At 40.1% G+C, this 243793-nt stretch overlaps 3 protein-coding genes across 3 annotated transcripts in view; all 3 read right to left on the bottom strand.

Annotated features, from left to right (window-relative positions):
* Window positions 1-491: 491 nt before the first annotated feature.
* Window positions 492-20338, bottom strand: brd8b (bromodomain containing 8b). Its single transcript, XM_055159184.1, has 18 exons — window positions 20288-20338; window positions 19313-19409; window positions 18595-18664; window positions 18449-18498; window positions 18250-18372; window positions 17895-17975; window positions 17752-17816; window positions 17490-17656; window positions 16821-17003; window positions 15915-16005; window positions 14580-14716; window positions 13697-14117; window positions 13213-13250; window positions 12060-12253; window positions 9365-9457; window positions 8650-8718; window positions 7020-7305; window positions 492-3207 (listed from the first exon to the last, which is right to left on the bottom strand). Exons 1-18 carry the CDS (start codon window positions 20304-20306, stop codon window positions 3148-3150), a joined length of 2244 nt encoding a protein of 747 aa, XP_055015159.1. The 5' UTR covers window positions 20307-20338; the 3' UTR covers window positions 492-3147.
* An 850-nt stretch (window positions 20339-21188) lies between these two features.
* On the bottom strand, window positions 21189-109245 carry gpc4 (glypican 4). Its single transcript, XM_020917855.2, is given in 10 exon segments — window positions 21189-23774; window positions 25571-25743; window positions 26219-26249; window positions 26252-26342; window positions 26930-27076; window positions 27228-27358; window positions 30322-30487; window positions 33427-33824; window positions 52356-52514; window positions 108417-109245. Coding segments are annotated over 10 exon segments (1665 nt in total). The 5' UTR covers window positions 108574-109245; the 3' UTR covers window positions 21189-23562.
* A 29457-nt stretch (window positions 109246-138702) lies between these two features.
* The window catches only part of gpc3 (glypican 3), a 425531-nt gene continuing 320440 nt past the window's right edge, over window positions 138703-243793 (bottom strand). Inside the window, exons 8-9 of the mRNA XM_055159076.1 lie at window positions 191646-191817; window positions 138703-138866 (exon numbers count right to left, since the gene is read on the bottom strand). Coding sequence (XP_055015051.1) covers window positions 138703-138866; window positions 191646-191817 — 336 coding nt within the window. The remainder of the gene's footprint in view (window positions 138867-191645; window positions 191818-243793) is intronic.

The raw sequence follows: 243793 nt of genomic DNA, 5'->3' as shown, positions 1-243793 counted from the left end.
GACCTGGTTTGGACCTGGTTTAGACCTGGTTTGGACCTGGGTTTAGACCTGGTTTGGACATGGTTTAGACCTGGTTTTCATCCAAGTGACTGTAATCTAATTACAACTCATTCAAAAAGTAACTGTAACCAAATACAGTTACTCATAATTTGTACTCTGATTACATAACTATACATGTAATCTGTCACTCCCCAACACTGTGCATCATAGAGAACCTTTAATATTTAGATTTAACGAAAGAAAGTAGTAAATAGGTATCATCATGTATCAGGTCTAGCCAATTTTGAGTTCCACAGGATACATGACTGTAATGACATAGCAGCCTACTAAAGAATTAATAAATATAATTTTGTTCAAGTATTTTGTATAAAATTATATGTACTTAAAATACTAAATTAAAAAGTGAAATGACATGTTTACATTACATAGTATAATAGATCACAATAACCGGTTATCAAAATGGAAAAAAAACAAACAGTTCCCACATTGGCTTTGACTCAAAAAGAATAATCTTTTATTTAACAAATGTACAACAGAAACATGAGTAACTCTATTCAAATCAAACTTTATCCATCACAGATACAAAACCTACTGTTCCTCTACATCACATACACAGGCAGGTCCTATGTACACAGACACTCAGCTACAGCTACAATGAAATGTCCAGATGCACCAACACTGCCACATAAACTGCTCTCATAGTTAATAGGGCTATAGAAGAACCAGTCTGGAAAAAAACAGCTGGATTGAGTATCGGACCCTAGCATAGACTGTATAAAAAGTGGACAAAGTGAGTGTGACGTCACCTGTAGGGTTCAGCTCACGAGGCCAACAGTTACAGGGTGAATTTAGAGCTGAGTTCATAAATAGGAATTTATTTACGGACAAAACTGTGAAATAAAAACAACAGGATCATGTAGAGCAAGTTAATATGAACAGTTTAAGACCAAAATGACGAGGCTCACAGCAGCAGTTACACAGTGTGGGGTAACAATTTTTCAGTGTAAAGTCAACTGGAGCCAGAGTCGATGGAGCCGAAAGCGCATCCACACTCACTTCCTATTTGGAAAGCATCTATACAGTCTATGGTTTCTAGTTTTCAAGTTTTTCCTAGAATTGTAATAGAGATCGTAATTTCCAATTGGCAATGATATGCTTCAGATTTTTAAGCAAAATAGAACATTAAACCCATACTTCAGAACAAGAGGCGGCCCTCTTCCAGGCCAAATAAGAGTCAGGTTTGTGGAGATGCAAGCCCACTCATAGTTTTTCAGTGCAGTAAACACATTGCTACATATTGTGGTAATCCTCAGTCAGTAAAAGCATGTTGTGGTTCAGAGCAGAGTTCAGACTCAAGAGGAACAAATTCGATTTTTCTGTTATAAGGCAATTATTTAGTCTTTAACCTCTGTATTTAACCTCTATAAGCACAATGCCACTTGAATTATAAAGCTGTTTTGTATCCATTCTGATTATAAAATTAAATAACTTGTAAATAAGATTAAACATTAATTTACAGAAAGCCCAAAACAGTGACTACTATAGATTTTTTGTAAATTTGTTAATGTGTTTACAAAGTAACTTTTTTTTAGCTTTTATTTGTCTGTTATCAGTGAGTGAAAGTACATTCACAATGGAGCACAAGTAAGCGGCAGTATTGGTGCATCTATGATATAAATAATAGTCAACTCCATCACTAGTTAACTTCTAGTTGCTGGTGAATAAGTCATTTTTATTTTTATTTCATTTTAAGCAGAAAGATAATGGTCTCTATGGTCTTCGCTGGTGAAAATGAAACAGGAAGTAGGGCGGGAGACCCATTGAACAATAGCTCTAGTGTTTTTTGATACATCAGATCAGCGTCACTCAGAGCTGGTCACAATTTAAGTACATAAAACGATGTCTAATCTACCACTAAATTGGAATTATGCGTTGTGTGTAACGTGTGGTGGATGGTCTGTCTCTTTTTTGTTTCTGTGGAGATGTGCCTAGAATGTTCCACAGTAGGGCCATAAACTTATGAAATTACAGGTCAGATTTGTGGAGAGGAGCCCCCACTTACAGTAAAAATTCATGTTTTTAAGACATTTTTGAGCAATAAGTAACACTTGTAGTTGAAAAAATGCCCTACTGTGGACAATTTAAACCAAAGTGTTAACATCTCCATGGAGACAAACAGGTTGCAGACCCTCTCCAGAAAAGTTACACAGTGCACCTTTATATAGGTAGTATTTGTTGGATTTCAGCTTCCTGTTATAAGCAACACTTCAAGGACTTTCTCCATTCAAAACATAAAGGATTACATTTAAATTATTAATTGCTATGGCAACACTATTAATTTTTCATGGCACTGAAACGAATGGATATGCAAGATATGTTTAAAAATTTGCATGAACATGACATATCTGTTGCTTCAGATAAAGGCATAAACGAATTCTAATAAAATGTTCATTTTACTGATAACAACTGTATCCACAATCCACAATAACTGATATAATTTGACATTCTAAGAGTTTTATCCGTTTACAGTGTGTTTTGGTTTCCAGAAGGAACACGTTTATTATTATGATTATTGCTTTTAAGTAGTTTATTATTTTAAATCTGCACTATGTAACTTTCTAGTGGGGGGTCTGAGATGTTATTCCTTTACTTAAGTCATTAAACAAGCAAAAAGGCAGGTGATACAATAAGGCCAAGTTACATGTCGGATCTGTGAAGTGGCGAGTTAGCTCACAGTAAGAATGCACGTTTTCCCAGATTTATTTTTGAGCAATAAATACACCCGTAATTAAATACATGCTGAATAGACAGACTTAATGCCATACTGCGGAACATTCCAGGCAAAGCATTGACATCGCCATGGAGACAAGCAGGTAGCAAACCTCCCACAGGAAAAGTTACATAGTGCAACTTCACGTCCTACAAAAAATTTACGTAGATTTGACCATTTCTAACCAGCATGAGGTAGGATGACGATGACTAAATACAAAAAGAATAGTAAATATTCATGTCTTAAGATCTGAACACGCCGATCTGATGTACCCTTCTGAGCAGATCTCCACACCGCCCCCTACAGACCAATATGAGTCACTGACCAGCGAATGCCCCAGGTTTTTGCCCAGTTTTGGTTTTGCCACAGCGAGAACTCTACTTCTTCATTTTCAAATCTGCTTCCATGGCACTGCGACGCCCCCTTGTGCCCCCATCCTGCAAGGACAAAAATAAAAAATGGGATTGAAGAAAATATGATTAAAATTTTGGATAGTAAAAGCTTTTGACGTAAAGTTCTCTTCACATATTAACACGTGGATGTCTCTTAACTTGTTCGGCAAATGAGGAAATAAAAATACGGTTAAAAGAAAAGAAAAATTGGTTAAAACATGCAAACATCACAAACACAGATAAAATTAAAGAGTGATCCAAGTGCAGTAAAGATGAGTTTTCAGCAGCCTGTGAATCCTGTTTTTAATATCACAAATGAAAAGTCAAAACACAAAAATGTACAATAACAGGTGAGCTCTTTCACACATGCACTGAGCTGGAGCTACTGGTTCCAGATTAAAGCTGCACTATCTAACTTTTTTGGTAGAGGGTCCTCGAGTTGCATATCCCCATGAAGAAGTTATAGAAGGTCCCACAGCATTGGCATTAATCTCATTAATCCCCATGGAGACAAGCAGTTGGCACCATAAGGCCAGGTTATAGGTCAGATTTATGGAGAGGCGACTCTGCTCACACTAAAAATGGATGTTTTTAAAGACAGCAGATAGCATTAAAAACATCTGTAATTGAATAAATGCTAGACAGACACATTTCATGCCATAGTTTGGAACATTTCAAACAAAGCAATAATATCTCCATGGAGACAAACAGGCGGTGGATCCTCCCCCATAAAAATTACACAATGCACCTTTAAGGCATTTTGGATTTATATTAATCTTGAACTTAGTTGAGCCCATTTTCAAATCAATACTGTGTTTATTAGTGAAAGATAAGACTGAACAATCACTAAACTACTGATCATAATGGATCTGAAATAGGAATGTCAAAATCACATTTTAGTGTTACAAAAAAATCCCAATTTATTTTAACAGTTACAATGATTAACTGACCAAACTCCACCATGACCAAATAATGGTGAGAATCACTTCCATTCTTGTACACAGGTCACCATTCCTCTAGTATGTGACCGGTTTGATGAAATCAAACTTTCTAAATGATCACATAAACAGCCAGTTAAAAATTTGCTTCGCTTTTTTTTGGAGCCCAAATTAAATAGAAATTAGTGACGCACCAATCCAATACCGGTATCTGATATCTGCGCTGATACTGAGAAATGTGCTGGATTAGATATCGGCTCTCAGATTTTTCAGCTGATATCCTGGTTGGACAAATACAATTATGTAATAAGAATATTTGCTTAGGGTCTCAGATGATTTGAATTTGTATACAAAGCTGTTCTTGTAGTTATTTGAGAGATAAATAAACAGCTACATAACGCATTTGGATCAGTTTTGTCTTTTTTTTTTTGTTTAAAGGAAATTAATGCTGTTTACAGTATCTGCTCTGATATCGGTTGACATTGGGTATCAATAGATACTTAAAGCTAGAGTATCGATATCGGTATCAGGAATGAAGAAACTGTTGGATTGGTGCATCTCTAACAGAAATTACTTGCTTTGCTCCTAAAATTCTCACAATAGTTCTCACTATCACATTGTGTTACCTGAAGAATCGAGATGACTGATCACTGATGATTCATCTAGACTTCCCTGATCTGAAGAGTCCTGTTCATTTTCACATTCCTGTTATATAGTGCCAGTTTGAGGACTGTTGAACACCCAAAGATTCATATTCATTTGTTTTAAATTGTTAATTGCTATGGCAACAGTCCTAACTTTTCCATCATTCTGGACCTGTGGGTTGCAGTTAACTTCATGAACTGAACAGCCAGTATCGTCTTCTGTGCAACATTGTGCAAGCTACCTTTGTTCATTTTTGTCATTTTAAAACCACAGAAACAAAAACATAATAAAATAAAGATTAAATAAAAGATGAGAAGCACGGATGGGTGCAGGACGGGGGTCTGCAGCGGCTCTGTGGAGGGAGGAGCAGAGCCTGGATACTTACAAAGAGAGAGAGAAGGAAAGCAGGAGAGGCCATTGGAACACAGTCCTGACAAACAGCCATGAGGAGAAAGAGAGGGAGAGAGGTTAAACAAGGAACAACAGAGAGGAGAAGGAGGGGGGAGAGGGAGGGAGACTCAGGGAGAAATAGAGAAGAGAGGAGAGATGTGCTTTTGAGGACCAAAGAAATAAAATTGAAAATGGAAAGAAAGAAGGTTAAACAAGGCTCAACAGGAAAGAGGTAGAGGTAGAGAGAGGGAAGACAGAAAGAGATAGACAGAGAGAGAGAGAGAGAGAGAGGAGAACAAGGCTCAACAGGGGAGAAAGGGAGAGAGGGAGAGTGACAGAGAGAAGAGAGAGAAAGCTACACAGGTTTCAACAGGGTAGAGAGGTGAAGAGAGGAAAGAGAGAGAAGAGAGAAGGCTACACAGGTCTCAACAGGGTAGAGAGGTGAAGAGAGGAAAGAGAGAGAAGAGAGAAGGCTACACAGGTCTCAACAGGGTAGAGAGGTGAAGAGAGGAAAGAGAGAGAAGAGAGAAGGCTACACAGGTCTCAACAGGGTAGAGAGGTGAAGAGAGGAAAGAGAGAGAAGAGAGAAGGCTACACAGGTCTCAACAGGGTAGAGAGGTGAAGAGAGGAAAGAGAGAGAAGAGAGAAGGCTACACAGGTCTCAACAGGGCAGAGAGGTGAAGAGAGGAAAGAGAGAGAAGAGAGAGAGGTTACGCAGGGCTCAGCAGGACAGACAGGTAGAAAGCGAGAAAGAGAGAGAGACAGTGTGAACACAGCACAGAATAGGGGAGAGTTAAAGTAAAACGTGCAGATCCATGAGATAGACTCAGCTCCACAGGACGTGACTCAGCAGAAGTCAGAGTCTCGTCTCATGACACAAACATGACGCAGTAGTTTACCTCGGTCACATGGTACTTTCAGCTCTTATGTAACACTGGAAACGTGAAATGATATTACTGTTACAAAACTGACTACTACTCTACTATTACTGCACTGTTTTTTCTGTATGTTTGATACTTTCTACATTTTATATACACCCAGAAAATATAAATTATATTAAGTATGATACAAGGAATTATAGAGCAAACTAAAAAGGTAAATAAAAACAAACACATTTTAAATATATTTTATATCTCAAATCCTCAAAGTAGCCACAGTTTGCTTTGTCAAAAAATATTTAGTAAAGCTATTAACTTTTTTTTTTTTACTTCATAATTCAACTTCAATAGTTGAGGATTTCTGTTTGTATATATAATGTAGAAAATTTTAAAAAATGACATTGAATGAGAGGTGGGTCCAAACATTTGACTGGTAGTGTATATATATTTTCTTTTTCTTCCTTTCTTCCTTATTTGAAGAAAATGTATTTAACTCATATTTTTTTCATTCCTAAGAAACATACAATACCATACATGCGTTTTGTTTCATCCACACGTTTGAGTAATCCTTTATTATTAGTCTGTCTACATCTCCAAAGCTCAAAATGCTCTGTTCCACCTTGTGATGTCATGAAGCGGGAGTTTTCAATTAACAGCTACCATTTGTTTTTAGTTCAGTGGAGAATGACAATTATTGGGCTGAAATTATCCAAATGATTCTAGTGAAGGTGTATGGAGTTTAAAAACACACTGGAGCTCTTCTTGTATGACCATATGGCATCACAAGGTGGAACACGTTGGAGTGTTTTCCGTTTAAAAAAATAATTCAGCCTAAATCTGAAGGGTTTGTGTATTTAAAAATGAGTGAATGAAACTAAACACAACTCCAAGTATGTTTGTGATGAGGAACAACATTATAACAGAGATTAGAAAATAGCGTAATATGAGCCATTTAATATTCTAATGTTTTAATAGAAGTCTATAGTCCCGTTGACCCCCTCTGTACCTTCTCTGGGGGCTCTCCGGGCTTCCTCACCCCCTCCCTCCCTCTCAGACTCTTGGCGGAGATGGCGCTCTCGGAGGTCTGCATGATCAGCTGCGTGGCCAGAAATTGCTGCACATGCTCCAGGACGTCACGCTGCATCTCCAGGGCCATGTGGTACACGTCGTGGTCCGAGGAGTTGTACATGACGGCGTTTTGAAACATCAACATTATGTCCCTCTGGAACTCTGCTGTGGTCCTGATCACTCCAGACTCTATGTTCTTCTTTATGGCCGACAGGTCCATGGGTCTGAGACAGAGGACAGGGGAGAAGGCTGTCATCATATGGTATTCAGTAATTAACTATAACATATGCAGATTATTATTTCCACCATCTGTTTATTGTAAACCTCAATACTGAATAGACATGGGTCTGTTGACTTATTGTTCCAAACTGTTGAACTGTACAGTAAATTTGGAAGCAGCTGATTTGTTATGAGATTTTGTTTAAAAATGGCTAAGCAACTTTTCTAACCCTGAAATCTGATGTTTTTGCAGCAGACATGGAGCAGACATACTGGTAAATATTTAATAGAGATAGGGATTGTGTTGTCATACCTCAACTGACGACATTCTATAACGGTAAACAAGAGACTATTAGAATAATAACTTTATGGAGTTAATGTCAAGAATTAGTCACATGTGGATATACTGTTAAAGTAGGAGTCTCTAACCTGTAACACTTCACCCCCTTCCAAGTAGCTCACCAAGGGATTATACACATTGTGCTGTAAGACTAAAATATGATTAATAATTACCATTGTAAATGTATAATTTTAATGCCTAACTTGATTCCTAACTGTGCACTAATAAATGGATACTGGTTTATGTTTTATAGGCTGAACTAACTGAACATCAAGGTTTACCATAAATATATAAAATTTCTTGCAACTGCTAAAATTAGTAGTTTTCTAGCATTTTGTAAAGGTAGCTCACCAGAAGAAAGTTTTGCAACTAGGGCTGTCGCGGTTAGGGAATTTCTCCTGCGGTGCGGTATAGCGGCTCAAAAGTGTGGTATGCGGTGATATCGCATCCCCTCTCACACCCCACAGCCCCCGGAGTTACAATATTTCCAGCAACACTAAAAACTCTCTCCGATGATGCACTGGTTGCGCAGATGCACATGTACCTTGGTTGTCGTGTGGATATAGCATGTGTAGCGTGAGAGAAGTAACATTTGGCTTTGGAACAAGTGCCGCTGCATCTCTCCAGCTCTCACTGTGGCAGGTCAGAGTCCTGCACCAGCTCGGGTACCCGCGGACTTAAGAGAGAGAGCCCCAAGCATGAGCACGTGGAGCAAGTGTCCGCAAAGCGCGATCGAGCAACAGACACACTTACCTCCTTGCGGCGCGGTGGCCCAACATCCACCGTGATCACCGCACGTGACCAACGTGACCCGTGCGGTGATCGCGGTGGATGTTGGGCCGCCGCTATCACTGCCTCTTAGGAATGTGGTGATTCATTTTTGCGGTTATTGCAACAGCCCTGCAAGCAACTGCTGGTATTCAAGTTGTTAAAATAATGCACTTTCAGAATTTTCTGTCTCTTCTGAAATAATGTGTTAATTCTCTGATAACGTATCTTCAGGCCTCACCTGTGGACAATGCTGTGGTATCCTGGAGCAATATCGTCTGACACTGGCTGCAGGAACACACTGGCATATCTGAAAGGGACAGAGACAAAGATGAACCAAAGACAGTATAATGAGGTTATATTTTGAACATTAAAACTCAAACTGTAGATGATTCAACTCTAAAATGCACTACACTACTGGGAATTTGTTATCAGCGTATATTCTAGTATTGATCAATTTCTCTGTGGGTAAAACAGCATTTGAGTAAACCCTGCCTATTTAGGCTGAGTTCTTCTCTCAAACAGAAAACACCCTGTTCTACATTGTGGAAGTGCTCCACTGTGTTTATAAACTCCATACAGCTTCACTAGAATCATTTGGATAGTTTCCCTGGAATTGCTCTACTAAACAAGAGGTAAAAGATAGCTGTTAACTTAAAAACTACCTCTTCATGACATTACAAGGTGGAGCGAGGCATTTTGAGCTTTGAAGATATAGACAAGAGTAGTAATGAAGGATTTCTCAGACATGTGAATGAAAGAAAACACAACTCCAGGTATGTTTTTGAGGAGGTAACAACCTATAACATGGCTTAAAGGTCACAAGAGTACATATTGCGTAATACAGGACCATTAAATAAGCGTTTGCCTTGAATATGAATTTAAGCTATATTTTATCATTGCTTTGTCTAATTATTATTATAAGAATTTTTGCTGATGGCCTCTTCATTTCTCACCTGTGATTGGCTGCTGCCCTCCACACTAACATTATGGCTTTTTTCCAGATCTTCTGAGCCTGCACAGCCTCCTGGTCCTCACCACACGTCGACCTGAAAACACAGCAACAATACCGGAAGTAAGACTAAGAATATGAGAAAAATTACATTATGATCAGCCTGTGGTTCTCAAAATGCTAGCCTGGTAAGAGCTCAGATAAGATCCTGGTTAAGACATTCTTTCCATCCTTGTAGAAGCTTTGTTATAGAGGTCCGGGAGCTGACATCATACTGGCTCGTCACACACTAGGTGTCGCCATTTTGGCAGTAATCGGCAGATCGGCTGACTTGCGCTGTACGACGCCAGCGTAATAACAGATTGTTCTACAGACGCAGCCGCGATTCATTTCCAAATTATTTTGCCAACAATGGCCAAAACAGAGAATGTAACAAACGATGATCAGAGCAAGAACCAATGTGCGAACGTGTGGCTCCAGAGTGAGTCAAAATTGGGGCACAGAGAGGTTCTGCTGTTCCCCGTGTTCATGTAGCAACCAGCATTTGTTATTTTAGCTGTTTATTAACCAAATAATTTTATGGCAATAGGCAATAGCCTGTTCAATTGATACAACTTCAAAAATGCCCTGCTTTTAGCCTAGTGTGAGAAATACAGTCGGACTAGATCCAAACCAGAGTCCTGAACGAGCGGGAGCAGCTCCAGTTCAGGCCGGGCTCAGAGGAGCTGGAGCGTGGAGTGGTGTCAGAAATTTCCCCAGGAAGAACCAAGAGCACGGAGCACGGACGCTCAGAACAACATATAACCAACTAGGGCCTGACTGATATGGATTTTGTTGTGGCCGATATGAAACCGATATAATGGAAGTTGGAGCTGCCGATAGATGATATAATCACCGATATATTTAGTGACGTGAAAATTCACTGTAAATCTTGAATTGTTTAAAAAACTTGGGTTTGGCTCTAGTGGGTTTTAAATTGGGTTTATTTAGGCAACATTTCTTGTTATTCTGCCTCTTTGCGTCATATTTACAGACAGTAGGTCGGCCTAATGGCATTTTTGCGTTACATTCTAGCTACTAGTGATGGGTATTCCAGTTTTTTTTTTAGAGAACCGGCTCTTTTGGCTCGGCTCACTAAAAGCAGCTGGCTCTTCAGATTGTTTTGTTGCAAGCAGGACTAAACCAGGAGTGTCGAGACTCGGTCTCTCTCTCCCTCTCTCGAGCCCAAGATTAGTCCTGGTTTATTTATTTTATGCTGAACTACAGCCAAATACGCACGTTTTTTTATCCTATGCACGCGCAGATTTCTGAAAGTTTCATTTTCAGCCGCTGCCGCTGTCAAACTACCACGAGTCTGCACGCGATCTGGGACGTCTTCTTCAGCAGAAATATTTTTTAAAAGCACCCCGGGGGCATTATACGGGTTGGTAATGTTTAATTGATTTAATTTCTTGATATAAAGCTCAATGTCTTGTGAATTAAAGTGAGCCGAGTACTCCGATGACTTGAAAGCTTCGGAGGTGGTGTTGTCCATTTTTACTGCCAAAATGGCGGCCCGCCCACCGTGAGTCACATGGGGTCCGGAGCTCTATATCTCTTTAAAATAAGACTCTACCTTGTCCATGTTAAGTCTTATTGTGTAAACTGTTCCAGTTTAACCCTGAATAATAATTAAATGGAAATTATTGTAAATTATCCAGGGTCATTGGGTATTCTTGTCAAACGATTTTTAGTTCAGTTTGTGTATCAGAACAGAATTTGCTGAGCTCAGATAGAGATTGTAATGGTATTTAGAGGGCACACATTACTCCCTGGTTTAGTCCTGGTTTAGTCCTGGTTTAGTCCTGGTTTAGTCCTGGTTTAGCCCTGGTTTAGCCCTGGTTTAGCCCTGGTTTAGCCCTGGTTTAGCCCTGGTTTAGCTATCCTTTTTCTCTTGGTTTAGTTTAAGTCTCCCTGATACAGTCGTAAGTGTTGTATCAGCACATGGGGGGGGGGGTGCAGCGCTCAGAGACACAGTAATGGTATTCAGAGGTCACACATTTACATTCATGCTCTAGTTTGTTTCAGTTTCAGCAGATTTTACGCTGAGGAGCAGAAAAAACAGGGTCATTGGCATCTTTTTCATTGACTCAGGACTCATTTGCACAGGGTTACAGTATTTTACAAAATGCTGTAATAAACTTAGATTTTTTTGGACAATTGAGGTCTTGGGTAATATGCAGAGCAAGTGTCCAGGGTGTACTACTGCCGTTTGGTCCCAATGTTTACAACTTTAATCATATATTCAATAATATTCAACTAAAAACTAAGTAAAAGTTACAACACAGGCAAAGCAATCTCTATTCTGCTAAATATTAGTTTGTACCTGACATTTAAAACAAGAAAAGCAAAGCAACAGTAGAACAGTTTAAGATTAACAACAGGGACACTGCAGACTACACTCACATTTATCAATGATAGACTTTGGATCAGACACAGCTGAACTGAAACTTTCTGTCCTTAAATACCATATTTCTGAATCTGTGTGTTGAGGAAATAATTGTCAGGCAAAAACAACAGCCAAAAGAAGCAAAGGAACACATTCTGTCTGTTGAACTGCCCGTAGTTCTGCCTCAGTGCCACTCAGTCAGAATACTGAGGAGATTTTTTTCAAATAAAATGATGTCAATGCATAACCTCTCTATGACAAAAGTTCTTACAGTTGTGAGGAGGATGCGGGGCTGCTGGCGAGCGAGTCAGCAGTGTATCTCTGGGAGTTGGTGCCGTATCCGTCTTCGCTCTCAGATGCCGCCGGCTCCACCTCCGACAGGTACGACCCGTCTGCGCCCTCCTCCTTCAGCTCAGAGCCGTCGTCAGGGTCCGCCTCACTGCACGCCTCCTCCTCCTTCACCTCCTACAGACAACACAGAGGACACTTTAAAGGTGCAATGTGTAACTTTTCTGGTGGAGGGTCTGTACAAATGCTTTTTCTCCATGGAAAAGTTATTGCTTTGTCTGGAATGTTTCACAGTATAGCATTAAACCTTTCTATCTTCATGGAGACCAAAACAGACCAAATTACAGGTAAGGTCTGTGGAGGGACAACCCCACTTACAGTCAGAATGCCTGTTTTTCAAGTTTTTTTTGAGCTATAAAACCTCTTGTAATTGACTCAATGTAAATAGAGCTGCATAATGTCATATTATGGAACATTCCAGACAGAAAGACATATCTACAAGCGGGTGATAAACTCACAACCAAAAGGTTTCATAGTGCGCCTTTAAAAAGGAATGATTTTTTCTCTCCTTTTTTAAATTCTTTGTTCCTATACACTGTATAAAGAAGTGAACTAAGGGAGGATGACTCTCACAAAGTCTAGCAGTTACAGGAGTGAATTTGGAGCAGAGTTCCAAGACCAGGAATTTATTTATGGACAAAATATAAAAACTAAAAGGAGGAGCCTGACAGCAGCAGGTACAGAGAGAGGGGTGACAATTTTTCAATACAAACTGGGAACAGAGTAGCTGGAGCCGGAAGCGCCCTCATGATCACTTCCTATTTGGAACACAGCGACTAGCGAGTTAGATATGTCCATTTATATATACATGGCTATGTTTGTTCCTTGATTAAGTTTTTCTTTTATTTAGTATGTTGGTAATTTTCTGAAGAATATGGCAAAAAAGAGGTATGCTTTTACAATATAACACTCCCAAAATTTTGTTGTGATTTCACTCTTTCACACCTGGATAATAAAATTTGTGACTATTTTTCTCCTTAATTAAGTCGTCCTAGATCCAGAAGTTATACGTCGCTATTTTTGGCAATAATTTGTATTTATATGGTCATATTCCTTAATAACTTAAAACATGTTACCTTGGACTCTCTTCCCGACACAGAGCTGTCTTCAGAATCTACAGAAAGAGAAACATTATTTACATTTAAACCACCAGCTCCGTCTTTTATAATTAAAGGCCCCGTATTACACAATTTCTCAGTCTATGTTATATTTGTTTCATTCACACATGTTTAACACACAAATCCAGCATATTTAGGCTAAGTTCTTCTCTCAGATTGAAAACACTCTGTTCCACTTTGTCATGTCATGTGATACAGTAAGTGTTTGGCTGTGTTTTTATAGACCATACACCTTCACTAGAATCATTTTGATAATTTCAGCCCTGGAATTGCCAGTCTTACTAAAAGTAAAAGGTAGCCATTAACTTGAAAACTACTACAAAACACAACTCCAGGTATGTTTTTGAGGAGGTAACAACATTCTAACATGACTGAAAGCTTACTGATAAAGTCCATTTTGTGTAGTATAGGACCTTTAATTTACCCTTTTATACCAACAGACCTAAACATGGGGGGTTTGCTTCTGTTTGGCTCCACTCCTCCCCTTCACTCTTCACCGTCGCCTCCGCCACCTCTTTCCCTTCTGCCCCGCCCTCTTCCATGACATCACTTCTTGTCTGTCCGTGCTCAGAGGTGACATCACTTCCCGTCACCTCCGCTCCTTCGCTCTCTATCTTCACCTGCTCTTCTGTCTTGGGCTCAGGTTGGAGCGTGGCTTCTAAGTCCGTTATTGTTGATGTTTGGGTGCTTGCTGTTGTCATGGCAGCCCCGGGGGGAGGGTCCTGGATGGGGTCCTGGACTGGGACTTCGGGGTGGTCTGCGGGCTGTGTGTCCCAGGGTCCGGGCAGAGCATGGGCCTCTTCACACAGAGACAGTGCGGCTTCGACTGCAGCAGCATCCAGCGCCTCCACAGAGTCATCCACCTATGCACAAGAATACACATTTATTTTTCTTTAATTTAATAAAATTTTCCAAATATCTGCATCGTTAGGATAATATGCTAAAATAAAGAAAGAGCTGAGAAACACACACACAAAACATAAGAACAAAAATTTCTGATTCTGGCAGAAATAGAAGGAGATATACAGTATAAAAAGAATGTTACCTCATCAAAAACATACTTGGAGCAGAGTTTTGTTTGAGTAATTGCTGTCTGTCTACATCTCCAATTAAGAGAAGAACTTAGCCTAAATCTGCAGGGTTTGTGTGTGAATGAAACAAAACACAACTCCAGGTATGTTTGTGATGAAAAAACAACATTATAACAAAGATCAGAAAATATCGTAATATGGGCCCTTTAAAATTTCACGTCATGTCAGAAAATACATCATGCAACTCTGAGATATGCCAAAATCCCGTATAGCTATGAAATCTTCACATTTTACCTTCTCCTCAATGATGGCGATGATGTCTCCCACCGTCTCCAGGTCGAGCTCGTCTCCCATGTACGACACGGCGACCAGGTCCTCCTCCCCCAGACCCGTGTCCTCACCCAGCTCCGCTTTCACCTCCGCATCTGCCTCTGCACAAACACGACCACCTCTCATCAGGATGAATACTACAGCACGGACAGCGATACTAATATTCTTGCAGTTGATACTTTGCAGCTGATGTCATCAACATTCCCTGGGGGTGTGATGCCAACTGTAGGCATGCTCTGTCTGAAGCTCTGCTACTTAAGTTAGACTTTACATGAGCTTTGTTTTAATGCAATCTGAACCTAAAGAACTGAACTACAAGTTTCTCTCATAACATCAGAGTCACAAGCTACCTAGCATTAGCCAGTATGCTCACCTTTTTATTGAAAATCAAACACCTAAACAAGACCATGAACGTGCGTATTGATCACAGACCCCTGAACATGAGCTGCTTAAATTCATTTTGTATGTTTTCTTCAGTTTTTAGACTGTCCTTAAACTTTGACAGTGTTAATGTGCTAATGTTTGCATTGTGTCACTGCAGTAACTACTGAAAACTACACCAGAGAGATACATGTAGCAGACCCCCGTGTGACGACACTGCAAAGGAATATAATTTTTGACTAAATAATTTCAGTTACACTAAATCAAAAAAGTGCATGCCTTAAATAGCTTCTGAAATTAAGGCGATGTACCTGATTTTTACCGTCTTAAAGTGGTTGTAGTTGTCCAAAGTTATTCCTCACTTACCTTTTGCATTCCTAACACCTTAATTAGTCACCTTAATGAGTTTATAAGCTTCAAACAATATAAGAGTTACAAATTTATGACAATACAAGAAGCACACAGTATAATTTCTCTTAATAAGTTATGATGATGAGAAGGAAAACCTGTATCCTTTATTTTATAAGGGACAATATGTGATGGTGGCCAGTGGTTGTTACTACAGTGGCTAGTTCATGTTGTTTTTAGGTCTGGACTGGTTACATAAAAGATATAATAATAATAATAGGACTACTGTGTCATAATGACTTTGCGCCCAAAAAACAAATATTGAGTTTGACAGCACGTCATGGTAGAAGATAATATTATAACATATGACAATACACTTTGGGCATTGTTTTTTTAAAATAGAGCAGATGACACAGGAGGAGGCCACAGTGGAGTGAAAGTGAAAGGTGAAAGCACTGACGTAAAGATAAACAATAGCCAGGTGTGGTTGTGTGCATGTCTGACTGTACATCTAACTGTGCGTCTGACTGAGTGAGTGTGTGCGTGCATGGGTGTATGGAGGAGACTCACCTGCTATGACGTCATGAGCAGCTGGTAACACTGTGGCTGTGGCAGTTTGGACTCCATTTGTGAGGTTTCCAGAGGCGTCACCATCTGAAACCTGAATTAAAAATATGAATCAACAACATTGTTTGAGAAAATATGAATGAAATATGAAATCTCGGAGGATCACCGCTAAGTGAAGTAATAATCAAGTGCTCTCCGGGGATCCCAAAGAGCACTTGATTAACATAAAACAACAACAAAAAAATTGCTAAGCATTTCAACATTGTTTCAAAATAAAAGATTTTGTTTAATTAAAGATTCTGGTTATTAGCAGTTTTATGCGACTGATCTAGGTTCCAATTTAGTTACACAGATACAACACTGCTTATCTTAAATCTGACAAGATCACGCCTTAACAAGATGATATGATGTTGGAGACCCTTGAAAAAAGTTTCTTGCATTGTTGATATGGATGTACTGATATCCAAATCTCACGGTACAATATTTTCACAACATGCATCTTATTGGTACAATAAATATTGCAGTCTTTTAGCGAGATTAACAGATTGGTGGATATGTTACTTTTTTCTTTGAAAGTGACTTGACAAGTCTACAGTGCCATTCATTACTGTCATATTCCAAAGAATTTAAATTTAACAACGTATACTATTATCTTATACTGTACTCTACACTGAAAGAAGCAAAAGATCATGACCTATTTAGTTCTCTCTTTTTATATACTTTTAAGTAGAAAAACATTGCAATGCAAAATACTGTGACAGTCCACAATATTATTGTGAGAGATTAGAAGATACCATATCATGATATTTCGGTTGTTGTTACAGCCATAATTGTTGACTGTGTTGTTGACTCGTCCAAATCTCTCTTAATCTGCTGAAATACACTATGTAAGAGGTGGTCTTGTCTCACCAATCTGGGACTTGCAGAGATGATGTTGCCCTTCTTGAGCAGCTCGGACAGCAGAGGAGAGGGAGGGGGCGTGGCCTTCTGAGCAAGGAGCCTCTTCTGAGGAGAGTCGTCCATGAGAGCGGCCAGAGTTCCCTCTTTAGGTCCAGAGGGGTCAGAGGGCAAGAACACCCCCACTCCCTGCGCCTGGAACAGAAAAGAAAAAAAAAAAAACATTAAGAAGTACAACTGAACTAAACTACTTAAAAGTGTACTTTGTAACTTTTTGGCTGGGGGTCTGTCACCCTCTTGTTTCTATGAATATGTCATTGCTCTGTCTGGAGTGTTCCACAGTATGACATTAAACAGCTCTACCTTTTCATTTATTCAATTACAGGTGGTTTTATAGCTCAAAAAATTCCTAGAAAAATAGGCATTCTGACTGTGAGCGGTGTCGCCTCTCTACAGATCTGACCTGTAACTTGATCTGGTTTGGTCTCCAAGAAGATAGAAGTGTTTAATACCACACTGTGAAACAATCCAAACAAAGCAATAACATCTCCATGAAGAAAAGCATTAACAGATCCTGTACCAGAAATGTTACACAATGCACCTTTAAACAATTTCAGAGTTTTTAATAAATGACTATTAAATGAAAATGGCCAAAATCAAAAAGCAATGATAAAGCCTTACAACATTATGGTGTCCAGTGTCTTCAGATGGGACACCTCCTGTGTCCATGGGGGGAGTGGGGACAGAGGCGTCGGTCTGAGAGTCCAGAGAGGTGGGACTGGCACCCAAAGGTGATCGCACTGTGACGCTGGGAAGGCGCTTGGGCGTGTTTTTAATGGCCTGACGAGCTATAAACAGATAAAGAATAATACATATATTTAATACATATATTTTTGGAACATAAGCCAGTTTTTTTCATCAAAACATTGTCTCTACATCTCACCTTGGTAGGCCATTTCCGTAGCTTTCCTTTTCTGCTCTGCCTCCTCCTCATCCTGTTTCTTCTTTCTGCCAGGCAAATACAATATAAAAGGTTAAACAACAAGGTACAATTTTTTTTCCTCCAAACTTCAGTGACTTACTTACAGTGTGATTTCTGTGAGCAGCTCCTTCAACTGTGAGTCCATGTGACCTGCCTGTATTAGGTCAACCTCTTTCTTCAATTTTCTATTGGGAAAGACAGAAACTATGAAACATGGTTTTCATAAACAGAACAATATAATAAACAGGCCCACACAGGAATATAACTATAAACTCATAGTAAAGGTATGTGTGTTTTTATTTCATAACATGTACTGTGATAATATAAGAGGGTACTTAAATACTTGACCAGGTTACGATTTATAATTAATTTGTAATTTTCAATCTATCCAGACAGTGCAGGTAGCACATAATCTTCCTTTTTTTAGGAATATTTTTCAACAGTTTCTGAGTCTTTCACCTATACTGCTCCTGTGTGTCTCTGAGCAGCTTCTTCAGCTCCTCAATCCTCTCAGTGGTCAGCCTCCGCACAATCACATCTTCAATGGTCTCCACCACTTCTCCCTTCTCTCCACGTTTTCGCCTGAACAAAAAGAAAACCACAAACATCAATAATCATCTCTATGATGACGCCAAACTAAGTGTATTTTTGTACTGACTTTGGTGCTTCTGTGGCTTCCAGCAGCTCAGAGTATTGAGAGGCACAGTGCTGAATGGAGACAAACATGTCATTAAAGCGTGTCATTGTGGTGGCAGTGATCACATAGAGGTATTGTAGACTGTGGTAGGTTTATAAATGTCATACTTTTTGGGAGAACCAGTCCGGAGGTCGTCCCGACTCTGAGAAAGGCTTAATGGCTCGACTTACAGACACCCTGAAAAACAAACAGCTTTATTTAGAAAACCATCAAACCACAAACTGTTCTTTATGGCATAGTGGTCTTCTGTGGGAGATGACGTGGATAATAATAAATCCTTTTTTGCAACTGACAAAAGCAAGAAGCCAAACTTACGTGGATTGACAATTAGATGATGGCAGTTACATGTGGCTGACTATGTAATATGGCTTATCTTGCTGATTCTGACAACTCTTAATACGACACATAATTTAAAAAAATATATACTGTCTAAAAAAATAAAATAAAATCAACACTACAAAACAAAATATAATTCTATTCATTCTATTCTCTTTGGTGTTTACTTCATTCCATCCTTCTTTTATTTGCTGGTATAAATTTCAACCATTACTGCCAATGTTCTTCGAAAACATCCAACTCTTGTTTCTGCTTAATGGTTATTCTTTCTTTCCATTGTGAAGATCTTATGTATTATGTCAATTCACTCATTTATAGTGGAAATTTCCTTCTTAAACCACTTCTTTTTGCCTCAACCAGTATTACTTTAATCAAATATGATTCAGCTTTTGGAAACTGTAAATACAGTATTCTATTTTATTGTATATTTAATTTCTATTCAAAATGCTGTAAAGTCCTGTACACATGAATGAATAAATAGGTCCTCACCAGTTTTGGTCTCCGCTCCTCATGACTGAAGAGGCCAGGCACAGCTTCTCTCTGATGGACCATGGCTCAGTCGGCCCCACGTTCAGGATCTTGTGTTCTGGGGAAAAGGACAATTATGTCACATGAATACATGGGTGTTGTGAGAAAAACTGTGGATGTTCATTTAAATCTGCAGTGAGTTATTACATTTGTGTGAATTATTCAGTATACAAATGCTGTTCAATGCCTTACCCAATTGGATATTTAAGGTTAGTATTAGTTATTATTATTATATTAGTTTATAGTTATACATTTTTCCTCATTTTATATTATTCATTATTCAAAAGTGGATTATGCCATGCTGAATGTAGCTTCAATGTACCAATGAAAAGTGCTATGTGCAAGACATTCAGGTCACTAATACATATCTACAAATTACGATGGAACAGTGTTTATAGTTTATTGAAAATAATCAATATCAGTTCGTGTTGTGTCACAATATGATCTGTTCAAATATTAAACTTTAGATCAAGTCAATGTTTTGTTGTTTTTACATCGTTACATTCATCAAAACCATAAAAGGCAAACATACAGAGCGCCAACATTGTTTTGTTTACAAGAAGGCTAGTGCAAGTTAGCATGTTTTTGCCGCTGATGTGGTTTTACAGTTTTTTAAATACTTTTAGCACCTTTCAGCTACAACTTTCTGTTATAAGTGTTTGTGTTAAGATCATATGCATTAGATAATAACAACAACAGCGTACAAATACATTAATAATACTTGATTTCTTGAGTTACAACGAGGTTTAGCTTAGCAGTGCAGATACGGGGGACAATTTGATGGGGCACACACGGTTGAAAGCGACTCGTTTTATAAACATTGGCACATCGTAATTGCCTTTCAATGTATATACTCCTATTTCTTGTGTATGTTAAAGGACGTATCGGTTGCTGGTGAGTAAATAAAGCCAAAAACGCCTCAGAAATAGCACTTACTCCCGATGCCGCTCGTCATCTCTTTTGTGAGCAAGCCGTGGCTCACTTCCGCCGGACCACATTCAGCGGCGCACACTCAGAGCGGAACTGAAGCGAGCAGAGGTTTCCATGGAGATGTGACGCGTAGAGCCTCAGAGAGCAGCACCAACACCGCAGGCTTTAGTTCACCTTTATTTACTCTAGATATATCTCTTTAGTGACTTTGTTTCATTATTATTCAAAGGTTCATGTTGTTACCTCATTAAAACATAGCTGGAGTTGTATTTTGTTTCATTCACACATGTTTGAGTAACTCTTTAGAGTTTGAGTCTGTCTGCATCTCTAAAGCTCAAAATGCTCTGTTCCACCTTGTGGTTTCATGAAGAAGTAATCTCCAAGGTGACAGCTGCCTTTTACCTTTAGTTCATTAGCAACTGGCAATTCCAGGGCTGAAATCATTCAAATGCCTCTAGTTAAGGTGTATAGACTTTAAAAACACAGTGGAGCACGTCCTGAATCATCACAGGACATCACAAGATCTAAACAGAGTTTTAAGTCTGAGAGAAGAACTCAGCCTAAATATGCAAGATTTGTATGATATACATAACTCCAGGGCTGTTTGTCAGATCAGAAAATAGTGTAATCTGGGCCCTTTAAATCTTTATCAGGATGACTGCACATGTTTTATCACATTTATGTTTGAATACTCTGTGTTCATGCCACAGCTACTTCTAGGTTTCACTCATATTCAATCTAGACATTTCTCTTTACTTATTTCATTTACTTCATTGTCATTTAAAGATCAGTCCCAATGAGAGAAAAAAATATTTTCTTGTTTCAGAATTGTTGTTGCTGCTGTTCCTTGTCTTTACATCTAAAGTAAACGTACCAGTGTAGACTTACAAAAATAAAAAAACAAACATTTGTTTAAATATGGCAGTCTTTATTTCAACAAGACTAAGAAATGTTGTTTAATATACATTTTCTTTTACAATGTAACATCTATCTCTGGTTTTCCGTAACATTTAGGAGATACTCTGACAGTAAAAATCTGGTGAAGGTTACGGCCTCTTTTAGAGACTTCTAAAACGCCTGCTCTGTATTTACACTTTCTTCTTTTTTTTCAGTCAGTCCTCAATAAAGAGTCCACTCCGGTCCTGAAGGGGGCACTGGCTTTTTGTCCAACCTAACTTTAAAGTCCCAGGACTCAAAGTTGAACCAAATCTTCTGCATTTTTGGACCGGGCCATCTCCTGCTGGTCACAAATGCTACTGTAGCCGTGCCCCGCTAGCTCAGACGCACTCCATCTTCACCCAAAACACAGGGTTTCAATCAACACCATTTGTCCACTCAATGAACACATGCACGAGCCCTTTTGAAATGTTATTGGCACTCAGTTGGGAGAAAATCATTACCAAATCTAGCCACTTTAAGGCACAGCTCATTTAAATTAAGGCTTTAGTATTTTTTGACAGGTTGCATAGATGTTTTGTACAATATTCCCATTTCAATTCAACACCTTCGATAAAAATACCTGTACGATCATCTTGTCACCTTCAAATAAAACCCCCAAAAAATCCATCTTTCTTTCTTGCATTGACATTTTAGGAGGGACAAGTGACAAGTACGTGAACGTTATTACAAAATGCATATTAAGAATTCTTCCGATCTGATTTTTTTGTGAATTAAATACATGGTAAGAAATTTTAAGCAACACCAAGCAACGTTTGTATAAATTAATTATTGTCAAGTTGATATTAGACAAAAAATATAATATGTCAACATTATTAGGTACAGTTTCAGAGACTTTTTGTAAAAAAAAAGTTCAAATTTTTAGAAAGAAGCTGAATAGTGTTGCTTTGTATATTAAAAAGTATACTTGGATAATGTAAATGATTTACATGTGTTTTGGAAACCCCATTATAGGCAGCATAACAAGTAAAGTCATGTTTTTAAAAAATCCAGATTTTTAAATAAAGATAAACTATTGTGTTGTGCTCATCTGCTTCTCAACAATAAACCACCAGGGCCTTTGTAAAATCAACACTCATATCTTACACTCATTCATGTGAAAATTTTAGGTAAAAAATAAAAAGAAATCAGGCATTGCATTTGTTTGAGTGGTGACAGAAGTTACAACAGCAAAAACAGTGAGAAATCACAACAAAACAAGAATAATGATCCGATGTTTTTGAATGATGCAGACGCCGGCCATTTTGGTGGTACACGTATAACAGCGGATGGGGGTGAACGGGCTATAGAAAATCAGAGAAATAAAATTAAAACCAGAAAATGAATAGTTTTAGCCCAAAATACTGTGCACAATAAGACAAAGTGCCCCCATTTCTCCTTGCCTGACTTTCCACCACCTAAAACTAGCAGTAAAAATCACTGTAGTACCTAATATATATCTTCAAACCAGCTAAAAATTACAACTCCATAATATAAAACCCTGTATTAAAATAATCTTTTTTTTCTTTTTATCCACACAGTCTTTTGTTCCACATTTTTTCAACATTTAAACATACACACGCCGCCCCTGTAAGACTGTGCATAGCATGTAGTCACCACAAGGGGGAGTCAAACATCATCTTTTGCCCATTTAACAGGATTAAACCATCTCTCGCCTTATTATTTTTAAGTACCTGACTCTTATATCACTAGATTGCATTGATATTGAGCACGAGGTATAACTTACTACTGTACTGCAGAAGCCAGATTTTGACTGCTATTTTAAAATGAAAAACGAGTGTTATACAAATATGCATGTAACTTAACCTAAGCTAAATCCTTAGGTTAAACGCAATACCGGTAATGCAAATTTGCTATATTTCACACAAGATGGTCCCTATAAGCTTCATAAAAACTTGCATGTGTATATACATTGTTGAAAATATAACTTTGCACATTCAAAAAAGGCAAAAAGGATGATTTGTTTTGAATTGTGTCTCCGTCTATGCTACATTGTTAGAAAATAGTAAAAGGCGTTGCGGACCACTAGCTCTCGCAACTTTGCTCGTTTGGTAATAATTAGTGAAGAAGGCACAAGAGATAACTGCCCGAGTAAGACAATTCAAGAGTCTGTTTTTGATGTAGACAGGTCCAGCAAAGACGTAGAGAACAAAAATGGGAGGGGGGACGTTAGCTTCACTTGAGTCCATTGAAGCAAACAATAATTAAAAGTGAATTAGGAACAGCGCCCCCTATGCAAAGTCTTGATAGCAGTCTTTAAAGTCTCTCTCTGACAGTTTTATCTTTTTGTTTTTTTTCCGTTCCTGGGTTCGTGCATGTAGTCTTTATCTCCAGTGGGGGATGAGCAGAGCCAGGAGTAGAGCAGAGAGAGCCAAAAGCAGACTGGCCCTTCTGGAGACTGCAGACCCAGAAGGGGATTTGACCACAGGGTCCAGGCGGGGGGCGGGGGGAGTGCTGAAGTAGATGTCCTGGTCGCTGGTGCAGGAGGGGGGGTCACAGCCGCTGCCGCTCTCCTCTCCTCCGCTCGCTTCTTCGTCTGAACAAAACAACAACGGGGCGAATGTTAGAAAAATTACATATGAAAGAAAGTCACTGCATAAAGGTATTTAATGAGTGAAAAATGCAGTTACAGTTAGCGCAGATTACCAGTTAAAAGTATGGGCACACCTTTTCATTTAGTTTTCTTCTGAGGGTGTAACAAGATTATAACATGACTTAAAGCTCACAAGAATCCGTTTATGTACTATAGAGCCTTTAAATGGCTAAAAAACACTGAAATAGATGAGTAGCAGTCTTCATAATGTAGTGGTAAATCAAGTTTTATTGGGATTGTAAATGCTTCTAATAACAAAAAATAACAATAACGGTGTTGGTTTTATTATTTATGTATGGTATGTCCTTTGCAAACCACAAAATATAACGTTTTCATTAAAAAAAAAACTGCTAACCCTGTAGTTTTTTTTTTGTTTTTTTTTTAAAGTATGTGATTCGAGTATTAGTTTAGCAGTTAATGTTTCAGTCTACTCTAAAATTTAAGGTTAACGGTGCACTGTGTGACTCTTCTGGTGGAGGTGATGGTGATGTTATTGCTTTGCCTGGGATGTTCCACATTATGGCATTATGCAATTAAATTAAATGTCATACTGTACAACATTTCAAAAGTTACATAGGGCACCTTTAAGGGACTTTATTGTCACTAAAGGTAAACAAGTGTGCCCTGTTAACTCAAGCAAAATCACAATACACACAAACTGCAATTTCAAGACTTTATAAAGTCAGTTTTCACTAAGGCTATATCCATAAGGCTATTATTTAAAAAACAAAAGACTATTATTTAAAAAACAAAAGACTATTATTTAAAAAACAAAAGACTATTATTTAAAAAACAAATTGCATAATCATGACGCAGGCTCTGGAAATGTGTAACTCTAACCCAAGACCTGAATGCTACCGTTACATTCTGGTATATAATGACAATTATTTTTCGCTGACAGTTGAACTGTATTACCCAGATTATTACTTTATCAGTAACGTGGCTAATAAATGTTTTTACTTGATCTAAATATAAAGTCTACAATGGCTACGTTCAGACTGCAGGGCTTAATGCTCAATTCCGATTTTTTAGTGAAATCCGATGTTTTTGCGAGGTCGTTCACATTTCCAATTAAATATGACTTGTATGTGATCTCCAGTGTGAACATTAAACTGCCCGAAAGTGTCCCGCATGTGCACTGGAGACACGATGACGTCATCCAGCGAGCGTGCTCTGTGTTTACGGAAGTTGTCCAAACATGGACACGAGCATTGAGCACCTGGAGATTTTAAAGTTCCTCTCGTACCGGAGCCAGAACATGAACAACTTACTTGAGGAGGAGATTGAGAAGGAGAAGGACGAGGTTTTTGGCCGTGGTGTTTTGTGGGGCAGTGGCAGCAACGTCCATTGAAAGGAACGTGTGGATGTGGAAACGTAGCCAAGAGTGGTGAGTGGTGATGTGCTTCACTTCAGTGACACGGAGTTCATTAACAATTTTCACCTACTTCAGTGCAGAATAGTGACGTTTGTGGCTTGTTGATAACGTGTAGGTCTGATGAATGCGCTTTGGTCGTTCACACTGAAGTCACATGTCAAAAGATTGGATATGTATCGGTTTCAGGACCACATATCGAAGTGGCCTGGGTCACATTTGAAAAAAATCTGATCTGTGTCGTTCAGACTGTCATTAAAAGATCAGATACAGGTCACATAGGGGCCAAAAACTCAGATTTGGGTCACTTCAGGCTGCAGTCTGAACGTAGTCCAAGTCTCTCGGTTATGAAGCTTAAAAACCTCACCTGTATCAATGGAGATGTCATTGCCGTTGTGTGCTGCTTTGAGCCAGCTGGTCATCTCCTTTAACACCGCGATCTGACTCCGGATCACAATGTCCGGCTTCGTGATGTCCACGTCCACATCTGGGTTCGACACCTGATTGGCCAGGCCGTTGCCGATGACGACGGACTCATACCTGTCAAGCAACACAGTAAGGGTTAAAACGTATGCAATGATTACCCTGTATTATGTTTTTCTGAGGTAAAATACAAGATGCACACAGGCATTTTGGTAATCATATATTTATAAAGTAAAAAAAAACAAAACGTACTTAACGCCTGCATTAGTCTAGATTAAGCCCCATTGTCCCTGCTCTAGTCCCTGCTCTAGTCCCTGCTCTAGTCCTAGTTTAGACCAGGTTTAGTCATTGATTGGACATGGGTCTTATTCGAGTTCACACCTGGTTAAGCTCTAGAATAGACCCCATTTAACTCAATGAAAATATAGCATGAGACCAGACTGGTTTAGTTCTTACATGGTCATAAAATTGTTTTGTGAATGTTGATGAAACGGAGTCCCGGTTTAATTGGAAGTCCATCAGTCTCAGACTAGCTATCATTTTGTTTTAGAAATGTATTTATTTAACTTATAATATTATTTTTTTGCCTTACCTGCTTTTGGCGGTGCCGTTCCAGCACTCGTCTCCGGGGCGATCCTCTCTCCTGCGCACACCGTCTCCGGCAGCGTCGACCAGAACTTCTTAGCGTGTTTCAGCCTCTTCTTCACGTCATTCGTCTAAAAAGAAAAACAGAAGAAAAAAGGGACACAAAAGGTTTATATAGAAGTGATACAAGAAGAAAAATGCATTCTTGGTTGACATGAAAATGAATAAGCAAATAATCTTCTATGGAGTCAGGCAATTGCTAAAACATAACATTACAGGTCTTATATTACACAAAATCGTAACGAACTTTAAGCCATGTTATAATTACCTCCTCAAAAACAGACCTGGAGTTGTGTTTTGTTTCATTCACATGTCTGAGTAATCCTTTATTATTAATCTGTCTACATCTTTAAAAGCTCATGAAGCTGTTTTTCATCTTATGACATGATAGAGGAGCGGTTTAAGTTCACAGCTACAATAATTCCAGAGCACTCCCCGTATTACCGCATTACATCACAAGTGTTTTCAGTTTGAGAGAAGAAGTCAGCTTGAATATGCAGGATTTGTGTGTTAAACATGTGTGAATGAAACAAAACACAACTCCAGGTCTGTTTCTGATGAAGAAACAACATTATAACATAGATCAAAAAACAGTGTACTAGGGGCCCTTTTAATAAAATAGTAAATATTTAAACAGATTCACACAGGTGGTTCTTACCAGTCTGTCTAAGCTGGTGCCTGCTGCGGTGGTGGGCCTGGCGTCTGGACTGTACGGTCTGAAGCGGCCGGTGAACGCAGTCTCTTTGATCGAGCGCTTGGTTCTGAAGGCCATGCTCGGTTTGGGCTGACCACAACCCTGGAACACCTGAGGGAGGAGACATAAACAAGAAAGAGACTACATTAGAGACTTTACAGGCAAGAGGAAGTGAGTTGGTAGAGTGTTTGCCCACTGATCAGAAAGTTGACGGTTCGATTTGAAGGTATTAAGTTTAATGAATGCATAAAGAGACACAAACCTTCTGTGAGACCTGCATGCTGTTCTCCTGCATATTCATGATGGCGTCAGAGAGCTTCACGTCGATGGGATCCATGACGGACTCGAAGTTAAAGGGACCCTCCAGACGATCGGCCAGACTCAACATGGCGTCTGTGAAATACAATCACAGAAAAAATATTACTGATGCTGCATGAAAAAAAATCAGATCATGCTTTTTATTTGTATTTAAAGTGCACAAAAACATCTCCATTATGTTAGGGGTGGGGCAAGACAATTATCACAAGACGAGACAACTTTGAGTCCATGACACGAGATTTTAACTTTTTAATTAATCTACTTTTATTCACATTTTTATATATTTTGCACAACAAATTTTGCTTTTATTGTAAAACTATAACTCACCAGCCCTTAACAAATGTAAATACGTAGACAATTTTTCTAATTTTTGCACAATCTGATGGAAGTTTTTAATCACTTGCGATTTTATCCCAATCTTAATATTAAAATTTTCTACATTTTGTCTTTTTGTTCTGTCTCCATCGATCTGTGCATTTTCTGCTTTGACTTGTGTTATTTTTCAAGTAATTCTTCATTATCAATCCAGTTCAACTACTGTCGTAATACAAAACCACCACCAGAGGGAGCCACAACATTTCATTTAACGTTAAAACCAAGGCCTTGAAGTTAGGTTTGAGGAAACTGCAGACACCAGAGGAGCAGAGACAGTAGCGGAGAGAGAGATGGACCATTTCAACTGTGTAGAAAACTCGAAACACATTTACGCCCCTGGAATCTGTCATATTAAATTCAGTTAATATGTCTATTAAAGACCAGGACTTTCTTTTCTTCCATAGCTCGAAATGAAAACAATATGGGTCTGTCGTATTTACCGCACAAAGACCAGCTCCTCCCGGTCCATTTAACCTTCACAACGTACAGGAGAATAGGGGACGTGTTTGAACAAGATTTTCACACAATAAGCAGCAATGTTTAGTTCAATCTATTAGACGGAGCTGGAGGGCACATAGGTTCAAAGGCTTGTGCATTACAGTTCGCTTTGTGTTAGCTTGTTGCTCAGGAGTAGAACGTGATCAGATGGTGAGATTAAACTGTAATGATTTTCAAATGAGTTATGAGGCCATCAGTGAATGTAATTTTAAAGATTTGCCTTAGTCTATGGTTCTCAAACCTTCCCACCAAGTACCACCAGGTCTAAACAAGGCCTAAAAAGAACTATTCTACGTCTAAAGTAGGACCAAATCAGGACTAAAAATGACTACACATCCTATTATAGAAGTCTGAGAAACACTGGGTTAGACATAAGGGGACAGGAGTTTCATATTCCATTTCTATAAAATATGAAGCAAAAAGTATGAAAAAGCATAATCTTAATTAAATATAGTTTACAGTGTTGGGAAGGTGACTTTTAAAATGTATTCCCCTACAGATTACAGATTACATACCCCAGAATGTAGTCTGTAACGGAATCCATTAAATTACTTAAAGTGAGTAGCGTAATCTGAATACTTAGGATTACTTGATTTGCTGTAGAGAAGCAAAGATGAGGATATCGTAACATAAGATGTTTTGTCTGATAAAAAAAAATCAAAAGCCCAAACTTTACTTAACCGTATTATTATTGATAGAAGAGGAGACACGTCCACGCAGCATGGTTTAGTCCTGTTTTAATCCTGTTAAATCCTGGTTTAGTCCTGGTTTTAGTAATGGTTTTGGTCCTGGTTTAGTCCTGGTTTAGATCTAGTTTAGACCTGGTTTAGTTTCCGGCAATGAGTGGAATTACCGAAAAAAAAAAAAGGGGGGAGGGAGGGGATATAGCCCAAAATGTGAAAACAGGAAAACAGGAAAATACCGCTGTGTAATCCATTTATTTTAACAAAGTAACTGTAATCCAATTACCACTCACTGAAACAGTAACTGTAACTGAATACAGTTACTCATAATTTGTACTCTGATTATGTAACTCCGGTACATGTAATCTATTACTCCCCAACACTGATGGTTTATTGTTAATGGCGATAACTGTGATATTGGCAGATTTCTACAGGTATCAGTATCGTTCCAATATCAAACATTTAGCTGATATTTGGCATTGGTATGTTTTTTTGCACTGTGTGAAAATTTTAATTTATACCCCAGACAAAATACATTTTGTCTTTGACAAACGCGACAAGTTTGTAAAGTGCACTCTTACTATAACATACATTTGGTCCTTCCTTTTTTATTTTTTTTTTATTTTGAAGTCTTAAGTTTGAAATGTAATCGAAAAACAAGTCTAGACCTCGCTTTACCCATAAACCACATGGTACTCCTGCAACTGCGCCTCTGACACCAAACTGTGAGCTCTGACCTGGACCTCAGCCTGGCGCAGTTTGATTCACAACAGCTCAGTTTAGAAACCAAAGAGAAAGGGCTGTATTATAAAATAATCTCTTTTTTCATGATCTTGAGCTGTATCAGAACAAGTATAAGAGCACATAGACTAGTACACGTCCACGGACCACTGTGGAACCGACCTGGACGACTGACGGATTACACAATATTGCGTACTGTTGGAAATCACATTCTACTGTCTAGATGAGTGTTTTTTTATTATTATTGTGGTATTAGTGTCAGAATCAGTATTCAGTATAAAGTCTATTCTTTAGCATCAAAATCATATTTAAATTTCAGTATCATGACAGCACTGACAGACTCCTTGCTGGTATCGTCAACATTCCCTAAAAGCACTACTCTGTCAGAAGCTCTGTTATTCAAATAAGACTTTAATGTGAGCTTCATTTTAACACAATCTGACCAGAAAGAACTGACTTGGTTGCAACTATAACAGGTGAGATGATTTGCGCAGTTAATCGAGTCTTTTCACACCAGGGTTGGACTCAGTGAGGTGGACCATCCCAGCCACCTTTTTGTTGAAAACCAAACACCTACACAGGACCACGGACGCTCGTGTCGATCACAGGCTCCTGAAAATGTGTTCCTTAAATCCATTTTGTATTTTTTCTTGCGTTTTCAGATTATTTTAAAACTTTTTCTGTGTTTGCCAATGTGTGCACTGTGTCGCCATGGTAACTGATGAACATTCCTCCACTCACCTAAGAAGTTGTTCCACTCGGTGTCCAGATCAGCCTGATTGGCCAAACAGCCCCTCATTACGTTCAGACAGTAGTTTTGACACGGCTTCAGCGCGACCTGCCCCGAACAGTAGGGGCAGTATAACATCTTCATGGCAGCACGCACACAGCTCGGAGATGCACTGACCTAAGAAGAAGAGGGCAAGACAAATGTGAGAATGAAATGAAAAAATATTTGTGGACAGATGCGAAAAGGGCTGAAGAAGCAATACTTAAGTCTAGCCACAGTCAAATTTAATCATCTATGAATCACACAGTGGAAAAATATGTTTCCCAAATGGTGGATTTAGTGGACTATGGAAGATGTTATTGCTTTGCCTGGAATGTTCCACAGTATGGCATTAAACTGATCTATCTTCACGGAGACAAGCCAGTGCCAGGCTAGAGGTCAGATCAGTGGAGAGGAAACCCGTTAAGAAAAGCAGGACATTTTAAGCAACTAAGAAGCACATATAACTTGAATTAATGCAACATAGATACCCTTAATGCCATACTGTGGAACATTCTATAGACAAAGGAATAACATCTCTACAGACAAAAGATTATCTGATCAGAAAAGCTACACAGTGCAACTTGAAAGGGGCCATCTTACTCTATTTTCTGATCTATGTTGTTTCCTCATCACAAACAGACCTGGAGTTGTGTTTTGTTTCATTCACACACGTTTAACTCACAAACCATGAATATTTAGGCTGATTTCTTCTCTAAAACTGAAAACACTCTCTTCCACCTTGAGGCTCCACTGTGTTTTTAAACTCCATACACCTTCACGAGAATCAATTGGACCATTTCAGCCCTGGAATTGCCAAACTCTACTGAAGGTGAAAGCTGCTAATTGAAACTACAGCTTCATGACATCACAAGGTGGAACAGAGCATTTTAAGCTCTTCAGATATAGAAAGATTAATAATAATAAAATATTATGCAAACATGTGAATGAAACAAAATACAACTCCAGTTATGTTTTTGATGAGGCAACGGCATTATAACTAGGGGTGTGCAAAAATATCAAAATATCAATATATCGTATCATTTAATTTGATGACACAGTATTGATATCGTGGGCTGCTGTAGCGATATATCACCAAGAGTATTTTTTGGTATATTTTTTAAAATTATTTTGTTGCAGCACCACAGTTTAGTTGTTTGTTTAGTGGAAGGAAACTCGTGTATGCAGCACATTTCACATTTTCACTGTTTTGAGGAATAAAATGTGTTTGTTTCATTTGAACTTTGTGGTTTAACAAAGACTTTTAATGTCGCAGACGTGATTTAGACATTATTCTTTATTGAACTATATTGAATCGATTTGAAATATATCGTATCAAATCGTAAGATCACTGTATCGAGATATGTATTGTATTGGCAACATCTTAATGATACCCAGCCCTAATTATAACATGGCTTAAAGCTCACAAGAGTCAATTTATAGGACCTTTAAAGTAAAACACAAGATGCTACACCTTTTTTTTTTTAACATGATGATTTGGATTGGTTTGAACAGGGCAAACTCGTAGTTTTGACCCATTTTCTCTGCTTGGACAACCATCCAAATTCCTAGGAAAGACTAAAGTTTGGATGCTGAGGTTCATGGGAGAATGAGTGGGATTTGTGGACTATTGTTTTGGAGGACATCCAGAGACAGATCTTAAGTTTTCCTACAGGGACATTTGACTGAGCGTGATGCAAATTCCAAAAGACAAATACAAAAACACTTTAAAAACCTCTGAATTCAGCACTTAAAAGGTGCACTGTGCAAATTTTCTGGTGTAGATAGGACACTTCACTATGTGTCTGATGTCAATACTTTGGTTTAAATGGTCCAGATTCTGGTACTGAATTAATCTGTCCTGCATGTATTTAACTACAGGTGTTAAAGTGCTCAAAAAGTATCTTGAAAAACATCCATTCTTACAGTGATTAGGGTCGCCTCGCCACAAATCTAACCAGTAATTTGGATTGCAAGTCTCCATGGAGATTCATAAGTTTATGTAAACAAGTAAGGCGACTGACCCTCTACCAATCAAGTTACACAGTGCACCTTTAAAGTTTTATTTTGAACCATTTGCTCTTCAGTGTGTGTTTTATCATCATAATACACTATGAGGAGCAATAGTGTATGGCATTATTGTATTATTTTTAAGGTTGCACTATAACTTTTGTAGCAGACGGTTTGACACCTGCTTGTTTCCATGGAGATGTCATTGCTTTGCCTTGAATGATCCACAGTACGGCATTAAAAGTGTCTTATCTTCACGGATATAGGCCAAGTTATAAGCAAGATCTGTGCGCACTCACAGTAAGATTGTGCTTTTCGAGTTACTTTTGAGGTGTAAAAAGAGCTATATTTGAATTTCCCAAACAATGGAAGTGGTTGCATTTGATTGCCAAGGTAATATGTAAACTGTTATATTTTACAGTTTATTTTATGGTGTAAGTTGAGATAAAGAAAGCAGGTGACAAATTAGTTACAGTTAACCCAAACTATTTCCCCAACCATAATCATAATCCATTTCCTAACCTAAATTATAACCCTGTTCCTAAACACCATTACTTTTCAGGCCGTCTCTCCGGAGCGTACTATCTTGCATTCACTAGGGATGGGGCAAGATTCTGTGCCACAAGATCTTGTGAAATAAAACTGACACAAAAAAAAAAAAATCCCCATGTTTACATTTCCTTGGGCAAACAAGTGGGTTAAACGCTGGAGAGAAGCTGTCGTTCCAAAAAGCAGTGCAAATATAACAAGAAAAACACTGAACAAACTAAAATAATGTCAAGTCTAAAAGTCTCAGCTTGTCTTGTTCTCAAGCTTGTGTTGGATCTCATCTCATTGAAATTGTGTCTTGTCCCATCCCTGGCATTAACTGAAGTTCAAGTCTATAATGTGAAATCTTCTGGGCAAACCAGTATCATCTCCATGGAGACGAGCAGAAAAGTTGCACAATACACCTCCAACATCTTAGCTTATACTCACTGCCCTCTCACTACACACAGACCTCTCCAGAGCTTACTAGAGAGTACACTAGATAGATAGATAGTATATAGACAGAAGCTTGTACTCACTGTGGACACTTTGTTGACCACTTCGGGCATGAGGGCCAGTCCCTTGGTGAAGGTTCTGGCTGCCACAAAAGCCCTGGTCAGTTGGATCCGAAGTTTCCGCGGCACATCTCCAAAGGGCATCAGCTGATCCGTGTGCCTGCTCACACACTCCATGTAGGCATCATTAAACTCGTACTGGACGTTGACCAATCGAAACATCCGCTCCAGAAGCTCCGCCCAGAAGTCCGACAGCATGGACTCCAGGTTGATGGCGGCGCTTCCGCTCACGTAGTAACGGGTCAGGTCCTCGAAGAACTTCTTGAAGAGTTCTGCGTTCTGGACGTACATCATCCCGTAGGTGCGCACGAACATGTTGTGTAAAGAGCTCTCGGCGTTTTTAAGCAGCTCTCGGAAAAACTCTGAGGAGAAAAGAAAGAGAAAGATAAGTGAAAATCAACAGTAATAATAATTGAAGTAACTACAGTTTGAGTTAATAAAGAATGAACGGACTTAATTCATAACAGTTTATCAAGAATTGGCCAAATAATAATAGAAATAACTACACTTTGAATGCCCATAATAAAGCATGAATAAAGTCTTGATTCATTCTTTCATTCATTCAAGAGTTTATCAAGAATGAATCAGTAGATATTACCTACTTGATATCTTAACTCATAACCCCAATCCTTAATTAAGTAGTTACTGAGCCTAATAAACTAATAAACTATTATTATTATTATTATTATTATTATTATTATTATTATTATTATTAAATTTTATACCAGGTAAGTCAATTGGTAACACCTTCTCATTTGCAGTGATGACCTGTCCAAGAGGCAGGATAAAACAGAAGTACTAACAGAATACACTCATATTCATAAAATGAAACTGAATAGACGTGAGACAGTGAAACATTTGCAGAATTAAAAGATATAAAAGTGTTAAAAGCAAGTGCAATGATCCTGTAAAATACTCTGGATGGAGCTTTTAAAAGTCAACAGAGGTAAAAACTAACTATTTTTAAAAGTCAGTTTCATATTTGTTCTAGAGATAGACCAATATAGGCCGATATTTGCACTTTTTAGCATATCAGCAATCGGCTGAAGATTTAAGTCCAAAGAGTGTACTGTAAAAATGTGTCTACAATGAACACTACACAGCTTGTCTGTACAAAATTTTAATTTGATAATTTGGGGAAAATTACCTAAATTGGTATGCAGCAGTTATTAGATCATATACTTAAAGGTGCACTGTGTAACTTTTCGTGAGGAGGTCCATCACCTTTTTGTTTCTGTAGATATGTCATTGCTCTGCCTGGAATGTTCCACAGTATGACATTTAACAGCTGTACCTGACATTTATTCAATTACAGGTGATTTAATAGCTCAAAAATACCTAGAAAAACGTGGGTCGCCTCTCCACAGACCTGACCTGTAACTGGTTTGGCCTCCATGAAGATAGAAAGGTTTAAGACTATACTGTGAAACTTTTCAGACAAACAATAAAATCTCCTTGGAGAAAAGCTTTTGACCAACCCTTCACTAGAAAAGCTACACAATGCACCTTTAAACAGCCTCACCAAGAGCGAGGGCAGACGGCATTACACTCACAAGAGACAGGGGAGGCTGGAATTAAGTTAAAACTTGCAACACCCAAGGACTCGTGAGGAGAAATAAAGAGACTGTGACCTTGACTCAGAGCTTTCACTTAAACAAGACAGTAACTCCTCTTCAGAACCACACGCTCTTACGATCTTTAAGTTTTTGGCCTTACGTAGAACTGTTAAATTGGTTGTAAGGTGAAACATTTCTTAGTGGCTTTAAGGAATTCTCATTTTATCCAGATTAAGAAAGTTTCAGGATGGAGTGGACAGAGGGGGAGGAGGGGAAGGAGGGAGAGAGAGGGAGAGAGGGAGAGAGGAAAGGGTAGATGGACATTCCTTGGGATGAAATAGGTCATTGTTCAGCGTCTCCAATGAAGAGAGTCTGAAGAAACTGATGAGGTGAAAGCTGCATTTGAGAGAGAGGAGGGAGATATAGAGAAAGAGGGAAGAGAGAAAGAAATGGAGAGCGGGAGCGTGACAAGAGTGCTACAGAGGAGACAGAGGAGAGGGTGTAAGGGGGTTGAGAAACAGACAGCGAGAGAGAGCATGATAAGACAGAGAGAGAGAGAGAGGAGGGGAGTAAGGGAGATGAGAGAGAGAAAAGGAGAGAGAGAAGAGATGGTAAGGGGGATGAGAAAGAGAGACGGGGGGGGGGGTTCCTTTTGAAAGTGTCAGCGAAGGACAGTCCTCGAGTGAAGGAAAATGAATGGAATGTGACAGAGAAATGCTGTTGATTGTGGTCAGTGCAAAGAGGCTCAACTTAAAGCAGCAAACCTTCGGACAAACAAAACGACTCACGACAGCACAATTACCATGGCGACAATCTACACGTGCTATTCATTTGTCATAGTGATTATATCATAAAAATGTTGTGTGTTAAAACATGAGTGTTCGGTTTGATTTGTTTTAACTGAGGTCACAAAGTAGCAATTCAATTTAAAGAAAACACTAACACTTTATAATAAGTACACTACTGCACAACATTTTCTATGTTTTAATGTTGTTTCATCATCGCAAACAACCCTGGAGTTGTGTTTTGTTTCATTCACTCACGTTTAACACACAAACCCTGCACATTTAGGCTGAGTTCCTTGAAAGGTAAGAAACAAATTTTTTGAAAGTGGCAACCATTTATTGACTTTTTTGAAACAGTCTAAACCAGGGGTCTCTCCAACCTATAGCTCTGGAGATACCCGCAGTAGCTCTCCACCCCCATACAAGTAGCTCGCCAAAGGATTTCTGAATTATGTACTGAACGTATTGTACTAAATAACTCAAATTTTGTACTCAAACTTTGTAAATGGATAATGGTTTAATGTTTTATAGGCATCTACCTGTACATCTAAGGCTTGCCTCTTATATCGAATAAATTTCTTGCAACAGCTAAAATGAGTAGCTCTCCTGCATTTTCATTTTGTAAAGGCAGCTCACCTGACGCAAAAGGTTGGAGATCCTGGGTCTAAACCAACCATATATTTTATTTATGTATGTATGTATGTATGTATGTATGTATGTATGTATGTATTATTATTATTATTATTATTATGTAGTATTAGTAGTAGTAGTAGCAGTAGTAGCAGCAGTAGTAGCAGTAGTAACAGTAGTAGCAACAGTAGTAGCAGCAGTAGTATTAGTAGCAGTAGTAGTAGTAGCAGGAGTAGTATGTTAATAATAGTAGTAGTATACTTATTACCATTCTATTATATTGTATGACGCTACTCATGTTTCTTGAGTGATTTGCTTTTGTTAGTCAACTTTGTAAGTTATGTTTTATCTGCATAAAAAGTAAAATAAAGTGTGAGTACATGACATATCTATATCTGTTTGCACATGAATAAAAAAAACATGAAACAGAGATTTAGGCTGAGTTTTTCCCTCAAACAGAAATCACTGTGTTCCACCTTGAGATGTCATGTGGCAATACAGGAAGTGCTCCACTGTGTTTTTAAAACTTCATACACCTTTCACTAGAATCATTTGGATAATTTCAGCTCTGGAAATGCCAATCTCTACTGAACAAAAGATGAAGCCTTCACCTGAAAACTACCTCTACATGACATCACAAGGTGGAGCCAAACATTTTGAGTTTTTAGAGATGTAGACAGACTAATATAGAAGAGTTACTCAAAGGTGCGAATGAAACAAAATACAACTCCAGGTATGTTTTTGATGAGGTAACAACATTATAACATGGCTCAACACTCACAAGATAAAATTTTGTGTAATATAAAGACCTTTACATCTGTATAAATGCTTTGTTAAGGACAATTACAGTTTATTACAGGGCTGTACCAAATAATTAAACATACTCCTGAGAATGTATTTTATTTTATTTTATTTTGGTATAGAGCTACAAAAAATATAAAAAATGTTGTCAGTTTTGATAAGTTAGAATCTGGACCCTTCTCCTTTGCTTGTCTTTGAAATGTTAAGTTCCTGTTTTGGGGGGGTCTCTGCCTTTTCTGTCCCCTCCCTGAGGAAAGCTGTCACTTCCACTTCAGACTGACATGTTCAAAAGAAGGAATGTCCCGGGGGAGGGGCAGAGGGGATGGGGGGCGGGGGCAAATGAATTCTGGGTGGAGTCAGGGGCGGTGTCAATGCAAAAGACCCCACTGTGTCGCCTAGGAGACCGGAAACATTCAGATCCGGAATTCAGACCCCCAAACCCGTCATCCTTTTAATTCGATACAACAAAGCAGTTAAAAATTACTAGTCACCAATTGGTATTTTTAGCTTTAGATTTATTCAGCAGCTCCCTATTCTGTCATTTTATGCCAGATGCCCTTCCTTCCAATCACATATAATAATAATAAAAATTTAATTAATAAAATAAAATACACAACACAACACAACACACAACAGCGATATCAGTGCAAATAATTATAATTACATGAGTTGTTTTAATCCAAAAAAATACACATGCAGGAAGGTGTGAAAAGTTTGTTATTAAAAATGTTGCTGTTAGGGTAAAGCTAACAACTAGCATGCTAATGGACACTTCCTGATTATAGTACAATAAAAAGCTCGCTAATCAGATACAGACAGTACACAGCAGACTTATTTTGACGTCAAGTACTGGTACTGGGGCAAGTTATGGGGAATAAAAGAAACAGGCCTTTAAAGATACACAACGTAACTTTTTGGTTGAGTTGTTTCTATGGAGATGTCATTCCTCTGCCTGAAATGTTCCACAGCATGATATTAACCAGCTCTACCTTACATTTATTCAATTACAGGTGGTTTTAGAGCTCAAAAACACCTAAAAAAACCAAAAACAAAACAGGCAGACAGTGAGCGGGGTCGCCTCTCCACAGACCTGATCTCTAACTTGGTCTGGTTTGGTCTCCATGAAGATATAAAAGGTGGATATCAAACTGGGAAACAATCCAGACAAAGCGGTAACATCCATACGGAGAAAAAACATTTGACGGAACCTCCACCAGAAAACCTCCACCAACTTCTATTTCTACTAGTAAAAGTTAAATCAAGTTAAAGCCCAACTACGCAACATTTTTGGTGGAATGCCAAATAGGTCCACAAGATTTATCTAAACTGAATAAAAAATGTAAATGTTCACAATAAAAATTGCAAAGAGCTATTTTAACACATTTCTACTAGTAAAACTTGTGCTCTGTGTAATTTTTTTGGTAGAGGGTTCACCACCTGCTGGTTTCCATGGAGATGTGATTGTCTTGTTTGAAATGTTCCACAGTATGGTATTCAGCTTGGCTAGTTTGGATTTATTCAGTTACAGGTGTTTTTATCGCTCAAAATACCGTCAGTCCGGGTGTTCTCGTGATACACTCGAGACGCCTCTCCACAGATCTGACCTGTATCTCGGCCTCACAATCACAGTGCTTTTCAGAAAAAAACAAAGCCTAAACTAAATGAATAGGCTTTAAAATATAGACTTAAAAGCAACAATATATTAGACCTAGAAACTGGAAACTAAAAAAACGACTTATTTTCAAATCTATGGGTTTCACAATGATGAAAAAAATGAACTGTTGCCATAGCGCTTGACCCCATCTGAGCGGGGTTGCCTCTCCACAGATCTGACCTGTAACTCGGTCTGGTTTGGTCTCCATGAAGATATAAAAGTTGAATATCAAACTGCAAAACAATCCAGACTAAGCGGTAACATCCATACGGAGAAAAAAAACATTTGACGGAACCTCCACCAAAAAAGTCGCTTTTAAATATTGCTGGCAGCGAATGGTTAAAGGTTATTTCAATCCTTGTAAATGAGAAATCCGTGCAGTGTGAAGGAGCGGAGCAGGGCGTCCCAGGAGAGGAGGGGGGAGGAGGGAGGAGAGGAAGGAGGAGAGGAAAGAGGGGGGGGGTCCTGTGTGGGTCTGCAGAGGGGGAACAGGCATCTTGCATTGTCATTAAAAACAGTTTATGACATGCAGTGAGTGGTCTGCCAAACTGCGAGGAGCTAAAGTCTCTGTGGGTTTTTCCCATTCAAACTCAGCACTAGCAGAAACTGGGTGAAAGGTGACGCCAGATACTGCACCAAATGTTCAGAAATGTAAAGACTTGTTATGGAGTTAAAAGCTTCACTGTGTAACATTTATGGTGGAACTCCAAATAGGTCCGCAAGATGTATCGAAATTGAATTAAAAAGGCGATGGTTCACACTAAGTAAATTGCAAAGAGCTATTTTAACACATTTTTACACAACTTATATTTCTACAAGTAAAAGATTAATCAAGTTAAAGCCCCACTATGCAACATTTTTGGTGGCACGCCAAATAGGTCCGCAAGATGTATCCAAGTTAAATTAAAAACGCAATGGTTCACATTAAGCAAATCACAAAGCGCTATTTTAACACATTTTTACACAACTTAAACTTTTACCAGTAGAAATATGTTAATAAAGTTAAAGCCCCACTATGTAACATTTTGGTGGCATGCCAAATAGGTCCGCAAGATGTATCGAAATTGAATTAAAAACACAATGGTTCACAATAAGCAAATCACAAAGCGCTATTTTAACAAATTTTTTACACGACTTATATTTCTACTAGTAAAAGTGTAATCAATTTAAAGCCCTACTACACAACATTTTTAGTGGAATGTCAAATAGGTCCGCAAGATGTATTGAAACTGAATTAAAAACGCAATGGTTCACACTAAGCAAATCGCAAAGAGCTATTTTATCACATTTTTTACACAAAACTTATAAGTGCTCTGTGTAATTTTTTTGGTAGAGGGTTCACCACCTGCTGGTTTCCATGGAGATGTGATTGTCTTGTCTGAAATGTTCCACAGTATGGTATTCAGCTTAGCTATTTTGGATTTATTCAGTTACAGGTGTTTTTATCGCTCAAAATACCGAGAATCCAGGTGTTCTCGTGATACACCCGAGGCGCCTCTCCACAGATCTGACCTGTCTCCTCGGCCTCACAATCACAGTGCTTTTCAGAAAAAAAAGAAAAAAAAAGCCTAAACTAAACAAATAGGCTTTAACATATAGACTTAAAAGCAACAATATATTAGACCAGTGGAGCAGACCAAACTAGAAACTAAAAAAACGACTTATTTTCAAATCCATGGGTTTCACAATGACGAAAAAAAATGAAGTGTTGCCATAGCGCTTGATGATTTAAAACAAAACATCGTATCGGTTTCACTGTGAAGTCCTCAAAATGTCACCTATAAAAAGGAAGCTGAAACCAAACCTGTGAATACACCATTTTCCTAATTGAATGGAGCAACAATTTTAAGTCATGATTAAATCTGATGACTTGTAAAGATTGGCTCTGGATTTTACAAATATGTTTTTAGTTTTCTGTCAGCATTTCCACTTGTTGCGAAGCAGCTGAGTTCAGAGTCTTTGGAGCAGCTTTCCATGACATTTGCGGTAACTTGACCCTCCAATAGCCTCTGAGCGTCTGCCAAAGGACCATTCACAAAGAGGGGGACCAAATGGACAAAAAAAAACTCTGCCTCTTAAAGCTGCACTATGTGACTTTTCGACTGGTGGTCACATTCTTGTTTCTATGGATACTGGTCATTTATCTGCCTGAAATGTTCCTCACATTTCCTTAAATTTATTCAATTACAGGTGGTTTTATAGCGCAGAAATACCTCAAAAAACGGGTATGTTCACTGTGAGTGGGGGGTCGCCTCTCCACAGATGTGACCTGTAACTTGGTCTGGTTTGGTCTCCACAAAGATAGAAAGGTCTAATGCCATACTGTGAAATATTCCAGACAAAGCAATAACATCTGCACGGAGCAAAGTATTCGACAAATCCTCCACAGGAAAAGTTTAAATTAAAATTAAGTAAAGAAACGGGACATTTTTAAGCCAAGTCAAAAATTATAATATTTGAAAATGTTCTGAAAAAAGTGAAGGCAATTACGATTCTTTAAAGGAATGTTCCACAGTAAGGCATTAAAAACATGGTAAAGCATTAAAACTTAAAGCTATTACCATGAAGAAAGCAAGCTACTGTATCAGGCCTGTCTCTCCACAGATCCGACATGTAACTTGGCCTGTCTCTCCACAGATCCGACATGTAACCTGTCACAACTTCTGTCTCCGTGCAGATAAAGTGTAATGCCATACTGTGGAACATCTCGGGCAATAGCTCCACAGAAAGAAGGAAATAACGGACCCTGAACCAGAATAGTTACACAATGCAACTTAAAAATTAACTAAGATTTTATTACTGCTATAAAAATGATTATTTTTTTGTTTGTTTTATTATTTTATTATTTATTGTGGAAGGGTCTACAGTCAGTGTTGGGGAGTAACAGATTACATGTACCAGAGTTATGTAATCAGAGTACAAATTATGAGTAACTGTATTCGGTTACAGTTACTGTTTCAATGAGTGGTAATTAGATTACAGTTACTTTGTTGAAATAAATGGATTACATGGCGATATTTTACTGTTTAAAGTAACCTTCCAACACTGTCTACAAGTAAATAAGAACACAAGATAAAAAGATACACACTACAAAATACAGGAAATACATCCCACAAAGAGAAACCACTATACAAGGATTTGACTGAAGATCTGAGTCCCAATCCATCATGATCCCCCAATACCCCTCCTACTTCCTCTCTCCTTGTCTCCTAAACCCTACCCTCCACCCTTCCACCCCCCTCTATAACCCCATAAGCCCTGCTCCTGCTCCTGCCCTGTCCCAGGCAGTAATTTCATCCTATTTGCGTCAATTAGTCTCAGGTTCCCCCTATTTCTCGTGGAATAACTTTGGGTCCTCTTCCTGTCACTGGATAGTTATTTTTAAAAATGTACCGATAGTTTTCAAGATCTGGTTATGGTAGAAAAACAGGCTTTAAAATCACTGCGAAAGTGTATTCAATTTTAAAACGATTTTATTACCAGCGTTGGTTGAATTTCGTGCAGATTTAATCCTGTTATAGTCCTGGTTTAATCCATGTTAGTTTAAAAGTCCTCTATTACGCAAAATTGACTCTTGTGAGCTTTTAATTATGTTAGAATGCCGTTACCTCCTCAAAAACATACCCGGAGTTGTGTTTAGTTTCATTCACACGTCTTTGAGTAATCCTTTATCATTAGTCTGTCTGCAACTCCAAAGGTCTAAACGCTCGGTTCTGTTAGTCCAGGTTCAGTCCTTAGTTTCCAGTCGTGTTTAAGTCTTGGGTTAAACATTCAAGTGCATGTTTAGTCTGGGTTTATGTCCAATAATAGTGGTTAAGTTTAGAACTGGGTTAGTCCTGGTTCCGGTCCAAATATGCCTTGGTGTAGCTGGTTCTGTTCAGTTCTAGTTTAGACCTGGTTTAGTTCTGGTCCAGGCTTAGCTCCAGTCCTGGTTTAGTCCTGGTTTAGTTCTGGTCTAGTCTTAGCTCCAGTCCTGGTTAGTTAGTCCTGGTTTAGTCCTGGTTTCTGGTCTAGTCTTAGCTCCAGTCTGGTTTAGTTCTGGTCTAGTTAGCTCCAGTCCTGGTTTAGTTCTGGTCTAGTCTTGGCTCCAGTCCTGATTTAGTCCTGGTTTAGTTCTGGTCTAGTCTTAGCTCCAGTCCTGGTTTAGTCTTGGTTTAGTTCTGGTTCAGTCTTGGCTCCAGTCCTAGTTTAGTCCTGGTTTAGTTCTGGTCCAGTTTTAGCTCTAATCCTGGTTTAGTTCTGGTCTAGTCTTAGCTCCAGTCCTGGTTTAGTTCTGGTTTAGTTCTGGTCTAGTCTTAGCTCCAGTCCTGGTTTAGTCTTGGTTTAGTTCTGGTCTAGTCTTGGCTCCAGTCCTGGTTTAGTCTTGGTTTAATTCTGGTCTAGTCTTAGCTCCAGTCCTGGTTTAGTTTTGGTCTAGTCTTAGCTCCAGTCCTGGTTTAGTTCTGGTCTAGTCTTAGCTCCAGTCCTGGTTTAGTTCTGGTCCAGTCTTGGCTCCAGTCTTGATTTAGTCCTGGTTTAGTTCTGGTCCGGTTTTAGCTCTAATCCTGGTTTAGTTCTGGTCCAGTCTTAGCTCCAGTCCTGGTTTAGTTCTGGTCCAGTCTTGGCTCCAGTCCTGGTTTAGTTCTGGTCCAGTCTTGGCTCCAGTCCTGATTTAGTCCTGGTTTAGTTCTGGTCTAGTCTTGGCTCCAGTCCTGGTTTAGTCCTGGTTTAGTTCTGGTCCGGTCTTGGCTCCAATCCTGGTTTAGTTCTGGTTTAGTTCTGGTTTAGTTTTAGCTCCAGTCCTGGTTTAGTTCTGGTTTAGTTCTGGTTTAGTCTTAGCTCCAGTCCTGGTTTAGTTCTGGTTTAGTTCTGGTTTAGTTCTGGTCTAGTCTTAGCTCCAGTCCTGGTTTAGTTCTGGTTTAGTTCTGGTTTAGTCTTAGCTCCAGTCCTGGTTTAGTTCTGGTTTAGTTCTGGTTTAGTTCTGGTCTAGTCTTAGCTCCAGTCCTGGTTTAGTCCTTTCCAAGTTCACATTCCAGATCATTTATCCAACTAAAGACACTCCAAAAAGTACTGGTCACTACATTAAGAAGTCCAATCTCCCCTTACCCCCCCCCCCGCCTTTGGGCCCCCAGCCCCGGTCGGTGCTATAGGGGGCCGGCGCAGGGGTCACTTCAGCAGGACAAACATTCGGAGCAGGGGAAGACTATTTCTAGCGCGCTCTTAATTAGCCATGACTGTAGCTCCAGGCCCAGAACCTAATCACATCCACCATTTCCTGAGTTTGTTAGCGTTCGCGGCGTCTGGCTAAATATGACTCCACAGACAGGACAACGAGCTAACGAGCTAATGCTACAGCAAATGACAGCGGACAACCCTGGGAAGCCCCCGGATGGAAATTAACGGAGATCAGGAGCAGGAAGGACGACCATATAAAGGCAAACCCAAAGAGGAAGAGGAAATAAATCAGCAGCCTCTTCACCTTGGCATTTAAAGGTGCATTGTGTAAGTTTTCTGTCACAGGCTCCGTCAAATGCTTTTTTTTAAACCATGCAAGCCAGACCAAGTTAAAGGTCAGATCTGTGGAGAGGCGACCCCGCTATGGTGGCCACAAGTCCCTATTTACCCGGGACAGTCCCAGTTTCGAGTCTCCAGTCCCCAGTGGATTTATCCAAAACCAGTGACTTGTCCCAGTTTTATACAAGAAACGTCCCAAGCGTCACTATTTTTGACCAATTTGATCCCTGCCAACAGTAAAGAGAGGCATGAATTGTCATTTGTTTAGGTAAAATACACAAAAGCAGCTTAAAAAAAAAGACCAAAACAGAAAGAAAATGTGACTGCACTATACTGTTAGTCATGAATGTTAAAATCTTTACAGAACATGATCAAAATTCTAAAGAGCCAATATGAGCTCAGAGGCACAGCCACATTTATCAAAAAGAAAATTAGAACAAACATTATGAAATTGTGTATGTCTGTTAACTCTTTCCCCCATGAAGACGACATTTGACGACCCTCCTTGTTTCCTTAATAATCCGTATCATTCATTCATTCGTTTTTCAATATAAAATCCAAAATAAGAAAATGGCAAAAACTGTTTTCTTCATTATTTGTCTCCAAAATCTAAATGAAAAAAACAGATAATGTTTTGTTTTTTCACTTTTCGATTTTGTGTTTAAATGAAAAATGGAAAAAACAAATAATGACCATTTCCCGTTTACATGACTTCAGTGACCGTGATGTCGGACTTTTGCACCGAATACGGACTCAACCAGGACTGATCCAGGTCCAGGATCACACCGGGAGACTGGAACCAGAGCAGGACCAGAGCAGACTCCGAGCTTTGACTCCGAGCCTCTGCAGGGTCCAAGTCTCAGTTTTGAGCTCCGGCCCTGCCCTGGGCTCTGAGCCTCCAGTCTGGTCCCGGTCTGGTCCCGGTCTGGTCCCGGTCTGGTCTGGTCGGTCTGGTCTCCGGTCTCAGTTCTGATCTCAGTCTCAGTCCTGGTTCAGTCCAGCATCGCAGTTTAAGTCACGTCAACAGGTCGTTATCCGTTTTTTCCATTTTTCATTTAAAACACAAAAACTAAAAAAAAACAATCATTATCTGTTTTTTTTTTTTTTCCCAGTTTGGTTTTGGAGACAAATAATGAAGAAAATCATTTTTTCATTTTCTTATTTTTGGTTTTATATTAAAAAGGAATGAATGAATGACACACGGATTATAATCACTTGTGGAAGTCTGTTTTCTTTTATGCAGTGATGCTCTATGTTTAGTCCTGGTCATTTATGTGTGGGTTGTTCCTTGTTGGTGTCTAAGGGGGAAAGAGTTAAAGGGGTGGAGCTGTGGAACAACTGTACAGAAAACCTAAAATTGTGTACCAGTCTCTTTCACTTTATAAAGAAGTTTAAATGTTTAACTCTGGACAGATACATGAAATATGATACTTAATTTGAGCTGTAGAACTTTGTTGTTCTGTTTCTGATTTGTTTGTTTCCTCTTGCTGTATTTAAGAAGATGAACTGGTGTCATAATAAGCTGAAGCTTCAGCCTACACCTTTTCAGTCTGTCTATGTTAAATATGACTGTCTGTGAATTAATGTCAAAATATACCTGTGACCGAAATAAATAAATAATCAATCGATGGTCTCAGCATAATAATTTTAACAATTACGCACTCGTTTCACAATTTTATTATAACCAACCGCCAAAAAAACGGGGATGTCCCAGTTTATTTTGAAATTCTGGTCACTCTAAACCCACTCACAGTCAGAATGTTTGTTTTTCTAGGTATTTTTGAGCTATAAAACCACCTGTAATTAAATAAATATAAGGTAGAGTGTTTAATGTCACACTGTGGAACATTCCAGGTGGAGCAACAACATATCCATAGAAACAAGCAGGCAAAACACCCCCAACCAAACAGATCCACAGTGCACTTTAATACTCTCTAGCTATCTTTGTAGGATATCTTTGCATTTTGTTTTATATGCAGTCTTCTATTGTCTGCATTTGAGTTGGCGCAGTCATCAAATCTCAAAGGCAGTTAAATATAAAGATAACAGTATGTAATATTTTATTTATTAATTTTGTTGATGAATTGATAAAAATGTGTTTAAATGTCCTGGATTTTGAGATTTTGTTCAAGTTTTCCTCTATAACCTGAATAAAACAGCAAATGATACAGAGAATTTTGTAAATGTGAGAATTAGAGGTGTGCAAAACTATCAAAATATTGTAATATATTGTATAGTTTAATGTGATGATACAGTATCAATATCGGGGGCTGCTGTATCGATATATCGCCAAGAGTATTTTTTGGTATATTTTACTATATTATTTTGTTACAGAGCTACAATTGAGAAGGAAACTTGTTTGTGACATTTGACATTTTCACTGTTTTGATGATTAAAATGTTTGTGTTTCATATTCACTTTGCACAAGCAGTGGTTTTAAAAAATACATTTAGTATCAGAGCCATGATTTATAATTTATATTTTTTTATTTGTATCAAATCAACTGTAATATAATGTCATCAACTATAATCGAACTAGCTACTCAGGTCACCATGTTAATCTCCGCTAATCATTGGATCACCTGAAACACATCTGATATGCTGACTGCTTTGTACACAGGCCTCACACTTGTCCCGAATGCAACGGAAAGTGTGGAATTTCTTGTACAAGTCATCATTAAATACGCATTGGTGCTTCGGCACGTTGCAGACTGACCGACTGTCTGTGTCTCACTCCTTCTGAGTGCAGAGCTACATGTACGGACCCCTGTTTGGTCACGCTACACACAGCAGCCTACATTCGGTTTGTCGATTAAAATGAACGTAATTGATGAAATTCTTAATGATCAATTATCGAGTAATCGACTAATCATGCCCATCCCTAATCTATATAAAGGCTAACGAGAAAGCTGGTTTGGAAAATGAGTAGTAATGCATTCCACTTAATGTATTATAAATGACTATATCACAAATTGTTTACAAAGACTTTACCCAAACCAGTGAGCTGTGTTTTCAGTTGCTTTATAACCTATAGGAACACTCCTCTCCCACCATGAACAACCTCTGGCTCCATAAACTACAGTCTGCCAAGTCCACATCTTGACAGGAGCAGTGATAAGTTTGTTTAGCTGTCAGGAGAGGTTTCCGGTACCACTCCTGCACCACAATACGGCCACTACTGCACCAGTGAATCATGTTAATGGCTCTTCAGGACTGGTTCTCACGTGGTAAGTTGGAAGAAAAAAAAAAAAAACAACAACAACCGTTTGCCAAAAGATAACATTTGGGAAGTCGACGTTGTGTGTATCTGGGAGGTTCAGTTCCTGCGATTGGCAATACATACATAGACTGTTGTTGTGTTTTTGGGCAAGGCACTTTTCTCCATGCATTCATTTGTTTTCTGGAGTGAACGTGAAGTAAGATATGCGACCATGAGCGTGACAAAGGAGTGAACGAATCGAGAAATAAATCGTACTACGGTAATCTTAAAGGTGCACTGTGTAACTTTACTGGTAGAGGGTCCGCCACCTGCTTGTATTCCTTTGGACTGGAATGATCGACTACAGTATGGCAATAAGCTTATGCATTTCCATGGCAACGACACCAGGGTAAGTTACAGGTCAGATTTGTGAACTGGGGACCCTAGTAACTATAGGAATGCATGTTTCTATGGTATTTTTTCCAACTAAAAGACAAGTAATGAAATAAATGCTGGATAGATGTTTAATGCCATACTGTGAAACATTACGCAGAGCACCGTTAAACTTTTCTGATCGTCTCCAAATAGAGGTTATTGCTTTGCCTGGAGTGTTCCACAGTACGGCATTAATCTTGCAAATATCTCCATAAAGACATAACAGGTGACGCCAGAGGGCCTGAGTATCTTTTAGCAATCAAAAACACCAGTAATGGATTAGGCAAGATCAACAGCCTTTTAAGGTTTAATGCCATACTGTGGAACATTCCAGGTAGAATAATAACATCTCCATGGAAATAAGCAGGTGGGGGACAATCTACTAGAAAAATTAGTCAAAACTAATCTAAAAAAATAATTAAGTAACAGCTTTATTTAATCATAATTTAAAAGTCAGGTTGGGATATGTGCAAAAATAGGAAAATAAAACAACCAAACCAAAAGATAGTATCAAAGTATAAAAGTATAGCAGTTAGGGTTGTCAAAAGTAGCCAAAATCAGAAACTAGATACTCATTTGAGCAGGTATCAGTTCTAAAAAAGTTGCTTTCACAGGACAGAAGTGAACCTTTCCTGTATCAGAACAAGTACAAGAGCAGTGTCTATAGTTACCTTGCCTTGCCTTGCTACAGTTGCCTTGACATCAATTGCCCCCCACCTTGACTACATCCCTCCAAACCACGTGCATCCTCGCAAAACTACGGTTGTTACGTCCCAGTCCTCACTTTCGACTTTTGCCCCGGCACGGTATCGCCGCCGCCACCGACCAATTTTCTGCAGGAAACACTGAAGAGCACACACAGACTCGTATGTACCCATGGACCACTACGGAACCACCCTGGACCACTGAGGGATTACACAGATAATAGTACTTTGGGTTGGCCTTATTAAATGTATAAAACCACATTCTACTGCCTAAACCTTACATTTCTTCAATTACAGGTGGTTTTATAGCTCAAAAATACCTAGAAAAACATGCATTCTGAGTGAGTGGGGTTGCCTCTCCACAGATCTGACCTGTAACTTTGTCTGGTTTGGTCTCCGTAGAGATAGAAAGGTTTAATGCCATACTAATTTAAAGTTTAATACTAATTCCAGACGAAGCAATAACATCTTCATGAAGAAAAGCATTTGATGGACCCTCCACCAGAAAAACAATGCACCTTTAACTGCCATTGTAGTCAGTATAAAAAATTGCGTCTATTCCTTAATGTCATAAAAGTTTGACATTTTATTGTAATATAAGTAGAAAACTAAAATGTACTCTTTTTTTTTCCATTAACCCTTTACAGACTGTATTTCCAGGGCGCACGTGATGACGACATAGCTCTCTGTATCCGACACCTGAGCACTTCCTCATCTCCTTTCACTGCTGGGCCCGTCTGCTCCTCTATCTCTCCTCCTATACCCCTCAGTCTATCCCTCTATACAAAAAAGACACAGGACACTCAAAGCTGGTCACCTTAGCCTCCTCCGAACCCTTTAAAGGTACAGCGGCGCTTTGTAAACAGACCTGACTTCTAACAAGTTCAAAAACACTTCACCAGCGCCCTGCGGTAATGTGATAGGGGCCCACGCAGACAGGATATAACCCAGGGCCATCCAAACTCCGGCTATTACTGCTCATATGTTCAACAACTTCTCACACACAACGTAAACAGTAACAAGAGCCTGCTACACACTTCCTGATTCTGTAGCTGTGGGGAGGACAAAAAATCTACATTACAGTATAATATAAGATTTTAAAGGGGCTTTGCTCACCTCTAGATTTCTGAGCTTTACGGGGAATTTACATTAATTTTTGGAGACTGATCCAAACCTTAATCATATCACTACTTGCCTAAACATAAAGAGAACATATTACCGTATTTTCCGCACTATTAGGCACTCTGGATTATAAGGCGCACCGTCATTGAATGGTCTATTTTCGAACTTTTTTCACAAATAAGCCACATCGTAATTTTAAACGAAACACAACAGTTAGATGGCTCAGTCGGACTTTCTTTGGCACGTTCGGTGACTCTCGGCTTGGTTCAGTTGTGGTGTGTAGGGAGGGTGCTGTCTGGGACCGCTGGATTGTCAGCGTGTTCGCAGTGACTCAGTTGTTCAGTCGTGTCTAGAAGTGGCATATTGCACTCGCTTTTTCGGTTTGTTCCTCCGTTCCGTTCCTCGTCCGCGTGGAGTGATGAGTGTGGCTGCGGGTGTGTTTTGCTGCGTGGTCGCTGTCTGCTCCGTGCGTGTGGTGTGACTTTGTAGTTTACTGAAGTCGTGCTAGGACGCCTGAGTGGTTTCATGTATAGGGCGCTCTGGATTATGGGACACACAGTCGTTTCTTGATGGAGTTGGAGGCTTATGAGCGCGCCCTATGACGCGGAAAATACAGTACGCTATTTTCTGATGTATGTTATAATGCAGTTTCCTCATTACCAACATAACTGGTGTTTTTTGTTTCGTTCCAAAATGTTTAACACACAAACCCTGCGTATTTAAGATGAGTTCTTCCCTCAAACACATAACAATCTGTTCCATCATGTGATGTCATGTGGTAATACAGGAAGTGCTTCACTTTGTTTTTAAACTCCATACACCTTCACTAGAATCATTTAGATGATTTCAAGCCTGGATTTGCCAATCTGTTAATCTAAAAGGTAAGAGGTAGCTGTTAACTTGAAAATTACGGCTTTTTGTATTTTCTGCAAGCATTTTAAAATATTCTTTTCAGTGTATCTCCCACCTTTACCACTACTTCTCATTTTACAGTGTACTTCTCTGCTCCTTAAAACAGGGAAACCGCAAACTTGTATCTCTCTTATTAGACAAAGCAGCACAAGCAGAGGAGCTACGACCGGCCGCCCCGGGAATTAAAACCCTCTGCCCCTCTCCCCCTCTCTCTCTTTCTCCCTCTCCTTCCTCCCTCTCTCCTCTTCCCTTCCCATCTCTCCCCCTCCCTCTATCTCTCCTTCCCTCTCCTTCTTCCCCCTCTGATTTCTCACTCCCCACTTCTCCCTCTCTTCCTCTATCTCCCCTTCCCCTCTATTCCTCCTTCTTCCACCCCGCCTTCTACCCCTCTCCCACTCTTTCCCTCTGTGTCCCTCCTTCTTCCCCCTCTCCTGTTAGTGACTCAGCACTGGTTCCCATGCAGTGCCCGCCCCCCATAGACAGTAACCCGACACCAGAGCGTGCAGGGGCACTGAGGCAGGCGCTGTCCCAGCCTGTGTGGTCCCGGCCGGGGCAGAGGAAGCAGAGACGCTGGGGGACAGGTGGGCACACAGACACAGCGACTCCGAAACAGGACAGGTGGGGGCATCCGTCAAATCAGAAATCTCAAATTGTGAGAAGTTAAAAGGGCTAGTGATTTCAATTCTTAGTGAACAGTCAATAGCAGCACTGTTTAGAATTTTCTCAAATTTTTTAACTTGTACTGTGTAACTTTTCTACGTAACCTTCTTCTCTTCATAGAAAAGTTATTGCTTTGCCTAGAATGTTTCCCAGTATGGCATTAAACCTATCTATCTCCATAAACACAAGCCAAAAAAAGAAGCCAAGTCACTTATCAGATCTGTGGAGAGGTGACAATGCTCATGGTAAAAAAGCTAATTATTCTAAGCTTTTTTTTTTTTACATCTGCAGCGGAATAGATATGAGATGGCCATACTGTGAAACATTCCAGACAGAGCAATAACGACTCCACAGAGACAAGGAGTGGCAGATACTTCACCAGAAAAGCTACATAGTGCAGCTTTAACTTCACACGTTGAATAGAAATCATCTTTCTGAGAAGCCTGATATATAGACAGATAAACTAGTGCATTTCAGATGTATAAGTCCACATTGAAATAAGATGTTTTACTGTTTGTGGTGTAGAAAACATTAAAATAACCAATCAACATTATCTTATTGTTAACAAAGGTTTAGGGGCCGAGTTTGGGGAGGGTAACATGTCTGCTCCAGTACACAGACTTTCAGACAGTGGCAGGAGCACCAGAGCGACGGGTGAAGTCTGCAGGGGCCATTTGGATGTTTGTTAGCTCAGTTGGTCAGAATAAAGCGTGAACTTGTCTCCTGAATCGTGACGCAGTTTCTACCAAAAAGGTAAACCATGCTAAAAAACACATTTGAATAATTTTTGACCTTATGATCTTAGTGATTAAAAGGAAATATTTTCAGTCTCTGCATTGGGTATGAGTAAATACTTAAAAGGCAAAGTGTCAGCATCAGTATCAGAACAGAAAAGGCTGGATCAGTGCATCCCCACAACGCAGTGAGTGTCTGGATTACTCACTGTCGAAGTGGCCGTGTCTCTGTCTGAAGGTGGACTGCAGGTTGGTGCTGAGCTGAGACACTGGAGCTTTGATTTCGCTGTGGCTCTGCTGGCTCAGCTTCTCCTCCATCTCCACAGTGCAGCACGAGTAGCCCTGGGGACACACTTTCAGAGGGGCTCCTGCAACACAACAGCAAAACACACGGTTACCTTATAATCTTAATAATAATATTAGGTGCAGGATCAGGGATAATAGAGGTCAGCCTAACGGCAAAGACATAATGTCAAGACACTAAATTACAAATTCCCCCGACTTATACATGATTATAAAAGAGTATTAGTGGAGATCTGTATTGATGCGGTGAAACAGAACATATACATTTGTCATTTACACTTAAAACAATTGGAAAAACAGACATTTGAAAGCTAAAAGCATGGTTAACTTAAAAGGTGCACTATGCAACTCGTGCCTGGGATGTTTCACAGTATTAGGGCTGGGTATCACTCAGAAGTTGCTGATATGATACGTTCTTTCGATGCAGTGCACGTTCGATTCAATACGATTCGATATGATGCATTTCAAATCGATTCACTACGGTTCATTGAAAAACACTTAAATCATGGCTGTGATACTAAAAGTCTGCTAAGTCCACTAAGTTTGTGCAAAGTAAATATGAAAATCACCCAGTTTACTCATCAAAACAGTGAAAATGTCAACACAATCGTAGCTCTTACACAAAATTATTTAGTAAAATGTACCGAAAATTTCTTTTACCGATGTATTCATACAGCAGCCCACGATATCCATACTGTATCACCAAATTAGCCAATACGCGATATCGATATTTCAATATTTTTGCACACTCCTACACAGTATGGCATTAAATTAATCTACCTATTCAGTCCAAATTATATGCCAGAACTGTGGATGCAAGATGATTTGTATGCCTCAGTGTGGACCATTCAAGCCAGGGAAAACATCTCCACGGAGACAGTGTAGGTAGAGGACCCACTCTCGCTCACTAGAAAAGTTACGTAGTGCAACTTTATTATGAGTACTCAAGCTCCTCATCATGCGTACTTTCAACATTTACAGGCGTTCTATTCCTCATTCCTTGTCCTCAAATCATGTTACAAGTTGAATAAAAATTAAGAAAGTGAAGACCATTTTCCATTTTACAACTTCTATCTTATGGGTAAAATGCTTCTTCGTTTTCCAGTTATAACAACTATAATACTGATGATAAAAAACTGACTAAAAAAGTCAAGCAAAATGGCTGACTCCTCCATACTTCAGCCCAGACGTGAAAATATGAACCACGCTGGCCACGACTCACAGTGAAACAAAGCCAAAAAATCTTCGTGAAAACGCATCCACAGCAGAAGCAGCAGACGACGGGCAAAGCTCTGGTCTGAAAATCTGACAGTGTTTGGGCTTTTCTGTGGACCACTGGAAAAACTCACCTCTTTATTTATCCGTACCAGACCAGAGCGGCGGTGATTAAGCTGTCAAATCCAGTCTATGTTCAATCTAACTTCACTAATATGGGCATGTCAGGACTGTCAAATTTAAGCTAATAGGGCAGCAGCATCTTATGAAATGCTAATATGCAGTTTTGGTGTCAGTCTCGTGATTTAATCTGCAATAAATGTCAAGCACTGCAGACTTGTGTTTCAATTCCGCGTTAACAAAAGTGAAGTATTATTACTATACAACTCTTATAATCAATCAACAATAATCAATCAACAATCAATAATACTAACAGGACTAGATGCAGAACTGAACCAGAACTAAAACTGGAGCTGAACATATCCATTTTAAACACACTATATGCCCCTGATAACAGGACGTGCAGGTAGACATGCGTCGTTGAACTGTGAGGAGAACCAGGACCCAGGCCGGGACTCAGGCCGGGACCCAGGCCGGGACCCTGGCTGGGACCCAGGCCGGGACCCAGGCCGGGACCCAGGCCAGGACTCAAATCAGTAGCAATATTTTGTGCAGTGCAAGCAGGTATACAAGCCTCAGGTATTGAGACTTGTGGAACAGCCGGGACTCAAGCCGGGACTCAAGCCGGGACTCAAGCCGGGACTCAAGCCGGGACTCAAGCCGGGACTCAAGCCGGGACTCAAGCCGGGACTCAAGCCGGGACTCAAGCCGGGACTCAAGCCGGGACTCAAGCCGGGACTCAAGCCGGGACTCAAGGCTCAAACCAGGACTCAAGGCTCAAACCAGGACTCAAGGCTCAAACCAGGACTCAAGGCTCAAACCAGGACTCAAGGCTCAAACCAGGACTCAAGGCTCAAACCCAGACTAGACCTTAGCCGTCCTGTGCTCTTGCTGGTTGTAGCTGGTTGTGGGCTTATAGGTGGTGCAGGTAGACAGCCCTCAGTCATTGAACCTTGTGGAAAACCAAACATCACTCTGAAAGCTCCTCTGTTCCTCAGCTCGGCCCAAACATTTTCACAGCTGGGGCCTGGGTTCTGCCCCTGTCACTACCCTCCCCATTAGCCCCAATCACAGCCCTGTTTTCACTACAGATATCAGCTTTGATTAGAAGCGTCAATGAAGAGACGTTGGCTTGTCTGAAGGCAGGTACTAATACGGCACATTTCACTGACACAGACAGACACGGTTCTCACGCTAGTGGTTTCGAAAAATGCACACCTCCACAAGTCTCACCCAGAAACTCCAGAAACAGTTTTACCTAGAAAAAGATGTGAAGTGGAGAAAATGGACAACTTAAAAATACGTCTGTACAATTGCCATTCTGTATAGACAATTGAATTTTAATTTATATATTTAATCAGAGATAACACACCAAAATATTAAATAGAAAATAGAAAATGTTCTGTAAAAATTTGGCCAAAAAAAAGCTTTTCTAGTGGGGCATATGCAACTTGCTCGTCCCCATGGAGATCTAATTGCTTGGCTTGCAATCTTTCACAATATGACAAACAGTGTTGGGGAGTAACAGATTACATGTACCGGAGTTACGTAATCAAGTACAAATTATGAGTAACTGTATTCGGTTACAATTACTGTTTCAGTGAGTGGTAATTGGATTACAGTTACTTTGTTGAAATAAAAGGATTACAGGGCGGTATTTTACTGTTTTCACATTTTGGGCTACCCGCCCCCCCTTTTATTTTTTCCTTGGAGCCAAACCAGGACTAAACCAGGACTAAACCAGAACTAAAACCAGGACTAAACCAGGACTAAACCAGGACTAAACCAGGACTAAAACCAGGTCTAAACTAGATCTAAACCAGGTCTAAACCAGGTCAAAAACCAGGTCTAAACCAGGACTAAACCAGGATTTAACAGGATTAAACTATCAATAATATTTTTAATACGGTTAAGTAAAGTCTGGGCTTTTTATTTTCTTTTAGTAAACAAAAAACTATATCAGAGTTTTTGCTTCTCTACAGCAAATCAAGTAATTCAAAGTATTCAGATTACGTTACTCACTTTAAGTAATTTAATGGATTCCGTTACAAACTACATTCTGGGGTATGTAATCTGTAATCTGTAGGGGAATACATTTTAAAAGTCACCTTCCCAACACTGATGACATAACATTTATTTTTTTCATGTATTCAATTTCAATTTCACTAAAGCCTCAGACAGAGCATGCCTACAGTTAGCATAACACACTCAGGAAATGTTGATGCCATCAGCTGCAAAGTGTCAATAGTTCAATCCACTTATTACTTATCCACAAAAATAAAAGTTCCCGATTTCTTTTTCTTTTTTTGTTTTTACTTCTGTTATTAAGTCGGTTGTGTCCTGGACCATTCTCAGGAACAAATTACTCAGCTTTCTTATCTCTTTTTGTGAAATTTCTCAAAGCAGTTGACAGGCAAGATTGGGAAAACTTGTTGGAAATAAACTGGTATAATTTATTTAAAATCTGTGTTATCATTTTTGGCCTTTTCTTACCAAAGTCTGTTCTGGGACAATGGGATTTCTCGTTACCTCAGCTTTTGGATCACTGAGTTATTCCTCTAAAACCTCTTAAAGTTGTTTTCATTTTTCGTTGTAGTCGTAATAATAAACCTCCATCCGTTTCATTAGACTGTGTTTGGATGAGAGAGCCTGTGCATGTTTTAAATGTTATCTCAGATGCTTGGACCACTGTAGAAAAGGGGAGCTGTTTTAAAAGCTTCAGGAGGCTCTAGTGTTCGGGTTCTGCATTATCAGCTTTCCCAGCGTAATGATTTGAGGGCAAAACATTTTTATAGTTCAGATTTCAAAATGGAATTGTTTACTTAAATCGTAGAAATGATGAAAGAAAGATGGAAAGTTTAAAAAAAAAAGTGCAGTAGAAAACACTAGCCTCAAAATGCTCCGTTTGCTTCGTTTTTTGGTCCCTAGATTAAACCATGGACCAAACTCTCCATTGTTCATTTATTAAAGTACAGGTCTTTTTAGTTCTAAAACAGTATCTTAAAAACATGCATTCTTATTGTGAGAGTCATCTCCTCCCCACAGATCTGACCAGTAACTTGACCTTATGACATCATCTGCTTGTCTCTAGAGATAGGTTAATGCTATACTGTGGTACATTCCAGGCTAGGGCTAGGCGATATGGCAAAAAAATTATTATTTTTTTTCACTTTTTTGCACACATTGGACGATTACAATTGTGATGGATTTTAATCAAAGTCAAAGCAGATACTGCATGTCTTTCAAACAGGAAGCTCTTTACATTTTCATTTGTATCATATCCTGTTATTTTAGAAATTATAAACTGCCTTCACTTACTTTTGTATAGATAACTGTTACTGCAAAATACTCTTGTTCTGAAGAAAGACAGGAGATAACTTGTTTCATTAATAATCCTCAAATTCATGATTTTGCAATTTTTCCAAATCTCTTATTAAAAACCTGAATTAATCTGATTTGATAAATTTGCCCAACCTTATTCCTTCCAAAGCAGTATCTCCATGGAGACAAGCGGGTGACGGACTTTCGCCAGAATATAGTTACATCGTGCACCTTTAAAACCCAAATTGTTGCCTGTATATTGTATTACATTATATTGTATTAAAATAGCAACATATTGTATTCTTTAATGTGATAATACAGTATCAATATTGTGGACTGCTGTATCAATATATTGCCAAAAGTATTTTTTGGTATATTTTACTAAATTATTTAGTTACAGAGCTACAGTTTTGTTGTTTGTTCAGACGAAGGAAACTCGTTTATACAACACATTTGAGATATTCACTGGTTTTGATGATTAAAGTGGGCGTGTTTCATATTCACTTTGCACAAGAAATGGTTTAACAAAGACTTAGTGACACAGCCACGATTTAGACACTTTATTGAATCGATTTGAAATACATCGTACTGAATTGAATTGAAAGTGCACAGTATTGAGATGTAATGCATCATGTTGTGGTTTATGTATCGAGGTATGCATGGTATCGGCAACTTCTTAATACTCAGCCCTAGCGTGAACAGCAGCTTTGAAATACCTTGTCATTCGTCCTCATTATTATAATCTACTAACAAAAATAAGGACAGGGCATTTTCCTCTGCTCCGATGGAGGAAAACTGCATTTACACAAATTCCTTTCATCCCTTCAGTCTGACGTGATCTGCTGGTTTATTTGCCTCTCGCTTGTTTATGGAAACTCTCCGTCCGGTCACATTTTTCACTTTTGCGACATTGAAAAACTCAAATTCATAACTCTCCTTACAGTATCTGAACGGGGTTGAAATAACGCCGTTTTAAAACATACTGCTCCCTTATGTCTAGTATAAAGTCATTCCTTATCCTCCTGGAACTCCGAAAAACTGGGCGGTCCCTGGAGCAGCTAGGATAGGGGACACAGTTGGCATGCTCGCCCAAACATATTCACACATAGCTCTAGAACACATGCTTCTTTGTGGCGCTTCGGTGCTTAAAACACTTCTAGCTTTTAGTGGAATTGCCCCCCTGGTTTTAACGCGCGGCAGCCAATCAAAATGTTCGTACATTCACGTGGAAAATGGGCCCCGGTTCCCAAAGTACACAAATAAAAGTGAGACGCTCAGTATTTGGTAGGAGCGCTGGGGAGAGGAGGGACAGCCGTTGCATTGTTGGTAGTGAGGATTAGTTCTGTGTAAAACCAGGAGTGAGTGAAAGCAGGAGGCTGGGGGACAGTTTGAAAGGCGATATTTCAAAGTGAGGAAAGTCAAAGATGATAGAGGAACTGTTAAAGGTACTTTACAGACTTTTTTGGTGGGCGGTTTTAATGACTATTGCTTGTCAAGAATGTTCCACAGTATAGATTAAACATGTCTATCACAAGGAAGACAAGCAGGTTACAGCACTACGCTACATTACAATTCAGATACGAGGAGAGTAGGGATGGGCTTGATTAGACGATTAATCGATAATTGATCTTTAAGAATTCCATCGATTACGTTCATTTTAATCAACAAACCGAATGTAGGTTGCTGTGCGTAGCGTGACCAAACAGGTCCGTACATGTGTCTCTCTGCACTCAGAAGGAGCGAGACACAAACAGTCGGTCAGTCTGCAACATGCTGAAGAGCAAATGCTTATTTAATGATGACTTGTACAAGAAATTCCACACTTTCCGTTGCGGCTGGGACAAGTGGGAGTCCATGTGCACAAAGCAGCACATATGTTTCGGTGTCCAGTGGGAAAAAGCTCACCAGGACACCGAAAACATGAAAAAGCTTTGCCAGGTGAGAGTAGCGCAATGTCGATGACGAGGCCCCACCTCCCACCCCCCGTACGGTGTCCTGGTTTTGACAAACGCAAATATGGTCCCACTAACCTGTATTCCACTGAGTCGTGTCGCATCAGCGCACAACAGCAGATTTTTTTTTCCTTCGATAAGTTTATGCAAATTAGCCATGCAGTTTTAAGTTTTGTTTCTGTGAGAGTTGCGCAAATCTGCATTAAACACATTATAATGTCAAACGGGCTGATGTGGCTCTAGAGTGGTTACGGTTTATATGACGTAAAGTTGAATTTCTTTATGCAGATTAGTAGTGCAGATAGTAATAATAATGATGATACATTCTAATATAAAAAACGTTAATGATTAATCGATAATCGATCGATAATTCTCCCAACAATCGTTTAAGAAAATTTTATCGAATGCCCATCCCTAGTGGAGGAGTCACACCTATTCAAGAGGGAATTGTTTTTTGAGCAAGAGAATCACCCGTAATGAATAAATACATGATGAACACTGTGGAACATTCCAGGGAATCTTCAACTATGAACATACCAGGAGTTTCTTCATGCTCAGGAGGCTGTCATGCTGTTGTTCCAGAATTTCATCAAGCCCTGAAGTGTGCGTCACGTAGCAGATACAATCACATTTATTGTGGAACAGGATTATTAACCAAGAGTTACAAGCAGATGATCCAACACGACACAGGGACTTTCCAGCTGATTTCCAGGGAGAGCAATAACATCTCCATGCAGACAATTGGGCAGCGGACCCTCCACCAGAAAAAGTTGCACAATGCACCTTTAAATTAAACCATAGTGGAGTGATAAAAAGTCAAGTTGGCCCCATCTCGTAACTGGGTTTGAATTTAGGAGTAATGCTCATTGAACTGCAACTTGTTACTTAAAAAAAATTAACAGAATAAAGTACATTGAGTAACTTTTCTGGTAGAGGGTTAGCTGCCCGTCACCATGGAGATTTTTTATTTTTTTTTAACGGCATTAAACTGACAGTATCTATCTGCTATGGTACTAAAGGTGAATTGTGTAACTTTTCCGGTGAAGGGTCCGTCAAATTATTAGTTATTGCTATGTCTAAAATGTTTCAAAGTATGTTAGGAAACTTTTCTATCACCATGGAGACCAAACAAGACCAAGTGACAGATCAGATCTCCCAGTCAGAATGTCTGTTTTTCTAGTTATTTTTGAGCTATGAAACCACCTGTTACTGAATAAATGTAAGGTAGAGCTGTTTAATGTCATACCGTGGAACATGCCAGACAGTGCAATGACATAGAAACAAGAAAGTGACCGGCACCAACCAGAAAGTTACGTAGTGGCACTTTAAAACAAATAAAATAAGACAGAACTGATCCAGATGTGGAGCTGCTATTTATCCGTCAAGTAACAGAACAGCTTTGTGTAAATAAAAATTCAAGACTTTACTTACTCGTCATTGTGGGCTCAGAGTCTTATTACATCATTATATCTGTCAAACCAGGATGCCGCATGAACCGATATTTAGAAACCGATATCCGATACTAGCATTATACAGGTGCAACCCTAGTTTAATGTTATACGGGGGAACGTTGCAGGTAAAGCAATAACACAATCAAAACCATAACTCACATTTATAAACCAAAATGTTATCATAAAAATACAATTAAATAAACGTTTTCCGTACTTCCCAAAGGTTCAAAATACCTCGCCAGAATTACCAAACACTAATCTAATCTAACTAATAATGTTTCCCTTGACATAAAACTAACCTTTTGAATTTTCCATTAAAACCCATGTAAGACACTCTGACCGGGGTTACAAACTAACCCAAACAAAAGATGAAATGAACTTTATGAAAACATACCCTCTTGTATGGCCATAATGAATAGAAATAACAATGGAAAATGCCTTCAAGTAATCTTCACATAGAGAAAAAGCCTAGACCCGCTCACATAATTACAACAGTGTCAGGAGCCGTGCGATCATTCCCATGTTTAGAGCTCCTAATGGACAGAACAAGGCAGAGTTTGCTTATACAAACCCACAGCCCTGTAAGGAAAATGTATCTGATATTGTGCTATAGATATACAGAGTACAGTGAGCAGGGCAGGAGCAGGCGGGAAGAGGGGGGCAGAGGGGAGCTGGTTCTCAGGATCTTTTGGATTGGTTACAGGAATGGGAATTTCAATTGATGGGACAAGACACAAACAGGGGTCACTTGGAGGTAAGATTGGTAGTATATTAAATGTAGGGATGGTCAGATTCAGAAATGTGAATTCTGGATCCCTGGTCAAAAACTTGCTTACAACCCAGAATACAAACTTCTTCAATACTTTATGAAGATGTGTCACCGTGAATCTCCCAGAGTTTAGATGGGCATGTGCGACACGTGGATATGCATGGCAGAGGTGGGACCAAGTCTTTGTTTTGCAAGTCTCAAGTAAGTCTCAAGTCTTTGACCTCAAGTCCGAGGCAAGTCCAAGTCGAGTCTCAAGTCACTGGCCCGTAAGTCCAAGTCAAGTCCAAGTCGTCTGCTTTGAGCTTCAAGTCATTTCAAGTCTTTAAGCCAAAGTAAGAATTTTTGCAATTTATTTAACTTTTAAGATAAATTGTACTTATAAAGTCATAGTAAATTTATATATGAGTATTTATAGAGTATATAAGTTGCACAAATTAATTTACTTAATTTTTCCTTTTTAAATGTCTTGACAAGACCTTAGTGTGAATCATTATGGTCAGAATTAAAAAAAAATCAGATTTAAAAGTGCTTCAAGTCTTCAAGTCACAGGCTTCAAGTCCAAGTCAAGTCCCAAGTCACAGGCCTCAAGTCCACGTCAAGTCCCAAGTCTTAGTCCATTTTATCAAGTCAAGTCTCAAGTCCTAAAAATAGTGATTCAAGTCTGACTCGAGTCCAAATCACAACTTGCAAGTCCCATCTCTGATGAATGGTCTGTCCACATCAAAACAAATATGGTTGCTTACGAGGGAAAAAAGGAAAAAAAATATTACAGGGGACTGAAAAAACATTGCAGATTTAATGAGAGAATCACAAAATTAAAATGTCCTCTTGACCAAGTGACCAATGAGTTCCTTCGTTTCACACAAATCTGATTGGACGATCATGTTTGATTTTTCCTACTTCTTTTGATGATATTTTATAACAATAACTATTTATTTATTAGAGACACAGGCTGAGAAACCACTGCCTGTCTGTTCTATTAAAATAATTTAAACTCAAATACTCTGGTCCCACACTCACGCCAGCCCAAATCCATTGTTTAAAAACACAGGGGCAGCAGCAGTACATGTAACTCTGGTCTTAAGGAGGAACACGTCCTTTCAGCTCTTTCCCCAAACAATCGTCTCCATCTTTAAACAACTGTGTGACTCAGTCCGGCCCCACCAGCACCCGTCCCTTTAATGCCCCATAAAACAAGTCACTTCCCTTTGACATTCTCCTGCCCCTGCCCCAGTCCCAGAAGAGGGGGGAGGGGGTAACTGTGGACAAAACACAGATTAGGAGGCACTTGGGGCAACTATTGGAGCAGACTACAGGCGTGTCATAATCAATCGATGTAAGAGTTAAGACTGTTCTGGTAGTCTTGGTTTATTAGTCTGTCGAAATCTTGAAAGGCTTAAAATGCTCTGTTCTACCTTGTGATGCCATGTGGTGGTAGTTTTCAAGTTAACAGCTCCTTTTACCTTTTGTTCAGTAAGATGGGGCAGTTCCAGGGCTGAAATCATCCAAATGATTCTAGCGAAGATGTGCATAGTATAAAAACACAGTGACGCACTTAGTGTTTTACCACATGACATCACAAGGTGAAACAGAGTGTTTTCTGTTTGAGAGAAGAACTCACCCTAAATATGTAGGGTTTGTGCGTTAAACATGTGAATGAAACAAAACACAACTCTAGGTCTGTTTTTGATGGGGAAACAACATTATAATATAGATCAGAATATAGAGGAATATTGGCCCTTTAATTGCTGATGAAAAATTTGTGACAAGGTCCATTTTCAGCTATAATTTTGGCATATTTAAAAGTAGATTCATTCTTCAGTGTCTCAAACAGATGACAGATGAAATGTAATCTGAAAGGCAGCAATATTTAAACGCGATATAAACGATACAAAATGCTAAATGTTTACAACTGTAGAAGCAACCATGTTTGATTCAACTAAATAAACTTTGTCTCACTTTTCACATCATGCAACACAATCTAAAGGAACTCTACAAAACCAAACTTGATTTCATAGTTAGTATCTAAAAACAGTTTGAATGAATGATTTCATTTCACTGACCGAACCACAGATTACAGGAGCAGACAGAGCCCTCCGCTGCCCCACGGTTCTCTCTGTTGGGGATCAAAGGTTAACAGCCGCTCCTGTGAGAGAGGTCCCGTCCCGTGACCCCTCTGCCCACCGCACGCACCAGCACAGCCCCCAATAAGGACCAGAGCTACTGATCGGAAAGCTGTCCCCAAACGAAGGGTCAACAATTAGTGGTGATAGGAAGAGCCTGCTAAATGTGTCTCTTTTCATATTAGTAAGGTTTTTTCCATGTCTTTTAGCTTTAATAGATATATTATATTAGCAGCTTTTGATGTCTAAATCTGCTGTTAAAGTATCTATATCGGAGAATTAGGAAGTGTGTGTTAGCCTGCTAGTTGTTTATGCCACATTAAAACTCTGCTCTGGTCTCTGAGAGTTGTGAAAAGAGCATATAAACTCATTGCTGTGAATAATTACAAATGAATAAGGTAAATGAAGAATAACTTTGGAACACTGCAGACTGCTTAAAATGAACTTGCACTTTTTCTGTGACGGTAAAGCTATCACTTAAACTAGCATGATAAAGTGCACTTCCTGATTATCGGACAATAAACTGCTTTCCAATTAGATGCAGACAGCACGCAGCAGTTTGATTTTGGCCTCAGAAGTTGCTTGTACAATATATCTGTGCTCGTGTAAGATAAACTTTGCTCAAATAGATGGGAAAAGAAATTGGGCCTTTACATCTTTAAAGGTGCACAGTGTACGTTTTCTGGAGGAACGTCTTCATTAATGCCATATTGTGGAACATTTAAACGTATCTATCGCCATAAATACAAGTATGTGATACCAAAAGGCCAAGTTACAGTTCAGATCTGTGGAGAAGCAAGCCCTCTCAAAGTTCAAATGCTTTTCAAGGTATTTCTGAGCAATTAAACACTGTTAATTAAATCAATGCAAAAAGCCATAGAGTGGAACATTCTGGGCAAAGCTTAACATTTCAAGTTACACACTGCACCTTTAAAGAGTGACTAACATATTAAACTTTCACTCCCGTTGAATAATGACCCTTATAGTTCGCCACAGTTGTACAGTAACAGTGAGTCTGCTTTGAGCTCTGTCGTTTACACTCAGACATGTCCCTGAGGTCACATGATTCGTCTGAACAGGCTGCTCATTTGAGATAATTATTACCCACTGACAGTATTTACACTGGGGCTCTGTCTACTCACTGTAAACACAACTTTACTGCACACAACCGATGGTATGCAATGCAGCTTCTATACCCATGTTAGATATAGTTCATTCTGTCAGTAACTCTATATTCATCTGTATTTATGATGTTGAAATACAGGCCTTTCATCTGCTCTATGTTAGTTTCCTCATCACAAACACACCTGCAGTTGTGTTTTGTTCCATGTTCAAATGTAGAGTCATTACTGATTCAACAAAACTCAATAATACTTTTTTTTTTTTTTAAACGTAGATTATATTTGCCACTCAGTAAAGACGGAAGAACCTCACGAACCTTCACCCCCGCCACTCTAGGCCTCTGTGTGAAACGCAGTGAACATGAGACAAAGCTGCAGTGCACAGAGACGCTCAGCTCTGCTTTAACATGTGAACCAGACTGTAGGAAGTCTGCCCTCGAGCTCCACTCTTACCCTCACCCGGTGCAAAGGTGTAATTATCCACAGGACGGGGGTTGAGAAGGGGGAGGGGGAGAACGAGAGAGAGAAAGAGGGAGGAGGGGCGGCGTCTTAGAGGGACAAATTTAGGTAACTGTCATGCACGGATCACATGAAACCAAGCTTTGTTGACGCATAGTTCGAGGTGCGGAATTTAACTTTTTTCCGGTGGAGTATGTGCCACCAGCTGCTTGTCTCCATGGAGATATTCTAGCTTTGTACGGGATGTTCCGAAGTGGCATTAAACATAACAGTGGCCGAGTATTACGTTAGCCTACTTTGACCAATATGGGAAAGCTATACCTGTTTTAGCAGCTTTATTCAGTCATTGTTTATACTGTCACTTTCCCGGTGCCACCTTCTGCTGGAGATGTTATTGCTTTGCCTGAGATTTTCCATAGTGGCATTAAACAAATCCATCGCCACAGAGGAAAGGAGGTTCCGGCACTAGGCCAAGCAAATTACAGTTTGATCAGTGGAGAGGTGACCCTGCTCATGGTAAGAATGCAGGTTTTTCCCAACATACCTTTCTGAAGCAATAAAAACACCTATAGATCTTAGGGATGTAACAATAACCACAACATTGTGATTAGGGTTGGGTATCATTCAGAAGTTGCCAATATGATACTTCGATACAGAGGCCACGATACGACACATACCTCGATACATAGGCCATGCTATGATATATATCTTGATACAATATGATTCAATACGATATATTTCAAATCGATTCAATACGTTTCGTTAAAAAAATAATGGCTAAATTATGGCTGTGATACAAAAGGTCTTTGTTAAACCACTTCTTGTGCAAAGTGAAAATAAAACACCCATTTTTATCCACAAAACAGGGAAATGTCAAATGTGTCAAGTTTCCTTCCACTTTCCTTCAACAAATGACAAATCTGTAGCACTGTAACTAAATAATTTAATAAAATATACCAAAAAATACTCGTGGCGATATATCGATACAGCAGCCCACGATATCCATACTGTCACTGATCACATTAAACGATACGATATATCGATGTTTCAATATTTCTGCACACCCCTAATTGTGATATCGTATTGTCAAATTTCTTACAATAATATCGTGGACCATCACAATATATTGAATTACAAGTCTCTTAGCTTAAATTTAAAGTTATGGGGCAACAATAGATTAAAAAAAAGACAGGGAACTACATAGACCATGATCCTTTGCTCGGTTTCAGAGCAAACTACATGAAGAAAAAACTGTTCTAAGCTCTTTAAAGTTTTAGCTCTTTGGATTAAGTCTTGTCAAGTATCAGTTTTAGCTGTTTAGCCTCCAGAAAATACCACAATAAATATTGTACCATGAGATGTGTATTGTGAAAATATGGAACACTGTACATTGTTACATTCCTAATAATGAGCTTCCCCACCATATCGTAGGCTTTCCCACGATATCGCAATAAATATCATACCATGAGGTTCATACCATAACGATATAGTATCGTGAGACTTGGATCATTACACCCTTAATAGATCTGAATACATGCAGGATACAATGATATGCAGAAGTGCTTTAACCAAAAGAAAGGTACATTATAATTAAAAATGACAACAGACTTGATTCGTTTAAACTATTTGCTCAGTCATAAACAAACTAATTAACGTATTGGCGAAATTACACTTTAAATGGATAACTGTGCCTTTTGTTTATAAATCACAGTAATTTCTTTTGGTAAACTGTCCTTCCCAAAAGCATTTTTTTTTTTCATGTTGGATCTTGTTTTGTCAAATGTCTATAATCTGTAAGGGCCTATTAGCTACAGGATGTCTGGATTTATTCAATTACATGCATTATTGCTATAACATATTGCTATATTGCTATAACATATTGCTCCTTGGAGAAACAAGTTTATGAGGCAAGGAATGTCATACTGTGGAACCTTCCAACCAAAGCAATAACATCTCCTTAGAGACCATCACTGCAAAACATATTCAGAACAATATGTAATGCAGTATATATTTTTACAATCAATTTCATTTTGAATAGTCAAAATCACCCATTTCAACCATTTTCCTACTGAGATAATCAAAGCAAAACCAAGGGGTATTAAAAGTGCACGATACATTTTTGGTTAAGCGTCTGCCTGCTTGTTTCTATGGATATGTCATTGCTGTGCTTGAAATGTTCCACAGTATGACATTAAACTGCTCTACATTACATTTATACACTTACAGGTGGTTTTAGAGCTCAAAAATACCTAGAAAAACAGGCTTTCTGACTAGGAATGGGCATGATTAGTCGATTAGTCGATAATTGATCATTAACAATTTCATCGATTACGTTCATTTTAATCAACAAACCGAATGTAGGTTGCTGTGCGTAGCGTGACCAGACGGGTCTGTACATGTAGCTCTCTGCACTCAGAAGGAGCGAGACACAAACAGTCGGTCGATTTATATGTCTTAAAGTTGAATTTATTCATGCAGATTAGTAGTGCAGATAGTAATAATAATGATGATCATTTTAATATAAAAACGTTAATGATTAATCGATTGCAATTCTCCCAACGATCGATTAAGAAAATTTAATCGAATGCCCATCCCTAATTTATATACTTACAAATGGTTTTATAGCTCAAAAATACCTAGAAAAACAGGCATTCTGACTGTGAGCGGCATCGCCTCTCCACAGATCTGACCTGTAACTTGGCCTGGTTTGATCTCCACGAAGATAGAAAGGTTTAATGCCAAAAAAAGTTACACATTGCAAAAAGAAGATGATTCATTTCTTCGTACAAAAAGTTCATGTTTCATTAGACCATCTCAAAGAAAAAAAAAAGTGACCCCAAAGTTGTTAAAAGTTGTTAAAGCAATGACTGTATTCTATCCTCTGAGTCCAACGCCCCCATTTAACTAATAGGCCCATCTTATTTGCATCCTCCAGGCGTAGCTGTGAGTGAAAGCCAATCACAAACACTTTGGTTTGGCTGCTGCTGGTTTGACCGCAGACTCTTGCTCAAAGGCACGCAGCCAGGACCCACTAAAGAACAAACAGGGAAAGTACGGCCTGTTCATTTCAGATACAGGTTTTCCTATATGGGGCAAAGAGGACGCACAGAAAACCAAGAGTCTGTAGAGTGACTAAACCAGGACTAAACCAGGACTAAAGGCAGGACTAAGGCGAGGTGAAACCAGGAGTTAACTAGAACTAAACTAGAACTAAACTAGGACTAAACTACGACTAAACTACGACTAAACTACGACTAAACCAGAGCTAAATCGATTAAATGTAAAGAAGGACTAAACTGGAACTTTACTTCAACTAAACCAGGACCAAACATGAGGAAAGATTCAGGACTGAACCAGAACTAAACCAAAAACTAAACCAGGACAAAACCAAGACTAGAGACTAAACCAAGAATAAACCAGGATTAACTCAGACCAAACATGAGGAAAGAATCAGGACAGACCCAAAACTAAACCAAAGACTAAACCAGGACTAAACCAGGATTGAGCCAAGACTAAAGCAAGACTAAACCTAGATTAATTTGGGACCAAACTCAGACCAAACCAGAACTAAATATATGCTAAACCAGGACTAAACTCAGACCAAACATGAGGAAACATTCAGGACTGAACCAAAACTAAACCAAAGACTAAATCAGGACAAAACCAGGACAAAATCAAGACTAAAGCAAGACTAAACCAACAATAAACCAGGATTAATTTGGGACCAAACTTAGACCAAACCAGAACTAAATAAACACTAAACGAAGACTATACTCAGACCAAACAGGTGGAAAGAATCAGGACAGAACCAGAACTAAACCAAAGACTAAACCAGGACTAAACCAGGACAAAACCAGGACTAGAGACTAAACCAAGAATAAACCAGGATTAATTTGGGACCAAACTCAGACCAAACCAGAACTAAATAAAAGCTAAACCAGGACTAAACTCAGACCAAACATGAGGAAAAAAAATAAAAAATCAGCACTGAACTTGGACTAAAACAGGTTCAAATTAAATACTACAGCAGGACTAAATAAAGCAGATATGAAACAAGATTAAACCACAGCCAGGAGCCACTGAAGAACAAACAGGGAAAGTACACGTTCAGTCATTTCAAATACAGGTTTTCTTATATGAAGCAAAGAAGATCCAAAGAAAACCAGGAGTCAGATGAGGAGAATTGTGCAAGAGTTAAAAGGTGCAGTGTTTAAAATGTCTGGCAATCTCCACAGTGCAGATAAGGACAGTATGAATATGTATGTGGCAGTAATGTGGGTTCAAAAAACATCTGAAAATGATAGGAAAGAGTGGAAATAAAAACACTAAGTACTTTTATGTACGAGAAATTGATATTTTCAAATAGTCTTGGGTCTTTTTTTAATGGGAGCGTCTACAGCCAGTCCTTTGTAAAGCATGTGGTTTGGAGCAGGGTTCAGACTTTAGAGAAATAGATCTTTTTTGTAATAATGGCACTGATTAAACGTTTGTCTTGTTTATGCCCATGAAATTAAAGATGAAAAGCTGCATTTATTTGTTTTAAATGAAGAAAAAAAGACTAAAGCAAGACTAAACCTAGATTAATTTGGGACCAAACTCAGACCAAACCAGAACTAAATAAATGCTAAACCAGGACTAAACTCAGACCAAACAGGTGGAAAGAATCAGGACTGAACCAAAACTAAACCAAAGACTAAACCAGGACAAAACCAAGACTAGAGACTAAAGCAAGAATAAACCAGGATTAATTTGCGACCAAACTCAGACCAAACATGAGGAAAGAATCTGGACTGAACTAGAACTAAACCAAAGACCAAACCAGGACAAAATCTAGACTAAAGCAAGACTAAACCAAGATTAATTTGGGACCAAACTAGAACTGAATAAATGCTAAACCAGGACTAAACTCAGACCAATCATGAGGAAACATTTAGGGCTGAACCAGAAGTAAACCAAAGACTATTTGATTAAACATTTGTCTTGTTTATGCCCATGAAATTAAAGATGGAAAGCTGCATTTATTTGTTTTAAATGAAGAAAAAATGTGATTCTTTCAAAAAAAAATTAATATAACGTTTTTGTTTTGTGCCTCGTCGCTCAGTTTAGGAGTTAGTGCTATAAAGCGAGTAGGACCCTACCAAAGTTTGATGATCAGGGGACAGTACTGTAATGTATAGTAAGAATACCAGTATTGGCAGTAGCAGTACCGTATTTTACGGGCTATTAGGTGCTCTGGATAATACCGCACCCAACTTTAAAGGAAACACAACAGTTCGATGGATCAGTGGGACTTTGTTTGGCGCATTCACGGTGAGTCTGGGCTTTGTTCAGTTGTGGCGTGTAGGGAGGGTGCTGTCTGGGACCGCTGGATTGTCGGCGTGTTCGCAGTGACTCAGTTGTTCAGTCGTGTCTAGAAGTGGCACATTGGACTCGTTTTTTCGGTTCGTTCCTCCGTTCCGTTCCTCGTCGGCGTGAAGTGATGAGTGTGGCAGCGGGTGTTTTTTGTTGTCTGCTCCGTGTGTGTTTGCGTGCGCTGCGGCTTTGTAGTTTACTGAAGTCGTGCAGGGACACCCGAGTGGATTCATGTATGGGGCGCTCTGGATTGCGGGGCGCGTGGTCGTTTTCTGATGTGGTTAGAGGCTTAAGAGAGCGTCTAAGAGCCCAGAAAATACGGTAGTAGTAGCAGTAATAGTAACAGTAGTATTCAAAGTATGCAAGTAAAATCAACCCTTGTGAGGTTTTAGCCATGTTATAATGTTGTTACCTCATCAAAAACATAACCAGAGTTCTGTTTTGTTATACACCTCCAAAGCTCAAAATGCTCTTCTCCACCTAGTGATGTCATGCAGTGGTAATTTTCAAGTTAACTGCTACTTTTTACCTTTAGTTCAGCAGAGATCGGTAATTCCAGTCCTGAAAACATCCAAATGATTCTAGTAAAGCTGTATAAAGTTTAAAAACACAGTGGAGCTCTTCCAGCATTACCACATGACATCACAGTTTGCGAGAAGAACAACACAGATGTATATAGATATAACATAGATCAGAAAATAGTGTCAATATGAGCCCTTTACATAACATGGGATTTTCTTTCTGAACATCCACAAAGAGTCATTTATAAGAAAACTTATGTATACATTTTGTTCGCCCAATTGGTAACAGCCAGTACACTCTCCATTGGCCTCTCTGTTAAATTAATTAGCCTGGCTTGTTTCAGAGCGACGGAGAAACCGGGCAGAGCCACAACCTCCAAACTTTAACTGCTCCCTCGACTCTGGGCCAAACACGACACAGGCTAAACCCATGTGTTACTTATGTCCTAATGCTGGTTTCCTGGGCGGACTTGGCTTAAAAACGTCACAACAAAACGCAACCGAGAGACGAAATAACTATTAGACGAAAAGCAGGGTGGGGACATATTTACTCCTGGTTTAGGCCCGGTTTAGATTTGGTTTAGGCCCGGTTTAGATTTGGTTTACTCCCGGTTTAGACCAGGTTTACTCCCGGTTTAGACCAGGTTTACTCCCGGTTTAGACCAGGTTTACTCCCGGTTTAGACCAGGTTTACTCCCCCGGTTTAGACCCGGTTTACTCCCGCTTTAGGCCCGGTTTAGACCTGGTTTAGACCTGGTTTAGACCTGGTTTAGACCTGGTTTACTCCCGCTTTAGTCCCGCTTTAGTCCCGCTTTAGTCCCGCTTTAGTCCCGCTTTAGTCCCGCTCCCTTGACTCAGGCCCATGTGTTACTTACGTCTAAATGCCGATTTCCTGGGCGGACTTGTCTTAAAAATGTCACCACAAAACGCAACCGAGAGCTGAAATGACTATTAGACGAAAAGCAGGGTGGGGCCATATACATCCACCTACTTCAAATACGCAGCAATGACAACTTTATTGCTCCACGGGCCAAACCAATAATGTCTTTTCGGTGCATAAGATCTGGGGAATGTACTGGCAGGAGCTCGCTCAAAGTGTTTTGAAGTAAATGGGGGACAGAGGTGCCAGCGAAAGACTTCACCCAAATGTAATGCGTTTCATTTGAACAAACACAAGTGAACCGAGACTTATAGCAGCTCCATGTATTTAAGAGGTTTCCAAGCTGAGAAGAAATTGTGTATGGGTTAGAAACAATGGGGGTAAACCAGGGCTAAACCGGATCTAGACCAGGGTGAAACCAGGGCTAAACCAGGGTTAGACCAGGGTTAAACCAGAGCTAAACCAGGACTAAAAACCAAGTATAAAGCAGGACTAAACTGGGACTTTACTTCTACTAAACCTGATCTAAAATAGGACTAAACACCAACCAAACTCAGACCAAACATATGAAATTAACCAGAAATTAACCAGGACTAATCCAGGACTAAAACAGGACAAACCCAGGATTAAATTGCAAAAAAAAAAACACCTCACAAACAACGAGAAATAAATAAATGCTAGGTAGGACAGGACCAAGACTAAACCAGGCCTAAACCAGTACTAAAACTGGACTAAATAGGGATCAAACTCAGACCAAACCAGGACGAATTAAATACTACACCAGGACTAAATAAAGCGGGAATGAACCAAGATAAAACCAGGTCTAAACCAGGATCGAGGCAGGCCTAGAACTAAAAAACCCTAAAAAAACAACAAAATTTACTCAAAACTAAACCAGTCCATTGAATCATTTTAATATGGGGTCCCACCACCAAGAAATTCCTGCACAGCCCAAGAGATCACATGAGCTTGAGAACTGCCGTTTAAACAGCTCCAACAATTCACTTTAAAAAGGAGCCCATTCAAATTGTCAAAATGAAAGATAAGTTTTCCCTTTTTCGTTCAGATCGGATGCTAACAAGCTGGACAACATCCCGCACTGACCACAGACCGTATTAAACCTGAGTATTACAGAGGAGACTGCAGTCGCCCCATAACTTTACCTCTGTTTGCTCCAATGGGCTGTGACTGCAAAGAGACCAGTGGCTTTCAACACACGGAAAAAAGTCACTAAATAGTTTTAACAGAGTCGTACTTGTAACTTAAACATCTGGTTGTTTGTATAAGTGAATATATTAGCTTGGGTGCGTTGGGGGACTGTGCATGGGCCGTGGAAAGATCAGGCAAATGAATTAAAATAGTTCTGAAAAGAGACTTGAAAATACATGAGAACAAGATGGAAGTTAAAGTTAAATATGAAGGGAGCTCAAGATTTAAATCCAGTCTTGACAAATATGGTCCGGGGTTGAGTCCTCGTTCAAGTCCTCGTTTGAGTCTTCGTTCAAGTCCTCCTTTGAGTCCTTGTTTGTTTGTAGTTTGGTCGTAATGTAATCCTGTTTTAGTCCCGGTTTAGTCCCAATTTAGTCCCGGTTTAGTCCCAATTTAGTCCCGATTTAGTCCAGATTTAGTCCCGATTTAGTCACAATTTAGTCACAATTTAGTCCCGGTTTAGTCCGGTTTAGTCCCGGTTTAGTCCCGGTTTAGTCCCGGTTCAGTGTTAGTCCAGTTCTGCCATCATAACGATGATGGATTATTTCAGTGGCTCAAAAATCTCATTAATCACTGATTAGTCTCTGGTCTAGGCTCCGGTCTAGGCTCCGGTCTAGGCTCCGGTCTAGGCTCCGGTCTAGGCTCCGGCTCCGGTCTAGTCTAATCCTCGATCGCAGTTAGGCCTTGGGGTTGAAAAGTCTCCAAAACTACATGACAAACCGAAATCTTGCTTCGGGTTTCAGACAGGCTTAAATTTCATCGCTTGAATCCAGGTTTTGTTCATTTTCTATTTCTATTCATTCAGAAGTTTGTCACTCAATCTGTGAAGTCAGCTGACACCCGGTGAGTCATGTGACCTCCGACCTGTGACTAAACACTGACCAGAAAAAAAGCCATTTACACAATGACTTCATGCCTTATTTATGGACGTCCCCTTTAGCTTAAATTTAGGTTATTCAAAACATTAGAAGCAGTCAAGTTTTAAAATTACTTTAAAGTTATCCATTAGCTCCATTTACATCTCCTTTTACAATTTGTAAAAATAGTTGTTACAATAAATACAACATTAAGAAAATCCATATTCCATAAAAAAAGAGATTATAATAATAATACTGAAGAATTAAATAAAAAGGTAATAAGAGGATTGAGGATTTGCTCAAAGACTGTATCTTAAGCCATGGCTGTTAGGAGCAGTAGCAGTAGTAGCAGTAGTAGTAGTAGTAGTAGTAGTAGTAGTAGCAGTAACAGTAGTAGCAGTAGTAACAGTAGCAATAGTATAGTGGCTTATATAATCTCAGCTAAAAAATCATACATAATTATGTAAAAATCCACTAATATTTGTATTGGTTTAACACCACATTAAATAAATAACATAAAACATAACTATTAATGTGCTCTGTCTTCTGTCATGAGTAGAGTTTTCTTTTTTTTCTGTGTGGGAGTCAGTTGTTCAGAAAGTGGTGTGCATGAGGGGTTTCTTTAAATAAATCTTGAATTAAAATCCGTGCCACAAACAGCTGCGCAAACTATGAGCGGCCAATGTTTTGTCATAGTGCAGAGCTTAAGAGACCCAGACTAAACTCGGACTTAAACCGACTGATTTAACTGGCAGCGATAGACCTGTCACAATTGTACATTTTGAAGCATGATATTTGAGTAACCCTGCTGTCTTCTAGCCAGGCTGGCGCCACCTTGTGCCTCCGCTCAACTTCATTTCTCTCCAGCGACTAGGTCAGGAATCAGAATACACTAGACGGTTTGAAAGAACCTTGCACCGGCCAATCAACTAAGAGCTGTGAAGCCATGACGTCACACTCGTCGGGCCTGTCTGCGTCCCTTTTGTGATACAACACAACAGTAAACAAAGTGGTCGAGATGGACGTAGACAAAGCCATGCATTCTGTGTTGGCCACGATCCCCCAGATCAAGGATTTAAAGCCAGAACAAAGAGAATATTTGGTGAATTTTATCAGGCGAAAAGAGGTTATTGCCCTTCTTCCTACAGGATTTGGTACATTACATACGTCATGACCAAATAGCAGCAATTGGTTAAATAAAAAAGTACCCGCCTACTGTCGAGCGAATGAATCCTAATGCTGCAAGGTCAGACGGGTTGCACGAAGTGAAACTGGCTGAAGAATCAGGCTAGCTGTCTACATCTCCAAAGCTCAAAATGCTCTGTTCATAAAATGGTACTTTTCAAGTTAGCAGCTACTTTTTATCTTTTGTTTAACAGAGATGGGCAATTCCAGGGCTGAAATCTTCCAAATAATTCCAGTGAAGGTGAAAAATAGAGTAGAGCATTTCCTGTATGACCACATGACTTCACAAAGTGGAACAGAACATTTTCTGTTAGACATGTGAATGAAACAAAACATAACTCCAGCTATGTTTTTGATGAACATAAATGGATAACATAAATCAGAAAATAGTGTTAAAGACGGGGACATTGCACTTTTAAATGCTGTTTTTTTGTCAAGTAAATAGTAAATGGTACAGAGATGGACTTCATAATACAGTAGAAAAGCTCAGGGTGATTATCTGTCTAATCAAAAGCCCGCATAATGAACACAGTAATAGTGTGGTGGCCCCTCTCAGCGGGGCCCTAACACAGCGGCACTTTGGGGTCTCTGCCTCTGACTCTGCACCGGCCTCGTGTCCAAACAGCCAATTAGAACGCAGCATTTGTGCACATTCCTGAACGCCGTCACCCGTGAACATTTAGACAGAATTCCCAGGGGACATTCCTGCAAACTCGCCCTCCCGCTCTCTTTCTCTCTACTCTCCTCTCTGCTCCCCCTCTTCCAGCGCCCTCTCTTTTCAGCTATGCCTGTTTTACCTTTACCTCTCTTCAGCTCTTTACCGCCTCTCGCTCCCCCTCATTATCTCGCTCTCCTTTTCTGCGCCTTATCTTTCTGTGCTCTTGCGGCTCAGCTATCCCTCTCTCTGCTTCCCTCTCCTTTGTCTTAGGCTCTCCTCTCTCTCTCACCCTTTTTCTTTCCATCTCCCGCTTTCCCTCTCGGTCTCATCGTCCCAACGTCTCTCTCGCTCAATCCCGCAATCACTGTCGCTTGCTTTCACCTATTCTCTTCACCTGTATTCTCTCAATCTGCTTTTTCTCTCTCTCAATCCTCTCCCCATCACTTCCCCAACTCTTTCCATCTCTCCATCTTCTGTCTTTGTGACCCCAATGCCATCCCTCGCTCCGCTCTGACCCTCTCCTCCCTCCTTTTTTTTCCTTCTCTCCCTCCCTCTCCCTCACTCCCTTCACCCCCCTCCCGCTCTCCTCTTCCCTTCTGCCTTTATCCGTTCACAAAAGCCTCCTGCCTACACCACTTCCCAGGTCAGTCCATTGTTAAGAAGTTCAACTTGCCGCATTCCCCAGAAAACCTCCAACCACCAGCCAGCCACTCGGAAACCGAATGCCCAAATCTGAGCCCCTCTGGTGGGCCCGCTCCTCACACACTGCCCCTGGAGTGGAGGGAGAGGAGGAGAGGAGCCAGGCTTTCACTCGGTGACCTTTAGAATACAGCACAGGGTAGAGAGGAGTAAAACAAGTTCTGTATGTTGACGAAAGTGGTCAGATCTGTTCACAAGTAAGAAAGATCACATTTTTGTTTTCACATGTTTGATAGAACAAGTTTTGCTAGACTGATCTGACCAGTCTTTGGTGAACAGAAATTAAATGGTCACAATTAACCAATCACAAATAGAAGGAATTATTTACGTAACACGGGTAAATCATTTTGAATATATACCTCAAAATGCAATCAAAAAATCTGTCTGGAAAATGCAAAAATCAGCTCTACTTGTGTGTCAGTCATGATAACAAATCTTGAAGTTCAAACTATTGCTGGAGTAAATACAGATGATGAATGATGATACTGAACCTAATCTATGCCATTAAACTTGTCTATCTTGCATATATTCAATTAACAGGTGTAAAAAGTCTCCATGGAGACAAGCTGCTGGCTGACCCTCCACCAGAAAAGTTCCGCAGTGCACCTCTAAAGTGGTAAAAGTCTTGTGAAGCTGTTGACCTCTTGCTGATAAACAAGGAGACACAGTGGGATTAGCGGTCATTAGAGCGTCTGCTGCTTGTTACCAAAGGGTCAGGCCACTCGGACCTTAGACCAGAAGATCAAGGGTTAATTTTCTTTACGGAAACAAAGACAAAACTGTCAAATACTTTTCAGACGCTGAAGTCACACGCTTCAGTTGCAGTTTAATGAGTGACCACAGAAAACCCAACGTGGTCATTTGACTGGAGGTCAGAGAGGAGCTGAGACCCAAATCAGCTGAGAGGCTTGAGCCATTTTGGTGAGATTAGATTTGCAACTATTAACTTTTCTGATAAACACGTGCAGCTAAAGGAACTGCCATGGTGCCACACTGTTTCAACAACAGAAATAAAACTAGGAGTATATACTGCAACTGAATCAAACTGCAGTTTGACTTGGTACAATCGAATCACAAAGGATGCAGTTATTGAGATAATAGAATGTATTCTTCTAAGAACAAAATATCTAGTCTTATCTGAAGTTTAGTCTTCTAAAAACATGTTCTGATAAATGGGATTCTTGTATTAGTTAGTCTCATTCAACCCTATTCAAAAAGTAATTACATTTTGTAAACAGCAAATCTAGTTTAGTCTGGGGCTGGGCAACTGATTAATTTATTCAAGATTTAGAAAAATGACAAAATTGTAAACATAAAGAGCTTCCACCCTTTGAAAGACGAGCAGTATCTGCTCTGACCTCGATTCAAATGTATTAAAATCATAAGTCACAAGATTTTATTTCTTGGCCATAATCACAAAGCCCTAGGTTAGTCCTGGTTTAGACTTGTGATAAATGTCAGATTTAGTTGTGTTTTGGACCTGGTTTAGTCCAAACAGTTTAGTTTACTTTACTTGGGATTAAAGAAAGACAAATGTTTGACTGGAGAAAATACTGTTCAAAACACAGTGTAAAACTAAGTCCAAGGGCATCAAATACTGAAAATAAAATCATTACCAAGACAGGAGACAGTTCACTCAACAACTCAAATAAAAGTGTCTAAAAATGAAAATATTTGTACAGTATTTCATAAATGAGTTGATACACAGCAGTTTGTTGGAGTAAATAGTTAAACATTGGCTCCAGGCTCCAGTCTTTGGGAGCCTCTAAAGCAGTGAGTCATTCAGACAAGCTGCACAGTCTAATCTTTCACCTTGTCCTCATCTTTCTCTCCTCCTGTCCCTTTGAAGAGCCGCCATCTTGGTTTTTGTTTTTTTAACTTTACGTTCAAAGATGTTCAAGCGTCAGCCAACAACCCAGCGTTCTGCGTGGGACAAGTCATGACACATTATTAACACAAAACAAAACAAAAAAAAATGGGTGAAAAAAATGGAGGCACAAAGGTTTTGGAGTGGTCGTCCCTTGACACTGGCCCCGTGTCTTTCCACTGACTCATACCAAACAAATGAAAACAAGCTTAAAAAGGAGGCGCTTAAAACACACTTCATTTAGGACCCGGTGTTCTGAAGCGGGACACTGAGCAAACACTGAGGGGCTTTCATAGAACCAGGGTTACAATAAGGACTGCACAAGACATACTTCACTCAGCACTCAGTATAGCAGAGTACTATACTGCTATATGGACTCGAAAGGGGGATTTGGAGACTTGGTTTAGAAATGGTTTGAGTGCTTAAGACTGAATACATTTTCAGTGGTTTGTACAGCTAATCTTATTTTAATACTTTGAGAGTAAAGTAAGTTTTTCAAGTCTCATTTTGAGTTAGAAAATCCGTAGCAGTGTTTCTCATTAATAAGGGAGACTGTGGTATAGTCTAATTTTCACCCCACAGTCTAAAAGCTGAGGAAAAAAATGGCAAAACAAATTGTACTTTATGTTTGTAGAGTCATTTTTAATCTAATCAGTGATTTTTTGTTCAGTATAAACAATAAGTGATATTTATACATCAAAATATTGTATTAAATAAGATTATTAAAATATGGTGTGTTTATGCCAAAATCCTAGTAGTATAAACGTGTGGGTACTGTAGGTTACTTTAGCTCAAGTAAAGTTAAACTTGGTGTGTATATTTCAGACATGCCAAACTCAGGCCTGGGGGCCAAATTTGGCCTGCGATATAATTATATTTGGCCTGCGAGATGATATCAAATATGTATTAGAGCTGGACAGTCAGCTACAGATCGACTATAGATTGATTATTTACTTAATTCATTTTATTATTTTATATTTTGCTTGTTCTGGATTCAGTGTTTAAGCGAAACTATTATTAAACATTTATTTTAATAAGAAAAGGTTTAACATTACATATCTCGAAAGAAGAGAAAACATGCAGATGTTGTTGAAATTTTTCAATAAATATTTAGTTTGACCCACGACTTAGTCCCAGTTTTTAATTTTGGCCCTCTGTGAATTTGAGTTTGACACTCCTGGTATATTTGGTGATTTGGTGAAAATGTATATCAAAAATAATATTTGCATTATATTTGTGTTTTAACTTGTGTTTTTAGACAAGCAAAAGGAAAGTAAAATGGAGAAATATTACTCATTGTTACTAAATATTACTCTATACTCATCGTTTGAAAAAAAAAAAAAGTTAAATATTCATTAATCATTCATTTGTTTAGCGATAATATGTCAGAAGTTAAAGCATATTACGGCAAAAACTACAGCCAAGACTGGACTGTTGTTCACATACAACAGAAAACGCCCCATCTAAAATATCCATAAGCTGTAACATGTCCCAACCCTGCCTCACCCCTCTTAGGTCCATGTAGGGGGGCCACTGGGGGCAGTTGGGGGCAGTTGGACACCATGACTCCAATTGGTCTAAAGCAGCTGAGATTCACCAGATGTTGCTCCCCCGAGGCCTCGTGAGGTCAGCTTCACGATCATGTTTCTTTAAAAGTTCAAAGACACAAAAACTACAAAAAAAAAAAAAAACCTACAGAAAAACTACACAAAGGTTTGGAACATTTACCTGTTGGGCTCCACTGAAACTAAACACCGCAAAAAGCAACGGTCACAGTCAAAGAGATCACACAGTCCCAGACTCTATGGAGGTCCTCGTCATAAAACTAACACAGTTTTCAATAGATGGTGATAAATCTTGAGCTACAGTTGAAAAGAGAATATTTCAAAATCCCCTGACACTTTCTGTTTCATGTACTAATAAGGGCTACACAATTCCAGATGAAATTGTGATATTTTGGTGAAGGTGAAAAAATTTACGAAAACCATTGAGAAATTAAAATTTTGAAAGAAAATATCAAGGCAGATCAACAAAGTCCAGTTGAATTTGGATTTTTGAACTGTAAAAAATTGTAATATGAACATTTTACTCTAATTTTTTAATATCTCTTAACTCTAATTATGTATGTATTGCGTGTGAATGTGAGTAACGAAATGTACTCCAATTTTTAATCATCTATCTTTTTACCATCCATCTTTTAAACTAGAGAATATTTGCGATTGTGAGATACGGCCAGTGCCTTGGCTTGGTCCATGTTCTTTTCTACTGCACTGATTTTGGCAGCTATCCTGACAACTTTTATTCTTTAAATATGGTAATAAAACAGAAATTGTGGCTGTTCTGAAAATCAAAAACCAAAACAATGATCCTTTGTTCCTCCCTTTTGAAATGTCACGACCTGCTTTTAACCCACGACATCAACGTTTTGGTATTTAACGCCACAAGTAGAATCTCACCAACTACCGCCGATCACGTCCTCTTTCATGCGTTGCCGAAAAAAATCATTTATATGGAAATAAATGATGTGCGTAGCCTTAGAGAGATGGGGTGACCAGTACAAAAGACATTGGACCTCCACTGGTTTGGAAAAGTGAGCTAAGCGTGAGTGAGGCTTGGTTTTGATGTAAGCCTAGGGAGTAATTAGCGAGGATTATAACCGGTCTGGACCCAAACCAGATCCTGGGACCAAGCGAAGTCCTGGCTCTGGTCCCTGTCTGAACCACACAGGCCCCTGGTGTGTCCAGCGTATTAGAATAATGATTGTGAACATCAGCGCTGGTATCAAATGAACTGGAAGGATTAAGGGGAGACGTTGATGTGTGTTTCAGATTACATCATACTTTTATGGGCCTGTTGTATTTAAGGGAGGTGGGAAAATTTCTATTGTTAACACACAGAGGTTTTGTGGTGTGGATGGAGTTGAACCAGCACACTTTTTTCCCAGCTCTGATACAGGAATGAATACATGAGCTAAGATAATAAAGCAAAAGTACAATGCAGCTATAATTTTAAATTTAACTAAACGCTAGCAGTTATGGGGCAAATTTGTAGCCAGGCTGGCGCCGCCTAGTGCATCTGCTCAATTTCATTTCTCTCCAGCAACTAGGTCAGGAATCAAAATACACTAGACTGTTCACAAAAACCCCGGAAGTGCGAGTTCAGGCACCAGCCAATCAGCGAAGAGCCATATATTCAGTGGCGTCAACTATTCCCGAGATCGAGGATTTAAAGCCGGAACAAAGAGAACGTTTGGTGAATTTTATCAAGGGGAAAGACGTTATTGCCCTTCTTCCCTACTGGATTTGGGAAAAGCTTAATATACTAGTTAGCCCTGTTAGCGGCACATTACATATGTGACTACCAAATAGCAGCGATTGGTTAAATGATAAAAAGAACCCGCCTACTGTCGAGCGAACGAATTCTAACACTGCGAGATCAGACGGTTTCTACGAAGTGAAACCGGCTGATGAATTAGACTAGCAAATTTGGAGCCGAGTAGCGAAATAAAAACACCAGGATCATGTAGAGCGGGTTAATACGAACACTTTAAGACCAAAATGTGGAGTCTGACAGCAGCAGTTACAGAGAGAGCAGCGATATTTTTTTCAATATAAAGTGAATTGGAGCCAGAGTCGATGGAGCCAGAAGCGCACCCATGCTCACTTCCTATTTTGAACATGGCGCCTAGCAGGTTATCTATGTGCATTTATATATACAGCCTATGAGTTCAACCAAGACAGTTTTTTTCAGGAATCAGTACATGCTTTAATATTGAAAGTATAACGTGGCTAAAAATAAAATTAAAAATTAAGTTAAAGGTTGTATGGAGGATTTTTTTCAGTTTCAAATTGTCAATGAAAGTTAAAAATATCATTACAGAGATCCAGCAGCTTTGTAATTATGATGACCAAAAGGAAAAAAAAAAAAAGAATGAAAAGCTATCAACTGTGGACGTAGTAGTGAGGCCAGATAAACATCAGCCAATAGAAAACGAGGCTCTCTCATTATCTATTGGCTGTTAGGTTGTCAATCAAACTCCCTACATTTCTAGTGTAACTGACTCCCTGGTGTGCGGGGATTACGCGGTTTATGCAGCGGTTCTTAGAGGCTTTTTCAAACTGTCGCTTCCTCGCAATTCGCACAAACTTTGTTGCGATTGCAGACGAGAATCCACGACCAGTTCGCCGCAAAAGAAAGTCCGTTTTTGAGGTCGCTGAAAGAGGAAGAGAAGGGGAAAAGGAGCAAAACGAAACTGAGGTGATTCCTGGAGATTCTTTCCAGCGATTGTGTGACTGAAGCAGACGAAGGGTCTAAAAACTGGTCGCTAAAATATTTCTAGACAGGTCACTTCAACAGTAATTCTGAACGCACACTGGCTGTAAACCAGCGTGATTTTTAGAGTAAAGAGGCGGAAGGACGTGTTTCTACTGAGGGAGCTGTGGAGGAGGAAGGTGGTGTCACGCATGCGCAGGGACTGTCGCTGTATTTCTCTTCCCTTAAAAAATCCTCTATGCAACCTTTAAATTGAACCAAATACCAAACTCAAGCATTACTTATTATTCAGTTAAAAAGTCAACAACACAATAATTTATGAGTTTCAGATGGGGAGCTATTGGATATGCATTCTTCAAAACCAAAATAGGTCTTAAATACATCAATTGACTGGCCAGAACGCAACAAATATTTGATCCAGTAACAGTACAGTAATCAATCAATCAGTTCTATGGGTTTCCAAAATGTTCCACGTGTCCACACAAGTTTCCCCTCACTTTCCCTCTCCGCACAGCTGGGCCTGTTCCGAGGCGTCCGGCTCAAAGGACCCGAAACACGGGTCAGATTTCACCTGAACACGACAAAAACATGATAATAAAGCAGCAGCAACAAAGGAACACGGCCGTGAGACAGAAGAGAGGGAGAGGAGAGAGGGAGGAGAGAAGGAGAGTGGGAGAGGAGAGTGAGGAAGAGTGGGAGAGGAGAGGGAAGAGAGGCAGAGGAGAGGAGGAGAGAAAGAGAGAAGAGAACGAGATGAGAGAGAGGAAGAGCAGGAGAGGAGAGGAGAGGAGGGAGACAGAAGGAGAAGGAGAGGAAGAGGAGAGGAGAGTGAGGAAGAGTGAGAAAGGAGACGGGAGAGAGGCAGAGGAAGATAGAGGCAGAAAGAGAAGAGGAGAGTGCAAGAGACAGAGAGAGAGAGAGAGAAGGAAGAGCAGGAGAGAAGAAAGGGAGACAGAAGAAAGAGGGAGAGGAAAGTGAGGAAGAGTGGGAGAGGAGAGGGGAGAGAGGCAGAGGAGAGGGGGAGAGAGTGAGAGAAGAGAGAGGAAGAGCAGGAGAGGAGCGAAAGAGAAGAGACTTGAAGAAGAGGAGAGGAGAAAGACCCTCCACTAGAAAAGTTACACAATGCACCTTTAAAGAACAGGGCAAAAGTAAACAAGAGGCTTCGAAAACTAACATCACCACCAGTGTGTGTGTGTGTGTGCGTGTGTGTCACAGCTGTGCTTTGGCCCGATTACAAAAATGACAATTGAAAGTGAAAGCAGTCTGAATACTAACACTGAATTCACTAACCACAAAATCAAAGTCAAATATGTCCATGACCGTATCTGAGACCACATGTTCAATCTCGTGTCAAAAGCTCATCTTCAACTCATGAGCTCAGAGGCCACGTGTCCACAGCCGAGAAATGACTCACAGTAGATTCCCCGGTGTGTGTCACCCATTTCTCCTCCAGGCTCCCACAGGATCCTCTGCACCCATCATAGCATATCTCCAGTGTTGGGGAGTAACAGATTACATGTACTGGAGTTACGTAATCAGAGTACAAATTATGAGTAACTGTATTCGGTTACAGTTACTGTTTCAGTGAGTGGTAACTGGATTACAGTTACTTTGTTGAAACAAATGGATTACACGGCGGTATTTTCCCGGTTTCACATTTTGGGCTAAACCAGGACTAAATAAGGACTAAACCAGGTCTAAACTAGGTCTACACTAGATCTAAACCATTTCTAAACCAGGACTAAACCAAGATTAAACCAAGACTAAACCAGGTCTAAACCAAGACTAAACCAAGACTAAACCAAGACTAAACCAAGTCTAAAACCAGGTCTAAACTAGGTCTACACTAGATCTAAACCATTTCTAAACCAGGACTAAACCAGGACTAAACCAAGACTAAACCAGGACTAAACCAAGACTAAACCAAGACTAAACCAGGTCTAAACTAGATCTAAACTACATCTAAACCAGGTCTAAACCAAGACTAAACCAAGACTAAACCAAGACTAAACCAAGACTAAAACCAGGTCTAAACTAGATCTAAACCAGATCTAAACTAGATCTAAACCAGGACTAAAACAGGATTTAACAGGACTAAACCATACCCTGTGGACCGTGTCTCCTCGTCTTCTGTCAATAATATTTTTTATACGGTCAAGTAAAGTCTGGGCTTTTTATTTTCTTTTAGCAGATAAAAAATCTTATGTTAGGATATCCTAGTCTTTGCTTCTCTACAGAAAATCAAGTAATCTAAAGTATTCAGATTACGTTACTCACTTTAAATCATTTAATGGATTATGTTACAAACTACATTTTGGGGTATGTAATCTGTAATCTGTAGGGGAATACATTTTAAAAGTCACCTTCCCAACACTGCATATCTGTTAAAAAATTGCCAACATCTGTACCATCAGTTCAATAAAACAGTAATATTTAGTGTTATTATCTGAGTCACCTAGTTGTTCTGGTGTCCTCTTACAGTGACAGAGATTGTGGGGAGAGGCTCAGTTACTCATGCATCATCTGATCGTCTCCACGGTAATAAAAACATTTAATGCCATATTGTTGAACATTCCAGGCAAAGCAAAAACATCCCCATGGAGACAGTTCAGCCTACATTACAAACAATAAAAATGATATCCACGGGTTTTAGAGTAAGGTTAAATTAGGGCATGCAGTTGCCATATGAATTAACTATTTAAAACTTAATACTATATCTTTAAAATGAGAATAAGTCCTCAAAATCTCGAATATTAGATTTCAGTCTCACGTTGCAAAACTAAAAAAGTGAGTATAATTTTTCATTTTGGTCTCTTGGCATATTCGCTTTCATGTGGAAACAACAGAATAGTCCACTCTGCACTGAAAGATGTTTTAATATAATTCAATTAACTTGCAGCCATAGACTTATATGGGACACTATCTTCAAAGGCAGTTTTCTCATAATGCATTTTCCCCTTAGAAGGAAATCAGGATCAGCCCTTAAAGTAGCACCTACATACGCCAGACTTTCCATTCTTGTACTGAAGATTCTGACTAAACGTAGAAGGATATTTTGGTATCTAATTCTAATAATTGAATATTTCAGTTAAATCTAATTGAACTACTGAAATAATAAATAAGATATTAAAAAAAAGCCTATCAATATTTCTGTTTCTAATATGTCAACAAAAAGAAGCAAGAAATTTAACAATGTCTTTTTTCAAGTTTGTTTTGAATGCTCCAGAAAGTTCATTTAGGCAGTTTTTACACATAAAACACCTTATTTTTTATATGAAAACATGACATGATGAAAAACATGTCCTTTTTCTTCCAATTTATTCATAGTATATATCGTTTACAATACATGCCTGTATCTCCCCCATGAATATTATATCTAATTCCCTCCTGTTCATACTGACATATTTATTCAGGAAGTAAAAAAACCCGAAATATCACAATATCGTATCATCAAAGTTCTCACAATAATATCGTGGACCATCACAATATAATTGCTTAAATGAAGAGTTATGGTGCAGCAAGAGCTAAAAAATCAGGGGGAACTACATAGACTACAAGAAGAAATAACAGTTCTAAGCACTTTTAAGTTTTAGTTCTTTGGAATAAGTCTTGTCAAGGCATTTTAAGAGGAAAAAAAGTAGCATATTAACAGTAAATATCGCAATAAATATCATATTGTGAGATGTACATCATGAAAATATCGTACAGAGAGATTTGGATATTCCCTCCCTAACATATCGTGACCTTTCCCACGGTATCGCAATAAATATCGTACCGTGAGGTTTGTACCTTGACGATATCGTATCATGAGGCTTTGATATCGTTACACCCCTAATATTTATTTATTAGAGAAAAGTTTTCAAATTCAGGTTTAATTTTAAATTCAGATTGAGCATTATTTCCTATTCACCTGCAGTGTCTCATCTTATTTCACTCACTAGTTTGACTGACTGGCGTATAGGACTGCACAACCAAACAAAGCAAAAATGAAAATAGTCCCACTTGTATGAAACCTCACTGACTCACACCAAGTCTGTGGTCTGTTTCCCAGCCTCTCAGCCCTCTTTGCCCCGTCAGTCAAAGCCCTCGGTGGGCATGCCTCGGCCAGTCTCCCCTTCTCAGAGTCCCATACTGCGCAGGTCTTGGTGGTCCACTCAGGAATGCGGTTTGGTGGGGGCTGGAGCGGGCAGGACTGTGCTAAAAAAAGGGTGCTCAATTGTTCACACACATAGCATCCACTACCCCCCACTGTTTCAGGGACTCACTTGACCATTGGGGACAGAAAAAGTGGCCAGAAGATGCAGAGATTGAACTGAAAGAAAAATGCACGCGTTTGAATGGGACGCTATACACTGAATGCATACCAAACAGGCTGCTACTTCACATTCCTTAATTTACATGCTTAAAACAAGATTAGCAATTCAGGAACAAGGGTGTGGGGATTTTTGACCAACATTTTTCACAGTTCCGCGATAAGCTCATTTGTTTTTGGGAGAGAGGATAAAACAAAACAGGACACCAAAACTCAAGGCTGGGGGTGGAAAGAGATAAGAAAGAGATAGAGAGAGCGCGGCACGTGTAGTCAACTGCTAAAGAGCGCAAGCCTATCTGGAAATGGGACGACCGAGCATGGATATCCGCCTCTCCATGCAATCGTGAGGGTCTGTCACCTTCTCGTTTCATTGCTTCTACTGTCATTGCTCTGCCTGGAAAGCTGCACAGTTTTAAACAGCTTTACCCGGCATTTATTCGATTACAGATGGTTTTATTTTAATTTTGTTGAAACTCAAACACCTAAACAGGACCATGAATGCTCGTCTTGATCACAGGCTCCAGAAAATGTGTTGTTTAAACCCATTTTGTATTTTTTCTTGAGTTTTCAGACAATCTTAAAAAAACGTTTTTGTCGTTATTGTGCAAATGTGTGCATTGTGTCACCATGGTAACCCCTAAACTTTCCACCATTAGCGACAGGCCTACGTGTAGAACACCCCCAGCATAATATGAGATCACTGCAAAGTTTCAATAAGCAAGTGAGTAATGCACTGGAAGATGGATTGTCAAATTATCACCGATAGTGACAGATCTCCAAGAGAAGTGCTGCCAAGGAACGCAAAGGTCAAGTTATCAAATTATTCTTAAAAACTAGATACATTATGTGGTCAGTTGTTATATGAAATAATAAAAAATTATATCTGACAGCTTGAAACACGTCGGGGTAAAATGAAAACTATTTCTTCCTCCCATGTCTGAACTCTGCTCCAAACCACATGCTTTAACTGACAGAGGATTGGCTGTGGACTTTCCCATTAACACTGATGATTAGAGACAACCGAGTCGAATTGAATTAAATATCCCTTTAAATTCAAATCATAAAAGGGATGTAGTTATTTAGGTATCACAATTTTCTCCACAAATACACGCATCAAGAATCTCGGATTTCCGGTCATTGCGCAATACATACTGGGAAGGATTTTCCGAAAAAGTGAGCATCAAACTGCCATGTTTGTTTTCCCAGTGGGATGCGTCTATTGACAAAGTCGATCTTTTCAAGTCTTTTGAACCATATCACTTTTGTTTCTGGTTCTGATATTGTCATATTTTAGTTTTGGGATTCAGACATCGTTAATTGTGTGGTTGTTGGATCCTAACAGCGGAAAATGGCTCGAGAAATATGCTTGCGAACTCCATAGATGCAAAAGGGAATCAGATGTGTGTGACTGCAAACCTCTGTTCAAACTGTTTCTCTTCCCAACGGAATTGAAAAATAGTGAAAGGCGAAGGCGATGGGCAGGACTGATCCACGGGAAGGACGAAAAAGGAAACCTTTGACTGCCTAAATCATCCCGAGTTTGCAGAGAATATTTTGTACACAATTAACGATGTCTGAATCCCAAAACTAAAATATGACAATATCAGAACCAGAAACAAAAGTGATATGGTTCAAAAGACTTGAAAAGATCGACTTTGTCAATAGACTCATCCCACTGGGAAAACAAACATGGAGGTTTGATTCTCACTTTTTCGGAAAATTCCCAGTATGCATTGCGCAATGACCGGAAGTCCGAGATTCTTGATGCGTGTATAACAAATCTCCTGTCTTATTCTGCAAAAAAATCTGCTAATCCTGTAGTTCAGATCTGCACAAACATCCCTGAAACATAATTCTTGTATTAGTTTGTAAATTCATATTTCAGTTTTTTGTCAATTTTTCACTTGAACAGAATCCTATTTACCAAAACACAAATCGTAAATCTAAACGCAAAAAAAAAAAAAAAAAAAAAATATACAATTATCCTGACAAAAAATAATCATGTACAAGCAAGCAGCAAGAAATGTTTGGAAAAGTGCGTGCCAAACATCGCCAAACATTGCAGCTGATGTCATCAACTTTCCCTGGGGGTGTGACGCTAACTGAAGGCACTGCCCTGTCAGAAGCTCTATATTAGACTTTAATCAAATCAGTGCAAGGGCTGTTTTTCTGTTAGTCACTCTCCTTTTAGTTGAAAACACTCGCACTGGTCACGGGCTCCTGAAAATGTAGTGTTTAAACCCATTTTGTATCTTTTCTTGAGTTTTCAGACAATCTTAAAAAACCTTTGACAACATTTGCTATTGTGTGCGCTGTGTCTCCGTGGTAACTGCTAAACATTCCACCATAGAGATACGTAGAACATCCCAGAGCGTCATGACACAATCACAACAATCAATCGATCAATTAATTAGTAAACGTAACTTATTTCAACAACCTGTCAATCAGTCAGAGAGGATTATTTCAGGCCACTGCGGACGCATTTTATCACACGGTTAATCAGAAGCGCTCATCCGTCAGTTTGAGCCTTCGAGGACGATGACATCACCTTCAGGTCCAGGCGAAGCTGCAGTGAGTCAGAGTCACAGAGTCATAGATGTTACGCTGTGGTTTGGTTTAGTCGTCGTCGTGGTTACTGTTACTACCACATCCATCTCCATTAGCACCATCTCAATCAACACTCGACAGAAGCGCTAATATTATCTGGCAACAATAATCACATATTACTCCAAATGTGTTGACTGTGGTGCAAACGTACATGGACCACAAGCGTAGGTACAACAATATTTATGCCCTTTTTAAATGAAACATAACTACTTTTGATTCATTTTTAGGGGTGTAACGATATCTTCACGGTATGAGCCTTCCGGTACGATATTTACTGCGATATTGTGGGAAGGCTCACGATTAAAGACATAACAATATCTAAATCTCTTGGTACAATATTTTCACGATATACATCTCATGGTAAGATATTTATTGCAACATTCTGCGGAGGCTAAACAGCTAAAACTGTTAATATGCTACTTTTTCTCTCTTAAAATGCCTTGACAAGACTTAACCCAGAGAACTAAGACTTAAAAGTGCTTAGAACTGTTATTTCTTCATGTAGTCTGCACTGAAATGGAGCAAAGGATCATGGTCTATGTAGTTCTCCATCTTGTTTTAAGCTATTGCTGCACCATAACTCTTAATTTAAGCAAAGACACTTGTAATTCGATGTATTGTGATGGTCCACGATATTATTGTGAGAACTCTGACGATACGATATCATGATATTTCAGTTATTGTTACATCCCTATTCATTTTATCATAGAATTTTGCAGCTTTTCATAGTTTTTTCCCATATTATCTTAATGTAATTCTGGAAAAATATTACGGTAGCCTACATGTTGTTTGTTATTTTTGCCTCAAGAAGTGGGCACGTTAGCAAAATATTGTAATCTTAAATATATTGTTTAAAATTTTGAATGCCATTTAAAGTTGTAGTACTTGCTTTTATATTACAATGTGATCTTATATCTGTGTAATCCCTCAGTGGTCCATGGGTGTATATTTGTCTATGTGCTCTTATACTTGTTCTGCTACAGCTCAGGATCACTCTAAAGCTACTCAGGAAAGGTTCACTTCTGTCTTGTAAATGTGACTTTTTAGAATCAATACTTCCTCAAATGAATATCAAGTTCCGAAGCAAGTTTTAGTTTCGATTAGTATCTGAATTCCGTTATTTCTGAGCGCCTTGGTATGGAGATGCCCTTTTGACCGGGCGCATACAGAACATAGTTGGCAGGCTCAGACGTACTGTACTCATTATGAAACCTGTTGTTCTACCAAATCTGTCTATTTTTACGAGAATATTTCATTTAATAAGGAGCACTCTGTTCTTCTAACTTTCTTAGAAAAATCGCAGCGATACCAAGAGTGATAAGACGTCTACTGTTACACGCTCAACAAAAACGCTCTTTCAGGTTGAACTTTTATGACTTTGACCCTGTCACACAAACACGGAGCTTGTGGAGAAGTTTATTAGTTAATTCTTACAGGCGTTTAAAATACCAGGCGAAGAGTCCAGACGCTCAGATACGGGACTTCAAGTTATAAATACCAAAGCAGATTGTGAAGCCTGGTTTTGCAAACTTATCTACAGATTTGTAACTGATCAACAGATTTTGATGTTGCAACAGTTAAAGCAGACCTATTACGACTTTTTAGAGCTTTTACCATGTTACAGTTGTTTTCCCTTCTTATTTACCCTCTAGAAGTTGTATTTTGAGTGATCCGTGCAGGTTTGAGCAATCTTAAATAGCTTATACTCAAGATGCCATAGTTCCAATCAACCCGTTTTCACCATCCCCAGTATACGCCACTTATCTGTACTACTTTGTTCTCCAATTTTGTTTTCTTAATCAATGACACACACAGTATTCAGCAGCATCACGTACCACGCAGTGTCAATCTGCTGCTCGCTAGCGTGATGTGCAGATATGCTTTGGAGATGACGACTCTTTTGCTGTGATGAGTGTTACAGAAAAGTCAACTCCCACGGGTCTCAAAATGTATTAGTGTTCTTTGTAAAACTGAGGAGATTTTTTTTGTAATACCATAAGGTTTGAGCTGCAGAGTTGCTTGAAAAACTAACTTCTGTGGCTATTTCTGTCTTCTGTCTATTTAAGAATGATTTACCGTATTTTCTGGGCTATTAGACGCGCTCTTAAGCCTCCAACCCCATCAAAAAACAACTGTACGCCCCACAATCCAGAGCGCCCTATACACTAATCCACTCGGGTGTCCCAGCACGACTTCAGTAAACTACAAAGCTGCACCGCTCGCAGCGCACGCAAACACACACGGAGCAGACAGCGACGGCGCAGCGAAAAAACACCCGCAGCTACACTCACCACTCCACGAGAAACAGAACAGAGGAACAAACCGAAAAAGCGAGTGCAATGTGCCACTTCTAGACATAACTGAACAAAGCCCTGAGTCACCGTGAACGCGACAAACAAAGTCCGACTGACCCATCGAACTGCTGTGTTTCGTTTAAAGTTTGGTGCGGTTTATTTGTGAAAAAAGTTTGAAGAATAGACCATTTAATGACAGTGCGCCTTATAATCCAGAGCGCCTAATAGCCCGGAAAATACGGTACAAAGATTCTCCTGCATTATTGTTATTGTACCTGTGGCATAAAGTAGTTTCAGTACTATTCTTTATCGCAGTATTTATCTGTAGCAATATATCCTTCTTAAAAATGTGTTATGGTGACAGGCCTACTTTTCAACAAATACCTAGAAACAAACAAGTCAAGTTCAAATATTGTCCCCTGTGAAGTAGAACCTGCAGCAGACTATGCCCTGTGTTGCCTGTTTATCTAATCTGAGCTGATGTCGAAGCAAAAACACAAACCTGCTATTGGAGTGAAACTGTAATCATGCGGGGCAGGCAGCCACACAAGGAGAGAACGGGGAAAACAAGTCCAAGAAAAGAAAAGGCACATGTTTCTTTTCTCTGAGATGTTTGTTGTTGTTGTTGTTTTTGCTCAGAATATTTGACAGTACATCTCCATGGAGACGAGCAAGTGACAGGTCAGGTCATTGGAGAGGCGAACCCACTCTAAGAAGCATATATAATTTTTTAGTTTTTCATTGCATCTTTTTGCAAGACAATTTCACGTAGCCTAATAGAATAAAAGAGAATAAGAGAGATATGTTTAATGTCATACTGTGGTTAGACTAGTGGTGGACCCAGGGCCAGAAAAGAAAACTTTAAACTTCACCATGACTTTATGACATGCTGGGGGAGTTCTACAAGCATGAACCAAGTTTTAAGAAAATGTTAAAAAAAATAATGGAAATTGTACATAAATATATTTAGTCACTAGTTATGCATTGTAATTTATTGGATATATTATAATTGTAGTAGTGTTGTGTAGTGTAGTATACTATGGAACAGGGCTGTATGAATTTATGTGTGAACTTTTTTGGAACATTTTATTGTAAATTATGTCAACTTGGACCCCAGGAAGAATACCGTATTTTCCGGGTTATTAGGCGCTCTGGATTATAAGACGCAGTGTCATTAAATGGTCTATTTTCAAACTTTTTTCACAAAGAAACCGCACCGGACTTTAAACGAAACACAACAGTTGGATGGGTCAGTGGGACTTTGTTTGGCGCGTTCACGTTGACTCTGGGCTTTGTTCAGTTGTGGCGTGTAGGGAGGGTGTTGTCTGGGACCGCTGGATTGTCGGCGTGTTTCGCAGTGACTCAGTTGTGCAGTTGTGTCTAGAAGTGGCACATTGCACTCACTTTTTTGGTTCGTTCCTCCGTTCTGTTCCTCATTGGTGTGGAGTGATGAGTGTGGTTGTGGTGTTTTTTCGCTGTGCGGTTGCTGTCTGCTCCGTGTGTGTTTGCATGTTCTGCAGGTGGTGCGGCTTTGTAGTTTACTGAAGTCGTGCTGGGACACCCGAGTGGATTCATGTATACCCCAGTAAAGACTAATGAGGATCCAAAAAATAAATAAAATAAAAATAAATTTAAAAATACATGTATGCTATGGTGAAATTAATCATTTGTTTGAAAGCACTCTACTCTCTCTACTGCTGTAGTTCAAATTAACCAGCTCTTTCTGGTCAGACTGTGTTAAAATGAAGTTCAGATTAAAGTCTAACAACCCTCAGACAGAGCAGAGCCTACAGTTAGCATCACAATCCCAGAGAAAATTAATAACATCAGCTGCAACTAGTGCAAAATAAAAATCCACATCAGAGGGCTCATATATTTGGCATGCACAGCCCGTTCGGTTAAGCATGTTTTCCTGTTGAATTTGGTTTGAATGGTCTTGGCCATGCGGGCTGTGGATTTGAGAACACGCCGCTCTGAGCTTTCATCTTCTTCCCATTGTCCCATACCTGAAGCATGACATCGCCACGGAGACGGGAAAACCAAAACAGATCCCGACACGACGAGCAGCCGGCCCCAGATACAGATCTGGTCAATATGAGTGAGTCTGAGGCTACGGGAGCTAGCACTGACATGTAGCGTTTAAGATAACATCCATTACAATCAGAACTGTGTCAAAGCAGATACCAGATACATTCAATTATTATGTTCACTGGAGGTTTCAATAATAATAAACAGACAATTTAATGAATGTCTCTCCACCACTTCGCCCCATATTTTATATTGATTATAGTCCAGACTAATAAGGTTTAAAGATGGACTCTAACTTTTCGGGTAGGGGGTCAACTGCATTCATAGGTTTGTCATTGGTTTGCAAGAAATGTTGCACAATATGACATTAAATATTAACAATTTGCAACTGATGTCATCAACATTCCCTAGGGGTGTGATGCTAACTGTAGGCACTGCTCTGTCTGAGGCATTGTTAGACATCTTAGACATCTTATTTCAACATAATCTGACCAGAAAGAACTGACTTAGTTAAAAGTACAACAGGGGAGATGATTTGTGCTGTTAAAAGTCTTCAGTTACTTTTTGTTTTCGTTTGTCATCACTCAAAAACTTTTGTCCAGTTGACAGAAATGAATTTTTCTTTTACCATGGTAGCTTCTGAAATTCCGCCATACACATAAATGTAGAACACCCCCAGCGTGATGTCAGTGCAAAGTATCAATGCCAAAAATAGAAAGGAAATCAAACTGTTAGAGCTACGTTTTCAGCAATTTTAGGCTCATTTTAAAACACTGTAGCCTATTAAAACATGCATTCTTACTCAGAGCGGGTTCACCTCTCCACAGATCTGACCTGTAACTAAACTATAGATAGATGTGTTCAATATCATACTGTGGAACATTCAAGGGTAGGCAATGGCATCTCCACCAGAAAAGTTACGTAGTGCGGCTTTAATGCTCTGGCTACTTTCCCTCACTGAAAACAATGGGAGTTTTAAAAAGCCATCTGGACAAAGTCTCCCAGCTCACCGTCTCTCCGTCTCCCATGTCAACACCAACGGTCGCTGTATTGATGTCTTGGTTTCCTCTAATTGGTCTAATAATACCATCCCCATAGTTTCTGCTTTATGTAACTCTGCATTTATGTTCATATAGCTTTGACAATGCTACGCTACACTGTGCAGACTACTATTAGCACATCTTCAGCCTAACCGCACGCTATACGTTTACAGAGGGAGGCCGATCTGTCAGCATCGAACCCTGTAAAACTCTACCACAGCTTTTAAACAAATCATACACATATTGGAGCTATTTTTAGTAAAGTATCGAAAAATCAGATACTAATACTAGATTATGATCCAGTATGATACTAGATTCAAGTATCAACACTACAAAAAGTCACATTCACAGGACAGAAATGAATCTTTCCTGAATAGCTTTAGAATGATCTTGAGCTGTATCAGAACAAGTCTAAGAGCACATAGACTAGTATACACACATGGACCACAATGTGTCCGTTCCCTATCACACAGTAACGCAAAACCATCGCTAGTCACATGACTAGGCTGACATCAAGTCGACATGACTTCACGTGGACGGTAAAAAACAAGGAAGTGGAGCACCATGTCTGAAGCTGCAGCAGCCGATTTTGAGCCGAGGAAGATGGCAAGCGTGAAAGTAGTAAGTACTTCTAGCTACACTGTTTCCCATTTGTATATGGTTTTTAAACTGTTTTCCGCAATAGCGTCACATGACCGAGGTCACGAACCCAGCGAATCAGGAAGGAGCAAGTCACAGTGACGTGGTCCAATCATGATGCAACTAGAGCTCAATGTTTTCAGGAGTCCACACAGTGCCAGATCAGATCCGTACTCAGATGAATTCATGGGAGCTTGCGGCACTAGATCGTTCCGTCTCTGGAGCCGTTTTCCATTAGATTAGTGTGAATAAACACTGCATCCACAACAAAAACGACTTGAATACGTCCTAGTGTGGATGGGGCCTAAATCTTAAGTATTTGGATAATGACAGAAACAAAGGCTTGTAAAGGCATTTTAAAAAGGAAAAAGCAGCATATTCACAATTTTGTTAGTCTCCACGAAATATCGCAATAAATATCGTACCGTGTGCTGCATATCGTGAAAACATCCTATTGAGAGATTTGGATATCAGAACAAGTCTAAGATGACATATATACTCCCATGGACCACTATGGCACGTACCTGGGTTTTAAATGTTTAAAATGCCATTCTATTCAACGTTTTAAGGGTTTTGAAGAGTTTTTATTATTATTATTATTATTTATCATCGTGCTACACACTGCAGGCTACTATTAGCACATCTTCAGTCTAACCACACACTATACGTTTACAGAGGGAGGACGATCTGTCACCGTCAAACCCTGTGAAATCTCAACCACAGCTTTTAAACAAATCATACTCGTCTAGGAGCTATTTTTTTTTCTTTCTTTCAAAAATCTTGGGGGCCATTTTCACGTAAGCGCTAAAAGAAGGATACCACCAGGGACCAAAGAGGAATTCGCCGACCGGGCCTGCTGCTAGTCCGCGTCACTTAATTCAAGCTATGTGCAAGTAATCAGGGTTTCCATTGCACTTTTATAGCATTAAAACCATCTTTATTGAATTTGGAGAGGCTAGCTAGCTAAGGCCAAACGGAGCCAGGCATTCTTATCTGCGCCCATCCAACAAAAACAACGCGGTTATAAAAAGGATGGTTTTGAGTCTCCTGTCGCTAATAAAACCTGTACAGATATTTATTATGAATGAGAGAGAAAAACTATATTCTTTTTACAGGAGAAGCATTATTGACAACAGCTGCAACAGTGGTGAACGTATGGAGTTTAGATTACTTTGCAGTACTAGTAGTATTATTATTAGGTGTAGTAGTAGTAGCTAAAGAAGTTGTAATACTAAACCTAACTTAAGCCAACTTCACTATGCTTTTTTTAAGATCCAAGCAATGCGTTGACAGAAGTGGTAGTAATAGTTGTAGTAAGTATAGACGCAGTAATAGTAGTAGGCCTAATGGTAGTACCAGATGTATTAATAGTAGCAAAACTTACACATAGTAGTCGTCACAGTAGTGGTAAAAATAGTAGTCGTCATCACAGTAGTAGTCAATCAATCAACAACTTTATTAATCCTAAAGGGCAATTCAGTTCGCACATCTCTGGTCACGCACAATATATAAATATAAATAATAAAGAAAAAGAAAGACAGACACTAGACGTTCAAACCACAGAGCATCAGGGACACAGTAACAAATTCACTTTCCATTTAAAATCCTGATGGCAGAAGGAATAAAAGATTTGGCGTAACGGTTAGTCTTTTGCTGTGGGGTGAAGTAGTCGTCACAGTAGTAGTCACAGTAGTAGTAGTAGTAGTCACAGTAGTAGTAGTAGTAGTCACAGTAGTAGTAGTAGTAGTAGTAGTAGTAGTCACAGTAGTAGTAGTAGTAGTAGTAGTCACAGTAGTAGTAGTAGTAGTAGTAGTAGTCACAGTAGTAGTAGTAGTCACAGTAGTAGTAGTAGTAGTAGTAGTCACAGTAGTAGTAGTAGTAGTAGTAGTAGTAGTAGTCACAGTAGTAGTAGTAGTAGTAGTCACAGTAGTAGTAGTAGTAGTAGTAGTCACAGTAGTAGTAGTAGTAGTCACAGTAGTAGTAGTAGTAGTCACAGTAGTAGTAGTAGTAGTAGTAGTAGTAGTAGTAGTAGTAGTAGTAGTAGTAGTCACAGTAGTAGTAGTAGTAGTAGTAGTCACAGTAGTAGTAGTAGTAGTAGTAGTAGTAGTAGTAGTAGTCACAGTAGTAGTAGTAGTCACAGTAGTAGTAGTAGTAGTAGTAGTAGTAGTCACAGTAGTAGTAGTAGTAGTAGTAGTAGTCACAGTAGTAGTAGTAGTCACAGTAGTAGTAGTAGTAGTAGTAGTAGTCACAGTAGTAGTAGTAGTAGTAGTCGTCACAGTAGTAGTAGTAGTAGTAGTAGTAGTAGTAGTAGTCGTCACAGTAGTAGTAGTAGTAGTAGTCGTCACGTAGTAGTAGTAGTAGTAGTCGTCACAGTAGTAGTAGTAGTAGTCACAGTAGTAGTAGTAGTCGTCGTAGTAGTCACAGTAGTAGTAGTAGTAGTAGTCGTAGTCACAGTAGTAGTAGTAGTCGTCACAGTAGTAGTAGTAGTCGTCACAGTAGTAGTAGTAGTAGTCACAGTAGTAGTAGTAGTAGTAGTCACAGTAGTAGTAGTAGTAGTAGTCACAGTAGTAGTAGTAGTAGTAGTCACAGTAGTAGTAGTAGTAGTAGTCACAGTAGTAGTAGTAGTAGTAGTCACAGTAGTAGTAGTAGTAGTAGTCACAGTAGTAGTAGTAGTAGTCACAGTAGTAGTAGTAGTAGTCACAGTAGTAGTAGTAGTAGTAGTCACAGTAGTCACAGTAGTAGTAGTAGTAGTAGTAGTAGTAGTCACAGTAGTAGTCACAGTAGTAGTAGTAGTAGTCACAGTAGTAGTAGTAGTAGTCACAGTAGTAGTAGTAGTAGTCACAGTAGTAGTAGTAGTAGTAGTAGTAGTCACAGTAGTAGTAGTAGTAGTAGTCACAGTAGTAGTAGTAGTAGTCACAGTAGTAGTAGTAGTAGTCACAGTAGTAGTAGTAGTAGTCACAGTAGTAGTAGTAGTCACAGTAGTAGTCACAGTAGTAGTAGTAGTAGTAGTAGTCGTCACAGTAGTAGTAGTAGTAGTCACAGTAGTAGTAGTAGTAGTCACAGTAGAAGTAGTAGTAGTAGTCACAGTAGTAGTCACAGTAGTAGTAGTAGTAGTAGTCACAGTAGTAGTCACAGTAGTAGTAGTAGTAGTAGTCACAGTAGTAGTAGTAGTCGTCACCACAGTAGTAGTAGCAGTAGTAGCAGCAGTAGTAGCAGCAGTAGTAGCAGCAGTAGTAGCAGCACCACCACCACAGCTGTGGCACTGCATAGGATATGAGAAAATATGTACTATTGGATAACTATATTTTCTATGGCAATAACGATATAATTGTGATATTTTGGTACATTAAGTTCATAAAATGTCTTCATTTACAAGTCAATCTGGGTCAAAATAAAAACTTAATAAAAACCAGAACCAACCTAAGTCTAATGTAGAATTTAATAAGGCATTTTGCCAGTTTTTCTTTCAAAAACAGTACATTTCTCTATAACGGAGAATTGTCAAGATTTTTATCTTCAATATTTTTTACTGCATGAGCCAATATTGTTGATTGATGTTTTTTTATATATTGTACAACCCTAATTGAGTACTAACAGTTTAAGTGGCAATTGTGTAGTATAAGGAAATTTGTTGATTCTTGAAATTAAGATGCAGTACTGAAGTTCTACTGTAGTAGTAACAGACAAACGTGAATAGCAAAGAAAGTAATCAGTAAGTTCCTGTAGTAGTAGTTCTTTAGACTTATGGTAAAAGTTAATATAGCCAGTTTATCTCTGAGTATATTTAGGACATTACGCAGTAGCCGTACATTTACTTGAGTAGATGGTATTCTAAGTTGTTTAATTCCTCTTATAAACAGCCAGCACTGACCACAGCTATGTCATACACTCTGCCTGCTCCTCCAGCTGCCAAACATAATTCTCCTGATTTAGTGAACACAGAAACAAACACACGATTGTAATTAATGCATGTAAGCCGCTGTGAGACCCCAGCTCCGGATCAGACCCTGTTTTGGTGAAGAGGGGATTGGCGTTTGCAGTTTGACCCCTTACAAAGTGAAGATCTGACAAACAAGAGTCAAGTTCAAATAAACCATCACATCTGGACGTGATTTGAGCAGGATTTCAATGACAAAACCACCTCCTTTCGCTCAGTGGACTTACGTACAGGAAGTACCACCACATGGCAACAAATATCTCCTCTTACAAAGAACGGTGAGATTATCTAAAAGGCCAAAGTACTAATAGGCAAACTGTGGCGTTAGAGGTGGTTACGGTTAAATCTTGTACGTCACGTGACCTGCATCGTCTTCTCCAAATGAACTTCAAAACAAGACGAAGAAAGGCTAGTTTGTGTATATTGAAAAAAAGTCAGTCATATTATGCTATTTTCTGATTAAGTTAAAATGTTGTTTCCTCATCACAAACATATCTGGAGTTGCGTTTTGTTTCATTCACACGTTTAAACACACAAACCTGCATATTTAGGCTGAGTTCTTCTCTCAAACTGAAAACACTCTGTCCCACTTTGTGATGTCATTTGGCAATAGACTCTTGTGAGCTTTTAGTCATATTATAATGCTGTTGCCTCCTAAAAAACATACCTGGAATTGTTGTTTTGTTTCTTTTACACATGTTTGAGTAACCCTTGATTAGTCTCCAAAGCTGAAAATGGTCTGTTACATCATGTGAGGTCATGAAGTGGTAGTTTATGTTCTTTAGTTCAGTAGAGGTTGGCAATTCCAGGGCTGAAATCATCCGAAGCTTCTGAAGGTGTCTGGAGTTTAAAAACTACAGTGGCGCACTTCCTATATTACAAGGTGGAACAAAGTTTTCTGTTTGAGTGGAGAAATCGGCCTAAATCTGCGGGGTTTGTGTGTTAAACATGCGACTGAAACAAAACACAACTCCAGGTATCTTTGTGATGAGGAAACAAGATTACAACATAGCTCAGAAAATAGCATAATATGGGCCCTTTAAACAGGAACCCCTCTGTATTCTATTTATGTATTCAGTTTGTATTTGGTGTAAACTGTTGATCTAATGCCTCTGTGGTGTGACTCAAAACAAATGCATTTCTTCCACATAATAAAAATCTTATATTACCCCTCAGGGCCTAGTCAGACATCACCAGCTCTATCGTCACTGCATTATTCAGCAATGACATGGCGTGTTTTTAAAATTGTCTGGAGCCTAATCAGAACCGCGCTCACCCTCAGGACATCCACGGCTCTCAGACTAAAACTTAACATAAGAAATCTGTGTTTTCAGTTACAGAGGCATATACTGTAGAGGCCTGGAATAACCTCGAAGATTATGCAATACAATAGGCAACAATATGCAATATGCAAGTTAAAAGCTCCTATAGTACGCTCAACTCTTGACTCTAGACTCTTGTGAGATTTAAACCATGTTATAATGTTGTTACCGCCTCAAAAACACACCTGGAGTTGTGTTTTGTTTCATTCACACATGTTTGAGTAACACTTTATTATTAGTCTGTCAGCATCCCCAAAGGTCAAAATGCTCTGTTACACCTTGTGATGTCATGAAGTAGGAACCAGCTGGAAAGTCCCCCTGAATTGTACTCTTTATGAAACTTAGTTAAATAATCTATATACATAAAAAAAAAAATCGTCTGCATCACGACGCAGAGAGTCTGCACTGCCACGAACCCCCTCTGTAGAGCGTCTGCGTCGACCGATGTGCACCTCCGAAATTTTCTAACTACACGTCGAAACTACACAGTCAACAAGGGGAAGCAACGCAGACAATAAGGGCTGTGATTTGTCCGCTCTACATCTGCTCTACATACATTTCCGGTACTCCGCTTTCCTGCTTCAATTTGAATACAGGAACGCCAGTTTTAAATCCTAGTCTCCTTGCGTTGTGGCGGTGAATTACTTCACAGCAAATAGACCTCAACACAGATCCATAAATCAAAAACAACAGTGACAAGGTGATGGCGGCAGTGTGCTTTGAGTCGACGCAGAACTATAATTTGGGCTCGGCGATTTCAATGACAAGCGTTGCCATAGCAATTCGATTTTTGATTTATACACAACTATCACAACAACAGGCCAACCAAGAAATTGCTGAGATAGACTTAAGATTTCCTAAACCATTTGGATTTGGAGGACAACATTGTTTTCATAGTAAGTCCTTCCATCTCATTTAAATCTACTGGTGGTAGCAACACCAACAAATGTACCACTACATCTCCAGGTGATCTCCAGCTGGTTTCATTCAGCAGATCCTGACTTTCTAACTCAATATATCACAGTGCAAGAGAATGGGACGCTCGAGCTGGGTCTCCATGAACATAGAAAGGTTTAATGCCATGCTGTGAAACATTGCAGACTAAGCAATAACATCTTGATGGAAAAAAGCATCTAACAAACCCTCCATTAGAAAAGTTACACAATGCACTTTCAAGGCTGCTTACTTTGGTAAACCACAACTTGCAAACCACCATGGTTGTAATTTTTGAATATATTCTCTTGAGATAACAATGATCGGAATTTAACTTTTTATCTAATTACAGTAAAGCATCCCCCCATATCTTCTTACATTGTACACTCATACTTTGCCTATAGCTGTGCATGTTTTTGTCCAATTATCAACAGCATGTATCAGTGACCAAGTCTGACTCACTGAACTCTCCGCTTCAGGCTAACTCAAGACGCAACCTCCAAACTATTCTCAAACAGCAGACACGTGTTCAGACTATGGAGCGTTGACGTGAGCTTAATTCATTCGTGTTCACCCTTTCACCACATACAGATGCCTCACAATTAGAACAAGCCCTATGCAGACGATCTCGGCAGTTTCTCAATGATATTTAGCATCACAATCGCACGCATTCAAAAACAAAGGCAGTGGATGCGCCCCAGTGCTATGCTAATGGTGAGGGGTAGGAAGGAGGTCTTTTAATGTGCAAAGTAAACTCATAAAAGACGTGTGAGCCGATGAAACGGACACATACAAATTGGCCGTATACCTGTCACGAGAATTAAAGCGGTTGAGACTTGATTAAAGCGTGAATGATAATAACGGTTTATTCGGGTGAATGTTCAGACAGACATTTAAAAGGCGCTCTATGCAAGGTCTGCCAAGTGCCAGTCACCATGGAGATTGCTTTGCTTTGGAATGTTCCGTAGTGTGGCATTAAACTTATTTAACTCCATGGAGACAGGCAAGCGACGTCACTAGGCCATGTATACAGGTCAGCCTACTGAAAAACAAAAATAATAAATACGTTTAATTGGAAGGTTAATAGTCATTTTTGGTACTTAAAAGGTGCCCTATGAAATCCATGGAAATTGAGTATCGATATATCGTATTGTTTAATGTGATGATGCTGTATCGATATCGTTTGCTGTATTTTTGGAAATATTACTTAATTATTTTGTTACAGCGCTACAGTTTTGTTGCTTGTTTAGAGGAAGGAAACTCGTTCATGCGACACATTTGACATTTTCACTGTTTTGATGATTAAAATGTTTGTGTTTCATATTAACTTTGCGCAAGAACTTGTTTAACAAAGACTTTTAGAATTACAGTCGTGATTTAGCCATTATTTTTTATTGAACCGTATCAATTTGGGTTGAAATTTATGGTATCGAATCAAAAATGCACTGTATCAAGAAATGTATTATATCGTGCCCTATGTATCAAGGTATCTTTGCCTGGGATGTTCCAAAGCATGGCATTAAACTTATATACCTCGCATTCATTACAGTATAGTTATATTTATTGCTCATAACAATAATAATAATGATAATACCTTGAAAAACATGCATTCTCACATCAGATCTGTAATCTGTAAATCTCCATGGTAATAGATTATTATGAGGTCTCTTTAAAACTGTCTAATATTGTCTAACATTTTTGGCAAAGCTCCGGGTAGACAAGCAGTTGGCGTCCAGAAAAGTTACATAGTTCACCTTAAAAAAAAACAAAAAAAACAATCACTAGCAAATGAAAGATCCAGTGTCTAACCTCATTGAGAAATATTTTAAGTTTTAGAGCCAATAGCCACATCTTTGAATAGTAAGTCACAGATGGAGTGTCTAGCAGCTGGTTGCAACACATTTTCTATATATTTTCCCTACGCAGTAATCAATTGTCTGTGAACGCAGTCAGCCAACTTCCAGCTATTTTCATGGTCCATTTTGCTCTAACAAATGGGCCCTGTGTCCTTTAACCAAAAACGCAAGACTTAGATCAGCATGTTTTTACTGCAAAATTGTTTCAAAAATATAAAAAATCGCCAATAAATGTCAACCCATTGAAACGCGTGGATTAAAATATTAAAGCCGTACTACGTAACTTTTTGGTTGTGGTTCCGTCACCTGCTTGTTTCTATAGATATGTGATTAACTCTACTTGGAATGTTAAACAGTACGACATTAAACAGGTCAAGCTCACATTTATTCAGGTGGTTTTATAGCTCAAAAATACAGAGAAAAACAGACTGTGAGCGGGTTGCCTCTCCACAGATCTGACCTGTAACTTGGTCTTGTTTGGTCTCCATGGAGACAGAAAAGGTTTATTACAATATTATGAAACATTCAAGCAATAACATCTCCACTTAGAAAAGCATGTGACGGACCCTCCACCAGAAAAGTTACGCAAATGACCTTTAACTTATCTCCTCCATGTCCTACTTTTTGCATCTAAGTAAACAACGGACTTAAATTAATGTAAAAAAACAACAACAAACAAACAAAAAAAAACCTGTCCCATCTGAAATGAACTCATGTGTGCATATTCACTTAAGGTACCATAAAAATGAAAAGGAAATGAGAGAAGGAGGGATTTGAAGTATGCAGGGACCGAAGGAATTTCCAGCCCCTCCTCCTCCCCCTCTCCTCCCCTCCTCCTCCTCCTCCTCCCCCGTCCTCTACCGGGGCGTCCTGTGTTAACAAGCTCCTGCATCAGACCACAGTAAGTGAACTCATGATGAGGCCCATTCAAACTGCTTTCTCACCTCTGTAGGTTTAACTTTTAATCTAATGAAAGAATAACAGGACAGATCCACACATTTTTCATAGTTAACTTATTTTGCGTTAAGAAATTCGCAGTCACTTGAGTTATCTGGAGAACATTACAAACAAAAGAACTGACTTTCAAAAGGTGCATTCCACAACGTTTCTGGTGAAGAGTCCGTCACCTGCTCGTCTTCATGGAGATGTTTTTGCTTTGTCTCGAATGTTCCAAGGTAGAGGTTAAACCTTTCTATCACAAGGGAGACAATTATAGGCTACATGGCAGGTCAGCTCTGTGGAGAGTTGCCCCCATTCACAAAGAGAATTGCAGTATTTTTGTGCAATAGAAACACCCATAATGATATATAATCACATAATGATAAGAAATGCTATATACATGTGTTAAATGTCACGCTATGGAACATTCCAGGCAAAGCAATAACATCTCCATGGAGACAAGAAGGTGACGGACCTACAGAAAAGTTGCTTTAAAGAGGGTAGGATGCAATGACAAAAAGCATTCATGTGTTTCGGTGACATTTTGATGACTTTTTGCCACTCAAAAGCTAATATTTCATTGTGAATTGTTAATTGCTATGGCAACAGTGCTCATTTTTCACCAATCTCAAACCAATGGATTTAAAGCATCAGTATCTTTGACATTTAAGTTGGTTCATTTATTTATTGTGCCACACTGTTTAAACATTTGCTTTAAGATTTTTAGATTTCTGCTTGAGAAACGCTACAGGTTTGACTGAGTGAATGAAGAAAGGTTTACTCAGTGGTTTTTAGTAGTAATAGCAGAAGTAGTTTGGTAATAATAGTACTAACACTTACCACTCCTGCAGTATTGTAGCACTATAAAAGTTACAAATGACTCTTCCCATAGTACTTACTAACAACATTTTTGCAGTAGAAAGGACTACTTCACAAGCAATACTTTTACTCAAGGTTACAGAGTACGTCTTGGTTTAAAGGGGCCCATATTATGCTATTTTCTGATCTACGTTATAATGTCGATTATCAAAAACATACCTGGAGTTGTGTTTTGCTTCATTTAACACACAAACCCTGCAAATCAAATGGTTTGTTTCTAAACCCCATACATCTTTATACTAGAACCATTTGGATGATTACAGTGCTGGAATTGCAATTCTCTGCTAAACAAAAGGAGCTGTTAACTTGAAAACTGCTACTACATGACATCATAAGGTGGATGAGAGCATTTTGAGCTTTGTAGACGTAGACTGACTAATAAAGGGTTGCCAAAACAAAACACAACAAGCGTGCACGTTTTTAAAGGAGGTAACTGCGTTCTAACATGGTCTAAAGCTCACAAGAATCAATTTTGTGCAACATAGGACCTTTAAGTCTTTATCATTCAACTCCAAATGCATCTTGCACACAAAAATCTCCATGTATTTGTGCGTATCTATCTGTAGTTAGCGTTACACTATGGACTAAATGACTACCGGCTGCCCACACTTCACAGAGCGCCGAGAGGAAGCGTGAGAATAAACAGCCCCGGTGGTTCCAGTGGGGAGCAGAGCTGATTGTGGAGCTTATTGTTATGAATGAGCTACAACTATTTCCTAAATGAAGCCTATATTTACTCCCAGTCGCACCGAGCAGACCGCTGGCAGCTGCACTTTTGGCCAGGGAAAACCAAACCCAAATGTTAGCTTCCTCCCAGCTAACAATGTCCTGCAACTTTTAGCACATGCACCAAAACAGCTGTATTGTTGTTAACAGGGGCGCGCAACATGAACTCTGACAGCAAAACCAGAAGGGAACTACTGTCACTGAGTTTTGTACAGTAGGTTGGCAATAAATAGATACAAATTTGGTTAAAGGGTCTATATTATGCTAAATTGATTCTTTCAGTCGTGTTACAACGTTGTCACATCCTCAAAAACAGACCTGGAGTTGCGTTTTGTTTTCACACACATTTTTGAGAAACCCTGTCTACATCTCCAAAGCTCAAACTGCTCTCTTCCACCTCGTGACGTCACGCAGCAGTAGTTAACAAGTTACAAGTTAACAGCTACTTTTGACCTTTTTTGTCCCGAAATCACTGGCCATTCTAGGTCCGAAATTATCCAAATGATTCTAATGAGCTGAAATCTGCAGGGTATGTGCATTATACATGTGTCAGTGTAACAAAATGAAACTCCAGGTATGTTTGTGATCAGGAAACGACATTATAACGCAGATCAAAAAATAAATTAATACATTTTAAAAAGCGTAATATGGGTCCTTTAATTTGTACTGATCTTGAATTACAAAATTTTAGTTGGTGGGACGAGACAAAACTTCCCCGAGACAAGACGAGACACGCGACTGGGTCCACGGGAACGAGAAAGAGATATTAGCATAATTTAAGATGAATAAATTGTGGAGTTCAGTTCACAGTTTCATTTAGTTTATCCAATATTTTTGCTCACATTGGCCAGCCGACTATTAAACAACACTTCTCAAAAAATCTCACGAGATCATTTTCCGCATGTGAGCTACTCTACTACGCCAATCCCTACTAAATTTTGTATTGTCAGACTGACATACTGTACGACACTGACGTCTGTACCCGTCACGAGAATGAAATCAGTCGAAGTTAAATAAAGCAGGCATGATAATAAACCGTTTATTTGGGTAAAAGTTCAGTGGGACTAAAGCGTGAACATTTAAAAGGTGCTCTATGTAACTTTTCTGGTGGAGGGTTTGCCAGCTCAGTAGCTATTGAGTATTTTTTTTCTTTTTTAGTGAATTATTTTGTGATAGTGCTACAATTTAGGTGTCTGTTCCTACAATACATTTGCCACAATCATTGTTTTACCCGTTACGATTAATTTATTCCATATTGACTTTGCACAGGTAGTCATGGTTGGACAAATACTGTTGTTGAAATGTATTTGGCTCATAAAAATCGTGATATATCGCTGAAAATCATTGCTGTATTGTGATATTATTGTATCGTGAGTATCGTATCGAATCGTGAGGGACCCTGCGATTCCCAGCCCCAGTGGCTATATTGTCAGCGATGTTGGCAAATACATAACTTGACAAAAAGTACACAAAAATTTACACTTACAACTATTTAAAATATTTGGTATCGTGGTCAGTCTTAATAGTCTAACCCAAAAGACCAAGATATTTTAAGTTGTCATTATAACTGATAGTGTAACTTTTACTGAGACTGGAAAAAAGACTTAACCCAAAATTTCAGAGCCACCACATTAGCTTATAACATGTGCATATTATTTAACCATAGAAAACACCGGTGACTGTAATGTGAGGTGCTGTGAGGTGAACAAAAACGCACAGTGTTGCAGAGGAGATGCCCTTTAGCCTGGGTCACTCTTGGGGCTAACTTGGCTGGTTTCAACACATTCCTGGTTTGATTTGGGACAGTGCTTCTCAATCTTTCAAAGCAGTGCTCAGAAAAGCCTCTCCAAGGAAGCTACAATTTTTATGACTAAAACATGGATACATCTTGGCCATGTACGCGAACCATTAATGACATTTTGATAGATCCACTCTCCCCAAACTGGGACTAAACCTGGAATCTGGACTAGACCAGGGCTTAGAGCAGGACCAAACCAAGTCTACATTTGGAAACAAGTCTGGCTGCACCCTTAAAATATTTTTTTTAACATAACTAAGTGTAATTTTGGTGTGTTTTTGTTTACTTTTTGATTTAAGTACAAGTTGTAGGCCTATTGGAGCTACAGAAAAATCCAATGAAGACCATGTATGAACTATTAGTAGCAGTAGTAGTAATAATAATAATAGTATTTAAAAGTATTGTATTGAAAACCTGATTTGCAAAAGTGCGTACCACCAGCTGTTCCTTCACCTTGGTTTGAGACCCCTGCGTGGAGAGACAAGAACACCTATACAAGGCCTGTGGGGGGTCCCCGGGTCCCAAGGTCCCAAGCTTTCAACCCCGGCCCCAGACAACCCTTTCTGTAGGATTAAAAACGGGCCCTTGGGCGACAATAGTCTTACGAAACTTAACCAAAATCTTACCGTTTACGCCTTTGTTGGGCACGTCGTTGATGTTGAATCCTTTGGAGCTGTACGCCGCGCGGACGTCGTTGCAGTTTTTCAACTTTTGCTCCGCCGTGGCTGAAAAAGTCAAGGCAACCAGAGTGCAAGCCACAGACAGCAACAACAGTGACTTCATTGTGTCGGGAGCAAAAAGTACCACGCGAAAATACGTAAAATCACAAAACGTAGTCGGCCAGGTGCGTTCGTAAAAGCTAGGACAAGGTTTGCGCTAATCCCACGTTGAGTTTCTTCGTGGAGACATTGGCTTCAACTCAACAGAAACTTCATTCAAAACTATTTCGAGTGTAGAAAAAAGTGAAACTCGCTTTTAAATCAGTGTAAACCTTAACATTTACAAGCGAACACGGTGTCGGTGTGAGTTTAGAAGTTACCAGTAGTTTGTGCGTAAAAACACGGCGGAGTTAAAAACAGCCGTGAAAAACTTCTAACTTGAGGCGACAATCTGTGCTCCTCTCTGCAGCTGCTGCCTCACGGTATCGACGAAAGTATGACCCACGGGAAAACAAAACACGGTGTAAAAGTAGCCAGAGAGTGTTTAATCTTCCTCCGTACGCGGTTATCTGTAGTCTTTTCTGTCCAGGTTTAGCGGCGTGAAGCGGGGCAGTTCGTCTCGGCTGTGCGTTCAAAGTTGGTTGAGTTGGTTGGAGAGTAGCTGGGACTGTGTGGATCCAGATGCGAGCAGAAAGCCGCGGCGGTGGACAGCCCAATGCAGCCCGCACCGAAGCGCAAGTTCCGGGGACAAAGGCGAAGGAGAGGCGGAACACACGGGGTGGAGCGCGGAGCGTGGAACCGGTGCGTAAAAACAGGTTTGAAGTCTAGACGCAGGAGTTACCCGGCGAGAAAATCAGGAGTGGAGCGAGAGGTGGAGTTACCCTTTTGAATCAACAAAGAGATATGGGTCCTTATCAAACCACATGTTGTGAAAATATTATTAATGGGGAGATAATACGAACCACAGTGCTGTAATCAGTGTTGGGAAGGTTACTTTTAAAATGTATTCCCCCCTACAGATTACAGATTACATACCTCAAAATGTAGTTTGTAACGGAATCCATTATGTTACTTTAGGTGAGTAACGTAATCTGAATACTTTGGATTACTTCATTTTCTTTAGAGAAGCAAAGACTAGGATATCGTAACATAAGATGTTTTGTTTGGTAAAAGAAAAATGTAAAAAAGACCAGACTTTACTTAACCGTATTAAAAATATTATTGATAGTTTAGTCCTGTTAAATCCTGTTAAATCCTGGTTTAGACCTGGTTTAGACCTGTTTGAGGCCTGGTTTAGATCTAGTTTAGACCTCATTTTAGTCCTGGTTTAGGCCTGGTTTAGATCTAGTTTAGATCTAGTTTAGACCTGGTTTTAGTCCTAGTTTAGTCCTGGTTTAGACCTGTTTTACTCCTGGTTTAGTCCTGGTTTAGACCTGGTTTAGACCTGTTTGAGATCTGGTTTAGATCTAGTTTAGACCTGGTTTTTGTCCTGGTTTAGTCCTGGTTTAGACCTGGTTTAGACCTGTTTGAGACCTGGTTTAGATCTAGTTTAGACCTGGTTTTAGTCCTGGTTTAGTCCTGGTTTAGATCTAGTTTAGACCTGGTTTTAGTCCTAGTTTAGTCCTGTTTTAGACCTGTTTTAGTCCCATTTTAGTCCTGTTTTAGTTCTGTTTTAGTCCTGGTTTAGTCCTGGTTTAGACCTGGTTTAGCTCAAGTTTAGCTCTAGTTTAGACCTGGTTTAGTTTCCGGTAATGAGTGGAATTACCAAAAAAAAAAAAGGGACATGTAATCCATTTACTTCAACAAAGTAACTGTAATCCAATTACCACTCACTGAAACAGTAACTGTAACTGAATACAGTTACTCATAATTTGTACTCTGATTATGTAACTCCAGGACATGTAATCTGTTACTCCCCAACACTGACTGTAAACTAGGATTTTCAGACTGCAATTTGTATTTTAAGACTTCGTTGTTTAAGAGAAATTAGAATAGCTGGTTATAACATTTAGTACGATAGTAGAATGGAAACTAAAGCTCAGACAGTTTACTCTTTTACAAAACTCACTGAACGATCACAAAAAACTGCCCCTAAATTTGATAATTTGGTTATAAGATCAATATTATTATATGTTTTGTAGATTTCTTGTAGCTGATATTCAGTGGTGGAATTAACAATTTGGGGCCCTAGGCGGACTTGAGTTTGGGGCCCTCACTACAATGCACTGTTATGTTGTTTGTTTTTTTTTCTTTTTTGTATTGTTTTATGTATCTTGTCTGTTTTTCCCCTTTGTTCTTGAGACACGCACATTTCTATTTGAATTAGGGTGGATTGGAAACTTGTCTTATTAGTTTGGTCGCCTACTAGAAAAAACAGAGCTGAAAGTAGTTTTATTTTTTTGCTAGTACAAATAAATTTTTGTTTACATCCATTACATATGATTATTATTATGTTCAAATCAGGGTCAAGCTGACTAGTCCATTCTAATGTGAAAGGGGGGAATGCTTTGACAGTTAAAATAGATTTAACCCTCAGATACTATTTTGGTTGAGTGTTTTTTTTAACAGTAAACTACTCTCATTTAATGTTGAGAATATTGAAAGAACGTCAAATTGCTTTGAGACCTCGCTCATTAGTGGTAATGGCAAGGGCAATTGTTTTGGGGGCCCTCCAGGTTCGGGGGCCCTAAGCGGCTGCCTACTTTTGCCTAATGGTAGCGCCGCCTCTGCTGATAATGGAATAATATCTTGACTTTAAAGTAAAAAACTCAAACAAGAACTGACCTATAGACCAAAACATGCTGAAATAAATCTGAACTCTATTTGGATTAAACCAGGACTAAATCAGGAGTAAACCAGGACATAACCAGGACAAAACCGGGACTAAACCAGGACTAAACCGGGACTAAACTGGGACTAAACTGGGAATAAACCAGGAATAAACCAGAACCAAACACAGGACTAAACCAGGATTAAATCAGGACCAAACACAGGACTAAACCAGGACTAAACCAGGACTAAACCAGGATTAAACCAGGACTAAACCAGGACTAAACCGGACTAAACCAGGATTAAACCAGGACCAAACACAGGACTAAACCAGGACTAAACCAAGGCTAAACCGGGACTAAATTGGGACTAAACCAGGACCAAACACAGGAATAAACCAGGAATAAAAAAGGAATAAACCAGAGCCAAACACAGGACTAAACCAGGACCAATCCAGGATTAAACCAGGACTAAACCAGGACCAATCCAGGATTAAACCAGGACTAAACCAGGACCAAACACAGTACTAAACACAGTACTAAACCAGGACTAAACCAGGACCAATCCAGGATTAAACCAGGACTAAACCAGGACCAAACACAGTACTAAACACAGTACTAAACCAGGACTAAACCAGGACCAAACACAGTACTAAACACAGTACTAAACCAGGAATAAACCAGGACTAAACCAGGACTAAACCAGGACCAAACACAGTACTAAACACAGTACTAAACCAGGACTAAACCAGGACCAAACACAGTACTAAACACAGTACTAAACCAGGACTAAACCAGGAATAAACCAGGACCAAACACAGGACTAAACCAGGACTAAACCAGGACCAATCCAGGATTAAATCAGGACTAAACCAGGATTAAACCCATCCAGACCTTCTCCTGAACCAGACTAAACCAGCCCTGAACCTAAAGTACCAGGACCATAGACCAGTTAAACTAAGTACATTGTAAACAGTGCACCAGATGACCAAATACTCCTATCTCCAGGTTTTAGATAGACCCCCATCTGACCCATGGCTTGACAGTGGTCTGTTATCTGTTGTTACATTCAGAGTACAGATAAATGCTCTGATAAAAGGGCTTTGAACTCACCATGATGCCTTCACTGCCTTAATGTCAAATAACTGCATTCAACAAAGGTTTTATTAGGGACCAATTCAGGACCCCAAACACCAAATTTGCCCCAGAGATAACCAGATTTAATTTAGGAAAGAGGGCCAATAAAGTGGAGAGGGGTTTATAGTATGATGCTGTTTATTCAGGCAATTGACTAAAGCCAGTTCAGACCTACTTTTTTGGACATTGGATCTGCAAATATATTGACAAGTAAGTTATACTGAAAGGTCATGCTAAATTAAGGCACAATATTTATTTAAAGGTCCTATATTATCCACTCTTGTGAGATTTTACCAATTATAGCTGTTACAATGTTGTTACCTCATCAAAAATATACCCGGAGTTGTGTTTTGTTTCATTCACATATGTTTGAGTAACTCTGGATTGGATTTTAAAGATGCAAGGTTATTACTTTGCCTCGGATGATCCACATATGACATTAATTATTTATTATGTATTCAATTCAATTCAAGTTTATTTATATAGCACATTTAAAACAACTTCAGCTGACCAAAGTGCTTCACATACAAGTCAACAAAAACAGAAGAAACAGATACAAATACATAAATACAGAAAACATGTGAAAACTACAATAAAAACACCAAGATAGCCTGACTACATGTACTCAGGGAGAAGAGGTGAGTTTTCAGTCTAGTCTTAAACTGTGTTACAGTCTGAGAGGATCTGACAGGAAGAGGAAGGCTGTTCCACAATCTGGGCGCTGCCACAGAAAAAGCCTCTGTCACCTCTCGTCTTGAGCCGAGTTTTGGGCTCGACCAACAGGAGCTGGTCGGCTGATCTCAGGGCTCTGGGCGGAGGGCAGGGCTGCAGTAACTCCCTCAAATAGACTGGACCCATAGAGTGCAAACATTTGAAAACAATTAATAACATTTTAAATTGCACCCGATATAAGACAGGGAGCCAGTGCAGGTCACACAGAACAGGTGTGATGTGTTCACGTTTCTTAGTATTTGTCAGCAGACGAGCTGCAGCGTTCTGGATGTGTTTTAAGTGCTGCCGGGAGCCCTGGTCTAAGAATGACAATAGTCCAGGCGTGATGTTATGAAAGCATGGATAGCTTTTTCAAACTCTGCCCGTGGAAGGTAGGGCTTTACTTTAGCGAGGAGCCTCAACTGAAAGAAGCTTTGGCATTAATTCAATTACTTCAGTAGTGTTTTGTATTGCTTAAAAATACTTGGAAACTCACACATGCTTCCTATGTTCTAGCTCACCCATCCACAGATCTGACTTGTAACTTGCCTTGTAACGCCCTCTAATGCCATATTGTGGAATGTTCTCTATGCAAAACTATAACCCCATGAATGGACCAAACAGGTGGCCTGGTTTTTACCTTTTATTTCTTACCTTATGCATTTGGAGCGTCCTAAGTAGTCACCACAATGAGTTTATAAGCGCTTTTCTCAGATAAAGCTAACAACAACTGGCATGCTAATGTGCACTTCCTACTTATCAGACAATACAATTCTTTCTAATTAGATACAAGCAGCTGATGTATTTTGACCTAAAGAGCTCCTCATGCAATACACCTCTACTGGAGCAAATTCTTCTTTAAGGACTTTTAAAATACAGTACATTTCTTAATTAAGAAGCACTATTTAGTTTGTTTTACTAAGTTAGTTTGTTTAGTTTGTGTTAAGGTCACGTTATTATCACTTATTATTTTCTGTGTTATAATTATTTGCCTTTTTGTTACTTTGATTAAGTTATTGGTTTAGTTAGTTAGTTAGTGTAATTCCTCCCTCTTGTGTTTAGCTTTAGTTGGTCCTTAGGTATTTAAACACCTCTGTTCCTTTGTCTGGTTGGGTTCGTTTTGTTCTGTTCAGTTTGATTTTGAGTTACCCCAGTTGGGCCCAGCTTTTTTTGTTAATAATTTGCCTAATTTGAGCCTTTGTTAGATTATATCTTTTTGACTTTATTAAATTTAAACTTATTATTATACCTTGTCTTTGCCATTCTGTTCAGTCCACTACACTACCCTATTGTTAGGATAAAAAACTAGGCTTAGGTGGTGTATAACTGCTGCTATGATGTTATTGATGTACTGCTATATTTTATTATTGTACTATTAGAATTCACTATACAATGACCCAGAAAACAGGGACTAGATTACAGATAAGGGATGCAGAGAGAGGTTCAGTTCATGTAAAAGATATTTTTTTCTATCTATATGTCAAATCAAATAACTAAATAGGGCAAGGACTTATTGATAGGGATATGCAGACTCACGACTCATCACCCTGATCAGACCAGCAAGACGCTCCCGTAAGAGGAGTGAGATGAATCTGTGGGATCCTTGTCACAATCGGATAAGATTGTGCCACGTGCCAAGAGGCCTGGCTGGTCTGTGCACCAACGAAGAGGCACTAAGTCTAAACCACGGTCGCCTCCCACTATAGTTTGCGTAGAAAAATCATTGTATAGGCGTAAATATTCAGTCTCTGCATGGGAATGTCAGCACAGACTCCTTGTACAAGTATGACTTTGGAATAAGTAAATTATCTGGACTTTATTTCTATTTCAAGTGTAAGTTTTTGTCTAAGCAGAAACTAACGAACACGCGAGGAAAAGGCTATTTTCCTCAACACTATCTCTTCTATCATGGCCTTAAATCACGGTCTGAGTAATTGGGTTTACGCAGAGTTGTCATGAGCTCACAGAGTACCACACAACCTGACCTAGTACATATCAGTATTGCAAAACAACCAGCCCAAACAGTCCACTTTGACTTCATTCACTGGTGTCACTATTACTCGTCTCCCGCCTCTTTCACCCTCACTCCCTCCAAATCCATTATTACCTAAATCAGGTCTGTTACCGCAGCAGTCAGCACCTCTGATAACCCCTGATCACTGCAGATAACAGGACTGTCCCAGTGACCTGCTCCAAGCCAAGAACTCCTGAACAGATAACACACATATATCCTGTTTGAAAGGAGAAAGGGTTTTTCTATTGTAAATGGGCTGAATGTGTCTTTTTACATTTTCAACTCATCATCAAATAGATTAATTAGGTAAGTTATATATTGTATGTATATGGTATTTTGTCTTTAGATTTTGTCCTTTTTTATTTGATGCTTTATCTTAGCAGGCATACACTGTGAAGCAGGGGTGTCAAACTCAAACTCACAGAGGGCCAAAAGTAAAAACTGGGACTAAGTTGTGGGCTAAACTAAACATTTACTGAAAAATTTCAACAACATCTGCGTATTTTCGCTTCTTTCAAGATATGTAATGTTAAAACTTTTCTTATTAAAATAAATGTTTAATAATAATTTTGTTTAAACATTGAATTCAGAACAAGTATAATATAAAATAATGACAAAATGTTAAATAAATCATGTTTGTATAGCCTATCTGTAACCGGTGGGCCAGCTCTAATATGTATTTGATAGGATCTTGTGGGCCAAATATAATTATATCCAGTGTTGGGAAGGTCACTTTTAAAATGTATTCTCCTACAGATTACAGATTACATACCCCAGAATGTAGTTTGTAACGTAATCCATTAAATTACTTAAGTAATCTGAATACTGAATACGTAATCTGAATACTTAGGATTACTTGATTTTCTGAAGAGAAGCAAAGACTAGGATATCGTAACATAAGATGTTTTATCTGATAAAAGACAATAAAAAGCCCAGATTTTACTTAACCATATTAAAAAATATTATTGACAGTTTAGTCCTGTTAAATCCTCTTAAACCCTGGTTTAAACCTGGTTTAGATCTGGGTTAGATCTAGTTTAGACCTGGTTTTAGTCCTGTTTTAGTCCTGGTTTAAACCTGTTTTAGTCCTGTTTTAATCCTGGTTTAGTCCTGGTTTTAGACCTGGTTTAGACCTGGTTTTAGTCCTGGTTTAGTCCTGGTTTAGTCCTGGTTTAGACCTGGTTTAGTCCTGGTTTAATCCTGGTTTAGTCCTGGTTTAGACCTGGTTTAGTCCTGGTTTAATCCTGGTTTAGTCCTGGTTTAGACCTGGTTTAGTCCTGGTTTAGTCTTGGTTTAGCTCATGTTTAGCTCAAGTTTAGTCCTGGTTTAGACCTGGTTTAGTCCTGGTTTAGTCCTGGTTTAGTCTTGGTTTAGCTCATGTTTAGCTCAAGTTTAGTCCTGGTTTAGACCTGGTTTAGACCTGGTTTAGTCCTGGTTTAGTCCTGGTTTAATCTTGATTTAGCTCAAGTTTAGCTCAAGTTTAGACCTGGTTTAGTTTCCGGCAATGAGTGGACTTACCGAGAAAAAAAAAAAAAGGGAGGGGATATAGCCCAAAATGTGAAAACAGGAAAATACCACCATGTAATCCATTTATTTCAACAAAGTAACTGTAATCCAATTACCACTCACTGAAACAGTAACTGTAACTGAATACAGTTACTCATAATTTGTACTCTGATTACATAACTCCAGTACATGTAATCTGTTACTCCCCAACACTGAATAGAATTATATCGCAGGCCTAATTTGGCCCCCGGGTCTGAGTCTGATATGTCTGCTGTAAACCCAAACAACTTAAATTTACTTGGGAAAAAGCTGGGAAACAAAATGTACCTCAGCCAAACCTAAACTGAAAACACTGTTCCACCTTGTGATTATGCACAAAGTGCTCCACTGTGTTTTTAAACTCCATACACCTTCACTGGAATCATTTGGAATTGTCAGTCTCTTCTGAACTAAAGGTAAAAAGTAGGTGTTAACTTAAAAACTACCACTTCATGACATCACAAGGTGGAACGGAACATTTTGAGCTTTGGAAATGTAGACAGACTAATAATAAAGACTTACTCAAACATGTGTGAATGAAACAAAACACAACTCCAGGTTTGTTTTCTGAGGAGGTAACAACATACTGTATCTTAAAGGTTCATTGTGTAACTTTTTGGTTGAGGGTCCATCACCTGCTTATTTCAATGGATATGTCATTGCTCTGCCCAGAATGTTCCACAGTATGACATTAAAAAGCTCTGCCTTACATTTATTACGTTACAGATTTTATAGTTCAAAAATACCTAGAGAAACAGACATTCTGACTGTGAGCGGGGTCGCCTCTCCTCAGATCTGACCTGTAACTTGGTCTGGGTTGGTCTCCATGAAGGGACATAGAAAGGTTTAATGCCACACTGTGAAACATTCCAGACGAAGCAATAACGTGTGCACGAAGAAAAGCATTTGACGGACCCTCCATCAGAAACGTTACACAATGCACCTTTAAAGCTCACAATTTGTGTCATATAGGACCTTTTAATCAATAAGCAAGTCAGCTTTTCTGCACAACCAAAGTACTGTATGTGTGTAACTCATCATGTTCCTCCTGAAATTCCCAGAAAACATTGCAATGTCACTGTACTGTAAAGATAACCGCACCGAAATGAAACCGTTCTGCTCTATTGCAAAAACACACTCGGTGGTTGGAGAGTCCCTATAACTTACAACTATCTACAAGGTAATTTTCATCTCAACAAAAAACAAGAGCTGTAGGTACAAACATGTCTTTGTTCGGCCATATTCAGCTCGTTTCGTTGTGTCTCGGGCTTAAAAAGGGGGCTAGCTCAACAGTATCCAAGGAGCCCAAATTACAGGCCTGCCCCGTAACGTAAACAAAGAGAAGTGAGCAACGCGGCGGCTACATTAGTGTTATTATGAAGGACAATAAAAAGCTCCTGTTGAAACTTTGATAGAGCTCTGCATGTACGCGCAGACTGGAGCGTGGAAGGAGCAGACGTAAGTATACAGCGGACGTGTCGATGGAAACTGGTAATTGCAGAGAGACGGGGATATACACTAGATTGTTTGGTTGTATAAACATGACACACACGGAGAGATGGGGGAGCTATTCAAACTATGTGGGCTGGGGACAGAGAGGAGAGGAAGTACTGAGTGAAAAGTACACATTACACTTAAACAGTTACTGCTACTAATACTCTAGTACTAGACTCTTGTACTGTGAAGTACTGTGTCATATAACCATCACATTAAAAGTCATAAGTATTAGTGATGCAGTGATGCTACTACTATTACTAGGACTATCCTATACTACTACTACTACTACTACTTACCAGGACTAACCTCTTACTACTACTACTATTACTACTACTACTACTACTACTACTACTACTACTACTACTACTACTACTACTACTACTTACTAGGATTAACCTGTTCTGCTACTACTCCTACTTCTACTACTGCTAGAGTAGAGTGACTAGCAAAGTAAAAAGTAAAAAATTACAATAGAGACTACTACTACATAGAGTTACTGGTACTAATACTCTAGTACTAGAACTAAGAACTACTACTTACTAGGACTAACTTGTATTATTACTGCTACTTCTACTAGTAGTAAAGTAAGTAGTAAAGTGAAAAATAAAAATTACAATTCCACAATTTCTGCTACTACTAATACTACTACTACTACTACTAACTACTACTACTACTACTAATACTAATACTAATACTAATACTAATACTAATACTAATACTGAACTAGACTCTTGTACTATGAAGTACTGTGTCATATAAACATCACATTAAAAGACATAGCTATTACTGCTACAGATACTACTGTACTACTACTGTGCTACTACTACTACTACTACTACTACTACTACTACTACTACTACTACTACTGCTACTACTTCTACTACTACTACTAATATTATTACTACTACTACTACTACTTACTAGGACCAACCTGTACTGCTACTACTGCTACTTCTACTAGTACTTGTACTACTGCTAGAGTAGAGTAAGTAGTAAAATGAAAAATAAAAATTACAATCTTACAATTTCTGCTACTACTACTAATACTCTAGTACTAGACTCTTGTACTATGAAGTACTGTGTCATATAACCATCACATTAATAGACATAGCTATTACTGCTACAGATGCAGTGATGCTACTACTACTATTACTAGGACTAACCTGTACTACTACTACTACTACTACTACTACTACTACTACCACTACTACTACTGTACTGCTACTACTGTTACTAGTACTACTACCAATCCTAATACTAGAACTAACCTGTACTATCACTATTACTAACATGTACTACTATCACTATCACTATTACTACTAATACTACTACCTTTACTACTAATACTAATAATAGAACTAACCTGTACTATTACTATTATTAACCTGTACTACTACTACTACTACTACTACTACTACTAGGACTTACCTGCCTAAAATAAGATTAAACTAAAAGTAAGCCAGAGCAATAGATCAGGACTAAACCAGCAGTAAACTAGTTCTTTTCCCAGGACTAAAGATGGGACTAAACTAGAACTAAACCAGGACTAAACCAGGACTAATCTCCAAATCCAGTCTAAACCAGGACTAAACTAAGAGCAGACCAGGTCGGAGCATGAGAATATATCATGTTTCTCTTTGATGCGTTTGGGGAATGTTGGAGTCATTTTCCAGTGGCGTATGAATCGTCTTTGCTAATGTAACAAAAACAGAAGTGGCGCAGAGGTCAAAGGTCAAGGTACAGTAAAACAAACTGCTTCTGAGAATAGAAAAAGCAAACAGCGCAGGGAAAATATTGGGAAATCTGAGTCGAGATGAGCCAATAGTTTAGGGAGAGACCACGCAGACAGAAATCCCCTAATAGACCTGGACTACACACGTGATATGACTTTCAAAGAGGGGATTCTGATGGATTTCAGACTGTTGTCATATCGATTAAAGCCCCACCGTGTAACTTTTTAGTTCAGATTTTTTTTTTTTTTTCCATTTAGGATGTTGTTATAGTATTGAAAAACTTACAAAAACATGTCTTGTTACTGTGAGTAGGCTTGCATCTTCACACAAACTTGACTCTTACTTAGTAGGGCCTCACCTGTTTGTTTCCATATAAATGTTGCTGCTTTGGCTGTAAAATTCCACTATACGGCATTAAAAGTATCCATCTATAGACATTGTTTCCAAGTATAATTTACATTTTTATTTCCATGGACTTATGCAGGTAGCAGACACCTTCAGAAAGTTATAATCCAGAACAATATATTAAATCTCTGAAATGATCAGAGGTTCTCAAAATGGAGTCTATTGATACTTTGTAGTGGCTTCACGCTGGGGGTGTTCTACACGTGTCTTTATGGTGGAATGTTCAGCAGTTTACATACACAGACACAATGCACATATTAGCAAGCACAGTCAAAAAAGTTTTAAGATTGTCAAGACATTTTCAGGAGTGGCTCATGGTCCTGTTTAAGGGTCTGTTTGCGGGTAAAAACAACAAAATATTTTATTGGAAATACCTTTCATTTAGACGGTGACAGTGTTCTGGGGGCTTAAAAATGCAAAAATCTGAAACCACCCTCCAGAGTGGAAAAGTTAAATACGCTCCGTCGTAGCGTTTCCGTCTACACTGCCCAAGACGCAAAACTCAGGTCAGATCTGCTCACGTCGCGGACTTGTTAATGTCACATACGGCACCACCTCGAGTATGCAGTGAATGAATAATGTAATGTGTGTATTGAAAGATGCTATATAATTGTACTATCATTATGAATTAATTTGTAAAAGCTGTAATGTTAAGATGACCAGATATTCAAAATAAAAAACTGGGACATCTCCAGTTTGCGTTGGTTGGTAATAATAAAACTGTAAAACAAGTGCGTAATTAAGGAAAATTGTTCTGCATTTATGACTAACATGTGAGTCAGTATAGTCACATTTTCTTTAGGTTTTGGTCATTTTTAAGCAGTTTTTCTGTATTTTACCAAAGCAAATGAGAATTTATGCCTCTCTTTACTGTTGGCAGGGATCAATTTGGTCAAAACAGGGACACCAGGGACATTCTTGTATAAAACTGGGGCAAATCACTGCCTTTGGGTAAATCTGCTGGGACAGGGGACACAGGGCTCAAAACTGGGACTGGTCAACTAATGGATTTGCTCTTTATTTTGATTTATTTAGTTGTAGTTTTTGGGTATCTAAACTTTCATATCAAAATATATTCGTGTTCATTTTAGCCATCTAATTAAACATGCTTGTTAGTTGTAAATAGGTTTATAACAGTCTCCTCGCTCCTCCCTGGGTCTGGAGCATGTCTGGACTTGTGAGGGCCGAGCTAAAGGGGCTCCTCTGTCTGAGAAGAGTCCCAAATTAGTGCAGGGGTCACAGGTTTACATGAGTCTAGTTTTAGTCCTGGGTTTAGACTTAAATTAGCTCACACTTAAAATCCAAAAACAAAAATATGAACACAATTTGAAAGAAAAAAAACTACAAATGTATTTTTTAAAACTTAAAATACTGTTGAAAACTCCTTGACAACAGAAGAATTACACTGACAGCCAATGAGTATTATTATTTTATTGTACTGACAAGTAACCAATCAGTCCAACATGGAATCTTATCCTGCATTTTATTGAATGTCAGTTGTCGATAAATCCGAGTCACTTCTTCTGACATCCGTTGTAAATGCGTTTCATTGCAACAGTTGGGGAAAATATGAATACCTGAGAAAGTTTCATGTAACATAATGTAATGTGGGTAGTGTTATGTTTGAGTTTATGTTTCACCTTGAGTGACATATCAAAATGATGAAAAGACAATACATGCATCATGAATTTTGGACTTCTTGTCATTGTGCAATGCATACTGGGAAGGATTTTCTGAAAAAGTGAGGATCAAACTGCCATTTGTTTTCCCAGTGGGATGTGTCTTTTGACAAAGCCAATCTTTTCTAGTTTTTTGAACCATATCGCTTTTGTTTCTGGTTCTGATATTGTCAAATTTTAGGTTTGGGATTCGAACATCGTAATTGTGTGGTTGTTGGATCCTGACAGCGGAAAACGGCTCGAGAAATTTGTTTGCGAACTTCATAAATGCAAAAGGGAATCAGATGTGTGTGACTGCAAACCTCCATTCAAACTGTTTCTCTTCCCAGCGGAATTGACAAATAGTGAAAAGCGAAGGCAATGGGCAGGATTGATACAAAGGAAAGATGAAAAAGGAAACCTTTGGCTGCAGGGAACATTTTGTATGTGGAGCGCCATCAAAGCAAAACCCCGATCCCTCACTCCACCTTTGTTACTAATTTAATAAGTCAAAGCCAAACCGAAAGGCACCAACTGTTCGCCAAGAAACACCTTCCACTGCAAAGCGACCAAGATGTAATGTTGCTGTAAAACCACAAGAACAAGAAAGTGCGAGTTCAGCCTGTTTGTCTTCTGTATCTCTCACTTAACAAACTGGATCCCGCTTTGTTGGTGCTCCACATACAAAATGTTCGCTGCAGACTTGGGATGATTTAGGCATCCAAAGGTTTCCTTTTTGGTCCTTCCTGTGGATCAATCCTGCCCATCGCCTTCACCTTTCACTATTTTTCAATTCCGCTGGGAAGGGAAACAGTTTGAACAGAGGTTTGCAGTCACACACATCTGTTTCTCTTTTGCATTTATGCAGATCGCACACAAATTTCTCGAGCCATTTTCCTCTGTTAAGATCCAACAGCCACACAATTACTATGTTTGAATCCCAAAACTAAAATATGACAATATCAGAACCAGAAAACAAAAGTGATATGGTTCAAAAGACTTGAAAAGATCGACTTTGTCAATAGACGCATCCCAATGGGAAAACAAACATGGCGGTTTGATGCTCACTTTTTCGGGAAATACTTCCCAGTATGCATTGCGCAATGACCAGAATTCTGAAATTCTTGATGCATCTATTATATAAATGTAAAATGTAAAAATCTTGAATCATTTAGGCGTTTTAGTCTTGGTCAGACCCCAGTTTTGTCTCATATTTGGTGTTGTTGTTTCCAAATTCACTCTCAAGTTCCCCTCATACCTGAAGAACCCCGATCCTTACACACTTTCCTTTTTATTGTCTTCAAAATACTATCATTATCACCTTAACTTTTAGTGGCTCCTCTACCCCCTGTGTTTGGGGCATGCCTGGACTAGTGGCTCATTTGTCCTTCGTCTCTGCACACGACCCGTTGGTTTTTGGGTCCCTGTGCGTCTGTGTGTGTGCGCTGAGACGCCACAGTGGGGGGTGTCCGTATCCAAATGACATTCCTGGCTTTGTGCGGCGCATTCCTGAGATGAGGCCCGTGATTGGCCCAGATGGGAGCAGGTTGTTGGGGCTAGCGGCGTTCTGGAGTGGACACAACAAAAGGCGGAGGAGAGGGCCGGAGCTGTGCCTGTAATCGGACGTGAATGAGCTTTGAGCGGTGTGACATGCTCCCCCTCCTCGTCCTCCTCCTCGTCCTCCTCCCCCTTTCACCCCCTGTACTGCACTCAGGAATTCCAACATCAAGAATGAGAAAAAATGTCCAAATATCCACATATCAGTACATTCAATGGGAGCAAGGTCTTCTGTAGTCAAATTTAACTGGCCTTTTTTATGCGCTGTTTTCTGATCTATGTTATAATGTTGTTTCCTCATCACAAACAGAGCTGGAGTTGTGTTTTGTTTTATTCACACACGTTTAACACACAAACCCTGCAGATTTAGGCACTCCACATTAAAATGTCATGTGGTAATACAAGCAGTGCTCCATTGTGTTTTTAAACTCCATACACCGTCACTAGAATCATTTGGATGATTTCAGTTCTGGAATTGCAACCTCATTCATTCCTTCATTCATTTTATTTGTTTGAGCAAGGTACAACAACATAATCAATGATAACAAAAAAACAATCTGTACATGTACATATTTGGGACCTGCTGTTCAAAAGGAGAAGGATGAAGATTAAAAAACGTATAGTGTCCTAGCCCAGTTGTTTTACATAATCACGTGGTTGACAGTGTTTTTGGAGTGCTCATCAGTCATATGCATTCCATAAATATACACACTCATATATAAATACATATATACATACACTATATATATATACACATATGCATCTAAAATATCTATACATATATTCACTGAAAAAATATATATATATATTCACACATACACATACATACACACAGTGTTGGGGAGTAACAGATTACATGTACCGGAGTTACGTAATCAGAGTACAAATTATGAGTAACTGTATTCAGTTACAGTTACTGTTTCAGTGAGTGGTAATTGGATTGCAGTTACTTTGTTGAAATAAATGGATTACACAGCGGTATTTTTCTGTTTTCACATTTTGGGCTTTTTTTTTTCGTTAATTTCACTCATTGTCGGAAACTGAACCAGGACTAAACTAGGACTAAAACAGGACTAAAACCAAGTCTAAACTAGACCTAAACCAGGTCTAAACCAGGTCTAAACCAGGTCTAAACCAGGACTAAAACAAGATTTAACAGGACTAAACCATGCTGCGTGGACCGTGTCTCCTCCTCTTCTATCAATAATATTTTGAATACGGTTATGTTAGGTCTGGGCTTTTCATTTTCTTTTAACAGACAAAACATCTTATGTTACGATACCCTAGTAATCCAAGTAATCCAAAGTAACTAACCAAACTAATATAATGATGAAGAAGGCACTAAAGTTCATTGCTTATCATAATCTCTCATGATCTAAAGGTAAAAGGAGTTGGTAACATGAAAACTACTGATTCATTGGTGAATTGATTCTTTTAGATTATGATTCAGCTATGGTCAACTTCATATAAGTGCAACGATAAGAGCAAATGTTTATACGACTGTTGCAGATGGATTTCAAATGTATTTAAAATTTAAGCTCAAACTTAAATATTGTCCTTCACTGTTTTAACCCAGCCTTCTGTTTATGTCCCTGTGTGGGCTTCCATCCATATTCATGTGGCTCTGTGCGATGGGGCAGAAAACGCAACAATTCCTGGTGGTCAGCTGCTCCCGTCTGCTCCTGTCAGCTCCTGCTTGCTCCTGTCTGCCCTTACCTGCTCTTGTCTGCTCCTGCCTCCTCTTGACTGCTCCTATCTGCTCCTGCCTGCTCCCGTCTGTCCCTGTCCTCTGCCCAAACTGACCCTTCCCTCTCCCCATGCCGAGCCCTCCAACAGCGGCCCCGTATTTCCCTAAGAAAACACGTGGTCTCTGCATTTCAATGGGACGTTTGCCCTCTCTCCTGCATTAGCATTCACATACCCCCCCCCCCACTCTGCCCCCCTCAGCCCCCCTGCCTCTGCCCCATCTGCCCCCCCCCACCCTCACCCCCTCTGTATGCGGCGTTGGTCAATCTCACAATATGGGCTCCTGTTAAAGGAAGCGTTTAAGGTTCTGGGTCAGATGGCACAGTGAGATGTTGAGTATTTTTTAATTTGGGAGAAGGAAGGCGAGCGCTTTGGACAAAAGACCCTGGAGGTATCAATGGCTCTCGGAGGGATGATAAATTGGGACTGTTGTCATAGCAATTAATAAATCAGAACACAATGTCATGTCTTTTGAATGATGCCCATAACAGGAAACTGAAACCATAAACTTTTATTTAATTGCAAGGAGGGAGAGCAGAGTTTTTTCATGAATGGACCATGCGGTATAAAAACAAACATGATCCATCTTTAAGTTTAGGAACAAATCTCTTATATTGCAGTTTTAAGAACATAAATAAAGACTCAGTAAACATGTGTAGGGCTTCAGTAAGGGGCAGGCACTATGGGATATGACAGTTTTGTAAATGTTAAAGGTCCGATATTACACAAAAGTGACTCTTGTGAGCTTTAAGTCATGTTATAATGTTGTTATCTCATCAAAAACAGACCTGGAGTTGTGTTTTGTTTAATATACACATTTACAAACTTAAAAAAAAACATGCACCAGGGATTACACGTGAAAATTCTAGGGACAGTCCGGAATTTTGGATATAGGACCTCATTTCCTAGTTAATGTCATTTTTTCTTAGTTATTACTCCAGACTGTCAATGCAAATGTTTGTGTTCATAGAATAATGTTTGAAATAAAACTAACCTTGCATCGCATGAATCGTCGCATGTTGAGGGACTATTTTCTCAGCAGCAGCGGAATTTTACTTCGTCTGTAAGACAGGTGCTAGGTGATATCAGTCCGCCTCTGCCAAGCTTTTTATCAGGAAGTACAACTCACTGCTGCTGCTGCTCAGACATAAATCCTTCAAATGCAAGGTTGGTTTTACCTCTAAAATTATTCTATCAACACAGACATTCACATGGACAGTCTGGTGTAATAATAGATTTACTTCAGGGGCTTTGTGGAGTGGGTAAAACTATTTTTAGTGGCAGGATAACTGTGGCCGTTGACATGCGTGACCTCTGCAAACACAAGGACTGGATGGAATATTTAAAAAAGTGCCTCCACACGTCTCCAACACTCTGGCTCACTAGGAAAAGAGGTCCTATGTCCAAACATTCCAGACTGTCCCTTTAACCCTAATGGCACAATGCATCTCTCCTGTTAAGATGAATGTACATTATGCACTTTCCCTGACTCATAAACAAACAAAATAAAAAAAATAAAAAATAAACTGTCTGAGTAACCCTTGTGATGTCATGAAGCTGTAGTTTTGAAGTTTATAGCTACGTATTTTCAGTTTAAATATGCAGGATTTGTGTGTTAAACATGTGAATGAGGCAAAAAACAGGTCTGTTTGTGATGAGGAAACATTATAAATTCGATGTAATATGGGCTCGGTAAATGTGGGATGATGAGTGGATCTTACCCGTCCTCTGGCAGCAGGTGTGAACGGTGCTTCTGTCGACACGTGTTAAATGAATGAGGTCTAATGAAGTTTGTTTCACTAATGGGACAAATGTCTGTGATCTGCGAGAACATTAACCTGACCAGACAGAACTACTCACTTTATAAAAAAAAAAAACTTTACAAAGATGTGTGGATATGGAGCTGTATCCCGTCTCACTGATCACACTGGACCAAACTGTTACTTATCTCAGGTAAAAGAAGTTATACATTTTGTTCTGAATGTAAAGACAATTTCCCAGAGAAGACGTCTTCCGCATCTGAGAGACACGTGATACAAATGAGCAGTTGTGGCTGGGTCGTCTTAAGTTTGGATGGAGGTTTTGACGGTCTGTGGTTCAATTCCAGACTCTTCTGGATTCAAACAGAATATTGAAAGGACTGGCTCATCAGGCAAAAAAACAAAACAAAACAACAACATTAAGTTCTTGGGTTCCTTTTATAGACAATACAGCAGGACAGTTCTGAAGATGACTTGTAGTTAGCAGATGAAACATGTCAACAAGGTAAATGCACCTCCTACCCAAGAAGTGAATATAAGTCAAATCAAGTCCAATGTAAAATGAAAAAATGAAAAAGTTATTTTGCAAAAACAGATAATGCTGTTTTTTTTTAATTAATTTAATTTAAATTTTATTTTATTTTTGACTCCATCCTCTACACACATTATTAACAACAGCATAGTTGAGGTGATTTGCTCAAGAAGAGATGGACTCATATTTTTAATGCATGACATTTTTTAAAACACTGTAAATTGTAGGAGTTTAACATTTGTTTTCAAGAAAGATGTTTTTGCAAATGCACTCATTCATATTATTTTATTATTATTTTATCGTTTTGAAATGCCAAGAAATGTCAGTCATTGTTAGGGTTTGTCTCTGAAAAAAAAAAACAAGCGCTGCAATTGCGTATTGTTTTAATCCAATTCTGTTATCAATTCATTGTGACTTCATTTCACAATGAATGTTTTAGCTGAAGTGATCTGAAGTGACAACCCCCACTTCAGAACAATTCTTTGTCAGTTGAACAGATTCTTCTTCCCAGTCCAGGTTTGTGTCATGGTTCCTCCCTGTTCCATCAGAAACACAGAGGAAAACACATGTGCTGGAGGGGTCAATCCACCCACAGACATCACACACTCTGCAGCTTTGAGCTGGATTTCAACCTGATCACAGGCTTTACAACAGGCTTTATAACAGGCTTTATAACAGGGTTTATAACAGGGTTTATAACAGGGTTTATCACAGGGTTTATAACAGGCTTTATCACAGGCTTTATAACAGGCTTTATAACAGGCTTTATAACAGGCTTTATAACAGGCTTTATAACAGGCTTTATCACAGGCTTTATAACAGGCTTTATAACAGGCTTTATAACAGGCTTTATCACAGGCTTTATAACAGGCTTTATAACAGGCTTTATCACAGGCTTTATAACAGGCTTTATAACAGGCTTTATAACAGGGTTTATAACAGGCTTTATAACAGGCTTTATAACAGGCTTTATAACAGGCTTTATCACAGGCTTTATAACAGGCTTTATAACAGGCTTTATAACAGGCTTTATAACAGGCTTTATAACAGGGTTTATAACAGGCTTTATAACAGGCTTTATAACAGGCTTTATCACAGGCTTTATAACAGGCTTTATAACAGGCTTTATAACAGGCTTTATAACAGGTTATAACAGGCTTTTAGGCTTTAACAGGCTTTATAACAGGCTTTATAACAGGCTTTATAACAGGCTTTATAACAGGCTTTATAACAGGCTTATACACTTTATAACAGGCTTTAACAGCTTTATAACAGCTTTATAACAGGCTTTATCACAGGTTTTATCACAGGCTTTATAACATGCTTTATAACAGGCTTTATCACAGGCTTATAACAGGCTTTATAACAGTTTATAACAGCTTTAAACAGGCTTTATAACAGGCTTTATAACAGGCTTTATACAGGCTTTATAACAGGCTTTATAACAGGCTTTATCACAGGCTTTATAACAGGCTTTATCACAGGCTTTATAACAGGCTTTATAACAGGGTTTATAACAGGCTTTATAACAGGGTTTATAACAGGCTTTATAACAGGCTTTATAACAGGCTTTATCACAGGCTTTATAACAGGCTTTATCACAGACTTTATAACAGGCTTTATAACAGGGTTTATAACAGGCTTTATCACAGGCTTTATCACAGGCTTTATAACAGGCTTTAAACAGGGTTTATAACAGGCTTTAACAGGCTTTATAACAGGCTTTATAACAGGCTTTTAACAGGCTTTATCACAGGCTTTATAACAGCTTTATAACAGGCTTTATCACAGGCTTTATCACAGGCTTTATAACAGCTTTATAACAGGCTTATAACAGGCTTATAACAGGCTTTATAACAGGTTTATAACAGGCTTTATAACAGGCTTTATAACAGGCTTTTATATCACAGGCTTTATAACAGGCTTTATACTTTATAACAGGCTTTATAACAGGCTTTATAACAGGCTTTATAACAGGCTTTATCACAGACTTTATAACAGGCTTTATAACAGGGTTTATAACAGGCTTTATAACAGGGTTTATAACAGGCTTTATAACAGGCTTTATAACAGGGTTTATAACAGGGTTTATAACTTTATAACAGGCTTTATAACAGGGTTTATAACAGGGTTTATAACAGGCTTTATAACAGGCTTTATAACAGGCTTTATAACAGGCTTTATAACAGGGTTTATAACAGGGTTTATAACAGGGTTTATAACAGGTTTTATAACAGGGTTTATAACAGGGTTTATAACAGGGTTTATAACAGGCTTTATAACAGGGTTTATAACAGGGTTTATAACAGGGTTTATAACAGGTTTTATAACAGGCTTTAGAACAGGCTTTATATGATTAGGTAACAAATCAAGATCAAGAGTTCATTTTGCACTATATAGCTTTAATCGCTTTCAAGTCATCAGCTCCTTTTACCTTTAGTTCAGTAGAGATTGACAATTCCAGGGCTAAATTTAGTCAAATGATTCCAGTGAAGGTGTATGGAGTTTAAAAACACAGGGAAGCACTTCCTGTATTACCACATGACATCACAAGGTGGAGCAGAGTGTTTTAAGTTTGAGAGAAGAACTGAGTCTTAATCTGCAGGGTTAAACGTGTGAATGAAACAAAACACAACTCCAGGTATGTTTGTGATGAGAAAACAACATTTTAACATAGATTAGAAAATAAAGAAATACAGGTCCTTTAATACATAAAAGTGGTTACTGAATAGGCCATTTCCTTTCCCATATGTTTCACTCCAGGCCTCTCCCTGTTACATCCAAATCTGTAACATTATTTGTCCAGACGCTCCACTGAGCCTCATCACTCACTCTTCTGACCTCAATCTGCTCAAACTGCAGGTCTGGGCCTTATGTAAGAAAAGCATCATGGTTTCTCTCTCATGTGTTCAAATGTACATGCAGGAAAACTCAAATTCAATATAGATTTTGTGACTTTAAGCACAGAAATGAGTCAGTGAGTTATTGAAGGAGGCAACATTTTGGACTTTTCTGGATAAAAGACAAGCGTTGATTACTAAACTGTGTCCAGATGCGATTATCAGTATGCGTCATACTTTTCTATGGAAATTACTCAAAATTTGTTTTTCATTTCCAGCTCATGACAGAATGGTAAATGACATTTTATAATGATTCAGTCAGTTTAAAATCACACAAATGGCACATCTAGCCTCCTCCCTATTTCCCTCCCTATTATTGTTTTTTATATTTAAAGGACCCATATTGTGTTATTTTCTGTTCTGTTTTTCCACATCGAAAACATAACTGTGTTCTGCATGTTTAGGTTGAGTTCTTCTCTCACACAGAAATCACACCACATGCAGGAAGTGCTCCACTGTTTTTAAACTCGATACAGCTTCATTAGAATCATTTTGATGATTTCAACACTGGAATTGCTGATCTCTACTGAACAAAAACGAAAAGATAACTGTTAACTTCAAAACTACCACTTCGTGACATCATAAGGTGGAACAGAGCATTTTGAGCTTTGGAGATGGGCCCGGTCAAGCAGAAGTAAACAGCAAGGCCAAAAATTCAAGTTAATGCATCTGATATAAAAATGTATTCAACAGATACATATGTACTCTAGTTTATGAAACTGTTTACCTTTTTTCTGTACCATTTTTGGTTCTAAAGTTCCATATGTTTTAAACAGACCATGTATGAAACATGGAACAAAAATTATTTCCCAAATTTCAAAGACCTGCAAATCATGTAAATAAATGGATGTATTTCATCATATCTTGTGTTATTCCATCTTTGAACTGTTGATGAAGGTACATGATTTAAAAAAAAAAAAAGTATTTAAAATGATAAACATTAGCTTGGAAGGACTGACATATTTTATAGAAATAGTTTTCTTTCATTTTGAACTAATATTAAAGTATTCAGAAGAAAAAAACTGACAAATTATACAAAATCATGCACCTTCTACTTGCTTTCACAATTTTCCCTCCGTTACTTTTCCCTCCGTTACCATGACCTTTCTTAATAAAAAATCTCATTACTCAAAAAGTAAGAGGTTTTTCAATCTAATCTTGTACCATATGGTAGAAAACTATATGAAGCAAATATTCAAACCAGTTTGTTAAGGATATGTAAGTGAGAACCAAGAGTTATCACTGTTTGGATTTATTGCCCAAAAAGGTTTTTATTTTTTTGTCAACAACTTGAAAGAATATCACAGGTTTAACTTGACCCTGTTGGAGTGTAACTCTTTCCTACATTCTGATACTTTACTTATTTCAATAGTCCCTCTAGTTTCTGAATAAGAGACATTTGAATGTAAAAAAAATCTGCCCCTGTTTCCCTCCGTTACCGCTTGATCGAACCCAGATGTAGAAAGCCTAATTATAAAAGGTTACTCAAACGTGTAAATGAAACAAAACAACGTTTTTGATGAGCTAACAGCATTATAACATGACAGTTATAATGAGCACATATATTTTTGTAGTGTTTTTTGTCAGTCCTAAGTCTGAATACAGATAAAATGATGAATATGAAACAGTATCTGAAGTAAAATTATGGACATCCTTCGTTCAACTCAACATACAGTAACTGATGTCTATATCCTCCTGTCACTATAGCAACATGAGCAAGTCTAATTAAATCTACATTAGAGTTAATTATTAGTCTGGAGTTATTTGGGTGTCATTCTCACCTCTGCCCCTCCCCCAGTGTTAATGAATATGGTCCCAGGTAACAGACTTCACACTGGGAACACACGAATAATGTATCAGAGAGTCAGAGAGGACTGGCTACGTTGGGTCTTTTAAGATTTGTTACAAAGCTCTGTTAAAAAGTTGTTTCTTCATCAGACATACTTTTTTGGTTTATATGTCTACAATCGCTTGAGTTTATATCACGTAAAATGGATTCTTGTGAGCTTTAAGCCATGTTATAATGTTGTTACATCATTAAAAACAGACCTGGAGTTGTGTTTTGTTGCATTCATACATGTTTGAATGAAACAAAACACAACTCCAGGTCTGTTTTTAATGACTTAACAACAGTATAACATAGTTGAGAAAATAGTGTAATAGTGGGCCCTTTGAGTCTTTGTTTGGGAGATTTTATATTTTGAACCATCACTGTTTTAATTGTATTTGTTATGCTGTTTTTCTTTTGGTCTTTTGTTAATAAAAAATATTGCACTTACCAAGGAACATTTGGGAGTTGTCTTTTGTTGCATTTGCGTAATCCAGTATTTCTAGTCTTGTACATTCCTCTGCACTAGACTCACACTGATATCAGGTCGATAAAATTCCAACTAACTTGATCGTTATCAGCTACTATTATAACGTCATTAGAACTGCCCTCTGCTGGTCTTTTGATTGCATAATTTCCCCCAACACAGTTCTACAAAGAGGCTGGCTGGATACTAAACCTGCTCCAAAGCCTGAACCAGAACCAAAACATCAGCTCCTGAACCTAACCCTAATATTAACCTTAACCTGACAGTGGAATAATGATTGTAAAAATGAACTCACAAACATAAGGTTTCTTTTCAGTTATAGCATGAAAACCACTGTGTCCCAAATAACAGTTTAATGGACGTATGATGAAAAGTAATAAAACATATTGTAACATTAAAAAGTGACAGAGACACAAAAGGTAAGTAAAGCATAATGTGTTTATTGTACATGATACTTTTTCAGTGACAGAAAAAATGCTTTTGGTAATTTTGACTTTCAGCAAAGAAAAAAAAAAAATAATTAGTTCATCAGATACAAAAGTGTGTATACACCAGTGTAGGGGGCGTTTCACCCATTTACAGCTTTTAAAACATGTGGGAACAACGGACAAACGTTTGAACATGGCTCCAGACAAAAGCTCGTATCACAGGTGTCACTCTGCAGTCAGGTGCAGCAGGGGCCGATGCACACAGTTTTGGTTGGAGGAGCTCTGGGGGGGCTGAGGTCTTCAGTGGGGCCGCACAGGTTCAGAGATGGAAGTTTCAGGGATGTAAGCGCGCCCCCACTCCCCAACACGTTTGTGTCGCTGTTTTACACATGTTTCACTGTACTTAGCCTCTGTAGTGATTTATAAAACACATTTTTTTGTAAATTGTAGTCTCATTTTGAACTCTCTGTGGTTGCCATTTGAGCATTTTTAGTTGAGACTGAATGTCCTTTGGGGTAAAACTCCTCCGGTGCAGAAGTAACGAAGCACTCTTTAATTAAAGCTTCAATGCGTAACTTTCTGTAGGTGGCACATCACCTGCATGATTCCAGGGAAATAGAAAATTAAAACCAGAACATTCTACATGGAGACAGGTAAGTTAGATGCCATACTGTGGAAGATTATAGCCAAATGAAGCACATTTCCATGGAAACAAGCAGGAGGAGGCCTTTCTTGACTAAGGTCTGTGGAGATGCGAGCCTACTCAGAGTAAGGACGCATGTTTTTCTAAGTTTTTCACTGAACTGAATACAACCCAATTGAAACATGCTGTCATTTTAGTCTCTTTTTTGTTTGCTAAAAAGTTACATATTACGGCTTTAATTGGAAAACCAAATAAAATGTAACCATCCCTCATTGGTCAAAATAAAGTTACATTTATTACAGAAACTGGCAAATGGCTAGTTGGCTACTTGGTTTAAAATACAGAGACAACTTTGTACAAAACCCAACCTAAAACTAGGTCCTGTGTTTTTACTATGCTCTAGTTCAGTGCGGAGTATATCACAATCTTAGAAAATCACTGAGAAAGTCGCTGGGTTCTCGGATTTTGGGCAGAACTTGAATGCAGCATTTGTCTTATACTATTTACATCGAAGTGCAGTTGAAAACAAGTCTTACAAAATCATGAATGCAAATAAATAGCGTTTTATGTACACTTTACTGTAACAGGAGCTCAAAACGGCCGCAGTGGTTCAGAGTCTGACCCTGTCCATCCCACAAACCAAAAACACGTGTGAAATCTGCCTTGAAAAACAAAGTGTAAACAAAGAATAAATACATTAACTTACATCTGTACACTAGAGTGAGAGAGAAAATAGTTCTCTGGTAGTTTTTTTTTTTTTTTTTTTTAATTTATGGACAGAAAATTGCCATGGTTCAGTCAGTAAGTTTACACACAGATATTTTGTTAGACTTAGAGTTAATACTTCACTGTGATTGGTTAGATCCACTTGTCACTCACTCAGCTTGACAAAGGCCAATAGGAGGAGTGGGTGGGGTTGGTGTGTGTTTGAGCTTGTAGTAGTATTTAGTAGTAGTACAGAGTATTTCTTCACAGCACAAGGGCAGAGGTGTGGTTTGACGCAGCCAAACAAACCAAAACAAACATGGCAACATCAACAGTGTGTGAATGTTATTTCAGACAGACTATTTAGTCTGAACCTGCACGTGAACTTACTGACGCTTTCAGTGGCTTCATCTCTCACTCACACACCCACTGGACTGTGGACCAAGAACCAGGGATTAGGAACCAGGGACCAGGGACCAGGGACCAGGGACAATACAAGAGACCAGAGGCCAGGAACTAGACCAGAGACCAGAGGCAAGACCACACCAGGGGCCAGAGACCAGAGAGCAGGGACCAGGGACCAGAGGCATGACCAGACCAGGGACTATACCAGAGACCAGAGGCAAGACCTGGGACCAGGGACCAGGGACTAGGGACCAGGGACTAGGGACCAGAGACAAGGGACCATAGACTAGGGACCAGGGCCAAGACCAGGGACCAGAGATCAGAGATCAAAGACCAGGGACCAGAGACTAGGGACCAGGGACAAGAACAGGGACCAGGGACCAGAGATCAGAGACCAGGGACCAGAGGTCAGAGATAAAAGATCAGGGACCAGAGACTAGGGAACAGGAACAAGACCAGGGACCAGGGACCAGAGACCAGGGACCAGGGACCAGAGATCAGAATCCAGGGACCATAGACTAGATACCAGAGACTAGGGACTAGGGACAAGACCAGGGATCAGGGACCAAGGACCAGAGACTAGGGACCAGAGACTAGGGACCAGGGACATGACCAGGGACCAGGGACCAGAGATCAGAGACCAGGGACGAGGGACGAGGGACGAGAGACCAGAGAGCAGAGACCAGTGACCAGAGGCATGACCAGACCAGGGGCCAGGGACTAGACCAGAAACCAGAGGCTAGACCAGGGACCAGGGACCAGAGACCAGGGACCAGACCAGAACCAGGGGCCAGGGACGAGACCAGAGACCAGAGGCAAGACCACACCAGGGACCAGAGACCAGATAGCAGGGACCAGAGGCATGACCAGACCAGGGACTAGACCAGAGGCAAGACCAGGGACCAACGACCAGGGACCAGAGACTAGGGACCAGAGACTAGGGACCAGGGACCAAAGACCAGAGAGCAGGGACCAGAAGCATGACCAGACCAGGGGCCAGAAACTGGAGACTAGAGACCAGACCAGGACTGGAGGACAGAGACTAAACACCAGACCAGGAGTAGGTACAAGACCAGAGACCAGAGACCAGGGACCAGGGACCAGGGACTCACTAACTCAGTAACTCACTGTAGACTAAACACAGGGAGTGGGTTCTAAAGGCCTGTGGCTCTCTCAGAGGTTCTGAAGTGGGTCTAGTAGAGGGGATGTATGAGTCTGCTATTGTACAGGACAGGAATCAGAGCAGGCATTTACTGAACCAAGAGACATCAGAGGAAACCTTTCTAGTCACACTTGAGTAGTTCAAAGGAAATGAAACAACTATGCAAACGCACAGCTGGAGTTACAAAAATGTTGGCTCATATGTCCTCCCCATTATCAAAGTTAATCTAATTCACATTTGTATATTCCCAAAATCAGTGCAATAAAGTGCCTAGGGACACTTTGATAAATTGAAGCTAACAAGAGCTAATTCCAAACGTTATATGTAATGGTGAGAACGTGTTTGTTGGTTTACGTGGGAGAAATTGTCAGTGGTCAATCAAAGCGTACTTTAGTTTTAGAATCAACTCTCTACATTGGCGAGAGTGGTGAAAAGTGTTAAAGCAATCTTACAACCAAAGGGCAAATGGTTCAGTCCTCCTTGTTCTTACTGTTGTTGTGTCCTTTGGCAAGACTTTAGCTATGTGGCTTAAGTATGTAGTGTGTGCGATGGTGGTTGGGGCAGCCACGTTTCCATTCGGCAGTCCCAGATTATAACTAGTACAGGATGTGTTGGTTTCAGTCTGATGAGAAGTTAGACCCGTTGCCATAGTGATTAACAATTTAAAACAAAAACACATATCTTTTGAATGGGAAGTCCTCAAAAACTTCCTGTTAGACTATATCCTCCTGGGACCTGAAGAAAAAAGTGTATTGCAATAAATATTTTTAGTGATTTTCTCTCTATTTGGAGGTAAATGAACACCTTAGCATTTACATTTTGTTCATTTTATTTTTATTTATAATTTTATAACATGTTTTCTGTAATGGACGCCGGGGACATTTTGGTATTAAATCCTAACAAAAACAATTTTTCTGATGATCAACAGGTTCTACAGCGGCCTTAAAAAGTTTTTAGACTCCCTTCTACTTTCTTTATTTTTATTTAATTTAGTTTAGTTTTTTTTTTAAATCATAGTGCAGCCACAAACTATCTCCAATTGAGTTATTTTTTTTAATTCTGGACATGATAGTACTCTGTAATACCCCAGCCCTATTTAGGCAAAGGAACCTAGTCCCCCCATTAACAGTGTATCTCAAAACAGATAGACTTCTTTAACTCAATGTCCACTATAAAGAACACAAAAGAATGGACCGGGTCTCAGGAGGATATGCAACATTTTGGCTACATTCAGACTGCAGCCTGAAGTGACCCAAATCCGATGTTTTGGCCCCTATGTGAAATGTATCTGATCTTTTCATGACAGTCTGAACGACACAGATCCGACTTTTTCAAATGCGACCCAGGCCACTTGGATATGTGCTCCTAAAACCGATACATATCCGATCTTTTGACATGCGACTTCAGTCTGAACGGCCAAAGCACATTGATCCGAACTACACGTTATCAACAAGCCACAAACGTCAATATTCTATACATCTCCACTCACCACTCTTGGCTGCGAGTCCACATCCACATGTTCCTTTCTACGGACGTCGCTGCCGCTGCCCCACAAAACACCACGGCCAAAAACCTCGTCCTTCTCCTTCTCAATCTCCTCCTTAAAACAAGTAAGTTGTTCATGTTCTGGCTCCGGTACGAGAGAAACTTTAAAATCTCCAGGTGCTCAATGCTCGCGTCCATGTTTGGACAACTTCTGTAAACACAGAGCACGCTCACTGTGGTTGACGTCCTCCAGTGCGCATGTGGGACACTTTTGGGCCGTTTAATGTTCACACTGGAGTCACATACAAGTCGTGTTTAATTGGAAATGTGAACGACCTCGCAAAAACATTCAATTTTTCACGAAAAAAATCTGAATTGAGCGTTAAGCCCTGTAGTCTGAACGTAGCCTTAGAGTACTTTTTCTTATCCAAAAGACATACTATTGAGTTTTAAATTGGTCATCGCAATGGCAACGGTCCCATATTTGTCCAGTCTGAAACCAAGAATAGCTTTAAAGGTCCTAAATGTTGTTACCACCCAAAAACAAACCTGGAGTTGTGTTTTGTTTCATTCACACATCTTTGAGTAACACTTTATTATTAGTCTGTCAACATCGCCAAAACTCAAAATGCTCTGTTCCACCTTGTGATGTCATGTAGTGGTAGTTTTCAGGTTAACAGCTACATTTTAGCTTTTGTTCTGTTGAGATCGGCAATTTCAGTTCTCAATTACCCAAATGATTCTAATGAAGGTGTACGGAGTTACACAGTAGAGCACTTCCTGTATTACCACATGACATCACAAGGTGGAACAGAGTTTTCCATTTGAGAGAAGAACTTAGCCTAAATCTGCAGGATTTGTGTGTTAAACATGTGTGAAAGAAACAAAACACAACTCCCAGTCTGTTTTTAAATAAGGAATGCTGTAAATTTGTATGTATATTGTTGTGTAGTGTATTGTGTTGTGTTTCGTACTTTCAAACTCAAAATAACCACTTTGACTTTGACTTTGACCACTATTCATAACTGTTTGAAAAGTCCAAAATGCAAAACCGTATGCGATGTTTCATATTTACACAATGAAATGGTCCAGCGTGGTTCACCTTAGACTTTTGGTGACAGTTTTAAGTCTCAGAAGAAGCCAACGGTCAGTGTAGACAAAATCCAAGCAAAGCAAAGGAGAAAAATATAAAAATGGGTGAGTTTTTCCAGACTGTGGCTTTAGATAAGACTCCGTCGATGTTTCCTGTGGCCAGACGTGGGGTCAGAAGCTGCTCCTGGAAAGTGAAGTCATCCATGTTATCAGCGATTTCTGAAAAAAACAAAACAAAACAAAGGGACAAAACAGTCAGAGTTTATTTAGTCAAAGAGAAGTTTCATGGGTTTTATCTCAACATAATGAAACTAAAGCAAATCATTCATGTAGATTCAGGTTCAGCTTTATTGTCTCAGAAGGGAAATTTTCAAGTCACGATGCACCCAATAATCCCATCTCAACATGTAGACAAAAACTACGGATCTAAATAAAAGCAAAACAAGAATATTAAACTATCTGAGGTTACATGTTCCACAGTATGGCAATAGAAACAAGAAGCTAACGTCACCAGGCCAAGTATCAGATCAGATCAGTAAAAAGGCATGTTTTTTTCAATGTACTGTATGTTTGTGCGATAAAAACACCTTTACTATGTACAGATGTGTTCAAAATTGTTGGTTCCCCTCTGGTAATGAAAGAAAAATCAATAATCATCACTGAAATAACTTGAAACTGATAAAAGCAATAATAAATAAACATTTACTGAAAATGGTCCTACGTAAATCAAACATTGTTTTTTTTTACCTGTGGTTCAACAGAATTATTAGAAAAAACAAAATAATGAAACTGGCCTGGACAAAAAGGATGGTACCCTTAACTTAATAACTTAATATTTTGATGCACAACCTTCTGCGGCAACTTCTGCACTGGTCAACTGGTATTTTGGCCCACTTCTAATGAGCAAACTGCTCTAATTGTCTCAGGTTTGAAGAGTTCCTTCTCCAGACAGCATGTTTCAACTCATTTCACAGATGTTCAATAAAACTGAGATCTGGGCTCACAGAAGAACACTTCAGAACAGTCCAATGTTTTGTTGTTTGCCATTGTTGGGTGTATTTCGCTGTGTGTTTTTGGTCATTATCCTGTTGGAAGTCCCATGGCCTATGACTGAGACCAACTTTCTGACAGTAGTCAGCACATTTCATTCCAAAATACCTGACAGTTTTGAGATTTTGTTGTACCTTGCAAAGATTCAAGACACCCTGTGCCAGATGCAGCAAAACAGCCCCAGAACAAAACCAAGCCTCCTCCGTGCTTCACAGTAGGGACAATGTTCTTTTCTTGGTGTGCTTCATTTTTGCGTCTGTGAACATGGAGCTGATGTGTCTTGCTAAAGAGCTCTAGTTTTGTCTCACCTGTGCAAAGAACATTCTCTCAGAAACTTTGTGGCTTGTCAATATGCATTGTGGCAAATTCCAGTCTCACTTTTTTATGATTTACTTTCAACAGTGATGTCCTCATATGAAGTCCACTTTGGCTCAAACAGTGACGGATGGTGCGATCTGACACTGATGTACCTTGCCCTTCACACATGCAGAGATTTAACTTTTTTGTTGACGCAATGTTTAGTTGGCTAATTTCCTGTCCAACCCAATCCAACTTTATTTGTATCGCACATTTTATAAACAAAACAGTTTCCAAAGTTTAAAAAGTCAACAGAATTACATCCCAAACAAGAGGAACTAATAGAATCAATAGATAAAAGAATAATAATAAAATCAATGAACTAACAATAAATAACAATAAATAAAGGCAGTACTAAATAAATAAAATAGATAAAAACAATAAATAAATTAAAGACACAGAGGACCAGATAACTCACACAGAGAGTAAATGTGGGCCTTAGTCGAGACTTAAAACACTCCACGGTGGGGAGTGTTTGTGCAACTCTGGACTAAAACTAGACAAGAATTATTAGTATTTTGACAAAAGAAGATAGATTGTACAGAGCGGAAAAAATAAAAACGAAACTATTAACGAACACATATTGCACTTGTGTCTGCAATATAGAAAAGTGGAGTGTCCAATGGAAGATGTTGCAGTGTACGTCATCATAACACCTCCTATATACAAGTAATGGACTTTTTTTTATTTGCATGAAAATGTGTGCACGGCACTGCTGAATCCTGCACGTATCACAGATGAAGAAAATAAAACGAGAGAACGAAGTAAGTCGAGAGGAGTGGGCGCATGTGTGTAATTGTCAAAATGGCGTCTTGAAAATAAACGATTAAAGATGACTCAAACAGGCACAAGTCACTCCAGGTACAACTCCGAGAGGGGAAATGAGAACGAATGAAAAGGCCTGAAAAGACAGAGCTGGATTTAAAGTTGTTGTAAACTTTCACTATGACATAAGCCTGTTGTAGTTTGATAGATGCGTCTAGAGCCGAGGCCGGGTCTGTAGTTTGAGTCTCATGTGTGGTATGTCTCCTCTGCTCCGTACAGATCCATCTCACAGCTGTGAAAACAAAACACAACAGATCTACAGATGTTTCGTGCTTTTGTTGCTGAATCACCAGACGCATATTTCAAGCCGGAGACAGACACGGGCACGGACACAAGAGGGGAGAATTATAAGAGTGATAGACGGCGCTGCTCAGACCCCACCAGGTAAAGACATCACACTCGGTCCGAGGGAGGGGGGGGGGCTGCACGTGTAAGATGATAGGGGATTAGGTGCCAGAGCGGTTAGTATTATCGCCTGGCAAAAAAAAGGGGTCCCTAGTTCTATTCCCGGACCTTTCTGGTTGGAGTTTGGACGTTCTCCCTGTATTCTCCAAGGACAACGGCCTCAAATAAAATGCACCTTCACTTTAAAGATGAACTACGTGTGTTTCCCAAAGTTTTTCTCGGGACCCATATTTTAAAAGTCACAAACCTTCGTGACCCAAGTCTATAGACATTATTCGTAATTCACAAAATAAAGGTGGATTTGAGCATTATTGAACATTCATGAGGATATTTTATTGTTGACTGAGTGAATCTGTCTGTTTTAAGCAATGAAAAACAATAATCAGTGTTTAGGCAAGGCGGTGCTGTGGAAAAAGTGAGTGGAGCGGGGGAAGAGGAAGTGAGGAGCGGAGATTGCATGCAAGGAGAAAAAGTGAGGAGTGGAGGGGGGTGCAGAGATGTATGTAAAGGTATATTGCAAACCTACATGCAGATCGTGACAAGGCGAATGTCTCTTACGAACCAGTCTTTGGGAAACAATGCTCTATGTAACCTGCTAGTCATTTCAAGTTCAAGATTCAAGTTCTTCATAAAAGGTATTCATATATGGCAGGGGTCTCCAACCTGTAGCTTGGGAGTTACCAGTAGCTCTTCACCCCATTCCAACTAGCTCACCAAGGGATTTCTGAATTATACCACTGTCCTAAATAGGGATGGGCATGATTAATCGATTAATCGATAATTGATCATTAAGAATGTCATCGATTACATTAATTTTAATCGACAAACTGAATGTAGGTTGCTGTGTGTAGCGTGACCAAACATGGGTCCGTACATGTAGCTCTCTGCACTCAGAAGGAGAGAGACACAAACATTAATGATGACTTGTACAAGAAATTCCACGCTTTCCGTTGCGTTCGGGACAAGTTTGAGTCCATGTGCACAGTGTACAAAGCAGGAACATATGTTTCGGTGTCCAGTGGGAAAAAGTTTTTCCAGGTGAGAGTCGCGCAATGTCAATGACGAGTCCCCACCTCCCTCCCCCGTACGGTGTCCTGGTTTTGACAAAACACAAATATGGTCACACTAACCTGTATTCCACTGAGTCATGTCTTTTAATCCGACAAAAGTTGACCGCATCAGCGACACAAGAGCTGTAGTTTTATCTTCGCTTAGTTTATGCAAATTAGCGATGCGGTTTTAAGTTTTGTTTCTGTGAGAGTTGCGCAAAACTGAATTAAACACATTATAATGTCAAACGGATTGATGTGGCTCTAGAGTCGTTACGGTTTATATGTCGTAAAGTTGAATTTATTTATGCAGATTAGTAGTGCAGATAGTAATAATAATGATGATCATTTTCATATAAAAACATTAATGATTAATCGATATTCAATCGTTAATTCTTCCGACGATCGATTAAGAAAATTTCATCAAATGCCCATCCCTAGTCCTAAATAACTCAAATTTTGTGCACTGATAACTGGATAATCTACAGCTTGCCATGGCTCTTATATTTACTACATTTCTAGCGACCACTAAAATGAGTAGCTCTCTAGCATTTTTGTTTTACTAAAAGTAGCTCACAGAAGGAAAAAGTTGGAGACCCTTGATATAAGGTATGGTATTTAGGGATTTGTATTTGTGTAAAGAGAATATGCTTAAAACATACATTCCTACTGTGAGCAGACATGCCACTCCACAGATCTGACCTGTAACTTGGCCTGGTGGTGACACATGCTTGTATTTAAAGGGCCCATATTACACTATATTCTGTATTTTACACACAAACCCTGCATATTTAGACTGTGTTTTTAAACTCCATACACTTTCACTAGAATCATTTGCATAATTTCAGCTCTGGAATTGCCAATCTCTTACTAAAAAAAGTTGCAGCTGTTAACTTGAAAACTACCGTTTCATGACATCACAAGGTGGAACAGAGCATTTTGAGTTTTGGAGATGTAGACAGACTCATAATAAAGGGTTGCTCAAACATGTGTGAGTGAAACAAATCATAAGTCTGGGTTTTTGAGGAGGAGCTCAAAAAATCCATCTTGCGTAATAAAGCACCTTTAAGGAGACACGTTTAATGTCATATTGTGGAACATTCCTAGCCAGGCTGGTGCCATCTAGTGCCACCTCCTCTCAATTTCATTTCTCTCCAGCAACTAGGTCAGGAATCAGAATACAATAGATGGTTTGCAAGAACCTTGGAAGTGCAAGTTTGGGCACCAGCCAATCAGCGAAGAGTCATATATTCAGTATTGGCCACAATTCCACAGATCGAGGATTTAAAGCCGGAACAAAGAGAAAGTCTGGTGAATTTCATCAGGGGGAAAGACGTTATTGTCCTTCTTCCTACTGGATTTGGGAAAAGCTTAATATACTAGTTAGCCCCATTATCGGCACATTACATACGTCACAACCAAATAGCAGCGATTGGTTAAATAAAAAAAGTACCTGCCTACCACTGAGTGAATGAATTCTAACACTGTGAGGTCAGAGTGACTCTGACTGAGACTGACTGTCAGGCTGATGATTCCAGCCAAAGCAACTATATCTCCATGGAGATGAGCAAGAGGTGAAACAACATAGTGCAGCTCACTGTGAAAAAGAGGAGAGTCTGACGAGTTTGATGGTTCTGCTGCTGAGTTGAAACATAAGTGAAATGGCAGATTGGCAGAGGGGAGAGAGAGTGCATCTAGCCATAGGTGAATGATGAGAAAGTAGCAGCATTGCCATAGCTATTAATGATTTAAAACTGAATCTTATCAGTTTTTAATGAGTAAAAGTCTGTGATTGTTTGACATTGTGACACGTACAAGGAAGAACAGTTGATTTTGACTTCATAAATCAGCAATAATTAGTTTGTGCCAACACTTTTGGAATAAGAAAACCTCAAATCCCCACTGGTGTTTTCAAAATAAGGAAGACAGACTGTGAAAGTGTTGAGTAGTTTTTACCAGAATTTTAATTTAAAAATTGTTTTATGTTTTTTTCATGTACTAGATGCCATTTAAACCAAAAGCATAAACAAACATTTCCCCAAAGACCGAGCTGCAAATCCATAATTTAAATCAGACGGAGGAAAACTGTGAAATTCAAAACAACATGAGCGATGATGGGAGAGGAGCGCAGAGAGACCGCACGCTGGACCTGTTCCCAGTAAAGAGACAGTAGTTCATTTGGAAGAGACAGGCGCCCATAAACCAGGAGTTGCTGGTGTTTTCCCTGCTGCTAAATACTGTTGTTGTTTCCTTAAGCAAGATACTTCAGTCACCTCTTCTGTAAATAGGATTGTTTGATACGGAAGTTGAAAAATGAGTGCACGGACAGATTTGTGGATAGGAAAAACACTGCTTTTCTCTTGGAGGCCTTTAACTTATTTTTTAATAACAACTTAGTAAAAATGAAAAAAGAAGAAGAAGAAGAAAGTTTGTATACAGTTTGTTGATCTTAGAACAGCAAGATCTGTTGAGTCAGCTAAAACAAATGTTGAGCTGAAAGGCAAAGCTCTTGATTTACCAGTCAATCTACGTTCCTACTCTCGACTGGCCTGGAAATGCCTTGGGGTCCCCCCGGAGGAGCTGGAGGAAGTGTCCGGGGTGAAGGAAGTCTGGGACTCCCTGCTTACCTGCTTAGACTGCTGCCCCCATGACCCGGCCAAAGATAAGCGGAAGAAAATGGATGGATGGAATTATTTTTATTGAATTACATTTTAATTTATTTGTATGCATATTGTATCTGATAATGTTTTTTTTTTTTTTTTTTTAAAAGAAATGACAACTTTTAATCTGTAAAGTGCCTTATGAGCTGATCTCTGTTAAAGGCTCTCTATACATAAATGTTAATTACTCGTTAATTAGTATTTAAACCAGAAAAATATTGTGGGGAATAAAAACAGATTTCAGTGTTGGTTTTCTTATCCTTCTCTAAAAAGAAAGATCATAAACAGATGATGTCTGCTGTCAGTGGCTTTTTAATGATTACGTTATTTAGAATTTATAAAAGTTTGTAGACACCACAGCACATAACAGAATAATATTTACTCATCCAAATCCCACCAGGACTCCAGACCAAAACACAAACCCCTGTATTACGGAACTGCAGCTTTAATAAAATATACATGTAAATAAACGGACTTCTCCCATAAACAATCAAACACCACCACAGCCGTTATATTTAAAACTCTAAAAGAGTCTCAGGACAGATTTATGAAGATGAGATCAGACTCAGCAGAAGGCCTTCCTCTGTCTGACCTCCTGTGTCACCCTCACATCCTCCTCCACATCTCCGCCGCACCCAGACGTCTGCACCCATAAACCAAACCCCAAACCAGTGTCCTCTCTCCCCCCTTTGGCCCCCTTTTTCCTTCTCTATGCTTCTCTCTCCCCTTTCTGCTCTCTCAGTCTTTCTCCCCCCTCGTCCCTCTCCTTCTCCGTGAGGACGTGCTGAGCGTGTGCGTTTGATAGATGTTTCCTATCTGCTCTGATGATAACCCCTCACACTCCTCTGGTTCACTCCCTCTGCTCCTCACACTTTAACAGCCTCTGTGACTCCACTCTCACTGCTCTCACTTCTGCACCACACGCTCGACATGTCAATGGACGTAATTAACCCGCTGGATTTAGATCGCCATGTTACCTTTTATCGTTTTGAAAATAAGTTTCAGTTTCATTTTTGATGCTCTCCACTCCACCTCCTTCAGAGTGCTAGCACAACACAATCACCGTGCATTTGCTGATGAAACTACTGCATCGCATCGGGTTTGTGAAGTTGTAGTGCATAGTCCTGTATCATGCTTTTGTAAATGTATAAAAAATTGTAGACTCGTACTGTTAACCGTATAGGAAAATATCACTAGATTACTCAAACATGCATGGACATCTAAAACATCTCAAGACGAGAGCAAACAACATTATAACATGGTAGAAAGCTCCATAAAGTTGATCTTGCATATAGGGATGGGCATTCGATTAAATTTTCTTAATCGATCGTCAGGAGAATTAACGATCGATTATCGATTAATCATTAACGTTTTTTATTTAAAAAAATTATCATCATTATTATTACTATCTGCACTACTAATCTGCATAAATAAATTCAAATTTACGACATATAAACCGTAACCACTCTACAGCCACATCAGCCCGTTTGACATTATAATGTGTTTAATGCAGAAACAAAACTTAAAACCGCATGGCTAATTTGCATAAACTAAGCAAAGAAAAAAAAAAATCAGCTCTTGTGCGCTGATGCGGCACGACTCAGGTGAATACAGGTTAGTGTGACCATATTTGCATTTGTCAAAACCAGGACATCGTACGGGGGGACTCTGTCATCGACATTGCTCTACTCTTACCTGGCCCACTGCCCTTTTCCCACTGGACGCCGAAACATATGTGCTGCTTTATACACTGTGCACATGGCCTCACACTTGTCCCGAACACAACAGAAAGCGTGGAATTTCTTGTACAAATAATCGTTAAATACACATTTGTGCTTCGGCACGTTGTAGACTGACCGACTGTTTGTGTCTCGCTCCTTCTGAGTGCAGAGAGACACATGTACGGACCCCTGTTTGTTCACGCTACGCACAGCAACATACATTCGGTTTGTCGATTAAAATTAACGTAATTGATGGAATTCTTAATGATCAATTATCAATTAATCAACTAATCATGCCCATCCCTACTGGCATAACAATAAAGGTGCACTAAGTAACTTTTCTGGTAGAGGGTCGTCCATGGAAGTGTTGTTGCATTGTCTTGAATGTCCCGGTGTGGCATTAAATGTATTCATCTTTCATTTATTCAATAACATGAGTGTTTATTGACTTAAAAACCTGCATTCTTACTGTGAGTGGGCTCGCCTCTCCACAGATCTGACATGTAATTTGGCTCTGTGGCATCGCTTGCTTTCCCTGTAGAGATAAATAAGTGTATATGTGTAAATATACACTTATTTTAATTGTACTTAAAAGTGTATAAGTGTAATGCCATACTGTGGAACATTCCAGGCAACATTTCCATGGAGAGAAGCTGGTGACAGATCCTCCATCAGAAAAGTTACACAGTGCATCTTTAAGGACTGGTGCACCGCTTCTCTCCATGGAGATGTTATTGCTTTGGCTGGAATGTTCCATGGTATGACATTAAACACAACTACATAGAATTTATTCATAATTCAAAAATACAATAATTCTCCAAAGGGGGTTGCCTCTCCACAGATCTGACCTGTAATGTAGCCTGTAGTTGTCTTCCTTGAGATAAGTTTAATCTCTACCATAGAACATTTCAGGCAAAGCAATAACATTTCCATGAAGACAAGCAGGTGACAGACCCTCCACCAGAAAGTTGCACAATGCACCTTTAATAATAATAATAATAATAATAATAATAATAATAATAATAATAATAATAATAATAATAATAATAATAATAATAATGCATCAGTTTTATTTAGCACATTTCTGGACACTCAAAGACGCTTTACAGACTAATATTCATTCACTCCATACCCGGTCATAAGCTACTATTGCAGCCACAGCTGCCCTGGGACAGACTAATAGATGCGCGACTGCCAATTGGTGTCATCAGTCCGTCCAACCACCACCACCACACACACACACACACACACACACACGCACACGCACACGCACACATCACTTTCATACTAGGCAAAGTGGGTGAAGGGCCTGTTTACATGAGAACACTTAAAAAACTACAAAATATTTTATTGAAAGTGCCTTTCATTTAGACGGTGACAGTGTTTTTTCCAGAGTGGAAAAGTTGTATACACTCCGCCGTAGCGTTTCCGTCTACACTGCCCAAGATGCAAAACTCTGGTCAGATCTGCTCAGGTCTCGTACTCATTAATGTCACATACATACAGTACACAGAAACCTGGCATGCATACCCAATCGAACTCCACACACTTTTGCATCACTGTATGCATGCAAATTTCCTCCTGAAAACGCTCGTCTAAATGTGGAATAAAAGAAGACCGTCATCTTATAAACGTAGCGTAAGGACACAACGACAATTTTTGCGACTCGGGCCCCCCTATGGCACCAGATTTTCCCAGTGGTCTCCCATCTGAGTACTAACCAGGCCCGGCCCTGCTGAGCTTCTGACATCTGACAGGATCAGACTTTGACAAACTGGCTTTAAGCAAATGTTCATAGGGATGGGTCAAGATCTCGAGCCACAAGATCAGACATTTACATTTTTTGAGAATGTGTAGGTCCAAAAAGCAGAGCTAGAGTGACAGCAGAAATATTAAATACAGTAAAAATGGTGAGGATAAAATTAGGAACTGAATTGCACAATGTCTGCATGTCAAAATCTCGTCTTGTCTTGTTCTCTTAGGCCCAGTCTCCAATCGTGTCTGGAAACTGTGTCTCGTCACAGTCCTAAACGTTCATATTTCCAAACTCTTTGATGTGATGGAGATGAAATGGCTGCAGAGAAGAGCTCTTGTGCCTGTGTGTGAGTGAGGAGGGCAGACAGCAGTAAGTGGGCTGAGTTATGTGGAGCAGGATATCAGTAATAAATGACACAGGAACGCCAGCTATGAGGCGCACAGCACGCAGACAAAACACATATCTCACATAGTTCAGCACCAAAGTCAGAGCAATAAACCAGGGCAAAAGCACGTTATGGAACATCTCTTCAAGGAATCGACTGGACAAAGGGGAGTTATTGTAACGGGAGCTCAAGTGTGAACCATAAATCCAGCTGCAGTCAGAGCAAAGCAGAAAAGAAAGGACTTTAGTGTGAGATTAGTGCGCTGCGAGACGGATGGATGAAAATGTAACAAGACTAAAGAAGAAAAAAAGGGAGAACTGTACTAACATGTGACTAGAACATGCGGCAAGTTACGAGTAAGATCTGTGGAGAGGCAGCACCGCTCACAGCAAATAAGTAAGTAAGTACGAAACAAAAATATTGCATCTTTTGAAAGGGTAAATCTTTCAAATCAGGAAGAACTCGTTTGCCTCAAAACCATGAATGTGGAAGATAGATCAGTTTAATGCCATACTGTGCAACATTCTAGTTAAAGCAAAACAAAACATCTCCATGGAGACAAGGAGATCAATTTGAATGACTAATCTCATAGATCCAGACCACAGACTGTGTTTATAAATGACAATAGCTAACCCACTAGTTGCTGCATTCCGAACAGAAAGTGAGCACTGAGGCACTTGAGACTCCATCGACTCTTGCTTCTAAATGTCTTTACATTAAAAAATGGTCGCCCCTCTTTCTGTAACTGCTGCAGTGAGCCTCATTTTGGTCTTAAAATGTTCATATTAACCTGTTCTACATGATCCTGGTGTTTTTATTTTGCTATTTTGTCCATAAATACATTTAGACTACGTTCACACTGCAGCCTGAAGTGACCCAAATCCCATTTTTGGCCCCTATGTGACCTGTATCTGATCATTTAATGACAGTCTGAACGACACAGATCCGATTTTTTTCAAATGTGACCCAGGCCACTTCGATATGTGATCCACAAAAAATCTGATTTGAGTGTTAAGCCCTGTAGTCTGAACGTAGCCTTAGTCCGCTTCTTGATCCAAACTCACACAGGGCAGTATGACATTCTCATTATACAAACAGCTTAAAGGCACCTGATTTTGAACCATGCGTCAGGAGCATGTTTTACTTTTAACTTTTAGCTCGGCCATGTTCTGGCACTGTGATACTAGACTTAGACTGGGGGGCTGTCAGCGGAGGTAAGTTATGAGATCGTTGACACATTGACACATTAATTGTAAGTTACTCATAAGTCCAAACACGTTGAGATAATGTCTGGCGTTCCCATAACTTATGAGTAACGTGCTTTGAACCTATGTGTGACTTATATCAAACTTATCTCCAACGCACATTGACGTACGCAGACGTATTTGACATGTTCCAGATGACCACAGAACTTACTGAACGTGTTTCTAACTTCTAGCTACTGTATAATGGCATACTGGCAGCATTTAGGGAAATTGATATATACTGTACTCCTCAGTACTTCTCCAAACTTCATGGATGAGCAGACCCCGTGGTACCACCCGCTACACATATCATCTGAGAGAGTATTAGTATTGGTATTAAAGAGTATTAGTTGGTAAAAGTTATATATAAGTTATCAAAATGTTCTTTATAAGTTACTAATATGTTATGTACACCTCCAAATCATTACGGATACGCTATGTATATGCCCAAAATTGAAAAAAACAAACAAAAAAACATCGCTAGTTGAGCATATGCGAGCGTTTTAGGCGAAATTCTGGTACATCGGCATACGCTGGATAAATTGTCAAGGTGTGACAGGGCCATTAGGGAAATGATGTGGACACACATTATTGCACCATTTCCGTACAGTTCTCCAATCTCTGCGTACTTGTCACTCTTGAAAATGCACCATGGCAGAGAATCAAGTGTCTGGGTTAGTGTCAGCTCATTGGTTTATCATGATTCAGTGTGTCTGAAAAAAGGTGCCCTGACAGTAGCTTCTGTGTTAGTTATTACCTGAGAAAATGCCATGTAAAATGAATAGATCGCAGCTTTTACCAAACAATACTAGATGGATGGAGCATTGACCTTGACCAGAATACATTCAAATCAGGTGCAGGGCGTTCAAGCAGCTCTCACTGATGTAGAACAGGTTTCGCTCTTGAAATGGTAAAGTCCACAGTGAAGCAGTCCTCTGTACGTCAGACCAATGCACAGGGCCCAGACACAAACACAAACTGCACGGCTCACATACCTCCCTCGCTCTCTCTTTTTTCTTTTTCTCGAAGTTCTCCTTCTCCATCTCTGTCTCTACTTTCTCTCTCAGTCTCTCTCTCTCTCTCTGTCCTTCTCCTCTTTCTGTAGCTCTCTTTCTTCTGCCCTCCCTCTCCCTTTCATCCTCCCTCCCTCTCTCTCTCTGTCCCTCTCCACCACTTTCTTTCTCTCCTCTTCCTCCTCAGATGCACGTACTGCCATATTAAGTCTCCCCAAATAACTCACAGACACAATTACATTATCGTTCTCATAGTCGGGACATTTTCTCCTGGGTGAGGGAGTGACTGAGTGAGGAGGAAGAGGAGGAGAGTGGGGAGGAGGAGGAGGAATAAATAAAGACTTTTATATTAGACACTAACACTGTTGGGAAGTAACAGATTACATGTACCGGAGTTATGTAATCAGAGTACAAATTATGAGTAACTGTATTCAGTTACAGTTACTGTTTCAGTGAGTGGTAATTAGATTACAGTTACTTCGTTGAACTAAATGAATTACATGGCAGTATTTTCCTGTTTTCACATTTTGGGCTATATCCCTATTGGGCTATTTTTTATTTATTTTAATTTTTTTTCCCGGTAATTCCACTCATTGCCGGACACTAAACCAGGTCTAAACCAGGTCTAAAACCAGGTCTAGACTAGGTCTAAACTAGGACTAAACCAGGACTAATCCAGGACTAAAATCAGGTCTAAACCAGATCTGAACCAGGTCCAGACCAGGTCCAAACCAGGTCTAAACCAGGTCCAAAACCAGATCTAAACCAGATCTAAACCAGGACTAAACCAAGACTAAACCAGGACTAAACTAAGACTAAACCAGGACTAAAACCAGTGCTAAACTATGTCTCAAACAGGATTTAACAGGACTAAATCATGCTGCGCAGATCGTGCAATAATATTTATAATATCAATAATATCAATCAATATCAGTCAATAATATTTTTTATTTGGTGAAGTAAAGTCTGGGCTTTTTATTTTGTTTTACCAGACAAAACATCTTATGTGAAGATTTCCGAGTCTTTGCTTCTCTACAGCAAACCAAGTAATCCAAAGTATTCAGATTGCGTTACTCACTTTAAGTAATTTAATGGATTACGTTACAAACTACATTTTGGGGTGTGTAATCTGTAATCTGTAGGGGAATACATTTTAAAAGTCACCTTCCCAACACTGGACACTTATAACACAAAAAGGAAAGCTGTGTCCAAAGTTTAGTTTTAGTTTGACTTCAAGATATAATTTTAACTAAAACAAGGACATAAATGAATAACAAATCATGGCAAAAACGCAAAAAATGTGAATGAAAAAACAAACAAAAAAGGATGACTGAGAATATCATTTAAATGACTGGAAAAAGTAGATTTCTTTGCAGGTAAACCAGTGTTCTCAAAGCGCATTCATGGCAGTTGTAAAGTACACCGCACACAATAGCAAACAAATGCACAAAAACAGCCTGTTGCATGGATACAAATGTTCAGATGCCCTCCCCCCTTCCTCTCTCTCCCTCGCTCCCGCTCTCCTCTTTCTCTCCTCCGTCTGCCCAGTCTCTTATCCCTCTGTATATAAAAGCTGTATCCAGTTGCACCTCAGGCCTAATTGGCTCTGTGCTCCCGTCTGCTGCTGACAAATCCTTATTTCAGATCGTTCCAAAAACGTTCCAAAAAAGAAAGACGCACACTCTGCTCTCTCCACTTCTCCTTTTCTCTTCTTCTCCTCCTCCTCCCCAATCATCTTATGTAAGTTATATGTATATCTTTAAAGCTTTCTATAAAGTTTCTTCATCCAAACCGTACCTAGAGTTGTGTTTAGCTTCACTCGCGCTTGTTACGTTACTCATTATCACTGTTGGGCAAGTTACTTTAAAACTGTAATGTGTTATTTATTTATGACTTGTTACTGTCATTTCAAAGTCATTTGTTATTTTACAATATCACTGCATTTAAAATGTAAAACATTATACAACTCTTGCAGCACTTTTAAGTTACTCTCACCAAAATAACTGTGCAAGGATGACAAACTTTTGCACCATATATGGACTGAACCAGGACTGAACCAGGATTAAACCAGGACTAAACCAGGATTGAACCAGGATTAAACCAGGACTAAACCAGGATTCAACCAGGACTAAACCAGGACTAAACCAGGATTAAAGTAGAACTTAAGCAGGACTAAATCAGGACTGAACCAGAGTTGAATCAGGACTGAACCGAGGACTGAACCAGCACTAAACCAAGACTAAACCAGAACTAAACCAGGACCAAACCAAGTATAAACCAGGACTGAACTAGAGCTGAACCAGGACTAAACCAAGACTAAACCGAGGACTGAAACAGGTCTAAACCAGGACTAAACCAGGATTGAACCAGGTCTAAACCAGGACTAAACCAGAGTTGAATCAGGACTGAACCGAGGACTGAACCAGGACTAAACCAAGACTAAACCAGGACTAAACCAGGTGTAAGCCAGGACTAACCCAAGACTGAACCAGGACTAAACCAGATCTCAACCAGATGTCAACCAGGTCTAAACCAGGACTAATCCAGGACTAAACCAGGTCTAAACCAAACCAGGACTAATCTTGGACTAGCCCTTGGAATCTAGGACCGCCCAGAGAGAACGCGGACCTCATGGAGCAGGGTGTCCACAAAGCTTGATGGGGCGTCGGCTGTGATTAGCCCCGTGGAGCGTGGAGCTCTGCGTTGGTCCTTTCGCCCGCGGTTACCCAACGGTCTACGCGGGCGCACCTCCGAGCCCGTCCCAACATTCAGAACCGTAACGATGCCATTTCACCGCTGCTGATATTTCGGAGATTTTAGCAAATTTGTATGAAGAAAAACGAAAAAACCACCACTTCAATCCAGGTTAAAAAAGCATTGTGACGTGCATTACTCACATTTGGACCGAGTAAAATATTCGATTTTTTCCCTGTAATGCCGAACATTACTGCGTTACAGCAAAAAGCAGCACCAGCACCGCTCCTTATGAGATCCTCTTGCTCATAAATAACTCTATTGTACTGATAGTTACCTCACAGAAAATGAACCCAGAATTCTCCTGTACAGTTCTGAGTCAATAAACTGGCCCTACAAACACATGTTTAAGCTAATGAAGGCCATAATGATATGATTTTAAGGTCTCACAACAGGGCTTCACATATGATTGCTATTATACTGTTACATGACTTTACAACTTTTGCATAAAGACTTGGTGCGTATGAACAAATTCCATTCTTTCAGTGTTAGGATGTAGCAGTCCACAGAGAGGCCTTGTTCTGCACGTTTATACAGCCCTACGGGACAGGCTGAAGACAGGTTTTCCCCTGTGCCACACACATGTCCCACACAGGCTAAAGCAGGGCTATAAAGTGGGCTAAAGTGGGCTAAAGGAGAGGGTAATAATATCCTCCTGTGGAATTTGTGAGGGACACCTGTGCACAGAGACACCAGTGAGAGAGGAGAGAGGAGCAGACCTGCTGAGAGATAATATAAGAGAATATAAGGACAAATTAAAAAAAAATAAAAAATCAGACTAGAATATGAATTTAACTTAAAGGTGCATTGTGTAACTTGTCTATGGATATGTCCACAGGGTAACATTAAACAGATCTATCTTACATTTATTCAATTACAGGTGGTTTTACAGCTCCAAATACTATGGAGTAAGAAAGCTGTCAAAAATATTCGTGCGCGTAAAATAGAAATCCGTGCGTATTTGGGAAATCCGTGCATATTTGGCTGTAGTTGCGCATAAAATAAATATTTGTAAACTCTCAAATGAGTCCAGTCGTACATAAAATATATTGTGTGTATTTTATCCATCAGAATACGAATTGAAAAATTACGACGTCATGAATTACAATCACCAAATGAAAATTTACGATTACGCTTTCATCAGTACGAATACGAATTCACAGACGGAACTTTACTGTCAAAAATACGTCATCACTTCACAGACATTATCCATCGAGCAGAAGAAACATCGATCAAGATCAAGACTGTGCAGCTCAAGTTTGTATCAGAGTAAAAACAGAGTAATAGCACAAGAAGCTACAACAGCGACCAACAAGTGGGTTCATTAAAATCTATTGTAAAAATGTCTTGAATTCGGGAACCGAACGCTGCTGTATAATATTGTGTAGAAACACCTCCTTTGAACGGGAAATTGCACCTATATGTTAGAAAACATAGTGGAGCCAGTTGGCGAACATCCGACGTAACGTTATCCCAGGGCTAATTAGCAAATATCAGGTTCTCTGTAGGTTTAGATTAAAACATTCACGACTACAGCCACTCTGTTTTTACCCTCTGCTACAGACTTGAGCTGCGCAGTCTTGATCTTGATCGATGTTTCTTCTACTCGATGGATAATGTCTGTGAAGTGATGACGTATTTTTGACAGTAAAGTTCCGTCTGTGAACTCGTATTCGTACTGATGAAAGCGTAATCGTAAATTTTCATTTGGTGATTGTAATTCATGACGTCGTAATTTTTCAATTCGTATTCTGATGGATAAAATACACACAATATATTTTATGTACGACTGGACTCATTTGAGAGTTTACAAATATTTATTTTATGCGCAACTACAGCCAAATATGCACGGATTTCTATTTTACGCGCACGAATATTTTTGACAGCTTTCTTACTCCATAAAATACCCACTAAAACAGGCATCTGACTGAGAGCGGGATCACCTCTCCACAGATGTGACCTGTCTCCATGAAGATCGAAAGTCTTAATGCCATAAAGTGAAACATTCCAGACAAACCAATCATATTTCCATGGAGAAAAGCATCTGATGGATCCTCCACCAGAAAAGTCTGGCTGCTGCATCTCTGTAATGGTATTTTAAACTTTCACTGACAATTTGAAACTAAAAAAAAAAAAAAAAATCCTCCATACAACCTTTATTCTCTGGATCAATAAAGTATCTCTGTCTCTGTGTGGTTAAAGGTGCTTATCGAACTACACAGTCAAAGACTGGAGGGTTTACATTTCAGGGTAAAATATTTCAGAGTTGTTTATAACACAAAACATGTTCTTTTAACTGTTTGAAAGTTAAATGGGGGTTGGAGTTATTCGACGGACTTGATTTGGCTGAAATTTAATTAAATTTCCCCTCAACTTCCTTTAGTGTTAATTTGGCACCTTCCAGGAATTTTGGTCCCGTGTTATTTAATTAAAATTTCCAAAAATGATTTAAATTAACTCTAAAACAGATTGGACTCATGAGAAAATGTTAAAACTGATTCTCTGAAAGTCAATTTTAACACTCCACTTGTTGCTGTGAGAGGACTAAGAGATCCAGTTTTGTTCTTTCATCATTTTTTCACATTAAAACGTGATACAGCTGGTTTGATTTTAAGTACAGTTCTGAGTCACTGCATGATGTAAAAGAATGACAAACTGTCCAAAAAAAATAAATAAATAAAATGAAATGAAACCTTTTATCATTCTCAAAGCATCTGGAGGCGAGAGAGAGGGAGTGGAGAAAGAAAAAAAATAAGAAAGGAAAAAGGCATGGGAGAGAGAGAACAAGACAGAGAAGGGAGAGAAAGTTAGAGAAAGATATATATATTTTATTTTTAACAGACTTTTATTGTGTCCGTCAAAAATATTTTTGCCTTTAATTCCATCCACACCTCACGCTATTTACAGAAAAGATAAAGTCAAGTATTTACATCACATATACAGAATATTTACACAGAGGAGGCTGAGAACAGAGGAGAGAGACAGAGTAGAAAGAGAGAGAGTTGCAAAGTTGATTCAGTCCATGTGCGTCTCACAAACCTCAGTCAAATCCGTGTGAGGAATGTCCGTACAGGTGCCTCTTATGAAAGCACCAAACGCAGATTTACCACCTGATCTGGCAACCGCTCGCAGCAGCACTCTACAACTCACAACCTGCCTCAGCGTCTGACAGCTCCAGGAGAACATGAGCTCTGAGAAACTGTTTGGCTTTTCAAAGAAATGCACTCAAAAGATTAAAGGTGCTGTGTTAAATACAGGCTTTAAGGTGGAAGGTCTGAAATCCGTCTCGTTTCCATCCTCGGGGACCTGGAGTTGTGTTTTGTTTCATTCACACATGTTTAACACACTCTTTTGTCATGTGGTAATACAGGAAGTGCTCCACTGTGTTTTTAAACTCCATACACTTTCACTAGCAGTGTTGGGTGTAATGTGACTACTTTTTTCAGGTAAAAATAGTGTCACTACTCAGTGTTGGGAAGGTGACTTTTAAAATGTATTCCCCTACAGATTACAGATTACATACACCCCCAAAATGTAGTTTGTAACTGAATCCATTAAATTACTTAAAGTGAGTAATGTAATCTGAATACTTTGGATTACTTGATTTTCTGTAGAGAAGCAAAGACTCGGATATATTCACACAAGATGTTTTATCTGCTAAAAGACAATAAAAAGTCCAGTCTTTACTTAACCCTATTAAAAATATTATTGATAGAAGAGGAGGAGGCACAGTCCACACAGCATGGTTTAGTCCTGTTCATCCTGTTTTAGTCCTGGTTTAGTCCTGTTCAATCCTGTTTTAGTCCTGGTTTAGTCCTGTTCAATCCTGTTTTAGTCCTGTTCAATCCTGTTTTAGTCCTGGTTTAGTCCTGTTCAATCCTGTTTTAGTCCTGGTTTAGTCCTGTTCAATCCTGTTTTAGTCCTGGTTTAGTCCTGTTCAATCCTGTTTTAGTCCTGGTTTAGTCCTGTTCAATCCTGTTTTAGACCAAGTTTAAACCTAGTTTTAGTCCTGGTTTATCTGTTTAGTCTTTATCTGTTTTAGTTTCGACCTGGTTTTTAGAGTTTTCCTGTTTATTTTAGACCTGGTTTTAGACCTGTTTTAGACCTTAGTTACCTGTTTTACCTGGTTTACCTGGTTTTAGACCTTTAAACCTGTTTAGACCTAGTTTAGACCTGGTTTTAGACTTGGTTAGACCTGGTTTATAGTTTTAGATAGACCTGGTTTTAGACCTGGTTTAAACCTGGTTTAGACCTAGTTTAGACCTGGTTTAGACTTGGGTTACCTGTTATACCCGTTTTAGACCTGTTTTAGACCTGGTTCAGACCTAGTATAGACCTGGTTTTAAACCTGGTTTAGACCTGGTTTAGTGTCCGGCAATGAGTGGAATTACGAAAAAAAAAAAAAAAAAAAAAAAAAAAAGGGATATAGAAATGTGAAAACAGGAAAATACCTCTGTGTAATCCATTTATTTCATCCAAGTAACTGTAATCTCATTACCACTCACTGAAACAGTAACTGTAACTGAATACAGTTACTCATAATTTGTACTCTGATTACGTAACTCCGGTACATGTAATCTGTTACTCCCCAACACTGCTACTACTGAATATTTGGTAACGAAATGTAGTTCCTTTTTCAATTCGGCGCAATGTTGCTTTTCCGTGCACTCGGGCCGGTCCCCATCCTGGTGGAGAGAGGAGCACCGCCTCGGAGGAAGCGGGGGCCAGAGACACGCGAGGTCCCTGGAGGGGGATCCTCCTGCACCCAGCGGCCGTCTCTTGCCCTGAATCCCCCAGGCAGACTGCATGGACTCCACCCGTTTACCTCTTAACGGATTCACATCCTCCTGAACTCTCCCTCAAAGTTCTTTTCAACTTTCCCTTACGGTACTTGTTGACTTTCGGTCTTGTGCCGGTATTTATCCTTAGATGGAGTTTACCACCAAAAAGTAATGAATAACGTAAAGGCTGAATCCCATTACACCACTTGCTACGTAAAAGCTGCGGACACTATTGATGACGTATGTGATTGATGTAGGAGTGTCCCAATCCTGTAGGGTTTACTTTCATCCCTTACCCCTTGTTGCTCAGTTTCAACGGACAAGGGGCAAGGGGTAGAAATTAGAAATGAAGCTGGCCCAAAAAGTTACTTTCCATAGAGGATAACTAAGTAAAGTAAGTGATTACTTTATAAAGAAGTAATGAGCAAACATTACTTTTTTAATGTAACTTCCCCAACACTGTTCACTAGAATTATTTGGATCATTTCAGCCCTGGAATTGCCAATCTCTACTGAATAAAAGTTAAGAATGAATAAAAGTTAAGAAGAAAGTTAAGAACAGAGCGTTTTGACCTTTGGAGATGCAGACAGACTAATCATAAATGATTATTCAAACAAACGTCAGGCTTTTTTTTTGAGGAGGTAACATTATAACATGACTTAAAGCTCACAAGAGTCAAGTTTGTGTAAAATAGGACCTTTAATCAGATAGCCAAAGATCGAAGTGATTGTTGTAGCATAAATAACAACTATGGAGGGAGGTTTCTACTGCAATAAATAAATATACGTGTTTTTTAGTTAGCTTCTGATATCACTGGACTTCCCCGTCTGTCAAAGTCTGACAAAGCTGTCCCAAATCTCAAATCTCACTGACACTTTGTAAATCACGGAGCAGAGACTTAATACACGTCAGGCCTGTTATTTTAAAGAGTCCACCCAGTGACCTCTCCCTCCGCCGGTCGCATCCAATCTATCCAGAAGTATATTTTTAGCCCACTTTCTCTTTTAAAATGACGGTGCGAAGAAAAGGAAATACGTGCAAGAGGAGAAGCAAAAACTGGACGCAGAGACGTAAATTCGAGTGAAATTTGTGAGTAGAGAGTGAAGCTGGAAACCAAAACAAATTAAAGTTACAAAGAGTGGATTCTGCAGAGGATATAGGAGCAGTGTGAAGGTCCGTGGAGAGAGTCTGAGGGGCTGGACGCACTGTAAAATCTGACATGTTAACTGTGAGCCCGGAGACCTAATGCTTCCTTTAATTTATGACTTGTAAAACTTTATTTAAGGGTCTGTAAACATCTCTAAATGTCACGTGTAAAATTACCATTTTTAAAGGTCCTATATCACACAGAATTGACTCTTGTGAGCGTGGTCTTCACTGCAGTTACTCAGTTGCGACACTAGCAGCTAAAATGACTCTCTCAGCAGATTAGTTGGATGATTCATTGGGCTGATTTTCACTTTTTTGATTTCCTGTTTGGGCTGACCCACTAAAATATTTTCACAATGACCCAGAGGTGTGCCAGAGTAAACGGGAAAAGAGTGACAGTTAAAATATGGTTATGAAAACGTGACGTGTTTTGTGACCTGCTTTGAATACAAGTCAAACACGAAGTGCATGTGTCAAAGGTCTGTTTCCTGTCCACAGTTCAGATTTCTTAAAGTGTCTATGACGGGCTGGATTACTCATTTTACTAAAACACAGTTAAGACAGTTATATTGAAGATTTGACTAAAATGTTAAAAATAAATTCCCACTATGACCATAAACTGTCATAGTATTTGAGACTGGTCTTGAGATTGGCCTCAAGACTGTTTTTTACAGTCTTGGTCTCATCTCGGACTTGACCATGTTTGGACTCGGTCTTGTCTCGGTCTTGAAGGTGCTTGGACTCTGGTCCTGTCTTGATCTTGAAGGCGTTTGGACTTGGTCTTGTCTCGGTCTTGAAGGAGTTTGGACTCGATCTTGAAGGCTCTTGGACTCGGTCTTGTCTTGATCTTGAAGGCGCTTGGGGCTCTTTGTCTTGGATCTTGTGCTTGGAGGTCTTGTCTTGGATCTTCTTGAAGTCTTGGAGTGTCTCTTGAATCTTGAAGGGCTTGGAGTCTCTTGAAGGTCTTGTCTTGTCTTGATCTTGGAAGTCTTGTCTTGACTCGGTCTTGTCTTGATTTGGACTCGGTCTTGTCTTGATCTTGAACTTGGACTCAGTCTTGTTCGATTTTGAAGGCATTTGTCTTGATTGTCTTGGGCTCTTGGCTCAGTCTTGTAGGCACTTGGACTCAGTCTTGTCTCGGACTTGATATCTGACACTTGACGATCATATTTCATCACGGCCGCTGCTGTCGGCAGTAAATTGTACTGCTGTGTGGAGTGCGTGGGGCATATCAGTGCTGCCTGTGCGCTGGTTTGGAGCCTGTGGACACTGCGCGGCACATCACCACACGATAAAGTGGGAGAAAGATTCATAAAAGCATTGCTATATATGTGCCAGAACTGTAATTATAGCTGTAAAATAAAAATAAATGTTGAAAATAACAATGGTAGTCTCCATTTGGTCTCGATTGGCTGTGGTCTTGGTCTTGTCTCTGTCTCAGCGTTTATCTTGGTCTCGACCCTCAGAGGTCTTGGTCTTGTCCTGGTCTCGGGACCCTGTGGTCTCGGACAGGTCTTGGTCTCTCAATTAGTGCAGTCTTGACTATAACACTACTGGCCATTTTTTACATTTAAAATGTTACTTCCTGGTTGGAAATCATGACATCATGTTATGGAATTCCAATGTCAGTGTGCACAAAAATGATTAATAGACAAATATAATTATAAGAAAACATATTTATTGAAATGATGTTTAAAGTATCAAATCTGTTTCTTTTGTGTAAACAGTGCCGAACTTTTGGACAGAATTCTCCCAGTGTGATGTCATAAATATGGGACTCTCTAAAATCAAACTTTATATTTCCTGTAATTTTTTACAGATTTTTTCAACTTTTCTTCACAAACTGCTTCTTGATTGGGTGACACACACACACACACTCAGAAAACACTTTGGACTCGGTCTTGTCTCGGTCTTGAAGGCGCTTGGACTCGGTCTTGTCTCGGTCTTGAAGGCGCTTGGACTCGGTCTTGTCTCGATCTTGAAGGCGCTTGGACTCGGTCTTTCTCGATCTTGAAGGCGCTTGGACTCGGTCTTTTCTCGATCTTGAAGGCGCTTGGACTCGGTCTTTGTCTCGATCTTGAAGGCGCTTGGACTCGGTCTTTTCTCGATCTTGAAGGCGCTTGGACTCGGTCTTGTCTCGGTCTTGAAGGCGCTTGGACTCGGTCTTGTCTCGATCTTGAAGGCGCTTGGACTCGGTCTTGTCTTGATCTTGAAGGCGCTTGGACTCGGTCTTGTCTCGATCTTGAAGGCGCTTGGACTCGGTTTTGTCTCGATCTTGAAGGCGCTTGGACTCGGTCTTGTCTCGATCTTGAAGGCGCTTGGACTCGGTCTTGTCTCGATCTTGAAGGCGCTTGGACTTGGTCTTGTCTCGATCTTGAAGGTGCTTGGCTCGGTTTGTCTCATCTTGAAGGCGCTTGGACTCGGTTTTGTCTCGATCTTGAAGGCGCTTGGACTCGGTCTTGTCTCGATCTTGAAGCTTGGGTCTTTTCTCGATCTTGAAGGCGCTTGGACTCGGTCTTGTCTCGATCTTGAAGGCGCTTGGACTCGGTCTTGTCTCGATCTTGAAGGCGCTTGGACTCGTCTTTGTCTCTCTTGAAGGCGCTTGTCTTGTCTTTCTCGATCTTGAAGGACTTTCTCTCGATCTTGAAAGTCTTGGACTTGCTTGAAGGCGCTTGACTCGGTCTTGTTCGATCTTGAAGGCGCTTGGATCTCTGTTTCGTCTTGAAGGCTTGACTCTTGGACTCGTCTTGTCTTTCTCGATCTTGAAGGCTTGGACTCTTTTTCTCGATCTTGGACTCGTCTTCTCGATCTTGAAGGCGCTTGGACTCGTCTCTTGAGTCTTGATCTTGGCTTGCTTGACTCGGTCTTGTCTCGTCTTGAAGGCGCTTGGACTCGGTCTTTGTCTCGATCTTGAAGCGCTTGGAGCTTGGAGTCTTGTCTCGTCTTGAAGGCGCTTGGGTCTTGTCTCGATCTTGAAGGCGCTTGGACTCGGTCTTGTCTCGGTCTTGAAGGTGCTTGGACTCGGTCTTTTCTCTTGGACTCGGTCTTGATCTTGAAGGCGCTTGGACTCGGTCTTGTCTCGATCTTGAAGGCGCTTGGACTCGTCTTTTCTCGATCTTGAAGGCGCTTGACTCGGTCTTTTCTCGATCTTGAAGGTGCTTGGACTCAGTCTTGTCTCATCTTGAAGGCGCTTGGACTCGGTCTTGTCTCGATCTTGAAGGCGCTTGGACTCGGTCTTGTCTCGATCTTGAAGGCGCTTGGACTCGGTCTTGTCTCGATCTTGAAGGCGCTTGGACTCGTCTTGTCTCGATCTGAAGGCGCTGGACTGTTTTCTCGATCTTGAAGCGCTTGGACTCGGTCTTGTCTCTTGATCGGTCTTAAAGGCGCTTGGACTCGTTCTTTTCTCGATCTTGAAGGCGCTTTGACTCGGTCTTGCCTCGATCCTGAAGGCATTTCGACTTGGTCTTGTCTCGGTCTTGTGATGTCATGTGGTGATATATAGGAAGTGCTCTACTGTGTTTTTAAACTCCATACACTTTCACTAGAACCATCTGGATAATGTTAACCCTGGAATTGCCAAACTACTCCTGCATGACATCACAAGGTGGAATAGAGCATTTTATGTTTTGGAGATGTAGAGAAACTAATACCAGTGGATTACTCAAACATGTGTGAATGAAACAAAACCCAGCTCTATGTTTTTGATGAGGTAACCACATTCTAACATGGCTTAAAGCTCACAAGAGTCCATTCTGCGTAATATAAGGCCTTAAAATAAACATGGATAACAAATGTCTTCCCTACATGGGCAGAGAAATAGTAAGGTAGTCCCGGTCTTATTCAATCACAGATAATTTCTTTACAATGTGCGTCATGACGATAAAACAACTTTGCTCAAATCCCAAAGAAACATGACAGACTTTCCGTGCAGCATTCCGATGAGTTAAACAGTCTTTCTGAGAGATTCACACAAAATGGCGGCAGTGTTTTGGGTGTGAGGGGCCGGAGAATGGTCCCCCTGTTCACCGGGCTGACGGACACGACCCAGGACCCAGACTGGAACCAATTTAGTGCGTCCAAAAAGCCCCGGCGAATGTAAATAAAGCAGCAGAGCAAATACATGGTTTTCAGAGGGGAGAGCAAATATGGAGTAGAGCACAGGGCTGAGAAAGGATCAGCCAGAATACAGGAGAGCAGAGGGGAAACAGCTACAACTACTGTAATGTCACACGGTGAAAACGCAGTGATGTAGAGGGGCAAAATACACGCAGTAGAAAAAGAGGGACAAAAATCTTAAAGGGCCCTTATTACGCTATTTTCTGATCTATGTTATAATGTTGTTTCCTCATCAAAAACACATGGAGTTTTGCTTCTGTCAGATTACTCCAGGGAATATGTGGCTACAGAAGTACCTATGCACCAATCCAGCGTTTTCAGTTCCAATTTCAATACTATATTTTAAGTATCAGCTGACACCTGATATCAACCAGTATGAGGGAAAAATATAATTTATTTTATTTAAACAAAAATAAAATAAAACAAAACTGACCCAAATGTGTTCTGCAGCTGTTATTTATCTCATGTAACCACAGAACAGCTTTGTATAAATAATAAATCAAACACTATGAAACTTTCTGGGGCGACTATGACTAGGAAATAGTCTTATTAGATCAATGTAAATGTTAAATCAGGATATCAGCTGAACCCATATTTGGAAGCCGATACACAGTCCAGTAAACTTTTCAGTATCACCACTGATATCTGATACCAGTATTGGACTGGTACATCTCTCCTTAGCACCACTGAGTGAATAATGACAGTGTAGCTCTTCAGGAGGCTTCAGCCTGTAGAGCCTTTTAAAGTGCAAGGAAACATCAGTGCACTTTGAGTCGTCTTTATTCTCCTACAATCTGAATAACTATAATGAAGTTTGTGTACAAATGTTAGCAGATGGAGTAAGTCCTGCATCTTCTGAGTGAAGAACAATGATAAAAAGTTGTCGCTGTGCTGTGTAGAGATCAGGATGAATTTAAAAACACAGAGGAGCACTTAATGCCAGATGTCTAGAGGTAAACATACATGTACTATACATTACTTTGACAGCGTCAGTGTATGGGAAACATGGTGCTTTTCTACACTGAGCAAACCCTGAGAACAGCCGCTCTAATGAAAGCAGTGGTCCTCTGCTCTGAGCCCTGAGTCCTGAGGAGGATTTACACAGATCCTCAGAGGAAGACTAACACAGCCCCATGTGCTCAGAGGCAGGGCATCTGACACATGATACATGTGCTGCTTAAAGAGCTGCTTTCTTTACAATGGCTCCCTTACTTTTTTGGTTAGGACTCAGCAGCTATGTGTGAAACTTGACATCTGTGCCCTGTATTGTAAGTATCTGAAAGAGGCAGCAGTGGCTCAGTGATACAGCCCTAACCCACTAACTCAAAGGTTGCTGGTTTCATTCCAGCTCCAGCCAGTTCCTGGCCTGCTTTGGGCTCTGGGGTGTGGGGGATGCTCCTTCACTGTCACATATGCTCTCCATAGATGATTGACAGCTGCACACTGAGCATAGTGGTCTTCTTCTTTCCTCTCCAGACAAAATACTTCACTCCCAATAAAGTGTCCAAATATGTGACGAGAGGGTCCAATGCTCCCATTGGTAAAAATCCCTCGATAACATTCTTAATGTGAACGTTGCTTCTTCACAAATCTGACCTGTAACTTCCAAGCAAAATATTAACATGAAGATAAGCTGTCGGTGGACTGTGCCAAAATACTTTTAACTTCAATCATATTAAATGGTCAGAAGCTAATGAAATCAAAACAAGCCAAGAAGACCAACTAGAAGCACAAAACTAGAGAAAATGTACAGAAATGTAATGTTCAAACCATAGACTGTATATATATAAATGGACATAGTTAACCTGCTAGCTGCCACGTTCCAAATAGGAAGTGTTCATGGAGGCACTTCTGGCTCCAATTGACTTTATAGTGAAAACTGTAATCTGTCTGTAACTGCTGCTGTGAGCCTCATTTGTCATATTGTGTTCATATTAGCCTGCTCTACATGACCCTGGTGTTTTTATTTCATTATTTTGTCCATAAATAAAGGAAATGTTGACGATAGTATCAACTGAAGTAATGTTACTTTTACTTGAGTATAATTTTCGAATCTGTCTAAAACTCTCCTTGAAAGTCCTGTGTTGCTCTGTGGTCAGTGGTCTGTTTTTGTGCAGCTGCTCCCACACCTGAGCTCTGAGGAACATGTGGTCTCCACATGTGAAGTGTAAACCTGGTGTGGTGCTGCTTTAGACAGACCCAGGCCAAATATTTGAAGTGCTAAAAAGACCCGTTAGTGATTTGAACAGTATGTTTGTATCCAAAAGTGAAACGGCTTTATCATGGAAATGGGACACACTGAGCAGCTGCTTCCACTGTATGTGGTGTTTTGATGCTGAAGTTGATGTATAAATCCATACATTTATTTTATCTTGTTCCTTATATTCTTCCCACCTGTTTGTGTTTGACTAACAGAGCTGGAGAGCCAAAAGAGTATAACTGCAATTTTTCAATATAATGTACTTAAAGGGCCCATATTATAGCGTCTTTTGATTTGGAGTTGTGTTTTGTTTCATGCACACATGTTTAACACACAAAACCTGCATATTTAGCTGCTTATTTATGCATCCTTCTCCCAAACTGAAAACACTCTGTTCCACCTCGTAACGTCATGTGACAAGTGCTCCACTTTTTTTTTTAACTCCATACACCTTCAATAGAATCGTTTGGATGATTTCAGCTCTGGAGTTAAAAATCTCTACTGAACTAAAAGTAAGAAGCAGCTGTTAACTTGAACACCACCACTTCATGACATCACAAGGTGGAACAGAGCATTTTGAGTTTTGGAGATACAGATAATCCAGAACCTCTAATGAATACCACCAAATATAAGATATACTAAAAATTAAAACACCAGAAAAGCAGTTTATCATTGTCAGTTGTCTGTTACTTTCTCTTTTGGAATGACCCCTTGGGGATAAATAAATTGAAAAAGAAATAGTTTTCTGGCTTGTATATTTTAACAGCAACCTTTCCAATATGGACGACAGTGAAAATGTGAAGCCTCCCACTGCTCGGCTCTCCCCACACATCTGTCTTCGGAAAACCACGGCCCTAAACTCACTGTTAATCAGACGAAGCATAAACATTTAAGTCGTAAATCGTTTTAAATCTCTTCTTTTTTTTTTCTTTCTTTTCTTTCTATTTGAACGAAGGCCCTGATTTACGAAGACATCTGCCGTTTCATCTGTATCCACTGTCTCTCCTGTTCCATAAATCACAGCCATTTTGACCCACTGAAAGTACATCAAGAAAAACAGTATTGACAATAATGAAAGACGTTAACAGAAAGAACACTACCATACTTCATTGTGACTGAAAGTGATGAGTTTTTCTCAATGGGCAGACGTACGTTAAAACATCAACTCCGGGTTTACATAGTTTGCGTGACACATTATCAAAGTATTTATAGTTTCTGAAGAAGTAGCGCTCAACCTCCCCGTGCGAACAAGTTTTATTGGTTTTATCGACTAATTATTAATGACAGCAAAAGGAGATTTACTTTGAGAACAGAACATTCATTGTGAAAGATTGCAAAACTCCAACCTTTGCCAAAGCAGCACTTAGTTTGACAGCAATATTCTTTTGTTCATGTTGCAAAAATGCACCCATCGACACTGCCCGAAACTTCTAATAATGAAGGAAATCGAGTAGAAACTTGTCCAGTAATACACGAGAGTTGACCCGAGAATGTATTAGTTAAAGGGCCCACATTACGCTGTTTTCTGATGTTGTTTCCTCATCACAAACAGGCCCGGAGTTGTGTTTTGGTTCATTCAAACATGTTTAACACACACCCTGCATATTCAGACGGAGTTCTTTTCTCAAACAGATAACTCCATACACGTTCGCTCGAATCATCTGGATCATTTTAGCCCTGGAATGGATCATCTCTACTGAATAAAAGGTAAAAGGTAAAAGGTAAAAGGTAAAGGTAAAAGGTAAAAGGTAAAAGGTAGCTGTTAACTTGAAAACTACCACTTCATGACGTCACCTGTTTTAATCCTGGTTTAGTCCTGGTTTAGTCCTGGTTCAGTACTGGTTCAGTCCTGGTTCAGTCCTGGTTTAATACCGGTTCAGTCCTGGTTCCTTCCTGTTTTAGTCCTGTTTTAGTCCTGTTTTAGACCTGGTTCAGTCCTGGTTCAGTCCCGTTTTAGTCCCGTTTTAGTCCTGGTTCAGTCCTGTTTTAGTCCCGTTTTAGTCCTGGTTTAATCCTAGTTCAGTCCTGGTTCAGTCCTGGTTTAGTCCTGTTTTAGTCCTGGTTCAGTCCTGGTTCAGTCCTGTTTTAGTCCTGGTTCAGTCCTGTTTTAGTCCTGGTTCAGTCCTGGTTCAGTCCTGTTTTAGTCCTGGTTTAATCCTAGTTCAGTCCTGGTTCAGTCCTGGTTCAGTCCTGTTTTAGTCCTGGTTCAGTCCTGGTTCAGTCCCATTTTAGATCCAGTTTTGTCTTGGTCTAGTCCTGCTTTAGTTCTGGTTTAGACCTGGTTCAGTCCTCTTGGTTCAGTCCTGGTTTAGTCCTGTTTTAGTCCTGGTTCAGTCCTGGTTCAGTCCTGTTTTAGTCCTGGTTCAGTCCTGTTTTAGTCCTGGTTCAGTCCTGGTTCAGTCTTGTTTTAGTCCTGGATCAATCCTGGTTCAGTCCTGGTTTAGTCCTGTTTTAAATCCAGTTTTGTCTTGGTCTAGTCCTGTTTTAGTCCTGGTTTAGACCTGGTTCAGTCCTCTTGGTTCAGTCCTGGTTTAGTCTTGATTCAGTCCTGGTTCAGTCCGTATGCGATGCAAAAGTCCGGCATCTCGATCGAAAAAAAAAAAAAAAAAGCCTGTGCAGTGATGACGTATTTTTGACAGTAAAGACTTTGTATTCGTACTGAAGAAAGCGTAATCGTAAATTTTCATTTCGTGATTATAATATATACACTTCACTGGGGGGTAAAAGGAGGAGTTTTAAAAGCAAAATTAAGAAAAAATCCAGGTGAGGACAAATGTATTGAAAAAGATCTTCAAGGGTTAATAATCACAGTGTTTAGTTAGTGTTAGTGTTTTGTACTTCGACCACAGCTGCTGTTTTGTGGAGCCGATCTCACACTCACCTCTATCCATGTGTGTAAACAGCAGCTTTGACTCACTGGTGTCAGCGCGTCTCTTTATGTCTCAGATAAAACCTCAATGCAGGTCTGATGAGGGACGCCATCTTTGATACTGTTTCAAATGGGACGGCCTCATCACCTGCTCTTCACTTTAAAAGCCTTGGCACATGTGGGCACCCAGATACCCCCCCCACCCTCTCTATCTATACATCTCTCTCTCTCTATGAATCTTTTCTCTCTCTTTCTGTATCTCTGTCTATCTACCTCAATTTATCTCGCCTTTACCACCTTCCTTCTCTCCATCCACACCTCAATCTCCTTCTCTATCTACCTATCCATCTATACCCCCTTCCTCTTCCCAGCTCTCTATTGCCCCCTTCTCTATCAGTCTCTCCATCTTCCTCTTTCTCTCTCTTTCCTCTCTCCCTGCACCTGTACTGCACATCTGGCCGATCTGGTGGTCTCACGCTAACCCGAGGCACGCTCATCTTCTTTGCCATCCACATGTGGAGGGCAGCTCTCAGTAGCTCATAATCGTCTCCGCGAAGCCTTTTACAACGCAAACCCAATACGAGGAAGTTTATGTAAGAACTATTAAGTCTTGAAATAGTTCTCAGTAGTTTAGAAAAGGTCTAAAGTCAAAACTGGAGCTCTTCAGGCTGGATCCTTGTCTCCATTATTCATTCAGAAGTTGTTTTTACACAGTATTTGGCCGTGTATGTGTTATTTTGCTTTCCCACGCAGGTGTTTTTCATGTTTTAAAGACACACAAGTGAAGGTATAGCACAACTGGAACCACAAAGATTGTACACCTCAGTGAAAAGTCAGAAAAGCAGGTACAAAGGTCAAAAGTCACAGCTGTGTTTCATTCACATGCAAACACCTCCTCTCCGCACCACTACAGCTGTTAATGCACACACAGGTTTACGGCAACATGGCCCTAGATCAGACCAAGTTAGTCCTGGGTTAGTCCTGGTTTAGTCCTGGTTTAGTCCTGGTTTAGTCCTGGTTTAGTCCTGGTTTAGTCCTGGTTTAGTCCTGGTTTAGTCCTGCTTGTCTTCATTAATATACTGTCTTCACAAGTAAATCACGACTATTAACTAAACACAGTGTTGGGAGTAACGAGTTATAAAAATAATGAATTATTGTAATGTAATCCAGTAATGTGGCATTACAGGGGAAAAAAATATATATTTTACTCGGTACAGATGTAACGCACATTACAATGCTTATTTAACCTGGATTGAAGTGGTGGGTTTTTCATTTTTCTTCATACAAATACACTAAAATCACAGCAATATTAGCAGTGGTGAAACGGCATCATTATGGTTCCGAACGTCAGGACGGGCCCAGAGGTGCGCCTGTGTAGACTGACGGTTAACCATGGGCGAAAGGACCGGTGCAGATCTCCGCACTCCATGAGGCGAAGAGCAGCCGACGCCCGATTGTGCTTTGTAGACACCCTGCTCCACGGGTTTGGGGTTCTCTCAGGGGGGTCCTATAGTTTCCAAGTCCTAGTCCAAGATTAGTCCAGGTTTAGACCTGGTGTTAGTCCTGGTTTAGTCCTGGTTCAGTCCATATACAGTGCAAAAGTTTGGCATTTTTGCTTGCTGATTGTTATTTGGTTATTTTGGTGAGAGTAACATAAAAGTGCTGCATTAGTCGTGTAATGTCTTAAATGCAGTGATATTGTAATTTCACAAATTACTTTGAAATGACAGTAACAAGTCATAAATAACACACTACAGTTTTGAAGTAACTTGCCCAACAGTGACTAAACACATGCTTTTCATTAATATTACCTTTAATTTTGATACGATCATAAACAATAAATTCTGTGCCTGCTTTATCATTATTATTAGTTTGTACGACCATAAAACGCTGACTTTAAACTCAAGGCTGTTATAAAGTGAAAGTGTGAGCTGCGTGGGAGCAGTGGATGAGAGAAGGAGAACACACATTCACCAAGACAGAGAGACAGCGCCGAGCGACTTGCGCCACGATCTGCCAACAGATCATGGACGCCTGGGCTAAGGATCAGTATCAACTGTGGTCCGAGCTTTCACCAAGACCAGAATCATCACTGAACTGCCAGGGAACAGTAACAACACTGACTCGGATAATGACGAGAGGGATGTGGACGAGCTGGACGCCGTAATCACCCAACTGTTTGAACAATTATGAGTTATTGTGAATACTCTAACAATTTAGCATCTCAGACACTATTTTTTTTACATGGTACAATTGAACAAAGTTGAGAGTTATTGTGAACGCGTTAAATAAAGTTGGACTGACTTATCTAACTGTTGTGTTTCGTTTAATGCGCCTTATAGTCCGATGTGGTTCATATGTGAAAAAAGTTTGAAAATAGACCATTCAGTGACAGTGCGCCTTATAATCCAGAGCGCTCTATAGTGCAGAAAATACGGTACATAGTGCATCTTTAATTTACCCCCTCAGACTTGATTTATTTATGGGTTGGTCTTGGGAGAGTCTTGGATTGTTTGAGTTAGATTTTTTTTTCTTTAGTGCTGGTTCAGTCCTATCCTTGGGTCTAATTTAGAGTTTTAATTCTTGGTCAGAACCACTCTCTTTCCCTCTCTTCCCTCTCCCTCTGTCTGTCTCTCCCCTCTTTTTTTTTTTCTAATTTCTCTCTCTTTCTTCTCTACATTCCTTCCACACCTTTCCCTCCCTCCTCTTCCCCTCCCCTCTTTTCCTTTTCTTCTCTCAGACTCTCCACCTCTCCATGAGCCAGCCCTGCCCTGCGTGTTTCACATGGTATGAATATTTCCACCTTGTATTTGGCTAACCTGCTGCAGATTAAAGCCGTCTCACACATAAAGTCCGGCTCTGTTTGGAGCCGAACACTGAGCACGGAGCGTCTGAGATCCTGTTCACACGACTCAGCACAAACCACCGGACCACCAGCCTGCAGCGAACACGAACACGTTTAGAATAAGTTTCTTTAAAGGCGCTCTACCTCATTCTTCCCATGTACGAGAGAAAAAATGTGACTTACCTCAGTACAGATATATTATATAAGCAGCTCTAAAGGTCAAAAAATGTTGTGTTTGTATAATTATAGAACATTTTCAGGAAGCGTGTATTAGCATGCTAGTTGTTGGTAACATTACCATGATGACAAAACTCTGCTCTGGTGTCTGAGAACTGGAAAAAGCGCTTGTAAACTCGTCACAGAGAATAATTAAGATGCTCTGGATGCATAAGGTAAATGAGGAATAACTTTGGAGCCCTGCAGATACTTTCAAATGAACTAATTCCATTTCTCAAGAGTGTAAAAATCACAGAGTATTTAACAGGGTTGGGGAGTAACAGATTACATGTACCGGTGTTACGTAATCAGAGTACAAATAATGAGTAACTGTATTCGGTTACAGTTACTGTTTCAGTGAGTGGTAATTGGATTACAGTTACTTTGTTGAAATAAATGGATTACACGGCGGTATTTTCCTGTTTCCTTTTTTTGTGTGTTTATTTCAGTAATTCCACTCATTGCCGAAATCCCAAACAGAACAAGTGCAATAAGAGCTCTGTAAACATCTTGTTAACGTTGGTGGCGTCAGTCACACAATGGACTACGTCAAGGAGCCAGTAGAACAGAGCGAGCAGTGCACGGGCAAAAACGCATTTGTGTCTTGGACGTTCAGACATCACTTTGTACTTAAAGAAGAGAGGGACGGGCGTGTGGTGGGCGTGGTATGCGAGGGTACGCCAACCTCCCACTTCTCCCGAAGTGAGATATAAAAAAAAAATATATAAAATCACTTGCAAGTTAAATGTCAAAGCGGAGCTACTGGCAGCAGTGAAAACAACCTGCATAGACTCATGATATCTGCAGTACTGTCCTATAGTGACCTGACACATGAGGGGACGCCCACAAACACCCACACAAACACACACACCACACACAAAACACACACAACACCCACAACACCCACAACACCACAAACACACAAACACCACAAGCACACACAAACACCACAAACACACAAACACCCACAAACACCCACAAACACCCACAACACACACACAAACACCACAAACAAACACCCACAAACACCCACAAACACCACACACACCACACACACAACACCACAAGCACACACAACACACACACCCACAAACACCCACAAACACACAACACACAAACCCACAAACACACCCACAAACACCCACAAACACCCACACACACACACACACAAACACACACAAACACACCCACAAGCACACACACACAAACACACACAAACACACACAAACACACACAAACACACACAAACACCCACAAACACCCACAAACACCCACAAACAACACAACAACACCACAAAACACACACAAAACACCCACAAACACCCACAAACACCCACAAACACCCACAAACACCCACAAACACCACAAACACCACAAACACACACAAACACACACAAACACCCACAAACACCCACAAACACACACAAACACACACACAAACACCACCACAAACACCCACAAACACCCACAAACACACACAAACACACACAAGCACCCACAAACACCCACAAACACACAAACACACAAACACCCACAAACACACACAAACACCCACAAGCACCCACAAACACCCACAAACACACACACACACACACACACAAACACCACACAAACACCCACACAAACACCCACAAACACACACAAACACACACAAACACACACAAACACCCACAAACACCCACAAACACCCACAAACACCCACAAACACACACAAACACCCACAAACACACCACAAACACACACAAACACACACAAACACCCACAAACACACAAACACCACAAACACCCACAAACACCCACAAACACACACAAACACACACAAACACCCACAAACACCCACAACACACCACACACAACACCACAAACACCACAAACACACACAACACACACAAACACCCACAAACACACAAACACCCACAAACACCCACAAACACCCACAAACACACACAACAACACAAAACACACAACACAAACACACCACAAACACCCACAAACACACAAACACACACAAACACACACAAACACCCACAAGCACACACAAACACCCACAAACACCCACAAACACCCACAAACACCCACAAACACCCACAAACACCCACAAACACCCACAAACACCCACAAACACACACCTTCATCATCATCATCAACCTGAGAACGTGTGGACCACATCTCTTTCCGTACTGCGTGGACACTGCAGTCCTCCTGTGCAGGGATGTGGTTGCTACTAGGACTGGGTATCATTCAGAAGTTGCCGATACGATACATACCTCGATACATAGGCCACGATACGATACATACCTCGATACATAGGCCACGATACGATACATACCTCGATACATAGGCCACGATACGATACATATCTCGATACATAGGCCATGATACGATACATATCTCGAGACTGCACTTTTGGTTTGATACGATATATTTCAAATTGATTCGATACTGTTCAATAACAAATACAAGGCTAAATCATGGCTGTGATTCTAAAAATCTTTGTTTAACCATTTCTTACACAAAATTGACATGAAACACACCCATTTTAATCATCAAAACAGTGAAAATTTCAAATACGTTGCATAAATGAGTTTTCTTGCTGTAAAGAAGCAAAAAAAAAACTGTCAAAACTGTAGCGCTGTAACAAAATAATTTAGTAAATTAAACCAAAAAATACTCTTGGCGATATATCGATACAGCAGCCCACGATATCGATACTGTATCATCACATTAAACGATACGATATATCAATATTTCAATATTTTTGCACACCCCTAGTTGCTACATTCATGTAGTTTTAAAAAGCATGACAATATCAAGTAATCCAAAGTATTCAGATTACATTACTCACTTTAAAGTTGTATGGAGGATTTTTTTTTTTGTTTTTTTTTTTCAAATTGTCAATGATAGCATTATAGAGGTGCAGTAGCCTTGTAATTATGATGACCAAAAAAAAAGAGAATAAAAATTCATCAACTCTGGACGTGGTGGGGCTAAACATTTGCCAATAGATAACGACACTGCCTCGTTATCTGTTAGCTGACAGGCTGTCAATCAATCTCCCTACGTTTCTAGCGTAACTGACTTGCCTGCGCGCCGCCGGTACGTGGTTTACGTACGACTGTCACGCAGTCCACAGACGCACAGACGCTGTTTACTCCACCAACGCAACAGTTCTTAGCGGCTTTTTTGACCTATATCTTCCTCGCAGTTGCACAAAGTTTGTTGCAATGGCAGACAAGAATCCAGGAGCAGTTCGCCGCAAAAGAAAGTCCGTTTTTGAGATCGCTGAAAGAAGAAGACAAGGGGAAAAGCAGCGAAGCCAAACTAAGGTGATTCTTGTAGATTCATTCCAGCGATGGTGCAACTGAAGCAGACGCAGGGTCTAAAGACTGACGCACTGGTCGCCAAATTACTCCTGGACAGGTCACTTCTGCTTATTATGAAAACGTACTTTATTTCCAAGAGCTAGTCAAACGTTTTTCAGGACACGAAAGCGATATCCTATGTCTGAAAACGTAATTTTCAAGGCAAAGAAAGAGTCCGCTTGCTGCTGCGTGTTGTAGCTAGTTCATTCGCACTGAATCTCCGCGCAACCTTCTCTGCTCCCCTTTCCTGCTCCTGTCCCCGCTGCCCGATCCGCTCTTCCCCCCTGCTCCTCACTTCTCCGGGCACGGAATCTCCGCGCACCGCTCCCCTCTCCTCTCTCCCTGCTCCGCTCTTCCCCCCTGCTCCTCACTTCTCGTCCGCGCACGAAATGTCCGCACACCCGCTCCCCCCGCTCCTCACTTCTCCGTCTTGCCTAACCAACACTGTAGTTAGTTGTTTACAAGTCATGTGCAGCACCGGCTGTAAACAAACCTGTTTCTGGCGTAAAGAGGAGGCGGGAGAAGGCGTTTCTACGTAGGAGCTGTAGGGGAGGGGGGTGGTTTCACGCATGCGCAACATTTGAAAAAGGACAAACAGTCGCTGGATTTCTCGTTCCTTGGAAAATCCTCTATACAACCTTTAAGTAACTTAATGGATTCCGTTACAATCTACATTTTGAGGTGTGTAATCTGTAATCTGTCGGGGAATACATTTTAAAAAGTGTTGTGGGTGTTGCTTTACGTATTTGCTGAATATTGTAATTGTTAAATGTTGATTGTTGTTTTATTTTCTAAGTGTTATATTCTGTTTTTGGTTTAAAAAGAAAGAGTTAAACCAAAAAAAAAAAAAAAAAGTAACAGGTATGGGTTGATTGATAGCTCTGCTTTTGGACCTGTTTAGTCTTACAGTATTCTCAGTTTAGTTCTGTTATAACAGTGGACTTTAATTAAGCCTTTTATGTAATTTAAGCAGTTGAGTCCTATAGTTGAGTGCTGGTTTGGATCTAGTTGTAGTGCAGTCCAGTGTATTCCCCACGGAGTCCTGGTTTACACATTGTTTGGCTTTAATTCGATAGTCTTGATGTTTTCCTATAATCCTGTCTTGGACCTGCAACACAACTAGACAAATATATACTCAGAAAGAAGCCACTTCCCTGTGAGAACTTTTATTTTAAAGTGAAATAAAAAGATGTCTGTACTCACCGCTCTGGTTGCTGCTGTTATGAATTGAATCAGTGTTACAGTGTTTTCATTAGAAATTGGGCTTTTAAAAGATGATTTACTACTTGAGGAAAATAGTCAAAGTTCCCAGGTTTTGACTTTCATCGTCCTGTTTTAGACCTGTGCAAGTCCTGGTTTAGTCCTGTTTAGACCTGTTTTGGACCTAGTTCTGATTTAGACCTGGTTTAGTCCAGGTTTAGACCTGGTTTAGTCCGGGTTTAGTCATGTTTTAGAGATGATCTTAGTCCTGCTTTAGACCTATTCCTGATTTAGTCTTGGTTTAGTCCTGGTTTAGTTCTGCTTTAGTCCTGTTTTAGACCTGGTTTAGTCCTGTTTTAGACCTGGTTTAGTCTTGTTTTAGACCTGATTTAGTAATGTTTCAAACCTGATTTAGTCCTGCTTTAGACCTAGTCCTAGTTTAGACCTGGTTAAGTCCTGTTTTTAGGCCTGGTTTAGTAATGTTTTAGACCTAATTTAGTCCTGTGTTAGACCCAGTTTCATCTTGGTTTAGTCCTGTTTTAGTCTTGGTTTAGACCCAGTTTAGTCCTGTTTTAGTCCTGGTTTAGACCCAGTTTCGTCTTGGTTTAGTCCTGCTTTAGACCGAGTTTCGTCTTGGTTTAGTCCTGCTTTAGACCGAGTTTCGTCTTGGTTTAGTCCTGCTTTAGACCGAGTTTCGTCTTGGTTTAGTCCTGCTTTAGACCGACTTTCATCTTGGTTTAGTCCTGCTTTAGACCGAGTTTCATCTTGGTTTAGTCCTGCTTTAGACCGAGTTTCGTCTTGGTTTAGTCCTGCTTTAGACCGACTTTCGTCTTGGTTTAGTCCTGCTTTAGACCGATTTTCGTCTTGGTTTAGTCCTGCTTTAGACCGAGTTTCGTCTTGGTTTAGTCCTGCTTTAGACCGACTTTCATCTTGGTTTAGTCCTGCTTTAGACCGAGTTTCGTCTTGGTTTAGTCCTGCTTTAGACCGACTTTCATCTTGGTTTAGTCCTGCTTTAGACTGACTTTCGTCTTGGTTTAGTCCTGCTTTAGACCGAGTTTCGTCTTGGTTTAGTCCTGCTTTAGACCGAGTTTCATCTTGGTTTAGTCCTGCTTTAGACCGAGTTTCGTCTTGGTTTAGTCCTGCTTTAGACTGACTTTCGTCTTGGTTTAGTCCTGCTTTAGACCGAGTTTCGTCTTGGTTTAGTCCTGCTTTAGACCGAGTTTCGTCTTGGTTTAGTCCTGCTTTAGACCGAGTTTCGTCTTGGTTTAGTCCTGCTTTAGACTGAGTTTCGTCTTGGTTTAGTCCTGCTTTAGACCTGGACCATCATCCTGACTAATATTTCCAGTTTTAATGAAAAAGTCATTAAACACTTTCCAATGAGAGTGCTGCCGATGTACCACAAAAGGGAGTATTTATTCAGTGAGTTAGTTCTGAATCGCTCCTCTGTTGTGAGCGCTCAAAGCCCCATAGAACGCACTGTTATGTTTAATTAGTCATGGGACTTTTATACAGCCAATTTACTATACATGAGGAAATAGGTTAAACTTAAGGTCTCCAGTACAAATCGCAGTGCTTTACATTGCATTATTCATATACTCCTGACATGCTGCTGGTTCACTTCTTCTACAGCCTCAGCAGCCCTGGGGTATACTCATAGACTGTGTATATAAATGGATATATCTAACCCGCTGGCTGCTGCTTTACATATAATACGTGAGCATGGGGGGGCTTCCGGCTCATTTGACTGTCACTCTTCTCTCTGTAACTGCTGCACTGAGTCTTTCCATTTTGATCTTAACATGTTCATATTAACCACAGACTGTATAAAAAAGTGGACTAAGATTACGTTCAGACTGCAGCCTGAAGTGACCCAAATACGATTTTTTGGCCCCTATGTGACCTGTATCTGATCTTTTAATGACAGTCTGAACGACACAGATCCGATTTTTTCAAATGTGACCCAGGCCACTTCGATATGAGCTCCTGAAACCGATACATGACTTCAGTTTGAACGGCGCATTCATCCACCTTCACGTTCAACTTCCGTAAACACAGAACACGCTCGCTGTGGTTGACGTCATCGTGTCCTCCAGTGCACATGCGGGACACTTTTGGGCCATTTAATGTTCACACTGGAGATCACATACAAGTCGCATTTAATTGGAAATGTGAACGACATCGCAAAAACATCGGATTTCACAAAAAAATCCAAATTGAGCGTTAAGCCCTGCAGTCTGAACGCAGCCTAAGTGAGTGTGACGTAACAATAGACCGTATATATGAATGGAAATATTTAACGCACTAGCCGTGACGTTCCAAACAGGAAGTGCACCAGGAGGTCTTCTGGCTCCTTCTGACCGTGGCTCCCGTTGACTTACATTGAGATCTTGTTGTCCCTCTCTGTACCTGCTGCGGTGAGCCTCGATATTTGTGTTTGTATTAACCAGTTCTACATGATCCTGAAGTTTTAATTTCACTATTTTGTCCCTAAATTAACATATGAACATATACCATATTTTCCAGGCTATTAGGAGCTCTGGATTATAAGGCGCACTGTCATTAAAGGTTGTATGGAGGATTTTTTTTTTGTTTCAAATTGTCATTGAAAGTTTAAAATACCATTACAGAGCAGCCTTGTAATCATGATGACCCAAAAAAAAGAAAAAAAAAAGAATGAAAATCAATCAACTGTGGACGTAGTGAGGCCGGATAAGCATCAGCCAATAGAAAACGAGGCTACCTCATTTTCTATTGGCTGTTAGGTCGTCAATCAAACTCCCTACGTTTATGCAGCGGTTCTTAGAGGCTTTTTCAAACTGTCGCTTCCTCGCAATTCGCGGAGTTTGTTGCGATGGAGGACGAGAATCCACGACCAGTTCGCCGCAAAAGAAAGTCAGTTTTTGAGGTCGCTGAAAGAAGAAGAGAAGGGGAAAAGGAGCGAAGCCAAACTGACGTGATTCTTGGAGATTCCTTCCAGCGATGGCGCGAATGAAGCAGACGAAGAGTCGGTCACTAAATTATTTCAAGACAGGTCACTTCAACAGTAATTCTGAACGCACACGGCTGTAAACAAGCGTGATTTTTAGAGGAATGAGGCAGGAGGAGATGTTTCTACTGAGGGAGCTGTGGAGGAGGAACGTGGAGTCACACATGCACAACATTTGAAAAAGGACTGTCGCTGTTTTTCACTTCCCTTAAAAAATCCTCTATACAACCTTTAAATGGTCTATTTTTGAACTTTTCGTGTATAGTGGATTAATACAAATATTTTAAGACCAAAATGAGGCTCACAGCAGCAGTAACAGAGAGAGGGATGACAATATTTTAATGTAAGTCAATGGGATTAAAGTCAGTAGGAGCCAGAAGAGCCGCACGTGAACTTCCTATGTTGAACGCGGCGGCTAGTGCGTTAGCTATGTCCATTTATATATCCAGTCTATGGTATTAACCCGCGCTACACAATCCCGATGTTTTTATTTCACTATTTTGTCTGTAAATAAATTCCTATTTCTAATATGGAACTGAGCACCAACTTCACCCCAAGAACTGCTAAACTCGGTGAGCTTCATTTGACTGCAGTTGAACGTTATGGTTAACGTCACACTCTCTTAATCCACTTTTTTAGACAGTCTGTGGGTAAACTGGTGGAAGTGAGGCTGCCAATCTGCTATTTTTGGCCTGGAAAGCTCAAATCACTCAGATGCCCTTCCTGATTGCAAAACGCAGCTACATTACTTGGTTTGTTATATGTTACACGTGCATAAGCATTCAGTATTACTATAAGGTGTTTGTAAATTAGTGGCTGTAGATTTTGGTTTGTAGATTGAATCACTAAGTACATGAAGATGACATGATAAAATGGAAAGTTGGAAAATGAAATACAAATATTTGAGAATGCCCTTTTCAACGTTATTAAGTTATTTTCACCATTACAATTGGTTGAAACTCTTGGAAAAATATCTTGATGAAATAATTCTCCTGTTTACAAAATGTTCAAGTGCTGGATCCCAAATGCATGTCATGTGAAAATGTAATCACATTTTGTTATGAAAAGACTGAGTCATAAAACACAAACTGAGCTGTTTCTGTGGTGAGAACTTATTAAAATTAACACTGTGACCCTCAGGACAAAATGAAAATATTAGGTACAAATAAACAGGCGATTACATACAAAGGCCCAGTCCTGGAACAATCACAATCCAAATTCCAAATAGTCAGTGCATTTTGCTGAGTGATCCACTAATACAATATTCTTAAAGATACACTATGTAACTTTTCAGGGGGAGGGTCTGCCACATGCTTGTTGCCATAGAGATGTTATTGCTTTGTCTAGAATATTCCACAATAAGACACTAAATGTCTCTATGTCCAAGGAAACATGCACCAGACCAAGTTATAGGTCAGATCTGTGAAGAGGAGAGTCCACTAATTGTAACGCATGTTTTCCCAGTAATTTTGAGAAGAGAACCAAGCAGTAAAAGAAGAGTGTGAAATATTCCAGACAAAGTTATAATATTGTTATGGAGACATGCAGGTATCTGACCTCCCAGTACAAAACTTACGTCATGATCCTTTAAAGTTGTGATATTATGCACTACTGACTTTTTAACCATAAATAATACTCTCTCTTTATGTGTTTGTTTCACTCGCATTAAAACCTATGAGTGTTTTTAAGACCATAAGAGACTCACCATAGGTACAGTTGGCTGGTATTGTGTTCAAACTGACTTCACTGGGGTTTTAGTTCACACACTGTCGCCAGCAGAGGGCGCAGACACTGATCAAACTGTAGCCTCTGTACTGAAACCAGTGTGATCAATCAAAATGATTCATTCTTGAATCATATTTTACGTCATCAACTTGAAAAATATCTCCTTTAACACACACATGGCCTGGTTCTTGCTTGAATCCTTTTTGTTGTCTACAGAATAAACAGAGTTATTGTGTCTGTGGACACACCGTGTTAGAGGAATTTATAACTGATCACATGACCCACTCTTTGATCATGTGACAGCTCCATGTGTTTGTGCAGTGTGACTGATCCATCATAGTTTATGCTCTGTCAGAGCGTCAGAGTTTTAAAGGCCCTTATCAGATTCTAGAGTAATAAATGAAAATGTCCTGCTGTAATGTCAGGGGCACTTTGTGTAAAGTGAATGAGTTTGACTCTGGTTTAGTTTAGCTACAACAATAATAATAATAATAATAATAATAATAATAATAATAATAATAATAATAATAATGCATTTTATTTATTAGGCACATTTTAAGTTTGATTTCAAGCTCCAACAAGCATTAGAACAACTCCAGCAGAGGGCTCAAGGTATCCTAATCCACTGATACACACTGCACAAAGAGCAGTTTAAATTATGTTAACAACAATCACTGCTAACCTTTCAGTTAGTTGCACAGTAAAGGCCATTTGATCTGATGAGGGATTTGTAAAACAATGATTCTGGTAAAAGTGTATGGACTTTAAAAACACAGAGGAGTAGGAGGAGATTACCACCAAAAGACCTCTTGTTGAGATATTTTTTTCCACATAATTTCCACGCATTCTTCTTTGACATTGCCCAATTCCAAAACAACAACAAACTTGTGCTGTTCCCTTGTATCTTTATGACGAATGGAGCTGTTTCCTTTCCAAGATAACGCTGATAAGTATCTGGCTCTGAGCTAGTTTTGAAGCCGGGGAAGGGCTGGTGTCGGGGTGGGGGTGCAGAGGGGCAGAGGGGGGTGGGGGGGGGGCAGTGAAGGGGCAGAGAGGGGCAGAGGGGGTGGTGGTCCTGTCCTGGAATAGCTGTCCCGGCCTGGTATGCTCTGGGGAATGTGAGGCGAGCCCTGTGATTGGTCGGGACAGGAAGTGTGTTGTGGTTGGGTTAGCGGTTGCGATTAGCAGGAATCTGTGTCAGGACAGGAGCATCAGAGGAGTGGGAATGGCAGAGCTCCAAGCTGGGGTCAGACAGGGCCCCAGTGAGTCCTTAAGGGCCAGGACTTTGTCATATCAAATTATGGATCGTATTTCTGACTAAACTTTAAATGTGCACTATATAACTTGTTGGTTGGGGTTCATCACCTGCTTGTTTTTATGGATATGTTATTTCTCTGCCTGGAATGTTCCACAGTATGACATTAAACAGCTCTACCTTACATTTATTCAATTACAGGTGGTTTTATAGCTCAAAAATACCTAGAAAAACAGGCATTCTGACTGTGAGCAGGGTCACCTCTCCACACACCTGAGCTGTAACTTAGACCCTATTTGAGTTGTTTTTCGTTGTGGTTGCAGTGTTCGTCCACACATATCCGATTGAAAATGGTTCCAGAGACAGAACGATCTGGTGCCGTCATCTCCCACGAATTCATTTGAGTATGGATCTGATCTGGCACCTTGTGGACGCCTGAAAACGCTGATATGCTGATGTAGTTCTATGCACCATGAAGTAGGCTAACTCAGTGCTAAAACGCTAAGAAGCTGGAATATATGTCCATTCATGTCAAGTCTCTGCATATGATCGTGCGCATAGACCGTATAATCTCTGAAAAGTTTCACATGAACCATCTCCAACGCAATAGAAGCACAGAACAGACTCACCATCAGCAGAACACCCCTCTGTCACAAATAGAACACAGATATTCCACTGAGTCGTGTCCTTTAGTCTGACAGAAGCTGAACTGCATCAGAGCACAATAAGTGAGCTGTTTTGTGAGCGCTCAGTTTATGCAAATGAGCCATGTGGTTATAAGTTTTATTCCTGTAAAATGTAAACAAATATGCTCAAAGCTGTGTGGATGGGGAAGGCTTGCAGACACAGAAAGTCAGTCCTCACTCTGAGTCACCACGCTCGTCTTAAAATCCAGTGTTACGCTAAGTAACAACTGAACTTCGTCGTCAGTCCACGAAAAGACTGTTTTTACACTTGCCATCTCCCTCAGCTCAAAATCAGCTGCAACGTCAGACTTCCTTGTTTTTACCGCTCACGTGACGTCGGGATGTCGTGACTACGTGACACCAGCCTATCACTTGACTATGGCTTCAGGCAGTTTTGCGTTACTGTGTGGACAGGGAAGGCTTTGATTGCGGATACAGAAACGACATGTCTGGGTGCAGATTGTTTCCGATACTGTGATACGCAGATATGGTGATACGCAGGTTCGTTTCAGTGTGAATGGGGTCTTGGTGTGGCTTGGTGAAGACAGAAAGGTTTAATGTCATACTGTGAAACATTTCGAACAAAGTAATCACATCTCCGTGGAGAAAAGCATTTGACGGACCCTTCACCAGAAAAGTTACACAGTGCATCTTTAATCAGATTTACATTTTATGACAGAATAGACCAGAATAGTATTGACGTTACTTTTAAATACAACTGCTTTTAACATGGACTATTTTCAAATCTTTAAAAAAAGTTCACTAATAAGTAATACGTTTAACTGTTCTGAAAAGTAGATTTTTATGCAACATTTATATGATTGTAAACAAAAATCATCACTTTCTGTTGAGATTGTGAAAATAAAGCTCAAATTTAAGTCTAACTTGAGTAACAGAGCTTCTAACAGAGGAGTGCAAACAGTCAGCTTCACATCACCAAAGAATGTTGATGACGTCAGCTGCAAAGTATCAAATATGAACAAAAGTGTGAGGTTAAAAGACAGTTTGTCTCTACACTACACAAACTCTGCTATTTTTGATTGATTTTGATTAGATTTTGTGATATGATAAAATGCAATATCCACATCTGTAACACTTGACTCTATCCCACGACTTTGTAAACCTTGAGAATTTGTTCAGTGTTTCTTGGACTCCTGAAGCTGTAAACTCAGACCAGTGTGAGCCTCGTCTTAATCAGAAGAGGCCTGTGGGAACGTCCCTTTGGCCTGTGTGAGTGGACCGTCCGGGGGCAGTGGAGCAGACAAGACCCCCATTAGGCCCCATGCTCCACAGGGCGACCTTTGACCCCTCTGTGACCAAAAGGCGGAGCTTGCGTGAGGGGTCAGCGTGCTTCTGAGGGGTCATCAGTGGTTATCAGGGGCTATCTGACCATGTGCCAATGAGCAAGGCACGCCCCAAGGTCTGCAAACATGAAGGGTCCAGGATACACGTAAACAAGGGTTGGGCAACGCTAAAACTGGACCTTTCACAGACGAGCAGTAACACAGATATAAGGGAGGAGGGAGAGCAAACCTGTTCTATTACGCAGACAAGACTTTTTCTTCAATTTCAAAAACATATACAAAGCTGGTCTGCCCTGGAACTACACGGTGGGTATAAAATATAAGCAACTGATGAAATATTTATGTTAGCACAGTTATATGTTGGAAGTAAAACTAGTAGCCTACTCATGAATCCATAACACGCTTGTCTAGAATGTTCCACCATATAGATTAAATCTATCACGAGGGAGACAAGCAGGTTACAGCACTACACTACATTACACTCAGTGTTGGGAAGGTTACTTTTAAAATGTATTCCCCTACAGATTACAGATTACATAAAGTGAGTAACGTAATCTGAATACTTTGGATTACTTGATTTTCTGTAGAGAAGCAAAGACTCAGAAATCTTCACATAAGAAGTTTTGTCAACTTAAAGACAATAAAAAGCCCAGATTTTACTTAACCGTATTAAAAATATTATTGATAGAAGAAGAGGAGACACGGTCCACGCAGCATGGTTTAGTCCTGTTAAATCCTGTTTTAGTCCTGGTTTAGATTTAGTTTAGTCCTGGTTTAGACCTGGTTTTAGTCCTGATTTAGACCTGGTTTAGTCCTGGTTTAGACCTGGTTTTAGTCCTGGTTAAGTCCTGGTTTAGTCCTGGTTTAGACCTGGTTTAGATCTAGTTTAGACCTGGTTTAGATCTGGTTTTAGTCCTGGTTAAATCCTGGTTTAGTCCTAGTTTAGGCCTGGTTTAGACCTGGTTTAGATCTAGTTTAGAACTGGTTTTAGTCCTTGTTTAGTCCTGGTTTAGACCTGGTTTAGATCTAGTTTAGACCTGGTTTAGATCTGGTTTTAGTCCTGGTTAAATCCTGGTTTAGTCCTAGTTTAGACCTGGTTTAGACCTGGTTTAGATCTGGTTTAGATCTAGTTTAGAACTGGTTTTAGTCCTTGTTTAGTCCTGGTTTAGACCTGGTTTAGATCTAGTTTAGACCTGGTTTAGATCTAGTTTAGACCTGGTTTAGATCTGGTTTAGATCTAGTTTAGAACTGGTTTTAGTCCTTGTTTAGTCCTGGTTTAGACCTGGTTTAGATCTAGTTTAGACCTGGTTTAGATCTGGTTTTAGATCTAGTTTAAACTGGTTTTAGTCCTAGTTTAGACCTGGTTTAGACCTGGTTTAGATCTAGTTTAGAAATGGTTTTAGTCCTGGTTTAGACCTGGGTTCAGTCCTGGTTCAGTCCTGAATTAGGCCTGGTTTAGACTTGGTTAAAAAAAAAAGCCCAAAATGTGAAAACAGGAAACTACCACTGTGTAATCCCATTTATTTCAACAAAGTAACTGTAATCTAATTACCACTCACTTAAACAGTAACTGTAACTGAATACAGTTACTCATAATTTGTACTCTGATTACGTAACTCCGGTACATGTAATCTGTTACTCCCCAACACTGATTACAGTTCAGATCTGTGGAGAGTCACCTCTGTTCACAGATGGAATTATTGTATTTTTGAGCAATTGAAACTCATTGCAATGAATAAATGCTAGATGTATCTGTTTAATGCCATACCATGGAACATTCAAGGCAAAGCAATAACATCTCCATGGAGACAAGCAGGTACTGGACCCTCCAACAGAAAAGTTGCGCACTGCATCTTTAAATTAGACCAAGTTAGTGTGTATATTTTACAGCTTAGAGTGGTGTTTTATTTTTGCATATAAAAGTCATCAATTTCATGTACTATTACAGAACAGCTGTTTGTAGATGTGATTTTTTGATATGATAAAATGTAGTGTCCACATCTGGAACACTTGACCCTGATTCTATCCCACGACTTTGGAATCCTTGAGAATTTGTTCAGTGTCTGTGGTGGTCTCTCACGACCTCAGTCTCTCATTCAGTCAACCCAGAGTCCTGCCAGTTAAGTTCACCTCTAGTCCTGCTTTTGTCATAGACTGTGTATAGGCGAGTTTCAGCTGACGTCATTGTTATTAAAAGTCCGCGTTGCATGCTGGGAAATATTTTGGTCGGAGGCAAGAAACACGGTAGCGGCCAAACACAGTGCGTAACCTCACGTATTTATCCCCGATAATGGTAAATTCCTGCTGCATTATCAGATGCACAAATAGAAGCACGGAAGAAGGAAAATGTCTTTTTCGTATTCTGAGTGAAAAGAACCACTAATGGTGAATTAAATGGCTTTCAAACATTCGCAGAGCAAACGTAGAAGATCCTAACAAACCGTGGACTCCAACAAGTTCAACAACACATCGAGACTCTTGGAGGTTTTCATCTTTTCTGCTGTGAATGGCCCAGGAGTTTCCACCAAGTCATTGTGGATATCGCCAAAGAGAATATTTGTCCAGGTAGTTGGCGATTCCGACCAGAAATTTGGTTTGGTCCACCTTTTGTCGGGGTTGAAAAGGGTGATTTGGCTCCGTCGATGCTTATGACCAATTTCTGGTCAAATGGTCTTGGGTCCTCTGCCGTTAGAGTGGATAAATAACCAGGATCAATACCCTTTACGTGCTTTCTCGCTCTGTCCGTCATGTTGAATTAGTGTTTATTGCCGCCAACCAAAATAATTCCCAGCATGCAACGTGCGCTTTTATCAACAATGAAACTCACCTATATAAATGGACATAGCTAATGCACTAGCTGCAGCGTTCCAAATAGGAAGTTCACATGCGGGTCTTCCGGCTCCAACTGACCCTGGCTTTCATTGGAATATTATGGCCCCCCTCTCTCTATCTGCTGCAATGAGCCTCGTCAATTTGGTCTTAAAATGTTCGTATTAACCCGTTCTCTACATGATCCTGGTGTTTTTTTTTTTTTTTTGCTATTTTGTCCGTCAAAAAAATCCTGTTCATGACATAGAGCCTGGTTCCAGATTCGTTCCTGTAATCGAGAGCATCAGGAGCCTCATTTGAGTGGCGCTGAATAATATGGGTGTATTAATTTACTCCATCTTAAGCCCTGGTTTAGTCCTGCTCTAGTCCATCTTTAGTCCTGACTTAACATATCTTTAATCCTTCTTTAGTCCTTGTTTAGCCCTGGTTTAGTTCTAGTTTAGTCCTGGTTTAGCCCTGCTTTAGTCCATCTTTAGTCCTGACTTAGTACATCTTTAGTTCTTCTGTAGTCCTGGTTTAGTCCTGGTTTAGCCCTGGTTTAGTCCTGGTTTAGTCCTGGTTTAGCCCTGGTTTAGTCCTGGTTTAGCCCTGCTTTAGTCCTGCTTTAGTACATCTTTAGTCCTGATTTAGTCCTGGTTTAGACCTGGTTTAATCCTGGTTTAGACCTGGTTTAGCCCTGATTTAGTCCTAGTTTAGCCCTGGTCTAGTCCTGGTTTAGCCCTGGTTTAGTCCTGGTTTAGTCCTGGTTTAGTCCTGGTTTAGTCCTGGTTTAGTCCTGGTTTAGTCCTGGTTTAGTCCTGCTTTAGTCCTGGTTTAGTCCTGGTTTAGTCCTGGTTTAGTCCTGCTTTAGTCCTGCTTTAGTCCTGCTTTAGTCCAGACCTAAGCCTCTTCCCTGACAGGAGCTGGTCCCTCTGGTGTGTTTGCTCAGCTGGGCGGCCCTGTGGCGTCCATGTTGGATTTCTCTCAGAGTGTTTGTGTTTGAGGAGAAGGCGTCTGACGTGTTTCCGAGCGAGACTGACAGGGCCGGGGTCAAAGGTCACGGCGAAGCGGCTACTTGAGGAAGTCTGACGGTTTACTGCGAGAGCGTGAGAGAGGAGTCAGCCTGTACTGGCCATGTGCACACTGACTCACCGCGTATGAACTATATCTGAACCCACACGTATGAAGTTACATAAAAACTACAGATACTTCAAAAACATAAGAAACTGGAACTGATTTTGTTATTTCTACAATGAATTTGAATGACGTGCTTTTGTGTCAATAGTGTATGAATTTTCAAAAAAAGAATTCACAAACTAGGAATAGCTTTGGTACACATGAAACATAATAATTCATACGTTGCATCTGATGTAGGGATGGGCATTCGATGAAATTTTATTAAATCGATCGTTGTCATCATTATTATTACTATTATTTCTAATCTGCATAAATAAATTCAACTTTACGACATATAAACCAGAACAACTCTAGAGCCACATCAGCACGTTTGACATTATAACGTGTTTAATGCAGATTTGCGAAAGTAGAAACGAAACTTAAAACCACATGACTAATTTGCATAAACTAAGCAAAGAAAAATCTGAAAAATCCGCTCTTGTGCGCTGATGTGGTTCAGCTTTTGTCAGACTAAAGGACACGACTCAGTGGAATACAGGTTAGTGTGACCATATTTGTGTTTGTCAAAACCAGGACACCGTACGGGAGGTGGGAGGTGGGGACTCGTCATCGACATTGCTCTACTCTCACCTGGCAAAACTTTTTCATGTTTTTCAGTGTCCTGATGAACTTTGAGGTCCCTGACACTCCCACTGGACACCTGAAACATATGTGCTGCTTTATACACTGTGCACATGGCCTCACATTTGTTTCGACCGGGACGAAAAGCAGGGAATTACTTGTACAAGTCATCGCTAAATGTACATTTTTGCTTTGGCTGTCTGTGTCTGCTCGCTCCTTCTGATGCACAGAGACCTACGACAGATAAAGAAAGGTAATAAAAACCTGAACATTTGCATCACTTTATAAAAAAAAGCCTGCACGGCCAGGACAAGACGTGAAAAACATATCCGGGAAAAACAGACGTTTGGTCACCCTACGCTACGCACAGCAACCAACATTCAGTTTGTCGATTAAAAATGAACGTAATCGACAAAATTCTTAATGATCAATTAGCGATTAATCGACTAATCATGCCCATCCCTAATCTGATGTCAACATTCACTGGGGGCGCGGTGCTAACTGTAAGCACTGCTCTGTCTGAGGATGTGTTATAGTGCGTTCAGACCAGGGCGCCAAAGTGTCCAGTTTACGTGCAAAGTCTATGTGGACGCGCGTCTAGTGAGTCCTGCGTTTCTGCAGCGAATCTTCAGGCGTCAACGTGGAGCGAATCTGACATTAACGCGGCATGTCTTGAGCGCTCAGGTATCGACTCTCGGGACGCGCAACCAAGGCGTCGGCGTCAGGAGTTGAAAATGCTGAACTTTTGGCGTTGAATGTGCCACATCAAACAATCAGGAACGACTATCCAGGGACACAGTGACGTAATTATCCAAAAGAAAGAGAAGAAAGAGAAACCAGGACTGAACCGGGACTGAACCGGGACTGAACCGGGACTGAACCAGGACTGGACTAGGACTGGACTAGGACTGAACCCGGACTAAACCAGGACTAAACCAGGACTAAACCAGGACTGGACCAGAACTGAACCAGGACTGGACCAGAACTAAACCCGTGTCATTAGCGTGTCGTTAGTGGAGTATAAATATATGCAAGCTGCAGCCACTGAGCTGATCACCTCCGCTGATGGTTCTATGTAATAAACACACTAAAGCCACTTTCTCAACCTGGTCTGCCGTCATTCTGAGAAAAGACACGGAAAATTGTATTTGTTTCCAGGACAACAGATGCCCTGGATGCATGCAAGTATTTTTATCTCGTGCGTCAGGGCCGTCTAAACTCAAAGGCAAAGACGTCCAACTAGAGGCGTCCAGCTCGTTTTCTGACGCCCCAGTCTGAACGCACCATTACACTTTAATTTGAGCTTTTATCGAACTCAATCTGACTATAAAGAACTGACTTAGCCAGAATTATAACAGATGAGATGATTTGTGACATTAAACAAGTCTCTCTCAAATAACATTAAAGTCACACCAGTTTTTCAGTCAGTCACCCACCTTTTTGTTGAAAATAAACACTTAAACAGGACCATGAACATCCGTATTGATCACAGGCTCCTGAAAATGAGCTGTTTATATCCATTTTGTATTTCTTCTAGAGCAGGGGTGTCAAAACATGTGGCCCGGGAGCCACATTTTAATTATATTTTCTATTAAAATATTGGTAATTTTCTGCTCTGCTGAGCATAGCAGCATCTCCAGCACCTCCAGCGCCCACCAGAGCAGCACAAATGAAGACTTGCCTCTTTCCAAAGACTCTTAAAGGACGATTGTTTTGACTGTTGACCGTGACACCCTCATCAGCAAAATGTCCAAAATGAGAAAAGTGGAGCCGAGTGCAGGATTTTCCAAGAAAAATGGACTTATTCCTGTTTACATACAAGTTCATGTTAAACATTGTGTTGAAATTGCATTTTTCTTAAAGTTTCAGGTTGTTCATAATATTATAATATTTTGTAAATGAAAGAGTTCAACAATTAAAAATGATTTCTATAATAGGTTTGTGTTTCTCTGCACAAATATTTGAACTTATTGTTATTTTTGGGGTTTATATGCCATGAGTTTTCTGATCCGGCCCCTTTGGGATCAAAGTAGGTTGGATTCGGCCCCCGGACCAAAGTGAGTTTGACACCCCTGATTTAGAGGTTTCAGACTATCTCAAAACTTTTTAGGTGGTATATTTGCTAACATACATACAGGTGTGTTTGACATAGGTTTACTGTATTTGTCCTTATTTTTAAATGAAGAATCATACACAGTTTGAGAAACCAGGGTGTAATAAAGATTGAAACATGTTTGTGGATTATCCATGTTGTCACCATTACAACACACTGAATCATAACTCGGCTTCTAATGGTAACAGTGGTAGTTTGAATTCTAACGTACATATATAGACAGAATAGTGCTTTATGAAATTATGAAAGTGAGTTGGGGACTGGATTAAATAATGAACTTCTTCCTACTCCTTTTGAGGTAGATTTTTCGAGCATTTTGTTGTTTCATGTAATCGAAATGTAACTTTTCGAAATAAAAGTCATCAACCAATCTCCACACACCAGCCTCATCTGTGTGGACACATACCTGCGAACACCCTTAGGCGTTTGCGTCGCGGAGGGGGGCCCAGACCGGACGTCCCGCTGCACTCGTCTTCATCGTCACAGTCTCCGCTCCCGAGACCCTCCTCTTCCTCACCTGCTTCCGAGCGAGACCGAGCTCTCCAGCGCTTCTCCGACAGGCTCACCATACGCAGCAGCTGTGACACAAGGACACACACAGGCTTTTCTTCAAATGATTCTGGAAGTGTTATTTTGATACAATACAAACGGAGACAGGTGGCAGATCCTCTAGACCCACTAGAAAAGTTACATAATGCATTGTGTAACTTTTGTCAAATGCTTTTTTTTTTTTTTTTTTCTTACATGGAGATGTTTTTGCTTTGTCTGGAATGTTTCACAGTGTGGCATTAAACCTTTCTATCTTCACAGAGAATAAATTAAAATTCCAGCTCAGATCTGTGGCGAGGCAACCCCACTCACAATCAGAATGCATTTTTTTCTAGCGATTTTTGAGCTGTAAAACCTCCTGTAATTTGATTAATGTAAGGTAAAGCTGTTTAACGTCATACTGTGGAACATTCAAGGAGGTGACTGATATTTTCTGATCTATGTTATAATGTTTCAGCATCATTCACACATGTTTTACACATAAATCCTGTAACATAAATTAGGCGGAGTGAGATGTCATGTGGTAACACAGGAAGTGCTCCACTGTGTTTTTAAACTCCATACATCTTCACTTGAATCATTTGGATAGTATTGCCACTCTTTGAACAAAAGGTAAAAGGTAGCTGTTCACCCGAAAACTACTTCTTCATGACATCACAAGGTGGAACAGAGCATTTGCAGCTTTGGAGATGTAGACAGCAAAAACTAGAGGGTTCAAATTTCAGGGTAAAATATTTCAGACTTGTTTTTAACACAAAAAGTGTTATTTTAACTATTTGAAAGTTAAATGGGGGCTCGAGTTGGGGTTATTTGCTAGAGTTGATATGGTGAAGTTCATTCAACTTCACCCCCCTACCACCACTTCAAACTCCCGTGAGAGAAGACCAGTTTGAACCAGTTTTGTTTTAAATTAACTAAAATAAAGTGTAAAAATAAAACACCTTTGTGTGTTGTTTAGTTAAATCAGGATAACACTACAAAGTGTTATCTGTTTACTCTCAAAACGTTAAAAATAACTCTGGATTTCGGGGTGAAACAAGAACTTTGGTCCAGTGTTAATTAACATTTCCAAAAATGTTAAATTAACTCTAGAACAGATTGGACTCATATAAACCCTGAGAAAATGTTCAAATTGATTTATGCTGAAAATGTTAAAATTGTGTCTGTGTCAATTTTAAAATTTCACTTTTTGCTGTGTACACAGACTACGATTAAAGTGTTATTCATTACATGTGTGGATGAAACAAAACATAACTCCAGGTCTGTTTTTGAGGATAATGACATTATAAAAGAGTCCGTTTTTCTTCGTCTAAGTATAAATAGTGCATTTCATCCACCTCTTTATGTAGTGCTAGACAGTTGTCACTACACGGTACATAAAAAGCCACACTCCCTCTGTCATTTTGAGGTCAGACTGTCCACTGATGTTTTAACAAAGTTGTGAAAATAGCAGTCTCCATAGGAACGTGTTATTATGACAAAGTTGGGGAATTTCCAGAATAAAATGCATATAAACTGGCATTACTTGGACCGCAGAGGAAACCATGGTCTTATCTGTGACTCTGTGTTATTCTGGTGCAGCCTGATTCTCTTAAAGGTTTAAAGGAGAGGAGCCACCGCAGGCATTGGGCTGTTACTGGAAAACTTTATTGTCCTCAAATGTTTCGGGTTAACAAAACAGGAGACCAGCCCGAGAGTGGCAAAAACATATAGAAACTTTGTATAGAGCCTTTTTTTTTAATTTATTTATTTAGTTATTGCAATTTTTTTGACACATGTTATGATTATGGTTAGATTTGCATTTTATTTTTTTTTACAAATCAAAACTCATAAGTATATTAAGTGTTCTTTAAGTGTGTGTTTATACAGTTTGTGGTTTTGACAAGAATTGTTTTGTTTTAGTTTTAGTTTTAGTCTTTTCACAATTTGTTTTTGGGGCTGTAGGATTGAATATTGGAACTTGAATGTTGTCTCTTTTTGTTCTTGTATGTATAATATATCAGTACCTTTAGTTGACAAAAAGATTTCCTTTAAGTCTTAGTTTTAGGTGAAATAAAATGTATGTAATCTATCTGCATCTACAAATTCTAATTGACGATATATAGAAAAATAGTGTAATCATATACTACAAATATTAGTTATTTTAAAAAAGTAAGTTGTTAGCAAGAAACAAGAGTTATGGGCTCATTGTTATGAAAAAATATGTATATTTTCTACACACATAGTTTGCATCTTCTACTATTTTCTATCCTTTTTTTCTATACCATCAACAGAACTTGAAAAATATTTGTTTATAAGACTCATTAAACAGTAAGATGGTGGTGTCCTCATGAGATTTGTATGGCTGCTGTTGGACTCATATTTGCCTGAGAGATTTACAGAAGTCAATAACACTGAAGAACACAAAGCAGATGTGTTTACTGTCGCCGCGGTTACCAAGATATAAACAATAAACAATGTTCGTCATAAACTGTGACAGGTTTAATAGAAATGTGTCAATCTGCCCTATGGGAATATACACAGACTCTGCCTCTCTTACTAACATCTCATGCCAAGTCTGTCTCCTCAATAAACTACACCATCAACCCATCTGGACCACAGCAGCGGAACTATCAGCCTCTTCATCACCTCCTCTTCTTCAGTCTTTCACCAACTGATCATACGCAGCCTCCCATTGTTCACGTACATACCAGAGTGTAAAGATCAAACTTAAGGCCGCCACACACTAGCCTGATTCATCAGACGGTTTCACTTTGTGGAAACCATCTGACCTCACAGAATTAGGATTCATTCACTCGACAGTAGGTGGCTACTTTTTTTATTTAACCAATCGTATGTAATGCGCCGCTAACATGGCTAACTGGTATATTAAACTTTTCCCAAATCCAGTAGGAAGAAGGGCAATAACGTCTTTCCCCTTGATAAAATTCACCAAACATTCTCTTTGTTCTGGCTTTAAATCCTCGATCTCGGGAATTGTTACCAACATAGAATATATGGCTCTTCGCTGATTGGCTGGTGCCTGGACTCTCACTGCTGGGGTTTCTGTAAACTGTCTAGTGTATTCTGATTCCTGACCTAGTCTCTGATGATAAATGAAATTGAGAGGAGGCACTAGGTGGCGCCAGCCTGGCTACCCACACACTACAGGATTAAACATTTTCAACACGAGGAAAATGTTATGAGATTTAAAATCTCTGATCACAAAGACTGCAGCAGGACATGGCTGCGTACAACAGGCTACAAAGTTGTGAGTGCACCTCACATCAGATGTTTCCTTCCTAGAGTAAAAGGCTCAATTTGAGACTCTTAAGTGTTCAAAAGATCAGAGCACTGCACTTCTAGTTTAGATACAAGTCAAAACTGTGATATTATTATTTGTGAAATTTGGTGTAATACTTCAGATACATGATTTTTAAAGCACATAAGATTGGCAATAAAGTACACAGGAAGTTACTATTGTTAATCTGCACTTTCACCTTGATCTGCGCGCTGTGTGGACGTAAACAAACACATGTAAGGAACTACTCTGGCCTTTTTACTTTTAAAGAACACCTCAAACTGGATTAAAAGTGCTGTTTTGTGGATTGGATGTCATTATTTGCGAAGGACAAATTCTATAGATAATGTGGATCAGATGTTGCAGTTTAAATGAGAGGTGGGTAATAATTATTTTTGAGGTTTTCTGAGTTTGTATTGCGCCTCTGTTTTCGTCACTCCTTTGCCCCTGATGCTCTGTTTTTTTGGCTGTTATTGTAGCGTTGCTGATGTTTGATGGTTATGATCTGACAGAACTGCTCAGAGTCACACTGACACCACACACACACACACACACACACACACACACACACACACACACACACACACACACACACACACACACACACACACACAAAGTCAGATCACGCCTCATCAAACTTAGGGAGAAACAAATCGCAGCCAAAATCGGGCAAATTTTCCTGTAGTGTGCAGCGGCCTTTAATCCATTCAAGTAAGTGTCACTAAATAGTAATTATTACAAGTGTATTTAAGAGGATAAAGGTAGTGATGAATATAAATATGAATACATAGTGCAAACATATAGCACATGTTTATTGTAAAGCAACACTCTGTAACTACACCTGCATGATTCTGTAGAAATAGAAAGAAAGTTAAAACGATACTTTGGAACATTCTCCATGAAGGTCGACAGATTTTATGTGATACTACGGAATACTAAACAAAAGAACAATATTTTCATGGAAACAAGCAGGAAGAAGCCAAACAGGAGCCAGGTTTGTGGAGATGCAAGCCCGCTCAGAGTAAGGAAACATGTTTTTTCAGTGCAACGAAAACATAAGTTACAGAGTGGTACTTTAACATCTGAGAATTGGAATTAAAAATGTACAAAAAAATAAAAATAAATTATATCAATGTCAAATTAGTAGTAGTGACTTGTATGAGTGAAGTTTTTGGTAAATTTGTGTTAATTTGATCCATACTTTCTGAATGGATTTGTCGGGAACAGCCATAAATAAGCACCTGAGCAGAAAAGGTGAACAGACCAGGCTAAATCGTCTTGACAGTTTGTGCGGAGGTGACAGGGTCAGAGGTAAAAACGTGGAAGCGTTAAAGTGGAGCCGACCTTCTTGCTCCGTCTCTGCTCACAGATGATCGAGAGGCCTGCAGAGCGCCACACGTGTTACATTCTTAAGTGTCCCCCCCCCCCCCCCGCTCTTCCTCCTCCTCTCTGTGCGTTTAATGAGTTCCTTCCTCTCTGCACAAGTCAGCTCCATGTTTCTGTTGTTTTCAGTTGTTTGGGGGTAAATTAACTTCATCTGTGCTTTGTCTCAGGTCAGATGCACCGTTACATAAAGGCCCCGGCTCTGTGGCAGATAGAGTCAGCTGAAATATTACAGGCTAGACTACTCATTTCACTAAAACACAGTTAATATCATTCTATTTAAAGGGCTCGTAGTGCACAAAATTGACTCCTGTGAGCTCTAAGCCAATGTTAGAATGCTGTCACCTCCTCAAAAATAGACCTGAAGTTGTGTTTTGTTTCATTCACACATGTTTGAGTAGTCCTGCATTATTAGTCTGTGTACATCTCCAAGGCTCAAAATGTTCTGTTCTACCTTGTGATGTCATGAAATTGTAGTGAACAACAGCTTTTTGCCTTTAGTTTAGTCGAGATTGGCAATTCCTGCGCTGAAATCATCCAAATGATTCTAGTGAAGGGGTATGAAGTTTCAAAACACCGTGGAGCACTTCCTGTATTACCACATGACCTCGCAAGGTGGAATAGAGTGTTTTCAGTTTGAGAGAAGAACTAAATGTGCAGGATTTGTGTGTTAAACATGTGTGAATGAAACAAAACCCAACTCCAGGTCTGTTTGAAAATAATGTAATGTAGGCCCTTTAAGATTCTACACTTCATTTTGCTGAAGTTTATACATGTACTTCCTGGTTGGACATGAGCAGCAAAAGCGACGTACATAGAAGTGATTCCAAAACTGAACTCAGAACTCAGTGCAACTTCCTGTATGTCTGTTCTTTTCTTGTCAACTTTCTGATGTAAAGCTATAATAAACATTAACCACAGGTACGATCACACCAAATCAAGTCATAAGTAGAAAAACCTGAAAACTAACTATGCACTTAAATGGATTTGAATGACTGTAGTCTTTTTGGAAACACAGATACGCCATGCATATATTACATTACATTATTCACAGACTCCACACTTGAGCTAGTCTGATTCATCAGCCGGTTTCACTTTGTGGAAACAGTCGCAGCGTTAGGATTCATTCGCTCGACAGTAGGCGGGTACTTCTTTTATTTAACCAATCGCTGCTATTTGGTCGTGACGTATGTAATGCGCCAAATCCCGAAGGAAGAAGGGCAATAGCGTCTTTCCCCTTGATAAAATTCACCAAACATTTTCTTTGTTCCAGCTTTAAATCCTCGATCTCAGGAATAGTTGACAACACAGAATGTCTGTCTTCGTCTACATCCATCTCGACCGCTTTGTTTACTGTTGTGTTGTACCACAAAAGGGACCCAGACAGACGCGACGAGTTTGACGTCATGGCTTCACAGCTCTTCACTGATTGGCCGGTGCGCGATCTACAACTTCAGGGGTTCTTGCAAACCGTCTAGTGTATTCTGATTCCTGACCTAGTCGCTGGAGAGAAATGAAATTGAGTGGAGGCACTGGGTGGCACCAGCCTGACTACACTTCAGCCCCATTGGTCCCAAATCATCATCAAGAACAGTTCAAACACTCAAGTCATGAACAGCCCATCTTCACTTTAAAACTATTTTCACTCTTAAATGTGCTCTTTGTAGACATGTTATTTTTCCTCGACTGGAATATCCTCACAGTAAGAATGCACATTTTTCTACATAAAAGAACTTGTAATTGGATATTTGTTATATATATGTTATAATATTTGTTATGTTATGTTTTATGCCATACTGTGGAACATTCCAGACAAAGCAATAACATCACCATGGAAAGAAGAATGGTCAAACCCAACAGAACAGGATGCCCTCCCTGTGACCCGGAGCAGCTCTCAAATATGTTTAAAAATGTCTGGGTCAACTGAGATGGAGGATGTCGTCTCCATGGAAACAGAGGTGAGTCAGGGATGAGCACATGTACATATGTGAAGAAGAGAGACAGGGAGAGAGAGAGAAAGAAGGGAGATGTTCTTACAACAGAGAGAGAGAGAAGAAGAGAGGGAGAAAGAAAGGTAAATACAGGGTGGGAGAGAAAGAAAGAGAGGAGGCCGTAGAGAGAGAGAAACGGGGGGCGGGGGGGCATAGGTACATGGACAAAGAGAAAGAAAGAGAAAGAAGGAGAGAAAAGGTCAAAAGTGGGAGAGGAAGACAGAAAGACAGAGAAGAAGAGAAGCAAGAGAGAGAAAGAAGAGAGACATAACTGCAAGAGTCTCAGGATAAACAGTGAGTCCTTTGCACCGACACAAAGCCAAACACTGGCTCCATGTTTGACTTTTACAAGAGTTTCTTTGGCTCCAAACACAAATTTGACCAGAAAACTGTCGAAGAGCGAGTAAACACCACAGCCCCATGAGACAAGTTGTTTGTACCATAGTTCCACCTCAATATTTGATGTTACATAAAAAAAAAAAAAAAAAAAAAAAAAAAAAAAAAAAAAAAAAAAAAAAATAAAAATATATAATATATATATAATATATATATATATATATATATATATATATATATATATATATATATATATATATTATATATTATTTTTTTAAAAAAGCCTTTTAAAAACTTCATTACTTGTCTTGAATCAACATGAAATTATCATATGGAAAAATGTGACATAATCTTCTCACTCAAAAGATGTAATATTCTGTTTTAAAATGTTAAAGGTTTTATAGAGGGATTATCTGACTATGTCACTCAGCATGTCTCCTGCAAAAAGAGTCGCCGTCCTGTCTGGTCTCATGTCAGTGTCTTGTAGGATTTCAGGCAGATTTCAGGCTCTCCTGGGGGGGCGGGGCTAGTATTTTTCCCGTCATTTATGCACTTCAGCATCAGTTAACACATGGATCATTAAGACGTATCCCACTCACTAATGTTCATTTAGCATCATAACTTTCATCACAGTGATAAACTGTTTTAGTGCTGACAACCACACTAGCTAATGTTGCAATGTTAACCGCACAATCAGCAGTGCTTTCTGCACTCAGGCTGCGCACACATCCACTGTGCTCATAAACAAATAATCTGTCTATATTACGACAAACTGACTCTTGTGAGCTTTAAGACATGTTAGAATGTTGTTCCCTCCTCAAAAACAGACCAGTTGTTTTTTCACATGTTTGAGTCATCCTACATCACTGGGTTGTCTACATCTCCAAAGCTCAAAATGCTCTGTTCCACCTGATGATGTCACCAAGTGGTAATTTTCTAGTTAAGAGCTACTTCACTTTTTGTTTGGTAGAGAATATAGCAATTCCAAGGCTGAATTTATCCATGGGTCTGGTCAAGTGGTAACGGAGGGAAACAGGGGCAGATTTTTTACATTCAAATGTCTCTTATTCAGAAACTAGAGGGACTATTGAAATAAGTAAAGTATCAGAATGTAGGAAAGAGTTACACTCCAACAGGGTCAAGTTAAACCTGTGATATTCTTTCAAGTTGTTGACAAAAAAATAAAAAACTCATGTTGGTAACAGAGGGAATGAAATATGCTGCACTTTTTGGGCAATAAATACAAACAGTGATAACTCTTGGTTCTCACTTCCATATCCTTAACAAACTGGTTTGAATATTTGCTTCATATAGTTTTCTACCATATGGTACAAGATTAGGTTGAAAAACCTCTTACTTTTTGAGTAATGAGATTTTTTATTAAGAAAGGTCATGGTAACGGAGGGAAAAGTAACGGAGGGAAAATTGTGAAAGCAAGTAGAAGGTGCAGGATTTTACATCATTTGTCAGCTTTTTTCTTCCAAATACTTTAATATTACTTCAAAATGAAAGGAAACTATTTCTATAAAATATATCAGTCCTTCCAAGCAAATTTTTTATCATTTTAAATCCTTTTTAAACATTTTTTTTTTTTATCATATACCTTCATCAACAGTTCAAAGATCGATTAACACAAGATATGATGAAATACATCCATTTATTTACATGATTTGCAGGTCTTTGAAATTTGAGAAATAATTTTTGTTCCATGTTTCATACATGGTCTGTTTAAAACGTATGGAACTTTAGAACCAAAAATGGTACAGAAAAAAGGTGAACAGTTTCATAAACTAGAGTACATATGTATCTGTTCAATACATTTTTATATCAGATGCATTAACTTGAATTTTTGGCCTTGCTGTTTACTTCTGCTTGACCGGGCCCCCAAATAATACTAGTGAAGTTGCATGGAGTTTAAAAACAGTCGAGCACTTTTTGTATTAACACAAGGTGAAACTAAACAACTCCAGGACAGTTTGTAATGAGGAAACATGAGAACATAGATCAGAAAACAGCCCTTTAATAGCCATCTTTCTTACTGTGAGCAGGCTTGCCTCTTCCCAGATCAGACTTGTAACTTTTTTGATTGGTGAACAAAACTCTCCTCACTAAATGATCTTGTTTGATATGAATATGTTTAGCTGTTTATGCAGAAAACCAGCTCCGTTCCAGTGTGGTCACTTTAAGAGGCACAGACAGGAGCTGCGGTGGTTCAAGATGGCCTCCACGTGTTTGCGTTGAACACTGAGGCTGAATACTTTGTGCTTTTCTGGTTTATTTCTGTGTTCTGGCTCAGATCCTGAGCTCTGACCCGAGCAGAGCTGTCCTAACACAGAGGTAATTTATGCCCCCACCCCCCAACAACAACAAACACTTCAATGGAAAATATGAATCAAATCATAATTTACTCAGACTGTGGATGGAAAAAAGACACAAATATATAAATAAGCCAAGTTAACGTTGTAATGATGTAACTGCCTCTATGGAGAAGTCGCTGCTCTGTTTGGAATGTTCCACAAAGTGCTTTTATAGCTCAAAAATACCTAGAAAAACAGGCATTCTAACTGTGAGCGGGGTCGCCTTTCCAAAGATCTGACCTGTGACTTGGTCTGATTTTTTTCCCATCAAGACAGCAAGGTTAAATACCATAGTATGAAACATTCCAAACAAAGCAACAACATTTCTATGAAGAACAACATTTGATGGACCCTCCACCAGAAACGTTACACAGTGTACAGTTATTTCTCACGAACCTAAAGCATTCTAGTCATTTTAGACTATGTTCAGACTGCAGGGCTTAATGCTCAGTTCGGGTTTTATTGTGAAATCACATTTTTTTGCGAGGTCGTTCACATTTAAAGAGGACACCAGCGCCTTCACTGTCTGAGAAAGTTGTCCTTTTACCATGTAGACAGAACCATGACGACACTGTTTTATAACACATTCATGGAATCAGTTTTAACGTTTTCATTGATCTCATGGTTTGGGAGCATTTCTGCTAAAAACAAGAACTCCCTGAATCAGTTGGTTAAATGAGTAAGTTGATTGTTCGTCTTCAGAGCAGCCTGGACTCTCTGTACTCGAGACAGTTACAGAGGATGTCCCAGAGTATTTTAAAAGACGTGCAACATCCACTAAACTCAGAGTTTCAGCTGCTTCCCGATGGTCAGAGGCTTTTAGTCCCGAGATCTAGAACAAATCATTTTAAAAGGAGCTATCGTACTTATGAATAAATTGTAATCTATTTATCTAAGATTGTGTGTTTTTAACATATTTCATATTTATTGTGATTTTAGCCAAGCGTGATGGATGAATTTTACTAATTGTTTATGGAACAAACCCTTCTGCAGTGGCAAAGCTACTAAAGTAAACACTTTTTATTTGGTGTAAAAATTGTGCTTATTTTATTTTACGTGTTTTGTGTGCAGCCAAGAGTGGTGGGATTGCTTTGTCTGTCGCTGCTTCACTGACACGGAGTTCATATACAAGTTTTGTATGACGAGAAGAACGTCTATTACATTTGTGAACACCTGCTTGTACAACTTTTGCAGAAGGAAACACGTCTTCAGCGGCCTATTTCAGTGAGCAAGCGCGTCGGTGTTGGTCTGTATTGGCTCACAAAAGATACTTGTTACCGTGTTGTTATGACGTGCAGGTGGGATGAAGGTGACCTGGCCGTTCAGACTGAAGGTCGCAGGTCAAAAGATCGGATATGTATCGGATTTAGGAGCACATATCCAAGTGGCCTGGGTCGCATTTGAAAAAATCGGATCTGGTGTCGTTCAGACTGTCATTAAAAGATCAGAAACAGGTCGCATAGAGATGAAAAAAATCGAATTTGGGTCACTTCAGGCTGCAGTCTGAATGTAGTCTCTGTTCTTCACCGGAACGAGTTAATCAGAGCCTTTCACAGTTTTACCATGATAGAAACTAGCATGCTAATGAGCACTTCCTGATTATCCTACAATAACACGCTTTCTTATTAGATGCAGACAGCACACAGCGGATTTATTTTGAGGCAAATACTCAAATACATGCGAAATAAGATATAAAAAAGGATAAATACCAAAAATATACATATTGTCAACGTGTACCCAGACTCTATTAGCATATGGACTTTGTGTGACAGTTAAACTATTTAAATAAGCCATGTCCGACCGTTATATGGAGAGAACAGAGTGTGCAGTGTTGAATGAGTCCAGTCTGACCAGGATGAATGCAGCTTTAATGCACTGGCCCTTCATTATAGACTCTCTGTCTTTATCTGCATTTGCTCTCACATTTACTGAGGTCTTGAAATTCTTTCTTATGGAGAGTATCCCGGCAACCAGCTCTGGCTTTGAGAGAGGAGGGGCGCGGCGCAGACCAATTAAAACCCAAACAAACAGTGGTAAAGCAAGAAGGAAATATGTGGTTCAAAGAGGGAGGGTTTCCAGCTAAATACAGTGAAGGAAATAGTGACGAAGGCCGTCTGCGAAAACCACCTGCTCCTCTCAACACTTGGACAGCTTCTACCAGAAAAGATTCATATACTGTTTTTACATGGAGGCTAGAGCACAATTTAGACTTTATTATAATTCACATTCAGTTAGAAGAGAGGTGTGACGTTAACTGGAGGCTCTGCTTGTCTGAAGCTCAAGTTGATCAAGTTTGACTTTAACCTGAGTTTTGTTTAACATAACACAATCTGACCATAAAGAACTGTCTTAACCGGAACTACAACAGGTGAGGTGTCCCACTCAAATAAAACGATTATATTTTTCAGACTATAAGGCACCGGATTATAAGGCACAAGCTCAATAATGAATTGTCTGGATTATTGTCCTACATAAATCGCATCGGATTATAAGGAGCATTAAGCAAACCAAACAGATGACACTTGAGACTGATCCCTGAGCCCAGGCGTCCACGATCCATTGGCAGATCATGGCGTCCGGCGTTGCCTCCCTGTCTTGGTGAATGTGAATGTGGGTGGATCATATAAGTTTGTTATTTCCTACGAGGAGGACTCAAATATACATTGAGTAATAATGTGTTTAATGCAGCTTTGCACAATTTTTTTTTAAACGTTTTATAGAAACAAAACTTAAAACCACACGGCTCATTTACATAAACTATAAGGTCTGAAAAAACAGCTCACTCCTTGTGCGCTGATGTGGTCAGCTTCTGTCGGACTAAACATATAATCTGGAATCTGTGTGTTCTTTCTGTGACAGAGGATGTTCTGCTGGTGGTGTTACTCCGGGGCTTCTGACTACAGTCGCTGTAATGCACCGACAGTCCATCAAACGGTGTGGCTTAGTAGTTTACCAAAGTCGTACAAAAACATTCCGACAGATTTTTGAGCACCGTTTACCGCATAAAATCAGTTCGAGGTCAGTAAGCAAAACCAGAATTAATACATAAGGCACTGGATTATAAGGCGCACTGTTGATTTTTGAGAAAATTAAAGGATTTTAAGTGCAATTTATAGTCCAAAAAATATGGTACAGTCACAAGTGAGTTAGTCTTTTAGTTAGTCACCCACACTTGTTTGTAGAAAATCTAAACATGACCATAAACCAGACCTGGGCATTGTACAGCTCCCAGGCCACATACGGCCCTTTGGTTGACTCTGACCGGCCCGTTTAAGATCATTTGGAATTACAAAATGAACATATTTGATTAATTTGACCTCATGCATGCATTTTAAGAAGTGTTTTTTTAATGACATTTTTGTAAGGCAGCCTCACTTTTTCATTGCTTAGTCATAACATAAAGTCTTACCAGTCAAAACTAATACTTTTTATAAAGAAATACAATTAATATTATACGGAACTGAGTTAAGCATTTTGGCCCGGCCCTCCACAATATTTTCCGTTTTGTTTTTTTCTGTTTTGTTTGTGGCCCCATAGAAAAAAGAACTGCCTACCCCAGACATAAACTCTCGTACTGATCACAGATTTCTGTTCTTTAAATCAATTTTCCAAGAGTTCTTATATTACCTAAAAATGTATGAGGTTGTTTCCTAATGTGTACACCACGGTAACTGCTGAACATTCCACCATAGACATTCATGCATTACCCCGAAGCATGACGTCGCCTGCAAAGTAGCAATTCCGAGCTGACACGCTGCGCCGTACAGTACGTCTGCATCTAATTATGGAGCCTTGTTATCGTTTGGGAAACAAGAAGTAATGCGGGTGCGCTGTTAGCATGCTAGTTGTTAGTTTCGATGTGACGAAACACTCCGCACGGGTCTCTGAAAGTTGTGATAGTGCTTATAAAGTCGCCGCTGTGAATAATCAGGATGCGTTAGGAAAGTGAGGAATAACTTTGGAGCACCGCAAACAGTTTCAAATGAATCTGCTTTTCACATTTTGAGCAAAAATCGGGTACAAGGCCTCAACGTCCTGTTTGAAAAATGTTATCGTTATTTTCTAAAATTGCACAAGTTTGGTGTAATTCTCCTCTGGCTGGTTCGCGTTCAAAGACCATTTATTCTGCACACATTTGTACGCCTGCTTCAAATTCCCCTCATTTCCTTTGAGACAAATTCTTGGATTTGACAAAGAAAAGGAGAAGAATTCAGTTTGTTGGCTGCGGTTTCCAACCAAGGACTCGAACAGGACAATCGTAAAGCAGCAGAAGAAGAGAGCGTGGAGTAACAAGAGGAGAGGGAGTTTGGGAAAAGCTCAGACAAAATGAGCTGTATAATCACGTCTGTCTCGGGGGGGGGTTATGTCCTCTCTACTCCTCTTTCCTCTCTCTATCCCTCTGTCTTTCTCTATTCACTCCCTCACACACCTCTCCATCTTTCCCATTCTTACCATCTTCATCCTCATTTTCTACTCTCTATCCCCTTTCTCTCTTAATTTTAATTACAGACCCCAAAATGTAGTTTGTAACGGAATCCATTAAATTACTTAAAGTGAGTAATGTAATCTGAATACTTTGGATTACTTGATATTGTCCTGATTTTTAAAACTACATGAATGCAGCGACCACATCCTGGAAATTCTTGTTTGTTCTCTTCAAATTGGTTGTTGAGCGTAAGACTCCATGAAGAGGCTTTTGTTTGGTGTAGAGAAGCAAAGACGAGGATCTGAACATGAGATGTTTTGTCTGTAAAAGAAAATAAAAAGCCCCTGAACCAAATAAAAAATATTATTGATAGAGAAATGATTTCTGTATGAGATCACTGCTGCTTTAAATTATGTCCACCTACTGTTTAGGGTTTACCTGGTTTAGTCCTGTTTAGTCCTGGTTTAGTCCTGTTTTTAGTCCTGGTTTATTAGTCCTGGTTTAGAGTCCTTTAGTGGTTTAGTCTAGGTTTAGTCCTGGTTTAGTCCTGGTTTAGTCCTTTTTATTAGTCCTGGTTTAGTCCTGGTTTACCTGCTTTTAGTCCTGGATTAGTCCTGGTTTAGTTTACCTGGTTTAGTCCTGGTTTAGTCCTTTATTAGTCCTTTAGTCCTGGTTTAGTCCTGGTTTAGTCCGTTAGTCCTGGTTTAGTCCTGGTTTAGTCCTGGTTTAGTCCTGCTTTTAGTCCTGGTTTATTAGTCCTGGTTTAGACCTGGTTTAGTCTAGGTTTAGTCCTGTTTAGTTTTAGTCCTGGTTTTAGTTTAGTCCTGGTTAGTCCTTTTAGTCCTGGTTTATTTAGTCCTGTTTAGTTTTAGTCCTGGTTTAGTCCTAGTCCTGGTTTAGTTTAGTGGTTTAGTCCTGGTTTAGTCCTGGTTTAGTCCTGGTTTAGTCCTTTAGTCCTGGTTTAGTCCCTTTAGTCCTGGTTTAGTCCTGGTTTAGTCCTTTTAGTCCTGTTTAGCTTTTAGTCCTGTTTAGTCCTGGTTTAGTCCTGGTTTAGTCCTGGTTTAGTCCTGGTTTAGTCCTGGTTTAGTCCTTTAGTTTAGCTTTTAGTCCTGGTTTAGTCCTGGTTTTAGTCCTGGTTTAGTCCTGGTTTAGTCCTTTAGTCCTGGTTTAGTCCTGGTTTAGTCCTTTAGTCCTTTTAGTCCTGGTTTAGTCCTGGTTTAGTCCTGGTTTAGTCCTGGTTTAGTCCTACTGGTTTAGTTTAGTCCTGGTTTAGTCCTGGTTTAGTCCTGCTATTAGTCCTGGTTTAGTCCTGGTTTAGTCCTATTTAGTCCTGGTTTAGTCCTATATTTAGTCCTGGTTTAGTCCTGGTTTAGTCCTTTTAGTCCTGGTTTAGTCCTGGTTTAGTCCTATTAGTCCTGGTTTAGTCCTGCTTTTAGTCCTGGTTTAGTCCTGGTTTTAGTCCTGGTTTAGTCCTTTAGTCCTGGTTTAGACCTGGTTTAGTCCTGGTTTAGTCCTGCTTTTAGTCCTGGTTTAGTCCTTTAGTCCTAGTCCTTTTAGTCCTGGTTTAGTCCTGTTTAGTCCTTTTAGTCCTTTTAGTCCTGGTTTAGTCCTGGTTTAGTCCTGCTTTTAGTCCTGGTTTAGTCCTGGTTTAGTCCTGCTTTTAGTCCTGGTTTAGTCCTGGTTTAGTCCTGGTTTAGTCCTGGTTTAGTCCTATTAGTCCTGGTTTAGTCCTGGTTTAGTCCTGGTTTAGCCGAAAATGTGAAAACAGGAAAATACCTCTGTCCATTTATTTCAACAAAGTAACTGTAATCCAATTACCACTCACTGAAACAGTAACTGTAACCATAATTTGTACTCTGATTACATAACTCTGGTACATGTAATCTGTTACTCCCCAACACTGTTTACCGCTGTCCCTCTCCCCCTTTCTTTCTCTCTCTCCAGCTCTCCCAGCTCATCCTTCTCTTTCTCCCCTATCTCTCCTCTCTCTTTCTTTCTCTTTTCTGTTCCAGTTTCCTCACCTCTCTCCTCTTTCTTCTCATTCTATCTCTCATCCCTCGCTCTCTTCTCTCCTATTATGTATCTGTCTGTTTTCTTTCTTCTACCCCTCCGTTGCTTTCTCCCATACTTACTCCAGTCTTTCTCCCTCCACTCCTTTCTCTCTTTCTCTCTCACTCCTAAACCATCATTTCAATTTTTTCTACATGTCTCCTCTTTTCTTCACTCTTTCCCTTCGCCTCGCTCTCCCCATTCGCTTTCAGTCTCTCTTTCTTCCTACCTATCCTCTCTCAACCTCGCCCCTTTTTTTTTTATCCCTTCCGCTCTTTCCTCTTCAGCTCTCCGTCTCTCTTATCCTTCTTTCTCTATCCTTTTTCACTCCTCTCCCCTCTTACTCTCCAACTTCCCTTCCCTTCTTCTACTCCCCTCCTCGATCTCCCTCTCGTTCCTTTCCCCTCTCTCCTCTTTTTCCTTCTCACGTCTTCCCCCTCTCCCCCTCTCCGTGGCGGCGCTCGAGGGCAGGGCCGGCCGGACGAGGGCCCCCGTCCCGAGCCAAAACGACGTGGAGCTGTCCGCAGTGCCCGCGCTAACCACAAGAGGGAGTGACCCGGAGTCTGTCGCCATTACGCGGACCCAAGAGGAAGTAGGATTAAAATCAAATATACGTCGTCTGTGGTTTGAGTTTTAATTACAGCGACAGAGCGGAGGCTACGAGCGGAGACAGACTCATTAAGAAGCTGACCAAAATATGTTTGTAATATGTTTTTGTGTAAATAATCGTAACAGTATCGGCCCGGGGTTCTCAGACTGTGGAACGTGTTCTAACGGCGGTCAAGGGATCTCTCTGTGTTTGTAATATACACAGAATTTAGACTTTATTTCTATTTTTTGGCCAGGGAGAAGTAACAAAAAATCAAGATGGAAAATGATATAAATTAAGTAATGTTTAATTAACATGGATGTAAAAGAGTAAATTAACAAAACATGCTCAAATATGTACATAAAATAACCTAAAATAAGACACAAAATAACAGAATTAACATATAACGAGTTCTATGCCAAAAACGAGTCACGTAGGCTGATACAAAAAGCAAAAAAACAAGTGACTAAAGTAAGAGATGCACAACAAAACTAAATCACAAGTGTCCCAAAGTAAAACCACATAAACAGAATCGAGAGACAAAACAAAAAGGCACAAAACAAAACAAAATAAAACTAACCGAGTGTTTCAACACACAAGTCATACACGTACTAGAACAAACAAAGAACACACAAGAAAGAACACAGAGAACTGGAGGTCTGAGACCGTAACAGTCGCCTCTCCACAGATCTGACGTGGTCTTGTCTTCAAGAAGATAGAAAGGTTTAATGCCATACTGTGAAACATTTGAAACAAAGCAATAACATCTCCATCAAAAAACTTTTCTGGCGGACACTCCACCAGAAAAGTTCCACAATGCACCTTTAAGAACTAGTTTAGCAATTTTGCAGTCTGCATCTGATTTAGGCCAAGTTGAAGACCTCCTTTAAATCTGGGACTGGCAGGCCAAATATTTTCTTAAAGAGGGGGTATTTTTGTGGAAACCGTCTGACCTCACAGCGTACCTCCAGAGTAGAAGGGTACTTTTTTATTTAACCAATTGCTGCTAATTGGTTGTGACATATGTAATGTACGGAAGCCGAGAGGGGTCACAACAAAAGCAAAAGCTGATACTGATAGTGCTCTGAAGGGGGAGTGACATCGCGTGGAGAGCAAAGCGTAGGGGGACCCAGAACATCAAAAACAAAACTTATAAAACGTGTTGTTATGTAGTTTTTGGTGACTGTAGCTTTTTGAAAACAATAAAAAGTAACATGGTGATCGAAATATGTTATGTGTTAACAGTTAATGTCCTACGGAAGCCGAGAGGGGTCACAACAAACGCAAACGCCGCAACAAATACAAATATCACAACACAAACGCAAATGTCACAACACATTAAAAAGCCACAACACATTAAAAAACCACAACACATCAAAAAGCCACAATGGAAGTGACCACAGGACTTTCCGACGGACCGATCAAGCGGCAAATGAAGAAGAAGAACTACAACATGAAAAGTAAAGGAACGGAGAAGTTGGAAACGTAAGTAAAAGTAATTTATTGTTTTATCATTATTCGTTTCACGTTGTAGTTCTTCTTCTTCACTTGCCGCTTGATCGGTCCGTCGGAAAATAGAGTCCCGCGGTCACTTCCGTTGTGGCTTTTTAATGTGTTGCGGCTTTTTAATGTGTTGCGGCTTTTGCGTTTGTGTTGTGGTGTTTGTATTTGTTGCAGCGTTTGCATTAAAATAGAGTCGCGCGGTCATTTCCGTTGTGGCTTTTTTTAGTGTGTTGTGGCTTTTTGCTGTGTTGTCGTATTTGTATTTGTTGCGGCGTTTGCGTTTGTTGTGACCCCTCTCGGCTTCCGTAGGACATTAACTGTTAACACATAACATATTTCGATCACCATGTTACTTTTTATTGTTTTCAAAAAGCTACAGTCAACAAAAACAACATATCAACACGTTTTATAAGTTTTGTTTTTGACGTTCTGGGTCCCCCTACCCTTTGCTCTCCACGCAATGTCACTCCCCCTTCAGAGCACTATCAGTACAAATTCAGTGTAAATCCCACTAATGAAACGACTGCATATCGCGTCAGGTTTGGCAAGTTCTTGTGTACAGTTTCACATCATGTTTTGGTTGTGTGGGAGCATGAGTGAAAGTATGCTTGTGGGCGGAACATTGGACAAAATCTTACAGCTAAAAGTAAGGAGGGATTGAATAGGGTCTAGAAGAAAACAAGCATGAATGACGTTTTAAACCTCTTCAGACATGTTCATGTTGAGGGGAACGTTATAACATTGTCAACATCAATTCTGCATAATAGCCCCTGTTTAAGTTGTAACACAAAACACATAAAGTGAGTTCAAATCGTTCAAATGTAACTTGGCTGCAGACCTCTGGATCAAAAAGCACTAAGCTGATACCGATTAGAAAACAATTTGATCTTGAATCACAGTAAGAGAACTTTTATTTCTCTCAAGATGAAGTCCAAACTGTGGTAAAAGGACTCCTGCTACAATTTGGTTTTCAGCACTTTGAGAATTACCATGCATTGTAATTAAGTAGTTTAGTCTCTATTATTGCAATGGCTAAAATGTTCACAAATGTTGCCTGTGAACCGATTCAAACTAGCTTACAGAATGCAGACTGCAAATGGTGACAAGGTGAACACAGCAGCTTTGTAAGACAGAGGGCGATATATCGTTCTTGTATTTCAGTTCCATAGATATTGCAACATACAGTATATTCGTCTATACTTCTGTAAACACGTGTTCAACTTGTATTTGTCAGTCCATATAATGATCTTTTACACCAGACCTGGGCATTGTCCAGCTCCCAGGCCACATACGGCGCTTTGGTTGACTCTGACTGGCCCGTTTTAAAGTCATTTGGAATTACAAAATAAACATATTTATAATTTTGCCTCATGCACGGACTAAAGCTGCATTGCTTTTATTTCTAAGGTGTTTTTATGACATTTTTGTTAGGCAACCTCACTTTTTCACTGCTTGCTCATAACATAAACTCTCACCAGTCTGACCAGTGCATCAAAACAATGCTGTTTATTGCCTTTTATAAAGAAATACAATAACCAGGGTTTACACTCTTTTTCACTGACAAAATTTCAAAACTTTTCCATGACTTTTTCATGACCTAAAGTGAATTTTCCATGACTTTACAGCACCTACATGTGTAGAATTGATCAGACTTTTAGGGCAAAATATGAAATGTCAATTCCACTCACCTTATGGTTTGGGATTATACTTTTTAACATTTAAAATACTGTCAGTACATTTATTGTCGTCTCTTTTAAACAAAAGGCGTAGATGTTTGGAAATAATCATAATAGACTAATGAGAACTTAACAGAACGCTGTAGTTGTGTGAAAAAGATACTAAAATTCCATGACTTTTCCAAAACTTTCATTGAATGTATAAAATTCCATGACTTTTCTAAGCCTGGAAAATGACATTTCCAATTTCCATGACTTTTCCAGGATTTCCATGACCATGGTAACCCTGAATTAATATTAAGCAGAATTGAGTTAAAGATTTTGGCCTGGCCCTCCATAATATTTTATGTTTCTCATGTGGCCCCATGAATAAAATAATTGCCCACCCCTGTTTTACACCATCCTTAAAGGTCCTATGTTACACAAAATTGATTACTGTGAGCTTTAAGCCATGTTAGAATGTTTTTACTTTATCAAAAACATACTTGGGAGTTGTGTTTTGTTTCATTCTCATGTTTGAGTAACCTTTTATTACCGTATTTTCCTCACTATTGGAGAGCACCCTATACATCAGGGGTGTCAAACTCATTTTGGTCCAGGGGCCGTATCCAACCTACTTTGATCCCCAAGGGGCCGGATCAGAAAACTCATGGCATATAAACCCCAAAAATAGCAATAAGTTAAAATATTTATGCAGAGAAATACAAATCTATTACAGAAATCTTTTTTAATTGATGAACTCTTTCATTTACAAAATATTATAATATTATGAACAACCTGAAACTTTAAGAAAAATGTAATTTCAACACAATGTTTAACATTAAATTGTATGTAAATAGGAATAAGTAAATTTTTGGGGGGAAAATTCTGCACTTGGCTCCACTTTTCTCATGTTGGACATTTTTCTGATGAGGGTGTCACGGTCAACAGTCAAAACGATCGTCCTTTAAGAGCGTTTGGAAAGAGACAAGTCTTCATTTGTGCTGCTCTGGTGGGAGGGGCCACGTACAGAGACACTGGAGACGCTGCTATGATAAACACCGCAGAAAATTAACAATATTTTAAAAGAAAATATTATTAAAATATTTTAGTAGAAAATCAGCAGAGGGCCACATTAAAGGTCTTGGAGGGCCGGATCCAGCCCCCGGGCCTTATGTTTGACACCTGTGCTATACATGAATCCACTCTGGTGTCCCAGCACGACTTCAGTAAACTGCAAAGCCGCACCACCAGCAGCGCACGCAAACACACACGGAGCAGACAGCGACCGCACAGCGAAAATACACCTGCAGTCACACTCATCACTCCACGCCGACGAGGAACAAACTGAAAAAGTGAGTGCAATGTGCCACTTCTAGACACAACTGAACAACTGAGTCACTGCGAACACGCCGACAATCCAGCGGTCCCAGACAGCACCCTCCCTACACGCCACAACTGAACAAAGCCCAGAGTCACTGTGAACGCCACAACCAAAGTCCCACTGACCCATCCAACTGTTGTGTTTCATTTAAGGTCCAGTGCGTTGTTTTTTTTTGAAAAAAGTTCAAAAATAATGCACCTTATAATCCAGAGCGCCTAATAGTGCGTAAAATACGGTATTTGTTTGCATTTCCAAAGCTCAAATCGCCCTGTTCCACCTTGTGATGTCATGTAGTGGTAGTTTTCAAGCTAACAGCTCCTTTTATCTTTAGTTCCGTAGAGATGAGAAATTCCAGAGCTGAAATGAGAAAAATGATTCAAGTGAAGATGCATGGAGTTTAAGAGAGAAGAACTCAGCCTAAATATGCAGGGTTTGTGTGATGAGGAAACAACATTATAACATAAATTAGAAAACTGTGTAACACGGGCCCTTTAACGCACAACATTCTAAACCAAAAAATGACCTCATATATCACTGTGTGCACTGGCCAGGCCCCATTGCTCCACACATCCCTGGACACTTGTTTGTGTTGGTCCCCTCTCCACATGAGCTGCTCTGGGTCAAAACACAGGACCACATCTGCCTCTAATGCTACTCCTCTGAGTCCAAACCACAAAACAACTATTCCACAATGTTTACTTTACATCTGTGAAACTGCAGGCCCGAGCCAAATCACTGTTGTATTCATCGCAATGAGAAATGATTGTGGCTGTAAAGTTCAGATCGTGTTTATACGAAGAGTTTGAGCAGATACAAATGAGCGAAAGAGAGAGGAGGGTGTTACGACAGTGTTAGAATTTGTTGGAAATCAATCAAAATGTAAAATGTCAGCTTTTAATCACGTTATTATGTTGTATGGATACTTCTCATCTACATTTCCTGGGATGTGATGCTAACTGGAAGCACTGCTCTATCTGGGGATTGTTAGACTTTAATCTGCGCCTCATTTTAACACAAACTGACCAGAAAGAATTGAATTAGCCGGAGTGTGGTGATCTGATTTTGTACTGTTAAACAAGTCTGTCAAGCGTAAAATTACATCACGAGCTAGCCAACATTTTTTCCACTCATCGCTCTCACCTTTTTGTTGAAAATCAAACTCCTAAACAGGACCATGAACGCTCGGACTGATCACAGGCTCCTGGAAATGTGCTCTTTAAATCTATTTTGTTTTGGATTTCAGATGATCTTAAAACTTTTTTGCTAATGTTTGCATCATGGTAACTCCTGAACATTTGACCACAGAGATACATGTAGAACACCCCCAGTGTACTGTAACTGCAAAGTATCAGTTTGTATCAAAAACATATCCACAGTTTTTCCTCATTCCCCTGTTTCAGTAATCCTGTTCATGAACTGTATCCCTCTGAAACTGTAATATTAGCAGGTTTTGTTTGGGTTTTCTGTTTCATTAGTGAGTAAATACAGGTAGAGCACCACCTGCTGGCACTGTGAGTAACTGCATGTCATCATGGACTTACTCTGGAGTTATTGAAGTTCTTTTGTATCAAAGAAAATACAACGGCAATAGTGTACAACCTAGTTACAAAGTGCAAAATGTGTGTGTGTTAATTGTATTTGGTCTTCATCATTTATTTATTTTGCATTGTGTAACTTTTCTGGTGGAGCGTCCGTCACCTAGTCAGGCTGGTTCCACCCAGTGCCTCCGCTCAGTTTCATTTCGCTCCAGCGACTAGGTCAGGAATCAGAATACACTAGACGGTTTGCAAGAACCCTGGAAGTTGTAGACCGTGCACCGGCCAATCAGTGAAGAGCTGTGAAGCCATGTCTGGGTCCTTTTTGTGGTACAACACAACAGTAAACAAAGCGGTCGAGATGGATGTAGACGAAGACAGACATTCTGTGTTGGCCACGATTCTCGAGATGGAGGATTTAAAGCAGGAATAAAGAGAATGTTCAGTGAATTTTATCAAGGGGAAAGACGTTATTGCCCTTCTTCCTACGAGATTACATACGCCACGACCAAATAGCAGCGATAGGTTAAATAAAAAAAAGTACTACTGCCTACCATCGAGCCAACGAATCCTAATAGATGCATCAAGAATCTTGGACTTCTGGTCACAGCACAGTGTATACTGGGAAGGATTTTCCGAAAAAGTGAGCATCAACCCTCCATGTTTGTTTTCCCAGTGGGATGTGTCTATTGACAAAGCCGATCTTTTCTAGTCTTTTGAACCATATCACTTTTGTTTCTGGTTCTGATATTGTCATATTTTAGTTTTGGGATTCAGACATCGTTAATTGGGTGGTTGTTGGATGTCCTAACACTGGAAAACGGCTCGAGAAATTTCAAAGCAAAATCCCAATCCCTCACTCAACCTCGATTATAAATTGAAAAAGTCAATGCCAAAGAGAAAGGACACCAACTGTTCACCAAGAAACACCTTCCATTGCAAAGAGACCAAGACGTGATGTTGCTGTAAAACTGCAAGAACAAGAAAGTGCTAACCCTAACCCTAACCCTGTTTGTCTTCTGCACCTCTTGCTTAACAAACGGGATCCCGCTTTGATGGTGCTCCACATACAAAATGTTTGTTGCAAACTCGGGATGATTTAGACAGTCAAAGGTTTCCTTTTTCATCTTTCCCGTGGATCAGTACTGCCCATCGCCTTCACCTTTCACTATTTTTCAATTCTGTTGGGAAGGGAAACAGTTTGAATGGAGGTTTGCAGTCACAAAGATCTGATTCCCTTTTGCATCTATGGAGTTCGCAAACAAATTTATCGAGCCATTTTCCGCTGTTAGGATCCAACAACCACACAATTACGATGTCCGAATCCCAAAACTAAACTATGACAATATCAGAACCAGAAACAAAAGCGACATTGTTCAAAAAACTTGAAAAGACTAGCTCTGTCAATAGACACATCCCACTGGGAAAACAAACACGGTGGTTTGATGCTCACTTTTTCGGAAATCCTTCCCAGTATGCACTGCACAATTGACCGGAAGTCCTGAGATTCTTGATGCATCTATTGTGCGAGGTCAGACAGTTTCCACAAAGTGAAACCGTCTGATGAATCAGGCTCTCCACAGTTGAAACCATAAGGCCAAGTTACATGTCAGGTCTGTGGAGAAGCAAACCCATGTTCAGAAAGTAAGTGTAAGAGGTACGTTTTTAGGGCAATAAAAACCCATGTTATGTACGTTATGAGTAAATGCAAGATGGATGGATGGTTTAATGTTGCTCTTAGACATTCCAGACAAAACAATAGGCAGACCTTCTACCAGAAAAGCTACACAGTGCACCTTTAAGTTTTAAGTTTCAATACTAGAATAATAGCAATACAATAGACTTCTTCTTATCCCTTTATTTTATTATTTTATTTATTTCCAAAGCTATAACAGCCATATCGTGTGTATGAGGCCATGTGGAGCTTAGTTCACTTTAACTCAGAATCACAGCATTTATTTTATTTCTGCATGTTTGACAAATTCAATACAAATTCCCCATGACCTCGTCTGAGTCTGAGCGAGTCTGAGCTGCCCTGTGAGAACGAAAGAAATACCAACAGAGCAACTCATCGCTCAGGGCTGCCACAGGGATGATGTCAGGGTGAGGGCACAGAGGGCACAGAGGAGCACAGAGGAGGACAGAGGAGGACAGAGGACAGAGGGGACAGAGGAGGACAGAGGAGGACAGAGGAGGACAGAGGAGGACAGAGGGAGAGGGACAGAGGGACAGAGGAGGACAGAGAGGAGGACAGAGAGGAGGACAGAGGAGGACAGAGGAGGACAGAGGAGGACAGAGGAGGACAGAGGAGGACAGAGGAGGACAGAGGGACAGAGGAGGACAGAGGGAGGACAGAGGAGGACAGAGGAGGACACAGAGGAGGACAGAGGAGGACAGAGGAGGACAGAGGAGGACAGAGGAGGACAGAGGAGGACAGAGGAGGACAGAGGAGGACAGAGGGAGGACAGAGGAGGACAGAGGGGGAGAGGAGGAGAGGAGACAGAGGGGGATAGAGGAGGACAGAGGAGAACAGGGGAGGACAGAGGAGGACAGAGGAGGACAGAGGAGGACAGAGAGGACAGAGGAGGACAGAGGAGAACAGGGGAGGACAGAGGAGGACAGAGGAGGACAGAAGAGGACATAGGAGGACAGAGGAGGACAGAGGGCACAGAGGGGGATAGAGGAGGACAGAGGAGGACAGAGGAGAACAGAGGAGGACAGGGGGGACAGAGGAGGACAGAGGAGGACAGAGAGGACAGAGGGGGACAGAGAGGAGGACAGAGGAGGACAGAGGAGGACAGAGGAGGACGAGGACAGAGGAGGACAGAGGAGGACAGAGGAGGACAGGGGACAGAGGAGGACAGAGGAGGACAGAGAGGAGGGACAGAGAGGAGGACAGAGGAGGACAGAGGGGGAGAGAGAGGACAGAGAGAGGACAGAGGAGGACAGAGGAGGACAGAGGAGGACAGAGGAGGACAGAGGGACAGAGGAGGACAGAGGAGGACAGAGGGGAGGAGGACAGAGGGAGAGGACAGAGGAGGACAGAGGAGGACAGGGGACATAGGAGGACAGAGAGGACAGAGGAGGACAGAGGAGGACAGAGGGAGACAGAGGAGGAGGACAGAGGAGGACAGAGGAGACAGAGGGACAGAGGAGGACAGAGGAGGACAGAGGAGGACAGAGGAGGACAGAGGGACAGAGGAGACAGAGGAGGACAGAGGAGGAGAGGAGGACAGAGGACAGAGGATAGAGGGGACGAGGAGGACAGAGGATAGAGGACAGGAGGGACAGAGGAGGAAGAGGAGGACAGAGGAGGACAGAGGGGGATAGAGGAGGATAGAGGAGGACAGAGGAGGACAGAGGGGATAGGGAGGACAGAGGAGGGGACAGGGAGGAGAGAGGACAGAGAGGACAGAGGAGGACAGAGGAGGACAGAGGAGGACAGAGGGAGGGGGATAGAGGAGGACAGAGGAGGACAGAGGGAGCAGAGGGACAGGAGGAGAGGACAGAGGAGGACAGAGGAGGCAGAGACCAGACAGGCACGACCAGAGGAGGAACAGGACAGGGAGGACAGAGGAGACAGAGGAGGACAGAGGAGGACAGGATAGGGAGGATAGAGGAGGACAGAGGGGGATAGAGGAGGACAGAGAGGAGGACAGAGAGGGGATGAGGACAGAGAGAGGGACAGGAGGACAGAGGAGGACAGAGGGGGATAGAGGAGGACAGAGGAGGACAGAGGAGGACAGAGGAGGACAGAGGAGACAGAGGAGGAGGGGACAGAGGAGGACAGAGGAGGACAGAGGAGGACAGAGGAGGACAGAGGGGACAGAGAGGACAGAGGAGGACAGAGGAGGACAGAGGAGGACAGAGGAGGACAGAGGAGGACAGAGGAGGACAGAGGAGGACAGAGGGACAGAGGAGGATAGAGGAGGACAGAGGGGGATAGAGGAGGACAGAGAGGAGGACAGAGGAGGACAGAGGGACAGAGGGACAGAGGGGACAGAGGAGGACAGACAGAGGAGGGACAGAGGAGGACAGAGGAGGACAGAGAGGACAGAGGAGGACAGAGGAGGACAGAGACAGAGGACAGAGGAGGACAGAGAGGAGGACAGAGGAGGACAGAGGAGGACAGAGGAGGAACAGAGAGAGGACAGAGGGGAGGAGGACAGAGAGGACAGAGGAGGACAGAGGAGGACAGAGAGGAGGACAGAGGAGGACAGAGGAGGACAGAGGGCACAGAGGAGGACAGAGGAGGACAGAGGAGGACAGAGGAGACAGAGGGCACAGAGGAGGACAGAGGAGGACAGAGGAGGAGAGGGACAGAGTGAGGACAGAGAGGAGGAACAGAGGAGGACAGAGGAGGACAGAGGAGGACAGAGGAGGACAGAGGGCACAGAGGAGGACAGAAGGACAGGGCAGAGGACAGAGGAGGACAGAGGAGGACAGAGGAGGAGGGACAGGGACAGAGGAGGACAGAGGAGGATAGAGGAGGAGGACAGAGGAGGACAGAGAGACAGAGGAGGACAGAGGAGGATAGAGAAGGACAGAGGGGGACAGAAGGAGATAGAGGAGGACAGAGGAGGATAGAGGGTGAGCAATAGTCGGCCTTTCATAGTTCTTGGTCTGTGACTGCCTCCAAGAAATCAGTAAGATTTCATAACTATTGAGTAATGGATGTTCCAAAACCCAAACTGTGCTTGTATATGTGCAGAAGATACAATGTGAAAAGAGTTATTTGGCATGAGATGGGCCCTTTAATGTCATACTGAGAGAAAATCTAATTGTTCTGAGGCTTCGGCCATTAATGGCACTGAGGGCGATTGGTTGGGGGACCCTCCAGGTTTGGGGCTCTAAGCAGCCGCCTACTTTTGCCTGATGGTAGCGCCACCTCTGGGTACACGCTCACTGTCTGCACGGCCCTGTCTCACAACAGTTAATACACCTTTGAATAGTTCATTTCATGGGTCAGTGAATCTGAGCATGCTACAGATATGTTATAGCATGTTAAAATGGTAGACAGTGCGGTAAAAGTAATATTTTCCTTCTTTATTAACCCATACTGCCTCTACTGGAATAGGATTTGAATTTTACAATGTTCCTTATTATTCCACAATTCAACCATTACTCCATTACAATTTATTTTTACTAAAAATAAAACTGACCAAGAAAACCCAAACTGCTTTTTATGATGGAAGAAAATGTCCAAAGTGTTTTCAAACAATAGAATGTTGGAGCACCCAGTGTCTTTAAATGAACAAAGCTAACACTTTCCAGTCCATCAGGTTAACCAAAAACTCTACAATTAGAAGATTAGAGGCTGTAAAACTACTACCTCTTTAGACAAATTACAAATAAAACTTTTATGGGCACCACATTTGTGAAGTCTGAAGAGCTGATAATCCGGGTTTTTACTGTGGCAACTACATCACCTCAACCAGAGTTTAAATGATAAATGTCCAAGTCTTACAGCAAATAAAATAGTCCTGTATGAACTGTGTCTGGTTTAGGTTAAAGGTGCATTGCGTCACTTTTCTGGTGGAGGGTCTGTCACCTGCTTGTCTCCTTGGAGATGTTATTGCTTTGCCTGGAATGTTCCATGATTAAACACACCTTTCTAGCATTTATTCATTGTGGGTGTTTTTATTGCCCAAAATACAGTAATTCTATCTTGCCTCTCCACAGATCTGACCTGTAATGTAAGTCTATAGGTTCTCTCCTTGAGACACGTTTAAGGCCTATTCATAAGAACATTAAAACTTTGTTCTTGCACCCAGAGCCGGCCAAACAAAATGACGTCATTTTGTTTGGCCGGCTCCTGTTGGGCAGTCAGTTCTTGTTGGCTTGTTCCCGACACTTCAGCTGAGCAGAATTTTGTTTGACAGTTCAGTAGTGCTGTCTGATATCTTGGCTCTGATTGGTTATTTATGTGGGCGTGGTTTATCTGCTGGAGCCTACGGGCTTGTGAGATCCAATGGCTGCTTCCTTGCCGGTGTGAAGCATGGAAAAAAATGTATGGTTTTGAGTCAAAAGCTGGCAGAAATGGTAGTGATGGGCAAATGAGACGGAGCTCCGGAGCTCGTCTCGTTCTTTCTGAAACAAATCGCTCTGAAGCACTGCCTCGGAGTTCGTCTCACAGCAGCCGCTCACGTGACCAAAGTGTGGAAGTGTCGGTCCCTCCCCCTACTGCTTCACTCTGCGTGTCAATCGCTTCAGTGTATTCGAAGTGTTTCATTGGCTCAGTGAATGTTCCGCTCTGTGATTGGTTCAGAGTGCTTCAGAGTGTTCAGTGCACTTCTGTGGTTTGACAAGCGCTAAACTGCTACAGTATAAAAGATGCACCAGTATTTCTTAAAATGTTGGGTAGTGAGGAGGATTGTGTGACGTTAGTGGTGATTTTGGTGACTTTTGGTGAGTTTGGGCATTTGTTTCTTTTTCAATGGCATCTACAAGTGGAAAAAAGTGATCCATGGTTTGGGATCACTTTGATCTAATTCCACCGAACAAGGTAAAACCTATTTTCTTATTTACAGCATGTTATTTATGTTGCTCTTTACATATTATTTTAAATCATCATTATTGTTGTTGTTAGGTATTGTCTTACACTAACAATACTTCATCGATGAGACACCTACGTGCCAATGGTTAAATTTGTCCACTAGAGGTCAGTGTTTCTCCGAGGCATCAGACACTTCGAACCATTTGACACAATATTGCGACTGAGGTGTCAATGCTTCACGAGGCTCCATTCGCCCATCACTAAGAAATGGTGAGAAAATATAAACATCTATACAACACGGCGCTCAATGACTATAAGAGATCGTGGACATTTTAGGCTCGGATAAAAATCAGTGTAGAAAAGTCTGGCATAATCTCCGTGATAAATTTACAAGTGTTTTATTCAGAATCAAGATCAACAGTGCCATAAACTAGCACTTTTATCTGCTTCATTCAGTCGGGGGTTGTGTCCAGTTAAAGACCTGTCGCTCTATGCCATTGTTTTCCTGACTCTCGCAATGCATTGTGGTCTATATTGATTGATCTCGTAACCACCGATGCCACCTACTTTTCAAGGTGCACTGCTGGAAATTTTGAGTACACTACTTTTTCACCAACTGGACATTCAGACACCCTTAAAGGGCCCATCTCATGCAAAATAACTCTTTTCACATTGTATCTTCTGCACATAAACAAGCACAATTTGGGTTTAGGAACATCCATTACACAATAGTTATGAAATCTTACTGATTTCTTGGAGACAGTCACAGACCAGGAACTATGAAAGGCCGACTATTGCTCATCCCCCCGCCCGTCCTGAGAAAGCACAGGCTCCACCCTCCAAACGTGACGTAGGCTCTGAGTGAGTCGCCCTTCCTCCGCCCATCTCAGGGAGGGAGGGGGAGACAGGCGTGCACCCTGATAGCGATAGGAATAAACTTTTATTCATCACGGTGATACAGCGCGTTCAGCCGCATATGTTGGACCTGGAATCGGACAAAGACTTTGAGGTGCACAAAGCGCAAGCACCGCGTCGACATCAGCTCAACATTACTGATTGGTAAAGTATTAATAAACGCTAGAAGATAAAGTTATTATATCATGTACACTGCAGTGTAGAACAATGATCTTATGCTGTTGCTTTTGTTTAGGTGTTCATGTGGGAATTGTCAGCCGATGGGGGTGGAGGTGGAGGCGGTGGAGCAGGGGAGGGGGGCAAGTGTGAAGCTCTTTCTGCTACATCAAACGTGTGATAGGTGTAGCTGCCGCGTCATCGTTGTAGCAGCTTTAGTTCCTTGTCACGTGAGAGGGTGGCAGAAATATGCTGCAATTTGTTTAAAAAAATGCCAAATCAATCTAAAAACCACTTCGGCGACATATACAAGACCCACACATCTCTCTTAGAAGGTAGAAAGCTCTGAAAAGTTGATTTTGCATGAGATGGGCCCTTTAAAAATGGCGTGACTCCTTGACAGTGCCCTAAATTTGGAATAGTGTGGACACAGCCTGAGAGTCTAAAAGTTGTAAACATTTGTAGTACTATTTGTGTTACTGTTAATAGCAGAGCTTTAACACAGTAACTTAATAGATTTCTCATGCTACAAACAGTGGAGCAGAGGTCACAGTGTTAAACAAACCCCAACACTGCCTTTTCTCTAGACTCTATTTTTCTTTGATAACGAAGGAAATGAGCTCCCTCTCTCCTGATCCACAAGAGCGGAGAGCGAAGATCACCTTTAGCACAGAGGAGGAAACCACCGCTGCACTGTGAGGAAACTCTGGAGACAGGAGGGACAAGAGAGGCGACTGTGGGGGGCCAGAGTAGACAGGGAGGTTCAAAGTGTTAATGCTTTAAACTTCAGAGAATATTTGGATTTTCAAATACCACGAAGATTACACCAAGACTGAACCAGGTCTAAAATATGACTCAGCCAGATGTAAAGGTCTAAACAAAGGTACTGCAGGGGGGTCGCGAAATCTTTGGTTGATTAGACTTTTTTTTTATTTCTTAATTTTTGAAGGATGAAGATGAACTGGTTTTCAGTGGATTCTGGCTGTGCGCTCCTTCATCCCCTCATCTCTCGCTCCCTGTCAAACTGCAAACAGCTTTGTGTGGATTTTATCATTTCTTTAAGCTCTGCACATACTATCGTGCATAGGGAAGGGGCAGTATTGGGGAGTAACAGATTACATGTACCAGAGTTACGTAATGAGAGTACAAATTATGAGTAACTGTATTCAGTTACAGTTACTGTTTCCATGAGTGGTAATTGGATTACAGTTACTTGGTTGAAATAAATGGGATTACACGGCGGTATTTTCCTGTTTTCACATTTTGGGCTATATCCCTTTTTTTTTTTTTTTTTTTAACCAAGTCTAAACCAAGACTATTTCAGGATTGAACCAGGACTGAACCCAGGTCTAAACCAGGACTAAAATCAGGTCTAAACTAGATCTAAACCAGGTCTAAACAGGACTAAACCAGGACTAAAACCAGGTCTAAATCAGGACTAAATCCAGGTCTAAACCAGGACTAAACTAGATATAAACCAGGACTAAAACAGGATTTAACAGGACAAAACCATGCCGCGCGGACCATGTCTCCTCCTCTTCTATCAATAATATTTTTAATACGGTTCAGTAAAGTCTGGGCTTTTCATTGTCTTTAAGCCGACAAAACTTCTTATGTAAAGATATCCTCGTCTTTGCTTCTCTACAGAAAATCAAAAGTTTTCAGATTACGTTACTCACTTTAAGTAATTTAATGGATTCCGTTACAAACTACATTCTGGGGTATGTAATCTGTAATCTGTAGGGGAATACATTTTAAAAGTGACCTTCCCAACACTGGGAAGGGGTCAGGCAACTTCATTCCCCAGGCGTATTAACCAGGCTTTGCACTCAGCAGCCAGCCTCCTCTCTGCCCACAGAGTGACCGGGAGAGGAGGGAGAGGAGGGAGAGTTGTGTCTTTCCTCTTGCTCCTCAGATCAGAATGACCGGAAAAGTTGTATGGCCCATATCAAACTCTTGTCCGTGTGCACTGTGGCTAGATCTGCTTCGGGTGTTTTGTGGAGTGGGACTAGAGACTAGTGAATGGGCGAATGGAGCCTCGTGAAGCATTGACACCTCAGTCGCAATATTGTCTCAAATGGTTCAACGTGTCTGAGGCCTTCGGAGAAACACTGACCTCTAGTGGACAAATTTAACCATTGGCAGACAGGTGTCTCAGCATCGATGAAGTATTGTTAGTGCAGAGCATAAACCGTACCTAACAACAACAATAATAATGATGATTTAAAATAATATGTAAAGAGCATCATAAATAGCAGCTGTAAATAAGTAAATAGGTGTTACCTTGTTCGGTGGAATTAGATCAAAGTGATCCCAAACCATGGATCACTTTTTTCCACTTGTAGATGCCATCGAAAATGAAACAAATGCCAAAACTCGCTAAAATCACCACTAACGTCACACAATCCTCCTCACTACCCAACATTTTGAAGAAATATTGGTGCATCTTTTATACTGTAGCAGTTTAGCGCTTGTCAAACCACAGAAGTGCGCTGAACACTCTGAAGCACTCTGAACCAATCACAGAGCGGAACATTCACTGAGCCAATGAAACGCTTCGATACACTGAAGCGATTGACACACAGAGCGAAGCAGTAGGGGGAGGGACCGACACTTCCACACTTTGGTCACGTGAGCGGCTGCTGCGAGACGAACTCCGAGGCAGAGCAATTTGTTTCAGAAAGAACGAGACGTGTTCCGGAGCTCCGTCTCATTTGCCCATCACTAGGTAAGACTGTTTTTAGTGGCAGGATAACTATGGTCACTGACATGCACTAGTCTAGCACCAGTGACCTCTGCAAATACAAGGACTGGATGGAATATTTTAAAAAGTGTCTCCACACGTCTCCAACACTCTGGCTCACTAGGAAATGAGGCCCTATGTCCAAAATTCCGAACTGTCCCTTTAACCTCAAAACTACTGCTTCGTGACATCAAAAGGTGGAACAGAGCATTTTGAGCTTCGGAGATGTAGCCAGACTAATAATAAAGTGTTACTAAAACATGTGTGAATGAAGCACAGCCTCAGGTCTGTTTTTGATGAGGTAACAACATTCTAACACGGCTTAAAGCTCACAAGAGTTAATTTTGCGTAATATAGGACCTTTAATGTACAATAATCTACACATTTAAGACAAACTAAACCCACTGCTCCACTTCTGCAAATGAACAAAATAAAATAAAAATGTTATGTCTATCTACAGAAAGCAGAAAGTGCCAAAAATCCTTTTAGTTTTATTTCCCCTAACATAGTGACACAGATATAAATCTTCTCAGCTCAGGCCAGATATTACTTAAGAACATTTGCGTCCCACCCTGTCTATGTCTCCACTTTTATTGAATCAGAAAAAAACATCCAGCGCTGTGTCTTTAGTCTATTCACGCTCAAGTTTATTAAAGTTTATTACGTTAAAGGTCCTATATTACACAAAATTGACTCTTGTGAGCTTTTATCCATGTTAGAATGTTATTACCTCATCAGTCATACCTGGACTTGTGTTTTTTTTTATTCATACATGTCTGAGAAACCCTTTATTATTAGTTTGTCTACATCTCCAAAGCTCAAAATGCTCTGCTCCACCTTGTGATGTCATTCAGTAGTCGTTTTCAATCTAACCTTTACCTTCAATTTTACTTTTTGTTCAATAGAGAGACGCAATTCCAGATCAGAAACCATTGAAATGATTCTAGTGAAGGTGTATGGAGCTCAAAACCACACTGGAGCACTTCCTGACATCACAAGGTGGAGATTTGAGAAAAGACCACAGCCGTAATATGCAGGATTTGTTAAACGTGTGAATGAAACAAAACGAAATCAACAATATGTGATGGATGGATTCAAAGATAAGATAAAACGTAACACTATTCACGGGTTTTCTAGTGATAAACAACCAGGACTGGCATTTTTTGTATATATTTTGATGGTAAAAAGTCCTCAAAATGGTGCCCAAGTACAGTATAACATCAAACTAAACCAGAATTATAATATTATGCTATGTATAATTTGTAACATAAATAAATAAGTAAGAAGAAAAGACGCTTTAATCGGATAAAATCTATTAAAATTGTATGGACCGTGATCAGTGTTGCAGTAGGGATTTTTTTAAGTGGGGGTAGGCCATTCGTGGCGTCATTAATGTGATGAATTCCGCCTACCAACCTTTAAAAAAAAAAAAAAAAAAAACCTCATCAGGCACCAGCCCAGTAAAAATCAGTAATATTTGATGTTTTTTTTTTACTCGAAATGATGCGGAATCATGTTATTGACATTAACGCATAAAATCATTGACTACAACACATGAACCAGGTCTAAACCAGGACTAAACCAGGACTAAACTACGGCTAAGTCAGAACTGAAACAGGAATAAACCAGGACTAAACCAGGATGAAACCGGGACTTAACCAGGACTTAACCAGGACTAAAACAGAAGTAAAGCAGGACTAAACCAAGTCTAAACTACGACTAAGTCAGAACTGAAACAGAACTTAACCAGGACTAAACCAGGATTACACCAGGACTAAACCAGAACTAAACCAGGACTAAATCAGATCTAAACCAGAACTGAACCAGGACTAAAACGGAACTAAAGCAGGACTAAACCAAGTGTAAACCAGGTCTAAGCCAGGACTAAACTACGACTAAATCAGAACTGAACCAGGACATAACCAGGACTAAACCAGGATGAAACAAGGACTAAACCAGAACTGAACCATGACTAAAGCAGATCTAAACTAGGTTTAAACTAGGTTTAAACCAGGTTTAAACCAGGTTTAAACCAGGTTTAAACCAGGACTAAACCAGAACTGAACCAGGACTGAACCAGGACTACACCAGGCCTAAACCAGGTCTAAACCAGGTCTAAACAAGGACTAATCTTGGACTTGGGAGACAAAGAGGGAACAGGGTGTCCGCAAGGCATGATCGGGCAACATCTTAGCCCAGTGGGCCGTGGAGGTCAGTGCCGATTCTGTGGTCACCCGACGGTTTACGCGGGCGCACCTTCAGGCCCATTTTAGTCCTGGTTTAGTCCTGGTTCAGTTCTGATCCCTCATGTTTCAGGTCACTATAGGACAGTGCTGCAGATATCATGAGCCTGTGCAGGTTGTTTTCACCGTTGCCAGTAGCTCCGGTTTGACATTTAAGTTGTAGGCGATTTTATATTTGTTATTTTTTTATATCTCACGTCAGGAGAAGTGGGTGGACGGGCAGACACAGCAGACTATATTTTGAAGTACAATGTATATGTAGCTGTAGGTCTCAACTAATTCCAAAAAATCTATTATTATTTTGAAGAGGAAAAAATCCTTCAAAAATCCTTCAAACCAGAAGAAACCAAAACATGCCAGCAAAATGGAAATGAGTTAATAACTAAAATGAAAATCTACCAGCCAGTCTAAACTATCAATACTATTATTTCCTACAGTGCCAGTTTCAAACCACGCAACCTCCCTTATATAACTCTGACTCTTCAAACAACAGAGCTCCACCCAGTCTCTTTCTCCCCAAAACAATAGTAGAAATGAGTTTGTAGTTTTCTCTCTTTCTTTGTACTCCCATTCTGTTTTTGTTTGGGTCTAAAACCATGTCACGAAACAGCAGCATAGCCTGAGACGCCATTTCACAGACAGGCTTCATTTCCTGATTTTAATTCTTCTCAGAAAAACAAGAAAGAAAGTACCATCTCCCCGTTCGTGTTAATAATAGGGCGTGAGTCGGCTCCACCTTTCAGACTAAAGCTTGTGTAATAATAAAGTTATTTCCAGATTTCACTGCTTTGAATTGAAACGCAAGTGGATGTTTTGACTGCTCCCCGTTGGATCATGATTTGGGAAAGTAATAAAATGACTAAAGCTTCTCTACACAGTACAAAAGCTGATTAAACATTGCTGTTGTTCTTACAGTAGTCCTGACGGGTCTCTCCGGATCGAGCCACGAAAGAGTCACACTGCAAAAAGCAATATCTAGGTAAGTTAAAATGACTTTAAGGTGCATTGGAGGGAGTGGAAGATCCGTCACCTGCTTGTTTTTATGGATATGTCATTGCTCTGTCTGGAATATTCCACAGTACAACATTAAACAGCTCCTTACATTTACTTTTTTCAGTTACACTTGGTTTTATAGCTCAAACATACCTAGAAAAACAGACATTCTGGCTACGTTCACACTGCAGGACTTGACGCTCAATTCAGATATTTATGTGAAATCCGCTTTTTTTGAGGTTGTTCACATTTCCAGTTAAATGCGACTTGTATGTGATCTCCAGTGTGAACTTTAAACGCCCCAAAAGTGTCCTGCATGCGCATTGGAGGACACGACGACGTCACATGCAGCGAGCGTGCTCAGTGTTCACGGAAGTAAAATGGACAGGTTACACGTCCACGTCCACTTCGTCTGTTTGCATCTTTAGCCTCCTTGTATTTGGCTCGCAGGATCTTTATTTTTCATTAACATTGAAGCCAGGCGATCATTTAAAAAAAAACACCCGGTTCTGATAAGACCCCTTCAAACACTGGAGCACTTCCTGTATTACCACATGACATCACAAAGTGGAGATTTGAGAAAAGACCACAGCCGTAATATGCAGGATTTGTTAAACGTGTGAATGAAACAAAATGAAATCAACAATATGTGATGGATGGATTCAAAGATAAGATAAAACGTAACACTATTCACAGGTTTTCTAGTGATAAACAACCAGGACTGGCATCTTTTTGTATATATTTTGATTGGTAAAAAGTCCTCAAAATGGTGCCCAAGTACAGTATAACATAAAACTAAACCAGATCCAACTGGCTAGAAATACCGACATCACAGAGAGGCCAATGGAACAGACTGACAGCCATGTTTTCCAGGATCAGGGCTTTATACACTGTAGATCTAAGAACTGTGACTAGTCTTGTCGCCCAGATCTTTCACTAGCCACAATTATAACATTATGCTGTATAATTTGTAAGATAAATAAATAAGTAAGAAGAAAAGACGCTTTAATCGAATAAAATCTATTAAAACTGTACAACTTTATTTTTCCTTGACATTGAAGCGAGGCAATCGTTTCAAAAAGTGCCCGGTTCTGATAAGACCTCGATCCCCCCAAATATGAATAAACTAGGACATATCTGTTTTTTGCGTCCTGTCCTGTGCGTCTGTTTTTTTTTTTTTCATAAAGTGATGCAAATGTCCAGGTTTTCATGATCTTTCATTGGGCCATTAAATTGAGCGTCTCTTGTAGCTCTCTGTGCACTCAGAAAGAGTGAGCGGACATGCAACATGCCGAAGCGCAAATGTGCATTTAACGATGACTTGAACAAGAAATTCCTCGTTTTCTGTCCCAAGACAAGTGAGAGACCATGTGCACAGTTTGCGAGGTGAGTGTAACTCAGTGTCGAGGCCCCACCTCCGGTAAGGTGTCCGGGTTTTCACAAATGGAAATATGGTCAACCTAGAATAAACTCACTAACCTCACTTTCCCTCCACTGACTAGACTCTGAGCCTGACATGTGCGTGGATGAAGGTGACCTGACTGAAGTCGCAGGTCAAAAGATCGGATATGTATCAGTTTCAGGAGCACATATCCAAGTGTCCTGGGTCGCATCTGAAAAAATCAGATCTGCGTCATTCAGACTGTCATTAAAAGATCAGATACAGGTCACATATGGGCGAAAAAATCAAGCTGCAGTCAGAACGTTACCTCTGACTGTGAGTGGGGTCGCCTCTCCACAGATCTGACCTGTAACTTAGTCTGGTTTGGTCTCCATGAAGATAGAAAAGTTTAATACCGTACTGCGAAACATTCCAGATAAATGTGGAGAGAAGCGATGGGCAGTACTGATCCACGGGAAGGACGAAAAAAAACTCTGACTGTGGGATCCCGTTTGTTAAGCGAGAGATACAGAAGACAAACAGGCTGAGCTGCACTTTCTTGGTCTTGTTCTTGGTCTCTTTGCAGTGGAAGGTGTTTCTTGGTGAACAGCTGGTGCCTTTCACTTTGGCGTTGACTTTTTAAATTCGTAACCGAGCTTGAGTGAGGGATCAGGATTTTGCTTTGATGGAGCTCCACATACAAAATGTTCGCTGCAAACTCAAGATGATTTAGGCAGTCAAAGGTTTCCTTATTCGTCCTTCCCGTGGATCAATCCTGCCCATCGCCTTTGCCTTTCACTATTTTTCAATTCTGTTGGGAAGGGAAACAGTTTAAACAGAGGTTTGAGTCACACACATCTGATTCCCTTTTGCAGTCATGGAGTTCGCAAACAAATTTCTCGAGCCATTTTCCGCTGTTAGAACATCCAACAACCACACAATTAACGATGTCCGAATTCCAAAACTAAAATATGACAATATCAGAACCAGAAACAAAAGCGACATGGTTCAAAAGACTAGAAAAGATCGGCTTTGACAATAGACACATCACACTGAGAAAACAAACATGACAGTTTGATGCTCACTTTTTCGGCAAATCCTTCCCAGTATGTATTGCGCAATGACCGGAAGTCCGAAATTCTTGATGCATCTATTGCACAGTATGAAAACTACGTCTGCTTCCATGGTAACAGGCAAGTAACGCTACCAGGCCAAGTTACAGGTCAGATCTGTGGAGATGTCACCGTGCTTCCAGTTTTACATTGAACTTAAGAGCAATAAAAACACCTGGAGTTGTATTAAAAGCAAGATTTAATGTCATACTATCAAACTAATTTTAAAGCAGAGCAACATCATGCGGCAGACCCTTGACCACAAAAGTTACACAGTGCACCTTTAACTGTAGCAAGATGTAGTTCACATTTTAAGTACACAAAGTCTCATTCCATTCGCAGATCATTTTAATTGTGAAAGCGAAATGTACTCAAATCATGATAAAACTTTCTTAATTCTGCAGCTTAACTTGACTTAGATTTGAGTTTTTGCAGTGTGAGCCCCTTCCAGTATTAAATATATCTGGTATGACAGGAATTTCCCATCGTTTTTAGAGGCTGACCCAGTGAAAAGCTTTGACCAGAGTCTGTGAATGTGCCCGATTGTCTGCGTAAAGTTTAATAGTTTAAAGCATCCCATTTTTTCCTAAACGCTGGTGCTCAAATCAGATTAGACCCCCGGACAAGCTGCCTGTGTCTGCGCTCTGTCCACTGTGTACAGCCAGGAGCAGGTTCCCAGGGTCATGTGGGGTTAGAACTTTTCTCAAGTACTGAGACTGTGCTACAACATTCCATGGGGATGTGAAGTTAACTGGAAGCACTCCTCTGTCTGAAGCTCTTTGACTCAAGTTAGCTTTATTTGAACACGATACGAAAAGAAAGAGATGGTTTGGTTGGAGCTACAGTCTCGGTCTTGAAGGCGCTTGGACTCGGACTTGTCTCGGTCTTGAAGGCGCTTGGACTCGGACTTGTCTCGGTCTTGAAGGCGCTTGGACTCGGACTTGTCTCGGTCTTGAAGGCGCTTGGACTCGGTCTTGTCTCGGTCTTGAAGGCGCTTGGACTCGGTCTTGTCTCGGTCTTGAAGGCGCTTGGACTCGGTCTTGTCTCGTCTTGAAGGCGCTTGGACTCGGTCTTGTCTCGGTCTTGAAGGCGCTTGGACTCGGTCTTGTCTCTGTCTTGAAGGCGCTTGGACTCGGTCTTGTCTCTTGTCTTGAAGGCGCTTGGACTCGGTCTTGTCTCGGTCTTGAAGGCGCTTGGACTCGGTCTTGTCTCGGTCTTGAAGGCGCTTGGACTCGGTCTTGTCTCGGTCTTGAAGGCGCTTGGACTCGGTCTTGTCTCGGTCTTGAAGGCGCTTGGACTCGGTCTTGTCTCGGTCTTGAAGGCGCTTGGACTCGGTCTTGTCTTGTCTTGAAGGCGCTTGGACTCGGTCTTGTCTCGGTCTTGAAGGCGCTTGGACTCGGTCTTGTCTCGGTCTTGAAGGCGCTTGGACTCGGTCTTGTCTCGGTCTTGAAGGCGCTTGGACTCGGTCTTGTCTCGGTCTTGAAGGCGCTTGGACTCGGTCTTGTCTCGGTCTTGAAGGCGCTTGGACTCGGTCTTGTCTCGGTCTTGAAGGCGCTTGGACTCGGTCTTGTCTCGGTCTTGAAGGCGCTTGGACTCGGTCTTGTCTCGGTCTTGAAGGCGCTTGGACTCGGTCTTGTCTCGGTCTTGAAGGCGCTTGACTCGTCTTGAAGCGCTTGGACTCGGTCTTGTCTCGGTCTTGAAGGCGCTTGGACTCGGTCTTGTCTCGGTCTTGAAGGCGCTTGGACTCGGTCTTGTCTCGGTCTTGAAGGCGCTTGGACTCGGTCTTGTCTCGGACTTGAAGGCGCTTGGACTCGGTCTTGTCTCGGTCTTGAAGGCGCTTGGACTCGGTCTTGTCTCGGTCTTGAAGGCGCTTGGACTCGGTCTTGTCTCGGTCTTGAAGGCGCTTGGACTCGGTCTTGTCTCGGTCTTGAAGGCGCTTGGACTCGGTCTTGTCTCGGTCTTGAAGGCGCTTGGACTCGGTCTTGTCTCGGTCTTGAAGGCGCTTGGACTCGGTCTTGTCTCGGTCTTGAAGGTGCTTGGACTCGGTCTTGTCTCGGTCTTGAGGTGCTTGGACTCGGTCTTGTCTTGGTCTTGAAGGTGCTTGGACTCGGTCTTGTCTTGGTCTTGAAGGCACTTGGACTCGGTCTTGTCTTAGTCTTAGTCTTGCTGTTGGCAATAAACTTCTTATCACAAGATGTGGTTGAAGTTTGAAAATAAAAGTACACAAATGCATCTGTATTTGTCACGATGTGCGTTTGGTTAATGTACAGAGGCTGAATCCCCCTGCAAAACCAGTCAGAACGTGTAAAAAACAGATTTAATCCACTCTCCTATATCCACTTTCTTCACAGTTTTGTGTAAAGTGCCAGTGGAAGTTCTCTTCAAGAAGGAATTCTTAAACTGTGGTCAAGAGTCCATAAAAGGGGCGCAGAGTGTTTCAGTGCAGTACAGTTAAATGAACACTAATCAGATCAAATGGAGACAGATTTTTAAAAACATTGATATATTTGTGCCGCAATAACTGCAAAATACAAATAAATGTTGAAAATTACAAAGATGTTCTCGATTTGATCTCGATGGGCCACGGTCTTGGTCTTGTCTTGGTCTTGACCTTCAAAAGTCTTGGTCTTGCCTCTTGTCCTGTAATCTCTGACTCTGCAGTTTCGGACTAGTTTTGGTCTCGATTAGTGTGGTCTCCACTACAACAATAGAAAATCAAACACCTAAACAGGACGATGAACGTTCATGTTGATCACAGGCTCCTGAAAATGTGTTTAAATCCATTTTGTCCATCTTTGTGACCGTATTTGTGTAACATTCCACCATAGAGATACATGTAGAACACACCCACCTTGATTCCACTGCAAAGTATCAGCCACAAAATATAACTCCAATCTAAAACATGGCAATGAAGAATAATGCTTAAAGGGTCTGTATTACACAAAACTGACTCTTGTGAGTTTTAAGTCATGTTACAATGTTGTCAGCTCCTCAAAAACAAACCTGGACTTTTGTTTCATTTCGTTCACACATGCTGGAGTAATCCTTTATTGTTATGTTCAGTAGAGATGGGCAATTCCAGAGCTGAAATGATGCAAATGATAATTGATCGTTAAGAATTTCATCGATTACGTTCATTTTAATCGACAAACTGAATGTAGGTTGCTGTGCGTAGTGTGACCAAACAGGTCTGTACATGTGTCTCTCTGCACTCAGAAGGAGCGAGACACAAACAGGTCAGTCTGCAACGTGCCGAAGTGCAAATGTGTATTTAAGGATGACTCGTACAGTGTACAAAGCAGCACATATGTTTCGGTGTCCAGTGGGAACAAGTTCATCAGGACACCAAAAACATGAAAAAGCTTTGCCAGGTGAGAGTAGCTCAATGTCGATGACGAGTCCCCACCTCCCTCCCCCCGGTACGGTGTCCTGGTTTTGACAAACGCAAATATGGTCACACTAACTTGTATTCCACTGAGTCGTGCCGCATCAGCGCACAAGAGCTGATTTTTTTCCTTCGCTAAGTTTATGCAAATTAGTCATGTGGTTTTAAGTTTCGTTTCTGTGAGACTTGCACAAATCTACATTAAACACATTATAATGTCAAACGGGCTGATGTGGCTCTAGAGTGGTTACGGTTTATTTGTCATTAAGTTGAATTTATTTATGCAGATTAGTAGTGCAGATAGTAATAATAATGATGATAAATTTTAATATAAAAACGTTAATGATTAATTAATAATCAATCGATAATTCTCCCGACGATCGATTAAGAAAATTTTATCAAATTCCCATCCCTAGTGAATGGAATTTCAAAACACAGTGGAGCATGTTTTGTGTTACCACAAGGTGGAACAGAGTGTTTTCTGTTTGAGAGAAGAACTCAGCCTAAATATGCAGATTTGTGTGTTAAACGTGTGTGAATGAAACAAAACACAACTCCAGGTGTGTTTGTGATGAGGAAACATTAGAACAGAGATCAGAAAATAAGACAATATGAGCCCTTTAAAGTTCATACATATTTGCCCCAGTAAGAAGAGGCAGCCACACACACAGACTGACAAGCACTCAAATGCATTCTCTATGGATACTTCAGCATCACCAACTCACAAAACACATGTCCTTGAACTATGGGAAGAAGCCAATTGCTGTAATAATTTTTCCTCTTGTTACTAAAACGGAGCGATGAGACATGAGCAGGAAAAACAAGAGGAAGCGCGATGTCATACACAGCAGTAACTCATGTCTTCAAAAAGGCAAAGGTATGCAACACAGAGGGAGGGGGGGGCACGTGAGGGATCAGGGTTTAGGGGCAGTTAAAGTCACAGTATCTGGTTTTTACTGTCTTAAAACCATGAAAAACTAAACTATGGTTTGTTTTTAAAAGTGCGTTGTGTTTTGTTTTGTTTTTTCAGATGGAGGGTCTGTCAAATGAAGATGTTATTGCTTTGTCTGGAATGTTTCACAGTATAGTATTAAACCTTTCAGACCAAGTTACAGGTCAGATCTGTGGAGATGCAGCCTCGCTCACAGTCGGAATGCCTGTTTTTCTATGTGTTTTTGAGCAATAAAACCACCTGTAATTGAATAAATGTGAGGTAGAGCTGTTTACTGTCACACTGTGGAACATTCAAGGCCGGTTACAAGTCCAGAAAAACAAGCAGGTGATGGACCCCAACCAGAAAAGTTACATAGTGCACCTTTTTTTTTTTTTTTTTTTTTTTGTAACAATGTTTTTATTTCGTTTTGTACATTATAAAAGCACAACCACACAATCTGTCAGTCATGTACATAGAAACAAACAAACAAACAAACAAGCAAAAAACACAACAACAACAGATCAACCTAACAGTTAGAAAATTAAGTTATAGCCATACACAGTGTTGGGGAGTAACAGATTACATGTACCGGAGTTATGTAATCAGAGTACAAATTATGAGTAACTGTATTCAGTTACAGTTACTGTTTCAGTGAGTGGTAATTAGATTACAGTTACTTTGTTGAAATAAATGGATTACACGGCGGTATTTTCCTGTTTTCACATTTTGGGCAAAACCAGGTCTAAACCAGATCTAAACCAGATCTAAACCAGGACTAAACCAGGTCTAAACCAGGTCTAAACCAGGACTAAACCAGGACTAAACCAGGACTAAAACCAAGACTAAGACAGGTCTAAATCAGATCTAAACCAGGACTAAAACCAGGACTAAACCAGGTCTAAACTAGGATTAAACCAGGACTAAATCAGGTCTAAACCAGGTCTAAACCAGGACTAAACCAGGACTAAACCAGGTCTAAACCAGGTCTAAACCAGGACTAAACCAGGTCTAAACCAGGACTAAAACCAGGACTAATCCAGGACTAAAACCAAGACTAAGACAGGTCTAAATCAGATCTAAACCAGGACTAAAACCAGGACTAAACCAGGTCTAAACTAGGATTAAACCAGGACTAAACCAGGTCTAAACCAGGTCTAAACCAGGACTAAACCAGGTCTAAACCAGGACTAATCCAGGACTAAAACCAAGACTAAGACAGGTCTAAACCAGATCTAAACCAGGACTAAAACCAGGACTAAACCAGGACTAAAACCAAGACTAAACCAGGTCTAAAACCAGGACTAAACCAGGACTAAAACCAAGACTAAACCAGGTCTAAACCAGGACTAAACCAGGACTAAACCAGAACTAAACCAGGTCTAAACCAGGACTAATCCAGGACTAAAACCAAGACTAAAACCACCTACATGTTATCAACAAGCCACAAACGTCACTATTCTGTGCAGAAGTAGGTGAAAATTGTTAATGAACTCCGTGTCACTGAAGTGAAGCACATCTCCACTCACCACTCTTGGCTACGTCTCCACATCCACACGTTCCTTTCAACGGACGTCGCTGCCGCTGTCCCACAAAACACCACGGCCAAAAACCTCATCCTTTTCCTTCTCCTCCTTAAAACAAGTAAGTTGTTCATGTTCTGGCTCCGGTACGAGAGGAACTTTAAAATCTCCAGGTGCTCAATGCTCGCGTCCATGTTTGGACAACTTCCGTAAACACAGAGACGCTCGCTGAGGTTGACGTCATCGTGTCTCCAGTGCACATGTGGGACACTTTTGGGCCGTTTAATGTTCATACTGGAGTCACATACAAGTCGCATTTAATTGGAAATCTGAACGACCTCGGAAAAACATCGGATTTCACAAAAAATTCGGAATTGAGCGTTAAGCCCTGCAGTCTGAACGTAGCCAAATTTTGCTCAAATACATGGGAAGAAATACAGGACCCTTATTGGCCATGTTTACATTTACGTTTGCAAATTAATTGTTCTGAGTTAAATAGTTTTGAGTTTACATGGAAATAATAATTCCGAATTAAGGTTTACATGGAGAACACGTTAAATCACCTTTTGTAAATTCTGCTCAGTGTCTGGGGGCAGGAAAGGGTTCTGATTGGACAGGGACACCAACGTATTTACATCGACCGGAAGAAAACACACACGTCAGCTGCTACTGGCTTTTTTGTCATCTGGGTTTGTCGTTACGCCACGGACACAAACATGATACAAACTTTTTTCGCAGTCGTTCCGATGATATTGAAGCAGCAGCTCGAGAATTCTGAAATATGAATCCAGCTGAAATAAATAAATTTGGGGTTAAAATCTGAAAAAAACACCCACTTACTTCGGGATTAAGTTTAATTACAAATAATCATTTTCATTAGGAATTAAGTGTTTACATGGCCTTTTTAAAGCACAATTCATTTTTCTTCTGAATTAAATTATCTTTATTTGGAATTTTAGCTCTAAACGTGACAACTGTCCAGTCCACACAGACACCACTCCCCGAAACCTGAACAACACACCAACGCAAGACAAGACAAAAGAGTGAGGAAGAGCAGAGGAGGTCCCGGAGTCTCACGGGGCGACCGTCTCACGATCCTCACAGACAGGAAACAGGAAATATGACCTTTGACCTTTTGTGGAGGAGGTAATGAGTTGGGGGGGGGGGTTCATAGCCACACATGACCAAACTTAACTACAATAAGGACAGGAAGAAGGGATCAGAGGCGGGGAAATGCAGTTGTTAAGGACTGAGTTTTGTATAATAATCGAATGGAATTTACAGTAAGTTATTTTCCTTATTTCCTTTAAATCCTATTCTAGCCCGTACTGATGTGTCCTCAGGGTGACCAGAATTTCAAAAACAAAACAAAAAAAACTAGGACATCCCTGATTTTTTGGCAGCCGGTAATAATAAAATTGTGAAACGAGTGCGTAATTAAGGAAAACTGTTCTGCTGAGACCATTCTTGACTAACATGTGAGTCAGCATAGTCGTGTTTTCTTTGTGTTTTGGTTGTTTTTAAGCAGCTTTTCTGTATTTTATCAAAACAAATGACAATGTATCCCTCTCTTTACTGTTGGCAGGGATCAGATTGGTCAAAAATAGGGACACCAGGCACACTTCTTGTATAAAACTGGGACAAATCACTGGTTTTGGGTAAATCTGTTGGGACAGGGGCTCAAAACTGGGACTGGGACATCTGGTCATTTTAGTCCTTGGGCAATACACCTTATCTGTGTGACTGTGATATAATTGTGGTGGTGGCAGATGATGGTACAAATTGGCAGCCATGTCTCAATTAGTCTAACCCAAGGCAGCTATGGCTACAGTTATTAAAAAAAAAAATAAAATACAAGTTTTGTCTATCGAATTACATTGACTAATTACATAACACTGAAAGCTGAATATAAACTGGGCAGCGTCACTCTGTTTAACTTTCAATTTTAGTTCCCGGGATCACTTCTCTACGGAAGCCGAGAGGGGTCACAACAAACGCAAACGCCGCAAACAAATAAAACGCGACAACACAACAAAAAGCCACAACACACCAAAAAAAAACACAACAGAAATAACAGCGGGACTCTATTTTAATGCACATGCCGCAACAAATACAAACACCACAACAGAAACGCAAATGCCGCAACACATTAAAAAGCCACAACGGAACTGTCGGGACTCTATTTTCCGACGGACCGATCAAGCGGCAAGTGAAGAAGAAGAACTACAACGTGAAACGAATAATGATAAAACAATAAATTACTTTTACGTACGTTTCCAACTTCTCCGTTCCTTTACTTTTCATGCTGTAGTTCCGCTGTCACTTCCGTTGTGGCTTTTTGATGTGTTATGGCCATTTAATGTGTTGTGGCTTTTTGTTGTGTTGTGGCATTTGTATTTGTTGCGGCGTTTGCGTGTTTTGTGACATCTTTCGGCTTCCGTACTTCTCCAATATTTTACAAAAATGTGAGTCATGGGAGTTCAGATCGGCGTGACTGACAGGTGGATTAGCCAATCAGGGACACCCATGGTCAGTCTGTATTAAAACAAATACAGCTGCTTACGAGGACTCGAGAGTATTTCTGCAGAATCAGTGAGCGAGGCACTAAACTCTGTTCATCTGAGGGGAGAACATTTAAACTTCATTACACATGATGGGTGACCAGTGAGATCATTCGTGGAAACATTGCTTCACTGTTTAACCTTTATTCATTGGCCACGTTACACTTCACTTGAACTACTGTAATGTACTTTACTCCGGCATTAGCCTCTAGCACTTTCTCACTTACAGTGGGTCCAAAATTCTGCTGCACAACTTTTAACTGGAACTAAAAAACATGAGCACATTACCCCCATTTTAGCGTCATTGCACTTGCTTCCAGTTTGTTTTACAGGGTTCCCACTCTTTTTCACTGACAAAATTTCAAAACTTTTCCATGACTTTTCCATGACCTAAAGTGAATTTTCCATGACTTTACTGCACCTACATGTGTAGAATTGATCAGACTTTTAGGGCTAAATATTTAGTGATGGGCAAATGAGACGGAGCTCCGGAGCTCGTCTCGTTCTTTCTGAAACAAATTGCTCTGAAGCACTGCCTCGGAGTTCGTCTCGCAGCAGCCGCTCACGTGACCAAAGTGTCGGTCCCTCCCCCTACTGCTTCACTCTGCGTGTCAATCGCTTCAGTGTATCGAAGCGTTTCATTGGCTCAGTGAATGTTCCGCTCTGTGATTGGTTCAGAGTGTTTCAGAGTGTTCAGTGCACTTCTGTGGTTTGACAAGCGCTAAACTGCTACAGTATAAAAGATGCACCAATATTTCTTAAAAATGTTGGTAGTGAGGAGGATTGTGTGACGTTAGTGGTGATTTTGGCGACTTTTGGCATGTGTTTCATTTTCGATGGCATCTACAAGTGGAAAAAAGTGATCCATGGTTTGGGATCACTTTGATCTAATTCCACCGAACAAGGTAACACCTATTTACTTATTTACAGCATGTTATTTATGTTGCTCTTTACATATTATTTTAAATCATCATTATTATTGTTGTTGTTAGGTACGGTGTTTGCTCTGCACTAACAATACTTCATCGATGCTGAGACACCTGTGTGCCAATGTTTAAATTTGTCCACTAGAGGTCAGTGTTTCTCCAAGGCCTCAGACACGTCCAACCATTTGAGACAATATTGCGACTGAGGTGTCAATGCTTCACGAGGCTCCATTCGCCCATCACTACAAAATATGAAATGTTAACCTTTTCCACTCACCTTATGGTTTGGGATTATCGTTTTCTAACATTCAAAATACTGTCAGTGCATTTATTGTCGTCTCTTTTAAACAAAAGGCGCAAACGTTCAGAAATAATCATAATAGACTAATGATAATTTAACAGAACACTGTAGTTGTGTGAAAGAGATACTAAAATTCCATGACTTTTCCAGGATTTCCATGACTTTGGGAATCCTGCATTTAGAGTTGATTATAAGTTTGTTCATTGTTTGTTTTTAAAGCTTTAAAGAGACTAGCCCCACAGTACGTCTAGAACCTCATCCAGATTTACACCCCCGTGCGCTCTGAGGTCCGAGGTCCAGCTCCAGCTCATGGTGCCCAACTTCAAACCAAGAGGACAGGGCCTTCTCTGTGGCCGGCCCCAAACTCTGGAACGATCTACCCCCCCACGTCCCAACAGCCCCCCACAGCGGAGAGTTTTAAGTCTCGTCTTAAGACCCACTTTTATTCTCTGGCTTTTAGCACTGTAAGAGTTGTGTGGTCCTCTGTGTCTTATTTATTTTACTTATTTACTGCTATTTTATTTTTTCTGGTTTTGCTTTATTTGATTTGACTGGTTTTATTGTTTTAGGACTGATATGAGCAAATGTTAGCAATGAACTTTTTTGTTGTCTTTATTTTATAGTCTCTGTGCAGCCCTTGGTAATCTGCTTTGTTTGTAAAATGTGCTGTAGAAATAAAGTGGATTTGAACATAATCTGACTCTTTGCTCTGAAGATGGAAAAGCGCGCCTCAGCTCTGCTTGGTGCTAATCGAGCTCTCAGGTTGTTATAGTCTGGTTCTGTGATAATGTGCTCTGTGGGGCAGATCTGGAGGGGGTGTCAGTGAGGGGGGGGGGGCGTATCTAAGGAGTGGGTGGCAGTACAGGTCTGGGTGCTTGGACCTCATTAGTGGTGGGACTAATTGGGAGGAATAGGGCCCTCACATGCTCCGTCTGACCCCAGCAGCAGGGGTCGTCCCGGGATGAGAGGGGCGGGTCGAGGGGGGGCACAGGGAGATTCCTGGAGCTAAAGAACCAGAACTCCACAAAACTGCAGGAAGAAATATATGTTCACACCAGAAGGATCATCTGTGAACTCATAAACATTTCACATATTGTATACAGTGATACTTTACAACTGGTGTAATCAAATTTCCCTGGGGGTGTGATGCTAACTGTAGGCACGACTCTGTCAGAAGATTAGACTTAGACTCTGAGCTTTATTTGAACACAACTAGAACAGAAAGAACTGAAGACCAGAAAACTTGGACTGATCACAGGCTCCTGAAAATGTGCTTTAAATCCATTTAGTTTAGTTCTTGAGTTTTCAAACTATCTTAATAATAATAGCTATCTTGCCAATGCGTGCATTGTGTCACTATAGTAACCGCTGAACATGCCATCACAGAGAAACATGTGGAGCACCTCCTGCGTGAAGTCACTGCAAAATAGGGTGGTTACATTTTTTATTTTATTTATTTATTTATTTATTTATTAGATTCTCTAGATTAGAACACTGCATTTAGTTCCATATTTGGCCAAAATATTTGGGTCCAAATTTTATGCAGATTAACGAATATTTAGACGTGGCTCGAGACACTTGAAAATTGCCATATAGGGCCTATACTATAACACAGAACCAAATAAATAAGGCATATTCAAATAATTTGTCATTTTATTCTGCAAACACAAACTGAAACTTGCATAAAAAATACTTACAAAGTCCATAAAAAGTTACTTAAAAAGTCCAGCTCCACTGTGGCTTTGTTGGCATCACAAAGATGTACTGTGCTCTTTGACAACCGTAGAAACTGTTTCTAATCTTCATTATTTATTAGACAACTTTAAAATCTTAAATAAGCTTCACCCCCTTTCAGCAACTTCACTGACAACTTTCCTGGAATGCACAGTTTAAGCAGCCTTCTGAAAGTCTGTATCATCAGCCCAGTCTGCTGTTGGGGGAATTGTTAAAACAGTTTTTAGCAGATCAAGAGCTTCGAAGAAACGCATCTTGCTGTTGGAGGCAAAATCAGTGGCCTGCCTCTTTTATAATCTGCTTGATTAAGAGCATCACATCACTTTGGTGGAACCTCTGAACCTCCCTTTTCCATAATATTATGAAGCATCAGCTTCTTCTGTTCTTCTGTCACACTGGAGTGGAAGAATGCCAGGCCAACCATTTCTTCACTGAAAAACCCAAGATGTCGGCCGAAACCTGTTCAGGCTGCTTTTTTGACAACTGAATTTTCATACTGTCAACTTCATAACTTCATGCAGCTTGAGAAACCTCTAAAACATGTCTCTTTTCTTCCAAATTTCTTCCTATATAATCTTTTGAATGCTAAAACCTAAAGCAGTGTTTTAATCAAGGTTATCTGAAACTTGACTTTTTCCCGTGCTTTGAAGGACCACCCTACTGCAAAGTATCAACAACATAAAGTAAACCAATAACCGATGAACAGTGCAGAAGGTGTACAGATATTGTACTAAATTAAACCTTAAACCAAACTGACCCTTTCCCCTTTATCACTGCTGTGAAATGTAAGTGAGAATCCTGCTGTCCTCCCCCTGAGGGCCAGTGCACTGTCACAGTTCATTTAAAACCCTTAAAGCTCATTCACAAACAGCCCCACACCTCCTCTGACGGCTCCAGGCTGCGGTGCACTCGTAAAAAACAGACAGGGGGCAGTAAATAAGACTTCAAAAACACACAACCCACCAACAAATCAGTCCCAGTTTTTACTTGTGACATCTCTCTGCTGATAGTTTCTATTTTGAGATTTTTTGGATGGTTTTCTTTGTGACCAGCTCTAGTTCAAGTTATGTAAAATACTATGTACTACTACTATCTACTACTACTACTATCTACTACTATCTACTACTACTACTACTACCACTACTACTACTACTACTACTACTACTACTACTACTACTACTACTACTACTACTACTACTACTACTACTACTACTACTACTACTACTACTACTACTACTACTACTACTACTACTACTACTACTACTACTACTACTACTACTACTACTACTACTACTACTACTACTACTACTACTACTACTACTACTACTACTACTACTACTACTACTACTACTACTACTACTACTACTACTACTACTACTACTACTACTACTACTACTACTACTACTACTACTACTACTACTACTACTACTACTACTACTATCTACTACTACTACTACTACTACTACTACTACTACTACTACTACTACTACTACTACTACTACTACTACTACTACTACTACTACTACTACTACTACTACTACTACTACTACTACTACTACTACTACTACTACTACTACTACTACTACTACTACTACTACTACTACTACTATCTACTACTACTACTACTACTACTACTACTACTACTACTACTACTACTACTACTACTACTACTACTACTACTACTACTACTACTACTACTACTACTACTACTACTATCTACTACTACTACTACTACTACTACTCTACTACTACTACTACTACTACTACTACTACTACTACTACTACTACTACTACTATCTACTACTACTACTACTACTACTACTACTACTACTACTACTACTACTACTACTACTACTACTACTACTACTACTACTACTACTACTACTACTACTACTACTACTACTACTACTACTACTACTACTACTACTACTACTACTACTACTACTACTACTACTACTACTACTACTACTACTACTACTACTACTACTACTACTACTACTACTACTACTACTACTACTACTACTACTACTACTACTACTACTACTACTACTACTACTACTACTACTACTACTACTACTACTACTACTACTACTACTACTACTACTACTACTACTATC

This window comes from Boleophthalmus pectinirostris, unplaced genomic scaffold (genome assembly GCF_026225935.1).
Source record: "Boleophthalmus pectinirostris isolate CB_2022bp ecotype Guang Dong unplaced genomic scaffold, ASM2622593v1 HiC_scaffold_23, whole genome shotgun sequence".
NCBI lineage: Eukaryota > Metazoa > Chordata > Actinopteri > Gobiiformes > Gobiidae > Boleophthalmus > Boleophthalmus pectinirostris.
This window is presented reverse-complemented; position numbering and strand designations above follow the sequence as displayed.

Excerpts from the sequence above, each read along its gene's own strand:
- brd8b (XM_055159184.1), bottom strand. Across the intron at positions 18,373-18,448 it reads GAAGCCACAGAAGCACCAAA|GCGAAAACGTGGAGAGAAGG; the intron begins GTCAGTACAAAA and ends CTTTTTGTTCAG. Across the intron at positions 8,719-9,364 it reads AGGGCAGCAGCCAATCACAG|ATATGCCAGTGTGTTCCTGC; the intron begins GTGAGAAATGAA and ends TGTCCCTTTCAG.